This window comes from Copadichromis virginalis, linkage group LG4, assembly GCF_057382275.1.
Source record: "Copadichromis virginalis isolate Kocher_CV1m ecotype Utaka linkage group LG4, C_Virginalis_male_GT1.1, whole genome shotgun sequence".
In the NCBI taxonomy this organism is placed as follows: domain Eukaryota; kingdom Metazoa; phylum Chordata; class Actinopteri; order Cichliformes; family Cichlidae; genus Copadichromis; species Copadichromis virginalis.
Window position 1 is genome coordinate 11,403,733 of NC_140621.1, and position 243,793 is coordinate 11,647,525.

At 42.4% G+C, this 243,793-nt stretch overlaps 9 protein-coding genes across 14 annotated transcripts; 5 read left to right on the forward strand and 4 right to left on the reverse strand.

Moving 5' to 3' along the window:
• The first annotated feature begins 4,361 nt into the window (after positions 1–4,361).
• Positions 4,362–5,980, forward strand: LOC146710875 (pleckstrin homology domain-containing family F member 2-like). The gene is made up of 2 exons (XM_085453535.1): positions 4,362–4,664; positions 4,933–5,980. Exons 1-2 carry the CDS (start codon positions 4,418–4,420, stop codon positions 5,526–5,528), a joined length of 843 nt encoding a protein of 280 aa, XP_085309661.1. The 5' UTR covers positions 4,362–4,417; the 3' UTR covers positions 5,529–5,980.
• A 10,353-nt stretch (positions 5,981–16,333) lies between these two features.
• cd9r (CD9 molecule related) lies at positions 16,334–23,787 on the forward strand. Of its 2 annotated transcripts, none has more exons than XM_085453538.1 (9): positions 16,334–16,455; positions 16,712–16,823; positions 18,702–18,807; positions 18,911–19,008; positions 21,204–21,278; positions 21,372–21,473; positions 21,735–21,830; positions 21,943–22,026; positions 22,285–22,655. In XM_085453538.1, the coding sequence occupies exons 2-9, from the start codon at positions 16,758–16,760 to the stop codon at positions 22,489–22,491; spliced, it is 834 nt and encodes a 277-aa protein (XP_085309664.1). In that variant the 5' UTR covers positions 16,334–16,455; positions 16,712–16,757; the 3' UTR covers positions 22,492–22,655. The 2 variants fall into 2 exon arrangements, with proteins under 2 accessions (XP_085309664.1, XP_085309665.1); XM_085453539.1 differs by lacking the exon at positions 22,285–22,655 and adding an exon at positions 23,115–23,787 and having other exon boundaries at positions 16,338–16,455.
• A 615-nt stretch (positions 23,788–24,402) lies between these two features.
• Positions 24,403–35,189, reverse strand: LOC146710877 (uncharacterized). 2 transcript variants are annotated; one of them, XM_085453536.1, is made up of 14 exons: positions 34,579–35,189; positions 34,078–34,233; positions 33,780–33,898; positions 32,069–32,240; positions 31,839–31,957; positions 30,026–31,685; positions 29,651–29,761; positions 29,229–29,404; positions 28,980–29,071; positions 27,624–27,757; positions 27,332–27,512; positions 26,463–26,592; positions 26,267–26,327; positions 24,403–24,525 (listed from the first exon to the last, which is right to left on the reverse strand). In XM_085453536.1, exons 1-14 carry the CDS (start codon positions 35,084–35,086, stop codon positions 24,506–24,508), a joined length of 3,639 nt encoding a protein of 1,212 aa, XP_085309662.1. In that variant the 5' UTR covers positions 35,087–35,189; the 3' UTR covers positions 24,403–24,505. The 2 variants fall into 2 exon arrangements, with proteins under 2 accessions (XP_085309662.1, XP_085309663.1); XM_085453537.1 differs by lacking the exons at positions 24,403–24,525; positions 26,267–26,327; positions 26,463–26,592; positions 27,332–27,512 and having other exon boundaries at positions 27,644–27,774.
• Positions 35,190–37,629: 2,440 nt separating this feature from the next.
• Positions 37,630–48,040, forward strand: emp1b (epithelial membrane protein 1b). 2 transcript variants are annotated; one of them, XM_085453541.1, is made up of 5 exons: positions 37,630–38,303; positions 45,083–45,170; positions 45,716–45,824; positions 46,525–46,665; positions 46,778–48,040. In XM_085453541.1, exons 2-5 carry the CDS (start codon positions 45,093–45,095, stop codon positions 46,942–46,944), a joined length of 495 nt encoding a protein of 164 aa, XP_085309667.1. In that variant the 5' UTR covers positions 37,630–38,303; positions 45,083–45,092; the 3' UTR covers positions 46,945–48,040. The 2 variants fall into 2 exon arrangements, with proteins under 2 accessions (XP_085309667.1, XP_085309666.1); XM_085453540.1 differs by lacking the exon at positions 37,630–38,303 and adding an exon at positions 43,430–43,602.
• A 328-nt stretch (positions 48,041–48,368) lies between these two features.
• gsg1 (germ cell associated 1) lies at positions 48,369–53,859 on the reverse strand. Its single transcript, XM_085453544.1, has 5 exons — positions 53,433–53,859; positions 50,706–50,753; positions 50,453–50,617; positions 50,236–50,347; positions 48,369–49,387 (listed from the first exon to the last, which is right to left on the reverse strand). Exons 1-5 carry the CDS (start codon positions 53,725–53,727, stop codon positions 48,907–48,909), a joined length of 1,101 nt encoding a protein of 366 aa, XP_085309670.1. The 5' UTR covers positions 53,728–53,859; the 3' UTR covers positions 48,369–48,906.
• A 3,912-nt stretch (positions 53,860–57,771) lies between these two features.
• On the reverse strand, positions 57,772–72,670 carry tcf20 (transcription factor 20). Of its 2 annotated transcripts, none has more exons than XM_085453543.1 (6): positions 72,375–72,670; positions 61,990–70,418; positions 61,636–61,729; positions 61,450–61,499; positions 61,178–61,278; positions 57,772–59,248 (listed from the first exon to the last, which is right to left on the reverse strand). In XM_085453543.1, exons 2-5 carry the CDS (start codon positions 69,193–69,195, stop codon positions 61,219–61,221), a joined length of 7,410 nt encoding a protein of 2,469 aa, XP_085309669.1. In that variant the 5' UTR covers positions 69,196–70,418; positions 72,375–72,670; the 3' UTR covers positions 57,772–59,248; positions 61,178–61,218. The 2 variants fall into 2 exon arrangements, with proteins under 2 accessions (XP_085309669.1, XP_085309668.1); XM_085453542.1 differs by having other exon boundaries at positions 61,436–61,499.
• A 15,788-nt stretch (positions 72,671–88,458) lies between these two features.
• Positions 88,459–232,158, reverse strand: grin2ba (glutamate receptor, ionotropic, N-methyl D-aspartate 2B, genome duplicate a). Of its 2 annotated transcripts, XM_085453546.1 has the most exons (18): positions 232,095–232,158; positions 228,846–228,980; positions 221,847–221,985; positions 220,439–220,546; positions 190,804–191,442; positions 153,024–153,167; positions 150,287–150,557; positions 142,323–142,515; positions 130,995–131,109; positions 125,334–125,542; positions 124,742–124,913; positions 118,853–119,006; positions 117,488–117,613; positions 114,176–114,405; positions 113,901–114,061; positions 112,838–113,025; positions 104,896–105,134; positions 88,459–96,379 (listed from the first exon to the last, which is right to left on the reverse strand). In XM_085453546.1, exons 4-18 carry the CDS (start codon positions 220,463–220,465, stop codon positions 94,097–94,099), a joined length of 5,151 nt encoding a protein of 1,716 aa, XP_085309672.1. In that variant the 5' UTR covers positions 220,466–220,546; positions 221,847–221,985; positions 228,846–228,980; positions 232,095–232,158; the 3' UTR covers positions 88,459–94,096. The 2 variants fall into 2 exon arrangements, with proteins under 2 accessions (XP_085309672.1, XP_085309673.1); XM_085453547.1 differs by lacking the exons at positions 228,846–228,980; positions 232,095–232,158 and adding an exon at positions 227,325–228,245.
• Positions 232,133–233,908, forward strand: fmc1 (formation of mitochondrial complex V assembly factor 1). The gene is made up of 2 exons (XM_085453548.1): positions 232,133–232,401; positions 233,379–233,908. The coding sequence occupies exons 1-2, from the start codon at positions 232,231–232,233 to the stop codon at positions 233,580–233,582; spliced, it is 375 nt and encodes a 124-aa protein (XP_085309674.1). The 5' UTR covers positions 232,133–232,230; the 3' UTR covers positions 233,583–233,908.
• A 1,911-nt stretch (positions 233,909–235,819) lies between these two features.
• LOC146710883 (heme-binding protein 1-like) lies at positions 235,820–242,890 on the forward strand. Its single transcript, XM_085455392.1, has 4 exons — positions 235,820–236,188; positions 239,012–239,150; positions 240,838–241,018; positions 241,112–242,890. The coding sequence occupies exons 1-4, from the start codon at positions 236,111–236,113 to the stop codon at positions 241,284–241,286; spliced, it is 573 nt and encodes a 190-aa protein (XP_085311518.1). The 5' UTR covers positions 235,820–236,110; the 3' UTR covers positions 241,287–242,890.
• The last annotated feature ends 903 nt before the right edge of the window (positions 242,891–243,793 follow it).

Sequence of the window (243,793 nt, forward strand, 5' to 3'; positions counted from 1 at the left end):
CAGAAACATCCAGGAATTATGCCTTGTGCACACCCCATAGAAGCCTTTAGGCATGAAATAAATACCTCCTGTCTGCTTAATTTGCATAGTTAGTTTCTATATTTAGAACTGAATTAAAGAGGCCAAGGGCTTGGCAGCATAAAGCAGTGCACTGTGTTTGTTTTACATGTGGCTGGCTGAGTTTCATAACCTGTTTTACTATGAATTTTAACTCTTTGATTGCTTTGTTATTCCATTTTAATCTGTTGTTTCATCAAGAAGCATTTTACAGGTTACCCTGACATAAAACGTCACATTGCATGAGTTAGAGCTAAAAACAAAAACAAAACACAAAATAAAAAGTTAAAAATGCTTCTTTTTTCTAAGGTCCGTGAGAATATGGAAAAGCAAAAAACTTCCATCCATCCATCCATCCATCTTCATCCGCTTTATCCGAGGCCGGGTCGCGGGGGCAGCAGCCTAAGCAAAGAGGCCCAGACCTCTCTCTCCCCAGCCACCTCCTCCAGCTTATCCGGGGGAATACCAAGGCGTTCCCAGGCCAGCCGAGAGATATAATCTCTCCAGCGTGTCCTGGGTCTGCCCCGGGGCCTCCTCCCGGTGGGACATGCCTGGAACACCTCACCCAGGAGGCGCCCAGGGGGCATCCTTGTCAGATGCCCGAACCACCTCAGCTGGCTCTTTTCGATGTGGAGCAGCAGCTGCTCTACTCCGAGCCCCTCCCGGATGGCCGAACTTCTCACCCTATCTCTAAGGGAGAGGCCAGCCACCCTTCGGAGGAAGCTCATTTCTGCCGCTTGTATCCGCGATCTCGTTCTTTCGGTCACTACCCACAGCTCGTGGCCATAGGTGAGGGTAGGGACGTAGATCGACCGGTAAATTGAGAGCTTCGCTTTTACACTCAGCTCCCTCTTCACCACGCCAGACCGGTGCAGCGTCCGCATTACTGCAGCTGCAGCCCCAATCCGTCTGTCGATCTCCGGCTCCCTTCTCCCATCACTCGCGAACAAGACCCCGAGATACTTGAACTCCTCCACTTGGGGCAGGAACTCATCCCCGACCCGGAGTGGGCACTCCACCCTTTTCCGGCTGAGAACCATGGCCTCAGATTTGGAGGTGCTGATCCTCATTCCCGCTGCTTCACACTCGGCTGCGAACCGTTCCAGTGCGAGCTGGAGGCCCTCACCCGATGAAGCCAACAGAACCACATCATCTGCAAAAAGCAGAGATGAGATTCTGAGGCCACCAAAGCGAAAGCCCTCCGCCACTTGGCTGCGCCTAGAAATCCTGTCCATAAAAATTATGAACAGAACCGGAGACAAAGGGCAGCCCTGGCGGAGCCCATCACCCACCGGGAACGAGTCCGACTTATTGCCGGCAATGCGAACCAAGCTCTTGCAACGGTCGTATAGGGATCGAATGGCCCGTAGCAATGGGCCAGACACCCCATACTCCCGCAACACCTCCCACAGGACACCCCGAGGGACACGGTCGAATGCCTTCTCCAAGTCCACAAAACACATGTAGACTGGTTGGGCAAACTCCCATGCACCCTCAAGTATCCTCGAGAGGATAAAGAGCTGGTCCAGTGTTCCGCGACCAGGACGAAAACCGCATTGTTCCTCCTGTGTCCGAGGTTCGACTAGCGGACGGACTCTCCTTTCCAGCACCCTGGCATAGACTTTCCCAGGGAGGCTGAGGAGTGTGATCCCCCTGTAGTTGGAACACACCCTCCGGTCCCCCTTCTTAAAGATGGGGACCACCACCCCGGTCTGCCAGTCCACAGGTACTGCCCCTGATCTCCACGCAACATTGCAGAGGCGTGTCAACCAAGACAGCCCTACAACGTCCAGAGCCTTCAGGAACTCGGGGCGGACCTCATCAACACCAGGGGCTCTGCCACCAAGGAGTTGTTTAACTGCCTCAGTGACCTCGCCCCCGGAAATTGGCGGGTCATTCCCCTCATCCCCAGACTCTGCTTCCTCCTTGGAAGACGTGTCAGTGGGATTAAGGAGGTCCTCGAAGTATTCCTTCCACCGCCTGACAATTTTCTCAGTCGACGTCAGCAGCGCTCCGCCAGTACTATACACAGTGCAGGTAGAGCACCGCTTTCCCCTCCTGAGACGTCTGACGGTTTGCCAGAATCTCTTCGAGGCAGTCCGAAAGTCTTTTTCCATGGCCTCCCCGAACTCCTCCCACACCCGAGTTTTTGCTTCAGCCACTGACCGAGCCGCATTCTGCTTGGCCTGTCGATACCTGTCAGCTGCCTCCGGAGTCCCACAGGTTAACCAAGCCCGATAGGACTCCTTCTTCAGCCTGGTGGATCCCTTCACCTCTGGTGTCCACCATTTGGTTCGGGGATTACCACCACGGCAGGCACCAACCACCTTGTGGCCGCAGCTCAATGCAGCAGCTTCGGCAATGGAGACGCTGAACATGGTCCATTCGGCCTCAATGTCCCCAGTCTCCCTCGGAATGCTGTTGAAGCTCTGCCGGAGGTGTGCGTTGAAGATCTCGCGGACCGGGGCCTCTGCTAGACGTTCCCAGCACACCCTCACTACGCGTTTAGGTGCACCAGGTCTGTCCAGCGTCCTCCCCCGCCACCTGATCCAACTCACCACCAGGTGGTGATCAGTTGACAGCTCAGCCCCTCTCTTTACCCGAGTGTCCAGAACATATGGTCGCAGGTCTGGTGATACGATTACAAAATCGATCATCGACCTACGGCCTAGAGCGTCCTGGTGCCACGTGCACTTATGGACACTCTTATGTTCGAACAGGGTGTTCGTTATGGCCAAACTGTGATTAGCACAGAAGTCCAATAACAAAACACCGCTCGGGTTCAGATCAGGGAGGCCGTTCCTCCCAATCACGCCCCTCCAGGTCTCGCTGTCGTTACCCACGTGAGCATTGAAGTCTCCCAGCAGGACAACAGAGTCTCCAGGTCAGGTGGAGCACCTTCCAGCACCCCCCCCAGGGACTCTAAGAAGGCTGGGTACTCTGAACTGCCACTCGGCGCATAAGCACAGATGACAGTCAGGACCCGTTCCCCGACCCTAAGGCGCAGGGAACAAACCCTCTCGTCCACCGGGAAAAACCCCAACGTACCGGCAGCAAGCCGAGGGGATATTAGAATACCCACCCCAGCCCGCCGCCTCTCACCAGGGGCAACTCCAGACTGAGACAGAGTCCAGCCCCTCTCCAGGAGACTGGTTCCAGAGCCCAAGCCATGCGTAGAGGTGAGCCCGACTATATCTAGCCGGTACCTCTCAACCTCACGCACTAACTCAGGCTCCTTCCCCACCAGAGAGGTGACATTCCATGTCCCTATTGCCAGTTTTGGCAGCCGGGGGTCAGTCCGCCAGGGCCTCCGCTCCTGGCCGCCACCCGGCACACAATGCACCCAACCCCTATGGCGCCTCCTGCGGGTGGTGGGCCTGCGGGAGGATGGGCCCATGTCTCCCCTTCGGGCTGTGCCCGGCCGGGCCTCATGGACTAAGGCCCGGCCACCAGACGTTTGCCCTCGGGCACCCTCCCCGGGCCTGGCTCCAGGGCGGGGCCCCGGTAACCCTATCCTGGGCAGGGTAAACTGTTCCCTCGATATCCTTTTCATAAGGGTCTTCTGAATCGCTCTTTGTCTGGTCCCTCACCCAGGACCAATTTGCCATGGGAGACCCTACCAGGGGGCAAAAGCCCCCAGACAACATAGCCCCTGGGATCCCTGGGACACACAAACCCCTCCACCACGATAAGGTAGCGATTCAAGGAGGAGAAAACAAAACAAACTTTTTAAAACAAAAAACTTTAAAAATGAAAACATCTCACTCTAGAAGTCTTTTAGCAAGGCGATAAGAATCATAAAGTCAGCCTGCCGGGCATCCCACCTCTAACCCAAAGGGTCAAAACTTATGTTCGCATTCTCCATAAAAATGCTCATACTGATTGAGCAATGTTGTGCAAGCATAATTTATTTTGTTTTTTTCATTAAGGACGGGAAAAGAATTCTGACATTCCTGCACCTCTCTGTGAAGTGACTCTGCAGAGGGAGACAATCATACTGTTGATTTTACCGTGCACTCTTCTGCCAAATAAGAATTAAGATATTGTTTTGGAAATAGCAAGTGAAAGTTGTTGTTGCACAAAAGGGAGCTTTCCTTGTTTAAAGCAACTTATAAATATGTAATACTGTATAATCTTTCCATAACGACTCCACTTTTTTTAAATGTTCTTTCTTTCTTGATTGTTTTGTTTGACCAGTTTCTATTTTTCCAGTAAGTACTGCCTCACTACTCCCTTTTCTTGCCTTCCAGTATAACATGTTTGTCACTTGGCCCGCCCCGTTACATCACCACCAATAGTTTAAAAAGGCACTCTGGAGTTCAGACACTATCAAGCTGCACAACTTGTTCACACCAAAGAAATGATGGATCACCCAACCTTTGAACGAGAGAACCAAGAGCGTGTGCAGGCGGTGGAGAGTTCATTCCATCAAGCAGGGAAGCCCTTGTCCAAGCCGGGCCGGATTCTAATCGGAGAGGGAACTGTGTTTAAGCAGGGTCGCAAGAAGATACAGCAGAAAATCCTCTTCCTCTTCACTGATATTCTGGTGTACGGCAGCATTGTTGTGCCTGGTCGCTGGTACAAAAAGCAGAAGATCATCCCTTTAGGTGAGACATTCATCTGCGTTTCCTGCAGCTAACCTACTGTGAGAAGATTAATGTGAAACTGCCAAAAAACAATTTTATGACTGAAGAGAAAGAAATATAGACAAAAGCTTCAAGAAGAGCCAACACTATTGAATACTGTCCATAATATGACTGGCAAGTAGAAAATAGCAAGTGTGCTGTGCTAATTTAACTTCATATGTTCAGCTTTCTGCTCATACCACTTTATCCATGTAATTTTTATGTTGTTATCAAATCACTATGATTTTAGAGGACATTGAGCTGGAAGACCTGGAGGACAGTGATATATTCAAGCATCAGTGGCTGATCCGAACACCGAGCAAGTCTTTTTTTGTGTCCGCCCCTTCATACGAGGAGAAGAAGGCCTGGATAGAGCACATCAATGAATGCCGGTCCAGCCTAATGCAGGGCACCAGCTGCAAACCTTCCAAGAAGTTTGCTGTTTCCTGGATTCCTGATCCGGCTGCTTGCAAATGCATGCGGTGCCTCTCTACAAAGTTTGGTGGGGTCAATCGTCGACACCACTGCAGGAATTGCGGCTTCTTGGTCTGCAATTCATGCTCCAAGCAACGTGCCGTTATCGATCACATCCACCCCACTAAAAAGCTGAGGATCTGCAGTTTCTGCTACAAGAATATTAATGAAGAGAAGTTTCGCGACAGGGGAGACAGCGCCGGGAAAAGCAGCTCAGAGGAGGAAGAGTTTTGTCCTTCTGGTGAGGAAAATGAGAAAGTGGAGGAAGGAGAGATAGGGATCTATTCTCCCAGCAACTGGCTGGACACCAAAAACGGGACTTGGGAACGACTGAGCATTTATGATTACCCAAAGTCAATACCATCACAGTAGCCAATAAACTGCAACAAAGACGCTTTTGAATGATTTGATTTTCTTACATGAAGTTACATAAATGTAAAGATAAATGTGACGACGTATTATTTGTTTGTGTCTATTTGTGTTTTAATCTTAGGCTGTACACGCAACAATTTGCACTGTAAATAACAAATCAGGAGTGAGTCGAAAAAATCATTTTAAAAAGACAAGAATATATCATCTTTGTACATATTCAGTGCCATTAACCATGCTAGTTAAATGAATAATGCTCCATCTGCCTGTCACTTTGCTGCTGGAACAGCTGAATTTCACAATAAAGGATATTTCTATTCCAAAAAGCACTGTCTTCTCCCTGTGCATGTGACTCTGAATGCATGTTTCTTTGTTTGAATGCATGTAAAGTATTTGCATCCAGTATCTGCTCTTTTGCTGCTCCTTAACCTCAACAATAAAGTGCAGATAATCAATTTGTGAGAGATGTTATTACAACACTGAAATCTCATCATTTAGTAATAAGTCCTCTGTTTAGCCCTCAGAGTCTTATTGGAGCATATTACAGTGTTTTCTTGTACTTCTGTGACTTTTTGGGGTTTTTATTGTGCAAGTCAAGGTCAGTGAAGTAACCGTATATAGTTCCTCACCCACAGTATACATTTTTCCAATAAGCATGTATATAAAAACCATTCGGGAAAACTCATAGAACCTTTACAGCACCATTGATTTATCATCATTTTTCTTCTCACTGGCATTTTTCATAAATATAACATACAAACATACATATCAAACTGTAGCACGTCCTAGTGTTACAGTACTTGATGACGCTGCTATAATAATGCGGTAATAACAGAATGTGGCTAAACATTTACACTTCTTTTCAAAGATTTAAGTTCATTCTAGTTAACTCTCTGAATCGAGCACATCCTAATACAGTAGACAGCTCCAAAACAAAAGCGAGTACATTTTTGAGTCAGTCAGCCAGTTTTGAAAGAACAGTAAATCGACTGAAAGCAAAATACTGATGTAGAAACTGTAACTATGTAACAAGAAGTAGACAAATTGCCTTCTAACTAGTGGTGGTTTCTGCACATTTTTTGTATGCAACTCAATTAAAACTAAATAAATTATAAATATTGAATTATTCCGTTAATTTTAGCAGTAATAAGACTTACAGTAAAAGTAAACACCAATATATGTGATTTAAGTATAATAAAACTATTATAAGGTCACAAAAAAATAAATGAATAAATAAAATGATGTATAAATGGGTCAAATCTGTCACTGGATCACTGTACAGTGATATGCAAAGTTCTGGCAACATCAAATATCCTGTTTACCTATGTTCTATGTTTATTTATTGATTTATTGATTTATTAGGAGTGTTTTTTGTTTTTCTGGAGGTTTTTTTGTTTGTTTATTGTTTTGTTTTGTTTTGTTTTGTTTTGTTTTGTTTTGTTTTGTTTTGTTTTGTTTTGTTTTGTTTTGTTTTGTTTTGTTTTGGAGATATCATGGCTCCTTAGATCCGTCTGGTCAATGTCTAATACCTGCTGCTAATTTTAAGTAAACAGGTCACCGTCTTTATACTACACATTTCACTAATTTCTAAAAATTAAACAATCTTTTAAGTTTTTCTAATGCAAGGGTTTCATTAAGTTACCCCTGTTTGATGTTATGATGACCAGTGTTGGTCAAGTTACTTGAAAAAAAAAATTAGTAACTAATTACTGATTACTTCTCCAAAAAAACGTAATCCCGTTACTTTACTGACTGCTTATTTTCAAAAGTAATTAGTTACTCAGTTACTTAGTTACTTTTTAAAAACATGATACACAACCTGAATAGGCAATAAAGCAATAGACCTTTCAGCCCAATTCTACTTTTTCTGCATAATACATCATACAAAATGTAATCAAATAAAAAAGTCTCTTTTCAAAACTTGTTTTATTAGTTTTAATCTTTTAACTTTGTGCACATTGCATCAAGCAAAAATTAAATTATATGCAACAGTCTTTGACAATTAAACCTATTTTCTGCATATTCCAGAATATAAAATAAGATATATTTTTTTCTGTTTACACTCACTCTTTCAAATAGATGCAAGTAAAACACTCCCTTACTTTACTCATTACTTGAAAAAAGTAATCGGATTACAATGATACATTACTTGTAACGTGTTACTGCCCATCTCTGATGATGACAAGTGTGTGAGTAGCTAAGGCCAAAAACACCCAGTTTCCTGAATTCTTGAAAAACGCTGAAGTTTGAAATACTTCAGGCTGATCGAGCTGATGCAGTGATCTCACTGCATTATCTGCCACATAACCTGATCTTTGCTGATTGACTGGAAGAAATTCACCTGGTTCTACGAAATCACAGTGAGTCATAACGAGGTCAATGTTGATGTCCATTTAAGTTACCAAAAATGGCTCCTTGTGCAGTGAAGGGTTTATTAGACTGAGAGGCAAACTGCTTCTCGCTCAGTCACGTGGAATGGTTTCCACAGAACCCATTTAATATCAGCACTAGTACTGATATACTGGTCAACACAGAGCATGAAGTACAAATAAATACTTGTTGGTTTAAGAAAAAATACATGAATCCCTTTTGAGAAGTTTAATAGAAGTACAGCCACAAAGACTAGAACACCTAGTGTTCAAAAGTAAAATTACCACATTGTCGGGATGCTTGGGGCTTCCCATGCTTTAATTACAATATGATCAGACACATAGAGCTATTTGTCTGTTTGTATATCTGTCAGCAAATTTCCTGAAAGTGGGTGAAGAGGTGGAGCATGAGGAAATGAAGATCTTGGTACAGATTCAGACTGCTTACTTGAAATATGAAAAATAGGCCACTGGCTTTGGCAGATGATGTGCTGCTTTAACTGTTGAAAGTTTATCCCCTCACCTGTCAGTATCTTGGATATATTTGGCATTCTTTTAATTATTATTATTATTATTATTATTATTATTATTATTATGTATAGCAGATATGATAATGTTGGGGAGTAATATTAATTGCTCTTTGAGGTTGACTGATTTATGTGACCATCCTCTGAGAGAAGAGGAGCCTTCTTCGAGCTCCTATTCCAGGGTATGTTGAGAGTGGAGGAGAGCTGGGCATACAAGATGCCCAGCTCTCTGTGAGGTTTGGAACTCTGCAGCTTTGAGTTGACAGAGCGTTGGTGATTTTTACACACTATAGACTCAGCACTCAGCGAGAACACGTTCTAAAAGTTCATGGCTAAGTTGCTGTGGTTCCACTTTGCAACAATAGCACTAACAGCTGATTGTTGTACATGTAGGACCAAAGAAATTTCACAAACTAACTTGTTGCAACTGTTGCATCCTATCACACTATCACACTCAAATTCAGTGAGCTCTTAAGAACAACCTGTTCATTCACAAACAATATGTTATAAAGGCAGACTGCATGGCTTGGTACTACATTTTACACACCTATGGCCACAGGACTGAAAACATCTAAATTCAAAGATTCAAAGAGTTTGGCCCAATACTTTTGTCAACGTAGTGGATAGTCTTGACTTTCCCCTTTGTTAAGGTGTTCACCTGTCTTCCTTTTTCTTGTGCTCAGGTGTTGGATTCCTGTTCTGTTTTATTTCCTTGTGCACAGCTTAGCTCTTTGGGACTTTTTCCTGTTTTTGCATTACGCCAGTAAAGGTGCATATTTGTTATTTACCTTCCTTATGTGCCCTGCACTTCTTACTTCTTACCGTCTTCTTACCAGGTTTGAAGGTGTGCCAATGAATAGATAGAGTATCTTCTGTTCTTTCACTGATGGATGAACAATTTCTTTGACAGACATTTGTGTGGGTAATCTTTCAAATATGTAACAGCACAACTTTTTATTGGAACTGCTCCATAGCTTTAATGTTTCTTGACACAGGCCTGAGGCAAAAGCTTCATAATCTCAAAAATCAATAAAACTTTAACCTCCTTTCATCATTTTTTGTGCTTTAAATGATTACTTTATTTTTTTTAATGGTTTAAACACTTGCAGAACTTTTTTTTGACAGTGTAGCTTTGTTTTGTTTTTCTAACTAAATGGTGACACCGTCACATCTTCTGTAAACATCCAGCTCTTTCTTAGAATGAAGAGCAACCTGTTTATGACCACATGGAACAAGGAAATGTTGCCTCTTTTATACACTTACCGAAATCCACATTGCACAGTCCAGTCATTGTTTCTCTCTTGTTATGTACAGGGAGTGCAGAATTATTAGGCAAATGAGTATTTTGTCCACATCATCCTCTTCATGCATGTTGTCTTACTCCAAGCTGTATAGGCTCGAAAGCCTACTACCAATTAAGCATATTAGGTGATGTGCACCTCTGTAATGAGAAGGGGTGTGGTCTAATGACATCAACACCCTATATCAGGTGTGCATAATTATTAGGCAACGTCCTTTCCTTTGGCAAAATGGGTCAAAAGAAGGACTTGACAGGCTCAGAAAAGTCAAAAATAGTGAGATATCTTGCAGAGGGATGCAGCAGTCTCAAAATTGCAAAGCTTCTGAAGCGTGATCATCGAACAATCAAGCGTTTCATTCAAAATAGTCAACAGGGTCGCAAGAAGCGTGTGGAAAAACCAAGGCGCAAAATAACTGCCCATGAACTGAGAAAAGTCAAGCGTGCAGCTGCCAAGATGCCACTTGCCACCAGTTTGGCCATATTTCAGAGCTGCAACATCACTGGAGTGCCCAAAAGCACAAGGTGTGCAATACTCAGAGACATGGCCAAGGTAAGAAAGGCTGAAAGACGACCACCACTGAACAAGACACACAAGCTGAAACGTCAAGACTGGGCCAAGAAATATCTCAAGACTGATTTTTCTAAGGTTTTATGGACTGATGAAATGAGAGTGAGTCTTGATGGGCCAGATGGATGGGCCCGTGGCTGGATTGGTAAAGGCCAGAGAGCTCCAGTCCAACTCAGACGCCAGCAAGGTGGAGGTGGAGTACTGGTTTGGGCTGGTATCATCAAAGATGAGCTTGTGGGGCCTTTTCGGGTTGAGGATGGAGTCAAGCTCAACTCCCAGTCCTACTGCCAGTTTCTGGAAGACACCTTCTTCAAGCAGTGGTACAGGAAGAAGTCTGCATCCTTCAAGAAAAACATGATTTTCATGCAGGACAATGCTCCATCACACGCATCCAAGTACTCCACAGCGTGGCTGGCAAGAAAGGGTATAAAAGAAGAAAAACTAATGACATGGCCTCCTTGTTCACCTGATCTGAACCCCATTGAGAACCTGTGGTCCATCATCAAATGTGAGATTTACAAGGAGGGAAAACAGTACACCTCTCTGAACAGTGTCTGGGAGGCTGTGGTTGCTGCTGCACGCAATGTTGATGGTGAACAGATCAAAACACTGACAGAATCCATGGATGGCAGGCTTTTGAGTGTCCTTGCAAAGAAAGGTGGCTATATTGGTCGCTGATTTGTTTTTGTTTTGTTTTTGAATGTCAGAAATGTATATTTGTGAATGTGGAGATGTTATATTGGTGTCACTGGTAAAAATAAATAATTGAAATGGGTATATATTTGTTTTTTGTTAAGTTGCCTAATAATTATGCACAGTAATAGTCACCTGCACACACAGATATCCCCCTAAAATAGCTAAAACTAAAAACAAACTAAAAACTACTTCCAAAAAGATTCAGCTTTGATATTAATGAGTTTTTTGGGTTCATTGAGAACATGGTTGTTGTTCAATAATAAAATTATTCCTCAAAAATACAACTTGCCTAATAATTCTGCACTCCCTGTAGTCATTCGTTTTTTTGTTTTTGTTTTTTAAACCATCTGGGTTCATGTTGCTTAAGCAAAAGTTCTTTTAGTGATACAACAACAAAGCAGATACTGTATGCCATAAACAGTATAGAGTGAGAATGCATGTCAATGTTATTTAAAAAACACTATAAAAGGGTATGAATGTGTGTGTGAATGGGTGAATGAGGCATGTTTCATAAAGTGCTCTGAGTGTGCAAGTGGAGCAGAAAAGTGCTGTATAAAAAACAGACAATTTACATTTATGTATTATTATGTATTATATAATTGTCCCTTTTTGTTTTATTTAAAATCTTCTTTCAGATGTAACTGTTTTCTGTTTTGAAGACCGCAACAAAACGAATGTCAAAAACTGACCACAGGGCGATATATCAAACTAAAACATCTTAAATCCATTTCTGAGGCTGGGACAGAGGGTGCGTTGCATGTGGATTCATGAGCATGAGCCAGTAAAAATGTCACCACAGACTAAGGCACTGCAAACTGACAGAGCATAACAGAGATTTTTATACAGACACCTTTTGGAAAGAAGTTATTACTGCAACAGATCTCTCTAGCGATTGACTTTGGAGCTGTACATAGCTGGTTCCACGGTAAAAGGGTGACACCTATTGGTGAAAGTGGGTAGTGCAGCGGGTTCAGTACAGTGAGTAGAAAGAGAGAATTTGCTACTCTCCGGGCCATTTATAAAATAAGCACAACTTATGAAATCCAGTAGTTTTCAAATACAATGAGCTGCTGTGATATGCTGTGGCAAATAAAACCACTTTTGCTCTGTTTTGACGTATTTTCGTATGATCATTACGCACCACTTTGATGGAGTAATTATGTGGATGCCTAAATATTAAAAAAGCCGCCATAACTGAGGTTGAACTGAGGGAAAAACTCACTAAAAACAATTATTACAGTGATTTTTAACAGTAGGTACAAAAATGCGTGATTTAACATGACAGGTTGCGTGGTTGCTATGCGTCTCCAGGTTCTATTTGCATTGCATCTTTTGGTATAGTTCAGACAGATTTCAGACAGATTTTTTATTTATCTGAAAAAGTCTCATGTTCCTTAAGTACATCTACCCTGTTGAACTTATTATGGGAAATAAATATTTAAATAAAAACAAGCTTCTGATTATTTCACATTTTACTTGTGAGCAACGGCACATTTAAATCTTACAAATATAGTTATTTGGCTCATATCGTGATAGATATCGTTATCGCCTGAAATGAAAAAAACATATTGTGATATGAAAAAATCTCATATCGCCCAGCTCTAGTGAAAAGACTAAAGCGCGAGGTGTCAGGTAAAGGTGATGAGTGTCTCAGCACATACAACAGGATAGAATTAAATTATGTTAAAGGATCCACCAGCTCATTCACGTTTGATTTGTGTGACGTCATTAAGTGTGCAGGAGCTAGTAGCAGCTGGAGAGCATATGATGTGTGGGTCTGAAATCACCCTATGATATGCTCCAGTCATGTTTATTGGAGCCCCTCCTGGGGCAAACACATCCATACATACACAGCAGGTCAGTGGTGCTCCTGGGAAAATGTGGTAGGTTGGACAGGAGTAGGATGGCAGTCACATGTCCCGGAAGGCCTGCAAGGAATAGTAATTCAAAGGGTTTATTCTGTTTTTCATAACCCTGTCACCATCTTCTTAGGTCCATGGAATATACTGCCTAAAGCCGAGAGCCCGGGAGGCGTATTCTATCTGGTAATCGGGGTGGACGTGTCAGGAACAGATTCGTTTGGGGTAATTAGGGTACACTTAGTTTACCCCAAAGCCTGAGTCGCACTTAAAAACTCAATGACAAATCTAACTGATAAACTAATAATCTCGGCACCAAACACGATAGGGCAAGCAGAGAATGCCAATTCATTTATGCCAAAACAAGATAACTATACATGTTTCAAGTTTTCTAAAGATAATGTAAAGTACCAGGTGGGAGAAATCGACCCTACTTGGTGTGCCGTCACACCCACCGGAAGAACCACGAATAATGTGAGTGACCCGAGCACATTAATTAGAACATGGACAAGAAGTGGGTTGTATTATTATTGTGGGCAAAGCACCCTTTTGGTTCGTGTCCCAATGGGAAGCGTAGGGACCCCAGAGCGGTCGTTCCGGTGTTCCAGTGTCCATTGAGGAACTTAGATGCCATAGAGTGGGCTGAGGAGTGATACAACACGAGGTGTGGTGACATTTCTTTTGGAATGTCAAAAGAGGGAATGTGGAGATACAGAAATTCTTTCATTGCTGCCATATAATCTGTATCATTATAATTGCATTAATAACATTCTTTACAGCATTATTTCATTTAATAATATTTCTTACAGTATTGATATTGCATTTGAGGATCCTTTTATTATGTTTACTTTTATTACAGGTACAGCCAGAAGTATTTTATACACATTGCATAAATATTTGTGCTCATTCAGAGTTGTTGCATTAGTCTACAGAGGGTCTCAAGCTCTGTCTGGCTTAGTGCATAAAAGGATAACTGCAATGCATGCTTACAGTACATATAATACATATAATCTAGGAATGTATCCGGCCTGAGGCCTTAACTCATTTGGTGTCTTACTATATTTTATTCTACTTGGTAACAGACGATCAGAGTCAATAATTAGCCTCAGAGACCCTGAGGGCTTGAAGTTTATTACCTTGTATGGAAGGTGTTATCGAAAAGAGAAGTTCTATGTCTGCTTATAGCTATTAAAAATGTACGATTAACGGTGACTAATGTCACGGGGGGGCGTGTACCCCACTGCTTTATAAGTATCCACAACATGTATTTTGTAGTGATGTGCGATACCACTGATTTCCTTTCCGATCCGATACCAAGTAATATTCAGGGTGGTATCGACGATACTGATCCGATACCGATACTTTGTACAAAACGGATTTTATTTATTGTATCTCAAATTATAGCGTCATAATGATTACAGGACATCAGAATACCTTCTTCTTATCACTTAATAATGCAGAGTTCATCATATAGAAATAAAAAAACTAAAGTTGTGTGCTATTTGAACACCTTGCCTGCCTGGAGGACTAAAGGACTCCGTGAGAGACTCTCACCCTAGCAGCACCTGTCCCTCTCCTCCTCTTCAGTTCGCCTCAACATACGCTCGTCATATTTTGTGATATGATTTACTCTGAGGTGTTTGACAAGGTTAGTGATGTTGCCACAACCATACATGCCAACCCTCCCGATTTTTCCGGGAGAATCCCACCTTTCTCCAGATTTTCCACCCGGACAACAAAGTTGAAAAACCATATCGCAGAATTCATAGCGCGGCCCAGCCAATTCCAGTTTCCAACAATGACGGCAGCGACTTAGTTTTAATATCACTCTTATTTCTCTTTCTGGGTCGCAAAAAAACTTTTAACATATTTTCAGGTGAGAATGTAGCTGTGTAAACTTCAAATATCTGAGCCGACCGACACATCGTCTTCAAACCCCCGCGGTCTTTCACCACTCGGGTTAAACATGATGTACAAGTCACTTTGATAACTTAAAAATGTTCTTGTTTGGCTTTTTCAGTGTTTTATTTGTTCGTGAGTAAATCGGTTTGGCTGAGATTAAAGTTATTAGATTAGATTAAATTAAATTAAACTTTATTATTCCCTCGGGAGGGTTCCTCCGGGGTTTTCACACAGCTGAATAAACGTCAAACAGAAAACTGATTAAACAGAAGAGTTTACGTCAGTGTCCGGTTATATTTTAGACAGCAAGGAGCAGACGGCAGAGTTTCACTCCACCGAGGGAGCTCGTGACGTACTACCCGGCTTTCTTTAGACCGCGAAGGCCGGTCCTCAGGTGGAAGCAGCCTCTGAATTTGGACACCCCCGCTGTTTCCGGGCCGGCCAATAATAACGGTGACATTTAACGTATTTTATCCGATAAATAAACCCTGTAAAATATATTTATCCGCCCAAACAGCCCTTTTGAATGTCTCCCTAATTCTGAGGTCTCAAGGTTGGCAAGTATGGCCACAACACCTCCCTTTTTTTGCCACATTTATTGCAAACCACGGCTCAGCTGTTTGTGGAGGTAAAATACATCCGCACAATTACGCTCAGCCATTGTTGTGAGTGCGCACGCCAAGGGGCTGCGAGACATTTATACAGCCGTATTTCGCACATGACTATGAAAGGCGGAAGAGGAAGTAGTTCCTTTGAATGTAGGCAATCCGAATGTTATAGTTTCTTTCCACTGTGTTCCTGTTAATGATAAACCACAAATTTACTCTAAATTACTAAAATATCGATATTTTAATGTGAGAATCGATTCTAGAACATAAATGATTGGTATCGGAGGAATCGATATTTCAGGATCGATCCGCACATCACTAGTATTTTGGTCAGAGGACATATGCTGATGTTTTCTCGCGTGTGTTAATAAACTCATCGTTTGATTGCACTTTTCTGGGGCTTCCGTGGTTTGTGACACTGCTCTACATTGATCGATTTCGCGTCTTTCATGTCCTCTTTAATGAAGCAGGTTGAGATTTCTTTAGACTGGCATATGTTACATTTGTCCTAATCTTTAATCTTTATTACTGGATAACTGAGAACTGACACGGGTGGCATAAAGCAATAAAATCTGGAGAACACAATTGTCAGATATTTGGTATTATTTTTGTATTTTGCTGTGTGCACAGAACGGAAGCCACACGTGTGCTGTGTGGGACTCCTCCCCACCCAAAAAAACAAGAAAAAAAAAGAAATAAGAAAGATTATAACTGTAATAGACAAAAAAAAGCTTAGATCCCTATTCTTCGTGTTTTTTTTTATGTTTATGCAAAATTAGAACATTTTAAATGACGCAAACAGTCACGGTCTGTTTGCTGGTATGCGTAAATCACACTATCGCTGTCGTTTTAACTCTCGTTTCTCCCTAAGTTTCCTTTTCTTTCTTCTTCTTCTAAAACAGATCCGTTGCTGCGCCTTCTCATGGGTCAAAGCATGTGTCACTCACGTGGTTTGCCCAATGAGAAGACCGAGCGAGGACGAAGAGGCGGAGCGTGACGCAGATCGAGTCTTGGAAAACCACACGCAGCAGCGTTCAAGATTTAGTTGTTTCGTTTCCCACCTGCTGAGCTGACCGATCAGGCAGACAAACATCGATAAAGGTATTGATCGATTGGTTTGGGAGATGATTTCGCAGCGAGCGTTTCTGCCACGCTGTGATCTATTTGAAATCAAAAAGACTACTAAACCTTTTAAACGCAATACTGGCTGCTTAATGCGCATTAACGGATTAAATAGAGTGAAATAGTAGAAACTAACACAGCAGCACAGAAAACGTTTGTATTGTATTTTTAAATGCGCATAATCTGCCAGGCCTGCTCGGAGTGGTGAGGGAATTCTGCTTTTTGCACTTTACAGACTTTCACCGTGTGTCCAGCTCAACGATCCGCTGATCATCATCATCATGGCTCTGGATGGATGTGGCTTGTTCTGCAAATATATCCTCATCATTTTCAACATCATCTTCGCGGTAAGTCCGGCTCGATTTTAATACTGCGTGGTTAATTACGGGAGGGTAGAGGGAAAGGCCAAGCATGGCTTTCGTTTTCTTTCGCCTGTTTTGTGATCAATTCTTGAGATAAACGGGCAGAAAAAAGGCGTTTGTTTTTTTACATGAAGGATTAAAAGTTGTAATTTTGCGATGAAACAGGGGTGTTGTGCCAAAAAGTGGTTTCTGGTATTTGCCAAACAATTTGAACTTCTATTAATGAACTGTTGGACTCTAATCTGTAAAACACATTTCAAGTTGCAATAAATATAACAATAGTTCTCCAAAGATATTACAGGTGGTCTGGACTGGAATGGTTACAATGTGGGTACAATAAAAGAGTCTTACAGATACTTACAAAACAGGTCATTTATTTTATTTATAATCCCATAAATCACATTGGCTACAGTTAGTTTACTGATATAAGCAAAGACATTACACAAAATTAAAAAAAACAACCCACGTAGAAACGTAGACTGTTTTGCACACGATCACTTTTTGGAACAACACCAGGTTTCCTTGTGGTTTCGTTTCTTAGGATACCAAGAGAGGTTACTTTCATTTTCAGGAATCACCTTTACCATCAGTGTAAACTGTGTGCTTGGCACATCTATAAGCTGATAGGAACCCAACAGTATTTAATTTTTGAAATATATATATATATGTATGTGTGTGTGTGTGTGTGTGTGTGTGTGTGTGTGTGTGTGTGTGTGTGTATTAATAGTCACAAAAATAACAAAATAGGAGTTGTATGGGATGGGATCAAATTAAGACCCACCAATTCATTTTTGTTCTTAGCTATTTAGTGGGATTTCAGAAATGTGAGGTTAAATTGTACAGACTCTTTAAAATAAGGCAGTATCTCTGATGAGTGGAAGAAGAATAAAGCCGTCTGAAAAGAAGAAGTGAAAACTTTCCTAAACAGCATGAACAATGCTGCCGCGGATAGATGATTACCCTTCACACCTCGGTGTTTTGTGCAGCAACTGAGAAACCAAATGCCACCACGTCAGAGTCTTAGCTTACACTATACTTCAAAGTCCATAATAGACTTTGAATCATGTAGTCCCCACTAAGGCTCCTCAAAAGCTGGTATGTCCTCAATCTCAGCTTTCACCTGTTTCTTTCTGACCCTCCTCCACCTCGTCTCCTGACACCACTTCCAGAGTTGTGAGTAAAATCCTGTCGGCCTCATTTAGCCATCACATCGTTCTGTGACCAAACAAGACCTGAAACATGTTTCTATGAAACACGATATGTAAATTATATGTAATAAATGTAAATATTTAAAAATAAAATCTTTTGAGTGCCGGACAAAAAGACTGATACAACATGGTATCACTGCGACATTTTCAACTTCTTTAATTCTATAAACTCTGTCTTATTGCAACATTTGTAGCAGGTTTCAGTGCCAGTGTTGGTATGCTTGACAATCAAAAAAACAAAGCGAGAGAACATTATGGTATTGGATAAAATACTAAATAATACTTTATACTATAATACTAAATGGTTTAACTTTTCTATTTTAACTGTTCTTCTTGGTTCTGTATGACATCAACGAGAGCAAAATCCTTAATGTGGTCATCACAGCATCAGTCCCGCCCACATCCCGTGTAAATGTTATGCTTGCGAGGGACAGCCAATCAGAAGAAAGCTGTCTTAAATGCCTGAAATGCCAATTTCTTGGTTGTTTGTCCCCTCTGCCAGCTGTTCTGCACAGTGTGAAAAACACTCATCTGTCACACAGCATGGTTTATAAATATAGACCCTAAAAACCTATATTTCAGTAACCAGATGTGAAAGTAACCAAGAATGTTGTTCATTACACTTTTGTCCTGGTTTTATTTCCTCATGTGACAGGTGGTGGGGTTTGCCTTCCTTGGACTTGGTTTGTGGTTGAGGTTCAGCGACAACACAAGAGCGATCTTCCATGTGGAGGAATTAAGCTCCAGCGCATTTGTTATGGGTCGGTGCATTTATTAGGTCGAAGAATCACGATGGTACATTTTGCTCCGATGCATATTTAACAGACAGAAACGGCCCTCTTTCCCGCTCCGTTTTGTTAACAGGTGTGACTGTGCTGATCGCTCTCGGGGCAGTGATGCTGTTTGTGGTGATGTTTGGAGACTACGGTGCCTGCAACGAGAAGAGATGCGCTCTGCAAGTGGTGAGTTGTTTTGATGGGTAATGCATGTTGGCTTACAGTCTCACTTTTCCGTAAAGATGGGTGTCAGACCAGCTGTTTCCTGTGCTGTGAACACAAAACCCTGTGTCGCACAGTGGTTACACCTTTTAACTGTTATGGGAAAGTTTTAGGTTGCTTTTTAGGTTTAGTCAGAGAAACCAAAACAAAAATGTGTTAGTAATGTTTAGTATACCCCTAGTAATCCCATTTGGTCTCGTTTCTTAGGAGTCATTAAATAAAATAAAATTAAAAAAAACCGCCCTGAACAAGAAGTGCCCTGCAAAGACATGTTCAGAACAAGCTTAAATACCCCGCTGCTTCCTGGAGGACTCCTTTATTCATTAACTTTATGGCAAATTTTAACGTTACTGTTCAGGCTTTTATCTGTGTTTAACAGGAAGACGGTGAAACGTTTTAAAACCACCCCAGTGCCAGCATCAGAGGTTAAGGTGAATGCTGGAAATGGTGCTTAAATGTTAGAGCACATGCATCACCTACATGCTGGTGCAAATGGTAAAATCTGTGTAAAGTCGTTATTCAGATCAGATCCTTGATTCTAACGTGTACATCAAGTTCAACAAGTTGTTACAACATAATTTCTGTGGAACCACAGAGACAAGTCAGAGTGCCAGAGGAAAGTAATTAATAAGCTGCTCTCCGAGTACTCAGTCTTCTCCATTCATCGATGACACAATGAAACAGGAAGGAAGGAAGGACGGCTATTTACAGAGCTTCTGCTCCCTCCATCAGTCAAATAGTCTAAGATGATATGAGATACAAGGCAGGTTAACATCATGTGGCATACTAAGTGTTAAAAGCCGACTTTGTTTAAAGTCAAACAAAAGCCGAGCGTAGCATTGTGGTAAAAACCAAAAGCTTTGTTTTTATTGATGCTACTGTCATTATTGGTTCTGTTTATATAGTTGGTTCCCCATTGATTCCCCTTATTGCTGCCAGATCAGTAAGCCTACTAAGGTTTTTAGCATGAGTGCAAATATTTTATCCTATCTGAGTCTAAACACAGTGTAGAAATAGAGTGCAGAAAGGTTGGCGTGTGTCTCTGGTCTGCAGGAGCTGCACGGCTAAAGGTTTAGAGATTTGCAATGCAAAACTGTCCCAACCCCACCAATCAGACAAGGTCTTCGCGCAACTGCATTGAATTGTGCAATTCCATTCTTGGATCATGCACTAGAATATCATGACTTTAAATATTAAAAGAGGTTTATAATTGTTAGCCTCAATGACCGAAGTTAGGAACTTCAAGAAAGCTAGCTAATTGCTTTCTTTTAAAGACAGAAGGCCAACATATGGATAAGAAAGTTTGGCCAGCTGGATAAAAGAAAAGAATCTGGTCGTTTATTTCTTTTAACCACCCAAAAGACCACACTGACTCACTGCTCCATCTTTTGGTTTAGATTGGTATTACATCAAAAGTACAGCACAGCTCGAGCTCAACTTAAGTTGATGTCTCTTCAACACAACATGCAGATGTTTTGCACATAAAGTTGCAGAATTTGTTTCTTCACATCTTGCTGAAAGCTGTAGTTACTTTTGGGAGGTCTGAAACACAGGAGTGTGCAAGCACCTTTTGAGCATCTTATATGATGCAGAGGTTTTTGAACCACTTAAACATTTGGCCTTTTGATTCAGACCTTTATCCAGGTTCAGATACACAGAACATTTGATTGCATCGTGTGAAGTGTATTGCCCAGTTGGCCTTGACAGAGGATATTTTGTAACTTTGTGTGTAATCACGCTGACGAAACAGGCAACTGGCAATAATCACACAGTGACCTCTGTTTTCTTGGCTGTTTTTTTCCCCTTTGCTGTGCAAATGTACGGTGTCCTAACTGTAAATTACATCCTCGGGTCAAGCCCTCTTGGTTTTTAAGGATGTTAAAGTTAAAGGAAATTAATGGATGTCCAGTACCAGTTAAATGTTTTGCTCTGAAATCTTCAGGCTGTATCAAACCTGCAGGAAGAATCCCAGATGCAAGGAAGGGATAGGGAATTTGAACATTTAGTCAAGCTTGAAACAGGTCCTTGTTAGAATTTACTGCAATGTTAAGCCTCGTCTTCTCTTGATGCACCCACATAAAACTGGAAAAGCTGTTTCACTTCCTGTTCCTATGTGTTTAAAAGTGTTTAAGTTAACAGAGTTCTTCCTGTCCCTTCAGTTCTCCGCCCTTCTGGCCATACTGGCTACACTGGTAGTTGTTGTTGGAGTGCTTGTCAACATTAAAAGCAATGAGGTGAGAGAAAATACTGATAAAAGGGATGAAAATCAATTAATGTGTCCAGTATGTCCTGACCATAAGATTGTGTTTTGATCTCTCATGTTAAAGGTTGGACTCAGGTTTGCCGAGTTCTATGCTAGCTTGTATACTATCTATGTGGCCAATCAAGACCCAGGAATTGCTGTCACACTCACCTTCATCCACAACACTGTACGTATATAAGCTGCTGTTTTTCATTTTTACCTAATACTAAATTTTAACTCTTACTTCCTGTATACTCAAGTCTTTTCTGCTTTATGCATACAAGTTATATGGCTGATACACACCGAGAAGACATCACTGTCAGCTGTTTCCATCAATTCCTGTGGAAGCAGTAAAGGTGTTTAGTTTCTCCACAGGGCTGCGCAGGGTAGTGTTTAAGACTTGTTTTTTGCCTCCCTTCACCTCTTCCTTCATCTGCCTGCTTTGCAGCTTCACTGCTGTGGATTAACTGGCGTCTCCATAATAGAGCTCGTTAAGCAGACCTGCCCCGAACCAGATGGGTTTTTTGAACGCATCAAGATGGATGTAAGTTGGTGCCAATAAATGAAGCCGTTTACAGTGGTCCTGCCACCACTGCTTTACCTCTTTCACTCAGCTGTACTGTACTAGATGCTCAGTTTGTTCGGTCTTCCTGCAGAGCTGTCCTGGCGTCATTGCAGATGTCTTTATCGGTAAAGCACCAATGATGATGGGCATCTTCGTTGGAACTGGAGTGCTCCTGGTAGGCAAATAATGCATGTTTACTTTGCAACAAGTAAAGCTTCAAATGAGTTGGCAAATGCTACAAATAGTAGGGAAGAAGATAGCACAGTCTGTTGTTCCTGTTACTATTAGTCTATACACAGTACTAAAGGTTCTATATTGTTGTTCATGTCAATGGCCATACATTAATCACTTTGCACTCTTCTCTCTTAAATACTTCTTTCCCCTCCCTTTTCGAACTTTTTCTTCTCATTTTATTTCCCCAATCATTCCAAAGTTCATTGCTCTGATTTGCAGCATTACCCTCAGCAGAAAGATCGTTTCTGCCTCAACACCTCAGTACATTATCCTGACTCAGACCACTTCTACTCAGGCTAACTTTCTGCCAGCTCAGCATGAAGTAGTCACCAGCACACGTGCTGACCAGGAGCCGGTCTTTTTCACTCCTCTCAGCGCAGCCAACATCCCTGTGGCTTATGCTTAGTGCACTCTTCATTCTCACTGCGCTTTTCTCGCCATTTTGATTTTACTCCACATTGCTTTAGTGTGAATTACACATACTCTATCTGCTGCTCTCAGCATTGTCTCAAATTTTTATCATTAGCAGTTATAGGAGAAATCCAACCTAACACACACACACACACACACACACACACACACAACTCAGCTTACAGTTGACAGGTTTGACAGCAGATCACAGCATTTAGCAAATGAGTTTTCACATTTTTAAAATCACCAAAGTTGCTTCATCTGCAGAAGGATTGACATTTGCTGGCAAAACAGTATAAGAAACCCTCTGGCGCTCTGAATATTCCCTCCACCACTAGTCAACTCTTCAATCTTTACTTTAGTGCCTTTAAACACACACGGCCAGTATATCAACAGGGTTGGATTTGTCCTGTTTGTTTCGACTTCTCTCTCACACTTTCTCAAACACTTCTGTAGCTGCGTGCTATCTGATTGCTGTGGCTGGAAGGTCTAGCCTCCTTCACACTCTTTCACCTGTTGCTGGTTCAGTTCTCGGGATGATGTAGTGGGTTGGTCATTGCATAGCTCTTTATCCCATCCCTGCTCTTTACTTGCCCTCCTCCTTTGTCTGCACAACAGATGATGGCCATGGTCTGCGCCATAGTTCTCCTGAACCAGCTCAAGAATGCCCATCAGGAGAGGACAGTGTACTACTCAAATGTGTACTAAGAGGCGGATTAGGGTTTTACACCCTTAACCACTTCCTGTCAAAGGCCACTGCTTTACATACAAGCAGCACATCAGTGTTTACATATTTTCCTTTAGCTATGATTACATTACTTCAGAACCATATTTTGATTAAAAGGTGTTTTTTTTGGGGGTTTTTTTTTTTTTTTTTTTTTAGACATTTAGCTTAATAAATCCTGTAACATGTGCACTAACCTGACAGGCCTCTAGATTATTGTGGCCAAACCCAGCCATGAGAACACATTAACAAATTCAGCTGGTAAAACATGAATTTTATTTTTTTTTAAACATTTTTTCTCCTGAAAAGTTACGCTGTTTATTTATGAATGAGTATTAGGGCCACGTTAAAGGGGGAAGAGAAACAACGTGGCCATGAGCATACGGACGCTGAAGGTGCAGAAAGATGCATCTGGTTAAAATGAAATAGCTTGAGATGGACCGATGCAAGGACATTTATGGTCACACTTGTGCAGTACAGATGTTGTACCAAAAAAACACAAGTTTCATCAGCTTAACTCAATGAGGCAGTCTATAGAATAAAAAAAAAAAAAAAAAAAAGACAAAATCTCCACATTTTCATTATTATTATTAATTTTGAGAATCGTTCCCCCTTCATGTGACCCTAAAACTAATAGTTTGTGTCTGTTGCACACAGTAAAAGTCACTGGATATGGTGAGTCATGACTGTTAAAAGGGAGTCAGTGTATCATCTTTGTTATAGTAGAGGTCCAATTACAGCAAGGTGTAGCATGGTGGGTGTCATCGCTCTAATGTGAGCTTCAATTTCACATTACTTTTTAGTGGCTGTATACTAGAGTATTGTTAAGAAGTGCATTCCTTTTAGATTTCTGGTAGAGGTTGCAGAGGGCCAAAGAGCAGGTCAAAAAACAAGAACAGCAAAAAAGACAGCCAGGTACCCGAGAGGTTCAGTTTTAGGTCAAACTGTTTAAACATTCCAGACTCAATGCTTCAGAAGACTTGTTTCTGTAAAAGCTTTCATCCTGAGAAAAGGGAAAAAAAAATAAGCTCACATTTCATTCCTTTGTATTTTGCTTGTTAACATTTTTTTTTTTTTTTAAATGACACAATGTTAACCGTTTTGCTGATAAAAAAAATAAATAAATTTCAAAGGCTAAATGCCTCCAGTTGTCTGTCACTTGTTTTCTTGCCCTGTACTACTTATTTGTACTATTTAGTTATAGAAGCAAAACCTCCAGAGACACTCGTTTCCATTAAGTGACAAAAATCAAGTTGCACTTGTGTAATACTCTTTATTTCGTTGCTTACACACCAGTGTTTGGACCTGTGGAGGAAAAAAAAAATGTTAATGTAGTCATTTCACGTAATAAATGAGAAACACTGAGCACTTTATTAGGAACACTGGGTAGCTGTGTGAAACCTGACCAGGTGGTTTCTGTGAATGGAAACTCCAGTAATATGAGCTCCAAGGATAATTTATGTAGCTACATTACTGATCACACCATGCTTTACAACTTTAAGTTTATCGCAGAATGACAGCGGAGCAGGAAATCATGCCACCCTCCACTTTTTGTATTTAACCTCTTTTATATTTAAAAAAAAAACAAAAAAAAAAAACTGGTAAGGCTTCTGGCTTTGGTGTAATGTCTCAGAATTGTACTTTTGGCTCGTTTAACCACCAAATAACCAGCGCAACGACCCATCTGGGTATTGTTACTGCATGTGGTTTGCAACAACAATGGCAGCAAGGTCACAAACCCCTCACGGATCAAACAGAAAACTTTGCAATGTGTTAGAACAGGAAGTACATAATGTGCAAGTCTGCATCATTGTGATTTCAGCAGACTAGAATCTGAAAGCATTTCCCATCCTTTTAGTTTTTTTGGATATTAACTAAGGGTTTGAGAAAAATATTACATTTAAAATGGGGCGATCGTGGCTCAAGAGTTTGGAGTTCGCCTTGTAATCGGAAGTTGCCTACTGGTGGTGGTCAGAGGGCCCGGTGGCGCCAGTGTCCGGCAGCCTCGCCTCTGTCAGTGCGCCCCAGGGTGGCTGTGGCTACAATGTAGCTTGCCATCACCAGTGCGTGAATGGGTGTGTGAATGGGTGGATGACTGGATGTGTAAAGTGCTTTGGGGTCCTTAGGGACTAGTAAAGCGCTATATAAATACAGGCCATTTACCATTAAAATGACAGATTTCTGCCATTTCCCCCCCACTTTGTTATGTTTTCACAGAGTGAAAAATGATTTGATACACAAACTTAGGCAACATCAGTAATCGGCTGTAAACCCTCTGGCGTCAACGACTGCTGAAGCTCAAGGAAACTGACAAAAAAAAAAAAAAACCAAAAAAACTTAAGAATTTTTACATTTGGCTTCAGATGCTTTCAGGTCCTGTTTGTTTTTGAAACTTTCTGCCTCAGGTAGTGAAAAGTGTTGAGACCAACTTCCCCGTTTAGGCACATTCTTTTATTTACCGGGTTCACGTGTTTAGTTATCGCCCATCAGTACCCAGCGGTGCCTTGGCCTTTGTAGTTTAAGAATTGCCGTTCAGGTTGAGCATTAGACTGAATCTCAATGGAACGTCGAGTTCCTTTAGCGCTACATATACACAGTCATGCTACAACACGGCCTCCACCACACTGAACAAGTGATTCTTTAGAGCTCGTTCTTTGCTTCAAGTTCATCATTCTTTCCAAAGAAGGCATTTATTTAGATGCGATGAGCTAAGTCTCACCTGGCCCCTCTGTTTTTGACTATTACCACATTACACAACGTAAATGTCAACTTGCGTCATCATGTTCTGAGGTTTTCCTGCACATTTGTTAGCAAATTTTCAACCACTGAATCCTTATCGCTTCATCGTCTACTTGGGTGACGTATAGAATGAAAAGTTAGAAAACCTTGTTTATCTAGAAGTCTGCAGATATCAGATTTTATTAACGAGTGTTTAAATTAAAACAATTTTCAGTCAGGAATCAAAACTTTTCAAAATTGGAACAAGTATTTTTATACTTTTAAATGAACAAGCTGCCCAGTGTTTCATTTCTCTTTATGGTCTTACCTTCGAGGCATCTTAGGGTGCAGTCATCAGAGCACAATTCTGTCAGGCACAAGAAGTGGATCTGAGTGAGGAGGGAAAGAAAAACCAAAAACAATAGCATTACTACCCGAGTTCACTTATCTGCACTGGGCCTGAACATGAATGTAACTTATACACAAACAGCTGTTTACTTGTGTGCATCTTAGGTGTGAAATACCTCTGGGTCTTCTCGGAGGGAGCCCCCTTTAGTCATGTGTGGTGGAAGAGAGAGGAAGCTGTAAATTGCGATCTTCCGGACCTGCAAGTCCGAGGTCGGAAGCATCTGCAAAACCCCCAGGCTGCTGCAGCTGAACGACATAACAGTGACATGCCTTTACAACCAAAGACTGACCAACAACTGGCATTAAAGAAGCCCCCTTCTTTAATGTTGGAGATTTGTGGCTGCAAGGTTGCCTTCACACAGAGTCAGCAGTAATTTTGGCAAGACAACGCAAATCTTCATTAAAAAGATCATGGCAGCTTTAAAATCAAAGCAGTACAAACATCCACACACTGTGTTACTAAGTAATGCCCACCTGACTGAGTTTGAATTGTGGAAAGTGGAATTTGTGACACGAGGCTTTAGTAAAAATCCACCAATCATTTCCTCCAAGATGGTTAAGATTTTTGTTTTGTTTTTTCTTTGCATATTTTGCGGGTTTCACGCAGCTTTCAGGAACAGGTTTTAACCTCATACTCATCTACTTGCAGAGGCATGACTGGCATCTATTAGTGCACTAATTGATTAGCAAGCTTTGCAAAGTCAATGGCATTTCTTAAATTGCTGGCACAGCTATCAAATTTACAATTAAAATGGCCGTTTATACTGTTAAACACGTGTCCTTTAACATGAACAACCACAGAGAAACTGTTTTGCAATTAACTAGAAAATTAGTACTTACTAATACAACTACAGTTTCATGCAGTGTGTCCATATCCCCGAGCACACTAAACCACTGATCATGTTAAATGGTTACTGGGGCAGCCAGCAATATGAACAACAAGACCATCTGTGAGGACGTCATTTTCCTCCTTGTATAAACATACCCATCATAAACAAGAATCCCACTGGGATATGGAGCGTCAGTGTAAGCCAGGCAGGAGTGAACCAGCAGCACAAGTGTGGACTCTGAGGGGTCCTTCAGGCTAACCTCCACATAAACTGTTCTGCCCTGCAAGAGGCTGAGAGGGAGGTGAGCTTCAGGGTGGTAGCTGGTGAAAGACTCATCTGCAGGGAAAAAGAAAAACGCTTTAATAAAGTGTTTAAGAATACTCTGCCTACTGGCTCCACGCTATGATCTGGTGCTTGAACAGAACACAGATGTTAAAGAAAAATTACCTTCGGCAATTCTCAGTTGCACAGTGACAGCGGCTGGTGTTGGCTGTGAGAGAGGAAGAGGAGGCTGTTCATCCATCACATGAAACTTCACTTCACCTGGAGAATCTGCTGAGGAACTACATCCCACCATAAACCTGTGGAGGGAAGGAGACTGACGCATACGAATTTTTTTGAAACAATATACATTTGAAAAGCAGCTGATCAAAGCACTGCTTAAAGAACAAAAACAAAATGAAAGAGAACAATGGAAACAAGAACAAGCTGAGGATGAAGCCTTGATGGCGCACTTGTGAGATTAGAAAGCCTTTTACAAGATCCTGGTATCTTATTTACCTAAAGGCAGCTGGTTTGGTGTCAAACTGTGCGCCACACAAGAAGCAAGTGACTATGTAAATACAGAAGCCGTGGAAAAACATTTACCACCACAGAGAAAATACAGAATGGCCACTGTGCAGTGGGCCAGGTACATAATTCAGTTGTGAAGATCTAATATTTATGAGATTTTGATGAGTGTCATAACAGCTGGGGGAGGCATCTTTTCTGAGCAGCTGAGACTAAGTCATTTTCATCTTTCACTTCCTATTGAACCCATCGACAGCTGAGAGTTTTAAATAGGGATGAGAAATGATATAAAACGAGGTACTTCTCTTTCATGTTGCAATTTGTCATTAAAGGAAATATAGTTAAAAATATCAATGTGTTGGAATCAGCACCCTCCATCTGTCAGCTGAAAGTGAACAGTTTAAAGATTGGACGATTGTCATGGCATCAAAAATGGTGGACATGGATTAAAGCTGAAAACACTTTGCCTCCATGTTGGACACCTGTGGACAAATAGCAAGTACTTTTTTTTTTTTTTAATTTCCCCACAAAACACTGGTTGAGAAAGATTGAGCACATTTGCTCAAACTGTTGACAAACCACAGAACAATGACTTTGCTTTTCCTCACTTCCTGTTATAAATCACCAAAAAGTAAAAAATATTTCCCAAACAAAAAAGGTAAACTTTCGTACAAGTAGGAAAAACTTGATTCATTTCGATAATTGTAGCTCATGAAAGTCAAAGTCCAGATATAATCCAGTATAGCATTATCAAGGTATTTCAAGTTACTATTCAAACAGTTTAAATATTGTATCCTTGTCCAAGCACACAAGCAGGGTCATGTTGAGGTCAAATCAGAAGTCTGACAACCTTCAGACAAACGGGAGTATAAACCACAGAAGGATTTTGCAGAAACGGCGAATATTTAAGAGAAAACAATCTTTCCTGCTACAGCTGAATGCTTAAAGCTAAGTACTACAAGGCTGCTGGCAATTGTTACAAAAGCAAGTTTCCTGTAAACAGCAGTGACATACCTTAAAGGAGAACTTTCATGTGCAGAATTGCCGTTTTGGTAAGGATGTAAACCTCGAACTTCCAAAAGATGAACCACCGTCTCGCCAAGCATCTATCAAATAAATAAATAAATAAATAAATAAATAAATAAATATATTTTAAAAAGTTTTAATTTATTCTGCAACAGTGGCGTGTGTTTGTCCATTTTTCCTTCTTTTTGGGGGGTGGGGGGGGTCTACATGATGTGATAACATAGGAATGTGCCTTACATGTTTGTTTACTCCGCAGCCATCCAGAGGTACAATGTAGATGTCAAGATCAGGGGTCAACCTCTGCAGCGTGCAGGAAGCATTAATGTCCTCAGGGGAATGAGCCGGAGGAGCAACTGTGGGCTGTACTACAGAGTCAGGCACCGCAAAGACGCAGTACTGTCCCACTGTACAGCCTGCCGACACACATACAGAGTGGGAAATAATTATTGGATCCCCTGCTAACTACAAGAAACATTGTGCCGCTGTGCTTGCAAACAAGGATCTCACCACCAAGCACCAAGTCATGTTTTGCTTGGGGATCAAATACTTATTTAAGGCTTCAAGCCTGAGAGTCGTTGCATTAGTCATTTGCTTTCCCCCTTTACAGTCGTCATCCTTTTAGACAAGTGTTTACAAGCTTTGTATTGTGTGAGACTTACCCTTCACAGTGTTTGAACAGCAGCCTAAAGAGTTACTGCAATCAGTATCTGACACAGATCCAAGGCCGCAGGGTGAGGCGGAGGGCGTGTACGTGTGGGCCTCGAGGTAATCTGAGAGGAAAGCAAACAAAACAAGGAGAACTTCTTATGGATGACTCAGCAGCATGAGATGGAAAATATGCAATACAGGTGTGTAATTACAGCCACAACATTAGGCCGAGGGTTTCCTGCCCCCTTGTGGTGGTGATCTGAAGTCAAAACACTGGTTTTCTGTTTAAGCACAACATTTCAGTGCAGTCAAACTAAAACTGTAAGACCAAACATTTAAACTGCAAGGCATTCAAGATTGATAAACCCTTAAATGTGATCATTTACCTCTCACTTTGTCTAGATTCTCTTTCGCATCTTCATCAGGTTTCTCAGATTGCTCATTATGGTGCTGCTGAGTAATATAATGTGAATATAAACTATGGAAAGGATTGTGCAGTGGCAGAGGGATGTTAAAATATCCTGCCATCATGCCATAGTCAAAGTCTGAGGGAAGCTGAGATTTAGCAGATTTGTTTTCAGAGTTTATGCTGCCTGTAGGATGGAGCTCGTTGCCTTCAGGCACTTTAGATGGGTAGTATAGATAATAGAAAGGACTATGCATCCAGTTATGAAAACCATACACTGATTGTGCAGGTGGAGTCAGATGTTGAGCCGGAGCAGAAGGTGCTTGAAGAAGATGGGGTGAAGCTGGAGAAACTTGGTTTCCAGGTCTGTAATACATCTGAGAGTAATGATAATAAGGGTGGTAGTAGTACTGGTAAGGATTTAGTTGATTGATGAATGATTGAGTGTGAGGAGGGCGTTGTTGAGGCTCAAGTCTATGATGGGGACCTTGTGAGACTGGAGGCAGCACTGCAGGAGACACCGATGCAGAGCGGCTTGCATCATTGTGCTCCAAATGTACTTTAGCAGACAAATTAGGATGTTTGATCTGCTCTGTGCTATATTTTTCAAAGTTCTTGTGTGCTTTTATGTAGGCATTCATGTTGTGCTCATTTACTGGAAGAATTTGTGAAGGAGGAAGTGGTGAGGAATTCGACAAGTTTGTTTCTCCAGGCATGTCGGGATGTGATGGAACCAGTCTTTCAGCCTCAACCCTTGAAATATGTGGAAAGTAATAGTAGTAAAGATATGGGTTTAGAAGGTGAGGAGCATGAGTTTCAAGGGTTTTGTCAACCAATTTAGCATTTTCCGGTTGGGCGTAGGGATAAAAGGTAGTCTCTGACACAGGTGGAGGGAACTGGTCCGAGGTGACTTTCCTGATGCTCTTAGACTGTTCAACATTGGGGGCCAAAGCTGAAAATTCATGTTTACGCAAGTGAGCTGAAGAGATTTCGTGAGAAACATCCAGACCTGAATCAGGGTTTTGAGGTTTGCCAGAAAGGGGGATTTTGGGGTGATGGTAGTAGTGGTAGTATGGATTGAAATCGTGTCTCAGAGGCTGGAAATGCAGCACTTCGAGCTGAGCTGGAAAGCCTGTAGGTGTGACACTGTGCTTCTCAGAGAACGCCAAAAAAGGAGTTTCTTGATTTTTTCTTCTTTCTGGGTTCTCCCGACGTAAATCTTCCATTTCTTCAACGAGTGACGGAGGACTGTCATACAGCTCCCAGAAAGGCATCTGGTAGACGTAGTAGGGTTGATAATCTGGCTGGAAATCAACAGGAGGGTGAAGCTGAGAGCTAGAAGTCGGCTCAGGAGTCAAAGATGCTGGAGTAGGAGAATCATATGAAGCATGTACTTTAGGACTGGCATAATTATGGTGATATGTAGGGTGAGGATAGTACGGTGGAGCCAGGTAGAAAGGAGGGGCCCATGGAAAAGGCTCCTGAGCCCCTAACATAGGTTCTTCTGCCCCCCTGGTTAGATGAGCTGGGCTGTTGACCAGAGGCTGAGTGTTAACGGAGAGCTCTTCAGGAGAAGACATAGGGCAGGCAAGTGTGAAGATTTCCTTGCCTATCTGGAGAGGAAGTATATATTCTCCATCCTGGAGGAGGAAAAAACAAAAACATTAAAAGACCACAGGAAATGACAATATGCACATGTAGTAATCATCAGATACGATGATTATGCTGGAGAACCAGATGGGCTAAAGAGTCTTGTCTAGTCTGTCTTGTGTATAGTATGCTCTGAAGTTCACCTTTTCTGTGATGCCACATGTAATAAACGGAGCAGCAATTACAGTCTCTGCATCTTGCTTAGCCAAAGTGTAGCCACACTGCTCAGCCAACAGAGCTAGAGGGGTCCAATCTCCTCTCACTGCAGACAGAAGAGAAATAAAAGTTCATATTTGATTCAACATATGAGGGCAAAAGGCTAAACTATTATCTAAATTAAGTTTGATGCCAATAGAAAGAAAGGGGAGCCTACCATTTACTCTCTGCTTCTCCAAAGGAGTCGATTCATGTACTTTGACAGTCATCCCATGTGAAGAGCAGCAGAGGGAGGATAGCCCCACAGTGTGAGGGCTGATCTGAGAGACTGGACAGGACATCTTGACCGGGGTTCCCCTCCATAGCAGGGGCAGCACATAACTGCCATCCTGAATAAAAGCAGAGAGCATTTATACCACCCTTGGCTAAAAACACCCCACCTTAGACCATACATGCTCAGGATTTTAAAAGAAACATTTGCCAGATTCAAAGATTATTTAACGTGAATGTACAACTCATCTGATCAGTCAAAAGGAGGAAGGTTTTACAAAAAACTCAGTTTTTTTTCTAAATAACAACAATTAGCCCAGTTTTGGACATTTTTCATATAATTTGACACTTAAAACTGTATCAATGCAGCCATAAACAAACACACTACATTATTTTTTGTAGTTTTGGCTGTTTTGCCTCTCTGGCTTTAAAAGGGGAAAAAAAAACAAAACCATGTGATTGAAGTGTAAACTTTACTAAAAAATTGCATTAACTCCTTAGGAATAACAGTCATTTTTATACACAGTCCAACATTTTTCAGAGGTTCCACATAAACTGCTTAGACTTGGGGACAGCAGAAACTTTACAAGTGGAAAAAATCAATAATCTGGTGCAGTGTTAAAAAGAATGACTGCATTGACTGGCTCAGCTGCAACAACGGGCCTGGAAGACCACAGAAGACAACTAAAGTGCATGATGACAGAATTATTTCCATGGTTAAGAAAACCAACTGCACAACATCTAAGCAACTCAAGAACACTCTGGAGGAAGCAGACGGGTCATTGTCAAAGTCTAAAACAAAGAGAAAAGAGTTTATGACAAGACAAAACCTAGTAATACAAACACAACAACATGGCCACATTAGGCTTTGTCATAAGACATCTAAAGAGCCTGCACAGTTATGCAAAAAACAACCTTTAGACCCATCAAACCAAGAACTCGTACCAGAATGATGGGAAGAGGAAAAATGGCTTGTGATCTGAAGCACGCCACATCATCTGTCAAACACGGTGGAGATAATGTGGCACAAATTTTGTTCAGACAGAAAAAAAATAAAAAATAAATAAAAAAATCCAACTACCAGGAAATATTTACAGCTTCTTTTGAGAAGAGCAAATATTAATTTAAATGTTTTGGTTTTTTTTTCAAATCTGGATGCGTGTACCACTGTGCATGCAGCAAAACTGTGGAAGTTTGAATGCAGAGTTGAAGCAATGCCAGAACAAAGAAGTTCAAAAAGGAGTTATAAAGATATGATTTTCATGAGAAACAGATGTTGTATTTAAGTGAATGTCTGTTTAGTACGTTTGTTAGTCGTACTTATTCTGATTTTCCTATCAACATTCCAAAACTGGAGGTATTTTGCTTAGATGCGTGAAAGTTATAGAGTTTCATAAAGAAAATGTAAACGATCATTTAAATTTCACATATTTTAATAACAGAATATGTACTCTGTTTAAATCACTTTGTGTAATTTTTGAGTTATACTGCTAAACTGATTGGACAGCTCACAGTGCACAACACAGACATCACATCTAGATCGTGTAACTTAATTTACTGTGGTGGCGTCTGAAGGCAAAGTTACAAAAACTGTTTCAATTTTTTTTTTAAGAAACGTAAAAAATTAAAATCTAAGTGTAGCACACAGACACACGCACCTTTTGAATGACATGACAAGCGTAATATGGAACCATCAAACGGAGGTCTCTCCATGTGGTCTGAAGAGTATAACCACACTGTGGTGGTAGCTGGGACAGAGGCACCGATGATTCATTCGCTGGGACACAAATAGACGACACAAAATCTTAATTTTACTAATATTAAGAAACTGTTTGGGTTTCCCAAGAGAAACCTTAAAAAAAAGAAAAGAAGAAAAAAAAAGAAACACTGCAATATAGTGCAAGTATAAAATCCAGGCTACTGGAGCGCATAGACATGCAGAAGGTGTAGCATCACCTCGGTCCAGCAAGAGCTGTGCAGCTCGTCTCCTCCTGACAGTGAGGGTCATGCAGTCCTCCTCACACTCCACCACAGGGAGCAGCCTCTGCCAGCTCTCCACTGTGCTGCTGACCCGGTGACCCCTGAGCCTTGTCTGGCTTCCCAGAGACCGGACTGGTAAACAAAAACAAACCACCTCTGAGAATATGGTGTTAGTGTGAGGATTATACAGAATGTAAAGTGTGTGTGCGTGAGTGAAAGAGGGGGAAATTGGGAGTTTCATGTAGCAAACTAATGGATAAGAAAACTGGACACAAAATGCCTCTTATAGTGAAAAGATTCGTTTTAGTGGTAGAATAGTTTCTAATCATCATGAGGGATTAAAATGTACCAACTACTTTATAAAAATGACTAAAATTATCAAACTGGTTTCGTTAGGGGAGTATTAAAGTAGCAAAGTAAAACGCAAGCACAGTGAGGAGGAGCCTGGGGTCAGGTGAGTTCAGGACAGTGGCTTACCTGAAGCAGAGGACTCTGATTGGTAGTCGAGAGTTGGGACGTTTGGCTCCAGCTGGCCAGCGATGACAAACTTGCCGTAAACTACGTGCTTAATTTTCCCCTCTCTGCAGTCTCCATATGAATAAACCGGCTCGTCCTCGGCTTGCCTGGGGTTGTGACGGTCACTGACACCTGTAGGACCCGAAGAAGACGCCATTTTGGGTCTTAGTCTCTTCTCGGGCTTTTCTTCGGGGCTGCTGCTGGGTTTCTCTTTCCTGCTGTGGAGGTCGTCAGAGTTTAGGAGGTCTTCTGCGCGCCTTGAGCCGAGGTCCAACCGCTCTCCGACGTCAGGGCCGGAGGAATGACTGCTGCTGCTTTCCGTAGTTAAATGACCTTTGCTGTCATCAGGAGGAGAATTCGATTGGAAGGAGGACGCAGTAGGCTCACACCGGCTTACTAGAGGCAAAGCGATTGTTGTGATGGTGTAAATAAGCACAACACCGAAGTATCCTTTATGTTTGAAATGCATTGCCAATACGCGTTTTTGTCTTTGCACCAAAACACTGGGACGGAATGAAGGGCGGCAGTGTTTTTGTAGACTTCCTGTCAACGCACCTGGTCACTTAATTAGCCTTAATTGGCAAAGAGGCACGCGCTCTTACCCGTTACTGTCCCAAGTGTTTATGTTGGCGCTGTTAGCATCCAGCTGCTAATCTAATACCTTTTCCGTCTAGTTATATAGCGTGTGGGATATTATCAATTTAGCATACTACCAGTTAGTCTTATTTATATACTTTCCTTAACACACACAAGATATTTCGTGTTTGTCTTGAGGGTTGTTTTTTTTACTGATTTGGTCACACACTGTGTATAGACATGATTGTGAGTGATGTCTCGGAATAATCTGGGCCTTATTGCCAAAATTAAAATAGCATTGTGTCGCTTCAGCGATCCTGGTTTTGACTGTCACGAATCTTAAATGTGTATTTACGTCTCTGTCCACTAGAGGGCAGCACTGCATTGCACAAAGTCACCGAAGATTTGAAAAGCATTATTTTATGAACCCTACTGAAATCATGTAGACTTACTAATCTGTAAGTCTGGCTAACTGTGTATGTTTCATCTTCTAATACAGTTGAGTAGCTGGTTTTTTTCTGGACATGCATTTGCTCAGCTACACATGTGGCTCTGTCTTTCTGATAGATGCCATTTCATCCCTGAAATTCAGATCATTTGACCCCTGCCCTCTTTTTTTGTAAGTCATTTATTTTTATCTGCTGACAGAAAAATTAGTCAGAGGCTAAAAGTAACTCACACTGGAAGAATATTTCCCCACATAACTCCTGCTTTTACTTGCAATGATTCCACTTCCTTTCATTCATTTGCATTTTGCATTTTTTTTTCCAAACTGCGTTCATTTTTAATAACTTGCTGATAAACTCCCTTTGGAGAGACCTGCTCTTGGAAAAGACTGTTTAATGGCTTTGTCAGCAGAGAAAAACTGAACCGATCAACTGAGAAAGACGGTCAGCGATAGTTTGCCACCAACTCCATTCGACAGGCAGTGAGTGTGGAGCTGATATCAGTCATGCCATCAGATTGTGGTTCAGATCAACTGACGCCAGAGAGGGGCTGCGTCCTTACAGCATTATCATCAGTGCTGTGTTTCCGCAGCTACCATGAAGTTTAGAAGAGACTGCAGAGATAATGTTAACAGCTACGCTTCTTAAAGAGGACCCAGAGCTCTGTGTGTGTGTGTGTGTGTGTGTGTGTGTGTGTGTGTGTGTGTGTGTGTGTGTGTGGCGGCGGCGGCGGCGGTGGGGGGGTGTTGATCAGTTGATGGGCGCGGCAGTGGGATGACTCATATTTGGAGTTGCCTAGCTACAGGCACGAGTTGTTTTCTTTAGAGTCAGAGCATGAGTACAGTGTGCATGTCTGGCTTTCATTGAGATCGCAGGGCTTTGTGTGGGAGGCATAAACGCAGGGGTGACACCGAGCAGGAAGCGGGAGGAGCAGCGGGGACAAACTGGAGTTAAATGTAGTAATAAGAGCAAAGGGAAAGAAGGGGGAGGGCTACGAAAGAGCGCCCTGGGTGAGGAAGTGAATCAAGAATGAAAACGCCTAGCCAGTAACCATGGAGACAGTTTGGCTCAGCTAAATATGAGGCATTATCTTTTTTCCCCTCCTTTTTTATTAAATGTAAACGGTAGCTAGGGCACCACAGTCGACACACAAAACGTTCACCGCACACAAAGTTGTTCTGCAGCCTTCAAAAGTGAAGTGGCTCACATCCACTGTAGAAAACCTCGGCTGTGTCGAGTTCATAATAGACTCCCGAAGCTGCTCCTGTCTCACTTTTCTATTCAAACCACTGGCAGGCAGCCAGCGGGGCACAAGCAAATGCTCAGAGATAAATTCTCTTAGCTGTGCGTTTAGCCGATTCTTTGATGTCTTAATTTGATTTTGATGGCCCTTCACACAGTGTTTACCTCTGTTCTCAGCTTCTCTTCTCCTGCTTCAATAGGTATTGCAGTGTTTGCTCAAATATACAGTGTATGTTGTAAATAAAACAGTAAATGAATAAATAAATCTCTTGTTACTAAGCAGGCGAATAAAAAACAGAACAATATGTTGTAAAGCACCTACAAGTATATGTTTAAAAGGAAATTGTACAAATAAGCATTAGACGTCAGTTTAAAGTATTTAAAATTGTTCATATCAGCCACTAACAGTGCGTACAGCTGTATGTTCAAAACCACACTATTAAAAGTGAGATGAAATCGTTGAAATTAGATTTTTTTTTTTGTAATGTGGAAATTTTGAAATAGATTCAACTGTTTGAATCAGAAACTAAAAACATGTGTGCTTCATAACGTAGTATTTAAAATGTAGTTAAAAATATGCATGAATGAATATGCAATTTAAATAATTTGCATCATCGGGCACCAACAATCTGAAATTATGTTTTCAGAATAAAGATTAGGTTGAACTCAGGATTGTTTTTAAAGAAATGAGGTTATTTTTCAGGTGTATCTTTTCAGCTGCTCGTTAATAGAAATAGCTAATCAGCTGATCTCATGGCAGCAGGTCACTGCATGTAGACATGGAGAAGTTCAAACTAAGCATCAGAATGAAGAATGAAGGTGATTTAAGTGAATGTGGCATGGTTGCTGGTGCCAAATGGGCTGGTCTGAGTGAATCAGGAGCTGTTGATCTACTGGGAAAATGTCCAGAAAGCAGCAGTCCTCCGGGTAGAAATGTCAGTGTTGGGTCAGACGACTGGGCACACTCCTTTGACCTGTGGCATTCAGATAGTAGGGTCTGAATTTGGCGTGAACAACATGAAAGCATGGATCCATTCTGTCTTGTACCAGCGGTTTAGGCTGGTTGCGGTATGTAACGATGTGAAGGATATTTTCATGCCACATTTCTGGCCCCTTTGGACCAACTGTGCATCATTTAAACACCACAGGCTGCCTGATTATTGCCGCCCACCATGTCCATCTCTTTATAACCACACCGTGCTTATCTTCTCCTGGCTGCTTCCAAACAGGACAACACACCACACCGTAACGGTGGGTTCACTGTAGTCAAATGGCCCCCACAGTCACCAGGTGTGGTTTAACAGGAGATTCACATCATGGATGTCCAGCAGCTGTGTGACGCTGTCATGTCAACATGGATCAAAATCTCTGAGGAATGTTTCCAGCACTTCATCGAATCTATGCCACGAAGAATTAAAGCAGGTATGAAGGCAAAAATGGGGTCCAACCTGGTACTAGTAAGGTAGCAAGCTAAGGTTTGGTATGATTTGTATATAAAAAAGAAATAGTTCGTATTAAAAATCCTGAAACCTTTTGAGCTGTTTATGTCAGTAGATGCTAACACTGTGTACAGCTGTGTGTCGGGTATGAAGACTAACACCTTATTATAGTGTAACTTTGCTTAAATGGTAACATGTATTTTAAAATTGAAAAACTGGGGCCAGTTTTGTAAAACAATGGTTATTTTTGTCCATATTTATCAGGTCTTAGAGAAAAAGAACACCTGATTAAAAAGTAGTGTCGTAAATAATATGAATTAACCCACTTTTTTACATCACAGGTGTTACCCTGCTGCTCATTTTGGTTCCTAAATGAACGGTATCTTAAATGTCTTTGTCTAAAGAAAGACTTTTTAAAAAAAAGTTTTACTGGAAACTGAAACTGATGACCATCTCGCCCCAGAGCAGCAGAGAAAAGGAGGGTGGGAATGGAAACTCTGTGTGTTGGTGTGTTTCTCTGTCTGTGAGTAACTCCCTTAGAAGTTGATTAATTTGGAGTACAGTTTGTTCATATTTGCTTTTCTCAAGATGCTCTGCTCACATATCCCTGTGCTTATAAACGCTTTTATGTACATGTGACTGAGCGAGCGGCTCACGCCTTGGCTGACATGCCTGTTCCGGGGCTTTTCATCAGAACCAGTCTGGTGACACCGGGAGCAGAGATAAGGGTGATGGTGTACTTTTGAAATTACACAATTGCCCCTTGGCAAATCAAGAGTTTCAACATCAATTTTTTTTCTGGCCCCTTCGATCACTCTGGCTTCTTCCAAGGAGTCCCAGTCACTGTTTTTATAGGAGAGGTTTAGAAATCTCAGAGCAGGGTGTGACATATTGTGAGATGGAACAGGAATGAGGCGAGTGAGACGCTAACCACAGACAGAGAGCTTTACTATTGTGTAAATACGCCAGCGACTTGGCTGTGGTCAGGCTCACTGTGTTGGCATGTAGGCACCGCTGGGATGGCTTTGTTTCACACGGTCGTGTCGAAATCCTCCCTCACTCCTCGCTCCTAACAGCCACCTTCATTAAAGGATTTTGACGTTGCCCAACCAAAACGTAGCGACCTGCTCTTTTGTACGCCTTGTTCAGGCATCCGCATCACGTGGCTGGGCTGTATCTGAGGCTCGTCTCCAAACATTTTAACATGTGTCAAAGTGATAAATGATTAGCAATACCAGTGCCGCAAACAGCTGCTAAATCAAAAATGCAGGGCTTAGCTCAAGGCTTCAAGGTGAGACAGGTAATCCATGATTGAGAAGCCCTTGTCTTGGTCGGTCTCGTGGCTCATTTGCAGTAATGTGTGTTCCTGCGATTGTTGCAGAGCAGATTGAGTTCTGCTTTTCAGCTCTTTAATGAACCCAACAGTGTGCAATAAACTGAAATTGGACCGCCATGAATGAGCATACGCTGGGGAGGAATCAGTATTAGTACAACACTGTCGATCACACAGTATGACGGCTGTTTTGAGTGATCCAGCACGACAAAGGGCTGTGTGTTGAGCAAGCCACCTGATTGGTTCTCCTTTAACAGTTATGGAGGCACATGATTTGTCGACTTGTGTTTGGATCTGAGAAATCTGCCGTGGCTACGCTCCGACCCCCCCCCTCCCCACCCCTCCTGCTGCATGCACAACTGCGGTGTGCAAAACACCCGCTAAGTTTTTCACTCTGAAAAAAAAATGATAGCTGACTGATGCATGACTCATGGCAATTTCCTCTCCTAAAATTACACCGAGAACTTAAAAAAAAAGGGGGCTGGCATGATTCTTGCATAACTGATGTGGCAAAAAAACAAAGAAAGCATTCATTTTGTTTTGTTTTGGGGCTTTTTTCCTCAAACTCCCAACACTTTTCTAATATTATGGCGAGATGAACAGGCTGAAGGGAGTGGCCTGTCGCGCTGAATAGAACATTGCAAACCTGAGCTTAACTTCGCTGCAAGGTGGGGTCGACACGCCCAGAACAGGAGCAGGCCCAACCGCATTCTCCTCTCACAGCTTTGTCTTCTCCTTTCTCCTCCTGTTTTCTTCAGCCAATATCACTTTTTTTCTGATTGTATATTTTAAGCAGTTGCAGTTTTTTATCTGAAGTCACATTGCACAAATTACAGGACTTGATATGATCACATGCACCGATCTCCCAGCTTTCCCACAGAGGATGTTTGGCGTACATTGCTGGATGATGTATGCAACTGCATTCTAAAACCTGAAGTGCGCAATTTCAACGGACTCGGATGCTTTCCCATAGGGCGGGACGTGGAACGTTAGGTCAGGTGACCGAGGCGCGGCATCAGAAATAGAGAGTGTTGAAAGAGTGAGTGAATGAATGAAAGACCACTCATTCATCTGAAGGCTTCTGTAGTCTTGATTCTGCTCTTGTCATACTAAAGAACAATGTGAGACAACAGTGTTTTGTATGGAAGCATGCTTGTGTGCGTGCTTTCATGTTATGAGCCACACAGTGAGCCCTGCTGTGACCTCGAGCAGCCTCTGCTCTGGTCTGCAAGTGTGCTATTATCCTGCTGGCTCATACCTGAGGCCGAGGTAGCCTAATACGATGCTAACTCACCGCCAAGCTTTTGACTCAGAAATGTTGTTAGCCATACTTTAATTCTCAGCAGAAGCAAACAAGTGATCTCAGCCTCCCAGTCCACACACAGATTATTTTTGGATGCTTCATCTACATTGTGTTTGACTTTCCTACCTACTTGCATCTGTTGTTATTTTTGTCATCAAATTAGTTTTTTTCAGGAAGTGCCACCTTCCACTTCCTTCTGCTGCAAACCTCGTTTAAAGATCAAAACGTCCAAATGGTCAGAGATATAATCAGTAGACTAAATGATCACACGCAGAATACTCTATCAATTTTGCTGCTCATCAGCTCGTCTTTATCCTCGCCATATGCCCTTACACTTGCTGCAGTTGCCTAGTGACCGAATTCAAACTTTGAACTAGTCTCCGCCTCTCGTGCTTCCGCGCGGTTGACATCATCGTGCTTTACTGTAAGTTCACCTGTCATAGGGATTTACAATGCAAGTGGCATTTCAAGTTCTAACTGTGTGGGAACAATTTACACAAATTTAAAATGAGCTAAAATTAAAATATGATGACATTTCATACTCAAAAAGTCGAAGGCACTCGTTGCTGTGATGTCAGCGACTCTTTTAAAAAGAGGAACTTGTGGCTACAATTCATATTTCTTTTTCTGAGTTAGTCACACTAGACTTGGTGGCTCACATGGAAACAGCATGACTGTTGTATAGCGTAGTCGTCCGGTGCTCCATGAAGCTTCTGCTCTTAATGTGCAGCTTCTTGCAGCAGCATCTATATTTGTAGCTTTGTCTACTGTTGTGTGTAAGCCTTTGTTATTCACACATTAGCTCTATTGCCCATTGAACTTGCACACTCATACACTACACACAGAGCAAAACAGTTACAACAGAGCTTAACAAATCCAGGTCAAATTAGTTTTTGTTTTTTTTGTAGATGTCAGAAATCACAGAGTATTATCCTCATACTCTGTGAAGCAGACAGCATCTATTTTCACACCACCAACTTGGACAACTAACTAACATGTTTCAACTTGATTGGTTAATAGAGGCATACAACCACGATGTGGAAATTCTAGTTTTTCTAATTCGGTCTTCGCCTCTTACTGTGTCCATTACTGTGAGGGAAAACAGGATGTAGAGTGTAACTGCTGTTAGATGTAGTTATGAGGCTCTGACACCAGCACGCTGCATTGTTAATGTTTGATTTGCTGTGGGTTGTGTAACACATTTTAGGCCGTAATGAAATAGTTTATGATGATATGGACTGATCGCCTTTGAAAGGAAACCTGTCATGCTCAACTTCAGCTTGAAATTCTTATTCTTTGACTCAAACTAGGGTGGCTTCAGCATGAGTCACAGGTAGAACGGTTTCCCCTCGTAAACAGAAGGTGGGTCGGGATACGGCTGTCACAACTGAGATGATGTGTACCTGAGATAAGAAATCTACTTATTATGATTATCTATGAAATCCTGTGATTTCATAGTGTTAAACTTTAATTTAACTACAGTGAAACTTGAGAACTGCTTCGCCCTATCATGATTTCAAGCATGGGGAGAACATGCAAACTCGACACATGACCAAAACTGGGGTTGAACCCAGGGCCAGCGCTAACCACTGAACTGCCATGCTGCTAGGCTCATTCGAAGGCTCACAAGGATGCTTACACATACCCCGATCCCATACGTCCACTATTCCTACAGTACACACAGCCTGCATGGCACTGAAAATGAGGACAAGCCTAATAGATTCCCTCTGTAAGGTTCTTCCTGTGAGTAATCTGTGCGATCTGCTAAAGAAGCAGATGACTTTGACTCACTGGAGTCATTGGGAGAACCTCAATCATCAGCAGGAACAGACGAGTAATAATAAGTAATAACTAATGAACTTCGAGCGGCGTGAAATACCTCACTGCCACCCTACTTTCTGCAAAGAACCTCCTCCCCCTTTTCTGCTCCATCTTTTTCACTTAAGCAACGAGCTGCACTCGTTTGGGCCTCCAGCTATTTTTCCCTCGATGGCAAGCACCAACATTCCTTTATCCTGAAACCTCTTCCTCTGTAACAAAAGCTGGAAAAGGCGAATGGCAGTGATTAGGGAGAAACAATAAATTCAGTTATGTGTGTTTGTGTGCGTCTGCGCAGCTAAGTTATGATTGTTGGTACATAACATACACACACTAGTAACAATGTGATTGTGTTTTGGGTGGTTACAGTCTGCTGCCATGGCAACATGCGTAAAATCACTTTCCAAGGCTTTAACACCCCCCCCCCCCCCCCCCCCCGCTTTTCCCACATAATGTCAGTGAATCATCACGTGTGTCCTCACAGAGAAAATCACCACCATCAGCTGAGTGACAAAGGCAAAACACACCAAACACAGAGAAACTAAGTGTCCGTTTGAGCGTTGGTATGTGTACACATAGAGAGAGAGGGAGGGTGGGACGATGAGTGAAGAGTCGAGGAGGAAGAGACGGGACAGAAAGAAAAAGGGGCAGAGATTATGTGATCAAGTCAGCAAGAGGCTTGTCCTGGGTGTGGACTTAAAAAGAGGGCAGGGTAAAATAGTGGGCAGATTGAGTAGAACTTGTGTTTGTACATTTGGACACAGTCTGAAATCGGTGTCTTTGAGAGCAGGAGGAATTAGACTTGAAGAGACAAACAGCCACCTAACAGTAAGTCAAAGATTCTTCTTCTTCTTTTGCTTCTTTTCTACAGGTGTTTCATCAAGCTTGAGTGATGTTTGAATAGAAGCTTGTTTTGTAGTTTTGCATTAATGTTTTGGGGGGGGGGGTTTCCATTGGAAGATAAGAAAATCTAATGATAAAAAAGGCTAAAGTGTGGAGACGTGTGTGTCTGTGCATCTGTGAAGTAGAGCCTGTTTACCTTTCTTTGCTCTACCGTTAAAGCAACTTGTTCCTCACCAGGTTTTGCTCCAGTCTCAGTTCCTGCATCAGGACTTGTGGTTTTGCTACATTCTCAGATCTTGCCCCAAACAAATGTGGTCTATTTTGTGTATGGAAAATATGCTAGATTCAGATTTAGTCGGGGGGAAAGCCCACAGGAGCAGTCAACATGTCTTCTTTGATCAAAGTGCTCAGTATGCGTGTTTTAAATGAAAGCATCAGCTTTAACTTTGTTGTTATTGTTGTTGTTTATCTGCTCACAGCTTTTTTTCATTAAAGTTTGGTCCTTCTTTCTGTATTTGCGTTCTCTGCCTTCAGGCTGAGCCACAGAGCCAATATTTGCCTTCGCTGTCACTAGATTGGAAGTGGGCAAAACGTGGGAAATTACTTTGCGGGGATGTGCCCCTCCCCTTTTCTTTTTGTATACGTGCGTGGTTGCGTATGAAAGTAAGGGAACTGGCGGGCGTGTGAAGCGTGTATGAGGACCCATCCCATGAACACTCCTTTACCAGCCCAGAGAACCAGCGCATTCCAGATGTTCACACCCAGAGCAGCCTTATTGTTAGCTACAGCCAAACATAGCTCTTGTATACATTAGATTAGCAAATTCTAAACTAACTGATATCTCATGGGCGGGGTCATCTTTTTTGACTAATCAGTCAGGGGGAACAGTTTTTAAAGCTAGGCTTAAGTTTATTTTTTAAGTCGGGAGATATCGAGCGGTCCGATTCAGACTAAAGGGATCAGGTGTGGAGCATCAAGGTGCAGAGAACAGAGTGTAGTCTCTACAGTTATTTTAGGGAGTGGCAGGTTCCTCCACTGTAATCACCATGCCCTGAGACAAGCCTAAACTCATCTGCCTGTCATGAACTTTCCTCCACAGTTGTCTCTATACCAGAGGTATCTGCTTTCCCAGGGATACACTGATTTTGTTTGAAACACAATTGCCCATCAGCACCTCTGATTCTTTTACTGGGAGCCGTAAACCAGGGTAATTAGACGTTAAGAAGCCACGCCCTGAGCGGGTGCCAGGTTTGGGCCTAGCTTTGGTGCACTGAATGCGTGCGTTCATGAGGATGTGTGTGCGCGCGCACACACTTGGGACTCGCACGAAAGGCTTCCTTTACTAAAGAAAAACCAAACAACACAATGAGTTAGCTGTAGGCCACGCTTGACTGTTCCCTCCTAGTCTGCTTGGTTTATTTTACTCGCCCTGTTACATGTTAAAGTTGTGCCTTCCTCTCTGCAGCACAGTCATCATGCTGATTCTCCTCGCCGCCATCTTTGTTCTCCACATCGCCTGCATCATCATCCTCCTGACAGCCACTATTGACAATGTAAGTGCAATTCTTGTTATCCGTGTATAGACTTCTTCCATGCTCAAGGCATAATTGCCCCAGCATTGCTGCTGGCCTCCTCCCTTAGCTTCAGGCCTTGTGCATCTCTGACATGATGGATGGGCAAAGAGTTGAGACTGATTCATCTGTTGAGGAATTCATTCCTTCTCGGCGTGCGGCCAGCTGTTCTTCTGGATGGCCACATGTTTGACATTTCTGTGCGATATATGGTGACGAGCTCTGTGTCATTACCCCATACCGCTGAGCGTCTTACCCAGATACGTCACACAAGTACGGATACCTATATGCGAGTCTCACCTGCGTTGCAGCCACTGTTGCATACCTGAGTGAGATTTGTCTCAGTTAAAGGAACGAGTGAATTCCTTCTTCATATTGTCATAATTTCCCCCTGCAAATGCACACCATAACTGCTGCTGCAGTATCTACCTGTTTAATTTCCACTCATACTGATTCACCGCTTTTACTTTAACACACAAGAATTCTGTTAATATTTTTGCAAATATTGTCTTTGTCTTCCCCGTCAGGCCTGGTGGGTCATCTCAGCCGGAAACATGCCCACTGATATATGGGCCCGCTGGGTTTTCGTGAATAACTCATGGCATTCTGTTGATCTTCCATCAACCTACCCAGAGAGTAAGAGAACATGTTTCCATGCTTGCACCTCTCAGTGTTACGTTTTCGTATGTGTAGAATCAAAGTAAGAGATTAGTAATAGTTTGATGCTATGACATGTAGCTGGTCAGTTGTGTTAAGCAGAGCTGCACAGGCACAGTTAGATGCACAAACACACTGTGACTGCATTGTGATTTTAAACAGTGATGCTCCATTTATAAGGGAAGACAACTAAGATTTAAATATATATACAGTGCATTCTGTTAAGAGTACTATCTGATACAATACTTTGGGGCCTGGAGCTCACACATTAAATATAACACCTATTTTAAGCATTGAGAGTTGAATCCAGGAACATGCTTTTTATCTGCATCATTTGGTGGGACACACAATGAGTTTACACTCACCCAAATTCTGTATTATTTGCATTGCAAATGAAGACTTTTTCCTAATCCTTTGGTATGCAGTTATTGCCTTGAGTCAAACATACAAGACTGTTTTAGCTGTTTGTGATCAGCGTCTTTTTACCATAAAGCATTTGGCGTGTTTGAACATAATGTTCCTGCCTGTCAGCATTGCAACTGTGTCTGAGATTTTCAAAGGTTCAATGTGACTGCAGTGCTGCCGTTTCCAGGGAGTGTCCTTAAGCTATTACACCCCCCACACCCTTTCACACACTCTGTATCTTCATTGCGTTTGCTCTCTCTGGCTCCGCCTGCAGGTTACCTCCAAGCAGTGCAGGCCAGCTCAGTGCTAGCTTGTATATTCTCCATCATTGGAATCTTCGTATTTGTGGCTCAACTCTTCACCCTCCCCAAAGGACAGAGGTTCCTCGTCTCTGGTGTCTTTCAGTTCCTTGCCTGTGAGTATTTCTTTTTTCTCTTATGTTTTATTCCTTTCACTGAGGGTGTTTCTCTCTGTATGACATCCGCTGATGTGCATCTTCACTCGTCTCCATGTTTCCTTCACTTCAGGCCTGTGCATCATGATCGCAGCCTCCATCTACACAGACCTCTTCCATACTAATGAACAAAGTCTGGGTAGTTACGGCCATTGCTTCATTTTGGCGTGGATCGCCTTCGCTCTCACATTCCTGTCCTCCATCATTTACTTCGTGCTACGCAAGAAGACTGCGGAGTAGCTCCAGAATTCAAACCTGGAACCCTTAACTGAATCTGCTCTTCCAGCTAAAATCTGGCTTTAATTACAGTGTGTGGTCTGTGTTTACATGTATCTGTTTTGGACATCAGATTTGAGCTGCTAGTGTATTTTCAGCTATAGATATAGTAGATCTGCTGATCCTCCTCAAATACATACTGGTGTTTAACTGAGCCTGCTTTCAGATAATCGGAGTTTCGGGCTTATTTCTGCAGGCTCAGTCGATCACAGCTGTATTTGAGTGTATTTCCAGCCCAGAGTGGGGCTGGATTTATTGAGGGCATCTAATGATAAACAATCCTTTATTTTTTTTAATTACATAAAAAAAGGCCTTAATGTTTATAAGATGCTATCATAGACTAAGACCTATTAATATCCCTCTATTATAAAAAAAAAACAGTTTGTAATGTACATTTATAATATGGAAATGGGTGAGTTTTATTGTTTAGATTTTTTTTTTGTTGTTAGTTTATTGATTTTTAATTTTTAATTTGCCCTTGTATTACTTCATACAGTGTGCCACTGAATAAACAGAGTGAAAACATAATGCAATCAACCCGTAGCTAATCTGTTTGAAGTCTTACATAATATATAAAAATATAATAAGACTATACAAAGATATATGGTGGAAAGCCGATATTATGATGCTGCTGAGGTTGTGCTGTAATTGTTTGTAATTGGGAAGACACCAAATCAAACCCTGGAGATACAGTTTAATACTAAATGTAAAGGCAAAATGAATTTACTTTGTTTCAGCGTGAAACACATAAAAGCCTTTTGGTTACGTTCTCATGGAGTGTTTGAAAGTTGCCATTTTACATAACTCAAAGACTCAGCTGTCTTTTCTGGTTGTAAATGTAATCACATTAGTTTCTAAAAGCATAGATTCGATCACCCAGATTAAACCTGCTTCCACACTGAAAGGCAACTGGCTTTACTCTTGGTGTATGAGATGTAGTGTGTAAATATAATTTGTTTCCCATGACGCTCTGTATGCTCTTGTTTATTTTTGCTACCTTTGTACGTCATGATGAATGACACTGACGGTGATTTTTACTATATTAAAACGTGAATTTCAATCAGTTATTGGAGGTGTTTTTATTTTTCTTCTCCAGTTGTCATGACATGGATTTCTTAATTAACTACACTGGCTCACAAAGTGAAGGTTGATATACATTTTATACATAATGAGGAGTTTCTGTGTTATGCTCAGTCTTTATCCACATGTTCTTCATTTAAATAACAGACATTGCAGATTGTAAATAACAAATGAATACACTGGTTTATGAATCACTAAAATGTTATTTTCTAACAAAAGCAGTCCAAAGGAAACACATCAAATGTTAAAATTTTATTATGTTCTAAAAAAAAATGTTTATTTTACAAATATTCAAATATTCTGATTAAATAAATTAATAAATACAAAAAAGTTGTGTAATCTTATAATAATAATAATGGATTGCATTTATATAGCGGTTTTCTAGGCACCCAAAGCGCTTTACAATTCCACTATTCATTCACTCTCACATTCACACACTTATGAAGAAACACGGCAACATCTCACAACAGATGACGTCCATTAGTAACATGAATGGGTTTAGAAGGAAGTAAAGAGAGAGGAAAAACGAAGTATATCTTTAACTGCCTCTGTGTATTAACACAAAATTATCCCCATGTGCTCACAGACGTTATAAAGAAGTGGGCCAAAATTGCTCCACAACAAACAGGAGAATGCAAAACTGTGTTTGCATTTATTTACAACAAGCAGAAAAAGTTAATATTACATATTTTTTCAGTACAGAACTTGTGTTTTCTAACATTGTGTAAATGTGATTGTTACCTATGGGTGCAGGACCTCAAACTGAGAAATGGAGGGAATTTGGGACCATGTTCTATAAAGTTTAATATTCCCAGCACACAGCATTTCTAAGAGAGGTGTAGGTCCTCAGAGGGGGCTGTAGTCCTCTTCCTGCTCGTAATGACTCTCCTGGTGTCTTGGGAGGGTCGTGTGGTAAGAGACGGGTGGTGTAGGTGAGGGAGATGGTGAGGGCAGGGACAGACGGTGAAAAGGTGATCCAGGTGCAGGGTGAGAGGGGGGAGGAGGGAAGGACTTAGAAATCGAGATAGGAAGTGAATGGGAGTGCGTGAGCCTTGGGGTGGGGGCGGAGGGCGGCAATGTTTCCGAAGGGGGGGCATAGTAGGGAGACAAGTGGGAGATCCGAGGAGGAGACAGGGGACAGGTGAGGTTGGAGGCAGGATTTGGTGGTGTGTAGTAAGGAGCAGGTGGCAGAAGTCCCATAAAGTTAAAGCTGCAGGGGTTGAGGTCAGAGGCACGCCTGGGACCCACCATCAGGACCTTTTTGGTATAGTTGTTCAGGGTGGAGACACCTGCAGCCATGCAGATGGTGAAGCCAAGCCAGGCCACACTGTTGGAGGCAGAGGAGGAGAAACAGAAACGGCATCACAAACGTTTCACAACGTTTTGTTTTTTCACAAGTAGTAATATTATTCCGAGTAGCTTTTTGGTGCCCTACTACCATCTTGGATTGTTAACTTCAACTTGGAAGTTGGACTTAAAGGGAAAACTCAGAAACTCTGACTTTTATACTATTTATACTGGACAAGTGGAAAAGAAGAATTGGCAGGCCTAAAGCAGATAAACAGTATCTGAAAGTCATGTCCTTAAAAAATGACACAGGACTTTGCTATATTGTATTTCTACATAGAATATACACATATTGTATCCTATGTATGTTGGAATCCGTTGCAATAAATTGATGCACCTATTTCCTAAATAAAATATATAAAGAAATGAGGGATGACTCAAGACTTTTGCACAGTACTGTGTCTCTAAAACGCATCAAGCAACTGTGTGTTTGCAGAAGAACTTATTTCCAGAAGCTGAGAGTTGTAAAACTGTCGTTTTAAGTGGGCAAATGATTTGAGGGCATTTCAGTAGCGTGACAAGCTGGAGGGACTTGATCCCCAGCTGATTGAGAGGTCCCACAAAGAATCCCAAACAAACAGCTCAAGGAATTTGGTGTGGAAAAAAATTGGTCTGATTCACATAAGAGCCAGGAAAAGAATGTTTATTCTCCTGTTTTCATCCCCAAAACAAGAATTTTAGTCAGTCAGACAAGCACTTAGCAATAGACATGAGGAATAGATTATCATCATACCAGTATGGTCTGAGTCAGAGAGGGAACAACTAATTGGGCTGAACCACTGTGATCTTCTACATCTTCTACGTAATATAAATGGTTAAAGAACTCACTAGAATGCCCAGGAGTACCCGTAACTATGTGGCTTGAAGTCTTCTGGTCCCATCGAGGCAGTGGTCTGAAACACCTGCATGAACATCATGTGACCGACCATCCCGAGCAGACCTGAGAGGACAAAACGAGGAAATGTAACAACCTGGTCACTCTGTCGGTGTTTCTGCGGTGTTAACAGAAGTCACTCTGATTTGACTATGCATCTAAATATTGTACCTCCCAGGACTGTGAAGACAGCTGCAAAAGCATTGAGCAGCTGGCCCCAGTGCTGCGTAGAGGGAAACCAGGCCCTGATACACAGCTGCACGGACAGCAGTATGCAGCTGATTAACAGCAGACCGATATTCACGAGCTCCATTGACAGCGACAGCCAAAGCATTGCTGTAGAAGGAGGAGGAGAGGCTGAGAGAGGGGACAGATGAGGGAACGGATTTCAAACGACACTGCGGGAGAAACCGCAAAACTTTACCTTTTTCAGATCCTGGGGGGAGTGTGTAAAAGCCTCGACACTTTTCCTCTAGAAATCAGAAGAAAACATGAGAAGAGTTTGCTCTGGAAATGTTTTATGTAAGACCCATTGCAGCATTGTCTCTCCCCAAAATCCGCCAGCCCCTGCGTAATTACTCTCAGTGTAAATAAACGCTGCAATCGAATTACTGTGTGAGAAACCAGATTTGAGATGACCGTTTGCATGAGTGCTGTAATGGCCTGAGTTAACCTGGTGATAGGAGATTAAAAGATTAGCTCAGATCTCGAAAGATTGTGGCTACAGGGTCACACATTGAGACTGTTGTGTTTTCCATTTTTATAACATTAGATTAGATTAGATTCATTTCAATATTGCCGCATTTTGTTTCCACCAGTCAAACGGGCCGTGCGTTAAAAACAGTAGCAACGTGTGCCAGTAGTGGGTTAAGCCTCTTTGTAGCCTGTTTATCTAATTGTTTACATGGCAGCTGAAATAATTAGAGTACCATATGGCTCTACACCGAGGTGGCCCTGAAAGTACAGCATACGGAGACTTAAGAAAAACAGATGCAAATAAAGGGGGAGAAATGAGGAACAGATTTTCACTAACTTGAACACGCATGTGCAAAGTGCATTAAGAAAAACACAGTAATGAACACACACAGCCGCGTGCTCGTGGCCTTCATCACTCTGCGCTCCCCTCTGTGTTGTTATAGGTTTTCTTCATTTGCTTTGTTTGATTTTTATCTTTGGATTGGTGCTCAGAGCTCCCAAGGACACCGCGCCGCACTTGCTTTGAATTATTTTTGAATTTCAGTCGTGTAAAAAAGAAAGTGCAAACTCTTTCTATTCTACGGTGTTATGTGTCAGGACATAATTATAAGTAAACAGCATCCTCACATCCGTAGGAGGTTGTAAAAAACACGTGACTTATTACACTGATATTATTTATTAAACCAACACTAAGGCTAAATGCCTTCCTTACTGATTTCATTGGAATTAAGAGAGTAGAGAATGATAATCAAACGCACTTAATTAACCGATCATCAGTGAGTGTGAGCACCTCTGTAAAAGCAGTTTTGGAGGACTGCTGATCTGGAGCAGTCAGGTGTGTTAATACAGTGATAAGGAGGAAAGACATCAATGATCCTAGAGAAGTTACTGCCCATCAATCTAGGTTATAAGGTCATTTCTAAACAATCTGAAAACAGAAGGGACCCAAGAGTCTATCCCAGCTGCCACAGGGTCACAGGGCTAACACAGACAGTAAACCATTCAACGTCACATTTGTTATGAACAATTTAGAACCAACCAGTTAACCTAACCCCACTAACTGCATGTCTTTGGTCTGTGGGAAGAAGCCAAAGTTCCTGTAGAGAACCCACACAGACACTGGGAGAACATGCTCCACACAGAAAAGGCCTGGGCGAGATTGTGGATTTGAGTCCTGCTGTGAGGTGACAGCCCTGACTGCAACCCCTTTTTAAACTAAGCGCTCTCTGTCTAATATTCACACACACGTTAATACTAATAGGAGCAACTCAGAGTTCATTATCTTGCCCACACGTATGCAGACTGAAGGAGTCAGGAATCGAACCACAAATTAGTAAATGACTAATATGAAGGTTGCAGATGACCTGATCTACTTCCTGAGCCACACGCCTCTCCAAGGAGTGGGCTCAGATCATCCAACGCTCAAAGAAATTGAAAACCCCCCCAAAGTGCTCTATCTCAGACTCTACAGGCCCCAGTTAGCATGTTAAATATTAAAGTTCATGACAGCATGATTAGAAAATAACTGAACAAGTACAGCTTGTTTGGATGGGCTGCTAGGAGAAAGCCTTTTCTCTCTCAACACTTGATTTACTCTGTTGCAGACATGGTAACAGATAGCTGGAGACCACGAGATTAGGGTGCATGCACAGCTCGCGTATTGTAATGTGGAGTTTTACTTAATTAACCATATATGTCAGTTGAATTTTTGAAGGGGCTTATCGTAAATATTGATAATCATCCTTCAAATCTGCTGCAGATAAGCTGCAAATGAGACGGTGAATACCCGGTCGATGTTTGTGAATCCTATCAATCTTTCTCTCTCCGGGTTTTAATCCATAATTGAGTCATGCTGTTGAAGTCTAAATCTCGGCTAGCAGAACATAAACACAGATGATAATCCTCTTTGTGCCGAGCGCCCACCCAAATACAGTCACAATCGCACACGTACAAACACACCTGAGTCCTCACTTCACATTACCACCTTGCACTTCCTCTCTTCCTGTCACCCATTTCGGTGTCTAATGCTGGACTAAGGATTCCTTTCGCTTCCTGTTTCTGGGCAGATGTTTGGCTAACCTTGTTTGGCTACTCACCACGCAGTTTAATCATCAAGTATGATCAGGGCGTGCTTATAAAAAACCTTCCGGTGATACTGATTGAATGTTACAAGCATCACTAGATAAATTAGAGAGGAGCATCGGTGCTTATTTTTAGCTTCTTTGTCCAAATCCAGTGCTCTCTCATTCATTAGTGCCTATTCCTGTTAATCCCCTTCAGGGTCAGCGGTGCCACGTCTGGGCTTTTGTAAGAAACTGAGCAACTTTGTCCTTTGACTCTCCATTGTGGTCAGTAAGGACTTCTGTTTGACTTTTGTTTTTACTTTACACAACAGAAATCAATCACAATATTCTGGGCTTGTCACATTTCTACCCACTCCCCTCTTTTCTCTCACCCCACTCATCTATGTAGATGTTCTCCTCACAGATGATGAACAGTCCGGTGTGAAAGTTGGGGAAGACAAAGCGGTCGTCGCCGGTCTCCCAGAAGAACTGAATCCTGGAGGAGTTGGAGACGCCGGGAACGGGGATGCAATTGGTCTGCTTGGTGGGCGAACACAGCGGTTTGGGCACCTTCTGCTTACCCACGCACCAGTAGGAGGACATGAGGGCCGTGGTGCTCAGGAGGAGAGACAAAAATGTCTGGACAAAGGAGAGGCAAGGGGAGCGCATCCGCTGCACGAATGCCATCGCGCGAGGGTTTAAATGAGGGCTTGGGCTGATGGAGGAGAAACAGGGAATGAGACACGATACTGAGACGTGTTTGACTCGATTTAAACAGCAAGTTAAAAAAAAATAATCTTGCAATGTAAATGAAATGCTTCATAAGGGAATCTGTTAAATTTGCTTGACGTCAGGTATAACTCCTGTATGCCACTAAAAATACCAGCAGCCTGTTATTAGTTTCCAAGGAGAAGCGGCTCTACCCAACTGCCTCAGATTAGTGAGGCATTTAAAAGAGAGAGTGAAGGGGGCCTGATTGGTTTTACACTACTAATCACATTTAAAGAATAAAAAGACTGTGACAGAAAATCACACACTGCTGGTAATTGGTGGGAAGACAGACAGCCAAATCAGAGGAGGAAAACGGGTGAAAATAGCTGTCGCTATGGAAGCTCTCCGGGAGACAGATGCTCAAACTAATACGTCTGAGCACTTTGTGTCAAGCGGTGAATTAAAGCGCACTCACCTGCTTCAGCCTCCCTCACCTTGTCCTCAGTTGCATCATCGAGTGAGTGTGGAAGGTGAAAGAGAAACCTGGCTCCCCTCACAGCTCTGCTCTCCCTATCACTCCTCATGAGATACTGAGAGTGATGGAGGATTTTGGCCGTCACACTGACCTCTGCGAGCAGTGTGTCTGTCAGTCTTTATGATCCGACCCCGGCAGTCAGACACAACTGTGAGCATCACACACACAAGCACACACTCCTCCTCTTTAATCCATCCTTATAAATCCAAAACAGACAACTCTGTTCCATCTGTTTTTATTTTGGTTCCTAGACTCATTTTGATCTATTTCATTCATCTCTCTTGCCTCTCATCTCCACCCTCCTTCAACACTTTCCAGCCTGTAAGTGCAAGCAGCGCTCTGTTCATGTAGAAATCAAAAATGACCTCGAAAACAGTGACAGGGGCTATAGTGCTACCCAGTACTATATGTGTGCACCATAACTCTCTGATTGTAAGACGTGGCTACTCCACTGTGATTGGCTATAGGGGGTCCACTAGACCCCTGAAGGTGTGCAAAGGTTTAATAGCAGAACACTGCTCAAAACATCACACTGCCTCTTCAGGCTTGCATTCTTCCCATATTGCATCCTGGTGCCAGGTTGCAATATGGGAGGAAACACTCACGTGCCCAGACATCCACATGATGGAAAAGAAAAACACATTTTACAGCTGTAACACTAGCGAAGCCATTACGAATATCATCACTGACACTTGACTTCTAGATTAATAACACCACAGTTACATCTTAAATCTTTTATTTATTCCTCATACAGAAATCTAAACAGCAGAGGAAACTAAAATATACTAAATTGATTTATTCAGAACCCAGAACGGCCTGAGGGAGATGGAGGTCAAGGCCCAGCACTTGGCAGGAAGCAGCTCCTGGACATGTGAATGAGAAAAGCCTTTTTTATTTATTTTTTAATATACAGTAGGTCTGGCGTACATTCACATGGACTACTCTATTATGGGTGTGTGGCTACCTCAGCTGGTTTAGAGCGCTCAGCAGAGTCAAACAAGATACGCAGGAGAATCAATAGGTTGGAGACCGAAAGGATTTATGAGCTTTGCCATAAGATCACTTTGCAATCATCATGCTGCTGAAGTCAGTGGATGTAAATTAGAAGAATTGTCACCTCATGTTTGTTATATCAGACTAAGGCAGAGGATTGGTGAGCAGATCCAGAAGCAGCTGGAGGAGAAGCTGTTGCAGGATGAGGTGAAAGATCGAGATAAACTACAGATAAGAGAGATGCATGAAAGAATGCATCCAGAATACCTTAAAGTGCAGACACAAGAGGGAGGTGCAGCCCACCCACAGACACCCACCTTTATTGCATGCTCAGACATGCAGCATGTGCAGTACACGTATATGGGATGGGAGTCAGTTTGTTTCTCTGACCGTCTCCTTCCAGGCCAAGGAGGAGGAGGGGGGAGAAGTTGGGTGATACTGGCAGCATCATGGATGAGGCCTTACGACAACAGATGAAGGAGCAAGAGCGCAAAGATCTGCGAGGAGGCCGACCGGTTGATGAGGAAACTATCTAGAACATATTTCTAAGTAAATAAATAAATAGTTACACATCTAGTTTCCTGCTCTGCTGTTAATGTGGTGTTTTCCTGTCCATGTGCCGAGCAAAAGCCATCCCTGAAAAATACTGCAATGACATGAAAGCTGTCAATTAACACCTCCATAGCTCAAATTACTAATGTCACTCTTTATATTAAAGAATGTGACAACGCTGCCAAAGACGGCTCTTTTGTGCCCTTGCAGCTAGACTGGGAAAACTCTGGCTTCACTTTCTCAGTCGATAACCACGTTCATGTTGAGGTGAGTGAAACCAGATAACAGAAAGATGGGCTTGATGACAGTACAAGGCCCACACTTATCCTCAAGTATCACCATTTTTTTAAGCTAACTGCTGCATTTCTTTTAGCCTTTAGTCAGTTAATTCTATTTATTTGCTAAATTGTCACTTTTAGTATTAAAGCGTTTCAGTTATCAATTATTTTTAATGCTTAATATTTCAATTGTTAGCCTTTAGCTAATGTGAGATATCTTACCCATTGTTTTTAGGTAATATTAACTATTTCAGGGTTTTTTTTAACCATTATTTTATACCAAATCTGAACCACTTATCCTTTAGCTATTGTACGCTATTTTATTCATTATGTTGTAATGTATGCTTAACTACTTTGACCATTTATCCTTTAGCTGCTGTTAGGTATGTTAGCCATTATTGTTAGATCATGCTCTTTCACCATGTTGTACTTGATATACTTTAGCTTATGTAATCATAACCAAAGCATAGCTAAAGCTAGCTCCATTCCACTGTGTTGCATGTCTGTGCTTTTTCAGCTTAATTCACAGAGGTATTTGGGCTTTGATGTTTTTTGTGTAAAATAACCATTGTTATTATCACCACTTTTAGCAAATGTGTACCATTTATCTAGCAACCCAGTATTACCCACTTCACTCAATATTTCCATCTCATATAAACCATTTTAACCTTCAACCCTTTCCCCAGTGTTAGGTATTTTAACTATTTTAGTCACGTAAGAAAAACCTAAATGATGAATGCATACGATTCAACACAGGTGCACTTCATCATACAAAGCAGGTAACTGACATGCCACGCAGTGTGGTTGGACAGTCAGTTTGCTTAAGAAGGTTCTACATGAGCTGAGTGACCTGCAAGTATCTGTGGCAGCCATAAAACAGCCGGTGGAGTTCTCTACATACTAAAGTAAGGTGCTTTCCTTTAATACCTCCTTTAACAGAGGTTACACTAGACTAACCTTTATGAAAGAAGGAAAATAATACCAGCCAAAAATTCATAGCAATACTTTAAATACTCTTGAAAACCACACCCTTTGATTAGCATACTTAGAACTGTTATGAATACTCCACTCCTACACTGAGGGCACCTGGCAATTTTGTAACGTTATAGCAAGGTTTTTTTTCTTGCTTTATTTGAACATTTCCATCTTGATGGGAGTGGTGTCCCTGAGTGAAAGCGCTCTTATCTACAGGGTATGAGGTGGGGAATAGCTTAATTACTATGAAAAAAACATGCATTAGAAGAATGGACTTCCATCCAGAGTTCAGGAGAGTCGTATTAAAGCACACAATGGTTCACATGTTTTCCCCCCTTTTGACCAGTCTCCATGTCCAGCAACTGCTGGTGTTAGAAATTACAGTCCCAAACCATTTGAGACATCTTCTAAAACCTGTCTGATTACATCAGTATGCCGCTAAGCTTCACAGTCAACCAAAGTCAAGAAGAAACAAGAAAGGAAGTGTGCATGTGTACAGAAATGACTACTACTAATGTGGTTATTTTCCAAGAACTCACTGAGAACATAAAAGAGATAGAACGGCTGATTTGTAATAAAAGTAGAGAGAAAAATCGGGGGATAACCATGTTAGACGAACTTGAAACAGGCGGGTTTCCCAGAGGAACAGATGTGAAAACAAATATTTCAGGCATAAGAAGAGGAACATACGTGAAGCATTTTTAAGTGTATTCATAATTCATATACATATTGACAGGTTTCTAATACAGCATGGTTTTGATAGTGTAACTGTCTTTCAGCTTGACCTTTTTTTTCTTACAAGAATAACAATAAAAAATGATAAAGACAACACCATGTACGACTCACTTTTAAATTTTTATGGCAATGCTTCTTTTGAATGGATTTTGCATCTCCCGATTAGAATGCTGCCGTGTCACAGAAGTTTGAAACCATTCAAAAGTACTTGGTTAGGCTCGCCCTCGTTCATATGACACCCTCTCCAAAGTTCGCTTCCAAAAATGTCTGACGTCTGTCAGTCGAACGTAACTTTGCACGAACGTCTTACAAACGCGTGCATCCAGTTCCACACCAATAAAACCTCTTCAGTGTCCTGTCCTTCACCTTTTCCCAGCCGGCGTGGTTAAAGATGGCAGACACACTTTAGTCCATAGTGTTATCTGCTCCTCTTACGAGCGTCTGTCCTTCTCTTTGCACATTATGAACTTTTTGTACTTGAAAAATAAGACTGTGTCCATCATTTTTCGTGAATACTATCTGTACCGTAAAAACCCCGGTGATGAAAAATAAGAACACTTTTCAAAAGGACCAAAAAATGGAATCAAAGACCCAGAAGTCAGCATTTTTTCTTTTTTTCAGTTTTTCCACACGCACTCAATTGCTCACTCATACACGACTTTAGAAAGGCAACAGATGTCCGTTCTCCAAGGCAATAATGTCTTTGTGGCAAACATGACCCTGACATTACAGACAACATCACTCTGGTTCCCCCCTCTCCAGGAATGAGGAAAAAAAATCCAATTAATGCGTAGACTGAATATAAAATGAGATACATCCATTTCATTTCCATGAGTAAATACTGATGAGGTTACAAAATAATGAGGACTAAAATAATAACTGTGATCATCCTAATATTATAAAAGGTAAAATACTAATTGTGAGAGGATACAAAGTTCTCTCCTTTCTTGGGTTTATCACCCAACTTGCTCCCAATATGTCAAAGCAAACAAAAGAAAAACAATAGAAAATACAGATGATGATGATAAGCATGAGTTAAACACTTTAAGGGTGTCACTGGAAAATTAAAGTAAGCCTAGAGAGGAAGGTTGTTTCTTTTGTTCTTTATAGCAGAGTTCCTTTAGTTCCTCTGTCAGTCTTGATGTTTTATCTCATCCCACTTCCATCTTTGTAGTCCTTTTCTTGTAGCTCCATGCCCCTGTGTTGCATGTCCATGGGGGGTTTTTTTGTTTTGTTTTTTTTTCTTTTTTCCGGCTTTTAAGTAAAGAGCAACAATTCTCCTAAAAAAAATGATTTTTCTCCCTCCATTGTCTTAAATGTAAATAATGCTGAATCTTGGTGAGAAATTGTACATTCCCTTTTGTTGTCCTCAGCCGCTGATGACAGGCCAGTCTTTTTCACATTTCTCGGTCTTCTATCCCAAACTAACCTAGGAGAGAAAGAAAAAGGCATAATGAAGCAAAAAGGATACGTTGCAGTTTCGAAAAACCTTAGCATGCCAGCAGCGTTGTACAAAACAGAGACGAGAGGCATCAGTTTCCATGAGGACAGGCTGGATTGGAAGTGAGGGGGAGGCAGCGACAGGCACAAGTACAGCCACTAAGGTGAGGTGAGGAGGAGGAGTGCGAGAGCTACATGATTTTTTTTCCCTCAATGCTACTCGAAGAAACCTGCCAACAAAGAGTGGCTGCTGTGTTGCTTTTTGGAATTTAAATGAACAGAGAAGGTATAAACGAGCCAGAGGCAACAAATCCATCCATTAATGAGACAAAAGTGTCTCCACATCTTTTAATAATTAAACAAAAATAAAATGCAGCATGTGTTTGAACGTTTCTGTGGTAACTGAAGCCCTGTGTTGAGGCAGGCTTTCACACTGGAGCTGGTTGCGAGACAACGTAACATTATACACCAACATCCACTTCTACATGATTACATATAGATGACTGCTCCTAGCACACAAGCTCACAATGTGACAACTACGAGGTTTGACCCTTTAAGATCTAGCATAGAATCAAGAGCCAGAGCTTATCTCTATATTCTTACATGCTGTAGTGCCATTTCTGGCAGCATTTCAAGTTGCTATACACCAATACAACCATTATAGCCCAAACTTTAATAATATGTATGCATTAAGCGCATAGTAACTACACAAATTGCAAAAAAGTGCCAAAAAAAAAATATTGAAAATCGTTTTTGTTTTTACATATATTTCTAGTTAGAGAAATTTAAGAGGCTTATCCCTCAAATATGTAAATACAAAAAGGTTGCACAAAATAGTTTCCAACAACAGGAAATTCATTTTGAGTGTCTTAATAGTTTTATTTTTGAGATACACCAATTTTTATATACTGCAGGAAAAACGAAAATAAATATTATAATGCAAATTTGCAAAAAAAAAACCAAAACAGCATGTGCATCAAAATAAACTATTTAAAGCAGTGCAATTTGATTTCTAAGCATCCCAGAAACTATACAGAAAAGCAAAAAGTCAAACATGACTTTTAAAAACACCAGCATAGGCTTATAAGGCCCTGGAGGTTAAAAAAAAGAAACCTACTTCCAGTTTCGGGCAGGTAATGGCGGACATGCAATAGTTCGCGCTGACGTCCTTTTCCAACGCAGGAAGTGTTACGAACAGCTGATCAGATCGGCAAAGCGTGTTTCTGGAATATTATGTTTTTGCTGCTGCAAGTGCTTTTTATGCAATTTTTGCAAACACCGGTCTTAAAGGGTTAAGAGGCTTTTTTTTAAAGAAACAAGTAAACATGTAAATGGTTTTGGATGAGATCTGACAACGTTTGAAAGGATGAAAATCATTTTAAGAAAAGTAAACAGTATCGCTGTATTTTCTTTGAATTTTGCGTTTAAGGAGACAGACTAATTTTTTAAAGTGTTCTTGAGCATTGGCTGGTTTTATTTACTCATATTCAGTGCAGTTCTTGTGCCTGATTATTCAGACAAATGCTTTTTTTGTGTTTAAGGCACTTAACACTGACCTATGAACCATTCAGACATTAAAAAAGGCAATTTTTAAAATGTATTTTTGGGCACTCTGTTACTAGCAGCCTGTTGCTAAAAAGTGGAATCTGTGCAAAAGTATTTCGAAACATCAACAAGGTGATGAGGTATTAGTCATAAACTCAGGGTGGTGTGCAGTTTGTGCTTTAGGAAATGGAACAAAGAAAGAAGGAAATAAATCAAAAGAACAGAGAAAAGGCGACCATCGTCCAAAGAAAAGCTTTGAATAGAAGAAGAATAAAAGTGGTCGGACTGTATTGCATTGCATCCATTTATCATTTTACCATAGCTCAAGACTTTTGCACACTACTGTATCTTACATATACAGCTGTAAACTTACAGCTCCCAGACTCCTGTGTCTCTTCCTCCTCCCTGTTTCTCTCAGCCTCTCTCTGACTGCTCCAGGTACACTGACTTGGCAGGCCGGATGCTCTGGGTAAACTGAAAGAAGGGAAGGTTGGGGAAAAAAAACAAAAACAGGACGAGATAAAAGTGTGAATTAAAGAAGACTGAAGATCCTGAAAGAAATGAGGGGTTCAGGCACTGATTTGGACGTGAAAAGTAAGATATCGCACTGAATTACAAAAAGAAAACGAACCTTTCCTTCTTTACCTTGTGCTTCGGACACCGCAGCGAGAAGTTATCTTCATTCAGAGAGCAATCTGGCAAACAGACAGATTTTCAAGACTCTAAGGACACTGCCATAGACTTTTTTCTTCTTTTTTTTTTAATCCAACAACAGACTTTCACATCATTTTACTATTTCCAGTGCACTTGTGCAGTAATGCAGACACTCACCTGCTTCAATAGCACATAAGTAGTGGTAGCGAAGTGTACAGCCTTTACTATAGCAGCCCAGGGTTGAGCCAACCATCTCACAGTATGAGCAGGACTGAGAAAAGATGATATAAATACATAAAAACCGTCAGATACAGAAAGACACATACAATCTGAAAAAACTGATGAGCAAGCACACTTGATATACTGTATAGTACATGATCCACTGCAGTACTGGGTGTCTTATCAACATGCATGTATACGTGTGATTTTATTAAGCAGTGAAACCTACATAAATTTAAATAAAAAGCATAAATTTGTAATTCCCCCCTCCACCTCACCCCACCCCAAAAATGCCAAATATGTACAACTCACTGTTTCTCTGCCGCCATCTAGTGCTTCCTGCAGGCCATACAGTCTCCCATTGACAAGGTACACTCCACTGGTCCACACTATACATCCTTCATGGACCCACAGCTCCTCTGGATCCATGGGCATCTGAGGCAGTTGTGCCAGCTGTGCCAAGGGTCCCAGTGAATCCAAGGCCGGTGGAGGGGGCTGGAACGGCAGGGAGGCCTTACTGTTGGCTGGCACCATTCTGGGGGAATCCTCACTCGACTTGTGTCTCCTTTTAAAACGGGGATGCGAGGTCAGCTTTCTGTGCTGAGGTCGCTGCTGAGCTTCATCTGCAGGCTGCTGTTTCGGCGGCTGCTGCTGGTCGGTTTCAAGGTCTGGCTCTCTCTTAAGCTCAGGGATAGGTCTGATATCCAGATTCATATCCCAGGTTAGAGAGGTTTTAATGGCAGCGGACGAGGAGGAGGAGGAGGAAGAGGAAGAAGAAGAGGCAGCGTTACTGTGCTTGTCAGCCACATGCGTCATCATTTCCTCCCTCCCAGCTGGAGAAGCAGTTCTGACTGTAGTGTTAAGAGAAGCAGGGTTTGAATCCAGATTGAAGGCATAGTCGCTCTCAGATGAGGGCTTGGTAAACTGAGCATCTTGTGTTTGTGTGTCTTGGATTGTAGTCAAAGGGTTTGAGCTCACGTCTGAATTTGGTCCTGTTTTGTTTGTGCCTGTGGTTGCCTGACATTGCCTGACCTGGGGCTGATTCTTGGGGAGCTTTGCAGCATATTCAGCTGGGTAGAAAGGCCCGTAGAGATCTCCGAGGTGTTTGTAATTTGCCCATTTCTGACACAGGCAACACAGCAGGCGGCCGGAGTGATTGGTCTCCGTAATCACAGGGCCTGAAACAACATAGCCAGATGAAGGAAGTGCTTTTCCTGACTGAAGTGTAGTTTCCACCTCGTCCGTCTCCCGTTTCTCTGATTCTCTGTCTCTCCTAGATAACTGGGAGGAAAGAGCCGAGGTCAGGAGGCATTCAATTCCACTCCCACCAGCTTTCCCTCCAACTGCGCTGCGCTCTCCTTTCATCTTGTCCTCCTCAGCGTTCACAATGGTGCACACCGCCCCTATCTCTGGTACTTTTTTCTCCACGTGTATGTGGGGAACAAACAAGCCCTTTCTGTTAGGATCTGCAAAAGCTCTATTTGCGCCTAAAGGTGTATCTGGATCGTCTTTGGCCACTGAGGGCGTTGCCGCTGCCGCTCCTCGCCGCCTCCTCCTCTGCCGCCCTCTTGCTTCCAGGGGCTCGTCTTCATCTTTGACGCCTCTGCGTCTTCGCCGCACAGGTTTGACCTCGATCTCCGGCTGGGTGTCCTCGCTCTCGACGTCCACCTTCACTACCTGGGTTAACACAGGTGGGGTCAGCGGAGGAGTGGTTTTACTGTCTGGCAGAGGGGGTGCTGGCGGGGCTGTTGTGGTTGTTGTTGTTGTTGTTGTTGTGCTGCTGCTGCTGCTGTTGGTAGTCTGCATTGTTGGTGGAGTTGTGGGAGCAGCTGTAGCTGGAATGGCCGGTGCTGGAGGAGTGCTCAAAGTTGCATTCTGTGTTTGGACTTGAGACTGAGCGCTAGCTTGTGTTTGGACTTGGTTTTGGGCCCGTTTTTGTTTATTCACACTCCCAACAGGCCTGCCTTTTTTCTTGCCAGATGGGAAATAGCCTTTAGGCACAACACTCTCTAGCGGCTTTGAATCTTGTGGTGACAGACTGGACCTACCGGAGGACATCTGATGCTGCCTGTTGAGCATGTGCCCTTGAGCCTGGCCGTGGTGGGGCGGAGTGGTGCCATAGTAGTCGCTGCCAGGATAATCATCAAATCCCATGCCAGATTCTTGAAGTTTCTGTCGAAGAAGGTTAGCGGCAGACTGCTCTCCTCTCCTCGTCTCAAGCTGCTGGTACGTGTTGGTGAAATGCTGAATGTCTGACAGGGCAGACGAAGATGGAGGTGGGGAACCCTGAACCGGGCGAGGAAGAGGTGGAGGAGGAGGCAGTGGTCCGAGCAAAGCAAAATCCTCCTTGTCGCCAGATGCCGATGCCACAGCAGCACCTAATCCAAAGTCAAAGTCCTGTTGTTTGAGGGGCTGAGACGTCTGGTGGGGATCGCATGGGTAAGCTGATGGAGGTAGAGGCCCAGTTTCGTCAACGCCTCTAAAGGGAATCATGTCGTTTAATGAGTGACTTTCATCCATGTAACTATCGTCCCCTCCTGGAACCCTGGGGAAATGTGGCAAGTCTTGGTCCTGCGAGTCATTAAATGTTGGTATTTCGGAGTGAGAGAAGCCTGGGTAATGATTTGACTCATCATCAGTATGGCCTGCTGGCTTTTTAATATTTGGTGTGATTTTCTGCACTATTGCCTCTAGTTTCAAACCACGTCCTTTTCTGGGAGGCAAAGCCTTAGTGTTGCCACTGGATGGAGACAGAGGTTGGGAATAGGTGCTGTCTCTTGGCAGAGGGGATGAGAGCCTGGGACATGGAATATCTGAACTGGATGAGTCATCTTCGTTGTGATGGCCAAGCTCAGACTGGGCCCCAGGAGAGTGATGTGAATTTGTGGCGGCCCTCTGTTGAGACACATCCTGGAGTTGCCTTTTGGCGGGAATGGGAGAGATAAAAGAGCGAACTCTCCTCCGTAATATTAGCGGATTTGTGTCTCCGGAGCCCCCGGCTTTGGTCTGATGCTGCACCTGTGGCTGGGTGGAATTCACGTCAGCAGGAGACTTGGTGGAGCTGGGTGGAGGAGGTGGGCAGGGATGTTTGGCTTCTTCTGTGGCTACTCTGGAGACCTCAGGTTCGGCGGCATTCTGGCCGTGAGGCATCTGCGGCAGAACGGGGCCGTGTGAAACAGGAGTTGGAGGAAGGAGAGGGGGAGGTGGTGGGGGAGGAGGAGGAGGAGGAGGCTGCGCTCTGAAGTAGTCCCCCTCCATCATTCGAACACCTTCTCTTCCGGAGTGTGTCGACTCCCACATTTTCATGTCATAGTAGGCGCTTTGATGATGGAGGGAAGGTTTGCCAGCGTGCGTTTCACTTGGCATGTCAGTTTGAGAGATCATCCTCTGTCTCTGCTCTGACTGGCTGACTTTATGTCTTCCAGGGGACAAGCTGGGCTGCATCATCATCTCCTTGGTGGGCCTGCTCATCGCTTTTACCCAGTCACTCATTTCATGGTGATGAGGTGGGCCGTGAGGGTGAGGATACATTTGAAGCTTAGATGCAGCTTGAGCTGAAGGGGACAGACTGTGGTATGGATGATGGGAGGGAAAATGAGGATTGCTGCGTGACATCATATTGCCCTCTCTTGAATCTCCATATCGATATCCAGGAAATGTGCTGCTGCTGCCAGCTGACAGATCAACGCCGTGAAGGTACGGCTGATGCCTTGACGGCGAAGTTAAAGGATTAGTGTTCATAGGATGAGAAGGCAAGGGGGGAATATCAACATTACTTCGCCTATAGGGGTCAGCATTCATTACAACTGATGAATGGATCGACTTGGAATGATACTCCGTGTCTGCCTCATTAGCCCCACCACTTCCTTGCTGCTCAGTTTGCAAATTTGGAGCTTCCACCCCAGTCTCTTTTGATGCAGTTTCCATTTTCATTACTTGTTTCTCTCCCGTATCCTTTTTAGTTAGATCACTGGCTGCTGCTGCTGGAGAGGAAAATGGCTGTTGAATCACAGAAGCTCCACTCTGACTTTTCTCCCGCTCTCTCTCTCTGTCGCTCTCTCTGTCCCTCTCTGGTGTGCTGCGTCGGTTTGGCGACACATCACAGATGACAGAGCGTCGCTCTGATGGGGCTAATATGCAGCCTGATGATTTCTGAGGCTCAGTTTGACCACCGCTGCCGGTTAGTGGCTCTGGCTCTTGCAAAAGGAGCTCCTGCACAGCAGAGGATGGAGTGGAGACATTAGATAAGGCTTTTCTTGGTGGTAGAGAGTAGTCAGCTAAGTTTATGTGTTTTGTTGCTGCTTGCTGAGACTCGGCCTGTGGTAAATGGCCCTGGGACACACCCACCTCTGTTTTCTCAGCATTTTGCATAATCTTAGCGTTTGACATTTCTGACTTCACTGAGGACTGAGGCTCTGTGGTAAAATCAGGCTCGCTTCCATGCCGCTGGCTTTGGGGTTTTCCAGCGCTACCCATTTGAGCTGAACCCTCAGTTGCTCCACTCTGCATTCTCATACCTTCAGCCATGCCATATGATGGGTGTCTGGACTGAAACTGCTGATGAACTTGAAGATGTGAAGAAAATGCCTGTTCTGGTCTCCCATAGCGACGATCTAAATTGTAACCTTGAAGGACCTCTTGCAAAAGGCTTGGGAATTGCTGAAGCTGTGCATTCTCCTCGAGACCTTTAGCCCCTGATCCCTGGCCTCGCTTCACCAAAGCCTCTGCTACAGAACCACTGTCTTTCTGATGCACAGGTCCGAAACTAGGTTGTGACTGTTGGTATCCTAAATATCTTGGATTTGAATCCATCACACCCACTGGGCCAGGCCTCCCTTTGTTCTTCAAGGATAAATCTGAGCCATATGTTGATTCAGGGTAGCCATACTTATGCGGGCCAGACTGGGAAGGATTATGAGGCCGTCCGAAGTTTGATTTCTGGTAATGGGATGAATACAGACTGAGGTCTACGCCTTCATCGCCATTATGACTGCTCGACTCTCTTAAATAAGAGTGTGAGTGTTTCTCTTCTATACAGTTGTCCTGGGGATTCTTGCTTTTTTCTGTGAGACTTCCCTCAGACCGAGCGGAAACAATCACTCCAACACTACTGGCGTTGTGCTGCTCCTCAGACGTGTGCTTTTCTTCCCTCTCGTTACTGTGTAATCTGGATGTGGAGTGAACCCTATTCTCTTTGTCCTGTCCATTTTGTGTATCGACTTCCCCATCCCGCTGCATTTGGCTGCTGCCTTTCACGGTTTTATCAGCTACACCGTCGCTTTCGTTTTTAATGACTTCATTTTTAATTTCTAGTGTCTTCTTATTGCCACCTCTGCGGTCATTGTATGCTGCCCCAGACTCTGGGACACAGTTTGGCTGAGGGGGAATACTGGAGGAAGTGGATGAGGAAACTGGAGGCATCGGATGTGAGCTTGGGCCAGTCTCTGACGACTGATACACAAAGGATGGAGATGACGATGAAGCAGGAATATGAGCTTCATTTGCCTTCGCTTCAGAGGCAACTGGATCCTTTGATGAATCAGAGGTGATTACTTTGACATTTGATGTTTGTCCAGTCTGTGGTTGGCTTTGGCTCTGTGACTGAGGGTGAGAGCCAGCTGCTTCAGATCCACTGCTTGCACCGCTCATCTGCCTCACTCTCCCATGTTCCCCCTCAGAAAACTGCTCCTCTCGCTCCACCTTGGTTCCTGAGGAGCCTTCGACTGACAACAATGAGGAGTCTTCATCCACCCCGACATCTATGCTGGCTCCATCTCCGGCCCCTACTGCACTTCCATCTTTGACCGTGCTGGTGCTCGAGGCTGCGCTTGCATTGCGACTCCTCGGCTGTGATGGGAGCACGCTATACGTCGCCTGTTGCATCTGTCCGCTTTCTTTCTTCTTAGGTGAAAGCACTGTGTCAGTAAGGACCATGTGCTGAACTGTGTTTGGTAAATTGGCTACTTGTGAGCTCAAGGCATTAAGACTATTCAAGCCGGCATCCTGCATTTTGTCAACTGAAGAGGATGAATAAACAGAAGAACCTTCGTCTCGGGATCCAATTCCCGTGCCTAGCCCCATTTTACTGCGGCCTGTTGGAGGGAGATTGCTCCCTCCGGCTGCACTCATGCTGTGAGGTTTATGACTGCCACTGCTACCACAACTACTGATGCTGCTATTAGAGTTGGGTGTGGGACTTAACTGAGGCATAGTCTGCAGTAATCTACCATGACCATGGCTGCTACGAGGGTTTGATGTAGGAGGATGTGAAGGACCATGACCTGAGGGGGTTCCATGTGCCTCTGAGACACCCATCAAAGGGGAAGGAGAGGAGCTACAGCTGGGGGAGTGCACTGCCGATGCAGCTGGAGAGGGATTGGAAATTGGGCTAAAGTTTTGGTTAATTTGAGTTTGTTGCGCATTGGGATGCATTGGAGATTTGGTTATTTCTTGGGATGCTGGCTGAGGTATACTGGGATTGGAGGCCTGATGATGTTTAGCATATACAGAGCCTGGAGACTGGCCCTGCATCTTGAGAGGTGTGTCATAACCTATCCCTAAATTGTGCTGCGAGTTGCGGTGCTGTAGTGTGGCTTGCTTGTGAAGTGAATGTGTCTGTGGGGAATATCCAGGATAATTTGAAGCATGGTAACTTTGTTGAACATTCTCCATTGGCCCCACATTGTTAGCAGCAACTGAACTGGAGACTGAATTTGAACTGGAGTTGACACTGGGAGAACTGTTGACTTTGGGATCGAACCCAGCGCTGGCAGCCCCGTCGAGATATCTCTGTGGAGGGGGGCTGTACATTCCTGATGACCCCGTGGATGCGCCACCCTGGGGAGAGTAGTGCGGGTACTGATGGGTCATTCTATGTCCAGAGTGTGGATAGCTCCTATGCTGCTGTCCATGATGGATAGCTGGGAAGGTTTGCCCATGCTGGCGGTGCTGCATCTGAGAACCTGGCACTGGCTGCATTGCAGGGTTCTGACTCATATTATACTGATGAGAGGGAGAGAACGCTCCAGTACCTCCTCCTGAACCAGCACTAGAGGCATAGTCTACTGGATATGGCGACATCAGGCCAGATGACGGTGCAGAGCTAGATCCGGGATGCCGGTACTGGTGAGGTATATGTCCATCAATATTGGGGTACCCAAAACTGTAGCCCATACCTCCCCTTCTGTGCCTGTCCTTTCCACCCACTTGAAAATAGTAATCCATGGTCTCTTTCCTGTAAGGGTTATTACTGCTGCCACTGTGAATGTTACCCTGTGTTGGTGTTGGCTCCACAGCTCCTCTGTTTCTAGCACTGTAAACAAGCATGTGGCTGGCTTGACTTGGGTGGTGATGGCCTCTGTGCAGGCTCTGCTGGTGCATCCCTGCATAATCATCTGTCATCCTCGGGGATATCTGGGGCTCTGCTGGCTGTGGGGGATAGGGAGGTACGCCTCCACCCCTCCCACTGAACCCAGGGGGGAGAGAGGGGGGAACTGGACTGTTAGGAAAATTCTGCATTGTTCAGAAAACTAAAATATCTGTTAGTGTTTATATCAGGGAATGATTCCGATCAGAAACTGGAAGGCTTATGACAGTATGAATAAATGACAAAGAGAGAGTCTACGGCCTGTCAGGAAAAGAAAGAAATGCTTTTGAAATCCACCAAAGAGCAAAGCAATACATATACACATACATATATGTATATATTGCAGCTGTAATAATCACTTTTGTAGTGCCAGCAGTGGATCGGGAGGTTAAACTTAGGATGACATCTCCAGTTTTGGAAAAAGGTCAAACTGCAAAAACTGTACTTTTTAAATGTGAACGTGTACTTTCCAACGGGGGAAAAATGTTCACTTAACAGCTGGGTCTTAGAAAACAGATTCTTCTTTAAGATTTATGTCGTGAAGCAGCTTTCTACTTCAAAAAAAAAAATTAGAAGATTGAGCAGTCATTCCCATGAAGCTGAAGCAGTTTGGCACCGAACAGGCAAAAGATATGGATGATTGCCACATCACCATGTGAGTTTTTCAACCTTAAATGTCTTTACGCATATGAACTCCACACTAATAACAGCTCAAGCAGGCAGAGTTATTTCTGGGTTTAAACGGTGTTACGATCCAACACGGTCTTGCAAAATGGAAAAAAACAAAAAAACAAAAAAATATCTCATTAAAACCATCGAGATTGTGCTCCGTCGCGGCGATCCTTCAGTTCGTCAAAGCGTGTAAGACTGCTGGGACTTGACTCACACCTGTGTGAGACAAAAACTCCAGTAATGGAATCAAGTGGTCTGAATCAAGACCCTCACTCAACATCATCCCAGAGGCGAACGCTCCATGGATATATTCACATCGGCTCTTGGATACAGAGTCCAACGCTTTTTCAGGCGTTCGTTTTCTCGGTCTCTCCTTTTTGGATTTCCTTTTTTAGTTTTTTGCAACTGCATGCAATCATCTGGACTGTAGAAGTATTTGATCCCTATATAGTGACCGTTCTCTCCTTGCCTCCACACATCTTGATGCTTTCCTGTGTCTTCAGCACTTAGCCATCTTACCTTTGTTTTTTTCTGTCAACCATCATTTAATTCTACCTAGTTCCATGGCAACAGTTTTCCAAAAGGAGGGTAATCCATTTATTCCACTTCAGGTTGAGTCAATTCATGCTCCTGTTTTCTGTTTCTCTTCAGTATTTCCATGCAGATGTGTTCATTTCCCATGAACTGCTGACCAGAAAAAAACCTGTTGTCAAAAAAAAAAAGAAAAGATAAATCAAATGCGTGCAGATGTAATGCGCCAACATTTATTAAATATACCTCCTGCTAAAGCTCTGTTGTCGTAGGTAAATATTTATAACTAGCAGTGCACTGATTGCTCACAGGGCAATAGCAAAGTGCATTTTGGGCTAATTGACAGTTTTATACTTATATATTGCATATATTACTTTATTAATTAATTAACTGCAACGACTCAGTGGCAAATACAACATATACGTAACACTAACAAAAAAAACCCCCCTCATACTTTATTTTCAAATGATTGATCTGGGGTCACATATTATCTCAGCATTTCTCATAAGTGCACTTTATTTTCCAGTCAGCCGCATAAATATTACGCTGCACTATTGCAAATGCATTTGCAAAAAAGGGCAATAATCTAAACATGACTTAATGTTGCACAAGCAATCTCATTCAACTTCTGTCTTCTCTACTTAAAAGGCTTTCTGGTCTCGTATCATCGCTTCTCTTTTATCATTCTCTGCGAGTACAGCTTTTACTTTGGTCCACACTTTAACAATGCATGCTTAAGGCGTCTCTTGTGACTGATAAACAGACTTGGTGGCTGAAAGGAGGGTAATCAACAGTCTCTGAGTGAGGCAACAAAATACTCATCCTCACAGGTAAACAACCAACCCTGTGGAGTCAAGACAGAAGCAGTCCATCTGTCCTCTTTTTAAAATGAGAAAAGGAGACCATTAACCTTAATGTGCTTAACTTGTTTTTAAAGGATTTAATTGTTATGGGTGATAATTAAAGGGATGATGCCACCTTTATGGGGTTAGTGCCTTTAATTGTCATGTGTGACATAAGCCTCAATTGTATGTCTCTAATACACTGTAAAATTGTTAATGGCCCTAAAACAACTTTGGATGGCTTCTCCCACTGTGGGGACTTTAACTGAGCAACATTATTGGGCATCACTAGAAGCTGCAAGAAAAACATGACAATGAGCAGGGACCATGTGAGGTTGCAAAACAAACCGATCACACCGTGTCAATCGGACTGAGTCAAACCACACAGCACCATCAAACAGGTCTGATCAAATGCTCCGACGGTCACAGTTAAGGTACACCGGCGATGCAGAGCAACAGCTAAAGTTAGGTGGAGACACTTGGTTTCCATCCTTCTGTGAGCTCACGCTTAGGTTATGGACAGATTATTAATTAATCAAAGCAGCTCGCCGAGCACGACCAGGCGGCAGCATTCATAACACAGAGAGCAGTGCAGCAGCAGCAATAATAAAAACTGGCTCAGTGCAGTCTGTCAGCAAGTCAATCAGCTGCATGGCTGCCTAATTGATACGCAGACGCAATGTTTTTGCAGATAATTATCAAACGCTAGCTCCGTTTTATCTGGACAATTTGTCGTCTCAGACTGCCATCAACAAAACACAGGCTTTTGCACCACAACCTTAGTGGCTATATTAGCCAGTAGCAAGGTATACGCATTACAATTAGCCTTTTAGTGCTGCCTCTTTTTTTCTTTTTAGCTCCTTTAGGTTAGCGTTAGCAACAATACCTCAAATGCTGCATATTAAAATTGTAAGCTAGCCGCATATGTTGAGAGCTAGCTAAGCTAGAACCTCCAGTTAGCATTGTAGCAAGGCAGCTAATTTGCGTTTCTTGCATTTAAGACCCTGCACAAAAGAGTAGTTACAGCAGGCTAAAGGAACAGGGGCAGCCAAGCAGCGTTTAGCCACAAATAGAGAAGTGATTAGGTGCAGATGTTCCCCCCTCACATTATTCAGTGGGGCTGTGAGTAAATGGGTTAGCTAGCATAAATAAGAGACCTGGTGTGGGCACTGCAACAGAAAAATTGCCGTCACGCAGCCAGATATTTTTCTTGAATAAACAGAGCTAACGTTTGCCAGGGAGAGGCAAGTCACTCAGAGACAGGCTAGCTAACACACTGTAGATACCTGAAAACGTAGCAATACAGGCCCCTCGAAGAGTGAAAGGCTGTTTTGTGACAATCCCGCTGCTGTGGCAGGAAACCCCAGTCTAGAGTCGACTCCTCCGCCGCTTTTCCCTCAGCGCTTTTGAGTCCAGACAACCCCGACCAGCGGCGGCGAAGTCGGGGGCCCCGTCACGACACTTAGATCCCGGGCCTTTCTTCCGATCCCCCCTTTTTTCTTTTGTCCTCACCTCCAAAAAATGATGAGAGCGGAGCACAATCGGGGTGCCTGTGGGTCCCGTAACCAGCGAGGTCCATACACCCCCGCCCCCTCCCCTCTTGTTCCCTCGCCTCTCGCTCTCTCTCTCCCCCCCTCTTTCACACACCGCTTAGGTGATTCCACCTATCTCGAAGTAAAATTAAACACATTGCCCTCGCACGAGCCTCCATCAGCACGCGAAGCTTTCAGACGTCAGTTTCCGTCACTAAATTGCATTTGCATGCCTTCATCAGTAGCTCGACTCATTCGTTTTCCTGTTGGACTACTGTTTTTTTCCCCTTCTTCTTGCAACAGAAAGACCGCCTTAAAAATGCATACACACTCATATTCCTGCACCCCCTCCCTCATCTCTCTCCATCACATCCCTCCCTCCCTGCCTCCCTCTCTCAAGCTTTTGCTATTTCATTGATTTTTACCTATGTCTACAATCAAATCCAAGACTATCCTAATATAGCAAAAGGCAAATTTTGCATGTGTGTCTGAGTATGTTGCCTCTGCCCCTTTGTTCTTATTTCATCTCAAGTGAAAGTGAATTAGCCTGATGAAGGCACCGTGGCTACAAAGGCAACATGGAGAGGAGACGGGGCTGGATGGAATGGTAGGTTAATGAAGGCAACAAATGAAAGGTAATTTGTGAGCAAAGAGGTGCGCCTGTATTAGAGGAAGATTGCAGTGCAGTGGACGAAGTTCACAGTGGTCTCTTAATGCTCAAACAGATCTATTACACACACAGTCCAGCTGTATTTCCCCTGTTTTGGCACAAAGAAAAGCCACTTAAGTCATTATGATAATAATATGTAACCATTGGTTAATGTTTGACAGGACAGACTCAGAATATCATCATGGCCGGGACAACAATATAGGTGCTACAAACAATCCTTTTCCCATTAAATTTATTGTGTTGTCTGTGCCTCAGCTTTTCTGCTCTCACACAGGGCCACTGAGTGCAGTACAGACCCACTCACACTCTCCTGCCATCATAATTACGTGCCCTATGCCCTCCATCCATGGTGCTGCACTTTTAATATACTGCAGTGTGTGTTACATGCAAACACGCATTCTGCCTGTGCGTCCGTGTGTGTGTGTGCAGCTCTCTTCATACTCTCTCTTCCTTTCACCACATGTATTGAAAAACACACACGCACATACTGGCAAAACACAATCCCAAAACTCCAGTCTGAAACTCACAAGCGCACCGTTTGCGCACAAGCGTGCACATCCGCATGCAGCCACTCATTTAACCTGCCAATCACCACAGTAAAACCTCTCTTTTTCTAACCAGCAGTTCAATACATTTCATTCCCTTGCAGATACACGTCTATTTCTATCATAGTTGCCATAGCAACTGCATCACAGAGCCTTAACTGTGGATAATTTTTAAGGCTACGTATCTACATTTCTGTGTGTGTGTGTGTGTGTGTGTGTGTGTGTGTTTTCCCTTCTATGAACGATTTCATGCAGACACTGTTGTTTGCTGGTAAAAGAAAAACGTTCAAGCACGAATCGCTCGCGAGCAGTTGTGTACTTGTATCGCCACCAAGTCAAAATGAAAGAGCTGAGAGGCGACATAAAGGGCTCATACTCTGGGCTGGCAAGTCAGCCTAGCCAGGCCTATCCAATCAACACGAGCGCCTGCTGGGATGCACACAGACTCTTTCCATCATGTACAAGGTCACTAAATCTTGTACAGACGAGTGTCAAAGGCACAGCTGTAAAGAAAGCAACCGGTACTGAATACACTTATATGAATAAGCCAAACCCCCTAGCATTAAAATGTTATACCCACATAACCTGTATTAACTTATGAAACTTTCTTTAGATATCCAATTTAAATCATCGTATATTTAATAATGATAATTATACTTAAACATATGATATGTATGGGGCTGGGGGGGGGGGGGGGGGTATTCTGATTACATGTAATTGGGATAATCAACCTGTATAACCTGTGAGGAGACATGTTATCCAATCATAGCTACATTGTCACAGATTGCTTCATTATATGATGATTAATTCTTAGAACTGTGACATTTATTACATCTTTCTTTATGACAACCAGCGCTTTTAACTCATGAACAGTGCATCTAGACTACAGTAGTGTGCAAAAGTCTTGAACCACCCATTCCCTCGCTGAGCCGCTCGTTTATTTAATTTTTGCTTGGACAATGGGAAACAGGTGCAGTGACTTATTGGATCTTGCACACATAAATGAAAACCCTGTATATAAGGAAAAATCTCTACAATTCTAGCAGACTTTGAAAGTTAATATTTGGTATGACCACAAGCTTTTCTGTAACACAGTCTGATCTCTCTTCCTTAAGAAGTCTTCAGGAATAGTTCTCCAGGCTTCTTCAAGGACATTCAAAGCACTTCTTTGGATGTTGGCTGCCTTTTGTTCTGTCCTCTGTCAAGATGACCCCACACTGCTTCAGTAATGTTGAGGCCAGTCCATCAGTGACGATGCTCCATTGTGTGTTTTTATTTTGCTATCCAGGTATGCTTTCACTGCACTGGCTGTGTGTTTGGGATCATTGTCATGCTGGAAAATGAAGCAGTGGCCAGTCAGACAATTTCCAGATGGTACTCTATGGTGGATCAAAATCTGATGGTACTTTTCCATGTTTGTAATTCTTTCAGTTCTGACAAGATCCCCATCGTTGCTGGCTGAAATGCAGAGCCAAAGCATAACAGAGCCTCCACCATGGCTGTAGACACTCAGTGTTGTCCCTCTCTACTGAACTCCTCAGTATAGATCGATGACAATTTGAACCAAAAATATCAAATTTGGATTAATCACTCCATCAGAATTGTTAATGCTGATTTTCAATCCAGTTCTTGAGCGATTTTGCATACCTCAGCCTTTTCCTCCTGTTTCTAAACACTGTCTTTTTAACTGAGACCATTTATGATAAGGGTTCAGTGAACAGTAGACGGATTAGTTGAAGGCCCAGATGCACCTCTCACATCTTGTTTCAAGTCTGCAGGATTTTTCCTGTATTTCTTATAGATATGAATTTCACATACTGTTCAGCTACTTTTCTTTGGCCTGCCACTTCTTTTTCTTCCAGATTGAGATTTTACAGATCCCGGAATGAATCTGAGAACTGAGCCATAAGCCGACTACATCACTGCAGCCTGACAGAAGCAAAACAGGCACGTTTTGACACTATCTACAGAAATTTGAGTCAGTATTTCCACTAAAGGCATTTCCGTCAAAACTAAGTACATCAAAGCATACAGAAGGTCTACAGCTCAGATATGTGGACAAGATAATGCCATTACGGCAAGCAAATGGATAATTAAAGCTCAGCTGGAACTTAGCTTTATAACAATGGCACATGCAGAGAATAGATGGTTGCACTGTGCTCTCACCGCTCGCTCTGAATACAATCCATTCTCAAGTGTCACCTTTATCTAGAAGCACGAGACTCATTAGAAAGTTCCTATTGCCTACTGACTATTTTATAACATTTCTTAGAGTCAGTGGTTCCCAGAACAGAGCAGCCAATTCTGAGAGGACAAATGTACTGTGTACATTTGGTTACTATTGCTTGAAATATGTAAGCTAATATTTATTTGTTTGCATTGAGGATTGTACATTAAAAATAAATCACTCTTAATTTGAAGGTTCTGTTAGTAAAAGTAATTGGCTTTAATCTTGCAAAACCGTGAATAACAATTGGTTTTGAAAATCGAAAATATTTGGCACCTCATACGTGAAGGTTTACTAAAAACATGGCACAGTCCCAGGCTACATTAGCATCCATGTGGTTCACACATCAGCATCTAGTGATCTGCCCCAAGGTAGCAATAATTTGCAGTTTCCTTGATGACCACATGGAGTCAGAGTCATACAACAAACATTCAGCTGTTCTCTAATGCTCAAGAGCTGGCCTTGCATTTCAGCAGGCTACATATATATATATATATATATATATATATATATATATATATATATATATATATATATATATATATATATATATATATATGTATAAATCAGTGTCCATCTATCCCTTTGAAGTGCATGCTTCTAAAGTTATGCTCTAGTACAATTTCACAGTCTTTGATCCTTCTCCGTCCCAAGTGTCTTACAATATCACAATTAGTGTCCCACGGACATTAAGTGTTATATCAGTACAGTGGGGCTGCTTTGATAATGTATGGCTGAGAACATATTTCTGAGGACAGAGAGAAATGAGATCTTGATTGCTCCTAGGTGTGGTGACCCTCTCACAATCTCAGTGAAACTCCTTCAGATCAAAGAGTATGATGCAGCCCAGTTGAAATGCAGCAGCAATTCTCTGAATCTGTGACCTTAACAGTCTGGTCTGATGATGCAAAGAAGAATTCCCCTGAAAGGGACATGCTCAGTACTCCCTTTGTCCACCAACATTAAGGTGATTTCCCCCCATCGAACCAGTGATTTTCAGCACAAGCAGTGTAAAAGCACACACTCTAAATTTGCTCGTTCTCGCGCAAACAAAGAGATATGTCTGCACTCACCTGTTTCTGATCCTTTTGCTTGTTCACCAAAATGAGAGGTAGTTTAAGGCACTGAACGGATCCACAGCACTGTCAGTGGTGAGCAGTGGTAAGCAGTGGACAGCAGGGAGCGCTCTCTCCTAACATCCCTCGGCGCTCTAGCACGACTCGCTCTCACACTGAGGCCTGCTGCCACACTCTCCCCGTCTCCTAGCAACCTCCGAACCCTGCCTCCAATCACTACGGATACCGAGAGGGAAGGAGGGAGGGTGGGATAGTGAGGAAGAGGGAGGAGAGGAAGAAGAGGTGGTGAGTCTGGCCTGGCATCAACATCCAAGCTAGCAAAACTGAAAGTGTGCAGAGCTTGAGGTAGCAAGTTGAAGCAATGGTTTTCTAGAGTGGGTGGGGTAGGGTGTGTGTGTGTGTCAGTAGGGGGGAGATGAGCAAGGAAAGGTAAATCATGAAGCCGAGGTTCTCAGGGACAGATTGAGATCATAATTCAAATCAGCCATATTACAGATTGTGAAGTGGAGGAGAGTGATTGCCTCAATTAAGCCAGTTTGTCTTGAGGGTCCTCTTTGCTTAGTCTGCACACCTCACAGTCCCTCCTCTTTCAGCATCTCCTCCCGACTCCTCCCGACCTTCTCCTGTAGCCCATTAAATTTGATGGTGCCATCATCATCTGTGTTCTGTCCTTGTGAGTCACGGCTGGCCCCTGTGCTTTATGACTCTATGGCTCTTCTTCCTTGGGGGGTCCGTGCCCTATCTGTCTGCGTAATCTATGTTTCTCGGTGACCGCGCGCGTGTGCACCGAGATAAAAAAATGTGCACATATATGGATAACATGCAGTCCCGCACGACATCACGCACATGTCGCGTGTACACGTGCAGCTGTCCGCACCGCCACGTCACGTAGCATCATTCTGCGGATATGTCATCCACGCCGAACACCTCGCACGCAGGCCCACACACAGTACTCGTCACTCACAGTAACAAAACACAAGCTTTCACACGCTCCTTGTGCGAGGCTACAGTGACCTTAGACACTGCCCTCCCCCTTCCCAACCCCTGTGGCAGCTGTCATGTGGGGATGTGGCACACTGATACACGCATGACAGAGTTTAGTCAGGAAGACGGAGCCATGATCCGTGTCAGGTTGATGCACAACAGGAGTCACCCGGGTGAAGGCTGACAGGTTGTGTGCGGCTTGCAGCAAATGCAAACAAATACGATGCTTGAAGAGAAGGTGCAACATTTTGCCTGCAGGAAATGGAGAATACACAGAGAAAATTATGAATGTTATATTAAAGAAATACAGATGAGTGGGGGTGTTGAGAGGGGGTGTTGTGGCACTGCAGATAAACGTTGCTAATACAGTTCAACCTATACGATTATTATGGTTGCTGTATTATTTACTGTACCTACCCTGTAATTCATTCTCAACAGGACAGCATCGGGTCAGCAATAATATATATGGAGAAATAATTCCCATGAAGATATGAGAATAATGATCATAATCTTTGAACTATTAGTAATATTATTAACGTTGTCTGACTACAGCAACTGTTTTTTCTATTTATGATAGCTTAGTTGAGTTATGTGGATCAAATATGTGGACACATGGCTTCACAAAGCATTCAGAGAGTACAGAGAACAGGTTTACTTTATGGATATGCAGAGCTAAAGAACAATATCAAGAAAACTTAACTTACATATAGCTTTTTCAAACCATACCTGTACATATACCAGTCAGCCTCTGTTGTAGTGTGATGCATTATGAGATATGATAATATACAATATAGCTCATCTTTGATATGCAAACTAATGTGATGTGATATAATAGGAGATTTTAAAATATACAATATACTGGCCCTTAATAAACATGAAGCAGTACCTTTGACTAAAATGCAACTGAAATATACCAAATTAAAGGTTTATTTATTCAAATAATTATCTATTAGGGGAAATATGCTTGCTATTGAATTTATACCAATCAAGTAAAGTTCATTGTTTTTTACATTGTACTTAAGCAACAAAATTACATTGAAAATTACATGTAATCAAATTACTTAAAGTCAACATTTCAGTCATAGACAGTTTTTTGAGTGTACATGATATCTTTGTATACAGTACACACAGTGGGATATGATGTGATACAAAATATGATGCAACATACAATATGGTGCAATACGACACAATATAGTATGATACAGTGTGTTAAAATACAATACAATACAATACCATGCAATATGGCATGAGATGAAACAATGTAATGCGAATTGATACAATGTAAGCCAAAACAATGCAACGCCATGAAGCATGAGATGAGCCAAACAAACTGAAACAATGTGATGCAAGGATACAAAACTACAACTGTTACCCTCATTAGTAATTATTAAACTCCTCCTCATTCTCTTGCTTATTACTCCCAGCCAGTCATGGTAGATGGTTGCCTCTCCATGCTATAGGTTTCTTCCTGTTTAAAGGGAGTTTTTCCTTCCCACTGTTGCCAACTGCTTGCTCACAGGGGGTCATGTAGTTTTCAGGAATCTTTCTAATATTGTAATATAAAGTGCCCCGAGGCAACTTCAGGTTGTTGTCGATTGGTGCTATATAGATAAAATGTAACCAAATCAAATCAAAAAATTCAACAGAACCACTGAATTAAAAGTGTATCCTGTACTTCCCAGCATTGCCACAACATCAGAAAAACAGCCCACCCTCTGGAGAAATCCAGGAAGATATACTGTGTGCCTGAAAAACTCCACGCTACAGAGGAGATAAAGGCGAAAAAGAGAGAACATGTGTATGTATCTGTACGCGTGTATCGTGTCTGCATATGCGTGTGAGACATTGATGAAAAGCGAAAACGCTGGCTGCTGTTGCCGAGGCAACCATCTCTCTCCCCTCTCTTCTTTAACCCTTTCTCCACAGCACTTCCTTTTCACCTTCTGTCTTTGTATCATAGTGATCTCTCACTTGTTGATGTTCTATCACCCCATCTGTCCCTCTCTGTGTCTCTAGGCATCTCTCTACTCTCCAGCTCTCTCTCTACTCGCAGGTCTACTTCTCCCTGTAATGCAAAATCCTGAACCGTGAGCTACTCTGTATCCTCTTCATCTTGATTATTCATCCTCGTCATGTTGGCCCACCTGTCATGTCTGCACACATGTGCTTTGATGACTGTGAGTCATTTCGTGCCGTATCAGGAACTAAATATTTCAAGTCAGGTTTCAGTGATCACTTGAAAACTTCAACACGCAGTGCAAGAAAGCCACTGCTGGCACGTGAGAAGGTGACTGTCTAGCCTGAAACAGTAAAAAGTGCAGATCTTGAAGTATGTGAATTAGTGTACACATTAAATGTCAGTGATATGGCAAAATATTAGAAGTGCGCCACCTTGTTGTGAGTACCACGTTACTTAGACTGTGATATTACATGTAAGTCTTACAGTGAAGGGACTACTAAGAAAACACCCGACATTCAAATATGTTATGACAGGAATGGTTTGGGATTACATTTATTTGACCCTTCTTTTTGCCTCATTTATGTCCTCAGTAAACACTTGTGTTAAGGTCTTCTTTAACACTTTGTATATGTAATCAATTTAAGACTCTATCAAAGTCAAAAGGGAGGCTAAAGCACTGCAGGCTTAAGGCCTCTGCTATCTGGACTGACATGTCACAATGTCACAAATATGTCACAATTGGATCTTCCCTTTTTCGTCTTCATTAATTTAAATGGCGAAACGAAAAAACAATTAAAAAAAATAAGACGATCGCTAAATTTCTGATCTCAAGGTTTCAGAATGAGTCCCTTCAAACCAATGGGCAACATCACACTGGCTAGGATCGTACCATTTTCCACCTTTAGGACCTTTTAGTTATCTGCCAACCAATCCAAGCCAGTGAACAGACCTGATCTACAGATCTGACATGTTCAAACTTTTTGAACATGTTAAATAATCTGAGCCTGGCTAGATTTCCTTCTTCTGTTTTTTAAAATTTTCTATCATTCCTTTATCTTGACTGTATTTTGATCTAATTTTGAATTGCAAGAACTTCAGGCCAAATCAAATCAAACTGACATTTGCAAGTAAAATAAAAACTCGCTCCTCTATTTGCTGTGATGAACGTCTGCCAAATGGAAAGCTGGACATTTAGAAGTCATAAAAACACCATGCCAGCGACCACACTGACTGCTGCTGACTTGGAGTATTTATTATTCAGGTCTGCAAATCACAGGATCATGAAATAAGTCTTTGCCACATCGTCTTGCTCCGCTGCCCGCACCGTGAATGCTGGTGTGTGCGCTGTCCACCTGCGGCGTGAAATTAGCACCTGATGTTCTTCCAAAAGGATCTCGATGCACGGTAACACAGGCGATCGCAGCGGTTCACAGTGTGCAGTGTGTGTCTGTGTAACAGGCACGTGTCAAACACAATGCATCTGCCTTCCATTAGATCGAAAGCAGGAATTAGGTTGAGTTAAACAATTCAGCTGTCTGTCTTACATTTACTGCCCAGTGAGGCCAAAAATGCATTATTGGCATGTCATTATTGGCTGTGAATAGCCTCCTGCACTCACTTTTTGACATAATACAGTATATCCTGTTGCTAGGTAACTGTTAATTGTTAATATGCAGGCACTTCATGAGAAGTAGAAATCGAAGGGACAGGCAGCGATAGAGGAAAGTAAGAGAGAAAGCCGAGCAACATTATGCAAGCAAATTACTCCTCTAAGGACGCGCGGTTAAAGGATGAAGTGACTTGCATCACTCAGATGGAGGCTTGCTTTATTGGACTACAGTGCTGCAGCACCTATACTATTTTAATCTGCCCCCTTTTACCTCTATTTTCCCACCATCCAGCTCGCCCATTCATTCTCCATAATCCAGTGAACTCTCATCCATAACTCACTGGCCCCTCTTTCTTTTATTACCACGATGGCCCCTCCACCTCTCTCACCATCCTAATAATTCAGGCTGACGCACAATATAAGGGGGTCTCGGAGAGAGAGTGAGTAAGAGTGGGATAAAGAGAGTATAGGGTGATGGATTAGGTGATAGGCAGATAAATAGGAAGGAGCGACAGAGCGCAGCAATGTTGAGAGGCAGGCAGAGAGCAAGGTTTTGGCTCTGAGTGGCTCTTGAGTTGTGAAAGCTTCAACGAGGCAAAAATACAAAACTGTGACATATTTCATATTTAAGGTGCGCTACCTCACATGACTTTTACTCGTGAATCTTACTAATATATTTCTCTTTTTTTCCCTTCCCGTTCACACCTTACTCCCATCATCAATAATTAAATAAGTCTTGCTTGCCAGTGTGACTGAAAAATTAATGGGAGCTAGAATTGGTGGTTGGGTGGGTGGAGGTTCGAGGGATGATGGATGGGGAGGTGGGTGTCATCATAGCCAGGGCGGGTGACAGGAGGCCTGCTGTGTGGAGGAATATGCAAAAGGCTCACGGACAGAGAAGAGAGGAGGCATTTCAGGTTGATGCCAGAGTAGTTAGTCCCAGACTCGCAGCCACATGCATTGCAGTTGAAGCACCATCACCACTAGCGTGTTTGAAGCACCTGGCTGTGTTTGCCAAGGTTGCTCTTGTCAGCAGGTTTGCTTTTGTCTTTGGCAGATTCCTGTTTTCATCCTTACTATTTTGGAAGGTAGTAGAATTGATGGTCTCGAGTCTTACATGCATCTCACTTTTCCTTCATGACTTACACTCTCTGCCCCCACCCACAACTTTTCTTCTGTAAACCGTTCATTCCACCACCTTCTTTCTAAGTGTACTTTTTTGGTTATGGTTGCTATGGCGCTTTGGTCAAAGCTAAAATTTCTTAAAAACTATGACAAACCTTTTCTTTAAACCAACATCCATCCCCACAGAACCAATCACAGTGACTTTTCCTTGAAGTCGACTTTTGTCGTGTCCAAATTCATGGGCTGCATCTTCCTGAGGACCCGGCCTTTGCGGCCTACGTGGGCCGGGTCCTCAGAAGGTCGGGTAGGCCGTAAAATTGGACAGTCTAGCCTTCAGATATGCGTCACCACAATCTCGGTGGAGTTTAATAAACTCGGCCGTCTGCTCCTTCCTATCTAAAATATAACAGGACACTGGTGTAAATTCTCGACCATCTCACACTTCTGTCTATTCAGCTGTGTGAAAACCAAGGAGGAACCCACCCAGGGGCTTAATAAAGTTTTATTTTATCTAATCTAATAACTTTAATCTCAGCCAAACAAATTTACTAACGAAATAAATAAAACACTGAAAAAAGCCAAACAATAACATTTTTAGGTTGTGTAAGTGACTTATATATTACGTTTAACCTGAGTAGCGAAAGTACCTGAAAATGATGTGCCGGGAGTTGTGCCGTTCTTGGCGGCTCTAGTGACCCTCGAGCTCCCGGCTAGCTGTCGAGCTGGTGGGTAACAGGCGTCTCTGAAAACTTCGGAGCACTTTTGCAAATATGTGATATCTTGATAAACCGAGCAGATATTTGAAGCTTAGACACCCACATACTCGCCTGAAAATATGTTAAAAGTTTATTTTGTGACCCAGAAAGAGTAATAAGAGTAATATTAAAAACTCTGTGAATTCTGGGATATGGTGGGCCACGAAGGATACACCTGACCCATCCTTCAAATTCGGGGAAAAGGAGGACGCATTTGTCGGCTGCATTCAGAGGAGTCTATGAATTTGGACAGCCTTCGTCGCGTTGCTGTGATGTAATCAGCCTACAAATGCGTCCTCAGGAGGATGCAGCCCATGAATTTGGACATCCCCTTTGATTAAACTGAGCCACTGTTTCTAAGTTCCCATATTATGTAATGTAATGGTTTAGTTTATTTTAAAATAGTGCAAATCATGTTTAAATCCCATTCAATTGCTTTTTTAATTCATCTAATTTTTTTACTACCCCCCCACCAAAAAATAAAATAAAATAAAATTAGATGAATAAAAAAGAAAACAAACAAAAAACTAAGCAAAGCAAAACAAATGTATACTTCTGATGTTAGGGACAAATTAAATAAGCTAAGATAGTGACGGAAAGTGCTTTCTATATAGTAGCATTATCATTATGGCCTATGCGGAAATCACGCTTAGCCTGTAAATTGATATGTATGCAGAAGTTGCAGTACCACCAAGAGGAGGCAGAGAGTCACTACTAACTAAAGAAGATATGACGTACAGGCTCCTTCTATCCCAGGTAAGATTAAGCCAGATGACTGATAAGTATTTATGTGTAAATGTGTTAGTAATGCGTCTTTAAACGTTTTTTACCTTGTAAATGAAGCAGCAGCTCACTCAAAATTCTGCATGTGTGTCTTTTACATTCTTTGCTGTGATACTGGGTTGCATTATGTCAGAATTCCCACACTGTGTCTTTTGTCCTATCTCCCTCCTTTCACGCACCAAATGGTCGCAGCAGATGGCCCCGCCCCTCTCTGAGCCTGGTTCTGCTGGAGGTTTCTTCCTGTTAAAAGGGAGTTTTTCCTTCCCACTGTCACCAAGTGGTTGCTCATAGGGGGACATCGGCTTTTGGGGGGTTTTCTGTTTTTGAAAAGTGAAACCAGATGTACTTAAAACTGACATTTTTTTTATAATTGCCAAGGGTCAAGCGCTATCGCTGGGAAAAGTCTTTGGTTGCTATAGGAATCCATGGGAAAACAGCCTTCACCCCAAAAACAGTAACAACCATTTTCTGATGTTTGGAGTCACACTGAGTAGTAAGTCTGTTTTATAAGGTCATTCTACGAGTCATAAACGAAGACTAACCAAGAAATGCTTATTGGGCCCTGCTCCGATTGGTGCATGGATACACTGCCCTGACGTGACTGGTCCCAGCTGGAGGACCCGCCCATTAAAAGGATGATGGAGTGCCATGGCAGGAGAGGTTCTCCCGTTTCTCCTCACGACCCACCAGTGTGGCTTGAAAGTTGTGGAAGTGGAGTGGGTAGGCGTGAGCTGCCGTTTCTTTTGATCACCCATTTTTTCCTATTTTGAATTAGTTAAGGAGGTCAGACTCTGTCTTTATTTTTGACTTTGTTTTGGTAAGGTCAGGAATGCGGGATTTGTGTTGACACTCCCGTTTGTGTTGTTCCTCTTTTTCACTTTATAAATAAATGGCATTTAAAGAACGAAAAAAGAAAAAAAGAAAAAAAGAAGAAATGCTTATTGACTAACTACTTCTCATGTGTAATGCTACCGTTGCCATGTCCATCTTTTATATACAGTCTATGGACAGAACATAGAGTAGATATCGACAGAAGTTCATTTTGAAAAGAATCGTTAAAAACGAGAAAGAAGTCTGACCAGAAAGGCCACACACAGGTTAACTCGACATGATATAGACCTGATGTTGAAAATGTGAGCAGTCGGGAGTTAGTGTGCACTGGAGAGGGAAAGCGTGTGCTGTAAGTCTCAGTACTGTACCTTGTGAAGCAATCTTTGAGTCACTGCTACTGACAAACAACCCTATCAAACCTCTGCAGATATATTGCACTCATTCTGTACTATGGAGCAGTAAAAATCCTAATGCATCTTTAAGTCACTCTGGATAAGACGCGCTTGATAAAATGCCAGAATGGGAAGTTTACAGCCCAGCTCGTAACAAGAGTGAAAAACAAAAACTTTTTTCTTTTGGATTGACGTCGATTTTGAAACAAAAAGGTAAAAAAAAAAAAGTGTAGTGACGAGAACAGTTAATGGCTAAATGAATTCAAATTTGACTAACCTTGTAGTTGCATGCAAATCCTCTACAAGACATGAATCCTGCATCAAATGGAGTTTATATATCTCCAGACATCAGTAGCCTAGCTAAATGCAACTTTTTTTCTGCTTTGATTTCCTCCGGGAGGTTTTGTCTGTATCCGGCTGTACAGAATGTCCTGTTTATTATTCATACATTTAAATAAATTTGCACAAGGGACCTGCTCAGTACAAGCACAATATAACACTTCTGGAGACTGCTGAAAGATAAATGCCCTTCTCAATGTCAGTTTGATGGCAATTGTTGAAACAGGGGAGCGTTTTGTTCATTTACTTTCATCATCCAGATTTTGCAACCTGTCCTGCTATTTTGACCCGAAGGAACACTCTAATTTTCCTACTATCCTATATATACTATTACAGTGGTGGATACTCATATTAAACACAGTATTAGATAAATAAGGATATTTTGAACAAGTAATTATGTAAAACTGGGTGCACATATTAAAATATGGAGCCATAAATGAGCATAACAGGCACCTTTTATGTCTTCTAAAAGACACTGTGGGTACATTGTGTTAAAACACTTCATTAGAGGTGAATTAATGAGCGCCAGTGTAGTTTGGACCTCTTATATTTGAGAGCAACAGCTGTGCTTAAGGAAGGGGTCTCTCACTTTGACAAAGTCCTGTGAGGGTCCATCAGAGCAGAGTTAGTGATGGGGTAGAGGAGAGAGCAGCCTGAGAGAGCAGCCTGAGAGAACCCCGAGGGGGCTGGACGGGATTAGACGAGGCTGTGCGGCCTGCCAGCAGCAGTGTGGGTTGTAGAGAGGGCAGACCCAGACCCAGGCACTCCACCATACCGTCACCATATGGCCCTGGTTTCTCATGCAGCCCTCTCCATCGCTCTTCCCCTCTCCCAGGAATTCCTGTCATTTCTGCCAGATATGAGAGATAGAGAGCCAACTTGTGTGTGACAGAGAGATGATGCATTTGCAAGCACCATGACGAATGTGTCTATGAACGAGAGCGGGAAGAGAAGAAATACCCACATGAAGGGTTTTAAATTAGGCTGGTATGCTCAAACAAGGGGGGGATAAAGGAAACGTATAGAACTAAACCGACTGCTTCCAGCCCAGTGGAAAGACCAACTGTGTGAAAGCCTGGGGACATGAAAGCCATACGCAAGAGATGCTTCTCTTGCATAAAACTAAATAATGAGTGTAAAGTAAAAACTCAAATTACTTCTTTGTAGCAGCATAAAAAAGGGTTCGTCTCAAATAAACAATCTGTTACTGGGTGAAACTAAGCACCTGTCAGCTGTTAAGGGGCTCTAATTCATATTTAGTAAAGCACCTACAGTATATGCTGAGTGCCATCTCACATCCCTGGTGGTGAGGCACATTGAAGAGGAGATGCCAGCCCTTCAGCTCTGAAACCATGGTGGCTGGCATTCAGCCAAAGCTGGTAATCTTGTGGTTAGTGATGTAGTGGAGGGCACGCTGCAAATATCAACTTGCTATGCAAAGGTAAAGTTATCACACTCAAAGGTACAATAGGCTAAACACCCTGTGGACTATAACCAACATGAGCAAGCTAATTATGGTAATGTACTCTAATGAGTTAGGTAACCCTGTAACAGATTCATCTTCAGTGACGGTATTCTTAGTAAGTCGGTTTTGAATGCAGCCTTATCCAAGCTTGCATAGATACATATTGAGTTGAACTTGAAGGGGGTCCAGAAGTGTGTTCATGTATGGTTCAGTGCCACAGACTGTATATAAAAGATGGACATAGCTTGGAAAGTGAAATCAACATTCAAGTGCTGTAACTCTTTACCGTTTGGAAGCCTAATAGGAGTAACTCTTGAAGCTCTTTTCTAAACTGCACAGTTTCTATGACATTTCAGGCCAGCTTATAGAACAAAATGATTGGCTGTGACATCAGAAGTGAGCAAGGGTGATTCCTGTCTATGCAGCTACTATTGAAAATGATCTCATGGTCGTCAAACCACATTTTTATTGATATATACCAGGGGTGGGCAACTCCAGGCCTCGAGGGCCAGTGTCCTGCAGGTTTTTGATCTCACCCTCGGTCAAGACACCTGAATCAAATGATTAGTTCATTACCAGGCCTCTGGAGAACTTCAAGACATGTTGAGGAGGTATTTTAGCCATTTGAATCAGCTGTGTTGGATCAAGGACGCATCTAAAACCTGCAGCACACCGGCCCTCGAGTTGCCCAACCCTGATATATACTGAGGTGTTGTTAAGGGTACAAAGAAGAGACTGTGGGAAAAGAGCCCTGTGGTTCACTGTTCTGACCTCAGTAAACACCTTCTTGGTGACTTTATGATTATGGTCCCTATTAGTGTCCATAAAGACCATAAAACAGGGTTTGCTGCACCTAATGATTGCCAAGTCACTAGCATGTAGGCACACTCTATCCCTCCTTAGTCAAGCCCTCTCTTTATCACATGCTTAAATACCAAGATGGTACTGGGCAAAAGCTCAGAATGAGACTTCCCAATGATGTCATAGTGGCCATGTCCATCATTTATCTACAGGCTATCACCAATTCTTTGAAATTCAGATAAACACCAAAAAGCTTAAGAAGAGACCACATACGCGTGAAACTTATAGTTTTTTATTATTAATACTCAACACTTCATTTTGTTCATCATGTACAAAGAGAAAGAATAGTCTTATGTCAGCACTTATAATTGTAGATATCAGTATGATCCTTATTAGAAGTACCTTAATGATGTTTTTTTGCAACTTTGTCATGATGTGGTTAATTTTGTTATTGAGATTACTTTGTTTCCATAAAAAAAAAAGAAAATGAAGGTAAATATTTTCCCCAGTATTCAGTATATACACAACCTGTACAATTATTTGTTTTTGTGTGGTTTTTCTGTTTGTACGGTGTAAAAATTTTGGCATTGTTTCAAAGTAAAGGGCCACAAAAAGAGAAAAGAATGGCCAAGAATAATATTATGTATACAATTGATATTATTTCTATGTTACATTTTTTTTTGTCACCCACAGTTAATTCAATCAGGCTATGTTTGTGATTTCATAAACCTGTTAACCTTGTGAAATACATTTGGTAGCAACCCCTTATGTCATCGGCAATTTTCACCCAGTTAGCGCGACCGATTCTCAATCTGTGAATGATGACGGTGGAAAATCGCAATATTAAAAACAAAACAAACTGTACACAGTTTCGTAGAAAGTTTTGTGTGCGTCAGTAAAAAGCGAGATTTGTAACACACATTAAGAGAGGCTTAAAATATTTTCTGTCATGAATAAGAATGAACAAATCACACGGACCTTCAGAATAAATCAGCTATATAACATCACAGTATAGTTCCTTCTGTCTGCACCGGGTGAAATCACACTTATTTATTACAAAATTAGCAGTTCAGAGTCAATTATGAAAGCTGGAAATATGAGAAACTTCTCAAATACCCTTTATCCAAAACATCCACATAGAAAAAAAGAAGGGGAAAAAAAAGCATTTTCAACAAGTCAGATTAACCATTACATCGCTCCCTGCAGACGACTGTCAGGCTGGTATTTGGTCCCATGTGTCATTAATACTGACAAAAAAAAAAACCCCGCACACACGTCATCTGGGGTGATATTTACATCCTCCACTCTCAGGATGTTCCAGCCTGCTAATTTGCCCCCCCCAAAAAAGGACAAGACAAGAAAAGGAAAAAAAAGGGGGAAAGTGCCAGTGTTTTCCCCTATGTGAACTATCTGAACAAATGTGTGCAGAGAGAAGGGAAGCTGGGAACAATTTGGCCTTAAGGGAAATAAAGGCTTCCAAATGAGCCCTGCTTACTCTGCAGCACAGACCGATCTGAAGCTGGAGGTGCTAAAGGTCTGATGATAGCATGCTCACCGCAGCGCCAGGTACACCTCCCAACCAGTGGTAGCAAACTAGTTACCCTCCAAATCCTGACAAAATGAAATGAAATAAAATAAAATGTGGCGTACAGTAAGAAGATTTTCTGTTTGGTCATGCTGTTTATTGCAAATGAGGAGAATAAGAAAAAAATCTGCAAACCTAACAGAGTCTATGTGCACACTGATACTTTTTTCACTTTTCAATCAAGCCCTCTAGAGATACAAAAAAAAAGGGGGGGGGCAAAACAGAAGAGAGATGAATTTCTCCTTTCGGGGCTGATGAGAAGATTATAGAGACTTATTGGCATCAGTACCATACAGAATAAGAGCGAGGAAATCGCTTCTGACTGTGTGAAAACAAGAAAAAAGAAGAAAAAACCTGCATATGTACACAACAGATTACAAACGATACTTCCTTTCTCAAACAGACAAATACAAGGTGGCACACAAAACAAATCAGGATCCGAAGCATATGAGTTGTTTCCAGCTGTCAAGTAGCACAGTTGAGTAACAAGCGAGCGAAAACGGTGCAACGGCAGTTTATTCACCCATAGCAAAGAGAAAAGAACAAAGAAACCGCTGCACAGAGACATGACGGAAGAGATGTTTCACCTTTTAATAAGGGGTTGTACAAATGCATTTCAGCTTCACATAACTGAGATGAAACTGCACTCGTTCACGGTTTTCTCCACAAGATTGTGCCTAAATCCTCAGCAATATCACAATATCAACACTGGGGCAAGTCCAGTGTGCATTTGTGTGTGTGTGTGTGCATGTGTGTATCTTCCTTATTTACCACAGTGATGTCTATCCCAAACAGAGATATAACAGGATAGGCCGGACTGACAATGGCTCTAAATTCTGTGTGCAATCACCGTTAGAGCCCACATCGAAAAAGAAACGGGCAACAAAAACAAAACAAACAAAAAAAATCCACAAATGTTTTTTAGGAGGTTTTTTTTAAGTTTTTTTTTTTTTTAACAAGGATCGCTGCTTAAAAATGAAGGATCACAATATACTGCCTCTATATGCAAATATCATCTCTGTATACATGTAATATTGTATTACATAAATGTGTAGATAATTGAATTGCGCTCGAAAAGCATGAAGAATAGCTTACCTTAAAAAGAGAGAATCTAACACAATCCAAGGGAAACTTAGCGAAGACTCCTAAAACTAAACTTTTCCCCCTTGTTTTTTTTTTCTGTTTTTTCTTCTTTTTTTTTTTCAAATCACCAAACGTCTACACCTACAGTAAAATTATCCTCTGACACTTTGAGTGAAAATAAGAGAAAAAAAAGGGGAAAAAAAGCATAATTCTTAACATAATCAGTATACTGATTGGTAAACTATTATAATTAAGTAAACATGAGATCGAAAGAAAAAAAGAGCTTCAATTATATCACTTATGATTAGTAATATCTGTGTCTTAACTATATTTTGCATATTTTTGTTTGTGTGATTTTTTTTCAGTTTTTACGAGTTTTTATGTTTGTTTTCTTTATTTCTTAAATTGCTGTAAAACATATTGAAAGTTACATCCTGTCTGTCTGTTTACTGTACAAAGTGAAAAGATTTTTAAATATATTATTATTTACAAGGTAAAGATTTAACATACTAATGCTGACGCTGATTGATACCCACTGCAAAGTCTCCTTCTTCTTATTTCCTTGTCGAATCCCCCCCAACTCCCCGTTGGCCGTTCTCCTTCCTATACCAGCTTGCTTTTAATGGTTGACCTGAACTTTCAAAATGTGTGCATATAAAAATTCCAGAGATCCCAATCTGTTTATTAGGAGGGTGTGTGTGGGGGGCAGATGAGTCGGATTTAAGGCTAGCTCGATAAGTCTCGCTTTGACAGTGTGATCTGTGGAGCGAGGGATGAGGAAGAGGAGGAGGACAAGTTTTTGAATTTATGAATAGTTGTCAACAGAGTTAGTGTTTAAAAAAAGAACAGCTGTTATCACTCGATCCTGATTCGCTTCCCTCCACGCGTGTGCGCGTGCATATCCTCCCCAGTCCGTTCCACTGGTGCCTTAAGATATAGTGGTCGACAATGATAAAGATCACACTCCTCGGACCGGCGCTCCCCGCGCAATCTCCAGCAGCCCTTGAACTTTTTGACACCAACTAATCAAAGATCAGACCTTTAAAGAACTACCAGGGCTCCCTCTGTTCTGTACAGTAATGCGATGAGTCATCATCAGACAGCTCAGGGTGGGGGCGAGGGCAATGGGATGATAAGGCATGTCTACTGAGTGCCTGAACCTACACTGAGTAAAAAGTCCTGTCCAAGAAATTAGGCCTCTTCAGCTAAAAAGACTATGTACATCAGTCAAAGTAAAAAGCAATCAGCCAGTCTCTCAAATAGACATCTTCCTCTCTGCTCAAACTTCCATCAGCATTGTTGTCGCGGGACGGCAACACTCCTCCTACACATTTCTCTTTTCTTTTTGCAGCGTTTCGCCTACGTAAACGACAGCGCAAATATTAATCACACGTGATGTCCAAACAAAAGCTTACTGTGCGAGCCCCTCGGCCCGCTCAGCGAAAAGTAACGCCTTCGACAGGATACCGGTGAAGAGGCCGAGAAAAAGTTAAGTGCCTGATGACTGTCATTGTGTAACCTGAATAAAAACAAGTGTTCTAAAGGCTGCCAATGTTGTGAACTGAGACTCATCGGTCTATCCGTGACAATGGGACATCCTGAATACAGGTGGCTCATAAAACGCTGCCCACACTTGACATATGAAATACAGTTTTACAAAGTTATAAAAGATCTTAAACGGTATCTTGTATCTAAACCACCACCAGCAGCAGCAGCACTGCCTCAAAGCCCGCTGTAAATCTTTGATTTTGTTTTACTGCAGTTTTGGCTCATAAATGTGACCCCAAGAACGCCGAGTGGCCTTTATGAAGCCTGCCGGTCCGTCCTGGTGGTGGCTGCTGCTGCGCGAGGGCCGCTTGTGAACTTGGAGGACACTTCCACCGGAGACCGTTAAGGCACGTCCTTCCTCCCAAGCATCCTCAGCTCCCGTCGGCACGTCATCGTTCAAAAGAACACAAGTTCAGACGGACAGAAACCGAACGTGTGTGCGCGCGTCTGTGCACTTGTGATGCCTTTAAATGTTAAGTGTCGTGTTTCTGCCGACTCCAAATACATCTTCAAGATCTTGTTTTTCTACAAGGAGCAAATAAATGCATGAACATGTAGTAAGAGCATTCTACAGAAAACCAAAAACAAATATTTCTTTTTTCAAATTTAAAAAAAATCTGTTTTTCTGGCTTGTTGGTTGAGCTGAGAACAACTTTCCTCCTGCCACTAGGGGCAGACAGACTGCAACCACAGATGCTAAAAACAGCAGTGAAAGATTTTACGGCGAGAACACAAAACAAGTAAAAACTTAGTGATATTATAAGCAGTGTTATTATAATCAGCACTAAACATCTCTGTTATTCACAACTGTATCAGTATTACTGTTGTTCTTATACCCTGTTATTTTTTTCTATAAGAATATCTTATTATCATTCATTGATTGTATTTCTCACAGCAAACAAGATCAGCTCTTTTGGCGTCGAGGATAAGGAGGAGGAGGAAAAGCATGGGGGGGTGTGGGGCGGAGAGAAAGAGGAGATATTGAGAACTGAAGTGCATTGCGAAAAGAGATGGACAGACAGGGCTGTCTCCGTCCTGACTGAGCGTGAGAAAGACGGGGAAGCAGCAGTCATCGTCCCGTGTCGCCGCTCCAGCAAACGTGACCCTATCTACTTTTTCTGCTGTGACACTGGGGCAGATGGGCAGTTCAATCCCGTCTCTGCTCTCGCTGTCCTTCCTCATGAGCGCTCAGCAGGGAGCCTTTCAGACAGCCATGGAATCGCAGCAGGCTCGACACGTCCCATAGCAGACTATGAAGAGGTGTCGGCCTCGTCGCGACGCCGACCGAGTACACTGACTTCTGCCACACTGGTGGATGGAAAATGGTAGACTTGAGTTAAGGGGAGGATGTTTATTGACCGTGTTTGGACATAAAAGTAGAGTAGCTTTGGCCATTTCTGAGAGAAGGGGGCGATATCCCACACTTCCTCAGGGTGTCCTGATTTGTTTCCCATTATTTCTTGCAAAAATCAAAACTTCTACGCATTATTTTATATTTCAGTCTCCACCTTTCAGTCTTTTCCTCCTTTAATCCCTTACCGCCCCTCCTCCCAATCCTAACATCTCAATATGGGCTAGGGTTAAAGTGTGTCTACAGCATCTTTAAAGTCATCCCTGATCTCCTAGAACTAGATGCGCCTCTATTGCTCTCCTCACTCCCCCCTCCTTCGCCTCCGCTCCTCCTCCCATATTTGTCTTTCACACGTCAGACTCAATGCTGGAGAGTTTCTCATACACATGGCCATTGCTTCCGTTGAAGGGACGCGGGGGTCCGACCCCCAGCATGGAACCGTGGTGGTTCATTCCACCGAGGCTGAGCTCTTTCGGGAACCGGGGCGTCGCGCTGGACATCACCCCGGCCGCCGTGGCAGATGTTGGCAGATACGAAGTTGCACTCATCTGGCTCCTGAAGTCACTTCGGCTGTTTTTGGCAACTTGTTGCTGCTGCTGTTGCTTTTTCATGTAATATTGTTTGGCGCCGTGCATCAGACACTGGTCATCGCCAAAAGTGGGTATAAAGGGGTTTTGGTTTACCCGGTCGGGGTAAAGTGATTTGGATAAAGAGAACCCTGCCCCGCCCCCTCCTTCCATCAAAGACCTGTCCCTGTCTCTCATGTCTCTTTCCCCTATTGAGCGGCGGTGGACACCTTCTCCGCCTCTGAAGAGGCCCGACCGGCTCTCACCTCCGTAAAACAATGGGTCCCTGTCTCTTTCCCTTTCCCTCTCGGAGCCCCCGTGGCGTTCAAACATGTGCGCAAAGGGGCTGCTGCCCTCCATGTAGCGTTCTTTTTCCTTCAAGCTAACACTTCTGGGTGGGGGCAGCATTCCACCCATGCCTGCACCGCTCATGCCCCCACCTCCTCCTAAGCCTCCCATCAAACTGCCCATCCCACCCAATTCGTCTTTCTGCAGGTCGACAAATGCGTCATACGAGTGCTGCCGCCGAAGTGGCTTACCGAAACCGCCGCTCTTCCGCCTCTGCTGTGCCTGAGATTGAGACTGAGGGCCTGCGCCCATGCCACCCCCTCCTCCCCCACCCGCCCCGCCCCCCATCTGTTCCAAAAGGTGGTTGTTGTCCTCGCTGATATCGTAGAGGTTTCCTGTCTTTTTACAGCCTTCACAACGCATGCAGGTTGCGGAGCTGGGACGACTGCCTCCCCCTCCCGAGGACCCACAACTCATGCCGCCACCATAGCCACCTCCATGCAATGACATCTGCTTGCTCCCCAGTCCCCCACTAGCCCGACAGTTCCTGCACTCCCACTCTCCCCCAGCCAATCCAGAACCTCCCACGCTCTTTGAATCAGACTTCTTGGGTTTGCTCTGAAGAAAGTCATCCACTGGTACCAGGGAGGTGCAGGTACTTACTCCTCCATCTCTGTTCCCAGGACCCTCAGTCAAGTCCACGTGTTCCCACTGAGGGACACCATCTTTGGGCCGAAACTGGTCCAAATAAAAATCTCTAACGCTCTCCTTTTCTCTGAAAAGATAAGAGTTCCCATCATTGTTCCCTCCTCCACCTCCCCCGCTTCCTCCGCCACCCCTCTTGCGTTCAGAGGGCAGCAGCGGTGGGGAACCAGAGCGGTGCCCGTGATAGTGGTGGTGACTGATGTGGTAAGGTTTCCTCCTGTAGCCCAGCTCAATCTCGTCTAGCTCCCGTCTGGACTTGGCAGAAGCCGGCCTCTTCTTCAGGCTGTCCCGGTACTGTTTGCGCTTTTTGGCGTTACCCTCCAGGTTTCCGTACGTTACCGTGTGCGTGGAAATGTCTGACACATCTGAGCGTATATTCCCATCATCATCTCCTCTCCCTGGACAATAGCTATGTCCAGGGATGTAAGTGGAACTCGAGGCACCTCCTTTGAAGGAGAATTTCCCATATAGGTCGGGCAGGCCTCCCTTGAAGCTCTGGCCCGAGGGAGGAGTCTGTCCGGACAGCAGGTCAAACTTGCTCATGTTCCTGTGGGTCAGTGCTGAACAGGGCTGAGTGGTAAAAATAGGGGTCACCCCTCCACCCAGGCTGTCACAGTCAAACATGCCGCCCTCCAAAGAACTAGCGCTACCCAAACTATGGGGTCTGTTGGGAGGAGGTCCGCTAAGCCCTAAAGTTGAACCATGGTGGTGTAGATAATGGTCCTGATACAAATTGCTGTCCTTAAGATGCAGGTTGCTAAACGTCCTCTCCACCTCACTGATGTAGTCGCTAAACATGTTGTCTTCTGGCATGTAGGGTGGCTTGCAGTCAGAGTGGCCCGCCAAGCTGCGCCGATGTTCGGAGATGTCGTAAACAGAAGATTCACGACGGATGAAGTCCAAAGCGCTGTGTGGTGAGCCGTTCACCCCTGACAGGGACGCCATGTTCTTGGCTGTCCGTAGGAGCCGCATGATGTTCGAATGGGTGTTGTTCATGGTGGCTGATGGCGAGTTCAATGCAGAGCTGCTTTTCTCCTCAATCTGCACCCCATGAATACAGCTGTAAATGCCCTGTGTGGGAGAAAAACAGGTGAGAGGAGGCATTAAAGGGTGCACATTTCAAACATTTGTTATTTGACACTGCAAAATCCTTCTCCTCACATATAAGGTCTTAAATAATCAGGCCTTATCTTATCTTACAGACCTAATAGTATCACCCCAATGGAGCACTTCGCTCTTGTACTGCAGGCTTACTTGTGGTTCCCAGAGTATTTAAAAGTTGAATGGGAGCTTTCAGCTTTAAGGCCTGTCTTCTGTGCAACCAGCTTCCAGTCTGGATTCAGGAGACAGACACTATCTCTACTTTTAAGATTAGACTTAAAACTTTTCTTTTTGATAAAGCATATATTTAGGGCTGGATCAGGTGACCCTACATCTTCCCTTAGTTAGGCTGCAATAGGCCTAGGCTGCGGGGGAGGGGGCTTCCCATAATGCACTTCCTCACTCATTTCTTTTCACTCACACTGTTTATATGCCAGTCTGCAGTTAATCATTCGTTATTATTAATCTTTGGCTCTTTTCAACAGTGCGTTTTTTATCCTGTCTCCCTCCCCTTCCTGTCAAAAGGGAGTTTTTCTTTCCCATTGTCGCCAAGTGCTTGCTTGTCTGATTGTTGGTTTTTCTCTGTATTATAGTACGATCTTTACCTTACAGCATAAAGGTGATATGTAAATAAAATTGAACTGGACTGAACTGAATTGAATTGTAACACAAGCCAACAGAGGTGTTTTGGCCACAGTGTCCACCCATCCATCCCACATATCTGACAGAAGCGATAAAGTTTTACATCAGTCAATCCAGGTTGTCTACATAGACCAGGTAACCAAGGGCACTAGATTTATGATTTATTTTAAAGATGGGGGGTGAAGCTACCTGGAGAGAACAGGACAGGCCTCACGACTGAAAAACACACAAACCCACCAGCAATCAGTCAATCTTATTTAATGTCGTATTTTATGTCATCTCTTCACAGTGGGTACAAAACTGGAAATGCACTGATATGATTCAAAATTTATGTTTCGTGGTAGTTAATGGCACAGAAACACAACCAATGACATCAGATGTGTCGTCTCATAAAAAAGATGAAGGGGAAAAAAAGAGCCGGTGTGTTTAATGAAAAACTTTGAGACGGCAAAGCAAGCAAACATAAAAAAAACCGCTACGGCTTTCGGTATCGATTCTGTCAACACCTCGCTGTATGCGGTAAGGGAAATAGATGTCCTTTATATACAGAAATGTGGCATATTCACTGATGTGAAATAAAGTGGGGCAGTGCGAGTGCGCAAACAGTGTGAAGATTCAGAGAGGATAGTGTACCTTGATGGGTGATGATTGATAAAGGCCAAGTGGCTGGAAGAACTCCTCGGACCCCGCCAATCAATACTTTTACTCAATGTGATTAGAATTCAGCTGAACAATATCCTTCGGCAGTTATTAGGGATGAAGAGAAAGGCCAAGCCAAGGAGACACTAGCTGAGCATCATAGTGACAGAAAGACAAACTGCTCCATTTGCATTCAGTGATCTACGATACAATATTCAGATAAAAATGGATGTACAGCAGAGCGCAAACCAGGCTTGACAGATGGGGACTGTAAAGTATCGGATCAATTCCCGACAATGATTTTACTCATTTTTTTCCCTGCAGATGACGACGGGAACCACTGTTAGAGATCAAAGATCATCCCATTGCAGAGGTCAAGGTCCCGTCATAAGGCGAAGTCTGTCTTGGATGTCAGATCTTCTTCTTCTCCTCCTTTTACCCAACAATATCATCACCTGAGCCTGACTTTTCCTTTCCCAAGCCACTTGTTTCTAGTAATTAATTAGTTACATGGACAGTGGCTGCATTGCAGCAGAAAGGCTTCATCCCTCATTCTTCTTTTTAAATAATGTTATTACTTCTTTTAATTTCACAGTCGGTTAACAGCCAAGTACGCAAAGCTTGACAGTGGCTAAAACTAAGAGGTTAATATAAATACAAAATGACTCAACAGTATTCAGGAAAGCGCACACGCCCACCTTTGTGAAATTCCTCTTTTCTTTTCCCCCAACTCAGAACCATTTTTTAATGTTTATCCGGTCCTTCTCCATGTCATCTGTGTTTCCTTTTTTCCATCTGGCTGTTTGTATAATTAGTCGTCCCTTCATCGCTTTTGTTTTTCTTATTTTATTGTTCTGATTACACCCCACCTGCTGCCGAATCTGTCACATCCTCCCTCCCGTGACATCTATGATATAATCAACTTTTGGGAAGATTTTTTTTCTGCGACATTCAGCTTAATTTGCCGGCAAGCTTCCCTCATTAGCACTTAACCTGATAGCGGAGGGTAAAATTAACATTGTAACGATTTACAGGGCGAGATCGAGATAAATATTTGCACTTTTTTTTTTACATTTCTTTTATGCATGAATAAGCAGTAGCAACCAGTCAGAGAAAGAATGAGAAGCATTGAGTCTAGGACGAGACTGCATGCTTAATCTTCACCAGCAGATTTTGTCTACTCTGCAGGCCCACATAAAGTAACAGTTGGCAGGGCTGGTTCCACAGTAGCTGATTGTTTGGTCAGGATGTGTAAAAGAAATAACGGCGGCCAGAGAACTCCTCAGAATCCAAGGTATCACATCAAAATCTATAAGAGCTCCTGATTGCAAATAGAACAGCGTCTGAACAGGTAGCGGCGTATAATTTAATACAGCCTGAGCGTGCTGTAAGCATGTGTTCCTTAATGCAAACGAACTTAGCCATGACGCGATCTGAGGCCTGTGAAAAGTGGAGCGATTAAACCTCTAATACATTTACAGTTCTTAAGTCATTAGAGGCTTTTAAATCAATATAATTAATTTGTTTCAGTGATCCAGGTGGGACCTGGAGGAGCAGGTAGCCGGGGGGAGAACTGCTCACAGATCTGCCGAGGGGGGAGCGCTAACCGACCGTGAAGCCATGACCGGAGCCACGTGACTCACACCAGCCGTGGCAGATGTCTCATTTTTTACACCGCCGAGCTTAAATGTTAATTGCTGCAATAACAATAAGGTTTATTGGATTATGCTGTGAAATTAAAAAAGCGGAATCAATCGGAGTGGCAGCGTAAGAGAGGAAAAAGAGGGAAGAGAAAGCACACGGCTGGAGAGAAAACACTCAAGTAAATGAGAAGGAGACAATGCGACGTCTTGGCCAAAACATAATAAACAGCAGCTTCCACTGTTCCACAATTCCCGTGATCTGTGCTACACATGCAAATCGACGCTCCCAATGAATATTTCCCCTGAATATTTTAACATGCTGAATCATCTGGCTGTATTTGCGGACACACAGCGTTCATTTATTTTGTCACATCGCAGCAAAGACGCCGGTAATTTCTGTAAATGAGAGCAATCGCTGAATGTTACACAAAGCATAATTGGTCTCTGATCCGGTTCCCATACAAATTGTAATGATGCAATAATGAACAACAACAACCAGCCTGTCTATGGAAAGGAGAAATCGGCTGACATTTTAGCAACAAGTATGCCATGCTCGTTCTACAAAAAAACAGACACGGACAGGCGTAAACGACGCTACAGCACAGGCGCAAAATTAACACCACACAAAATAATCAAAGTTGAGCACTGGAGCGGAATATGAGAGCAAGGAGGGGTACTTTTTTCTACTTTTTTTTAAAATACAAAGCCTTGTTTTCTTGGCACAAGCCGACCCAGCACCACAACAGCATATCAAATGGAGGCAGAAAGCAGCAGTGTGTGGCTTCTCTGCTGTAAATTAGCCACGTGGTTTAGCATGCAGTGTTTCACCTTCACAGGCGCACAGTGAATTACACCGGAGCCATGTCAAAACAATTGGAATGCAAATCAAATACCTTGGGGGTGACTTTGGTCTCCTGGGACCCGGTAATCTACCCTCTCCGGTTCCGTGGCTGATTTTTTGTTGAGTGAAGTATTGATTTCAGCTCAGCATTTTGTAAATATTTACCTCATGGGCATCAGAAAGGCCAAGGCATCAAAAGTAAAGGAGAAAGCTCTCTCTATATGTGTGTGTGTACTTTGGCAGCGGTAGTTTGATTTGGGTAAGTGGAATGCATCTTTGAATTTTTAGAATCTCTTAGGCCTTAAAGAGTAAAGCACCTTCATTTGTGAGCCATTAGAGACAGTAATGAAGTAATCAGTAATGATGGTGACTTCACAGACGAGGACGATTCAGTTACGCAGAGGTTAATTTGAATTATAGCCAGCTGGATGTCTTGTACCACCTACTTTAGAGCAGCCTTTCCACGACCAAATAACTGTACTGTTTTGGCTGCTGTCATTCATACCTGTGAGCTGACAATAATAATTATTACAATGAAGAAAATTGTGGAAACTGTTATCACTAGTCGCTAAACCTTCAAGAGGTACTAGTCATTTAATCTAATTGTTTACATTTTAATTGATGCACAATACCAGTAAATTGTTGTGTCCAATATATTATGCAGCCATCTGCCACTAGATGGAGCTGCACCCCCGACATCGTTGTAAAAAACTTAAAACTCTGTTAATTGAGGCCTTATATTGTAAGTTAAGCATATTGTTGTATTATTGCCTTGTTGCCAATACAAGCTAAGGGCTCAGTTACATGGGCCTAGAGACTGGTTGGCAACCATCTAGCAACCACAGGGAAAAAATGTATATTTCCCAACTTTTAGGCAATTGCTTGCTGGCTGTTGTTGGGTGAAATAAGTGGCAAAAAGGGCGCTACACCAAACTGTGAGGAATTTTTGAGTTATTTTTGACCAGAATATGTCCCTCTGTGTTCTTATATAGCGAACGAATATCCATTTGTGCAGTTTCTCTAAAATTAGAAATATCCTGTCTCATATTGATGCTCAGAAGCTAGTTCATATATTTATTACTTCTAGGGTGAATGTTGCGATTTATTATTATAGGGAAATCCTAAAAACTCCCTGAAAAGCTGTCAGTTGATCCAAACGCTGCACCTTGAGTACTGACAGGAACTAGAAAGACAGCATGTTTCTCCCACACTGGCTTCTCTTCACTGGCTTCCTTTTAAATCTAGAATTAGTTTAAAATCCTTCTCCTCACTTAAAAAGTTTTTATCAGACTCTATCTTATCTTAAGGGCGTCAAAGTATCTTGTCACCCCAATAAAGCACTTCCCTCTTCCCAGGCTTACTTGTGGTTTCTAAAGTATTTAAAAGTAGAATGGGAGGCAGAGGGTTCAGTTTTTATTTATTTATTTATTTATTTATTTATTTATTTATTTCACACTTTGTACAACAGTTTCCACAGCTAGTTCTTTCAGACAAACCAACCACATTTTCTATCAGTAAAGCACTGCAACCATGTGTGAAAAGGAGCAGTAGGAAGAAAATATTCTTATTAAACCCTGCCCCCTATCTACAATCCAACTTATATTGTAAGTCGGCACCAAAAATCAAGGAACAAACTAACATTAACACTTATTTCAAGTCCTAACTCAAACCAAACAACAAATTTACAATCAGAATATACCACTCCACATAGTAACAAGGAGAAAAGATAAGTAAATAAAATAAATGAGGCAAAAAAATAATGGATCTTTTTTCTATTAACACCAATTTTATTCACATTCTTCATATTGAGTTATCGTTTTAGACATGTAACACTTTTTAAAACAATGTAAATTTATACAATTCTTTAAATTATAATGAAGAGAGTTCCACAGTCGTATACCCCTAACCGTTGGACTCATTAATCTTTGTGTAGTCCTAGCTAGCTGATGCTTAAAATAAAATTTCCTTCTGCTGTCTTCTCCCCCCGAACACGTTAAAAAGACTCTTTGTAACTTAAAAGGCAAAATATTATTTTTAGCCTTAAACATAATTAATAGTGTCCGTAGTTTCACTAAATCTCCTAATTTTAATAATTTGGATTTTATAAATAATTTATTTGTATGTTCTCTATATTTAACGTTATGAATCATTCGTATCACTTTCTTCTGTAATAAGTTTAGAGGTTTTATAGTATTCTCATATGTATTCCCCCAAACTTCGACACAGTAACTAAAGTATGAGAAAAACAATGAAAAATATAAAATGTGCATTGTTTTGTAATCTAATAAATCTCTTACATTTCCCAAACTATAAATGTCTTTAACCATCTTCTTTCTAATATACTCAATATGTGATTTCCACGTCAAATTTTCATCTACTATTACACCCAAAAAGCGAAATTCAGTAACTCTTTCAATCAATTCTCCATTAATGGACATAATGACTTCTTCCTCCTTTACACGATTGCCAAATATCATGAATTTCGTTTTTGTCAGATTCAAATATAATTTATTTACATCAAACCATTTTTTTAATCTTAACATCTAAGAAATCATAATTTCAACCAAATCTTTCAAATTCACTCCTGAGCAATAAAAATTTGTGTCATCTGCAAATAAAATAAAACTTAACCTTTTTGATACGTCACAGATATCATTAATATATAAATTAAAAAGTTTAGGTCCCAAAGTAGAACCTTGAGGAACGCCACATACAATCTTCAATCTTTCAGAAGTATTGCCGAGATAATGTGCATATTGCGACCTATTTTCTAAATAACTCCTTAACCAATTCAATGCCACTCCTCTCATACCATAATTATACAATTTAGAAATCAAAATAGAATGTTGTAACGTGTCAAAAGCTTTTTTTAAATCAACGAATACCCCAACTGTGTATTTATTATTATGGGTTGCAGATGAAATATCGTCAATGAAAGTCAACAATGTTAATGCCGTTGATCTATTTTTACAAAATCCAAATTGATTTTCATTTATTAGTTGATTTTTTTCAATAAAACTATCAAGTCTTTGCGCAAAAGGTTTTTCAAGCACTTTTGAAAACTGTGACAAAGAGACACTGGCCTATAGTTGTTAAAACTATGCTTATCTCCTGATTTATATAAGGGTATCACTTTTGCCACTTTCATTCGATCAGGAAATATTCCTGATTGTAACGAGAGATTAAAAATATAGCAAAGAGGAATACTTATACAGCCTAAAGTCTTTTTAATTATAACCATGTCTATACCATCACAGTCAGTAGGTTTTTTATTTTTAAAGTTTTCTACAATTGCTACTATTTCTTTTATGGTAATATCAGCTAAGAATATAGAATTAAGCACTCTACTTTCTCCTTTCTAGACTTTCTCATATTCTGGGTCGTCATTTTTTCTAATTAAATTTGCTAAAGTGGGTCCAACATTTACAAAAAAGGAATTTAATTCGTTTGCTACTTCAGTCTTGTCATCAACAACTTGATTATTCTTAATGAAATAAATAGGCCGATCTGAGGGTGTGTTCTTGTTACCCAATACTTCTTTAAAAATATTCCAAATGCCCTTAATATTATTCTTGTTTTCCTGAAAAAGTTTATTATAATAGTCTTTCTTGGCTTTTCTCAATATCTTCTGTGGAACCAGCTCCGAGTTTGGATTTGGGAAAGAGACACCCTCTCTGCTTTTAAAATTAGGCTTAAAACTTTCCACTATGGGTGACCAAAGCAATTGTAAATGGGTTTTTGATGCAACACTGTATACTGTAACTAATTCTACCAAGCGACAGAAAGCAACATCCCACAACTGCTGGCCAGTCGGTTAGGGAATACACATTTTTTCCTAGTGACCAGTGGTTACCAGGGGCTTTAGGTCAGCATTCCCCAAACCCCGGGCAACGGACCCGTACCGGTCTGTGAGCCGTTTGGTACTGGGCCGCGAGATTTGAGGCTCAGGAGTGAAATTTATGGTTTTCAGGGTTTTTATCGTTAACTTGGTTTACCTGAGAGAGGAGGACGTTACTCTCAATGTTGCTGGTGCATTTCAGGAGGACGCTGCTAATAAAGTTACACAATTACACAGTGAATTCACGTTTATTATTATATTTACAACATATCACAGTTTTTGTCTTGGTTATATCATTTTACTTTGTTGTATTTATCCTCCGACACCTTAAAGGCCGTTCTGTGAAAATATTGCCTGACATTAAACCGGTCCGTGGCGCAAAAGAGGTCAGGGACCACTGCTTTAGATGACTTAGCTTTAGCAATAGATTTTACAGCAACTACCATCTACCACTTGCAACCAGTCAAGGTTGCCAACAGGTCTCTAGGCCTGTGTAACTAGCCCTAACTCAGAATATTTGATTTATTTTTAATATTTTTTGGGGCCCTTTTATGGCTTTCTTTTTGATATAAACAGTGAAGACTGATAAGAAAGCGGAAGACATGCGGCCGCAGCCCTTTGCTATGCGGCATATGGTTGCCTGCTCATTACAGTGAGCTAAATCAGCACCCCAACTCACAATGTTTACTACATAAGTAAATATGTAGCAATGATACGAAGGGTACAACATGAAATACACATACTGAAGTATCTGAATTGAAAAATTGTGTATTTGATGGTACTCCAACATGCAGCTATTATCTTATTTGGATAGCTAGGGTCAAAGTATTAACAAAGAGCCTTTTCTTGCTATAATAGCCCACTTTTCCCCACCCTTTCTCACCCTGCTGATTGAGAAGACAAAGCCGGGCTGGCCGGAGCAGACGCCCATGAAGCAGAAGCGCAGCTGCCAGTAGAACCAGTGTTCACAGATGAAGGTAATGAGTGAAAGAGCCATGGCAGCACCTAGCATGTAGAAAACGCCAGCCATGTTGTCCACATCCAGCTGGCTGGACATCACCTCATTCTTCTCATGGTGGCAGATCCCTGTCAGCCAGAGGGACTCCAGCTCCTCCATCTCACCTGGACAGAGGTATTGGCATGAGGTTTTGGGAAGAAGACGAAGGGAGGGAGAAAGTGACAGGACGAAGGAAGAAACAGATGGTGAGAAGAGATGGACGAGGAGCAGGCCAACAAGGAGGGGATTGGATGGAGGTGAGACAGGAGGGGCGTACGTGGACGGACAAGAGAAGAAGAAGGAGGGCACAGTGAGGATATGTGGGGGAAGTGTTTTTATGTTTGAGATGTGGAATTGAAGTAAAGAAAGGAGTGTGAAAAAGAGGGAATGGAAGTATTATATAAAGTAGAGAAGAGGGACATGATGTAATAACAAGATGGGTATTGGAGGACATGAGGGATGGAGAAAATGATGCAACAGAAGAAGAGAAGACGGAAGATGGCGGGCAGAAGAGAAAAGGGGGGTCAGGGTGGTTAGAAGTGAAATACAGATCTTAAATTCTGCAGCAGCTTCACAGCAGACAGAGGAAGAGTAAAACACACATGCCACCAGTCACATGTTAATCACATTAGTCTTATTTGCATCGTTTTCTCCAAATAATTGCATATATAGGTATCTGGTATGCATCTGACGCTAGTCCCCGAGCTTGTGCTTGTTTTTGTGGGTCACCTTCTGTTTCATCACGAGCTGTTCTCTATCAAAGCTGACTGTGGCAGGACAGGCGTCGGTTAATTAATCATACATTCAGCCGCTGTCGCTCCACGTCAGCGCAACTCCACCAACACACAGCCCAGCCTGGCCTCTGAGCATCAACAAGCGTCTCCGCAGCATGTAAACGTAAAAAAAAGAGGCACTGCACACAAAGGCATAAATACAGATACATCACCCAGCTGCCTCTACTTAGATCTACTGATAAACAGTAACTGGAACCCTTGTGCAGCTATTCTGACAGTGGCATCTCTAGTTAGGGCTGTCTCCTGGGAGTCAGTATGCCACTTTGTCATTAGTTTTCATTTAGCGCTGATTTTAGTGGGAAAACCTGCTCATCTTTTTGTTGTTCAATGGACATCAGAGAATACAGAGTGAGAGGAGACAACAACTGTAGTTGACTGGCTTAAAATCCAGGACACGGTTACAGTGTTTCACACTCTCATACAGAAACTGTCCTCCTTTCACACGGACAAGACTGAGACTAAGACACTATTTAATAGATCTTTTACTGAGTCTGTTTTATCTTTTCCTTGGTATCATGGTACGGTAACCTATCTCTGAAGGACAGAAACAAACTGATGCAAATTGTGAACTGGTTAGGGAAGCTGTGAGGTACATCACAGCTCAACTTAGAGTCTCTGTATACCAGACAGCTGCAGAGAAGGACCAGCTCCATCTTAAATAATGACTCCCACCCCTTTTGTTGGGATATTCAGCTTCTTCCCTTTGGACAGAGGTTTGTAGTCCTTAAATGCAGGAGAAAGCATTAGAGAAACGACTTTGTCTTAGTTGATATTCTTTATTAAACGATAGCAAATTTGCTTATATGCCTTTTTTTTTTTACTTTTTTTACTGGAACACTCTCACTTTTTTCCCTTTTATTTTTCTTATTGTGTCTATGTTACAATTGTCCAGTATTGGCGTTTGATGTCTGGTAGAAGGGTTGCCTGCACTTTGAACTGCAAAACAAATTTACCTATGGGTATCAATAAAGGAACCTGAGCCTAAGTGTTTGTTCAGGACTTGTAAGGAGTGTTAATAAAGGTTAATGTAACTGACAGCTTTTTGACTTCAACTTTCCTCCAGTCCTCCAAACCCCTCCCTACAAATCCCTCTAAACATTCAACTCAAGATTCATTAACATCTCTAGGAGCCTTTAGCACTGCTGAGCGATACTGCAAATTTTGGTATCGATCCAATATCAAGTGAATTAAGGGCAGTATTGCCGATGTCAATACCGATACTTTTAACCTATAAAAGAGTGTCATGATTTATGAGCTGAATCGTCGTTGATTTGCCAAATTCTGAAGAGATTTTAATGAACATCAAATGACAGTGTTGTGATTTTGTTCTTATATATTGGTACTGGTTTTTTTTAAGAGAGCTGGAATGTAAATGTGCCTGTCTTTAAAGGCCTTTGTGTCAGCTTCAGTTGTTTAAATGTGCTATAGGCTAAAAAGAATTGACGTAACAGTGAACAGAAAAAAGTTCAGACATTTTTCATAGTGCATGTTTGGGGTATATTTTTTTATTATAAAAAATGCTAATAAAAATCTATTCAACACAATTTATACTGAACTATGAGGATAGAAACAAAGTATCGATCCAATTGCATTAGTATCGATCTAATACCGATACCAGTGTTGGTATTGATACTATCAAAATTTGGATCGATCAGCCCACCTCTAGCCTGTACATGAATCTCATGACTCATGTCACCTGCTCCTGACTCAGATGAAAATGATAGCTATCTCTGCTTAATGATCAAGTCCATGACATGAGACTGCAAAATCAAGTGAGTGGAATTTCAGTTGTCTAGGTCTATTCAAGTGGATTTTCACTGTTTGGTTTAGTTATTTAATGACTCAGTCACACTAAAATAAAAATTGGCCAACAAACGCCTTACAACTAGGAAAAAAAATTGGTGGTTGCCTGGTGACGGAAATGCTTTATTTATTTATTTGCATTTTGCATTTGGCAATTGAAGATGTTGCAGCAGCAAACTATTTCCTACTGGTTGATGATGTTGCACACTCAACCTCTGGGGAACCAGAGGTCTCTTTCCAATGGGGGACTCAACTCCTTAACTCAGCTGGTTGCTATATTTTGGTTATAGTATTATAAATAAATAAAAAAAGCAAGGTTGCCGCTACATAATCGAATTAAATCATCAACCTCCAGCAACTATCTCAAAATTTGAGGTTACGAGGTTCTTGCTAGACTTAGGTAGTTAATCTGAACTTTTATTTCAGAATTTATATCTATGTATATGGCAACGATTTGTGATTTTTACTGATTTATTACAGTTTATTGCCATATTGCCATAAACAGATTGCATGCAACTAAGAGACCAACTAGGTCTTATTTATGTCTCGAAGCAGCAAAGTTACATAGAAGTTGGCAACTGACTGCGAGTGGTTGCAAACCAGGTCCCCATCTTCGAAAGCAAAAAGAAAATTTCAAAAAGCAATGAGATCACAGTTAATTGCACATGTTCTAATAACTTCGGTCATGCCGCGGTCTCCCAACAACTGCTTTCCCTAGTGTGACCGTAGCATAACCAATCTGCTGTAACTCTGAGGGAATGCTAGACTTCTACACTTTAAAGCAGCATTACAACATTTTTTGAAACATGGTTTTTTTTTGTGGGAGCAGAGAGTTACACGTCAAAGTCAGTCGTTTCTTTGATTTTTGTATGATATAAGATAAGCTAATAGTTTCGCTAGTAGCTTAGTTAGTAGCTTAGCATAATCTGTTTGTTTAATCTCCAGAAAACATTAAATTGCAATTTTATGCCACGTAATGAGCCAATACTGTAAATGATTAAAATGCAGACTAAATATCTGAGTTGGCTCTATCGTCTCATCTAAGCCAGAAACTACATCTTTAACTTCTATGGAGCTTTGCTATGTGATAAACAAAATACAGACATCTTTCCTATTCTTAATTTTAGTCACTGTCTAAAATCTAATAACCTTGTTACAAAATGTCATATAAAATCTTAAAGAAGTATATTTTATGACGGAATAAGAAGTAACTATTACATCACCGATGCCCGGTATCTCTGTAATGATGCAACAGGTCTTTCACTGATTTCAAGGGCAAAAAGTTCATCAGAAGCAAACGAATGATTCCGTTTAAAAGTGAAACAGGAAATTTTGCAGTTTAACTTTCAGGACAGCTGTGATATATTTTTTGCTCAGGCCTGCGTCAAACTACCCCGACTCTCTTCCAGCCTGCATATCAGGCCACTGCGCTCGCCGCTTGAGTCTGATCACTTTCTAGGCCACCAGGAGGGGAGTGGATGGCGAGGCGTGGTAAAGTGACATTGAAATCCTGAGAGGGGCCAGACAGGGCCGCTCAGTTTCTGTATTAATGCTTTTGCAGTGGCACACGGGGATGTTACAGCGAGCCGACCCACATTCACATTTGCAAGCACACACATAAATTACTCTCAACTAAGTTCGACGGGTTATTAAGTTAATTCTACGACTAACCTAACTGATCATCAATAAGCAACAAGCACACAAAAGACTCTTCCTGAATCGCATGTAGGTTGATAAAAATAAACCGGTGTCATAAATAATCAGAATCTCTACACTGCTTTTACTTTGTAGCCCATTGCACGCACACACACACACACACACACACACACACACACACACACACACACACACACACACACACACACAGGCAGGCACTCATTTTTGGAGGGCTGACCCATATTTACATGTGCACGCAAACACACACACACACAAACCCGCACACTAATGCACACACGGTTTAGAAATACACCAGGAGCTATGTTGGCACCTCTAACTGGGACACACTATAGCAGGCCCCTGAGGGCCCTTGGCTCAGGATGCTCACAACACTCTGGACCGTGCCCAAATAAACTAGCTACACCACACGCACTTGAACCTACACACACACAGACACACACAAAACTTCCATTACACTTCCCATACTGAATTAACTGTATATCAAAACCAGGCTGTTAAAGTGGTTAAACTTCACAACTAGCCATTGTTGGTGACGTTTTAATTTGTGCGTGACGAAGAGCTCAAAAATGAACATTTGGAACGCATTTTATTTCCTGCTCATTCACAGACTCATTAATGCTGCAGCTACAGCTGGGACAAAGTGTGTCTCTAAAGAACAAACCCCGGAGAGCTTTGCACAGTCTCCCATAAACGGCAAACATGATCATAAACCACCAGCTTCCCACAGTGGGAGCTAAATTTCAACTTGTATTCCTAACGTTTTACTTTTTCACTCTGCATTTGAGATACAATATGTGGGAGTGGACTTACAGTACATTTGACTCGCAGAGCAAAGCAGACGCACAAGAAAAAGTATGATTTTTATCCTAGCTCTCTCCAAAATCCTTTCCTGAACAGATGGGAGTGGGTGAGATCAACAATTTTACAGTCTGAGAGAGATTTTTTTTTCTTGCATGAGTGAAGGGAAGGGATTTCAAACATTCATGAAAATACTGTATTTCACGCTAATACAGTCCAGACTGTAAGTATATAGACAGTTACACATTTCTTAGTCTTCAGGCTCTGTGCCTCACTAGTGATACAGAAAGAACTGTGTGTGAGATATAGCTCTTCTATCACACAGTGCCAGAATTGTAGCAGTTTTAAAACGAAATTGGCTTTTCTTTTTTTGGGGGTGTGGAAGAGTTCACATGAGGCTCGTAGCTAATTCAGTTACCATTTAGTTTGAGTGGGAGCACCCTGGCAATATGCAGAGCAAAGAGTCAGCCGAGCAAGTGAAGAAGATAAGAAATTATTAGAGCCGTATCAAAGCTAGTTGGTTTGCCAAAATCAACAGTTGGGTTCATAGTCAAAAGCAAAAGCAAACAAAAAAGAACGCCTGGTAGACGGAAAGGAGCACATGGCAAGAAAAATCTCAGTATAACAGCACAGCAAGTCAAGAATGCTGTTGAGGATTGAAAGTCTATTAGTTTAACCTCAGTGGATTCACCGCCGCCAAACTCATGAGAGAAAAATCAAGAGAGGAAAAAAGGCAGTTTGTAAAAAATTGTGAAATGACCCTTAAAACTAGCCAGTGACAAACGTACGGTGTTAAAAAGGTATAGCCAGTGACCCTGACCCTCCTCCTCTGTCAAATGTTGGTGGAGATTCTGTTTAAGGGTGCACGGCTGCCAAGGAAACAGTCAATCAAACAGCAGTTTGCACGATCGGATTCAGCAAAATTCACCAGAAGAAACTTTGTAGTTTTTTGGACAAGACAGCCTTAAACATACGTCTAAGTCAGGGGTCGGACACCTTTCTGATGATGAGTACCATCTAACATTTCCTCAGAAGTTAATGTGCCATATCAACCATCGCATTAGCAATACATTTAATAACGCTCTATATGAACAGTTACACACTGTATAGAACAACTTTATAGAACTATATTTGTTTGCAGATGTTGGCATAGTGCAGTATTGTATTTGTGTGTATTTCCGTGGTGCTGATGCTGCGCTGAGCAGACAGCTCCTGAAGCATTTGAAGTAGCAGAATGTGGAAATTTCAACATCGCTTGAAAAAACTGCCAGCTAGCAACGTCCCTCTCACCGGTAGGCTAAGTGATTTTTAACTAATTATAAGTTGAATCTGGTAGTTGGGGTTCTTAGCTAAGATACCGTTATTAAGAAGCGGCACAACTAATGTCTCTATGTGAGCTAATTTGCGATGTGCACCGGTGGCACGGCCATTTATTTTTTTTAATGCACCTTCTCAGATTTACTCACTGCGTGTCGTGCCATCAGTTAACCCTTCGCGTGCCAGCTGTGCCCAGGGTTGCCGACCCCTGTCCTAAGTAATCTAAAGGCTTTTCAGGCAGAGGAGCATCCTAAACTTCCTGCTTCAGTCACATGATCTCACTTAAAGCGAGCTCTGTTTCACATGCCAACAAAAAAGCGGGGGAGGAATTAAGTCTGAGAGGACTTTAGAAAGCTGCTGAATTTACCTGCTTTTGTCTGAGATCTCCAATTGGTGGTCAGTAAGTATAAACAGAGAATCATTGCTCGTCCAGCTTCTTTTTTTTTTTTTAAATCAAAAATGCAGAACCTGAAGAATAAGAAAGTCTACACTGGACAATATTCATAAGAACGAGCCTACAGCAAAGCCTCAAGCTGTTCATATTGATGGAGCTTTAGTTTTCTTCCCCCCATTATAGCTCTTACTTAAATCGCATTTTCATACGTTAGTTCTTTTTCCTGCTGGCAATAATGTATGAAAACTGTAGACATGAAGTCATTAGCTAAGATTAGAAAAGTAAAATGGTGCAAAAACACATGAGGCACTCAGTCATTCAAATAAACTCACAGGTCAGCCACGTTTGTCAGATCCGAACTCTCAGCTGCTTGTCTGGGATTTTATCTGCTCGTTCATATGTGACAGGGGTGGGGAACTCCAGGCCTCGAGAGCCGATGTCCTGTAGGTTTTAGATCTCACCCTGGGTCAACACACCTGAATCAAATGATCAGTTCATTACCAGGCTTCTGGAGAACTTCAAGACATGTTGAAGAGGTAATTTAGCCATTTAAATCAGCTGTGCTGGAACAAGGACACATCTAAAACCTGCAGGACGCCGGCTCTCGAGGCCTGGAGTTCCCTACCCCTTACATGTGAGATGCCCTCAGTACTGCACAGCCGTACACACAAATGGTTTTCGTGTCTAACAAGGGATTGTAAGGTTTTTCAGGTGCATTGAATTTCAAATTTGCCTGATAGTAACCTGGGTTAGTTCATCTGATAATTGTTTTTCAGCTTGTCCTGCTGTCATAACACAGTTTAAACAGTTTGGTGAACACAATGTTATCCCAAAAGAATAAGTCAACAGAATAAGTTGGGCACACCTATCCTTTAATATTTGCCTCAAGGTCACGGAGAAGTTTTTGATCTGTTAACGTCTGTGTTAAGCTGGTCTTATCTCTGCGTCTATCCGATCCGTTTATGTGTAATTATACAACTCATCGCATCAGCACAGCTGCGCGCGTGACATCATTAAACGGTGGAGTGTCAGCTCGCTCGCTCACCGTCTCCAAAGAGCTGCAGGATGGCCAGGTCCACATGTCTCTTCCAGAGCGACTCCTTCTGGATGGCGATGCCGTACCCCGTGGTGGCAAAGATGTAGCCGCTGCCAATGGTCACCAGCTTGCAGCCCTCGTCCCTGCCAGCCATGTAGTTCAGCACGGCCGCATCGTAAATGAAAGCGTCTAGTTTGCTGGAGAAGAAGAGAGCGAGGGACAAAGAGGAGGAGCGATAGGTTACAATTAATTAGCACTTGGGAGTCAGACATCACAGCTACAACATTCCAATTAACCTGCTAAATAGCTCTAAGCTGCTGATAAGTCTAATAGACTTCCACTTGGTTTGCCAAAGGCTGGGGCTGGCACACAAACTGGCGAAAAGGCGCACTTGATGAAACTGAAGAGGGGGAGTGATAGTATTATTGGACGTATTCAGCTGAGATATATTTAAATGAAGCAAGACAAACAAGAGAATTTCGCAGTGATTACTTTTTAAGTCATCGTAGCCTGAATTTTACACTTCTATTGAAACAGACATTCTGATCATCGTAGTGAGTCCAATAGTGCTTCTGGGTACTTTAAAACATGATTAGCACCATTCCAAAAAGCATTCAATCAATTGAAATGAACAAAAAGCAGATTGCACCATAATAAATAATACTGTGCCCAAAACAAAGAAATGCACACTCAGTTTAATTCAGTTTTTTCATATAATGCCAAATCACAAAAACAGTTGCCTCAAAGTGCTTTATATTGTAAGGTAGACCATACAATAAGACAGAGAAAACCCCAACAATCGGACAGCCCACTAAGCCCTAGAACTTTGCAACAGTGGGAAGAAAAACTCCCTTTTAATAGGAAGAACTTCCAGCAGAACCAAGCTCAGGGAAGGGCAGTCATCTGTACGACCAGTTAGGGGTGACACTGACCGAAATACTCTTTTCAGTATCTCAAGTAATATATTCTAACACAATTTGCCAGTAATAGATTTGTGAAGTTTAAACATAAATGTGGTCATTTTCATTTTGACATTTTTCTTTTTTAACCACTTTGTTGCGAACATGCTTACCCAGACTTGAGACTCTGCAGAGCTTCATTGACATTTCTCTGATGAAACTTTGTCATGTAGGAGTGCATTTCTGGGTAGTTGTTTCTAATGTTTCTCTCTGTACTTCCATTGGGGACAGTGCCAAAACGAAACGGAGGCGAGAAGTCGTTGGGACTCTGGAACTGAACATAAAAAACAGAGAACGGAGAGGCGTGTAAAACTCTGATAAGTCTTCACACAACATTGGGTAAGGACGAGCGAGTGGCACAGCATCAAACAGAAACCTTTCACCTTACCTTTTTGTCTGACAGACCGGATACCTGGTCCACGTACTCCTCCTGGATCATGAAAGCAGCCAGGTTGGCAGTGTAGGAGGCCAGAAAGATGACAGCAAAGAAGGCCCACACTGATACCATGATCTTACTGGTGGTGCCTTTGGGATTCTGCACTGGCACAGAGTTGTTGAAGACCAGACCCCACAGCAGCCAGATGGCCTTGCCGATGGTAAAGGATGGACCATGGGGCTCTAAATTAAATAGAGTTATTGGTTAAAGACAATAGATCACTTCTGGAGCAGTTGAACAATTCTCCAGGACATCAGTGATCTATTTAGAAGAACAAAACCAAAAATTAGAATTAATTTGCTACATATATTCATTTTAGGATTTCAGTATGATCAAGGAGTTTCATTTTTTCCCCTTCTATGTTTCTGATAAAGAAATTTATCCAGGACTTTGCTTCATGACAAACAACTAGCTTTGGTTTAGTGCTAATTAGCAAGCGCTTGCTCGCTAACATGCTAGACCTGAGTAGCCACTTGGATCTGGCTTCAAAATAGAGTTTGTAACACACTCAGCTTTAAACTGTAACTTTACAATATGTTATTTGTATCTTACTGAGCACTGTGTCAGTGCTTCGCAGCCATACAGAATACGAACTCACTGTATTAACCAAGAAGCTGGATTTAGCTGATAGCATGACACTCCACCTTCTTGTCCAAATACCTGAAACGTGTCCTTCACAAACCAGCCACCGTATTATACAATCATGTGAAAAATAAGGTTTTCACAGGACTCTATGAAAACTTAGCATGCTCTATAATTTACTAGTTTGTAGAATCTCCTTTAGCATCAGTAACATGAAGTAATGGTTTTCTTTATGATGTTATCTTACAACGCTATGGAGGAATTTTGGCCTGCTCTTCTTTGCATAGTTTATTCTGTCCATTTAAGTTTGCAGCCATTTGTGTATGCACAGCTCTGTTAAGGTCCTATCACAGCATTTGATACAGGTTGAGGTCTAAACTTAGGCTGTTGGACCAACTTGATTCTTTTCTTTGTCATACATTCTGTTTAGATTTGTTTCACTTGCTCGTTTGATTAGATTTGTTGCTGTTGGATAGTATTTTGTATACAACAGAGTTCATGGTAGACTCAACAACTGCAAGGTGGCCAAGTCCTGTGGCGGCAAACCAAGCCCAAATAATCACCCTCCACCGCCATGCTTGACAGTTGGTATGAGGTGTTTGTCCTGTTATGCTATGTTTGACTGTCACTGTGGATTATGGACAAACCTGTCCAAACGGAACTGTTCCAGATGTTTTGTGGTTTATTCAGAGGCAACTTTACAAACCTTTTTGGAGAGAAGAGATTCTCTCATGCAAACCCCTCAAAAACAAGTGACACTTGTTCAGTCTTTTTCTAATTTTACAGTCATCAACTTTCGCATTAATATTTGCTAAATGAGGTCTGCAGAGTCTGAGATGTAGCTCTTGGTTTGTTTTTTAATATTTTTCTAATATAATACAGATTTACATGATGACAAGGAAGACCTGCTGTTTCATGTCACCTATATAATCTTATATGTGACTGCAGTAAGTAGATGTTCTTTGTTTTATGTAATTTGTTAGAGCGCTGTTGGTTCCATTCGTCTATGAGTTGACAGACTGGTGCATTACAGCCATTATGCTGTGATTAGCAGTTGGTTCATAATTTGTGTGGGTATGTGTGATTGTGTGAGAGAGAATGAGAGGGTGTTTGTGTGCAACCATGTGGGTGTGTATTGTTGTGTGGACCGTTTGTTCATGGACAAACTGTCCTTATCGTGCCAAAAATCTCCTTTGTGAAGTTTGCAAGAAAGTTACTTCAATGAATTGGGGCAGAGATTTTACAAATCTGCAGCCGAGTCATTGATATGTTATTACATCAGATCTTCTGACTCCAAACTTCGATCTGCACTCTTCATGATACCAAACTCCCACGGCGCTACAAGCAGATAAAACAAGGAGGCACATAGAAAGAAAACAGCGCTTCAGGGAGGAGTACATCTTCTCCAGAAGCTGATGAAGGATGAGAGGAATGAAAAAAAGATAACTATTGTCTATATATAGCCACATTAGAGATAGAGAGTTGAGGGAGACATTGATTTTTTTCCCTTGTTTCTCATCCTTTCAGCTGAGGAGATCTAAGACGAATGCTGTCAGAGTTGACGCGTGAAATATGAAAATGAATGCAAATGACTTGTCCGGTGTGAGCAGCGCTGGAGGATTTGCTGAAACCTGTGCACTGCAGACACAACTGTAAATGATAAAAAGAGAGGCCGGTGAAGGAGGACGAGGAGAATGAAGTCAATGGGTCAGTGAGGACAGCTGGTCTACGCTATATGTGGAGGTGGCCTGCAATGTGTTTCTGTGTCTCATTCATTTTTTGTGAACAACGAAAAACATTTTGTACAACACGGGCCAACTCTTGTATTGTTACAGAAAGGAAGCATCTGTACCTGCACTTGTTTCTTTGGAGAAAATAGCTACTCAGACTGCAAATCTCACTGAACACTCCTTCTCTGAAGAACCAAATTACTGGCCACCATTCTCATTCATAAACCTCACCAGCTAAGACAAGTAACCTGTGAACTGATACTGATCCACAACATTTATTTATTTCTGTGGATCTTATTAGGTGTTTAGTGTCATATCCACAATTTCCAACTTGGCTGTCAGTTCAGATGCTTTCAAAAAAAATCTGAAACAAAAAGTGTCTGAAAATAAAGCCGACAACAGACAAGTAAATGCTGGGTAAGTGCTGGTAAACATGCAAGTGTGTATTGCGTATATCAAAGTGTTTATCAGCTATTCCTGTACCTAGTTATGTGTGTTCAATACGTGTGATATTTGGACCCAAGGTCACTAAAATATCATCTCACCTATCAAAGAAATCTGAATAGACCTGCTGCCTGGGCTACGTGCACAGGCAACATGTGTACATGTGTTTTCTGAAAATCTTCTAGGTCACAGAGAGCAGCTGCAGCACACAAAACAAAGTTTTTAACCAGGATGTCATTTTGTTGTGGTAATTTTAAGACTGAAAACGTGACATTTTCACCTGCGAACTAAGTGCTTTGACACACTTATAATCAATATAAATGCTGAAATGCAGAAATATAAATACTGCTGGTCTATTTATTGGTGGATATTAAACATAGATAAACAGATGAAGAAGGCAACCCAGCTATAAGACTGTTTACATCTATATCACTGAATGGTTTAGTGTGTGTGTGTGTGTGTGTGTGTGTGTGTGTGTGTGTGTGCATGTTGCGCTGAAGCCTCTCACCTCTGCCGTCAGCCAGACACCGGTTGTAGCCCACAGGGCTGAAGTACTCGAATATAAACACAGCCACTGCTGACACCAGCAACAGCATCACGAACATCATCACCCACACATCCGCACTGAAGGGCTCTGGAGGGCGAGAGAGGGAAGAGGAGAGAAAGATGAAGGGAGAAGGGGGGGAGCATGGACAGAGAGAGATAAGTAAATGGGTGGGGCGGCGGTGGGGTGTGTAAGGAGGCAGAAGACGGGGAATAGACAAGGGACATTAGCAGAGAGCGAGGCAGAGGGAAAAAGAGCGAGGGCGGCGGAGAGAAAGAGAAAATGAAGCAAGAGAGAGGAGAGGGCAAGAGAAATATGCAAATGTGGTGCGCCAGATTGAGAAGAGGAAGGAAGCATCAGAGAAATGGAGTGGGAGTGGGAAATATAAGAGGGCAAAGAGACAGGGAGCAAAACAGTTAGCCGTATTATCATGCACTCCAGTGTTCGCTGTGCAAATGTGCTGAAACTTGGCTCCTATCATTTGGCGTGGCCACTAAATCTCTTTCTGTTCAACTTTTAAAGGGGAAAAAAATCAAACAGCGTAATAAAAAGTCATCACTGTCCGTTTGTCAGGAAGGCTAACGAAAAGACATTTGTGCAAAAATTGCTTTTAAACTTAAAGATTTCAAGAATTCTTAGGAGTTAAGTCGAACCATTTAAGTGAAACTGAAAAAGTCTGTACAGTTCAAAAGGATCCAGCTTTACTGTACGTGTAAATATAAAGATATTAAAATGCAATTTGTCCTCTAGGGTGGACTCTATGGATCATTTTGGACTCCACCACCAGTACAAACTGCATACACTATATGGGTCTGTACTACAGAGGGGATTTTGTTCTCTTTAAAGGGGCTTTGGTGGAGCTGACTAGGGACAAAAGCACCATTGGTCCACATACAGTTAAATGAAGGAGCCTGTCTATGCTAGCTTAACAAACATGCATGCTTTTTCCTCTTATTTTTTGCCATTTGATAAAGAACAATGCATTTTAAGCATGACTAAATTAAACTCCACTTCCTGTGCACTGGCCATTAGGCCATCCTACATTCAAAATGCTGATTTAAAAAAAAAAAAAACTTTCCAAAACCCGCCAGATCAGAGCACAAATGAAGATCAATCCTTTAAGAATAGTGCTTAAATGCCTGGTGGCTTATCCATTATTGTGTTTTTGTTTAGTTTTTTTCAATAAACTGCACAAAAGAAGACATTCCTACAAGTTTGACCGGTCTCTCCTGGATCAGTGCTCACACAGGTCAAAACACAGCCTTTGGTCTCTTCCCCTGATCCATCTCTGCCGCCCTCCCCCAACCTTTTACAGCTCGCCTTCCTCACCTAAGAAAGCCGAGGGCGAAACGGTGCCATTGCTGCGAGAGACCATGACGCTGATGCCTGTCTCAATAAAGGGGACGGAAAAGTCAATGACCTCTGACCTCTCCTCGTTGATGGTCAAGGAGCCGACGGCCATGTGAGCGTTTTTTAACACCACCTAGGCAAGATGCAAAAAAAAAAAAAAGCAGAAAGAGAGAAAGTGTGTCTGTTATCTGTTTCTCAACACATCCGTCAGGCAGCTATCAATAACAGAGGCAGAGTAAGTCAGTGAATGCAGTCTTGTGTGCTGTGGCAACAAACACATTCCAAAAAACTATTTCAATGGAGATAGTTAAGAATAGCTTTTGGTCATAAAACAGCATAAAAATAGCATATCACAGCCATCGGTTCATTTGAAGGTGACTGTGCAGTCTTTCTAAATGTGAATCAATCCTGTTTGGCGATGTAACAGAGACAAAGGTGGACATCCTTATAGTTTAAGATCATTAATGTGGAAAACAAATACTGTTTATACCATCTATTCAGGTTCCCCTCTGCTTCAGGATGAATGAAAAACGAGCCTCTTAGCAGAGAAGTTCTGGATTAGCTAACATGTCAACGAGCAGGTTTCACGATAGGACATGTTTTTGTACTGACTTTAAGATGATCACATGGTCACAATTCATAAGCATATGGCGGCATCCTATGTCACAGGTCGTTATGTAGATCATAAACAAGGCCGGTGTAATCACAGAGTTAATTAGTTAACAAGAGCACTCAGACAGCGCAAAAAAGTGTGTTGTACAGCTGTCTCTATGCCCTTTTATGTGATGCATTACTCAATATGTGACTTTTTTAAGGTCAACTTTGACCTCTGGCACTAATAATAAAGGTCGAGGTCAGATGCTTAGCCAACTTGTAGGTATTCGTGTCCCTTAAGGCCTAGTATTTTGTAAATTTTGAAGATGACCCATAAAATAAATTGTGAGTAAAGGTTTTACTGATTTTCACTTTTGGTGTGCAATTGACCTGATTTTCACCAATCAGCTCGAGCTGTTATTGGTATCTAGCATCACACATAATTTGAAAATGATATCTCTGAAACTGTGGATGCTAGACTGCTAAAAAACAGACAAACAAACAAACAGACCTGATTATGTACTGCCTCCCTAGCTCCAGATATCTAAAGGTCATAGAAAGCATGAGTTAGACCTATGCTTTGTTTATGGAAGACATATTAAAGGGATTATTGGGACCAAAATTAAATTTAGGGTTTTTTTTTCTCTGTCCTGTATTTATCCCCTAGTGTTTTTTGTCAGTTTCACAGTTTTAAAGATATCAGCTGAAGGGATGTCGGCCTTCTCTTAAATATAAAGGATATAAATGGGACTTGATTTGGCACATTCACCTAACAAACAAAAGATCCCCAGTTTGATCCCAGGAATGGACACAAACTCCTTCACGGTTGTGTCAGGAAGGGCAAATCTGGCAAATCAAATATGTGGCACCACCTTCTGTGGCGACTCTTTTTTTAATAAGGGAGCAGCTGAAAGCAGTTTTCTTTCATGAGGGAAAAAGTTCCAAAAAACACATTTGAAAAATTTAGCAGTAATGTCTCGCTGTTGTACCCACGAGCCTCTCCTGAAGGGAGGATGGATGCTTTCTTCGGCTGACTGATACAATTGCTGGGTGTAGTTTGATAGAAGGAAATTGGTTCCTATATTAAACTGCTCACAACAGGGATTGTGGATTTTTTAAAGTGATTTTTTATTCAAGAGAATATTCAAGAGAAAGCAGACATTTCCACAGCAGATATATTTTAAAATGCACATTAAAAGAATCTCAATGACAGACGGCACTGCAGGCTGGAGGAAAAAGCATGTAGATTTGATTTCTGGTTGGTGAACACTTTAAACTTTAGAGTGGACCTTATTTTCGGTCTTCTTGTCAAGCTGCTCACTTCCTTCCAATAACATCTGTCCCAGAATACATACAACACTTTACCCTCGTCTTCAGTAACCACGCGGAGCAAAATAGGCTGAAACACCAACCTCTCCAAAGAACAAAACCACAGCTCAGTTCCTCAAGTTAAACTTTGTTCTGAGAAAGGGAGAAAAGTTGTAGTTCCTTTGTAGTTCCCTTCTCCTTGTCCATTAACATGTATAAAATATGATGCAGACAGGGTACTCTCTATCTGCTAGCTGTCCAAAAGAGTTTTCCGGCATACGAGGGAGATTAAATTTGATATGAGGTTAGGAAAGAAAGGAAACAAAAGTGTGCAAAGAAACATGAGGCTAAGAAAATGGAGGCAATGGAGACAAAGATGGAGCGCGGTAGATCGAGACAGCACACTTTCCACACATATAGCACTCGGACTGGACACTCGTGACGCTCGCCAGGGGACGGAGAGGGGGAGAAAGACACAAAGAGGGAGGGAGTAAGTGGGTTACCACAGTGGGTCAGGGCTGCTTGAAATAGCCGCCCCAATGCCTTCCTCTACCTGCCTTCCTCCCCTTCCATACCTCTGCACAGGTAGTATATTTAGCCCCAAATTTCTACAGCCCTACAGCACAAGTGGGACAGGACTGTCTCTCTGAGTTAATAAGGCGTGTGTGACTAGTGTGAGTCAAAACTCCGCTGTGTGCTTCAGTGTTAGAGTGAGTGCGCGCACACAACAGTGAGTCATAAAAGGGAAAAAGACAAAGAGAAGCGAGTGAACCTTTGTTCGCTACCTGTGAAGTGGACCTTTACAGGCAGGGAGAATATTCCACATCTGCTCTGCACATTATCTGCAATGCTTTTTTTTTTTTGTCAAGTGTTTATGTGTGTGCAGCATGTGTGCAGCATGTGTGCATTTGTAACTTTCCGATCTTGCTTATTCTGCCAGCATATGAGTATGGATGTGCGTGATTGCCTTTGTGTGTGCGTGTCTTAATGTGCGAATATCTCCCTGGGGAAGACAGCGAGTCCAACCAGCAGCGTACTCACTTCCTCTCTCCCCGTTCGCTCTCTCCATCTCCCTCCTACGACTTGTTCTCTCCGTGTTATGAAAGTGACCCATGTGGGTGTTATTGAGAATGAGTGAGCGAGGTTCTGCGTTTGCGATTGTTTATGTGTCTTGGCTGGTGCGTGCGTGCGTGTGTGTGCGCGCGTGCCAGTCTTTATGCGTCTCTGCTAGCGAGGCTAAAATTCATGTAATCAAGCGTATTGCCTCTAATATTTTAGATTAGGTGCACTGGGGGCAGCGCAAGTCAGTGCAGCCCATGAAATGTGACACTAACTGCTAGAATTGAGTTAGGACAAAATGTAGGACTTCTCATCACATTCATTGATTTTCTTTTTTCTTTTTTTAAATTTGATCTTTTGTCTTTGTGAGCTGTGGCAAATTGTGAAAACGCCCTCGATGATCTCTGCGAGATATCCGGGAGCGCGCTCAGACATGTTTCGTGTGCAAGCGTGCGTCGCCGTTGGTCCAGATCTCGGTCCGCCGTCAATGTGAGATATGCTGCAGTTTTGGCTGTTCTCCAAGCGGAGAAGGACGCAGGTCGGATTTAGTTAGATCCAGCAGTTATGGCGGAGCTTTGCTGAAGTGTGAGAGTGTAAATCTGACCTTACAAGTGCAACATAAAGAAACGGTCTCACCAAATAGGGTTTCTTTGTGTCTACGTGTCTGCTTTGGTTCATGTTTTTCTGTGCTTACTCAGACATTAGAGTCTGTTGTCTGCATGTGCAAGAGAGGTGGATAAATGCCCCCCTCCCCCCGTCTATTCTCCTAATGACCATTCATCTGTGGAGGTGAGAAGGAGATGGTACATTACGACGCTTTTAGTCATGGCGATAGAGTTTATTACAGGTGGCCACACTTACAGCTCGGTTCCCACTAAAGAGAGGTTGACTGTAATGGCTTTATGTAAGAGATTAAATGTGTCAGTAAATTGAATAGCAAAAGTGTCCACGCAGGAAAAAGCAGACACGTAAACTCATCTCGTCTCTGTCTTCTGTGACTTCCGAAGGCTGCTCGAACTTTATTATCCACGCAAAGTTGGGCAAAGCCAAAGTCCTTCAGTAGCAACTCTGACAAAACATGTTCTCAACCCGTGACCTTTGGGGTCCTATTGATCTGTTTGCCTTCATTAACAAATGGCCAACGTCAGACAGCACAAGTGCAGTTCGCTCTTATAGGTTGAAGTATGAGAACTGACAACGACCTTAGCTTGGGAGCAATGTCGATTAGGAAATGTTTCAAGCCCGCAGTGAATTGTTGCAGCTGACTGAGCTGAACCTGGGGTGAGGTGCTTAACCCATCTGACATAAGAATTAGGCCCGTGTGGCAGAAGCTTGACCCGGAAAGGGAAGCTTATAATTCAAGGTATGAAAACGAGCTTCAAAGAGGAAATGAACCCTTCAGGCACCCCCTGTGTGAGTTAAAAATAGCTCAGGACATTGAAAGCAGACAGTAACTTTGTTTCCCCTTTAATCTTTTATTCACCTTCACCTCCAACTTGGCAGTAACTCCAAGCATCCTAATGCGGTCCGCTCATCTCAGCAGAACAAGAGAAAAAAGAATCACACTGGCTGCATGGTAAAAACAACAAGCAGCTGATATAACGATGCAGTAAGAGGCAAAGGGTACACAGCTTTGACTTTATATTTCTGCTGTCCAATTTATTCATTTTGTAGCGCCAATAGTTTTGAAATGGCACCTTTTATTGTTACTTCAAACCAAGCTCAGGCTGTTCTCTGAGCAGATCAGTGGATATGAGGAAGCCTCAGTGCCAGTCCACACCAGCTGATGGCTAAGCTTATATACTTCATACTCATTCAGCTGGGTTTAGAGAGTTGCTTTAGCCTGCCTAAAGTTGATCTTGCATCTCCAAGCCACTTTGCAACCCACCTCCACCCCCAGCTACTTTTTTCACACTGTTTTTCTTATTTTGTGTTTTTTTTTGGTTATGTTTGTGCCCTCCAGAGAGGGCTTTTTAACCTAAGGAAACATACTTGCGTCCAATCCTCCAAAAACACAATGCTGACTGACTGGAAAAGTGGGTCAGAACAGGGAAGGGAGCAACAGCGGCCATTACCACAAATGGGTGAAGCACGAGAAATACAGCAGAGAAGCCTGGCTGGTGGCTGTAGTGGACATTTTTCATTGTTTTTAACATTCGGGTTCAATTCAGCTCTATGTATCATATACCTTTGTTCTTGTCCATAGCTGGTTAATGGACCAATAACAACACAAGCAAGAGTCCACAGACTGTTTGTCACACTGCCCCCTGGTGACAGTGAAAAACTACAACATGTCGACAATGGTCTGCTAGGCCATGATGTATGTATGATGTGTCTAAACTGATTGTGATTGAGTTCTGGTAGTTCGTGACCTCCCTGGCAGAATATGCCAGTGCATGTAATTGGTTGAAGGGTAGTTTCTGATTTGCATTGTGCTTTTTACTCAGAGAGTAAATCACAAGGAATTTTTGGTGCTAGCATCAGACAGCAAACTCCACCAATCACTCGCAACTGGTCAGGAACATCCATTTTTATCTTTCCGTCACAACTGGTGGTTGACAGTTGGTTGGCCTCCGGGTCTGTATGACTAAGCCCTTATTTAATCAATGTTGTCTCTGCTGTCATTGATGTCTGCTCTGTTTTGTATGGGGGGTCTTGCAAGAAATGACTGCAGATGGGCATAATTTTATTTTGACAGTAGCAGTCCTGATGGAAATAAGTGCAACTGTCATATAATTTGCACATGCATGACAATGAGAAGTTTCCGTTTCCCCAGAACATTATTAGTGGATATCCTTTTTGATGATATCGTCTCCATTACATGCAGAACTGTCACTTCTGCAAGTAATGGAGTCAAGGTGTGCAAAATTAAAAAATAAGACACAAACAGACGTATTACATCCTTACCTCTCCCACCATGCCGTTCCAAGTTCCATTGACTTTCTTGCCATGTTTTCCATTGGTGACCAGGTAAAGGTCATAGGTAAATTTGACTGACTTGGCAATCTTCTTCAGGATGTCGATGCAGAAACCCTTACAGCAACGCTTGATGTAGATCCCTGACTCTTTTGTCTGATTGCTGCATAAGAGGACAGATGGACAATTATTTAATTAAAAATGTACATCTGTGTGAATGGCCATGAATCATTAATTGTAAAAGTGATTTGGTGTTTCTGGCACTGTCACTGTCACACCGATGAAGTGTGAAATGATTCCATCTCGGGCTCCGCAAAGCTGCCGTGGGAAATTAACATCATTCACAAGTAAATTTTAGGCAGTTGCCAGGCTTTTCATTTCTGCTTTGGTCAGTTCTGCAGTAGGTGGATCTGTGAGCTACTGTGGCAGATGGCAGGAAAAATATGTGTAAAAACTCACACTAATCTAACCTTTTACTCGGTGGAAATTAGTTTTTGTCTTGTAACGCATTCTTACGTTTGATTTTCAGGCATTTCAGCATTAATCTGACACAGATTTTCTACACGTGAAATTTGAGCCTCACACTGATTTGATCTGTTTCCGGCAGGGTACAGTGTTCCTCATGCACGTCCCACTAAGCGGATCCACGTCTTCCACAATGACGAACGGAGCCTCCTCCAATGTCACGATGGACAGGTGGTCATCCTCTCTGTTTGCTGGTCCCCCGTATAGTTCATAGCGAGGCCACACATGGTACTTCATGGACAGGGAACCGTTCTCCCATTTACCCACCTGGAGAAACATCGAGAAAACAAAAGAGAGTAAGTCTGCCTTTAAAATCACACACCAAGTAAGACTTTATTCATTTATATAGTTGCTTAATAGTAATCATGGAGAGACTTGCAGTCTTTTTATTTTCGTCTTTTGTGATTGAGCCTTGAAGTGCCGAAAATAACAGTGAAACACATCAAATGGCAGAAATCAAAATAAAAACAAGAATTTGGATTAAATTTCACACTGCAGTAACTCAAGACCATAAAAAAATAACTGCAGCTCTGCAACTGCAAACAGCTCTGAAATATATCACCAGCGATCCTGCATGGTGTTCAAGCAAAAATATCTCAATATAATTTTAGAGCTTCTTTTTCTACTTTCTGTATTTTTGTGATTTTGAGATGAGAGGTGACTTTTACCTTTGACAGATTCTTTATCGGTTAAACTTTTCATTTAAAACAAGAAAATTCAAATGAAAGTTTAATATATGTACAATTGCTCCACCCACCCCAGGAGAAACCCGCTAAAATAGATGGCATATCCTTTGATTTTCATACTAAAAAATTCATAAATTTAACATTTAGAGATCCTGTCCCATTCATTAGGTTACTCTTCATGAGCCCATGCTTACATTAGTCTATTAGATGTTCATTAAACAAACCTTCCTACACTGCAGAAAGCTTGTGGGACAGACAAGCCACAGGTGTTTCAAAGTTTTCTAAGCCTAACAGAAAGAAAACAGTGGCTTCCTGCTCTTGGATCACATGTCTGTTTCTAGCCACACCATTCTCTGGTGAACACACCACTGGAGATCCACACGGCATTTCTCTAAAACAGAAAAGTCTGGGGAATAGTCTGACTCCCACAGACGGTCTTCCAAGGGTTTTATCAAAAAAGTAACAGGAGTACGACTGTTGGCGCTCGTCTCGTGATACAATATCTGAGGATTGCTACAAAGACTCACCCTCAAGCATTTATAACTCTTTATTTTCAAGATTTATGGCGTTCAAACAACCTGTAGTTATACTCTGATTTTCAGCTTCAGCTGCCTTTATTCTCGTCTGTCCACGACCTTCACTGTCCTCCGCTTCTCTGTCATCCTGACCAGAGCTTCTACCTTTCGCTTCGTCAGTCTCGTGCACGACTCCTTCCACTCTAGCCTCGTGTCTAACAGGAGAACAGAACACTCACAGAGAGAGATGCCATAACTTTTTTGTTTTGTTTGTTCACCTCTCAACTCAGTAAGTGAAATTAATATTTCAAGAGAGTGTGTAAAAAAGAGAGGAGAGGAGAGGAGAGGAGAGGAGAGGACTGGGACACAGAGTAGAGAATGAGAACAAGGTTATTCTGAAGGGCGAGACTGAAACAGAGGGAAAGTGCAGAATTCAGATAGAGCGTAGAGGACGGGTAGAGAAATACAGAAGTGGATGGAGAGATTAATTGAAGAAAAAAAGAGAGAGAAAGGGAGAGTTTAAAGTAAGAGAAAGAGCCAAGTGAGTGTCGGGATGACAGAGAAAGAAAGCCAGAGATGGAGCTCATTCAAATGCAAAATACAGGCTCTTCTGTAGAGGAGTGTCCAGCTGTAGGTCTGGAGGACCCTCTAGCCCTTGTGGCTCTACTCCACTGAATAAGCGTCATCAATTAGTCAATTTCCCCCGGATGGCTCTCACATAAAACCATACCTGGAGACTATGCCTGTGCCCTTTCCTCCGGTTGTGCCAAGTAGGCCATTTTTATGAGCGGAAAGACGTGGGTGGAAATGGGAATGGATCATCAGCTAATTGGACTCGGTATAATGCGAGGCAGGGGAGGACAGGGAGCTGTGGTGTGAGTATGTAAAGTTAGGTTTGCACTCTCATTAAATATGTAAATGTGCTCAAACACATTGGACTCTGGGGAGCACAAACTTGGCAAGGCTGCCTGGAGTGGACAAACTAAGGCTGTGTATCTCTGGGACACAATGCAGCCTTTTTCCTGTTGGGACAAAAAAAAAGGGGGGGGGGGGGGGTAGTGAGCTGGAGCAAGTGATGGAGAGAGACAGAGATGGAGGTGGGGGACTAAGAAATGAGTGGGGTGTATTGGAGGATAAGGGTTAAAATCAACCAGCCAGGGCAAAAAGCATGACTGGGTACTACAGTATACCTGCTACTTCAAAGATGCAGTGGAAGGATGGTTGTAGCTGGAACTCATTAGGATCCAAGAAAAGTGGTTCAGCTGGAAGTCAAGCTAAGAATTAAACATGAGCGAGGGAATAGGAGGAGGAAAAGGGATGGGGTGGTTCAGGCTGCAAGGGGAGAACGGGATAGAAAGGAGAGAGAGGAGGGGAGAGTTTCACCTTGTTCTCCGATCAGAGGACAGAATATAGATTAGAGAGGCAGAAGAAAGAGAGAAATACAGAGAATAAAGAATAGGGAGAGTCAAAGGAGTCAGACTGCAGGACACAGAAACAATAGAGGGTAAGCATCAGGAAACACAGATGCATGCCGGTGACTTGGCAGGTGGTGATGCGTCAGGTTCATTTAAGGTTGTGGACACGGGATTATTGTTGCCATATGTTCACTACCATCTTCTTTTCCACCTGTGCTTGGAGACTTTTTTCCCAGTCTGTACAATGAAAAATCTGCACCTTCATTCACTGAACGGAAGTTTTACATTTAAAGTTTGACTGACATTTAGTTGTTATTCATTAAGTCGTACGTTTCGATACGCGAGTCAGCAACTCTCTCGCAGCTGAACTTTCAACCTCTCAGCTTTAAAGGCCTGTGGCACAGTGCAGTGCCTGAACCATTTCTGTGCATCAGACTCAATCTCATCTCTCCATTCTTTAGCTATAACTGCTTATGTGTGACGGTTATAAGGAGGCGGAAACCAATCCCAGTTTGCATTATGCAAGAGGAAGGATACAAACTGGGCAGGCTGGCAGTCAATCACAGAGCTGACACATAAACGGACAGCCATTCACCTCTGTGTTCACGGGCAATTTTACCACACAGTTACTCAAACCTGCATGCCTTTGTTCTGTGGGAGCGTGGAAGCGTTAGCAGAACATGCTAATAAAAAAAGCCACTGGAAGTTGGGAGTCTACTTTTGTCCACAGCAAGTAACAGTTAGAATATTATCAGTGTCTGAGCAACTTGTTCTACACACATTGTCTTAAATAATGTCATCATAATCACGGCTCAACTCAACGTTGTGTCAGTTAATGCTGCTAATGGCAGCAAGTCCAGATCACATCCTTAAGGCGTTCTTTGTTTCAACAGGACCAAAATTACATTATTTTATGAATCCATATTTCAGTCATGTGATCGTCATGTGACCGTCTCAACACCCTGGCAGGCAAAACAGTACTCCAACATGACCTCAAATAGTGGACGCATCTATCTATCCATGGAGGAAAAACGAAGGCCTTTTTAGTGACTTGTGTTCCATATTCTGCCACTGCAGAGCTCAGTGAGAATCTTAAAAAAATCCCTCACCTCACACTGCTGCCAGGATGAAAGCTTTCAAAGTAAGGACAGCTCTCTAGTTTTTGTTTCTTTTTTTAAGGTGAAGAACGAGAAATTGTTCATTGTTCAAAACGCTACAGAGCTAGCTTAAACAAATGTAAATCTTGCGTTTTGTTGGGCATTTACAAAGTAGGGCCAGTAAAGTTTCAACAGCATTAATTTGTCAAATTATTCTTGCCCATCCTCTGTCAGTTCTAAGTTTTAAATATCTAGTCTGCACGAGGTTTAGGTAAACAGAATGAACCAGAATAGATGATTCATTACACCGTTTCGTTATTTATTTAACAAAAATCAAGCCAAAATGCACGGTGAGAAACTACGTAGACCACATGATTCACTAGCTTGTAGAACCACATTTAGCAGCATAACTTGTAGTAATTTTTCTCTGTATGACTTTCTCTCATGTCAATTTTGTCCCAGTCTTTTTTGCAATGTTGCTTCAGTTCATTGAGATTTGCAGGTGTTCATTCATGCACAGCTAACTTAAGCTAAGCTAAATGCAGCTAACTGCATTTTTATCAGGTTGTATGTGACTGGGCAATACTTTTCTTTTCTTTTTCGTATATTTGCTGTGCTTGGGATCGTTGTCCTGTTCCACGGCCCAATTTTAAGCCAAGCATTAGCTGTCAGACACATGGACTCGTATTTGACTCGAGAATACTTTGGTATGCAGAGGACTCATGGCCGACTCAATGGCTGTAAGGTCACTGAATTGACTTTACAGCCACCTCCACCACTGTGCTTCACAGTTGGTATGAGGTGTTTATGCTGATATGCTGCATTTGAATTTCTTCAAATGTGGGTTGGGCATTATGGCCAGACATCTCCACTCATGTCCCATCTGTCGAAAGGACATTGTTCCAGATGTCTTGTGGTTTGTTCGGATGCACCTTTGCAAACCTGAGCAGTGCTGCTGCTGTTTTTAGTGAAGAGGCTTTCTCCTGAAAACCCTTTGAAAAACCATATTTTTTCATTCTTTTTCTAATTGTACTGTCATGAACTTTAACATTTAACATGCTAACTGAGGTCTGAAGAGTCTGAGATATAGCACTTCTGTTGTTTGTAGCAATTTCTCTGAGCATTAAACGATCTGACCCTGGGGTGAATTTACTGGGACCTCCACTAAGTTTGGTGTAGGTCTTGGGAGTTTTCCACTTGTAAATAACAGAATGATCAATCTCCGATTGTTTGGAAATGACCTTATAACCCTTGCCAGATTGATGCGGAGCAACAATTGCTTCTCTAAGATCATTGATGTCTTTCTAGCCTTATACTTTTTTATTATCAGGATGTCTGTAAATGTATGAATGGATATCTGTATGTATGGGATGGTATAAAAAAATGACATATTCTACTCAGAGAATACAGTTTCACTCCATATATTTACCTTGATCTCCTTGTCCCACCCAGTCTTTACAATAACTTGCTGCCTGTTAGTTCTTAAGGGTGTCTTGACATCTTTTTAGTGAAACAAACAGATTTTTTTGGAGACAGCGCATAACCAGGATTTTGTAACAAACAAAAAAAAAGCAGAATAACAAATAGGCAACTGCTAACCAAGTTTTGAAATTAAAACAGCTGTGGAGCAGCATTCAAATAACACATCACCACTCTGGAGCCTCTGCTGCAGTGCATTGCTCAAAGGCACCTTCACTGAGCTGATAATATCTAATCAGAGTTGCGTCTATAAGGCTTAAGGCTTAAAATGCTTGAAAAGTGAAAATCAGACGATAAGAGATCCAGATAAAAACACACAGATACTCGCGGACTTCATAGGGAACAGCTAACTCATTGCTTCTATTCATTTTAACAGTTTACAAAATGTTTTACTGTTAACAACAGAGGACAATTAGGTTAGTCAGGACTTATAATTTTGTGCACATCGGCTGTTTTTTTTTTCATATGAGTGTCTTACCCTCCCCCCCGACACACACAAAGACCGTCAGTGTCTCCCTCTGTCTCACCCTGTCCCACTGTCTCTCCTTGTTGAGCAGAATGATGACCAGCTTGGGATGCATCTGGTATCCGTCCTCACTGAACGACAGATTTCGTCCCTCAAACGTCACATTCATCAGGTACCTGCAGAAGAAAACATTGAGGAAAGAAACAGACTGACGCATATATCACTTGCTGGAATATATCCTTGTCACTGGCATTTCACAAATGTCTTATTTGTTCTATATATCTACATCCATTCAGGTTCCATTACTCAGTTCTCCAATCATTAAAGTTTTATTGCACATAGACTTATTTTTTTAAGCATCTTTTCTGACAAACCCAGTGATATTGCATAAATTCGTCATCTGCCAAGAAACAGCTATCAACTAATGTCGAACCAGCTCTTCCATAAATAGATATACATTAGTCATCAACAGAACGGCAGATGATGTCTTTAAGACGGGACTAAAGAAAATGAATTTCAGCAAATTATGTCATCCCTAAATGTCAAATATTACATTTCAATTGCTGCCAATGAGTTCACCTTTTCTGTTGTGACATTCAGTGTGAAATTTTGTGTATTTGCCCTCTGATATTTCCCCATCACGAGCTGGATGAAAAAGTTCATATCAAACCTCTATCTGTTAAATAAAAGCTACAGTCAGCAGGTAGGTAGCTTAGCACAAAGACTGGATACACAGGGAAACATTGGTCACTCAGTACTTCATCCTTCAAACGTAACAAACACAGAAATTCACACGTTGTACAAGGTGTGAGAAAAAAATTCGACATCTCCAGCATTAAAAACAATTAACAACCATATCAATCAGACTTTGAAGGCTGACCCTTATCATTCAGTCTTATACATGTACCCATCTACAGATTGTTTTGATAGTAGCTGCTATTTTCTTTTCAGACCAGTCTCTCCATTTGAGTCTTATACATCATTTAAGAACATCTGTGTCCAACTGAGTCAGCTACCATGCCTCTGATCATCGCTGGTAATGACAGCTGGTTCTGCAACTACAATATTAGAAGCAAACATGAGTTTTTACATGGATGAATCTGCAGTGCCTGAAGGTGACGGTTAAGGTCAGCGTGGACAAGGAATATGCTTGTTTTGTGACATTTACCAGTGCACACACTGTGAATTCATCTCACAGGATCAGACTGTCAAAGCAGAGTGAGTGCAACGAAAATGATCAGAGTGGCTTAAGTTTGCAGAGAGATTCCCAACACATTGCGATCAATCTGAGTAATTCTGCAACCAGTCTCGTTTCAATTGGAGACTCAGCTAGTTGTGTCCTGGTTTCATTCTTAAATTAAAAAGAAAGGCTGCCAAGCTCCTTAATCATTTTACAGTTAAATCACAATCCTGCCACAACGATGTCTCTATTTGTGAAGGAATGTCTCAAATCTCATATTTTGTCTGGACTCTGAATGTAATTAGTTTCTGTGAATTTCTAATTAATGCGAAATTCTGTAAGCTAATTTATCACACTGCATAAGACTGCATGTAACTGCCAATTCGACCACGATCAATCAAACTGATAGCAGACTGACTTCGTCTTATTGCCATTTTATCATCATCTTAATGTGCCAAAGTCGCTTTGGAGACGACAACTGCGAGTGATTACAAGTTCTTTGTTTACGGCCTTAACTGCGGTTCTGCTACAGTCTCTATCTACTGTTCTTCCTATGGTGACTGTAGCACAAGAGACAACCTTGAGAAGAAAAGAAACTGTTGTGACTGTCGCCGAGGGGCAGCACACACCATTGGCAGGATTTTTCTTCTGTGGTTAATGTTGCTTCTCTGTCCTTTTTGTCACAGACCCAAATCGTAATCAAGTCGAAGGGTTGCTGTCTAACACAGTCGAGGACCAAATCCAGTGCACATTACATATGAACAACAAGCGCATGAACAAGTGATTTGAAAATAGCAGTCATTCTGGGCTGAAATCTTTTGCCATGCAACCAGCAGAGATTCCATGAAGTTACTGTTTCTGACCAAGAAACAGCAGTCAGACCACACTCTGAAAACGTATGCTTCAAAAAAGGAGCTCATTAGCGAGCTTTAGAGGTTCTGGCAGGTGGATTTTTTTTACCTTTATTCACACAGTCGGGGTAGTTGCTTCACTCTGTTTTAAGACTTTAAGCTAAATTATGTTCTCTGTCGTCCTGTCTGGGGGTTGATTTCTGCATGAACGGCTGCCAAACACAGCCATGAGAACTGTGATTAAAAAACATTATTAAAATCCAGCTTATCCATTGTCCTCATCATAAGATAATTACAAAGAGATGAAAAAAAATCTACAACCAAACAGCTTAAATATTCACTAAATATACAATTTGAAATAACTGCTCGGACATAATTTAAAATCTATGAGCGATTTGAAGTTAATTTTTCCTGGAGCTGAAGGGACACGCACATGAGCAATGCAGTTTCTATCGGGTGTCAGAAGTGTGTGTCAGGTGGAATAATTTCACTTCCCTGCAACTAAAACAACACACACACACACAGCACTCAGCAGTGCCATACCCTCATGCAGAGGGTATGGTTATTGTGCGTGGGAGTGTGTAAGTGCATGTACATGAGGACAGCAATGTTTATGTCAGATGAACTTGAATTCACTTCACTGTCATCCCACACACACACAGACACACACTCTCTCTCTTAACTATTTCACTCCCTCACCCCTAGCCTTCCCGCTCTGTGACTGTTTCCATGGAAACTCTCTACCTCAAAAGCATGCACGCTATATATATATATGGAGAGAGATGAATAAATACATGGCAAAAGATACTGCATCTGGAAGTGTGTGCATGTAGAGGATTGTATGTTGATGGGATCTATCTATCTATCTATCTATCTATCTATCTATCTGTGATGAAATGACTTATGTAATCCAGCAATTACTCTAATGCCAGCTTTCTTATTCTTTCCTCTCTATCAAAAATTGATATTTTCAATGGGCTGTGATGATCACACTCATCCACCATCACACCGTCTCATGCAGCCCCATGTGTCCGGCTTACAGCCGCTCCTGTAGAGCCTTGGCAGTGATACAAAGTGCATAGAATCTGCTGCATAAATCATAAGCCATTTACAAAATGACTCGACGCTGCGGTCCCTTTAATCTTTACTGAGCAAGCTATTGTTACATGCTGCAATTCAGAGCCTTGTGTGTGTGTGTGTGTGTGTGTGTCTATGAGTGTGCACGTGAGCATCCTACACACTGACAGCAAGGAAACACAAGCATATGTGTGTTGCCATAGCAGCCACAACCACTGTTACTATGGTAACGGTAATCTCGCAGAGGGTGGGAAAGAGACACAGAGAGAGTGAGAGGGGTGGGATTCAAAGAAGAAGAGGGAGGGGATGGGTCATAGTACAGGCAGATTTCAACACGTCTCTCTTCCCCTCATCATCCTGCAACTTCTGTGTTTACAGGAAAGCAATCTGTGTTCACTCTTCATTCAAGCGCATTCTCTGAACTTCCTGTAAATATAATAAAACTGGACCTACACGCATCTCCAGACACAGTGATAACAGCTTAGTAAGCAGCAGTCTCTGGGAGTGACAAATGAAACCAAAGCAGAACAGCAGCTCCTTCAAAGACCACTTGAGACTTAAGAAAGAGAGTCAATCCCCATAGGGTCCCTTGTTAAAAGTTCAAAAAAAGTATGTTTCTTGCTTGGTCCATTTATAACAACTGTACCAGACAATTTTTTTCCTATTACTCAGCCTTTTCAGGTTTTGAAGGCTCAAAATTAGGGGCGTGGCTGCTTTGACTGTATACCTACAAAGGTGACTAGCCACAAGTGGTGTAGTAGACGTCACCTCAGCACATTCTGGTCACTGAACTGAGCTTTGGGTCATGTTTTTGGTGCCCTCTGGAGCCTTTTAATGCAACTATGACATTTAAAATGGCTTTCTTTTCAGGTGTTTGTATGGTGTAGCTTTGCCAAATAAATGTGTAGTATTTTAATTGTATGTAACTTAGCACTAAATTAACAGTTGTCTGCGTCTGTGTGTTGTACCTATATATTAATCAGGTATAACATTATGAACACCTTGCTAATGTTGTGTTGGAATTGGAATGAAATCTGGAGAATTTGGGGGTCAACTCAACATCTCAAACTCATTGTTGTGCTGCCAAACCATTCCTGAACTATTTTTGTTTCGTGGCAGGGTTCATTATCCTGCTGACAGAGGTTACAGCCATCAGGGAATACAATTTCCATGAAAGAGCGTATGTGGTCTGCAACAATGTTTAGGTAGTTGTTACTTGTCAAAGTAACATCCACATGGATGGTAGGACCCAAGGTTTCCCAGCAGAACATTGTCCAAAGCAACAGACTGCCTCTGTCAGTTGTATTTCTTCCCTTAGTGCATCCTGGTGCCAGGTGTTCTCCAGGTAAGCAACGCACACACGCATCTACATGATGGGAAAAAAGGCCCAATTTTCCTGCGCCTAACACATCAACTTTGAGGACAAAATGCTCACATGCTCCCTAATATATCCCATCCAATGGTGAAGAGATAATCAGTGTTATTCGCTTCACCTGTCAGAGGCCTGATTGGTGTAAAGTCCACAGATGCAGCTTGTTAGCATTAGCTAACTACCAACACATTCTCACTCCCAAACCGTAATATTTTATGCTAGGTGACAAATCGTCAACATATTACGCTTCCGGGCACCAAACACGTCCCTAAATGAGGAGATTGGAAACATGAGAACCGTTTGGACTCAATCTACACATGTTCGTCATTTTACTTAAATTGCTTTGGAAAACACTATTTGATGTCATTAAAGTGCTGTTAAGGTTTGGGATAAGGTTATGGTTAGGGTTAGGGCTGGAATACATGGCTGGAACGTGTATTACCGCGGGACCGTCATTCTACTGGATTTCACCCATAACCCGGCGCTTAGCATAAGATTGTGGAAGGTCACCTTTCGCGTTCCTCAGGAACGCTGCGGGACGTGACAAATCGTCAGGATGTTAGGCCTCGGGAGTGAGAACCGGCTGTGACTACTAAGGTATTTGCCCTCTCCTCCAAAAATGGTCACTTCTGTCTCTAAAGAACCAAGATGAAAAAGCCCAAAATGGCTCAAATGTAGGCTTGAAAAACAGATCTCTAAAAGACAGTGAATAACTCACGGTGGCTATCTCCATCTTTTATTTACAGTCCATGCAGTTTACCATGTAGCAAACCTCACAGAGGCATATAAAGACTAGAGCTGCAAGAATGCGGTGACTGTTATTCCAAAGCTGAGTGACAGGATGATTGCATGTCACCATCGCTGCCTTCCTGTAATGTGAACACAAACCGATCCCTGCTTTTCCATAAGTTACTGTAGGTGTCATGAGATGGTATAAAGTTATGTGGATGGTAGGAATCTGAATACGCAGGTGTGACTAGCATAATAAGACAGAATCGCATCCACCTTCCCCGCTAAAATGCATGTTTTGATATCCTGTTGAACCTGTCAGTTTCCTGCATGAGCTGGAGGAGAGTATCTCAGCTGTGCTGTACACGAGGTGAATTAAAATTCAAACAGCAGCAGCTGTCGTCACCTGGCGAACAAAAGCTAGTAACACTGACCGGAGTCCGACATGTACTACTCCAATCAAATCTACAGAAAACGATTTCTACATTCAGGAAACGCCTCATATTTTTTGCAGCATGAACCACAATGCAGCGAATCCATTTGCATGCACAGGTTTATCTAAAGACAAACCAGAACAACGCTGTGCCACAACAACACGGCACGCAGCAGCACACTTCCCATGCTAACTCCATGGCCTGACAAAGATAGGTTTGAGCGCATGTTCTGGTGTGAATAATGGAGGAGTTGTGTAAAATATTGATAAGTCAGTTTTAATAAATTAACCCTGACATGAATTAATTATGAATTACACTCCTTAGCAATTACTGTGGTACAGTGTAATCACTGGATCTGAAGAGGAGGGATCTATACTGAGAGTGATAACAAGCCATGTAGGGCTCCGTGCGGCTGAGGTAGAAAAACATACTGAGGCTTTGTTGCGTGCACACTTGGGGTATAATGTGTGAATGCGAGGGGAGGTGTGACTATATACATTCAGCGGCATCCATATACAACGAGTGAATGTGTAAACAAAGCTGCGCTAATAGGAGGGAAGAAGCGTGGACATCAATATGTGGCTTTGACACATGATCGACAGCACTTAATTAAAACTAATTACAGTGACATTTCTTTAAAGCACTAGCCCTCGAACAGACTGCATTGTCTACATTGCAGATATAATGGATACCTGAGGCAATATTCTCCTCTTGATTTTCTAATTTCAGAGCATTTTGGAATAAAACTTCAAAAACCTTAAAAGACAAACCTATGTACTGTACTGCTATACAAATTGAAAATTATAATAGCCTGCAGCAAAAAGGAGGTAGGTGAAGATGGGATGCAGCAGAGGGGAGGGGAAAAGAGCGAGAAGGATGTAATAAAAAATACTGGGGAAAGGAAAAGATTATGTGAGATAAAATAAGAAACACAGAAAAGCAGAGGACTGGATAAACCTGGCAGACAAAAAGAGATTTAGTGACAGGACAGATGAAAAGATTTAGGAGGAGCAAGGCAATAAAGATGGAGAGACGGGAGATGGAAGAAAGAGGAGAGAGGATTCCTGACCTACTTCCAATCAAGCCCCATCAAAAACAGGTACCTATCTGCCACCTCCCACTGCCTGCCCCATAAACACACACATCCAGCTGGGCTCCACAGACTCACACGCACATGCACACAAAGACACGCGCAAACACCGAGTCGGACACGGTCCCATTGAGTTGGCATTTCTCAGCGCAACAGGGTCAAAATGCAACTGCAGATTGTTCTGTATCCAGAGCATGCGTGCAAGCACACACCAACACACTGACGCACACACGTGTATGTGCTTAAATATATATAGATATATACCCCATATTGAAAGCCTTACTGAGGCCACAGAAGTTCAAAAATGCCCACGGAGCTTAAAAGCACTTGACACCTTTCCAAGACCAACCTCATCTGGAACCTGTCCACGCCTGGCAAGGTCAGGGCCAGTGTTGTCAAACTCATGATTCTCACACTGTTGTGTATTGCTCGCTGCTGGCCTCTACTGCCACCTCTCCCTCGCTCTGTCCCTCCCTCTCCTCTGTGCTTTGCACTCCTCTTCTTCCCCTTCCTGCTATCTTCATTTGTCAGGCTCATGCTGTAGAATTAGCTGGAATGTCACAGCGCTGGCTACAATGGACTTAATTTACTTAGTGGAGTGACGCGTCCTTCTCTTGTGGTATTCTATGAGGCACTGAGGGCCGAACAAGAAAATGCTAATGTATGGCTTATAAATTCGAGTAGATGACCGTGACCTTAGAGCCAGTCTTCCTCGTTCACCAGCAGATTGAAATGTAAACTAGATTCAATTTACATATTCCCATGCATCTCTTACTGACCTAGCTCGTGTATAATCCACAAGCTGGACCAACTTGTGTTGGAGCTACAATACAAATTTTTCACTCGTACTTTGGGACATATGTATTTCCATATAATCATCGGCTTTTAAGAAGGTTTAAAAATGGATAACTGCCACCGTCCTTCCTTGATTTCTTCACCATCTGCTTCAGATTCTTAATCACGCACTTCAAAGACATCCTAAAAAAATGTTGTGGAATATATCTAAAGCAAGAAGAAGGTACAGGTACTTCTCGCTACTTGCTACCACTCTTTAAACCTGAGATCCCCAACTGGAGAACTTCTACCCTGTAGGCTATCTGCAGCGGCCGTGGTTTATAATGTACCAGACACTAAGAAATGCAAAGGATCACATGGAGAAAAGAAGCTGAGGATTCATCTATGTTGTCATATAATACTGTAGATCAGGGGTGAGCAATCTCAGTCCACGAGGGCTGGTGTCCCTGCAGGTCTTAGATGTGTCCTCGAACCAACACAGCTGATTTAAATGGCTAAATTAGCTCTTCAACATGTCCTGAAGTTCTCCAGAGGCCTGGTAACGAACTAATCATGTGATTCAGATGTGTTGACCCAAGGTGAGATCTAAAACCTGCAGGGACACCGGCCCTCATGGACTGAGATTGCCCACCCCTGCTGTAGATACATGTTTGCTGTTAGCATGTTTGCTTACTGTTAGCTTCACTTCTGCAGCTGGTCCGACACATTCTTGTGTCCCTAAAAACACTTCTGTTGTGTTTTGTGAGATTGTTTTTGGTTTTTGTCAGCGTTTGCTGTGTATTTTTCTATTTCCGTTGTGGTTCGTGTGTTTTGCTGCACTTTTCTATTTGCTGCTGTTTTCTTAAGTATGTTTGACCTCTCAGGGCCACCGTAGATCGCAGTAAAAATATGGGTTTACAAGTAAAATCTGTAGCGTGTGTGTGTAAACATTAAAGCACCCAATTTTATAGCACTAATAGTTAGTTTATTTACCTAAATGTTTCAGATTGGCACATGTGGATTGTGACTTAGCAGTGGGGCAAGCTCGGGACCTATATTGATCAGTGAATCAGTTTCTGATTGGTCCATTTTCCATGGATGTTTTTCCAGCTTAATATGTTGAGATGAAAGCTTCATTTTCAGGTTTAGCTGCTAAATGCCATTTTCGACAGCTTAGAATTAATTGTGCCCCTGCTTGGTTTATTAATGATTTACTTTAAAGGTCTGCTTGAAATTTTTACAAATGGAGTTTGTATTCACTGGAGAGAACACAAAATGTAAGGCTTCCCAGGCGCAGGAAAGAGCTTTTTGATTGAGCTGCCGTCCATCCATCTTTCATTCGTTGACTCACTTAGTAGTGAACGAATCGAGCGGGTGGGCATCGGTCCATGCAGCCAAGCAGCCACGCAAGCCGGGCAACTAGGCGTTCGTTCACTTTCTAATATATAGACTCTAGACCAAATGCTAATCTCTTGATTGAACACTTGAAGACAAAGGTTATCACCAAACAAATTTAGTTAAAGCAGAAAAGGGGCAAAGGATCTTAGCAGTGTTTGCAACTGATCTAATCAACAACACAGCTAAGTTGATTATAAAACTGCAGGTCTGCAGCGCAGGCACCAACTAGGGAGGAGCAGAACGGTAGAGATGAGAGGAAAAATCACTAGAGAAGAGAGGAGAGGAGACAAGAGGAGAGGTGAGGAGGTGTGAGAAGATAAAACGGTAGAGCAGCCCTCCACAGAACAGAATAAAAGTAGAACAAAGCAGAGCAGATGTAGGGGGGAAAAAGCAGAGCAGGGCAGAACAAAAACAGAAGACTACGGGGCGCGAGAGGACAGCCGAGCAGAGCAGAGAGAACGCGGCAGAGAGACCACAGCAGAGTTGAGAAGAACAAAGCAGTGCGCAGCAGACCACAGCAAGGCAAACACATGAACAGAAGAGAGAGGAGGGGGTTGTATTCTGGGGCAAGAGCAGCTGCCATAAACACCACTGTTATCTCAAAGCAGTAAGCAGTGGTGAAACAAATGCAAAAGGTTCAGAAAGGAGAGAACAACAGGCAGGGGCTGAAATGACATCCAAAGAGTTGACTGGACAACAAAGTTTTGTTGCCTTTGAGCAGGATGCAGTTAAGCTTGACCATGAGCAAAAAAATTACACACATCCCAAAAGAAGAGCCCGAGTTTCCACAGTAGGCTCCACGTTTCTCTGGCGTCTTATGAGCGTGAGAAGAGTATTTCGGGATGTATGCATGCTTGCATTCAGCAGAAAAATTGCAGGAGAAGGCAGAAAAAGACTATTTGTGCATCTATACATCTGTCTGAATCAGCCAAAAGGGGTCAGCGCATTTCGTTTTCTGTGCAAGTGTCTGTGATCTGCCACCGGTGTCCTGAAGCGATACTGACAGTCTCTTTAGCAAGCATACACACATATGCTGCCCTGTACGACACCTGTGCACACATGCACACGTGGCTTTCCTTGACAGTTGGTCTCTCTTTAGGGCAATAAAAACACACATACCCACGCACATCTATCTCCAGCAGACGCGCAGAGTCGCGGAGGGGTGAAACCGCCACTGAATATAATGCTGCGCTGAGCTCTGGAGCGCAGCACGACAGGGGATAGTGTTCGCCGACTGAAACGCCATTGGGACCAATTAGGCGGCGCGCAGAGCAAAGCGCAGCCCAACGCTAGGCTTCACATCCAGTTCAAAAGGCCTGCTGCTGGGACGGACAGCTGAAGGGGTGGGGTCGGTTTTCCTGAAGATGGCAGCATGTGAAGGGGTGTTTGTGCATAGGGTATTATTACGTGGGGGGAGGATGATCACAGCGTGCAGGGGATGGAGATGCTAACACGCACGTGCTGCAACATCTGCTGCACCAATGATGACGATGCCATGGTGATCGTGGGGATGTTAGACCACCAGAACGTTGCAATTTTAAAGCAACATCCACAAATGACTCCCACATCAACTCAGACACATTAGCGTGAATAAACAGCTTTAAACAAACACGACCAGTGCTTTGTGGCATTTCTTCTATATTGTACAGAAGTGTATGGTTTGCACCACAGAGCTGGTTTTCGTGAGATATGTGCCGGCTTGCTGCAGGGCAGAAAGCAAAGGAAAAGGATCGTGGTTCCTAGAGAACACCGAGACTACTGCAGAATGACATATTCAAGCAGCGCGCAAGTGGCAACATCCAGCAGAGAGCTGAACGTTTTATGGGAAAGCAGGCTTACTGATAAAGAACGCAAACCACACCACCAGAAGCTCTGTGATTAATAAAAGTAAGATCCAAGATGTCACTTAATGCTACTTAATCTTTTTGTTTTCCCTGCTTAAAAGTTTTTTTGCGGTTTCAGAACTGGATGAAGATGTGCCAGATCATAGTTCAATCTCAGACTTCTGTTAACTAACAGGTATTTGTCCAGGTAACAGTAAAGGGGCATGAAATTCTGTTTCTGGCTGGACTCTGAGTATAAGTGGCTAATGTGAATTTGTGATTAATGCAAATTTCTGTATATGCAGACAGCAACAGACTTGTGATTTTCACTGATTTAATTCACTGTGTTAATCACCGCAACAGACTGCATGCCATTGCCAACTCGACTCATTCATTGTAAACTGATAGCAGACGGACTCTAATTATTTCCAGCGTCACTGGAAGTTGTGTCACAAATGTAGAAAAATGAAAATAAAACTATAATTTCGTTATCCTTGCATAATGACAACAAAGACCCTCGAATCGTACATCTAAATGTCACAGTGTTGCTTTGCGTGCAATACTATAAGTGCCGACGAAACCAGATAAACTAACTGAGACTGGGTCCATTAAGTGTGATCATGCTGCTCTGACATGCTACGCCCTCTCCACCTTCACTCACCTGAGCACTTCGTTGGGGTTGCCTGAGATGGGGGTCTTTCTGTCAGGAGCTCCGTGGCACTGAGACTTCAAGAGGGTGTGAGGCCCGCGGTCCATCATCATGGTAGAAGTCGCCATAGTGATGATCGCCACACCATCGCGAACCCGCGCCTCTAAGCCGTAGTCCCATTCATCATAGGAGACAGAGAGCAGGCCTGGAAGCAAGAAGAGGAGAGAGATCGTTTAGAGGAAATGGAGAAAGAAGGTAGATGAGGGGTTTTTTGTTTTAAAGGGAGGTGAGAAGGGAAGGAGTGATTCTACGGAGGAAAGTGAAGACACAGCGAGATGGACAGATGGAGGAAACTAAACCGGGGAGACAGGGGGATCAGTGTGCTAGGATATATAGAGTGTACATGCTTTGAACACACTCCAAGAGACAGAGCATACACTACGTAGTGACTCAGGGAGCAGATGAATAGCACTCCCATTCTGACTGACTAAGAGTCTATCATCTTGCTGTGTTTGTCCATCTGTCTGTCTAAAGTACGTTCTGTACGGTCTGTTTGTCGGCCTTTGCACTCTCCGCACGCCTGCTTATCTGTCCTTCTGTCTGCCCGACTCCTGTTCGCATTTGACAATCTGTCAAATGTTTAGGAATATTTATTTGCAGGTCTCTCTCTGTCTGTGTGCCTCCATGCCCATCTCTCCCGATGCCCTTCCAAGTGCCCATCAGCCCATTCAGCTGTTTGCCAGGATACCTGTCGTTCCTCCACCACGTCCTTCTCTGTAGGTATTCGAAGCATTCTCGAGGCTGAGGACAGCCTGGTGGCAGGCAGCGAATCGCAAACACAAAATTTCCTGTAGGTATCCTAAAAACCCGACAATAACTTGCATGAATGTGAAAATATTTTCTTAATGTTACATTTTTTGTTTAAAAAAAGGCATTAACTTACTGTTAGGCTCTTTGGGATGTATTAAACACAGATGCTATGAAAATGAGTTTCACTGATATTAAACAGCTGTTATTGGCAATAAAATCCATTACAATATTCAATTTTAATTACAATAAACCCATGACTAATAGTCATCATTAATTGATTACTCATGGTGCATGTTTCCCAGCAATAAATCTTTATCTCTTTTTAATGACCAGTCATTAAGTTCCCGTGTTCAGCGGTTCAGGACTTCATCATGCTGGATTTAACGATAATAATAACAATGGATTGGATTTATATAGCGCTTTTCAAGGCACCCAAAGCGCTTTACAATGCCACTATTCATTCACTCTCGCATTCATACACTGGTGGAGGCAAGCTACGGTTGTAGCCACAGCTGCCCTGGGGCAGACTGACAGAAGCGAGGCTGCCATTTCGCGCCATCGGCCCCTCTGGCCAACACCAGTAGGCAAATAGGGTAAAGTGTCTTGCCCAAGGACACAACGACCAGGACAGAGAGCCAGGGGATTGAACCGGCGACCTTCCGGTTACAGATACGATTCCCAACCCCCTGAGCCACGGTCGCCCCAACAAGGGGATTGTCCTTAAGCACGGTACACAAGGATTCATTTTGGAGCATCATTTGGTAACAATTTCATGCCTTCTTGGCTTAGGTTACAGTTCAAAGTTGGAGCAGGTGTAAGTTTAATATTAATTGGGTGGTGTAAAGTTAAAATGTTCACCACCCAATTATTACTAAAAGGATCCAATCAGCAAACATGGAAATCTTTTTTTTTTTCTTTTAAGAAAAAAGCAAGCGTTTCTGTGTTCGGTGGTCATGTTAGAGAAGGTGTGACAGCAGTGGCTGAAGCAGTGGTAGGCATTGCCGAACAAACAATGTAACGCTCAAACCTTTCAAGTCAAAAGTCTTAACTACCTCCGCATTTAAAATTGGCTACAAAAATGCCTTTATGACTTCTGAAAACAGCCAACAGCTGATTGTTTAGGAGCCATTAGAGGCCCCCTGGGTTCAAGCTCTCAGGGTTTGTAAGCTTTTAATTTATCTGACTCTCTTCTATTTAATCTGTCCATCTTTCTGTCCATCAGCAGGTCTGCATCTATCTGACAATGTATGACCACATGTCAGCCAGCCCGCTACCATGTCAGCGTGCAGAAATAGACAGGCAGCCTGGCAACCTGCCTTCCTCACGGGGCCTCTGCACTGACAGCTCGGGCCCTTCAGGACCACATCTCATGTCACACATTGTCGACACTTTCTCACCACTCGCTCCGTTCCCCGTTCCTTTTTACATGCTTGACTTTTTATTGCTTTAAGGGCGCGACTTTCTTCCCAGGAAGACATAGGCGAGACGTGTGTGTCGGGAGCACGCGGGCGGACGGTTTGATGTCTTATTGTCGCAGCTCTCTTTTGGGCGTGTAACAAGGTATTACAATGTGGCAGGACATCTCCCTCTCACACATACAACCTAAATCACACTGCAGACATAACGCATCCACAATAAGCAAACTGATCGGAAAGCATAACAGCAGATATTTCTGGAAACAGTTTATTAATGCCAGTGATGTCAGACTGGGTGGTTACATTAACACAGTGTGTGTGGCAGTAGTGTGCAACTTTGATCAAGGGAAAAAAGAGACAGAAAGGCTGTTAGTAGGAGAGAAAGAGCTGAGAGGGAAGAGGAGGGGAAAGAGTGACAGAATGAGCAGAAGAGAGAGAAAGTCAGGCAGCAGCAGAGACACAAAGATACAGACTCAAGAAACACAGGAAGATGAAGGGAGCTGAGACTTGGGAGCAAGTCAGAGGAGGCTGAAATAGTAACACAGAAGAAAAAAACAGAAAAGTGAGGGAACAGCAGCAAAATATAGAGAAGCAAGAAGGAAGAAGGAGTGGGTGAAGAGATGGTTTCCCAAAGCGCTACTTAAGGAAGGGATCAGCGGAATTACCCGTGAGATTTGGAGGCTCTTCATCACACACGGTGCAAATTATTAAGTGTGCCTTGTAAGTAAATTAGGCCCACAGCTAGCATGCACCTCCTGGTGAACCCTGAACCGCCAGAGTCCACAGAGGACACAACCACCGAAACCAACAGTCACATGCGGTGTCGCGGTGTCATTTCACTCTGTGCTGATTCAGAAGTTGGTGCGCTTGACTGCCACTTGCTGCAGGCTTAATTTGGCTTTTCTGATCTCGATGCTTACACAAGGCATGTTGGTTTTTCCAGAACTATCCCAACTGATGCCACAAACAAACATGCAAGCATGTCCTACATACACACACTAGCTGCATTATTAGGTACACCTTGCTAGTCCCACGTTGGATCATCTTTTGTGTTCAGAGCTGCTTAATTCCTCATAGATTCAAGGCACTGAGTAAACTCAGAAACCAGACTGATATGGTTTCAGCTTTGTCACATGGTGTATTATCCTGCTGAAAGCATCCATGGACATGGTCAGCAACAATAATTAGGCAGGCTGTGACATTGAAGTAATGCTTAATTGGAACTAAGACGTCCCCAACACCATTTCCACCAACACCACGAGCCTGAACCACTGATACAACGTGGGTGGATCCATGTTTTCATACCTAAACGGTATGAAAGCTGACTCTCACATGGAATACCTTAAGAAAGATCAAGACTCATCAGACCAGACGGTGTTTTTCCAAACTCCTATTGTGCAATTTTGGTGAGTCTGTGAAAACAATAACCTCAGTTTCCTGCTCTTAGCTGCTGTTGAAGCCCATCTGCTTCAAGATTTAATGTGTTTTGTGTTTATATGAATACCTCGGCTGTAATGAGGGGTTATTTTCATTTTCACCTTCAGAAAACCTGTTTACTCGATCACTTTTTAGGCCATTCTCTGTAAACCCTAGAGATGGTTGTGTGGGAAAATCCCAGTGGATCAGCAATTTCTGACAACAACAACTACACCACGTTCGGTCACTGAAATGACCTTTTTAATCCCCATTCAGATATTCAGAACTTCAGCGGGTCTTCTTACTCGTGTCTACATGCCTGGAAGTATTGACCAGAGAGCAGTAGGCCCAGGTTCGAGTCTGACCTGCAGTCCTCTGCTGCATGTCTTCCCTTCTCTCCCCTCTTCCCTGACTAGCTCCACTGTTTCTACCCAATAAAGGCTGAAAGGCAAAAAAAGAAATAAGAATAATCTTTTTTTTTTTAAAAAGGAACCAGCAACAAAGACGCTGCTTCACTCCAGAAAAAAAATAACGTTTTTAAATTGGCGTCTTTCTGGACAACTCATATGTTGTCATATGTAGACTCGTGTTTGTTATAGGCCAATATGTCATCAAGCTGATAAATATCTGTCAGGGCAATATAGAGTTAACAGTTGCTAACTTTCTTAGGCTGCTAGGATTTTGATGCTATTCTTCTACGTTTTTGCACTTCAAGACAAAACCACAAAGCAGAGGCATTTGGAAAGCTTTAGCATTTTAGTGATTAGAAAGGTGAGGCTGTTCTCAGTACAGGTTTTACAGACTGTCACTGCTGAAGCTGTTTAAAGGAAACTCGTCAGCCAACCATCACTTTCATATTTCTGGCAGGAGCAGCACGAACAAGCACAGATCCTACAGGAGAAGAGCTGTGAATCAAAGCTTGGCCATCTGGATACTCATGGTTTCTTTGCACGCTGTCTTAAAACACTGTATTAATGACATTTTAAGTAAAGGTATGATCTAAATAATCATGTTTTTGACACAAGCGACGTCATAAAAAGTCGTCTTACTTTGAGAATTCTGTGCGGTTATTTTGGCACATTCTGTATCCTGTTCATCACGCACGAAACAGGAGGACGACATTTAGCCTGAAATGTGTCATTTTGTCCCATGTGAGTCATGTCATGATAATTGAGTGTTAACTGAAAGAGTTTTGTGTGTGTCCATCGACGCAGCTCTACTTTGCAATCATCCAGGCGGTACATGAGCGAGACGCGATTATCTCAGCGGCAACATAAATCAAGAGGGACGTTGTTGTGTGATTTACATAACTGATACGGTGATATATCAAACTTTATAGAGTGGAACCCTAATTTGTAACAGACAGAGTGACACAAACGCGCACAGAATTCGGTTCACCCTGTCCAACGAGTAAACACCGGTCGTCCTTCACCATATGAAGTACACGGCAGTGCGCAAACACACAACCCATTTGATTACATTCGCTCATTATTTTCTCATGCAAATTAAACCCTGAACCAATCGTAACTTTCACAGACAAATGCACATAGACATCACACACTGAAACAAAAACAAAAGCACACACACACACACACATACAGACCGGCCTGCAAACACACTCCTAGCTCCCACTCAAGAGTAAATCATCTGTGGGTGCCAATAGGGGAACAGAGGTAAAAGGTTTGAGTTACGGTGCCTGAACGGGACAACGGTCTCAGGTTCCGCCTGGAAAACCATTTCCCAGAAACTGCTGAGAACAGGCGGCAGTGTAATTTCGCCCCTCCGTTGTAAATCAACCAGCCAAACACCAACAAATTACAGCGCTCATACGTCTAGCTTAGATATACTACCTCCTCTACAGTTTTCTCTCCCACAGAGAGCCAAAAGTTGAGGAAAGTTCCATTAGTTAGCACGGTGGGGACATCACTAACAGTTAAAGGTTTGATTCCCACTGAGAGATGGCCTTTCTAAAAAGTGTCTGTCCACCCCCAAGCGCTGAGTGTCGTTTTCGATGAGTCAGCCTGACAGGTTTGCCTGACAAATTGCGTGAGCAGGTTGAGTGTTTTAATGTGCCCCAACTTAGACATCACTTTGGTTTCACATTTGACCTGAAAAGGTTACCTCCGGTGGTGCTGTGGAGAAAAGAGGCTTCCTCATTTCTTGTTAGAAAAGGTCAGTTTGTCTTACAAAACAATCCAACAGTGAACTGGAAAGAAAATTTAAGGAATAGCTTTTCAGTGGTTCTGCCGTCCGTCTTTGTCCGTCTTTGGTTTTGTTTCTACTCGGATCATTATGATTTTCAAATACAGAGAGTCGCTTTTAGGACCGATCTAAAAGAAGTTTACTATATCATTATCACTGTTTTGGAAATGAAACAAAACGCTTTTCTGTAATGTGGTGCAGTATATACTGTCATGGTCCTGGGTCGGTGACCCAGCGCTTTTAGTTTGTTATCATTTTCTAGATGATGATTGTTTAAGTTCTGTGTAACTCCGTGTCAGTCTGTTACCCTGTCTTCCACGGTGTCCTGTTCCCTGTCTGCGTCTCTCTGCTTCTCATCCCGTTGTCGTATGCTCCCAGGTCTGTTATTTTTAGTCCTCCCAGTTTAGGTGTCTTTAGTTATTTGTTATGCCCCACTGTTTGTTTGCCACTACACCTCTGTAAATAAAACCACCGGTATCTCATCCACTGCCTGCATCTTGGGTCCTTCTTCCAACTCCACACGGCTCGCCTCGGCAGCCGTGACATATACCACAGCTCGGCTGCAGCTTCTTCTTCTTATGAAAAATGAAGCAAATGAAGAAATTAAAACTTGTGTTCTTTCTAAGTGCCAGCAGGGGGCGAGTCCTCAGGCTGTCAACTTGTAAGGACGTCAATGGGCGGGGAAACTCTTTGCCTCATTTGAGTGGCCATCTTTAACTTTCATATATAGTCTGCACAATATACATTGCCAGTCCCGATTCAAGTCTCAACATTAGCACAGTGTGCCAAAAGACATGAGACAAGGAAAAAAATGTGATTGAAGTATCTTTCTGGAAAGGTTTATGAGACTATTTCTAAGGCACGTCCACAAAGGATTTATCTATAAAAGAAGATTTTGAAACAAGATTGAACTTTCAAAGAGGTGCTTGACCTTCCAGAATTCCTCTAATACAGTGACAACTTCTGGAAAGTCTCAAACAACCCAACAAAAACATCCAAAGAAAGTCACGTCTAAACTCAACAAAGGTCAGTTTATTACTCTGCTAACCTGAAGGCTCTGGGCTAAAATGGCAACAAGAATTGGTAAAGTGAAAATCAGTGCTATCCCAACAGTACATTAAGGCTTTTATTAATTTTGCATCAACAAAACCTTTTGGAAGAATACTCTATGGATTTGTTCGAGGCCAAGAGTCTCATCACAGTTTGCATAAACCAAACAAAGACAAACAAATCATTCTACCAACGGTCAAAGCTGAGGGAAGCTGTATAAAGTGGAGATGCTATGTTGCTACAGGCCGACTTGTGATTATTGCAGAAAACATGAATTCTGCTCCCTTAAAGAAAGTCTCTGACAGTGACAGTGGGGACAATGGCAGGTCATCAGTCTGTCACTCTGGGGTATGCAGTGGTGCAGTGATCCTGAACACAAGAATTACCCCCCCTGTGAACGGCTTAAAAGCAATAAACTAAACTTATGGTGAAGTCAAAGTCAAGACTTGAACCCTACTGACATGCTGCAGCGTGAACTGAGAAAACAACAGATCCAGTGTGCATCCACTACGCAGTTCTGCAAAAATTTCCACAGCAGCCATGCAGAGGCCGATCTTTGATTATCGGAGGTGTCTGTTGCAGCTTTGATGCTAAAGCTGACACAACTAGCAATAAAAGCTGGGCCATTTACATGTTTTGGTAACTTTGGTACGTGCAATTATGATTTAAAACAAGCATTTTAGGGCAACATCTTTGTGGCGGGCGTGGTTTGCAGGGCCGCTGCAGGGGAGGCGGACACACCTGAGCAGCATCCGCAATCACGCCTTGTTGTTGTTGTTGGTAGGTGTATGACTGCAAGCTGCAAAGCTGCAGCCGTGTGATTGTGAACAGCAATAGTAATAACAAAGTATGCTGAAAAGCATAAAAATCTTATCGGGTCTGCCGTGGTTCATTTACAATCTTCTGTACTGAAAATGGATGTATTTGTAACACTCCAAATTCTCACCTAATCACTGAATGTTATGTAAATGTTAAACTCCACATGTGTAGGATTTAAGTTGAAAGCAATAAAAGATCATTTATTATGATTTCATTGTGATCCAATTTTAAGTCCGAACTCTGGTTCAGTTTCAGATTTCCTACCTGTGGGGAACTCGGCCGGCACTACATCAGTATCTCCAGCAACCAGCGAGGGCACGATCCACGTGTAGCCATAGCCCGTGATTCCAACAGAGTGGGCCACCTCAAAGATAGTGTTGGCCTCTTCTTTTGTGCAATAGAGAAGAATAACAGGGCTCTGGAGTTTCTTCAGCTGGTTCTGAATCTTCGAATCGCCGTCGTCCACAGACATGTCAAGTAGTAGAACTTCCTCTAATTCCCAGCCCACAAAGCTGTTCTCGATGGTACTACGAATCTGCAGTAGGTAGAAGGGGCTGATTACCACAATGTACTTTGCTTTAGTCTTTAACAAGACAAAAAAAATTCAAACCCTATTATTTTTGTCAACAGTGTGTTTCAATGTGTGTTTGACTTGCATTTTAGTTTATTGTTCCAAGATGAAGCAGTTTATTAAAAACAAAGTGGATACATCACTAGATTGAATTGGAATTTCTTTTACTTAGCACTTCACTTCACAGATCAGGCATTTAGGTTTATACAAATTACTAAATGTTTATAAAACACATCTCTAATCAGCATCATACAGTTTGTGTTACAAAGCACCTGAAAACCCCTGGGACTGAAAAATACAGTCATGCAGTTATTCAAGCGCTTTCAAAAGAAAGTCAGTCTCCAAAGACTCCCATGTTAAAACTAGAGATGGACCGATCCGATATTACGTATCGGTATCGGTCCGATACTGACCTAAATTACTGGATCGGATATCGGAGAAAAATAAAAAATGTAATCCGATCCATTAAATATCACGAAAGCACCTCACAAAACTTGCAACACGCCGTAACTCACCTCAGAACGTTAGCACGTCTGAGCAGTATGCCTCACGTGATAGAGCGGCTGTGGCATGCAGGACCTGTCGGTGCTCTGGATAGCATTTGGAGCTTCGCTAGCAACCCGGCATTTCATCTCCGACAAAGTTATCCCCGAGAGAAGTAAAGCAAGTGTGTAAGTCCATCTCTGAATGTTTGTAAAGCATTCCTGCGTTAAGCTTAACAAGCGATATATGGAGCGACTGCCTCTTCTTGCTGCTACTTCAATCATGAAACTGCTTAACGATCAGCTGATCGGCTTTTCTGTCGGGAGTCCGTGTCTTTAGTTTGTTTTTGGCCCACTTTGCACCAGAAAGAGGAAACCAGCGGCTGAACAACAGCAGCACGTTTAAGCTTGATCAGCTGTTGTTAGAATGTATTTAATATTACTTTCTACACCAGGATCTTTTTCTACGTAGCTGACGCTGGTAACTGTGCAGGGGCGGATCTAGCAAAGTTTAGCCAGGGGGGCCGATAGGGCATTAACAGGGAAAAGGGGGCACAAAGACATACTTTTCTTTCTTATTCTCATTTAAAATGTCTAGCTTTTAATAAATAATTATCTGACACCCAAAGTTTTAATTTGATGCAAAATGAATAGAAGTCCATTACTGTATATAGTAACTATTAAGTCTAATATATATACCCTAGTAAGCTATAGTACTTTTTCCTTTGGGAAGGTACCATCTGTGCAGTCTGCAATTTTGTTGAAGAAAGATGTTGAATCTATTTAATATTTCTTGAAAAATAATTGATTTCTGTGCATTTTTTTCACACTGCATCAAATTAAGGTTGATTACGTCGATTAAGCATCATGAGGTGGCGCGTGAGGGGTGGTTCCCTATTTTTTATTTATTTATTTTTGTTGTTGCTGGGAGTTGGAACCCTATTAGTTAGGTTGCTTAATATTTATGCTAAGTACTCTTTAAAATACCAGAATAGGGAGGATGGTGTAGGTTTAAGTTTATTAGATTGATCAGTATTGCTGAACTATGAAACATTTTTTTTGCATACAGGTATAACAGAATAGCTTTAGTGTAGTTGTTGTTTTAAACTTGAGTATGAACTTATACAAAATGCAGCAAGATATTTAAAAAACAGTTTTGTTGATTAAAAAACACTATATCGGATTCATATCGGTATCGGCAGATATCCAAATTTATGATATCGGTATCGGTATCGGACATAAAAAAGTGGTATCGTGCCATCTCTAGTTAAAACTTTGCAGCTGAAATACACGTGTTTACAGTCTGGTACACAAAATGCTTTTAATTTATCTTTCTACTCATGACAACTATACAGAGGGTGATTTTTTTTAAAACAACTTTTAAGGCTTAAAGTCAGGCCTCTGTAGCTGATAGCTGACTGCTAGGCTAATTGGAGTCACTGAACACTGAAGTGCGTTTGTCGTATCCGTGCCTTTTGGAGCTTCCACTTATCCTTTTCAGGGTCGCGGGGGTGCTGGAGCCTATCCCAGCTGTTATAGGGCGAGAGGCGGGGTACACCCTGAACAGGTCGCCAGTCTGTCGCAGGGCTAACACACTTGTGGTTTTAGTGAGTAAAACTGTAGTGCTTTATGTGTTAAAATCAAGCGTCTAAATCAAATTCAAAATTATATTATATATATTTTGTCTGTTTGTTAGTACATTTATGTTTTAATCTTACTTGTAACTACATTTATTTTTGGACTTTTTTTGAATTATTATTTTTATTATTTAATTGTTATTATCCCTGATTGCAAAGATTTGGGAGTATAAGTGAATATTCTGACTAATATCTAACTTAGATATTAGATTTTTAAAAATGCCTAGGCTTTTGGGAACACATCCACATCATAAGTTCTGCATCTCTTTCATCCTGATTGATTGTATGCATTGTATCAGCTGCACGGTTACCTTGGTGACAAAGTCCTGATAACCCGGGTAGTACGTTGTGACAATGGAGAAGATGTACCAGTCGTATTCCTCCATGATGTTCAAAATGACTGACGCCTGCTGCTCGATGGAGGGGCCGAACTGAAAGAACATGGAGTTGTCATCCTGAAAGTGACAGAAAAACACACAGAAGGACAAAGATGTGGAGTGTAAACGGTTATGCAACAACACTGGTCTGAACTTTAATTTAGGTGGCTGCGCACACGCAGAGGAGAATAGCTGCTACTTAAAGGACGGCGGTGTTTTTGTAACATTATTGGTGTGAACATTAATTTAGTTGCCTTTATTCTCTCACTCGCAGAGGGAAAAGGCGAGAGGACACCAGTGGTCTTGTAATGATACCGGTCATGATTTTCATTAGTTGCCTTTATGACTCTGTTAATGAGTTTGTACACGGGGGTGGCTGGAGCAAATTCTGAGGGCTTCAAGCTGCTGTCCTTAATCTCACACGTCGTGTTCATCATTTTTGTTTTATTAAAGCCAACAAGGCCATTTTTTAGCCCGCACAGTACTAGATTTAAATAACAAACAAGAAATGGCACACAGTAACCCCTGACTGAGTCTGTCTGCTGGGAGAAACTCAGTCTACAGACGTTAAATGTACACCAAACCAAACAGCATTACAGACACTCCAATAAACACTGCTTACATACTGATATCCGAGCCTGCGTCTTGCCGTGAGTGTTGAAACAGAATACCGAGGTGGACAGAAGAAGAGGAGGAGGTGAGAAATACTCGTCTAGACAGGACTCTGCAGTTCTGCAACATGAGCAGGTTATTTTGCATGTGTGTTTGTGTCTGTGAGTCATTCTGCGAGTGTCCAACTTGCGTGTACACAATGTACAGTAGTGTGTTTATGGTCACAGCATTCATGCTTCTAATGTGGCAAATGATATGAATGAGAATGAGGCTGTTTTTTTTTTTTTTTTAATTGCATGTGAGCAATTTGAAGCTGACAGTAAGACCAGGCAAACAGGCAGAACTGGTGCCGGTGTCTTAGGACTCTTTATGCACTTCATTCATCATCAAACGCTAACCTGGCCCTCCCAGGGGATTCACGTGGGTTGATCTGTTACCTTGTTGCTGCATTACCGAGATCAGGGCTGCGCGATTGAGGCAGCATGTCGAGGTGTACGGCGAGCATGTAAGATGAGAACTCTCGCAAGTAATGAGGGTAACGCGTTGCATCCATGAGAGTGAAAACATGTCACTATCCCCGTGCTGCTTGAAATATGCAGGAGCTGTGTCTCGAGATCATGAAAAAATGATGCGAGCTCTGACGTCGTGCCGTGTTTCGCTGCTAACTCGAATCCATTTGTTGCTCAACTTTCTGTCTCTTCTCCGCCCCTTCTTCTCTCATTCTTCATCTCTCATCTCTATCCATCTCGTCTCTCGCTCTGCCGTCCCATTAATACCACTGGAATTACTGCCAGGGCACGGTTATAATTGAATTTCCAGACTTGTGCACTCCCCCCCCCCCCCCCCCCCCCCCACTTTATCCTCTATAGAGCACCCCTGCCGCCCTGCCTCCCCACCACCATTTCCTCTGGCCTTCTCCTTCTATCTCTCTTTTCTTAAAGAGCAGTATTAATGTGCTGTCCAGCACACTCATTCAGAGTGCCAGAGGTCTGCAGAATTTTCATTAGCCTTTGAGAAAAGTACACGCTCAAAGAAGAGCAAGGCGAATGCAAAATCGGGAGGTGGGGTTTGGAGATACTGGAGAAAGAAAAAAAAAAAGAAAAGACGCTGGTAGCTTGACTAAAATGAAGTGCTGCAAACACCACTCTTCATTTACAGCAACAATAATTAGGGACTGGCCACATTATCACCTCTGCTGGCATGAGGTGATCGATTAGCGAGCATTAAAATTCCCACAGGGGCATTCGAGGGCCAGCAAGTCAGTCAGCCAGGCACAAGAAGCCGGCCAGCAAGGCTTTGAAAACACCTCACAGCCGCTCACTGTCCTCTCTGTGGATCCACAGCTGACGTCAGTGCTGGCTACTGTACTAAGGCAACAATACACTATACAACACAATACGCTGGGATGAATGGCCGGTGGAGACAGGGGAGAGAGAGAGATGGAGAGATACAAGGAGAGGCAGAGAAAGAGCAGATAAAACCACAGAAGAGAGAGCTGACAAGAGAAAAGAGCAGAGAGAAACCAAAGGGAGGGAAAAGGAATTAAGCAAGCTAGGGAAAAAAAGATAGAGATGTACAAAAAATGTTTTTAAAAAAAGCAGTGGGGATGTAGCTGAGATTTGAAGCCTCCAGAGGGACAGAGGCAGAGGACAATGTGGTGACAATGGGATGAATGGAGAAGAACAGGGCAGGCTGGCAGACGGCTGTGATCCTGCATGGAGCGAGTGAGGGGCAGGAAGCCAGCAGTCAGTGAAGGAGCAGGCAAACGGAGGTGTGTGAGCGCGTATGTGAATGTGTGTGTATGTGTGTGTGTCAGGCAGTCAGCCACCCATTTACAGAGGAGGCTAAGCCTGAGTTGTTCAACCACAGAGACAGGACTTCTGCTGTCAGAAAGAGGAAGAGAGAGGAGAGACACGTGTGCCTTCCTCTGTGTGAAACGTGTGTGTTTGTGCAAAATAGAGATGTATGTACGCGAGCATATGTTTGTGTGTGTGTCGATGGGAGAGAAGTCAGGTATTACTCAGGTTGTAGGGATGCTGTCACATTATGGGAGGCATCCCTCTAATGAGGACAAAAAGCAAGTCCCATGAAAAAACTCTAATTTGTATCCAAAGGCTGGCATAAGCTTAGGTTTAGACTCCCCCCTACCTCATCCATCAACTGGGCAGACTAATAAGGAAACTAAAGGCAATGCACTGGCTGCCGCATGTCATCTGCAAATCTCCATTCCTATATGATCCACTGAAGTTAATCTAATGTATTCTGGGCATACGACTGTGCGTGTGAGCACCTCTATTAATACATATGTGTGTGATTTTCTGCCTCTAACGTTGCCTCAGTGTGCCTGCGTGTCTGCAGTTGAGTAGATTTAGCCTCATAAAGGCTCTGTACTAGGTATGCACGTGTGTGTGTATTCTGTGGTTGATAGGTCTTGGTCTGCCAGAGTTGCCTGCTCTGCCCCAGAGCCTCCAAATGAGTGCACTCACACACTCCTGGAGCAGTTATTTGACTTGGAGAGGAGGGAGAGTCAATAACTCAGGTATTTCAATTACACACACAGGGGCACATCAGTGACTGCAAAAGAAATAGACCCACTTCCAATCTTGCTCTGGAATATGCACACACACATACAAAAATACACACACATAATTCGCTTTAAACACACATATAAACACATTTAGGCAGGCACAAAATCTCTTGTTAGCATACACACATACACAGCAGCAGCAGCGGCAATCGAAACCCATCCTCCAAGTGAGGATTCCAACACAAAAAGACAAATCAACACCGCAATCACAGAATAATACCAGGGTGCTGCTTTAGACACACACAGGCACACTCCACACAAATAATGACATAGTAAAACAACATGAGGCGCACCGTTAAACAGGAAAGTGCATCACAGCGTGATCACATAAAGCACATACTAAATGGGAACACAGGGGTCAAGAGCAGGCATTTTTGGCTTACATTAGCTGCATTTTGCTTTCTGTAGCTACATGTTTACGTGCAGCTACAGATGTAATGCTCACGCTCCTTTATGTTTTACTGCAACTGAAAACCAACATAGCGCCATTTGCGTAAAAATAAATCATGGCTGTCGGAGGATACGTGTCAGCTGAGGTTTTAGTGGGAAGCAATTTGAACTAATGGAGTGAACTAATATAGTTCCAAGGTAAGGTGTGCCAGTCCATTCGTCACCTGATCTACTGTGAACATTTTATTTATTTTTGGTTTAGTTTGTGCTGATGTAATGTGGCTCTGAAGATGTTTTTGTGTAATTCAATTGTAATTAACGAACTATTTGTTTATCATTTCAAGCAGGCTTGGAATATATTGGAAATAAATCTTCTTGCTTTGCTATGTTATCCCGGCACGGCCCTGTAAATGCATGATTCACCATTTAAAAAGAAAAGCTTAACTTGTTTTGTAACTGCAAGCTTTCTGGGTAACTGTATCCTCATAATTATCACATCACAGCATACCATCCTGGAAGCAGTTAGTATTTCCTGGCAAAGAAAACAAACCTTCCTTCCTTTTGGCTAAGATAAGCTAAGCTAGCCATAGTAGCTAGCTTAGCTTAGCTTAGCCAAGCAGATATTTCAATACTAGCCAAGTTAGTATTGAAATATCAGCAATAAAAAAGACATAGTTTAACTTTGTTTAACTTTAACAAGATCGAGAGTTAATATTTTGTATGATGAACTTTATTCTTCAGTAGTCTGATCTCTCTTAGGCAGCTTCTTGTTATGTCTTTAAGTAGTCTTCAGGAATAGTTCTCCAGGCTTTCTTTTTTTTTTTTTTATAACTTTTTATTTATCATTTTACAGTATGGGAATACAAAACTTAAGGTCAGCATGGGAGACATTCACAGTTCCAGTAATAGCATCTACTTACATCATGGTAATATTCATTTATTCAGTGCAAAGGGGAGTACACAACCCATTTTTCCCAGAGCTTCTTAAATTTCTCGAGCCCGAGTCTAAGGACAAAGGTAAGCCTTTCCATTCCAAAAATTTCTTCTCCAGGCTTTCTGAAGGACATTTAAAGCTCTTCTTTGGATGTTACTGCCTTTTATTCTGTTCTCTGTCAGGATGGTCCCCCACTGCTTCAATAATGTTGATGTCTGGGCCAATCCATGTGTGTTTTTCTATCCAGGTATATTTTTCCGACAAGGCAGTGTGCTAAAAATGAAGGGGAGTCACTTTTTTAGCTCAGTCTTGACCTCTTCTGAACAAATTGATGATGATTTGAACCAAAAATATCAAATCTGGATTCATCACTCCATAAAGTTGTTCCCACTGATTTTCAGCCCAGTTCTTGTGTAATCTAGCATGACACAGGCTTTTCCCTGTTTCCCTTCCTTAATAATGGCTTCTTGACAGCCTCCCTTCCATTGAGACTTCTTTCTAATGAGGCTTCAGTCAACAGTAGGTGGATCGACTGAAGGGTCAGATGCATCTCGCAGGTCCTGTGTCAAGTCTTTGCTGGTCTGTTTTTCCTGTTTCTTAAGGACATGACAGATGCAGATACTGTTTATCTGCTGGAGATACTTTTTAGTCCCACCACTTCTTCTTTTGTCCTTTTGTCCAGGTTAAAAATGTTTAAGGACACACTGTACACCATGTCGAGATATGCCAGGTTTTCAGCTAATAGCTCTTTGAGAATCAGCTTGTTGGTGCAAAAATACTAGTTTATGCCTGTCTGTGTTATCTTTGGCATTTTTCACAGATTCAAGTAAAGAATGTGTCGTAGTGACAGGCTGCAAGTAACAATTCACCTAAAGATAACATTTAAAATAGGTTATTTGCTAAGCTTGCTGTTATGTGTAGACACAACACTCCTTTATCACTCGGGTAAGGTCTTTTTTTATGCTTGAATGATTCATTGGTAGCTTAACAAATAAACAAACATTTCCCTAAAAATGGTCAGGTGTAAATGCTGGACTGAATTAGTAAAAAAGCAGACCTTCAGAAATAAAGGGTGGCTTAAGACTACTGTGCAGCACTGTAATTTGTGCCTGTAGGTTCGTATTTACTTTACATATCTTTAACTATGCCGTGTCTATTCCACGGCTCACAATGAAACAGACTTCATATTAAGAATGAATATTTATCCTAAATTCACAAGCATAAAAAAGCAAGAAAACCCCTTAACAGCATGTGAGAATGTGGGGCAAGGCTTAGATCCCAATTAACTCATAAGAACTGCTATTTTTATATAACTTTATGAGCATTATGTGTCATTGAGGCATCTGTTTTTAGTGAGGAAGTAGCATTCGGGAAAAAAAGAGGAGTGTGTGTGAAAGAGAGAGAGACAAAGACTGAGGTAGAGAAAGCCAGGGAGAGTGAGATGATGGTGTCTGTTGCTGGGAGGTTTTTGGCAATGCATATTTCTATCCTGCCTATAAAGGATCTTTTGAACTTGAGCGAGGGGGGTGGGGGGTTGTGCTATTGACTGCTGCTGCACTGCCTGATGGAACGAGAAGCCAGCCAGAGAGAGAGTGAGCGAGCGACTGAGACAGAGAAAAAGAGGATGGAGGGATGAAAAACAGAGAGCTGGAGTGGGAGGTGAGGCGGGAGGAAAGAGGGAACAGCTGGCCTTCGCTTGAATATAGTGAATTTAAAAGACAGTGGGCAGGAGATATAAACTCGCCACAGCCACAGGCCTCCACACACACACAGGCACGCAGTGGAGCTAGAAGCAGGGCGAGGCAACGCACACACAAACACACAAGTGTTCGTTTCCGATAAGGCCTGTGAGCATAAGCCACCATCACCACATGCACTACGTATTGATGACGAATCCTCCCCTCTCCCCCCCCTCCTCCACCTCCCCGTCCCTCGTGCACTCTCTCTCGCCCTCTCTCGCTTCACCCACAATTATTATCTCTACCTCAATTAAACCTCGCCTCACTCGCGGTGTCTCGTTTCCCCTCCCGTACTTCACTCTTCTCATGCTTCATCATCCCTTTTCTTATCATGGAAGTCTACTTATCTTTAATCAAACACATACAAGCTTAATTAGCTCACACATTTGTCAGACCATCATCTAATTAACACTGACCTTATTCTAAGTACTTTTCAAGTTAATTAAAAAAAGGAAAAAAAAGAGCCCAGGTCGCACTTATAATTTTTGACAGATTTTTCTTTAACATAATTGCGTTGCGACATGACAGCTACGTCCCCTTCCAGGTATTTAAAGGATGAAAAGAACAAATTTAACAAACGGGTGTTTCGGTCCACGTCTTAACACAATCAGACAGCGTCTGAGTGAAAGGTAATAGCACTTAACACTCAGACTCGCCACAAACTAAGGCACAGACACACAAATGCACAGATTGTTTCTCTCTGGCCCATTTCTGCTCTAAGTTTAGCAGACGACCCACAGAGGGGCCTCTGCAGTCTGATGCCCTTCCTGCTGCTGCTCTTGTTTGTCCCCTGGTCCTTGTAGAACGGTAATAGGTCTTTCTTTGTGCGTGTCTGTCTGTGTGTCTCATAGAGTTAGGCTAAGAAGACTGAACAGGGTGGCTAGAGGGAAAGGTGAGCCTACAAATTAAATTGGTGTACTCTGGTTTTTATATCTGTGTCTCTGTGAATGAGCCGCTGGGAGAGGCTGAGTGGATAAATGAGAAGATGGAGGTATAATTTTGGCAAGACTGATTTTTGCACGAGATCACAGACATATCATATTAGTCATTAGTCATTGACATTAGTCAAACGGCCCATCGGATCAGATCTGCAGTTGCTGATTCATCTTTACACCTGTGTGACTGAGGCCTTACTTTAAATGAGAAGCTCTCTTGCGTTGAGGTTTCATGTGTAGAACCTTAACAAGTTGTAGATATTTAACTCAGATTAAAGACTCCTTTAAAATAGCAACACACAGCTTTGGGACATGCTAGCAATTTAGCTAGCAATCGATAGCTAGCTTACTTGTTAAAGAAGTTAGCAAGTGTAAGAACAGAGCAGAGTTTCATTAGCTGATAATTTTTTGTGGGAAAGGCTAAGTTAACAAAAAACACAACAGATAACAAGGACAGAATAAAATGTACCAAACACTTGGCTACTCCTCGCCCTAAAAGCTGTTTATGTTGTTTTGATTTGGAAAATATGTCCTGTGTGAATGAAAGAACAGGCTGCTCTGGCAATTTTTTCTTGCTCGTACTGTCTGATACTGTTAATTACTTGAGGTTTGTAGTATGTTGCACAGCCAAAATAGAGACCTCACACAGGCAATACAAGTTACATGTAAAAGACTATTAACTATTTAATTTGAATTTAAGGTCCAAAGCAATGCGACTTGCTCAAAATGGATACAAGTACCATTAAAAGTACAAACAAAACAAAAATGAAGCGACAGTAAATGAAACAAGTAGGAAACATCCAGTGCAAATACAAAATTAAATCACCTCAAGCTAATCTGTCCATCATATCAGATCACGATGACTGAAGCATTGTGCCTATAGATACTCAAACGATTTACCCAAAGCCACCATGGTGAAAGTTAAAGAAGCGGTATGGGGAAAAGATCAATGATTCTTTGTTTTCGTTTCTCTCATTTGCAACTACACAACCATCATAAAAAAGTGTGAGTAAGTCACAGATTCATGAGTGGAAGCGGGGACAGAGGAGACTCTGAGGTTCACCACAGAGTGTCCCAAAGTGGCTGTAAAGTGGTTTAGAGAGTCAGAGGGGTGAGCATGCTTCTTTAGTCAGACATATTTGTTTTGTCCCTTGTTCAAGCAAAAGGGAAGAGGGGAAAGGTGATGCTAGCTTTAGCAAAGGGAAGAGACGCAGAGAGGAGGAGTAGGTAGAGGAAGGCACAGGTCAGTGAGATCCATATGAGGGATGTTATTAATCCATTCATTGCATTCTTCTGCTGCTATCTCCACCATTCCAGGCATATCTACCGATTTCGATCTCCAGCTTTGGCTTGCCCTCAGCTTTCCCCACTCTCCCTCTTTTGGTCTCCTCTTTTATCCTTCTAACCTTTCCTCTTCCCCCTGTATTGTACAACCGCTAACTTCCTTCCTTCTCGTCTTCGGCCTCCCCTGCTAAAGTCCCTGTCTGCTTTCTTTCTGTTCCTCTCTGGCTCAATCCCTTTCTTCCTCCCTCTCTCCATCTATCATGCATCCCAGGGTGCACCTGGTCCGCGCTGTCAGCCGAAGGCCCCGAGCCATCGTCATGCTGGGGTTGTTTCTCACCACTTCACACTACAAAAACCGAATGCTCAAACACACACACATACATGCGCACGCTCAAACAGATTCCCATCTCCCCACTATCGGGCTTTCTTCACCTCACCCACAGATTCACAGTTTATCTACAATACGTCAGTATGTGGTGCAGTGAGAAAACAAAGGCCCGGGTCACCGTTTATCCTTAAGAATCGTAGAAACCGGCGAAATGCGCAAAACGCCGAATCTTCACAAGGAAGAGAACGATGGAGGGGTGTGGAGGATGGGGATGAAGAGCAACGAGAAAAATAACAGCACTATTGATATGTGCTTCTGTGTTCTTTTCCTGGCAACACGATAAAGGCTCGCTCTCAGTCACTGTCTGTAGCGAGACCACCCTCTCTATCTCCGCTCGCCCTCTTCCTCCTCCTCCTTCTCCACCTCCTCGCCCCATCCTTTCCAAAGCAAAAGACTACCCTCTCTATCTCCCTCGTCTTTTATCTCCACTGCTCTTTTCCCATCCCCTGTGTTTTTGCCTTTACATTTGGGGCATTTAGCTGCTGCTCTCATCCACAGTGACTTAACGGGCACAACTACAGAATGAGTCTCATTCTCTGACACCGAACCTAACAAATATTCTCGAACGCTGAAATTATGAGTGGAAGAAATTACTGAGAACACGTGTTAAAAATAAAAAAAAATAAAAAATAAAGAGGTTGATGTTTTCATCTCTGACTCACACAGACCACCCTCTCTGTCTCTGCTACACAAGTGAGGCTCCCCCCAGTGAAGACTCCTTTCATTCACTGTGATGACAATTAAAATTCAAATCTGCTTTGCTGGCGTGACAGTGGCAGGGAGTTGTCTCCACAACACAAACATGTAACAAGACTACGGCTAAGACAATAAGCCAATCTGCACGCTCCTCTTCCCCTACCTCACTCATACTAAAGTCGAAATCTTTCAAACGTAGCCTATTTTTGAAAGCATGTTTGCCAAGTGTGGTCATTAAATGTATTTACACTCAGAGTAGTCGTTACTTGTAAGAAGCAGACATAAAAACATAAAATTCAAACTGCCTTCTCCTGCTTGAGCAGTGTTGGGGTTGTTAGTCATCCCTTTGCAGTTTTTCACAGATTACTCATTGTTTTTATTCAGTTAATCCATTACCTTACTTGTTTACTCTGTTCTCGTACTACTTTTGCGTCACTCGGCGATACTGCCTGAGATGCCTTGTCACGTAACTTCCATTAACAACATATTGCTAAATCTTACATGCACCCACATATCGGCGCAAATCCCTATTCTAATAACGACACATACAAGATCTTTCTCTTATGCGCTTTAATAATGTATTAAAGCTGACAGCAAAGTTGGTAAAAACCAGCTCAAAGGGCACTTGACAGAAAAATGTAGCGGTGGGAACGAGGCTCAGCTGCATGCCTGATGTCGGGTTCAGGCTACGCAACATTTTCATAGTTGAAGAATAATAAAATATGGCCCTTTTGAGACCAACAGACAAGACAGACAATACGCCATACGACTATACCCGGTCATCTTTTGTTGTTGAAGCCCAGTCTAGCAATAGCTGAGAAAAGAATATACACAAACAACGGCAACCAAAGTAGTTTTTAGGTAATCTTGCCAAAGACTGATGAGTTGCCATGATGAGGCATCCGCAATCCACAAGGACCGCGCTCCTGCTAGAGTGTTGGTCAGATATTAGTGAAACTTGTGCACAATAATCCCCCACTGGGTCAAAGCCAAGGTCATGCTTGCAAACTCATTGAAATGTTTAATTCGCATTAGTTAATGCAATGATACCGACCAGTGAGAAGCAAACGTATCGCTTTCTTTCCACACTTCACACTAGGGTTGTGTTTATGGACGATGATGTCAGAGAGCTGGTCAAAGTTAATGACGATGGCTCGCCAATCAAGGCAATTTCTATCTAATTTCCCCACAGATGCATTAAATTAAAGCTGTCATTACGCAGAGATTCATAATAAATTAAATCTGCCAGGCCACAGTTTCGAGACGCACCTCCACATGTGACCAACACTTGAATCACAGACGTGTCTGCGAGTGCACGGGCGCATACATGAGTTCGTGACCAGACTTCTGCGTGCTTTAAAGTTAATGCGCGTGAAGCAGCTACACTGATCTATCATCATCATCATCATCAAATGAAGAAAACGAGGATTTCTGATGGATTGAAAGTAAAATCAGAGCGCAATGGGATCGCGTTTGCAGAGACCTTGTTCATCTTAGTATTTTAGTATTATTTTTAGTATTTATTTATTTATTGTCATTGTCAAGAACAATGAAATTGCGTTTGGGGCTTCCATACAACCCAAAAAAAAAGAAGAAAATAATAAATACCCCTTAAAACCCAAGTGTACATATTTAACCCAGTGTGACTCCAATGCAATAAGACAATCCTTAGCAATAATGTTCGTAGAAATTCAGACAAAGACCTGAGAAACATGACAAAATACAACAATGCAACCCATTCAATATTATTGTACTGTGAGATATGATATCAGATATGATAGTTATCTATTTAAGAAAGTCTTGTCTGTATATACACATATATACATGTGCGTGTGTGAGAAGATGAGATGAGATATAGTTTTACAGCTAAATGACAACAGTGAGAGCAATAAAAGAGGATAAATAAATCATTTTAAAAGAAGAATCAGCGCAGTTTCATATGTTGTTCTGCTGGTTGGTTTTTCCCCTCCGGCTGTAAGAGGCTCTGACACGTTTTGCTTCTTCTTCGGCGATGTCAGGTTTTCTCTTTTTTTGGTTGTCATATTCTTGCAATATTAGTTTGTTTCCCTTGTCTTTATTCGTGCTGCAGGGTTTATTCATATGGAAGAGCTGAACTTCTCTCTGGGCTGGAAGATTCAGCTTTCTCCACCAGTTAGAAAAGCCAGTTTGCGGTCACTCACAGTGTCCACACTGGTAATGTTTTTGCTTTGACTTCCTGTTTGAGAGCGGTTGACTTTGATGTAGTTCTTTTTGTCTGGCTATAATGTAACTTGGTTGCTCCACACTGTGCTAAGGTCACGTATTGTTAGAGAGTTTCAGCCTCATAGAAGAGCCGGCTAAAATTGCTTTGCTTCATTTTCCCCTTTTGGAGGTCATGTTACATAACATTACCCCTGTGCTGCTATCAGTCTAAAGCTAACATGCTAACTGAGGCCTGTAGAGTCTGAGATGTTGCTCTTGGGTTTTTAGCAGTTCCTCTAATCACTCTAATCCTCTGACCTCCGAGGGATTCCACTGGTCCATTCTGGGAAGACTGGTTGCTGACTGGAATGTTTTCCACTTGCTCACACGTTCTGATCATCAGTTAATCAACTACATTTGATTCATGTGTTGTTGTACATCTGATGTTGTATTTACCACATTTAAAGACCTGTTAAGGAACAGATTATTTTTATTATGTCCTGACATGGAAAACTTTAGAATTTAAAGGCGTTGTACTTTCTTTTTACCACATCTGTACATTGTTTCGGTCAAACTGTTATGGTCACAGCTCTACAAACCAAGAAAACCTCCAGTGCTTTATATATAGATTGAGAGAGCGAGACACCTGTCTGTGTCTCTGCTTTTGCCCCACTCCACTTACATTTTGCTGTGCTGTTTGTTAAAAAAAAAAGAGGGAATAACTGCATTTTCTACTTCTCGCATTCACAACTCTGCACTCCGTGCTCCATCTCTGCCTCTCTCTCTGCACACATACACCCCCATCACCTGCATGCAAACACGTAGCCCGTCTTTCCTCTCCCTCTGCGTGCCGCCGTGACAGGCGTCCTCTGTAGCTGCCAAAGCTTTTTAACCACAACAATATCGAAATGGCACACAAAGCCCCATTAGAGCCATCAAGCCGTTAAACCAGCAACCGGCAACCTTGGGCTTGGCAATTAGGAATATTTCACTCAACCTCGCTCCCCTGCTCGCACACACACACACACACACACACACACACACACACACACACACACACACACACACACACACACACCTTCCACCCATCCATTATTTCCTTCCTGTCTCTCTTGCACATGCTCCCTCTCTCTTTCATCTTTTCCTCTCCTCTGTCTCACCCATCCTCTCACCCTGCCAGCTGCACGTGCACACTCAATCATATTCACTATACCTCACACCAATCAACTCTCTTTCTCTATCCCCCCAGTGTTTTAGCCTCTCTCTCTCTCTCTGTCGCCAAAGTCCCCGTACTAGAGAGCCCCGCAATCAGCGTCACGATCGATTAACAGATTTCATACTGCTGGACACGGTATTTACAGAGAATCAGATGAGATGAAAAGAAGGAGCGGGCCAAAATAATGAGGAGAACAGGGAGAAAAGGTTCAGCGTGCCGCTGTCGTGAGCTTTGTCAGTCGGATGCAACGGCCACGTAAGCACGTCAAGCTATAGAACGTGAATTTGAGGCGACCGATACATGTTTAGGAATAAAAGAGAGATTTTCCTTTGGTCGTGCACTTTTGATCCAACAGCTTCGGCCACAGCACCCGTCGGTCACGCTAATAAAGCTCATCCTTGAGCATTTGAACTAAGCGTGAAAAAAGAGGAGGGAGTAAAGGCCAGATGAGATTCAGCTGGGTTTTTCTTTTTAAATAAATATGCATTTTGCTTTTTTTTTTCTTGTAAAACAACCATAAAAGATATCAAAAACGAAAAAAACCTTACATTTTAATGCCAACTCACAGAGAGTAAAGAATATTTTGATAATGAAAGGCAGACTTTTGCTCCATCTCGCTCATTTCCTGTTCTCTCACTACTGCCTGTAATAAACACAGCTAAAATTCCCCGAAGCACTTGTAAAACCTCTTTAGGTTATGCTAGAAAATAATTGGAATGACTTACTTTAAGTGGAACAATTAATCACTTTGTTGTTATTCCATATAATTAGATTTCTAAAAAATTATTTACAGAGTTACTGACAAAGAAGCATCCAGCTGGTCTGGTCATATATAGTGGATTATTACATTTTAACAGATTTAAAACCTCAACATAAAAAAAATCACATCTTGTTTATTTGAGCCAAGCTGAGCTCCATAAAGAAAGTAAAAATAGTCAGCTTGACCTGATTTGGGTCTTCCTGATCCATGTGAACCTACCTATTTTAAATCTATTTACTCAGAATGTCAGTGTTTACTAAAGATCTTGAAACATCCGGCAGACTTAAAACTCAGTGGCACATAAAGCAGCGGGGATGGGAGCATTAACCAAAGGTTTTGGGCATCGCATCAAACATTTTAAGAAGAAGGGCTCAATCTTCCTGAATGATGCTGGTTAGAAATACTCAATGAGAGCACCTCCTCCCAGCCTCTGATTTACAGCTCGGTTTATAGCGAACAGTGAATGCCCACAAACCCTTTACTGACCGATTAAGCCCTTGGCTGTGATTTCGCACGCATAAACACCTCTGATGTATGGTTTTCTACATCCATAAGGACTGGTTATGATTTCACACAAAGTCATTCCGCTCACATTCCTCCCTCCCTCTCCCCATCCTCTTCCTCCACTCTTGACAGTTGGTTGCAACAGCAGCCAGCGAATGCTCACAGCGGAGGTGCAAACTATTCTTCCTCTCCCTCGCTGAGGCTCCGCGCGCACACGCGGATGAACGCCGACACACGACTTGTGTGCTGCAGGACGCGCGAGCAGGCACATTTGAAATTAAGCGTGCATATGCATAAGGTGCACCTATGTATAATTTCACAGGCACACCAGCTGGGACACTAGAGCCAGCTTTTGGCTTTCGAATTCGCTGTCTTCTTGCCTGCCTAAATGCTGTGTCACACAACTGAAGCTGCCTCTGGAGCCCGCGCTGGTGACTCTCTCGCTCATTCACGTGCACGCTTAAAGAGCCGATTAAATGCCAGTGGCAAATGCCTCACTGCTGTGCATGTCTATAGAAACAAGTATTTGACATACTGGCAGTGCAATATCTTCCAGTTTTCATGTCAGAATGTGAAAAAAAAATTACAGCTTCTTTGTCTGAATGGATTTCAACACCGGCTTTTTTCCCAGCTACTACACTACAGTTTAGTGCCGTGCGTGCGTTGCCTGGCTTTAATCACCTTGCTAATATTACTCTCCTGCTGTTTTTCATTCATCTGTTTGCTTCATCACATCTCTGCTTTATCTTTGCCTTCTTCATCCAGACAATCTGAATTCTTCATTAAAATGTATCAATTAAAAAAAAGATCCTAAAAATATCAGGAGCATGATATCACTGTGGAGTTTGAGCACAGTTTTATATCCATGCACCATAAGAGTAAAGCTTTCAAACACAAACACACACACACACATATATATATATATGAAAATTATACAGGAATACAACTATACTGTAAGTATATTAAACTTTGCTTATCATCTAAAGAGTAAAAGCAATGCATGACATGAATCAACCTGAAAAAGGCCGGCTGGCATTCACCAGACAAATCCCACAGCAGGTAATGGAGGTACAGTCCTGCACCGTAAGGCGGTGTGCTTTGCATTATTGTGAGTTTGGGTGATGAGTTACCTCACCTCAGAGTACTTTCAGGGTATGAACTCTAAAAGCAGACATAATGTATTGCACAATTACCAGCTGAGGGTAAGTAAGGGTAACAGTATTTACCGAGCAGGCAAGCTGGGCTTCAGTCCAGTAAAAAAGCTAGCAGAGTGACAATAATGCATTCATGTACATGCTCATATACACATTCAGCATATATTCAATTAAAGACTTAATTAGATCTCACAAACACAAACACTTGAGCGGCATACAGTCACAGCATATACAATGCTTTATTAAACACAACCTTCTAATATGCTATAGGCATTTTTTGATGAATTCTATTATAACTCTATGTCATACACGCTTTTCCTCAGATAATAAATGCAGGCTAATTACGCAAACTCACACGGCAAAGTGGCAGAGAAATGAGGAAATTATGAACAGAATTAAAAATCAAGTTAAAAACAATCTCCAAAAAGTAAACGATGATCTCGGCAACGCTCACGGCTACAAAGTCAGGTCACACAGGGATCAGCTCAAATGAGCAGCGTTTGCTGGCTGCAAAACGATCTGTTTGAATGCATCATGAGACGAGCGAGCTTCAAAGAGGCCAAAACGCGTGCATAAACTGCAGGTGCACAGGACACGAAAAAACTGCATGTCTAAAAATAGATTCTTACAAGGCTGACGCTAACCAGCTGGGACATGATGGACGTATACAGTTTGTCAACACAGGACGAGTGACAAATGCTAAACGACGTACTTGGCATGCAAACTTCGATTTGCCTTCAACAGCTGTGGAAAGTGCCTTAATAGATACACTTTTAAAATTAGCTGCAATTTAAAGGAAAATGTTCACCTGAAAACTTTACCCGGTAATAGCATCCTGTTTTTTGGTGTATTCTAACATTTTGGCACCATCTTGTTATTTTATGCCCGTATGAAGCTCTTAGGAGGAGCCTGAATCTAAAAAGTCAAACTACAAACAAAACAGTTAAAAGAGCTAAACACTGCTTGCATCAATCAAATGACATTATATAATATAAAATGTCATTTCACAGCATAACAAGTGCTTCTACATGAAATTGAGTACATTTAGCTGACCTGTAGCTTTACATAAGTAAGATTTGAGGGTAAACTGTGATCATCTAAAAATCTGTTGAATTCTTCTTCCTGGAAGAGAACTATAATCCGAAATAACCTGAAAACCCTTGGCCGGATGTAGAGCATCCTGGCTCCTCTCCTGTCCCTTCCTTCTCTGTGATATTAAATAACCACCTGACAATGTTTCTCATTAGACTAAAGAGGCAGGTGCTCCATCATTTGGCATTTTCATTTCCATCAGGCCACCACCTCATCCTCCTCAGAGTAATGCGCTGCTCGTGCAGCTAAAGCGTGACTTATGGATGATTTAGACTTCTGAGGTACAGTAGGCTGTCTTAGACATAACCTACTGTACATAAGTAGTGTTTCATATGCCGTGCCAGCCACAATACAAACACATAAAATACTGTGAGCTTCTCCCTTCTGGGTCCCCACTTTCTGCTGTGGTCTTTTTTTTCCTGAGGCAAATATATTTGTCCCTAAAGTTTTTCCATTTTGTACATTTTTTCACGTCCACTTGGATAGTTTTGGCAAATTCACCATGGAATTTGCTGTGATCTTTAAGTCTATATATTATAATATATCCCTTGTATTATATTTTCTGACAGACAAATTAAAAAACTGTGCAGCCAAAAACGCAGAGGATGAATTGAGAGCAGTGAACAGGCCAATCACAAAAGCTGGGTTCAAGCAAGGTGCAGTAACATTGCGTAGAGGTGCATGTCGACATGCACAGCATAAAGTACCGCATAGCTTACACTATAATGTGGTGTGAGGTATGGAGTAGGATATGGCTAGAGGTATTGCATAGTGTACACTGCACAGTACCTCACAGGATACGGCATAGGTTACATCATAGCACAGTGCAGGGTACAGTGTAGGGTTTCAGAGGGGTTTACCATTACTACATAACTACATCATAGATTTAACACGGAGCAAAAATCCCCTGTTAATGTGTGGCGTGTTTTCCTGGGCTCGGGGTCGCTCCTCTTCAATCAGAAAGCAGGTACAAAAGCAGGAGGTGGAGAGGGGTGAAGAAGGGTGAGGAAGCAAGAGGAACGAAGCAACCCAGGAAAGAAAAGGTCAGATGCCAGAGGGAGCGGGGAGTGAAGGCAGCAGAGAAAACAGACAAATGCTCTAAATCTTGTTTAACTTTACATGACGTTTTTTTTCCCCCAACACTCGTCACTCTCTTTGTTCCTCCAGCTTTGTCGCTTCACATCCCTCTCCCTTCCTCCCATCTGTGCTTGTCCCGCACATGCGTCACTCCCATTCCTCCATTTCTATCAGTCTTGTTTGCATGTTTTATCTCCAGCACACACACACACTCTTCATCATTTCCCACGTTGAAACATCTCTACTTGTATGCCCTCATTTGTCCTTACCCTCCATTTCTCCTGGAAGCACACTGAACACCATTCCGCTTTATATCCGAACCCGATCCAAACCCATCCGTCCATTCTTAAGTTACACCTCTCCTACTTTTCTCTCCCTCCCTCCTGTTCTGATTGGATTATTATTATCCTCTAAATGGGCTTTTTTGTTCGGACGATTCAGCGTTTTGAATGAATATTTAAACTGGAGTTTCTAACGTTATTATCCTCCAAATGGATTATTATGCACAGCACCCAGCTGGAATGTATAAATTACAGTTTAGCGTGTTGATTTTTTCAATTTGGCTTGTCTTGCGATTCTTCGGAGCCCTGGATGCTCTTTCCTCTCTCACGCTTTTTCCCTTTGTCCCTTGCCATCTCTCTCTTTTGTCCTACTTTTGAACCCAGTTATTCTATCTATCTCTCTGTCCTCCCTCCAGACCCTCACTCTTCCTCTCTGTCTCCCTGCCAACCCGCCCTTCATCCCCTCGCCCTCCTTACTTCTCTTTTTCTCACTCATTCCCACTGTCTCTCCCTTGTCCTGCTTCTCTGTTGTTGTTGTTTTGTTTTTTTACACCCTCAATCACTCTCCCTTCAATGTTAATTCAAATTGCCTGGTTAGGGAGGACATTACAGTTCCAATAATGCCGAAAGCACTTAGGGGAACATAATCAATCTCACTCTCTCACGCTCAGTTCCTGCCCTCCTTCTCTTTGTTTTCACACCCTATTTTGTATTCCCTCCATATGTGGAACAGGACTCAAACTGCCTGTCTCCTCTAATTCTCAGCACTATCTCAACACTCCCTTCTAATATACCCCTTTTCCTTACTTTACCCCTGCTGTCTCAGTGTATTTCTCCAGTTAATGGCAGCATGATATCACATACAACACGGCCTGGCTTGACCCTTGTTGCAATTAAGAAAATTTGGGAATTAAAGGGAGCGCTTAGATGTCTGTTTATATCATCATAAGCAGGGATGATACTGGGCGCATGTGCAGGTGGGTGACGCATGATTTACAGCCTCAGTAGACACTTCCCGGATGAGTTTATGGTCTTCAGCAGTAGTGTAGGCTGATCCTTGCTTTGGAAATTACTGTTAAATAAAGTTAAAGCAGCGAATGCTTAAGGATGTAGGCAGTGTCTCACTTGTCACGGCCAAAATACCAAACATTAGGGCTTCATTACAGGAGTTTAGAAATCAGTGGGGGACATCGTGGCGGAACATCTTTTATATACAGTCTATGTGAAGGACATGCGATGCGTGCTGGTGGGAAACTCAAAAAAGTATAGGACACGTTTTTTTCACAGCGGTTCCTCCATCTACAAAGCATGTATGAAGCACAACGAAATCACCGTCACTCACTGTTTCCTGTCCTGAACCACTTTGTCATTTCTCCTTTGGAATGACCGAGAACATGAGCTGAAGTTCACTAATAATTCTGTGGATTAAGTTAACCAAATCCTGCAGAGTCCAAAACATTTCACAGGGTAGACTCGGAAAGTTGGGCTATAAAAACAAAATCTGGGATCCTGAATCTGGAAAAGTCATGAATCAACAGTTAAAATCAACAGGTGAAACTTAAAGAACGTACATAAATCTTTAACTCAAGCGTATATGTAGCTTACGTCGTAAAATATCAGATAGAGATACTAGATTCCCTGTAACATTAAAAGCAATATTTTTTTTACTTTTAATATGGAATTGATTGCGAAGGTTCAACTAATTAATTTAGACAAGCGATGGAAAAATAGTTACATTTTTTAGTTGAATGCACTGGTTATGTTGGCTTCAGATGAAACTGTACCAGTACTTCAGGTAGTTTAAAATCAATTCAAACAGTCTGAACAGGAATGGAGAAGAAGTAGTGGAGTAGACAGGCATCTGTGGCTGTGTCTTAAAAAAAAACAATGCCCTCACTACCCACACATTAAATGATTTGACGTGACATACTCACATTCAGCCATCGTTGTACTTGTGGCCTTTTAGTCTTTTTATTTTTTACTTATTGCAGCATCCTTGTTTCTATATTTCAATCCCCCCCCCCCCCACACACACACACACACACACACACACACACTGACACACACACCTTCCTTCACGCTCTGAGAGTTTTTACCTCACCAAAAAAATTCCACTCTCACCACTCTTCTCACTCTCACACTCTATCTCTCCCTATCTCTCACGTCCTGCATTTCCCTTGTCAGTCTGTCCCCTCGCTCTTTCGTGTACATGCAAACCTCTCTTCAGGCGTCAGCTGCTGTCCTGTCAGATTCAGGGGGAGACAGGTGGAGAGGAGAAGCGGAGAGAGGACGGAGCGGGCGAGGGAGGCTCATAAAGACTGAGAGAGAGAGCGAGAGAGAGGGTGACAAAGTGAGAGAAGGTTGAGAGAGGGAGCGAAACGCTTCTAATTCACAGAGACGGGCTGCGTTTCCGTGGCAACGTGGTTTCCATCGTAACAGCCCTGCTAAGGATGCCATTAGTCGGGAACAAAAAGAATGCCGCTCACCACTTGTATGTCAAGCGTGTGTGTGTCTCACACACGTGTCGCACACACACACATACACTCAGGGAGCACAACAATACACAGAAAACACAATTGTCTCCTGCATGCATTTTTTTCTTTAAGCTACACAAATAAAACATTCAGAAGCACTCAAAAGTCTCACACACACACGCACCCACCCACACAGCGTTGCATCCCCCCCCCCCTCCATTCAACTCACAACACACATCCTGCTGCCACTTCCCCACTGCCCACACAGGAGTGAATACAGACATATATTAATCTATCTCACACCTGCAACGTGTCCTGCTGTGCCTCCTATATAAAAGTCTTTCCACACTTTGAGCCGCTGTGCTGCGGGGGCCTCTATATTCTGTGTTTTTTAGAAAGAAAGATGCTAAAGGAATGTCTGATACACATGTTGTGCACATTGCTGACCTTAAGCACACATTTAAGCCTTCAGCTGGCTCGCTTATCAAAAGAAACACACAAGAAAGCTTTTACATTTGTAAATCACTGGCGTACCGAGCAGACAGACACCAGTAAGGAGTGTGAAGGTCAAAGCAGCGGCGCTAAGACTGCAGGAGAAACGTGTTCCTACCTAGAATATTCATGCCTAATAGAGAAGCTGAATAAACAGGACTCTGACAGAAAATGGTTTTCTTTAGTATTCAGAAGAGAAGTGGATAGTTTGTTATACAGAAGGCATGCTGCTGACCCTTTGCATCGCCACTCAGTGATGCTCAACAGCATCTCGAAATGACTGACAGCACAAAGAGGCCGAGAGGAGGATGCAATACAAGCAAAGCTTTTCACCTTTTGTAATGTTGATTTATAAAATCAGCCAAGTCGCTGAGTCTCTTGTTGGGTGTCGGCTCTGATTTAGAAAAAAAAAACTAATAAAAGTGATGCTAAAGTAAAAAAAACAAAACAGTATGTTGTGTGATGATGCTAAAATGTGCACTGTGCAAAATTACCCTCTCTAAGCCTGGATACAAGACAGCATGTTGATATTACTGTAGGCAGCAGGCATGTTGCTCACTCTCTGCTCTGCTCCAGGGCATCAGAGACAATAACCCAGTTTCCACTGCAAGGGCCGAATAGCCAAACAGAACTTGTTCGTAATCTGCTGCATGTCAGTGAAATTCCATCTCAAAATACACTGTGATTTGTTTTGTTCCTTATTGCCAAAGGAGATCAAACAGACAAATGTTGAAAACGGTCTCATTCCAAAATGAAACTGGAAAAAAAAAAAAACTGGCAAGCGCTTTTAAAGTAATGGCATGAAAATAAAACATGACAGGGGTTACTATCAGTTACTAGAGCACTCTGAAATGAAATCCCTGCACTGTAAATCTGGCTATGCTATTACATTTACATTTAATCATGCACCCTGCAATCTTGTGATGGAAAAGTGATTGAAGACTCGCTGGCTACGGGTCAGATTACTCGTGAAAATGTTGCTTGAAGTGGTCAGAACAAATAGTAGGCCGATACTGCATGGGTATCTGCACTGTAATCGGACGACTGTTACTGAGAGTCAAGATGCTGATATCGGTATAGGAAGCAGCTCGTTCTCAAACCTCAGCACTGCTTTGGGCCAAGGGAGATGTTGTTTGTCTCCATACAAGCATGCACTGCTCCCATATATAGCCGCAGAGCTACAACACTGTTTAGATCCATGTAGGTCAGGTGCAAATCTATGTACAGTGATGAGGAGAGAAATAAAAGGACACTTTGGAAGTTTCAGCTGTGAAATCACAGTATTGTCGTGGTCAACAATGAATCCATTATACTGCATAAAAACGGTGTAGCTTGGCAACCAACACCAACAGAAGATAAATGCAGTAAAGAGTTAGCAAACATGCAGTTCAGACATACAAAACCAGCGAAATTTGAGCTGTTGGCTAAAGCTGCGTTCGCTTATAATGAAAGCAGACGTTTGGAGCTCGCAATTTAAAAGAAGAATCTGCCGTGCAATGCAAAAAAGAGACATCAAGAGACGTATCATTAACAATTGTTGAACTGCATAAAGCTGGAGGAAGTCAGAAAAACGCATCTCAGAGATTTTAGATACTGATCAGCCCACAGGTGCACAAACTGTCTGTAAAAGAGATGATTAAGTTTTATGGGCTCCAAAATGAAAAGAATCCAAAAGCACAGCACAAAACTGCTCAGTCAGTTAATTTTGTTTTTAAAAAAGCACAGATAAACAGACCGGGGCTGGGTAAAAATCTGCCTTTATTACTGTTCCGGTCACAGATGGGTGTTGTCCTTGAAGGTCCACAAGATTTACTGATGAAACTGAGGTTGAGGAGTGTGTACGGCATAAAAAGGGCTTCATACAGTGCCAACACGAAATCTTCCTCCATACAGTGAAGAGAGTGTCATGATTTGGAGGCGGTTTGATGCCTCTACACAGCTCGCCATCAGTTTTTATCAAAGCATATTAACCCTGTGAAGTCTGAGCGATGAAAAAAAGGCCAGAAAATTCACATTTTTAGAATATCAGTTTGCATATATGAGTGCAAATTATTGCTCACAATAAACAAACGCACATATGGGGGGGTTATGGTTTACTCATAAATCAAATATAATACACTCAAGGTTACAGGGTTAGGCTTTTTTCACACATGCACTGCAGAACTTCCACAAGGATCTGAGCACAGAGCGCTTAATAGCCCAGTGATTTCACAGCTAGTGGCCACCCAGGCGGCTCTCTCACCCAAACCAAACAGCAGACCGCCTCCTGCTGTGTGCTGCCTGTAAGAAAGGACAACTTTGGACAGTGACCCCGGCTGATTCTCCTGACCGTGCACAGGGTTCAGCTTTGCAGGATTATGTCAGGGTGGCTGTCTGCCACCGAAAGCTCTGTAGGAGTTGGCCGATACACCAGGACAATAACCCAAAGAAGTAAATCTTCTGTGGGATCACTTTGACCAAAGAAAATCCATCATTTGGAGTGGCTCCACCAGAGAGTCCAGAGATGCTGTGGAATTATCTCAAGAAGTCGTTCACAGCAGATATCCTGTCTGAGCTGAAGCAGTTTCTTTAAAGGAGAAATTCTTGCTAAAATGCTTTTAGTTGTTGCTGCCAAGGAGGCTCGCCTTTTTATTAAACCCAAGAGTCCACTTACTTTTTCCACAACCACTATGTGTGTGCATTGTGCTTTCGTCGCTTAAGCGCACAGCGCCTTTGTCAGTACTTGGGACTCCAACACAGATCTGATCATAGATTTCAACCACCGCAGTTCATGCCAGCGTACCACATGTACTGTGTACACAAAGGCCGGCATAAGAAGAGATGCTGCCGTTGCTAAAGCCAGGGTTGGTGCATGAGCTGCGCGTGCAAAGTGAAGGTTTGTGGCGCGGTTGTGTGAGCCGCCTGTTTCATGGTTACATCCATCGGCGGCACAAACACTTCTGTCGACGCAGTCGATGCTACTGGCTAAGTCAGCAAGAAGAGGCGCGGGACAAATTTTGTTGGAAAAAACAAAAAAAGAACAGCACTTAAACAGAAGCACGAAGAGGCTTCTTGATAACAGAAACTCCTGCAGGGTGCAAAAAAAGCTGCGCTTGTGCCCAGAGATAGCTGAGTGGTTAAAGTCGGCCACCCCTGGAGCTTTGTGCGTCGCCCCCCCCCCCCCCCCCCCCCCCCCCCCCCCCCCGCTGACCTTGGATCAAACGCTGACAAAATACTCTCTTTTCTGTTTAACTCCTTGCTTTTTAGAGTCAAAGGAAAAATCACACCACTAATGAGATATCCATGTAACGATTATGATTTTTAACACGCTAGTGAGCCAGAAAAGCTCATTACCACTTTAGGTACAAACAAAAAAGGGATAGGCAAGAGGCGAGCGCAGAAATATCACTGTAAAAAAAGAACTCGATCACCAACAGCAAAAACACCTGAACAAAAGAAAGGGCCATTTTAATTAGCTCAGTCAGTTTTAAAAGGCATCTGACAGTCCACACATATTAATATGGATGCCTGAAAGACACAAGATTGAACTAACTATAGATAAAGGGGGAAAAAAGAAAGAAAATCACACTCAAAAATAGCCTCAAAGTCCACCTGACACCAGGAACACAGGCAAAGCTCGACAAATTAAGAAATTAATACCACAAGTCACTTTCTCAAATTGAGGTTAATTAACAGACTATAAGAGGATGTGGCTGTTGGCTCCACTGACCGCAGACATTTGGGATCTTCCAGAATTTGCACTAAGAAGAGATGGTTGGCTATAGAAAGAGAGACACATCATGTTTACTTCAAGTTGCTGTAACAGCAAAAAATAACTTTGTAAACTCTACACGCACAACCCCAACAAACCCTCTGTCCACTGTTAGCACATACAGGTGTTGAATATTGATGTTATTCTCCAAGAACAGTAGGATACTAAGCTCTGTGTTTATACCCGGAGGCCTAAAAATAGTGTTAAAGATCTATAATACACAAGCAACCATCTTGAGGGAATCATCCGCTGTTACATAACAGCCAAGACATATGTCTGTACGACCGCTGTTTTGTGCCTCGAGGTGGAAGCATGTTTCAAGACGATAATGGCCTTGATACTAAGTGCTCTATGAACACAGGAGAAACCGGAACATCGCTGGAACTTCAGCAAGCACAGAGAAATAGATTTCCAAGTAAAAAAAATACTCAGAAGTTGGACGGCAGAAATCCAAGGACATGTTAAACTCTGGGGGGAAAACATGACCCTTACATTTTCAAGTAAAACGTGTGGTCGCATAAATCATGTTGTACAAGGAGCAAGATCTAATCGCGCAAACCTGGCCTCTTGTCTTTCTCGCTGGCTTCGCTTCCCGAGATAAAAATTCGGCTCAGCGTGCTGGAGAATCAACGGCGATGCCCACATGCTGTAGGTAGGTGCTACTATCGACTGGCTCTCATCCAGGCCGAGGAGATAATACGGCACAGACGTGATGTTATTGCTTCCACGTTCCTATCGAACGAGGTAACCTTGGCATGAGTAAGAGCACAATGCTAGTACAGTATCAGCTGTGATTCTGTCTGTGTAAGAGATGCACACCACAACGTTAGAGGCATAAATTTTAAACACGAATTACGGCCCATTGTTTGCTGAGAAAACACAGTTACAACGCGTTTAATCTGAAAGCGTCTCTTTAAAAAAGCCATTGGGTTCGTTTATGAGACGCATGCATGTGTATGGGATTGTTTTTTTTGTGTTGTTGTTGTTGATGTGCTAGTTGATGTCCTAGTACAGAGCGTTCTTTCTATTAGCATATTGCATTGTACAAAAGCCCCCCCTCCGTGCCCGGCCGCCTCATGCCAATAAAAGTCTATTAAGCCTGTTTGACTTTGGTAATGCAAATCAGCCTTCAGAGGAGAAGAGAGGAGCTCTGGTCCACCCAACAAGTGCTTGACACAACACTGATGTGCCAGAGAACTAATGCAAATAACTTTAATGCCCAGTGGGGGTTGTTTTAGTGATAATGATAACGATCATAACTTCTGATACTGAACATTGAAATGGTGTTAGAGATGATCAAAAAAAAGCTCACAAATGCTTGTAGCTGTGTGCAGCTACACTGTACTGCTTTCTACTTCTTTAATGCCTCCTTCAGTTCTTCATCAACCATTTTTAGCTAAAACGGCAATGCATGCGCTAGTCTGTTGGTTACTCCACCACTTCAATAAGGCTTCGTGGATTTTTATGGCACTGGGTATAAACACTCTTGCTGGCTAATATTGACTTTCCAATCAGATGTTATTTAATGCCACTTACAGGCAAAAGAGTCAAATATATCCTGCAAAACATATCATCAGCTACCAGACAGGTTGGCAAAGCGAGCGAGGGTGAGTGTCTTCTTCTCTAGTGCTTGCCATTTGCACGACTTGACTTTAATGCGGTGACAGCTGTTTTTCAGGCAGCACGTCAGCCATATTGGCAGCAGATTTGGAGTTTTTTGAACATCACAAGGGCATAACTGATTGCAACAAAAAATAGTCACCATGGGTAGCAGCATGCACCAGCGGCTACATAACTTCCTACAGAGCTGAATTTAATTTGTAAACTCCAGAAAGTTATCCTGCTTTCTGCCACAAGTTGTTTAATGGTTAAAGGCTATGGTAAAAATAAAAGGGAGCATCCAAATTCAGCGATTTCCCCGTGATTGCGTTTCGTTTTTGCTGTTCGATACCATTTGAAAGCACTTGCAGCTTCTATCATTAGGGTGAAGGAAACACAAGAGATTGAACTCTATTAATTGTGTGACTCTGTTATATTTAAGTATCCTGTTTGCAGTTTTAACAGTGTGATTATTTATTTATTTTTACTAAATCCATTGTCATTGTCACATCAGAGTCTGAACATTCGCAGAAAATTGCAATCCCCCAAATTGCTGGAGCATAGTGAATCATTCCAGTAATTACAATACAAAAATATGGCTACCATCTATTGATTATCAATGCAAGGATGAAGCGTATTCGTGATGTGCTGGCAGCCCAGTCCTTCGCGCTGTACCGATAGTGTCCACAAAGTGAGCAATATACATGCCGGAGGTGTATTTTTCCTCTCGGAGTATTGTCTATTTATCACGTCTGACTCATATGTCTGTGTACTGTATCTGTAAATGTGTTTGTATGGAAGCTGAAGGCCAGGCAGATTGCCTGCCGGTCGACGCGCTAGGACGAACTGCGGGGTTGTGGGTAAATGCGGAGAGACAGAGGGAGTGAAGACTGAAGAGGAGGTAGTGTTTGCTGTAATTTAGGAGAACAAGGGAGGGGATGGGCAATATTTACATTCATCACAGGAGCTCGCCTCGCTTCAATTCACATGACGTGAGAAAGTGAGAAAGGGGAAGGAGAGCGCCGAGCGGTTTGAGATAAAAAAAAAATAGAGAGGGAGAGACGAGACAGAATGGGGTTGAGCAAAAAGATCTTTTTTGTGTTTGTTTTCTTTTTTTTTAAATTCTACCCCAGAAATACTTTAGTGAAGAAGCATCTATAAATACAAGGCACCGGGCTTTCAAACCTGAGCAAATATGATATTCTTGCCAGTCAAACAGTGCATTTTTCTATTTGTAATTATCGGGTAAACCACAGTGCCCTTTGAGCAGCTTTTAAAACAAACTGCACAAAAAAAGAGGAAAAATGAGCTCGCTCCTGTGATTTCACCATCTGCAAACTCACATCCGAGCACGGATTTCGATTTATTTACCGTAATGATTACATTCACTGCAGAGCTGCGTTTCTCTTCCCTCCTGATCCGCCCGTACGTTGCGGGGAACAAACGGGGTCTGGCCTGCTTCTTTCCCACCTGGAATCCATCTTGGGGAGAAAACCTTACACACCCAAAGAGATTGGACTGTCACCCGGGAGGCGCACGGCTTGTTCGGACGTGTGAAAACGTTTGCCATCACGTTTAAGGTATATGTGAGCTTGGACGGCTGCGAACATGGAGGAAGGGGGAAGTTAAGTCAGCATAAACGTGGAAGACAAGGGTGTCCAGGGTTGAATAATTTTTACTCTGCAGGTCAGCAGGAACACATCTGAACATATTGGTCTGATGTATAGGCTGCTGCGTGCAGCTGCAGCTGTGTGTGTGTCACAGCATGTGGCTCTGATGACGGCCAGCTTGGCTCAGCATTGGTGAGTAATTGAGTGAGCACATTGTGGTCTTACGCCTTTCTTGTTCCACATCCCTGCCTCTTGACTACATATCCCTCTCCTTTATCCCTCCATCTGCATTTCTCCTTCCCCTCTAGCATCCTAATTTTGTCTATTTCCTGTCTTCCTCCTCTGCTATTTTTTCTCCCACCAACCGATGCAGGGCTTGTAAGAGAAGAGGCCAAAGGTGAAGCAGAGCGTGGACGCCGTAAGGGCAGGTGAAAGGAGGCAGAACCTGTTGACTAAATAAAGCATCAGGAGGAAAACTTGGATTAAAACTGTTCACAATGACACATGGGCGATAACATTTCCATGTATTGACTGCGCTCAAAGCTGTTACTGTTCTATAAAATGCTATTGTACATATAAATGAATCCAAGCAAACTGCAATTAAAAATAAAATCGACTTACTGATGTCGCGCAGCAGATTTGTTTAATTTATGACCAGCGCAGCGTGACCAAAAGCCTTGATAGAACTTAATCGAATGTGAATATATTTGCTATTATGTGGCATCTATTATTATTAGAAATGGTCTTGTTGGATGCTCTTGCGCCTCGTCACGACGCCAGAAAAAAGCACTCAGAGACTGACACGCAGTTTAAAAGTGGTGAATATTCATGACTATCCTCATGAATATGTATGTTTTCTTAGAGTAATTACTATTATTTCTGTTGTTTTGTTTTTTATTTCTTTAAATGCACGTGATGATTTCCATCTTGTACCTTTCTAACAGACTGGGAAACATGAGCTGAATGTTTTTGTTTTTGTGACACAAAACTTGGCTAAATTTGACCAAGTAGTACAAACTAAAGTCTAATTCAGATGCTGCCAAGTTTTTCAGTGCTCCTGCGCCTTCCCAGTAAATATACTCATAAGGCAACTTGAGTGAAGAGCCGATCTATGTTCAAATCATACTCACTACACCTTTGACCAGGACTCTGATCAGTGAGATGAACAATCATGGATCAGCTGGGAAATGTCAACAGGGCAATGTCATAACCTTGCACCGGGAAGAGCAGCAGAGATTGTGACTGGACAGATATAAAGACTTGTAGGGAAAAGGATCATCCTAGATCCTGCAGATGTAGCAGGAAGGTGTAGCTCTTCATCAGTATCCCAAGTGTCGTTAGACAGTAATTAACTAGAGTTCAGAATTTGCACCGCTTCTGTCCCCTCTCCATATATACTGTATAGAAAAGGACTGACTCATCCCAGCCTATGAACAGATAGCGGTACATTCCCTTTCCACCCCTGAATCAGGGCGGAGGCAGGCAGAGATAAGACTAATAAGAGTCCCAGCAAAGGGCTGGTGTAAAGGTCCACAAGAGGCTAGGAGGGAAGGATGGAGGTTGGAGAAGGGGCGGATAAGAAGGGAGGAGTTGCTTAGATCATGGTGGCAGTGGTTGGGTGAAGTGGGAAAAGGATGGGAGTGTTCGATTATTTGTGTCTAGAGGAAGGAGACGTTTGGGTGTAGAGGCAGTAGTCATGAAAGGAAAGTACAGAGGGACAGAAGATGAGGCTGATGCAGGTAGTAATAAAGTAAGAGGGAGAAGAGGAAGAGGACGGGGAGAGGCTGAGGCAGGGTGTAAAGGCATGTCTAAAGGGATGGCTGGTGTGGAAGGAAAAGGTGTGGTCCCATACCGGAGGGACAGAGAGTGAAAATTAAGAAAAAGGAGGCCAAGTGAGGAGGAAAAGAGAGGGGAGGGGCGAGACTGAGACAATGCCTGAACCTGAGGGGAGGTAAAGAAAAGGAGGCAAGGGATGGATGAACTGTCCCGGTTTAATGCACCATTCCTGACAAATTTCGCTCAGTTCTGCCGGCACCTGAGAACAGGGAGAGGCAGGTGAGTGACAAGGTGTGGAAAACAGGGGGCAAGGAAGGGGGATTAACCCATACATCTAGTGTAAATCTGTCCGTCTGGCTCATGAGCTGCCACGGGACGAAGGAGACCATCTACAACAATCCAATTTCACAAATCAAGACGGAGAGGAAGAGTAAAACAGCAGAACGTTACAACCTGATGAATGAAAAGACCGACAAATCAGCATTCAGCGTTTTTTTTTTCTTTAATCAATCTTCAGGTATTAAAATAAATTAAAAATCACAGAGTGAAAAGTGAGTCAGGTTCAGAGAGGGAGAGGTGCAGAATGAAAAGTTGTGGAGCAGGTTTAAAAATGGCCACATTCTAAATGGTCGGAGTAAATTGAGACCAACAGGGTTAGAAAATAGGACACATAAATTTAGGGCTCTCGATACTTTTCACTACCTCTTCCTAGCTCCCTCTCTCGCTCGAGGAAAGGAAAGGGGAACACACACACAGTGGGCTGTCACATTTTCTAAACCAGGACAATGAGAAGGTAACAGACTACTGAGGGGACATTTCCATGCAGAAATTAAGAAAACTTTCTATAGTTTTGGATTTATCCTCTTCCTGTAAAGCTGGGGTGTCAAATATAAGGCCCGGGGGCCAGAATAGGCCCGGCAAAGACTCCAACCCGGCCCATTGGAGTGTGTTGGAAAATGTAAAGGAGGGCACAAAGTTGGGAAATTTAACCTTATTTTAAGACGTTTTGCAGCTCCCCCATATTTCATACTAATTAAGGTAATTAAGTAACAGTTAAACAACCAAATGGCTGTTTTTTCACTGTCAAACTGAGAAGTTTCTATTTTCTTACAAAGAGTTACAAAACAAAAAATGTTTTCTGTGAATTGACCAAAACTATCTGTTTTATTTTTATTTTAAGTCTGGGCAATGACATGCGTTTTTATGCATCATTACACATTTATTTCTTATAGTTTAAGCCCAAAAAGTCATGCTGGCAGATTTCTTTCATTTATTACAGCAGTATTTCTTTATCATGAGGCATACAGTTGAAATTGCACTTCTTTTTTCTACGTTATGATATCTCAGGGATTAAAAGTGTAATTAAACTTCTTTACACTGGCAGAAAGGGTGAGCTACAATGGTCTGGCCCATTTAAGATCAAAGTAGGCTGTATGTGGACCACGATGTAAATTTCGGGATTCAGCTGAGCGTTTATATTAGCATTTTTTTGTGTAACAGTAAAAAGTATATATACAATCTCAAAACACGTGCAAAGTTCCAGAAAAGGAACTCTCCCAGTAATCTTTTTGCATTTGAAAGCAGCCGTTTGGGACACTGCTACAGGCACACAGACAGTAAATGAGCTGACCGAGATGCACCTGGGGATGAAACCAAAAAAAATAAGGAAAAGAAAGTAAAGAGAACATAGCTGGGATGAAAGGATAGATCAGAAAGCTGTTAGATGGGGTTCAATATGCTTTGCTGGACACAAAAAAATAATAAAATCCACAAATGAATTGAACAATTAGAGGCGAGGGACACAGATGAGAGACTGGAACAGACAGAAACAGAATGGGGGGGAGGCAAGAAATAAAAACAGACAAAGAGAAACTCGGAGAGAGAGAGAGCGACGTCAGGCAGAGGAACACTCGCTTTTTAATTCTCTTATCGTTTACAAATTGCTCCTAATTGCATCTATGTTTTAGCGAGGACGCGGTCCTGCCAAGCCGAACGGCACATTACATTAATAGAGTACAGGACCTCGGTGATTGCTACAACAATAGGTGCTATTGTAGGACATTAATTGGGAATATAAATGCAGAAACGTTTATGTTCAACCGCCCCGGATAAAAACCCCAAGGGGGCACGGTGAGCGTACAGAAACGACGCCTAAACAAGTCTGTTTCTTTTGGGGCCCAAAATTTGAAAGAACAGCTCCTCCTAACTATAGGGTAAAACGTAAACACAGAGAATGACCGGAACATGCTTCTTCAGAGGTACGGGCGTTAATTGCACCACTGAACTCCCTCTTGGCGCTGTGATTAAATGGTTCAACTGGCTTACTTGCGCACTCCACGGCAATTACGTCTGGCTCCGGTTCAACATCAGCCCGGTCTCCTCTGAACACAAAGGCACGCAGACGGGGACGACTCGCGCTCGTACACAAAATTGCTCTCTCTCTCTCCCCTCACAAAAGGCTCGGGACACCCGCAGTGCAAATGACCACGTTTGGAGCGGTGAAAACAGCTGAATTATTTGGGCAAAAGTTAATTGATCGCATCCTGCTGTTTGGCTTCTGAAGAAAGCTGCCAGTCGCACAATGGATGCGAGGGAACAGATTTGTTTGTGTGCCCGAGCGCCCGAGCATCCCCCCGTGGATGCTTTGTGTGTGGATGCGATGGTGTCGTGGAAACAGTTTAGACTTTCTTAGAATATCTGTTTAATATGCATCCATTAATCCCCCTTGTGACACATGTTACTGTACATTTATGGAGGGAAAAAAGCATGTGTGCCATCATTTTGCATCCTCCTGCATGTGTGCAAATGTTATTCATATTATATTACAGTTTCCAGTAATCAGGGTTGGCTGCGTTCCCCTTTTTCTCGTTAATTGCTGACGATCTTATAGCTAAATCCTATGCACAAGCAGATGCTATCTCCCTCCTAATCTACAACGACTGCCTCCTCCCTCAGATTGGTTCACTATTCTTGTCGCGTAGTGGCCCTGGGGGTGATCGGCAACAACTACAGCTATTTGTGCCACTACAAAGCCGTACCTTCTAGACAAGCTGAGGAAAATAGCGCCGCATGTCTTGATAATATGAGCATTAGCCAGAGCTTTAGATCATGCTGATTACTGCAGTCCAACAGACACTGTAGTGCTACAACAAACAGGGTGGTGCTGGAAATCACTAGTGACAAAAGGACTGGCAGCTACAGTCATGTTGGCTACATAAACACAAACACACAGATGCCTATAGACCCGCACGCACTTAAACAGTTAGATGAGTGCCTGTGTTTTCTCTTTGGTTATCTTATCCAGTCTTTCACAGATGTGCGGACAGCTGTGCTCGATCCGTCTTCTTCTTCTTCCTCTTCCATCCTCCTCCATCCAGGCATAGGCAGATTCTCTTTTTGTTTGGATAGATGGCAACACCACTGCTGCAAATAGGTCTGTGTCGCTCCCCGACTCCCCTCTCTCCCTCTGTTTTCTCAGTCATGTGGCCATCCACACAAAGCACTCATCCTCTTATTTATCGTCATGCCCTCCCTCTTTCCCTCCCTCCCTCATTGATCTTAGTCACTGATATAGATGTGAGAGTCTTAATGGAGGCTTAATAGTAAAGGTAAGGAAATCCCAGAAAGTTGATTCTGTTGTGGACACAGTCGGGATGTACCACAATTCATTGTTCATGTTAACTTCCTAGACAAACACATAAAGTTAACCAGGGAGGGACCAACACATACAGAGCAGTATTTAAGGTTTGACTCGTATCATCATCCACTGGAGGATAAACTGGGCGTCATCAGGAGGCTACAACACAGAGCGAACACCGTTCCTGCCAGACACAACAGCCAGGGAAGGAGGAGAACAACATATCAAAGAGGCCCTGAGTAAATGTGCTTATCCCAGCTGAGCGTTTAACAAAGCTGCGAAGAGGCCAAAAGAAAGCTCTGGGTGATTCAGAAGAGAAGAAGAACGAACGCTGCCCAAGCAAAAACCATTGGTGATCCTTTATGTGTCAGGAGTATCGGAACAGCTGAGATGCATTTGTTCAAACCCCAAAATGCTACAAAAACGGGTTCACCCGAAGGATCAGGTCCAACAGCATAAACTGGGCAATAAAGTGTTTGTGGTTCCTGGGAATTATATATCAGGGAAACCAAGGAACCTCTGACAAAGTGGATGGCACAAAATAGAAGAGCAACCTCATCAGGATAAGACGCTGCTCTGTATTTACACCTAATGGGCCTGTAAGTGTAAAAAGAAGGCTTGGTTCTTGGTTTGAATGAGGAGTCAAAGAGTCCATTTACGTGAAAAGGGAATGACCATCGTTGAACCAAGGAGGGGATCTACAATGTGGTTACGGTTGGTGGTTGGTTTGTTGGTGGTTCGATCCCTGGCTGCTCCAGTCTGCATGCTGAACCTTGAGTGTCAATTTTAGAAAACGCTTAGACATGGAAGAAAACGCTTCTGTAAATGAGACATGGATAAAATGCCTTAATTTTTGAGTAGAAGACTCATTTCCCGCAGGCCTCCTTGTATATTGAGAATCAAGAACCTAAGCTTGTGACTTATTGTTAGGCAAAGGTTTTACTTTTAGTTTTAATGTCCTAATGGAACTGTGTACCGTTTATATGAGCTGGGACTGAAGGAGTCACTTGGTTGAGTGATGAAACTTTCTGGGAGATGTGAGTACCCTTTGCCTTGATCCATCTCTCACCTTTCCCCTCTTCATCCGCCTTCTTCCTCATTTGGTGCTAATATGGACCCACCTGGATTCCTCCGCCCATGCCTTTCATCTATTTAACTCTTCCACTTTCATGCTCATACACAACAAATGTGGAAGCTAGAGTCCCACTTATTCCTGGGTAATTCCTTCACTTGGAGCTTTTTGCTTGTTACGGATGTCAAACGAGTCTTAGTGTTTTGGGTAATGATCTCTGACTGTAGGCTATATCAAAGATGGATGTAACTGCTGTGATGTCACCTACTGCTTTGTGAAACCTTGAGTTGAGCTGGAGTTTAGGATAAGCTATTACTAAAGTTAACTGCACATTAAAACAGATATTTGGTGTTGTCCACGTGTGCACGTGTATTTTGGTAAACTCAGCTTTTCATTTGCATCTTGGCAAATGAGATGAGCTACTCACCATTGGTGTCTCAGCTGCAAATAGCCAGATATGATGGCGAGTCTGACTGAAACAACTGTGTGCAGTTTCACACCACAGATAATCCTCCATTTTGAAACATAGTATCACCGAGATTTCTAAAAAAAATTTCTGCAATGATTCCAAACGAGTGCGCTCATGAACTCTGCAGGAAAATATTGTGGAGGTCAGAACAGAAAGCCATTATCGCATAGACTTTTATAGGACGTCTTTGCGCACCCACAGGTATCGCCATCTGGTGGTTTTCAGACAGAATGCAGGTTTTTAGCATTGGCGTTTTTCCGACCCCAAAGCTACGTCCGTGTTTTCCGCTGTCTACTGTCTACTGAACATGTGATTCCACGAGGATCCGCTCACTTCTGGAGTCAGCCTTTAATTTAGGGAACTGCAGTTTCAGCCCCAAAGCATGTTCCTTGGTAATGATACTGCTTTGTAAGTAACACTCATGCATGCATGAAAAAGAGCATTTTTCTGATAAAGATCCAGTTTGACTCTTCACACTTACTCTCCTGCAGAGTGCCCGTTTTATGGAATTATCTTGTACCAGTCCTGAAAACTCTCCTCTCCAGCACACACTAAAACCCCAAACACAACATTCCCCACCTTCTCCGTCGTTTCCTGTTATCATCTTTCCTCGGATGTGTAATGAAAAAGGAGGGGTTATGCTGTCAACTGTAATAGCAGCATTTGGCCTTCAGTCTTGGCGGATGCACTCATTTGTGTGTGTGTGTGTGTGTGTGTGTGTGTGTGTGTGTGTGTGTGTGTGTGTGTGTGTGTGTGTGTGTGTGCGCGCGAGCATGTGATGATTAGGAGCCCTAAGATAAACGCCCCGTACTCCATCCCTATTTCCCAATCTTTGTCAGTCCATTTCCTGGAGATGCTCTCTCAGAAAAAAACACACAAATACCAAAAGCCAATTTTTCTTAAGCTCTATAACTCTGCCTTTCATTTTATCTTCCATACTTTATCGCTTTTTCTCCATCGCAGCTGTCCGCGAGAGAGGAAACTTTCCCCCTCTCTCTTTATCTCTCTCAGCACCTACCACTCACTTTTAGACACAGTATCCCCCCCTTCCCCTCAAGTCTGAATGGTCTTAAACTGACTACTTTTGTGCCCTCTGGCCACATCTGCCCGTCTCGTCTACAGGCAGCCCCCATCTGAACCCCACCTGATCCACGTCCCGCCTCTCCCTTCCTACCCACTTTCCCTCAAAGTAGAATTTAGTCCCCTCAGTCTCATTTCCTCCCCCCGCTATCTCAATTTCTCTATTTTCACTCATGTATTTTGCGTTCCCTCCCTCTCCTGCCTTCTGATCCTTCCCTGCTATACTTTCGGCACTCCGTTGTCTCAGCCCATTAGGCAGACACAAATCCGTTCGGGGACACTGAGCCTTGGTGCGACCTCGTCCCTCCTGACTCCCCCAGACCTCAGCGCAGCCAGGAGGAAGCTCTCAGGGGAGGCAGTCTCTGGCTTGCAGTTGGGGGAAATCCATTTAATCCTTCTCCACAAAACGCTGCTCTTTTTCCACCGCGTGGTGCACTTAGGGCCACGTGCACTTAATTAACAACACCGCTGCTGCACACACACACAAACATGTTCACACGGGCCCATTCCTTCTTTCTCGTGGATTTTCTTCAGCCTGTGTTTTTGCATTCGGTGAAGCACAAATAGAAATTTTAATATTTAACACAGTTGGATGACGATTGGAGTTCTTGAAATGATTTATACAGTTTTGTTTTCTTTAAAAAAAAATTTGATTAGCAGGTCTGGGTGTGGGGGTGCGTGTCTGTACGAGGACTGAACTGTGAGCATAGATGTGTCCGCCAAGCAGCAGTGTCTGCAATTGGAGTGGAGCAGTTTTAAATGGGAGCAGACGGTTCTCTGCCACTTCGCTCCTTAGAGCTCTAATGAGAAGGAACAGAGAGAAGAGTTTCAGTGGTGGCCGCTGGCCTCGGCGTGTCACTGCAGCTCACATCTCTGCTGGCGCAACGACCTGTTGCCACCAAGAGGGTACGCGGACAAACTAGAGGATGACTACATGAAGACGTGGATGGCAGAGATAAGACTGAGACACCAGGTTTCACTCTCCGTCATAGATCTATACTTTTTTCCTTAACTGTGTGTGTGTGTTTTTCCCAGCCAGCACCAAATGAATGAGCTGATTTTGAGAAGCGGAGTCCAAATCCAGATCCCAGGCGGACACAGATAAAGCAGCAGCAGATTGTTTTATCCCATTAGGCAGGGCATAGTAAATAGGCAGAGATCTAGCTCTCTATTCTGGTGCAATCTCCAGCTGATCCTGTCACTGGCATCAGCTCTGTTGGCACTTTGTCTTTCAAGTGAGACACCCCAGCTTAGCATTGCTGTCTGTCTGTCTGTCTGTCTGTCTGTCTGTCTGCATGTCTGCAAACAGGAACAGGAAGGTGGTGGAGGAAGAGTCAAGAAGCCCTCTGTTACAGTCAAGCTATGCTTTCTCTGTTTTATTGAGGCTTCATTATAACATAAAATTACACGAAAGTGCTTTGTGTCATTTTTAAGTCATACTTGCACACATGAATAGTGCAGAACCACAGTTTTTTTACTCTTACTGCCAAATACAAACTCACCTATTTGATAGCAGACGTTTAAGGCCAGGGTTGCTTTCCATCACCTAGGCTACGTCTGGAGACTTTAAATCCATATTTTGTTGATTGGAAAACGTAATCAATCCGTGACAAGATTTCACGGGGGGAAAGCAGTGGGAACAGCGTGATTGACAGCAGCCAATCGGAAATGAAACGCAGCTGAGATTTAAGGTTAGAGTGAGGACTGGCCTTGTGAGAAGCAAAAACAGCGTTACCTTCTCCTCCAGCGTGCCAGTTTGATAAGTTGTCTGTGCCAGTCACCCAATAACAAGACAAGAATTGGAGGTGTACATGTGGTTTGGCATAATTGGATATTTTGTATTTTAATATTAAGACACAGCCTACACATAAATGGTGCTAATTCCTTTTTACAAAAGCTGTCCTCTTGTGTGGAAGTGACCTACCTTGGCAGCCATGATCATGGAGGAGCCTCCGCGTACTCCGAGAATGGGGATATGCGTCTGGGCTGAAATGAAGTCCAGGATCTGGGCGATGGCCTCCTGGTCAGTGTCATCCCCAAACACCACGCCCTGTAGCCAGTGCTCCGTCATGAGGTCGCAGATGCTCTTGATAATGCTCTTAGGGTCAGTCTCATTCATGGTCAGAACTTCAACATTCGGCGCCATGTGAATGAAGTCTTCCTTCTCTCGGGCCCCGGCCAGCGCCACTTCACTGGAGTTGCCCACCAGAACGACAGCGATGCTGAAGACGTGCAAGATGTTGGGCAGGGCCATGTGGTGGGGAGGAGGCTGAGGGATGGGAATATAGTGGCTGCCACCGCCTCCTCCGCCGGGCTTGTCTCTCCGTGAGTGGCAGGCCGGGGGCAGGTGGAGAAGGCAGAGGAGCAGGAGAAGGAGGGACAGGCAGAGAGATGAACCGGTGCGGTGGTGGTGGAACGGCGGCGGGGGTGGATGTAGGGTTCGGACCCGTTCTTGCTCCTGAGCAACCGAGGGGGTGCCAGAGCAAGCCCTGGCATGGCCGCAAGGTGGGGAGCAGCCGCGGCATCCGCAGACAGGCATGGTGTAGGAGTGGGAGAGCAATACCTGCCGAGACAAGGAGGAGAAGAAGATGGAGATAGGAAAGAGAAGAAAAGGAGGTAGGCAGAGATTTGACAAAACAAGATGACAGAGAAGAAGGAAAGAGAAAAAAAGAAGCGGGAGATGAAGAGAAACAGAGGTTAACAAATGAACTGCCAATCAGGGCTGGATGCATCATATGAATCAAAGCATAATTTAATGTCAGTTCAAAGAAATGGGACAAAGAAGGAAGAGAAATATCAAGACAAAGCAAACTTTAAAAGGAAAATAGAGATAAGAGATGAGGTCAAATTTCTGGTATGGATACACAGATCTGATATTTGGATCAGAAATTGGACTGACAGCGATTCGAAAAGCTACATTTCTGCCTTCAGTTCATGCAGTGTTTACTCCACCCATCATCACTTCACCGACTAGTAGGGACGCTAACACTGCTTCAGTAACACTGATAGTGTTCCCCTGTGTGCTTTTCTATCCGGGTATGATTTTAGTACATTGGCAGCGTGTTTGTGGTCATTGCCATGCTGAAAACGAAGCTGCTGTCAATAAGATGCTTTCTCATGATTGTTCTCATGACTCATAGGTCAGTTTTCAAAATGCTTCTGAAAATGGTTAAGTACAAGGACTGAAAGAAACACTTTCAGAAAGTCTGGAGAACTACTGTGCATGACCACTTTAGAAATTATAACAAAGCCTGGCTACTTGGAACCAACATGCAAAGAAATAAGGGATGGCTCAAGACAAGGAACTAAATCATTGCTTCCTTCACTTCACCTGTGAGTAGTCGGATCTATTTTGTGTATGCGGAAGTAAACAAACGCTGATTGCAGAGAAAAGAGGAACCGCTGCAGCAGTAAATGGGAGCAAAGCAAAAACCTGAGTTGGAGCGAAAGGAGTGCAAATGAAAAAAGGCGAATAAGCCAAATACAGTTTTTGATTCGAGGTGTTTTTCATGTATTGTTTTACTAATAAAATCAGTAAATATATTCTTGGATGTAATAATTTTGTTTCACAACGCTGCGTAATATCAGCGAAGATCCAAACTGTTGGTCATTTTATATTTCATCTTAAACATAAAGCATTGCTTTAGCTGCGCCTCCTCTCACACACCCACAGCGCTGGTTGCTGTCGTCATGATATAGCTTTGTTATATTTGTCTTTTAATGAATATCTAGCTAAAAAAAATAGATGATATTGATTAATATTCCAGTATCAACACTAACAGAGACACACGCGACATAATGGAGCGCAGTTCAGAGTTTTCAAGTATAATCTTACAAGCATCAATTATTCATGTGGACTCCTGAAGCAGCACTATAGTATAAGGATGATATAAACTCTCCCTCCAGATGAGACGGCTGAGAGTGCAGCAGAGGAAGGAGGGACGAACAGAGCGAGCGAACTCAAAAACCATAAAGGGCAGATGGAGGGAGAGACGGCTCCTCGCCAACTTCAGCTGACTGACTAACTGTCTGGAGCGAGATGACTGACACGCCGACCTGAGATGAGGACAAACCGACTAACGCCGGAATTGATTAAGGGATTGACGGCAAAGGTGCTCGGAGCAGCTCGCGAGGCTTTGATATGATACCCGCCCACCTCACTCAACCCCTATTGGCCTAGTTTAAGCACTTTCACTCGTCTGCTGTCCGTCCCTCCATCCTTTCACCTCCCTCCCACGTTCTACTTGACCGTATCTCTCTCTCTCTTGCCTGCTGTCTGATTCCCTCTTCCCTGCGCATTATTTATAGAGCTTTTCATTAACGAAGATGCAGAGGGGCCAGGTGAGCGACCGAAGGAAAGGAAAAGAGAGAGATCAGCGAGATCCAGAAATGATTCGAGGAGAGGTGAAAAAGACAGCTGGAGAGATGACCCCGGACATGAAAAAGAAGATGTCTGTGTTCTCTACGTGTTTACATCTGAGTGAGTGGGAGGGCATGCGTCCTCTTGAGCTTATCAGCATATAGCTGGTGTAGGTGTAACAGTCGGAGGGAATAGATGTTCACTTTGGTTTCGTGGGCAGACATACCCAGGGCGATGGGGGTGTAGCTTCTCATAAACTTGCTTCTGAGCGGTGTATTGTGCGCGTCTCTTGTACATGACTGCCGCTAACGAGGCAGATGGAAGGTACAAAGAAGAACAAAAAACGCTAAAACAAAGCGACGCTGACAGCTAGTAAGACAGGAAATGACAGAGAGGAAGGACGAGATTGAAAGAGGGATAAAGGGACGGGCGCAGAGATGACAGAACAACTTCTTTAGCCGAGACTAATTGCTGGAGGTTCGTCAGCGCTAATTACAGGTCCCTGTGTTAATAGTCAACTGCACACCACTCTCCAGGAAGGACCCGAGAAGCGGGAGGGATGGATCGAGGGAGGGCTGATAAGAGGCATGAGGAAAGAAAAAAGGAGAGGAGGAGGGCGGGCAAAGGAAACGAAAAGAGAGGCAAACTGAGGAGGACCTCAGTGAGAGGCATAAAAGATTTTTTTTAAAAAGGAGAAAAAAAGAGGAGCAGGAGAGAGGGGGAGAGATTAGAGAGCGGGATGGAGGAGAAGAGGAGAAACAAGAGGAAAAAGACAAGCAGAGAGGGAGCAAGAGAGAGAGAGAGATGCCCTCTTTGAATCTGGACTTCTCTGGCAGCACTGTTTCCATGGCAACAATTAAAATAAGCCTTCATGCGCACAGACACAGTTGATGGACACAGAGATACGCACACTCACACATTTTGTAATAAGCATTGATCATATAAGTGCAGCAGAAGTCCAGAGCACTGCTGCGCGTCCTTAAAGTGGGTGTAGTTCACACACCAACTTATTACCATTAACATGGAGACCTTTGATACAGCCGGCATGTGAACAAACACACACACACACACACGCATACAATTACTTTTTTTTATAATGTTCCTCTCCCTTTCTCTCCGCATCACATATATATTACCCTGCAGCCACACACACACACACACACACACACACACACACCCCTGGGGTACAGATTATATTAGCCAACGCGCCGTGTAACTCCAACGATCACTCAGAAAGATGAGGCCATTAAAAAGTGCCACAGCGAGCCCAAGCTCACAAAGAAACACAAAATGAAACTGTAGATTACACGGACGAGGCTCCGCCACCAAATAACCCCAATTCGCCGTCGCCCGGCCCTCACATCTCACCCATCATTTGCTCCATTAGCCACACGAGTGCACATCGCTGCCATATCAGTTACACACGGATGGATCGTGGATAGCCTCCACCAGCTCAAGGCCATATAGGTTCCACCCCACTCCGACCCCAACCACACACACACACACAAAGGGAAGAACAGTTTTAGAGGGGAACCACCTATAAACACTCATCTTTCTTTGCAAATGAATACCTATCTGTCCTATCTCCTATATGTGAGTGTTGGACCAAAACTTCAGGGACACCACACGTTTATACAGGAGTAACTTTAAGTGTTTAAGTGTGCCCTCCTTCTTTGGCTCTAATGAGAACTTAATTTACAAAATGGACATCATGTTTTATTCAATAAGATGTGAAACTAGCATTAGAGACCATAAACCCATTTCAAATAGTGAGATGAGGTTGTAGATCAAGGAAGCTAAAGGATCATTTTCTCACAGACTTTTATGTAATTGGTCTTTTTGCAATCATTACCGGCTGATCATTACAAAGAATGCAGACTTAAGGAGCTCCTGTTTGGGCTTTACACCATGTTCATCATCTTATATATACATTTATGGTGGGCACTTATGCCGTTCATCATACAGCAGCATAAACACACATATACTTTATTTTGTGTGTGTGCAGGTCAAGATGCTGAGGAGCCAAATATCTTCTGAGTATGCTGGAGCCCATTAACCGATTAATGGGTTAATTAACAGGAAATATATCAGCCTCTTTTATGATACTAAATTAAACTGTTATGGAAATTTTAAAATAGCCAAAGCTTAAAATAAGGTCCAGCAAATTTGCCTCTTAGGGACTATATAAAAGCAAACCATCCACTATCCTAATGACTGGAGTTGCAATGCTGGTGTAATTTGCACAACATATTCTTATAGAGTATGAATCTATGTTTACGGTAAAATGCACAGGATCAAGGACAGGACATTTCTTATAGTCACTATTGCCTCAATCTCCATTGCTGTAATGCCACAAGACATTAGGGGCCTAGAGAACAGTTATAACAGTTCTTACGGTAAATGTTCAATCACTGATCGGTTCCTGGAGTTTGCTGGCTGCCCTCACAAAGAGGCTGCTGTTTTTCAGATCTGGTTTGGAACTATGGATGAATGTTAGCCTGTTGCTAACTCAGGCACATGCACAGCAATATTTATTAACTCTTTTTTACCACTGGTATGTCAGGAGGCCCATTTTACAAGCACTCTTTAGATGACTGTAACTCTGTTACAGTTTGTGCTAGAGACAAAATCCAAATGGTTTCGGAAAGAAGGGAAGACAAGCTTTACAGGGATGTATCACAGCAGCATAAGACACTCCCACTGTCTGAAAGAATTAGCCTGAACACAAACAGAAAAATAGATTTCACCATGTGTGCTTCACATTACCATCATTCCTCAAACATTTTGGGATAGAGAGAAAATTCAAAAGGCTCCTGAAATTATAATATAGGTCCAGGCAGCCTGTTTGATCCTTGGATGATGATGGGTTAATGTGCACTGTCCCTGTTAAAAATAAAAAATAAAAAAACAATCAAATAAAATCAACCAGTTAGGGAATACACATTTTTCCCCAAGTGATTTGGTGTTGCCAGGGCGCCACTGACCGGTCTCTAGGAATGTGTGACTGGGGCCTCACTCAATTAGGCAGGAGGACACTGTTTCCAGTAGTTATGCATCCCAACCAAAAAAGCCTGCTGTTACTAAGTGTGCCCAAATGGCCAATAAACCAGGAAGAGTAGGCCAACACTCTGTGCAGTCTGCAGGTTATGCAGACTGCACAGAGTGTGATGATGAGGACCCAAAACGCAGACACAGAAAGCAGGCAGGACATAACAGAAAGTACACAAGGCAAAAACACAAAGCCCCAGAGGAGAAGCACAGTCTGTAACATAAAGTTCAAAAAGGAACCACAAAGTATAAGCACAGGAACACTGATCAAGAAACCACACAGGACATGAAAACAGACACTGAGAAAGACTAAGGAGAAGACCACTATATATACAAAAAAGGGCAACGAGGGGAGCTGGACATAGCTGGGGAAAACAAGACAGCTAAACTGAATCACAAAATGAGTCGGGGGGGGGGGGGAGTAAAACTAAAAACAAGGCACAAGGGACAAAATGACTATCAACATAAAGTATGAAAACACCTAAAAAAGAGACAGTGACTTAACAAGAAGACACGGGGAGCACAGGGGAGGAAGGATAAACTGAATACAGGAACAACAAGACTGCAAAACTAAGAAAACCTGAGAATGTAAAACTAGATCAAATCACCCAGGAAATAAAAATCAAGCAGAAAATAAAGCCCATAACTCAAAACGCTGCGCCAAAGACATACGGCTCGTACTGCTGCAGGAATTTGAAAGAGGAAGGGACGCAGATATTGTAGTGCCGTAATTGGCTTCCCTGTTCATCTTTTTGCTGTTATTTTGGGGGCTTTGCTACCTATAAATCACATGCTTCTAACTAACAAAGAGTCCACAGGGTAAATGTTACAGGGAAGGTCATGAAGCTGTCCACTATGAAAAAAAAACCCCAAACACACACAAAATATGCAATCAGGAAAATTGTCTTTCATGTCAATCAGAAAAGACAGTTTCTATTTAATATATCTGACTGAACAGCAATCTGTTCCAATCACAAGATATTCTCCTTTTGCAGCAATAAATCCACACAGGACGAGAAACACTGCTGCCAAGAAACGGTTTGTGTGCTTGCGGGTAGTATAATTGTGTGTATAGCTGATGAATTTAGTTTGAAAGGTTGCGAACAGCACTCGCAGTGGCCTGCTCTCTCCCTAATGCGTTTTTAGAACTGACATTTATGTCTTTTGTCCAAATGAAAGCCAGCAGGAAGAATGTCTCCTCGCCGCTAAGCTTTACTGAAGAGACACCTTTTGATTTGAACTTGATCCGCCGGCACCTGACAATATTAGGAACATCTTCCGATTGTTGGCAGCGTTTTGAGGAGGCGAGCCCCTGCCGCCCCGGTGGATGTGACCGGGCCACATAGCGGGTCACCGCGCAGCATACTGATGAGAGGAGAAATCAGCTGGACGCCAGCATCGCTGCCAAACCTACAATACGTGAGCATGTGATAGAAATGCTTGTCTAATGTGTGAACTCATTATAAACCTGCTCTGATAAATATTCATGCAGACTGTCTGTGCAGCCCACTGTGGAGGTGGAAGGTGCTGTGTGTGTGTGTGTGTGTGTGTGTGTGTGTGTGTGTGTGTGTGTGTGTGTGTGTGTGTGTGTGTGTGTGTGTGTGTCTGAACATGATGTTCTGATGCAGCCACTCACCAGCCCCCTCAGCAAAGCAGACCGGCCAGGCTTTGCAGTCACATGTTCACTAGGATTCAGGACCAATCTACTGACATAATGGTCTCTATTTCCAGAAAAAGGGGACACTGAAGCACCCATCGTGCCCTTCCTCCCCAATTCCCTCCTTATCTTTCTTCCATTTTAACTCGGTGTAACCCTTTCGTTCTCTCGCTTTATAGTTTTGTCTCTGAACAATGCTTCCTCTCAGTTCTCCCACTTATCTCTCTCTTGTGCTCGCACTCTCTCATCACGCTCTTCTCATTATGTGGTAAGTGTCAGGTTTGTCGATGGCGTTATTTGCATGAAAACTGGAGGACAAAGGCGCTCGGTCATTTTTCACAATTATTGCCCAGTTTTGATATTTGGAAAGACATGCAGACGATGGCATTCAAATGTCTATGGCGCATGTACATTATCTTAACTGCCAAGTCAGGCGCGCTGCGACGGCCTCATTTCTCCTTTTAATTGAAATAAGAATGTCATGAGGAGAGGCTCGTACGTCAGGAGCTGCAGCGCTGAGGATAAGCACCGGGAGTTTGAGAAATAGCCCGCTTTTGCACACTGGAGGCTACTAACGAGTGTAATTCGTTTGTCAGTCCGAGCTTGTGATTTCATTACAGCAAGCAAATGTTCTGCAAGGGGAAAAGACTATTTTTAACAGCTGTAATCAAAGGCTGTTGAGTTGTTTGGCATCACATTGCGCGTTCTTTGTGATCCAAGGCTAAACCCTCAGGCAGCACCTTGCTGACAGGTGATGAAAGAAAACGTTACCTGGACAACCTCTTTGACCACACAGCAGCGAGACACGGGGGCGGTTGATCACACACACACAACTGGTGACACTGTGGTGGGTGGGAGGAACGGAGCAGACTACTCAGGCCTTAAGCTGAAATCCTTGTTACCTTCAAGTCTTTATTTAAAAATAGTTTATAAGTTTATTTCTATTTTTACAGGTTTGAGATTAGGTGTTGTTGAGGAAAGTAGTCTATGATTACGCCTCTGCATGCATTTTATACTGTATTTATAATTGGAGTGTATGTGTATGTAAGTTTAGTTCTGTACGGCTTCTGCTGTTGTCGATGCTTTTGCTGTGAAGGTAGGTAGGCAGGTAGAGTACTGGGCAACCTAACTGACATCCCCTCGGCAGAAATCCCACTTAGAGAGCCGCACTGTGTTATTTTACTCCATTTTTGTCTGGACAAGATGTGGTTTGACATTAAAAGTGAATCTCTCTGTCTGACTTTCTTTGCAGCTGCTGCAGAACTGGTGAGAAGGTCCTGCTCAAGGTTAATACTCCATTTTCAGAGTAATGAGGTTCAGGTAGCCTCTGGTGCAAACTACTAATAATAAATTGTTGTTATTCCTTCATTTATTTATACAGATATGTTGGCAGTGTGTTTGTGTTCAGTTAGAACAGTTGTTATAATTAGAGCAGGAGTGATATGATGAGTTTTAACATATCAGTCATTGTTAAGTACAGAAGAGAAGAGAGAAACACCCTTCAAACCGCTTTTCGGTGTTGCGCTTGCATAGTTTGTCCACCAGGGGGCTCTCTGCAACTTTCCTGCTGACAACAGGTGTTTAGAGCACTACAAACATACAGCTGATCAGAGCAGAGTTAGGCAAAGCCTAAACGAGCAATCCACCACTTGTTGTGACAATAAAGCAATATTATTTTTAAGATTGATTGTCATATTAACTTAGTAAGGACAACTACACTTAACAAATGTTACAGAAATGTGTTTATTTTTCATGCGTCTGAAAGAAATGTTTTTTTTTTAAATTACCAAATATCTGTATTGCATCAGTTTTTAAAATCCTATATCAATCGTGCTTCAGCTATATCTATATGTACAGATAGATAGATAGATAGATAGATAGATAGATAGATAGATAGATAGATAGATAGATAGATAGATAGATAGATAGATAGATATTATTGAATAACAGGCTACAGTATAAGCTATAGGAAGATCCTAATAAAGCATTATTAAATGCATTATGAGTTTAAAAAATTGCAGTAAATTGCTTAAGAATGGATCCAATATGACGAGTTAAAATGGAACTATAGCTGTTCCGGTTAAGTGATCATAGGTACTGCACTGAATGCAATACAAAGTTAGCCCTTTAGCAAATCATGCAGTTTTTCCTCCAGTTACAAGACTGCTTGAATTAACTGTCCTTAATGAATTGATAATAGTTTGAGGATATAAATTCCAGCCACCCAAAGTTATGTGTGACTGGTCACAAAAAGCAGAAGAAAACCGTGTAAATACTGAACCAAAGAACTGTTTAAAAGCCCAAGTTAACACTGGATATATACAACTATCCATCATAATTCCAAACTTCAAAGCACAGAAGCGTGTCACCTAGTTAATTATCCTGTCTGTGGATTAAGTATTATGAATTTAGAATCCACTCCGAGCTTCTGTGCTTCTGTTCTCCACTGGATTATGCTTTGTATCCAAAATACAAGGAACTTTTTACTTTATTTATCTGGCTTGATAATATTAGACACATGCTCTTCATTTATGCATTGTTCATTCTAGCTTTATAAAGGTGTCCTGCTGAATCAGTCAATCAGGTGACTGTTGCACACTATCCATACATCTATCCACCGCTGCTTGTCCGGGTTTGAAGACAAAGACGGTTTGTGGAGACACAAGTCCAGGAAGCATCCTAAACATTTACCGTTTGGCGTAAAAAAGAATAGTGGCCCTACTCTGAGCCCCTCTCAAACAACTGAGGTCCTCACTCCATCTCTTTGGCTGAGCCCAGACAGCATTCAGAAGAAGCTCATTTTCGCTACGACCTCATTCTTTCGCTCATTACCCACAGCTCGTGGAAACAGGTGAGGGTGGGAAAGCAGATCATCCGGTAAATTGACAACTTCACTTTCGCATTCAGCTTTCTCTTCACCACAGCAGGCTGGTCTGTCAGTCTCCCGCTTTGTCCTTTCATCAATAGTGAACAAGACACTGAGATACTTGGGACAGCAGCTCATTCCTAACTTGGGGTGCGCATTATACCCTTTACTGATTGAGAACCATGGATAGCCAGAACCTCCTAGGTGGTAATTCTCATGTCAGCAGCTACAAACTGCCCCACTTCAGCCTGGTTGTTCCTCATTGAAGCCAACAGAACCATATCATCTGCAAAAAGCAGAGACAAGATCCTGACACCATCAGACCCAACAACCTGCACAGCTTGGTGGGGTGCTGGAAAACAATTATGAACAAAATCGTTGACAAACTCAAAGGCTAACCTTTGTCGACGAGACCACCACCACTGGGATTGCATCCAAACCAAGTTCTCATTAAAGTTGTACCGTCAGGATCGGTACCCTCTCAAATTAAATGTGGCTTTATTGACCCTTGAAAATACTTAAATATTGTGCACTATAGTCAGAATTCTAGTTCTGGACTAATATACAGTAGAGGGACTATGATATAGCCAAAACAGGCATATAGTTTACATGAGGTGTAGTCCAAAATTATTATTTTTTTAGTTATGAAGCTTGTTTGGCTGAATAGAAAAGTTAATGATACAATTACAGTTGTGATAACACAAGCGCCACCACTTGAAATTGCTGCCTTTAAATATCTCAACAGAACTGTTCTTCACTGATTTAAACCCCAAAAGTGCTTTATTCTAAAACGCATAGTCTGTACTAAACTTTAGATTTACCTTATTTTGCTAACGTGTGTTTTGTTCTCCTAATGCAAGTGAAATCTCTGACTGACTGTAACTTGAAAACGAACAACTGCAAGAGTTACCCACAGATCTTTTGGGGGATTCTTGGAGACTTCACTTTGCATTGATCAGCTGGGCTGCTAATTCGGAGAGATGAACATTCCTGTCATTTGTTTTCAAATTTGTGCAGCTTTAAGATGTGCACTTTGATTGAATATTTCACCATTACTAAGAACCCTGTTTCCACAGGATGTGCTTATTTTTTCATATGACTGTAAGTGCAGGAGCAAAACTTTGCCACTTCAGGATAGAAATGATGCAACTGATACCAAATATTGCCTATAACGAAGTAACCACAGTGCAGATGTGCTTTCTATTTTCTCAGCAGCTGCTTCTGGCAGTTTGCAGGCCACAGGGTTGCAGAGTGAGTCCACAAACCATTCAAGGAAGCTCCCACAGGAGGCAGTCCAGTGGGGGAAAGAGTATTGCAACACCAGGGCCCTGTACTCCCTTGGCTAATTTACTGGGCAGAGACAGTCACAATGTGAAGCATTTCCTCATTGTTTTGTGAAATGTGGCAGCTGTTGAACGGGTACAAGCGCCAGCAGCTGTTTGATGATGTGCTGGTACTTCAGCTGAGGGAGTCAGATGCAGGGATAATGCATGATCAGCTTGCTCATCCACACATCTCCCATCAAGCCAAGGGTCACACTGGAGTGAAAGCAGTTTTGCCTATAGTCTCGGGTGGTGTGTGTATGCATGCTTGTGCAGAGTGTGTCATTGTAGGCATGTTTCATGTTTGCAGCTAAACATCTTCCAACTACTATCAGCTGTTTATTTTTGCATATCAAGTCTCTTATAGACATTGAGACACTTAAATACGTCAGACTGACAAATGTGTTTTGACAACACTCAGGGAGATAAGCGCTTGGTCTCCGGGATCTCTCCCTGGGACATGTTTCTATTTACACCTCCTCTACCGCGCACAAGAGACGCTTAATCTTCCCCGTGATTTGTGGCTTCATCTCCAAAATCCCTTTTCTCCACTTGTTCTTTTTCGTCTTCCTTCCTTACTTGTCTCTTACTTCCCCTCTGCTTCCTTTCATCTATTCGCCTTCTCTCCCCTCTGACGCCGTACATCAGCATTAGCGCTTCAGCCCATGTGTCATTGTGAAAGACCTTTACAGCAGCATTCATATGGGTGCAGTTACGCAGCAGACTGCATTGTTGTGGAAACGCAATGCTAAGGATAGGAAGAGCGCGATGCATTGACCTCCCCGTGCCAATAACAGCACTGTAATCACTTTAAATGTGTTTTATTGTCAGCTTTTCACAGATTAGAACCACCAATAATCTGTCCTCCTCCGTCCATCTCATTCCAAGCTGTTATTTTTGGCACTGGGATTCTGCCTTTTTGGATTAGTAGGAGTGCAAGTTTTTTTTTTCTTCTTCTATGAGAGTCCTTATGTGTAGTGAGGAATAACAATATTGTACAGAATGATATCTACATGCTCCCCTATATTGTGGGGATAAATAACCTCAGGTGGATGTTTTGCTGGAACCATTTCTTTTCTTTTCTTTTTTTTTTTTAATGGGACATAATGTGTCTGCACGCTCTGAATCTGCCTTCTCAACTGGAAATAAAAATCTCATGGGAACAGTTGGATAGACAAAAAGCCAAGCCCTGAAATATGCTTATGCAAGAACATAGCCTAATCCACTACTGTACTATGTCTAACGAGTCTGCCGATACAAGACACAATACTAACACTGCAAAAAGTAGAGTGCAATAAATAGTGTGCATAGAGGTAAAATGTTGCGTTGAGGAACTTTAGCACACTTTTATTTTAGTTGTTTACAAAAGGAAACCTGATAATTGGTCAGCTGACCTCACAAAAAAACAAAGAATAGCAAAGAGGTTATGTAAAAAAAATCATCCACGTATAATCCTTTATAGACCTGTCTAATTCATACCACCTAGGCTAACACACTCTAGGAGAGCTATATTTCCCTGCTCTCCCCTCAGGCTGAATATTGACTGATGACTTTCATTTTCGGCTATCAATTCATGCTGCTAATTTTACACATTTCAATTAATTCCAGGTGTTCTTGCGCAGGAGTTGCTATGATTAGAAGCTCCACGAGGATTAGGTTTTCTCTATCTCGGGGCTTTTGTCACGGTCCTGGGTCTTATGACCCAGTGTTTTGAGTTTGAGTTCATTTTGATGTTTATAGTTTATGTTAAGCCCTTCAGGTTTTCTAAGTTCATTTGTTACCATGTCTAGGTGATTTTAGTTCTTATTAATTCCCCCTCATGTTTCCAACCCATGTTAAGTCTCCCCTGCTCTTCATGTGTTTCATGTCTGTGTCTTACGTTGTCAAGTTCTGGTTGTCATGTCTGCGTTTCATTATGCTTCCTGTTTTATTTTGGAAGGAGTCATGTGTTCTTGGTTCTTTGTATTTAGCTTCACTGCTCCTGTCATTAGGTTCATGTTAGTCAGCTGTTTCCTCATGTGTCTCCACTTCCCCTGATCACCTCATGTGTGTATTTAAGTCCTCTGTTTTTGCATGTCATTTGTCAGGTCGTCTGCTTATCTATACCCTCACTTCAGCATTCTATGTCAGTTCACCACGTTTAAGGTTTTTCGTGTTTAGCTTTAGTTCACCCAGTTTAGGTTATGGTTTAGTGTTCACCTGTGTCCTGCTGTTTGTACTCCTTTTTTGTTGGCCTCAATAACGGCTTATTTTCTGTTAAATCTACGCCACGTTCAGTTTATGGAGTTGCGTTTGGGTCCTTTTTGCCAACACCTACAGTCTGCCCTCGCCAGACTGTGACAGCTTTCTGCTGTTTTTCCAGCAAGAGCTCCAAATGCACAAATGCACATACATACAGATCTCATCTCCGGCATTTTTTTTTAGGTGGGGGTGATGTTTTTTCGCATGATCATCACAATTTACTTGCAGGCCTAAGGCTGTCATGGCTGTCTCTCTTGCAGCCTTCCCAGGCTGCTTGTGCCGAGCGCCTCTCTCTCTCTGCTGCAGGATGATGATGAGACTCCCCACAGGGATAATGACATCTAAGAGCGCCTCTCCAATGGATGTCCCCTGGATTTAATCGCACCCAAAGCTCAGCCCGGGAGAGACATGCACCCAAGAGACAGCAGCAAAAACATTACAGACACGCAGAGACAGGCAGCTTTGCCAGTTCGACAGGCAGCAGCCGCTGAGATGCACAAAGACGTAGAGTCGGTCAGACCGGCCAGCTCATCGGCAGACATCCAGCAGGAATGGAAGCAGACAGGAACAAACACACTGCCACAGGTGAACACCTAAGCATAGTGGGTGGCACCACAGTGAAACTGCTCTCTGCAAAGCTAAGACAGCTTTTCTAATCCAAAGAAGAGTATGACAAGATGTCTACTGATGCAGCGATCAGCCACAACATTACAACCACCTGCCTAATATTGCATTTATCTGCCCTGTGCCGCCGAAGCAGCTCTGATTCACCGAGACATGCATATACATGTAGCTCAACATCTTGAGCTCTCTGGAGATGTTCCTGAAAGGTTTAGCAGTGTGGTAGGGTGTACTATCCTGCTAGGAGGTTGCTGCCATTGGGGAGTGCCATTTAAGACAAATAGATTATTGATCTTATTCCTTCATCAGTTTTAATGTAGCTGATCGGTGTGAAACTGCCTTGGTGAAACTCCTTTCAGGTGATGCAAAGCTATCCAGTGTGTAAAATCAGCTTTTAAAAGAACCTGTTACTAGTAGAGAAATTCTTCTCCGCTCGCTCCCGTCCCATCTTCACTCACAAAAAAGCCTTCCAGCTAGCAGAGATTCGGCATCTTGCTCAAGGACACCTCTGCAGGTCAGACAGTCATCACAGTTCCTACTGTGCAAACCTTCTGCTCTCCTTAAATTGCTCATCAGCGGTGAAATCCAGTGCACATCATTAGAGATCTTTGATACAGGCATAAAAAACAGGCGGCAACAATCTGTTTCCTAATTACTGTAATTAGAAGGTGTTTTATCTTTTTTAATAGGGATACAACAAGTAAAGTGTAATTGTTCTGTTTGTTTAACACCTTAACTGCTTGCAATTACACAGAGGGTAAAAAACAAAAAAAATCGTCAGAACATTTGCATCTGAAATGCCGTCGTATGATACAAACCCAACACTTGAACCAACTTTTCAAAAAGCTCTCTGATGCACCAACAGCTTACTTATGAATATTCATTGATGCAAATATATCCACATGGTGGGTAGACTACGGGGAGCGGGTGTAAGAGATGATCTGACTCTAGCTCAGGTCAGGAGACCTCCTGAGCCTCTCTTCGCCTGTCGCCATGGCTACCAGGAGGACTCCATTTGCAGTGGCGTAGTCAATCGCTCCAGTACCTTCAATTAGCAACCCATTATCATTCATGAGTTTGTTTGTGCAAAGCTGTAAGATGGAATTCCAGTTAGTCCTTCCTCCCTGCACTCGCCTGCTGATACAGGGGTAGCAGAGGTGGCAGCGCCACAGCGGCACCCCCCTGCGCCGCGTTCCACTGAGCTAATTTCCACTCCGCCGAGGCCTGGCTCATGCCCATATCTCCCTAAGACGATGTCAGTTGTACTTGCAAGACACGCAAAGGTCATAAATTAGCAATAAAGTCCCTTTGAATGAGAGATACTGTTCAGCTTCAACCTGATGGTACTCCAAAGAGAAGCTTTTAAGACTCACTCTTCTGCATATAAATGTATTCATAGAGTTGGGTTTGCTCTGTTTCTGACAGTAAAGCACGGCCATTGTCCCCAGTCTTTGCCGCTATTCTTTGTACATCTTCCAGCTAAAAACCAGGAGCTACTTTCCCTGCAGAGCTGATTTGAATTGCGTGGCCTGGGCTGAATGCTCTCGCTTCTCTTTAATGGAAGCATCCAACTCAACAGCTACTAACCTCACTTGATGCGGCACAGCTAAAAGAGTGGCATCATACAATAAACAAGGCCCACTGGCCTAGTAGTCCTCCTGGCTGTTTCTGTGATATAATAGCGTTGACCCCAGCGGCGCCGGAGCCTCCATATTGAGTTTTTATGTTTATGCAACCAGTAAGCTCCTCAACTATTTCACAATGCTGTCACAGTCTTCAGTGGCTGCGCGTGGCCGTGGCTTTTGCTGTGTGGACACTCTCAATTTCTGGTGGAAAATTGAGTCGCATCCAACAAGAGGCAAAGTGAGAGCGAGAAGCAGACCGAATGAGACAAAGAGACGGAGAGGAGTCAGAGGGGGAGAGCAAATGAGCCCTGTATATTTTATTCAGTGGCAGCAGAGTACAATTCATAATCAGGGCCGACTGATTCACAGTTTTAATTAAAAAGTAGCCTTATAGTGCCGGTGGTAACATTTTGATTTATGGAGACCCGACCACAGGCTCCCATCCACCAGGGGAGAGCGAGTTCAAGAGGAAGAGGAGAGGAGAGGAGGGAGTGCTAACACTCATGAGGAGGTGAAGTGTCTCATTTCTCACAGCAAGGTGGATGGCACTGTGGGCACATAACTCAGTACAAGTGTGACAGAGTGCAGGTGCATGACAAGCTATACAGGTCTGTCTCTGCGCATGCGAGGCTCATCGATATATTGATACAGCTAATATTAGCGCCAGATTTGCAATTCCATGACAGCATCACATCCTTTTTGTTTTGACTGTCAAAGAAACAGTTACATGTAGTTTATGCTGACTCAGACTTTTCACAAGTGCACGGCCATGTCGGTCTTTAGGAGCTCAGAGTTTAGACGCATAGGGCGATGCTGCAACAACTTTTCTGACAGGAATTTTCCTAAAAACTCCTTAAACTTCCCCTTCCTTCTTGTTTAAACTTCTTGAATGGTGACGTCACATTTGGTGCATGATACAACCAACGCCCATGAAACAGGCTGCGGAAATAAACCGCTGTGGACGGCTGGATCTCTTGAGTGGGGTTTTGGGGCCTGTAGGTGTCTGTAATCCATAGCCAAGGGTTCTGCAAAATAATTTATAATTTAAGTATATAATTGAATTATTTACTATTATAAATTATAAAATTGTGCTGGAATATGTTGGTGCAGATAAACAAAACAAGAACTCCTGAGTCCCTCGCCACCGCCCCCATTATCTTTGGGACAACAGAAACTCTGATATGATTGTACCACATCCGAAGTATTTGGTTGTGGAAAAGGTTGTAATTTGCAACAAATGAAAAATATAATGGTTCTATAACCATGTTCAAGGGATTCACTCATTTCCCAACATTTTGGACCAGCGGACATCCCAGGAATCCACTGCATGGATAAATTCATCAATCCATCCATCTTCCACTTACCCAGTTCAGCGTTGCAGAGGATGTACAGCCTATCCCAGCAGTCTTAGGGCATAAGAGAGGTAGACTAAAGGTATCCACCGACTTCACATCACTAATGCCTATGTAGCAGTGATTGCTGTAAGTCAAAGAATTTCACTGGCAATCCCTCATCTCTTGTTGTCACTTCGCTGTTAATCTCTTCCTGTGTGTCTAACCCCCTTTAGAGTGCAAATGGTAAAAAGCCTATGCTTGATCAACTCTGTCAGGATTATGAGGGGGGAAACTTAGAAAACTTACTTTACTATAAGTGATCTCTAGCTACAAAAAGTTTGGAAACTAAACAGCTAATCAAATGGAGCTTATTTTTACTAACATTTAGGAGTGGGTTCAGGAGAAGAGAATACAAGAGATGGAAAAACCCTGATTAGCCAGAAAACCACTTCATATACCAATGAAAAAGCACTGTGCGCTTTTAGGCTTCTGAACTTTAAGTGAACATCAGAAACATAATGAACTACGTGCATTGTTTGGGGCAGAAAGGGGACTAAAAGGTTCTCATTTTATGTACAAAAAACAGCCAAAGCAGAAACACTCGCATGCTTCTATCACAGTTAAACCTTTCATTTCACCATAACGTTCCTGCTTTCAAATATTAGCATCAGCATCGGACTTAAAGACTGCAGCGTCAGTCCGAGTCCAGCTCGTACGTTAACAGTTACCCTTCATGATTCATGCCTTTGACCTGACACAGAAAACTTTAAGAAAAAAAAAGAATAGCATAAATGAGTATCAGAAGATAGATAGGAGATGGTATAGATATTGGCTGCAGAACAAAAAAGCCTTTTGGAAAACAGCCAGCACTGCAAATTTAAGCAGGGCTGATGGAATTTGCTTTGGTCTGACAGTAATGTTACGTTTATGTCAGGCCCTCCATTTAAATCACCACATAACAGAATCCCTCGATACAGACAGATTTTAATTAAAAAAAAAAAAAAGAGAGAGAGAAAGGAGAGATAAATGCAGAGACAGCATGACAGAAAAGAGAGAGAGAGAGAGAGATGGAGCATTAGATGAGAAAAATGATGCGGAGAGAGCAGAGGAGTTCTGAAGTGAGATAGAACAGTGAGTGACAGAAAAGGGGAAAGAAAGCGATTACATGAGTGAGATAAGTGGAAAGTAAGAACTCATTCTGCAGTGAAGTGAAAACAGAAAAGCACAGTTATTCCTGCATTTTATATTTTTTTCTGTCCCAGTGCCTAAATGTTCTAGGGCTTCACCGTATGCATGTGTTGTTGCTTCCTTCTGTGCCTCTCTGTTCTTTTGTCACTCTTGCTGATTGACTGTTTTAAAGTTCTGGCTCACATCCAAACACCACAGTGAAAGTGCACACACACACACACACGCACACACACACAAAAAAAAGCACTATCATGAGCATTGACCCAACTCACACAGGTAAACGCAAGCACACCCAAGATGGCTGCATCACTTTAAACGATGCATATGCATACTTTGAAATAATCCATTTATATGCAGGCTCTCTGTTAAGTAATGAACATAAAAATGCTGCCACTCAAATGAGACTGTTCGAGCGTGCACACAGGCCTACTCCCTCTTAAATTACACAACTGACCTTTTTCAGCAAAAAAAAAAATACAAGAAAGAAAGAAAAAGACAAGTAGATGCCAATTCTGTTAAAATACAGACCTGTTATTTGTTTGATTATAACTAGCAATTATAAAAGCATCTCACTCTTGTCATTATACGAGTTAATACATGACGCACGCTTTTAAGTGAAAGAAAAACATTGTGAATCGTGAGGGCTCGGCAAAAAGTCACTTCTTAAAGTTAGAGCGCTTAAAAATTTAGCCGCTAGATGTCAGTTAAGTTGTAGTTTGCAGCCAGCCGAGTTCTGCTTTCTCACCCCTGGCAATCCTAGCTATCGTGGCTGTTGTAGGAAACATGTTTTAGTCACCCAAGAGAGCTCAAAAACATTACATTTAGACTTAAACCCATAACAGCTGCAGCTGGGCAATGTGTTTCTACTGTTTGGACTGGATCCCCCCAAGAATTTTTCCCTATTTGTGGAAGGCTGTCAATCCACTGTTTACCTCAGCAGTCAATGGCGGGTGAGAAGCATTTACTTCTTTAAGAGGCTGTAAAACTTTCTGAAAGGAGTCCGACACACAAAGAGTCAAAAAAGTTCACTTCCAACCAATGATAGCAATACTGTAGTGAGTTGTTGAGGCCATCCTGAACTTTTATGTCACTAAGACTATTGTTTTTGCCGGTGTTAGCATCACTTAGCCACTGTTAACTTCTCTTAGCTGCTGCTAGCTAGCATTATTGACACTGTGTTTGAAGCTGATGTAAAAAAGTTGATTGCTGGACACTTAGCAAATAAACTCTCACGCGTGTTAATGTACTCAAGCTGTTTATCAGAGGGAAAGTATGATTTTTAGGAGACAAACCTAACATTAGCTGGTATAGGATTTGCTCGTAACTAGCTTGTTCTAATTTAGTCAGATAGCTGTCAGCTGTCCAGAGACAGGGCCACATCTCTATTGACAGTCATTGCAATAATATATGCAATAATAAATACGCATGTTTATGCACGATCTCTTGGAGATGAGGCTTGAAGTGAGGAGGAAAAGGATGATGTTTTATTAAAACACCAGTGGCGTTGTCCCTTTCCTCCACAAAATGGTGACCACTCGCATGTGTTTTTATCGGAAATATTTTAAGATTACGAGAACCCATTAATTTGTTGGAATACACAGCTACACACTAATCTATATAATGAAAACAATAATCTTTTTTTCTATATAAAATCCCATCAAAATGACTGACTGCCCTTTCAGACGTTTCACTTCTCTCTGCACACATGCGCAGAACTGTAAATCTCGATTGTTTCTGAACTATTTTAGGTCACCCCGAGGGTTTCCTTTCTTCATAATAGATGTCAGACACTTGAGCAGCAGTTACAGATAATGTCAGACAGCAATTCTGTCGTGACAGATATTAGAGCTCCAGCAGACTTCTGTCACACTCAAACTCACCACTTAGCAGCAAGAAAGTGCTACTTTCTTGTAGTATAGCAAACATATCATTAATATGTAGAATTACATAGAGTGCTTGCCCATGTGGGAGGGAACCTGTCAGTCATCAAGCCACCTCTATATCTGTAACCGATATCAGACCCAAACATGGTTACATTGTATGAGAGCCCTATAAGAAAAAAGAAGCCTGAATGTTGCATTGAGTTCGTCGTTTGAGTATTAATATGTATTCTATGGATCTCCTGGCCTGAGACACTTTAAAGAGTCTCTGCCCTCTACTGATTTTTATAGTACTATTAAATATATATGTGTATGTAATACATCTGGAACATAAGTTTCTGCTGGTCAGCTACTATTTTTTTTTATGGTTTTTAATAGATCTGTAATGAAAGAGAACATGTTTTAAAATCTTAGGTAGAAGAACTTAAACCTACTCACAGGTATTCTTTCACACGTACACATTTTAATGGAGGTACCATCAAGGTCTGGCTGTGCTAGCGTGTTCTAATTGTCTCATCTTTCGAAGTGGCACATTTTTGGGCCGAGGTTTAATTTCACACCCAATCCACCTCTAATGCTGCTGTTATTTACACCCTGTCCCATCAACACTGCGCACACATGCAAACGCACTTACACCCTCCACTTACACCTCTAAACATATTCCTGTCCCCTCCCCATCACCCATCTCTACCTGTCGCTGTCATTTCGATCTTTCTGTGCCCCCTCATCTTTCCCTTAATGTCCCATCACCCAACAACAGCCCATCTCTGCTAATGGTAAGTTAATTGGCAGTCTGTTGTCATGCATTACTAACAGCATTAGAAATAAAAGACACACACACACTTGTCATTCTGCCTGTGAACATGAATAGAACAAGATCAACCACAATATGATTTTATTTATTTCAAAACATCTGTCCTTAAAACAACATCTGGATTTGCCTTAAAATTAATTTTGACAGTCTACTGACTTCTAGCACTATGCTCAAGTGTCACTCTCTTGTGCATAACACTTAATGGTGCTAACTCACCACCTACAGATCTTCAGCATGGACGTCCATCCGTTCATACATCCATCCTTTAATGAGCCCGGAGCAGCTAGCCTGCTAACAAAAACTAGTCGGCTATCAGACATCATCTCTATTCTTGCTTCCCATCACTGGCTTCGGGTGAAATTCAGAATTCATTTTATTAATAACATCTAAAGCCCCACATGGCCCTATTCATGTCTTCATCACTTAGATTGGACTATTGCAATTCTCTTTACCTGGGCCTCCAACTCTCCCTCCTTCAGCGCTTGCAATTAGTCCAAAATGCTGCAGCACGCCTCCTAACCAGCACTAGAAGGCATGATCACATCACCCCTGTCCTTGCTAACTTACACTGGCTTCCCGTCAAATATCGCATTGATTTTAAAATCCTTTTGCTCACTTCTAAAATTTTAAATAACTTGGCCCTTAGCTACTTAACTGATCTCCTTGACCTATATAACCCAAAAAGAGCACTAAGATCCTCCAGGCAACTGCTCCTAATGCAACCGAGATCTCGTTTAAAAGCCAGAGGTGACCGTTCCTTTGCTATTGCCACTTATAGACTCTGGAATAATTTCTTGGAATCTATTCAATCATTCAAATCGTACTTAAACTTAGCTCAAAAACTTAGCTTTTGAAGCAAATTAGTTTGACTTTCACTCGGCCTGCACTACACCATGTAATTGTAATTTTTAATTGCAATTGTACTATTTGTTTCTTGTTCTGCCCGCTTTGCAATATTATTGTGAAGCACTTTGATGTACACTAGTCTTTTAAAATGTGCTACAGAAATAAACTTTGATTTGATTTGATGGCCATGCTCTTGTGTATATAGCACAGCTACAGAGAATTTATAACAGCAGTCAGCCTCTCTGATCATCTTTAATGGTTTCACACTCTTATTTTAAACCCAGAGGTAACCACGCTTTGAGGTTATGGCACGTAGTTTATTCACTCCAACAATATTAGATCCACTTTAAAGAACACTGGCTAAGAGCAGCTAACAGAGGCTAACAGCAGCAAAAACAGCAGCGCTTACCGACAGAAAACTTCAGGATTTTCTCAACAACTCACCTCAGCTTCTGTCATCTGACAGATGTGAGCGTCACTGATTTATCAACTTTTATCGGACTCCTTTCACAAAGTTCTCTATCCCTATCCAGAGTAAATAGACACAAACATATTACAGCTGAGGTAAACAGCAGACTGACAGGCTACACTTTACCATTTACTCACTACAGATGGAAGGCAGTCCGATTTGTTTGCCTTACCGTAGCTACAATTGCACATTTGAATTGAGAGAGATAAGGAAACAGAATTCATATGACTGCAGTTTGCAAAAAACTGATATCTAGTTTTGAGATTTTACACACGTTACCTTTAAAGGCCCCAACTTCAAATCACAAATACTAAAAAACAGTATTGTTCTCCATAGATAAAATAATTCAGGGGGTCAAAATGTCCAAAATTTGTTTGTACACCTTTGCATTTACTGGTGAGATAATGACTGAAATCTCTCCTGGTCCTTTCCCTGACATTCAACCCCAGCATTGGACCATAACTCCAGTGCCAGCTCAGACCTGTGATTTATTACTAAACATCACTTTTATCCAGTCATCCACAGCGCAGTAACGCGTCTCTTTATCCCACTGTGTTCTCTTGTGTAGGTGTGAGTGCTGGTTTTTGTTTGGCTTGTCTTTATGTAAATCCCTCTTCATTAAGTCCATTTCTTGCAGTTCTGTCACAAAAACTGGCTCCTGTGCTGCACATTTGTTTTTTGTGCATTTTCGACAGTTCATTTACACTGGTGCTCTGACATCTTCCAACTACCCTTTACAACTTTCCTTTTAACCCCCTTTGTTTCTACTTGTTTAAGACCCAGCTGAGAACAGCCAAACTTTATGTTGGATTTCCTTCTTGAAAGAAGTCTGTATCGTTTCAAGTAACAGCTCTCAATCAGCCAAATCCAACAGTTTGTTACGGTTTGCAAACACTTTAACTATAGACCTTTTGTCACAAACCTGGAAACAAAATAATTTTGTGCTGTATTTGTGTTTTATTTATTGCTACAAATTAAAAAAGCCTAACAACCTCCAAATGCAGTGATTAGATGACAAACAGTTCAATCCAATTAAACACCAAGCTGTGTGACAGTGCCTTTTAGCAATATTGAACATGCAACATGTTTAAATGGATATTTAGATCAAATGAGAGTGCAACTGAAAAATTTCTATAGATCAACTTGTATTTTTTTTTGCACTGCCTTCTCTGTGGCATGATCGGCAATTAATCAATCGGCTCTCTTGTGCAAAGAAATACTGGCCACGTTTTTTACAACTCAACAATCCTACATGGACACTTACATCGTTATCAGTAGCTCTGAAACTCTGGTCCCGGCTTTCACAAATCGATGTGAGATGCAAACAGGAACAATCGACTAAACACACAGAAGGAGTTAAATGGCTGCATGAGAGCTGCACCGTCTTCAGGTCCATTCAGTTTAATCAGCCAGACTTTGACAAAACTATTATCTTTGTATTCTGTAAAATAGCGCACATCGCAATCGCCTCTCTCACACGCTTCCTTTTGTCTGTGCGCCTGGTTGGAAGCACTACAGCATCTGGTTGTTCTATATGACACAGATTGCCCCTCTCCACACTTCCCCCTCCCTTGCTCTGCATCCTGGTTGCCACACATCATGGGTTTTGACAGTATGTGGATGATGTCCCTGAGGGAGGCATTAGCTCCCTATCGGGTCTTTTTCTGCTAAACTCCTACTGGGTATTTTTCTTTAAACACAACCCAATCAATAACTTTTAATATTACCTTCTGGCAAACACAGTCAGGGCGAAAAAAGCTGCAGGTGGCTTTGTGGCTGAGGCTGAGAGCCTCGGAGGCGAGAGGCAGAGTAGAAAATGCTGTGGAGTTTGCTTTGCTTTAGTGAGCCCACTGAAGCGCGGTGAGCATTACCGATGACATTTCAACAGCAGCGGGGCTGCGAGACAGCGCCGTGCATTCGGGTTCAACTTGCAGAAGCGAGTGCATTCAGGTATGGTTGAGGGTCACTGCCCGTGCTTGACCATTTCATCTTTGCAACATCACAAACAGGCTTTTAGAGGTTTTTGTGTGTATGTTTGTGTGTGTGTATGTGTTTGTGCACAGCTTAGACGATGATGATGATGCACCTCCATCCAGTCTCATGGCAGGGGGGCACTACTTTCTCTTGCATTGGGGGAAGTAATCTCTTTTCTGGTATACACTGATTTATTGTCTGGCACAGCTTTGATAATGGGAAATAAAAACAGTGCTTAGTGGAGCTGGGAGAAAGAAAAAGAAGTTTAAATAGCGTTACTTAGTTGCAGCTCCTGCACAACAGCACATTAATCAGATCTCTTAGTATCGGATTAATCACACACTAGGACATAGGTGTTATTATTCCAAATTAAAGCAGGATCCTAGTGGCTGCCTTTAAATCAGGGATGACACCAAGTTGGATAAAGTCATGTAAAACCCAGATTCAGTCATTACATGTTCTAAGAGCAAACAGGTTTTTTTCCCCTTTCATTTTAAACCCCGGAAATATATGAATTTCCCTGTCTCACTGGTCTGTCAATCTGCAGCATACAAATGATTGTGCGTTTCATCTTTCAGCTGCAACACCCACATGTCACTCCTCAAAGCACGAGCACAAGCGCTTCCTGTCTATCGTGGCTGCATAAAGATGCTGACCTGTGGCATTCACACGCCGAAACAAATAAGTCACACGCTCCTACAACACAACCTCTAGGTGAAACAACAAGTCAGCTGAAAACGGAGCGCACAGCTGCTCTTATAGAGCGCTGGTCACATACCTGTTCAAGCTTACAGTTAAAACTTGAGGAAACGTGGACACATTTGCACATGTGGGCAGCAGGAAAGACAGGATTACAGCATAATATTAATATTAATACAAATATTCACAGACAATTGTAAAATTTAGGGAAAAAGACAGTGAATTGTTTGATATCAAAATGATCTGCCTGCACCTGTGTTTACAAAACAACACACTTTTGTAAACCACTCATAACACTAACCACACCTATGAGCGCTATTTGGGGATTGTGCTGACACACTATTTTTCAGCATTTAGTAAATGTGGCCCTCACTGTCTTGTTCACTATTTATACTTAAAACACACTAAGGTGTCACTTTTGTTTTAAGCCTCTTTTTTTTTTTACTAGCCAAATTATGTAGGAATGACCTTGCTAACCATACTAGCTAGCTAGCATTAGCATTACTTGGACCTTTAAAACGGTAGTCAACAAACGAATGGACCAGAAATTTAGTAGCCTAGTCAGTATTAACACCAGGAGAATTACACAATTTGTATCCTATGTGCTTAGGCATAAACTTTTGTGCTAAAAAGTATTTTCTGCTTCTTTAGCATGTAGCTTTTGGCTTGTACTGTTGTGCTAAACAGGTTTGCTTTGCCAAAGAAACCAGAAAAGTCATTTTAAATCACTGACATGGTAATGGAAGACCATTCTTTGAAATGTCGAGATTTTATTCTGTTAACAGGACACAGACTGAAATGTTAGGATATTTCCAAGTAGCCTTAATTTAAATTAGCTTAAGCATGTATAAAGTGCTAACCATTGCAAACATTTTAGCCAAAGCAATTTTAGCTAGCTAAAAAAAAGCTAATTTACATTTCAGGTAAGCAAGATGCTACTTACAAAACTACAATTAAAAAAAAAAAAACAAAAAAAAAAAAACATTGTCACATTTTCAGAATTTTGGTATCAAAAGCTATCCGGTTGTTCAGTCTGACGTCACTAGCCGTGTCTGGGTCTAAACTCCGCTGCAGGTCCATATATCAAACGATCACTATGGCATTACTGAGAGTTGAAAAACTGTCTAAAGTCTTTCATCTTTAATAAAATGATCAGCGTTCTGCTCTACCAGGTGTAAAAATTGAGTTTAACATCCAGGCATCCATGAAAATGGAATTTATGACATTTAACGGAGTTAGAAGTTAGCAGGAAGTTAGCTCGCTAGCTTCTATCTAAATACAATAAATCATGTCCTGACTGCGGGGTTTTGGAAACAAATTAAAACGTACAGCTCTGTTATCACTTCCAAGACAGAAAACTAAACAGCAGTGACGTTTGTAGGGTTACTGAAGTTTGGCTAGCTGGTATATAATGATGTGCTACGTGACCGCTAGCGACACAGCTATGTTAGCATAATATAAACAAGCTAACTTTTTTTCCACTCGATAAAAGTTACCGTGAGTGTTGTCGGTGGTCAGGAACAAATGTAATCGCATGGCAGGATGCTGTAAAAGGACCAAACTTCAGCCAGGAGAACAACTGAGATAATCCATCCACAATACGAGGTTAGTCATTCATATACTGCTGCATGGGCTGGGCTGTAGTTACATCCTAAGGTTTTAAAAACTGAGCTTAAATAAATGATTAGTGGTAATAAAAGCCGAGGGAGGTCAACAGGGATCACCGACTGTTTTAGGAGCTTTTTGAGATCAAATAGAAGAAAATACATAACATTAAACATGTTAACAACACAAAAGCCATATTAAACGCAGACTACTTTAGACCCGCAAGTAGGATTCGTCGCGTCATCACTGAACAACCGGATTGTAAGGTTCTGGTCACATTTCCATTCATCTTCTATGTACAGTCTTTTATGTTCCCTGCTTTCTTTAAAGGAAACAAACTCTAACAAGTACAAAATAATGAATTAACACACTGGATGACATTAAAGAAAATAAATGAAGGAGCATGAAAACAATGTCAATCCTACTGATTTGGCCTGAATTAGCTGGGAGTCATAGCCAAATCACCTGAGCCATTTCAAGTAAGATAGACTTTTATTTTAGTCTATAAAAATCAGGAATCTGCCCATGCCCACACAAATCACAGGACGACATCATCAGATTGTTAGCTTTTCACACTTAGCAGCCTGAATTACTTAATTTGCAGGCATTTAAAACAGAAAAAGCAGCTGTGCTATATGTTGACACTGAAAACCATGTAAACAATTAATCATTTGTCACAGATTCAAATCTTGAACATCGACTAACAGTTTCAGCACTTGTTCAGTCCAAAAAATTGGAGCACAAACACTGACAGCACCTGAAGCCTCCCCACAGCAGCATCTGAGGACGTGCCAGAAAATAACAGATGCCACCAAAGCAAATGTTGGATGTGCAGCAGCTAATGACTGGATCCGCAGGCCGTTTTCCAGGTGACTTATGCTACCGCTCCACCGCTGGAGACAAGGATGAGTGAAGCCGCATTGATCTGCTGGTTCTCAAAGCAATCGATTCCACCGCATGGATCTTTGCCGTGTTTTAAGGTCAAGCATGTATGTGATCTTGCGGTCAAATTTTAATTAATGCTAATATATGTAGCATCGCATTACTCTGAGACAGCTAAACACCTGAGACATTTATCCTGCATGACTGAGTTTCTGTAGCTTCCAAGTTTACTCGACTGCAAGCGGACTGAGCATCAGTGACGCTTTAAACTAACAATGTGACCGGCATTCATTACAAAGGGAAACGTGCCAGTGCGAGCTGTTGATGCAATGAGATGCCCACACGCACTGCTGTGTAATTTCACACGAGGTGAAAAAACAAAATAGACAGCGGCACAGGCGCAAAAAAATTTTAAAAAGCTGCGCTCTTTTCTACCTTCTACTCCACATCCCCAGAAACAACTACCAAAACACTTCCCCTCTTCTCTTCCTCCTATTGTCTCTTATTATGAGAGCTTCTCTTTATCAGAAGCTTCCTGACTCTTGAATTTCTTCCAATTTAGAAAAGACACAGAGAGAGGTTGAAAAAAAATTATATCAGTAAAAATAAGGTGATCGCAATAATGGCCTGTTCAGCAAAAGACTGTAATACCAGGATTACAGGAGAAAGACAACGTTTATCTTACTGTTACACCTCAACGCCGAAATCTACCTTTAACTGCACTCCGTACATTAGCAGAGAGAGAAGAAGGCTGACCCTAAAAATGTTCAAATTGCATTTAACACGTCAAAGACTGCGGCTTTCATTTAAGACTGGTGACGTGGGCTCTTTGAGTCTAAATAAAAAGTCTCTTGTTAAATGGATTTGACTGAAAAAATGATTGAAAAGCTATGCAGCACTTAATTAGCGGCGCTGAACGGCGCCGATATAACGAGGGGCCAGAATCCCATTTAGGTTAGGTACACAAAGGTTGGAGATAAAGCTTTTAAAAAACTCATGAGACATTATTATTCTAATATGTCCTCATTTAGGCCATTATTCCACCCAGAGCCTTTTTTTCTAAACAGTTTATGTAAGAGCAGGAAGCACGCTCGAATAATAAGCCCAGCAGACTAATAATCTGCCAGTGTACGTGTGAATGCTATATTTTTTTTTAATCAGAAACAGCGGCGCGTTGTTGTTAATTAGATGCATCATCGCTGTTAATATATCTGTGTGGCATTAGCCGAAGCAGATAAGCGACTTGATGCTTGAAGGGCCGAGGCTAAAGCTAAAGCTCTTTGTTACAAAGCCACGCCGTTGCTCTGCTGCTGGCTAAAAGGCAGCAGGTTAAAGGTGTAGAGGAGTGCCTGTGTAATGGTGCTGTTTGTAGTGTGCTCACACAGTCCACACACTCCATCCCACCACAAAACGAGGAGACTAAATTTGCACCAAGGCTCAGTCTCCTAACGTCACCGCTGATTAACAGTGCATGAGATGAGAGAGACGAAAAAGAAATAGAGAAGAAAAAAGTTACTGAGGAGTAATGGATGAGAAAATGTTGAAATCTACTGATATGATGATGACCTCTCATTGCCCCTGGTGGTAAAAACATTTGCTCTGTGTAATCTGGTCCTGGGTGAGAGTGGGAACGACGTCTTCTTTCATCTTTCTCTCTGTCGTCCACAAACATGCAGCGCGTGAAAACATGAGAACAGCTGACACACACACAAACGACAAAAACCAAAAAAACGAATTTAACAAAACCTTTAATTGCCTGATCAATGCCTGTGGAGTGTAAACGTGGCCGATAGTCGATCGAGGTGGGCGGGGTCGGGTTGAACGACCACGTGCTGACGCGTGCCATTGATCAAAGTGCACACTGTGCTAAAAACCAAGGATTAAACCATTCATCTGCAAGCTCCACCTTGAACCATTATCCTGACCCGCAAGCAAACCTGGCATAAGATACGAAGCAATAAAAAAACACACACTACAGAAGTTTAAGAACATCCATCATTGAGCGTTAGGAGAGGCACACACAGCCGAGATAAGATGGTTTGTTTCAGCGGTTCTCTACGGGGACAACACGAGAAAACTAAGAAGAGCTCCACCTGTAAAGAGGCCCCATGCATCAATATTGTCTTACTTTGTGTTTTGCCAGCCAAAGTCTCATCCCAGCGTCTCAGAAGTAGCATGATGGTGCGGCCTGGGACTCCTCTCTCCCTCTCATAGCCTCAGACTGAGGGAGGCCGAACTAAAGTCAACATGAGAGAAAAGACAATATGATTATTGAATGTGAGTGGCTGCTGTTAAAAAACTAATTTTGAGCTCTTTTTCCTGACTGTACATAAACAGTGCTGCATTCTGGGTTATCACAACTTGTCCCTGAGGGTGATGACAGTCTCCCCCTCAAGGGTTTCCCGTGATTTTGCCTCTCATAACAGGCCGTGATGATGCAGAGCGGTCGAAAAATTGGAATAGAGCGGGAAGTGACAGGAAATGATTACAAATGTTATCCCTGTGGAAAAATTACACAATTACATTAAACTGAATCAGATCTGAGGAGCACCGAAAGCTTTTCTTGTGGACAAATAAACACAGCATTAAAAACAACTTTCACCCCAAAATCAAGTTTACATATTTTTACAGTAGTGCTACAATATCATTTATCCATCTAGATGGTTTTGGTGTGAGCTGCTCTGTTCTGTAGATACCATGTTTGCCTTCTCCTGAGCGTACTGTCCTCTGTCCAGAAAAACAGAAATCCCCAGATCTTGTTGTGAACAGTTTCACGTAGGAACTTTCTTTGCATTCTAGTGTCCGCATCTACATCTGCCAACCGACGGAGGAGTGCAGCTAGCTGACATCACGGCTCAGCTGAGGGGGGGGACGCTATTATTGTTTACATCCTGTCCTGCTGTCACAAGCAGGAGCTTCTACTCACAGGTAGAAGCGCACTTCCTCCTGCACAGTGATGTTTGGCAGGTGTGCTGGCTGGAAAGAATATAGTCCCCACATGAAACCGCTCACGTCCAGGTTTGTGGATTTTGTGATTTCTGAAAAAGCTGCATAAAGTTTTTATTTGCGTGGCAAACATGAGGTGAGTGCCATTTAATTCCAGAAAAGGACAACAATCTAGACGGATAAACAGCGCTCCACGTTAAAGGAAAAGAATTTCTCCCTGTGATTGGCATAACTAATCACCTGGATTGATACCACATGACAAAGTCATTAGCCGGTTAACAGAAAGACGAGTTTAATTAACTCACAACCGGACAATAAAGTAGCCCTTCATTATTTTCAGGTGTCATTCTACCAGCAGGTTTGTCTTTGGCTAAACCAATTGCACTTAATCAAACAAATGTGTTTTACTCTCTACCAGGACACCTCATTAGGTGTGTGGGGTTTGCCGAAGTAAATACAGATGTTCGTGAATGGAAGGGTAAGATTAAAAATCAAGGCGCCGATGCTGAGCATTTATCTCCGCCCCCCCTCCCCAATCCTAATCCCTTCAGCGGTGACTGTGTGACAAGGAGCTGGCACCGGGAACTCACAGCGGTTTTAGGTAAAATCCTCGTTGGGTCAAGGGGGTAAAGCAGCAATTTCGAGGTAATTGTACTCCACAGGAGCAGCTTCACTTCTGTTCCTCTGGAAAGACGTTTGGAGTCGCTCGTCTTCCCGACAACCGCCAGTCTGTTATTGCAGAGGGGAAAAGAGAGGACAGCGGGTTAGAAGCAGGTCACAGTCAGTTAGACTCTAATAAAGCCTTGCTACGCCTGGTCGACCTCTGACCCGCTCCCCTTAGAATCAATAAACCCGATTAAATGATGGGAACTTAAAATGCAAGAGCTGCCGTGCTCATGTGCACATCCGGACATAACTCTCAGCTTTGAATGAAAACCTGTTTGAATGCATCTCACAGCTCATCTTCAGCAAAGCGTGTGCGTGTTTGCTCTCTGATCCGAGAGGAAGCCAAGCCTAATATTTTAAATAACACATTTCCTCCAAATGCACTGCAGTACAAAAAAATGTCTTCTCCTACATCCCTAACAACACCCTCAAACTACAGTATGTGCAGCATCGCAGGAATAAGAAACAGCTTCTGTTAATCCTCTTATACATAACTCATACATCAGGAGTCCATATGAGTGTCCAAATTGCATATGTGTGTGTGTTGGGGGGGCGAACCATACTTTAGGTAAATAAATGATTAATTGAAATATGTTGATGAATAATGAACCAGTCTCTGCGGGGTAACAGATTGTACTTTTCATATTTAATAGATTGATGGGCCTCGCACAAACTCTGACACCATGTACGCTCGCCGTTAAAGCACACTCGTCGCATGCGCACCTGCGTGCCACAGAAGGCAAGAACGTATAGCAGATTAAGACATCAAAGAAGGTGTACACATGAACCTCTCTGGCTTTTTTTTATTCTACTATAGCTTGTTTCTGAGCTTATACTAATCCTACAAAGTCGCCTAAATGCTCTTCCGTGTACTTTGTGTGCACACTCTCCTTCTCGTTGGACGGCGTCTGTGTCGATACAAGTCCTCTTAATCAGAGGATGAATTATTGAGTAGCCTTTTTATATCAGATCATGACCCATATTCCGCTCCCTTGAAGTGAATATACTGCCAATAAAATTGAGATGTGCTTTTTAAGTCGTCCCACATAGTCTTCCCGCTCGCTCTCGGGATTCAGACGCACGCGCCGCAGAGTGTTACGAGCTTTAGATGGAGCTCCGCAGACTGATTCCCTCATTTATACCCAGAAGATGGATGAGGTGAGGTGCCGTATTGCAGAATCACACTCGTGTGAATCCAAGATTTTTATTATTATTTTTTAGCTTGTAACTCAAAAATCATCTCTGCATATTTTTAGGTTCTGACTTCTGAAGCACAGGGTAACATGCAAGCGGTGCCCCGTGATGCTGTAAATCCCTAGATGGCATGCATGCGGAAGTTAGCTGGATTGTAACGTATCTAAACACTGTTATTGCTGGCTTCGTTGAGGCAGATGCGGCGCTCGGAGCCAGACGCAGGAGTTGCATTGTTGTCTCATTAAGCAAGCACATGGGGGAGAGAGAGAGAGAGAGAGAGAATCAGTGGGAAGAGGGGATAGGATTATGAATCTCCTTAGCCCCTGCTGTCTCCTCTCCTGGCCTGTTTATAAATGATGACTGCAAACACGCTGCCTGTGAAATCTCTTAAGCTCTGATTCAAGATGTTCTGCAGACTTTTTTTCCCCACATAGATCCTGTGGCATCGCACAGTTTCAGACACCAAAAATTTGACAGGATGCATGAAAAATGTCCTAGAGCCACCAACCATTAAGACACACCTGTTCAGGTAACGAGCGAAATAGGTGACAATGAACGAGGAGAGAACCTTAAAAGGGACAAGTCACCTCGAAATCTAATGCATGCCTTTTTCATCTGCCCTTTAATGCTACTTATTCATCTCCATTGTTTTGGTGTAAGATTTTTTTCCATCTCTTGAACATAATGAGGCTAGTTTGCAAAAATTACATTAAAAAGACTAAACATTAATCATGACCTGGCTACTCGAAGGAAACAAAGCAGGTTTCAGTTACTTTCATGTAGGACCTATTTTCTTTCCGCTGTCAACATCCATCAAGCATTATCACTACACAGAAGAAAGCCTCCTCCTCCAATGCCCCCTAAAACAATCTAGATGGATAAAATACACTGCAGAGCAGAAGAGAAATAAGGTTTAAACCATAATCTAACAATCTGAAGGAACAGCATACGTCTATCGTAAAAGTAAGAAAATGATCCGGAGAAAAAAAGAGCAGTTCTCCATATTTAAATAGAAAGGATGCTCAGCTGTAAACGTGCTCCAAGCAATTGCTCAATCCACCATCCAGCTGTGCTCGTAGACGTCTGCATTCCCTCTCAAAATCACAGCTCAAATCAGCTGTTTTTGACCACCGTACACAACATTCACATCACTGCCTTCCTGAACCACACACTGCCGGGTCAACACCAGTGCGTCTGAAAGTGTGCTTCTACCTGTTTCTAAACACTGTTTCGGGGTACATTACAGCAAAAGCAACGACAGCAGCGAGCCACTTGTCAGAGGCAGAGCTCGCGCCAGAGACGTCCATTTTGCAGCGTGGTGGCTGTGACAGCTTTGACAGACTACCTGAGCTTAAGTGCCCATCTGTAGCTCGGCTACTGAGGTCACATGTGTTTCAGCACCAAGCAGAATAGGTAATCGTCCTGGGTTGTGAGAGCAGATCCCAGGTGTCTGCATGTGTGTGTGTGTGTGTGTGTGTGTGTGTGTGTGTGTGTGTGTGTGTGTGTGATTGTGTGAGGGAGAGAGTCGATGTGAAAGTGCATTTTGCTGCAGACATACAGTCAAATTTTATTCCGGCCACTGTCAACCGCAAGATAAGATTTAGTCATTCTCCCACCACAAAGCATTTTATTGGAGTAACAGAAGATAAAATTTTAAAAAATTCACCAAGAAAAGCACAGCGCAGTCCATCTCTTCAGGTAGATTACTTTATTGATCTACGTATATATTCCTCTCACACTAACGCACGCTGTTTTAAAGAAGAGCGTGGAGCAGCACTGAACAGATTTGGTAGAGCAGAAAGAAGAGTGGAGGTGCAAAACCCAAGGTGAAAGATGGGATGTTATTTCAGCATGTAAAGTTTTTCTTTTTGTTGTTTTTACATCATCCCACACTCTGCATCAAGGGGATTTATATTTTACATGAGAATTTTTTTTTTTTTAACCAGACTTTAACTGGAAAAGGGGAAAATACTACAAAGGATAAACGGTGGTGAAGTGTGAGGAAAATGACTGAGCTCTGGTAATCCGCCTGTATCCTTTTAAATTCTACCTCACCCTTATTACTGTACATACACATCCCGGACGAGTCTGCACACCCTCACACACACACACACACACACACACACGCAAAACAGTGGGTCACTCACAAAAAAAATAAATAAATATAATATATATATATATATATATATATATATATATATATATATATATATATATATATATATATATATATATATATATACATATATGAAAATCTACATCCATTCATAATCATCCAAGACATGCAAAGGCAAGAGCATGGGTGGATTCAAGGGTCCGTACTCACCTATTTAACCCTTAACACTGAGAAATGTTAAATGCGATTTGGAAGGATGGAGAAATTGTGAGAATCAAGGCTATTACATCAGCTAATTGACAAAGACGTCGCTTGAGTCTTTAATCCGCGATAGTGAAATCCCATTAGGATTCAATAGTTGAAAAAGAAATATTGAAATCAGCTTCAGTCCATTTAAAAAAAAGAGAGAAAAAGGTCAAAAAAAAGTCCAGAATTTAGACCAGTTTTTTTGTTTGTATTGGGGTTTGTTTTGTTTTTGGATAATTGTTAATTATTTTGTTTTAGTCGTTTGGAATCTAATCCAGGATTTAAAGGGTAATTCCACAGGAAAACATCTATATCCAGAACGCCTTTATCGTGGTTGCTCGAAAGTCCTACTTCCCATCATCTTCGTGTAATGAAGAGGAGCGCCATTAAATCTCCTTCAGCACAAAAAATGGAAATACCAAACAAAAAAAGGAAGAAGAAGATGGACAAAGAAATGAGTTATGTGATTTTCTTTACTTTGCTATGCATCTGTCTATTTCTGTGCCTCTCTCTCTGTAGCTTGCACAGCACACACAGGCACACACGCAAATTATTCGTAGCGTAGTGCAATAAAGCCTTGTATCTTCTGTTATTATTTTTTGGGGGGAAATCACTTCTGGAAAATCTGCCTTTTCTATTTCAGTAAATGTGAACAGTCAAAACAGTCCCAATGCAAAATATCTAGCAAGTCTGATGCAAGCAATGAGGTGTGAGTGGCAGGACATGAATACATATATATATGTATATACATCTTATTTTTCTTTACACGGCAAATGAAAAAACAGCAACAACAGAACAACGTACGAATAAATAAGTGGATGGAGTCAGAGAGGGTGGGGGTGATGGAGAGGGGGGGAAAAAGGATGTACGGAGAGGTGAATGAAGCCAGGTGAGTGGAAAAAAGTGAAAATTATGGCGAAGAAAAAAAAGGGAAAAAAGTCCTCTGGATGATAAAGCCAGGCTTTTTGATTTTTTAGTCCATTCTCTTTGAGTGCTTGTGTGTGTCTGTCTGCAGAAATGAGAGTCAGTTCAGAAAGATATGAGACAGAGAGAGAGAGAGGGAGGAGAGAGAGGAAAAGAGGGCAGCAAAAAAAAAGGAGGCAGAGCACCGGATAAGCACAGATGACACCCCGACAGAATGGACTTTGAATTGTACTTTGACACAAACAGTGCATCTGCCGCTCTTGAATCGGACCTTTTGCTCAGTTTGACCTTCACCTGATACACATGAAGCCAGCAAAAACTTGGTTTGCCAGCGGGCATTTCCTCTAATGAACAGATGTGGAGTTTGGGTGTCTGTCAATGTGCACGACTGCTAAAAAAATTAATAAATGAATAATCACGTGAGGGTGTGAGGAAGGACGTTGTGTACGTGTGTGTGGATTAAAAAGGGAAGGGGGGGGGGGGCACTTCAGATGTTTTAATGGAAGAACAGACTTTTTGTGCAACAACATGAAAATGACAAGACGATCAAGACGCGTGTCCGTGATGACGACCGGAGAAGGTGCTTGCTTGATGAGTCACTGTGGTCCTGATTGAGAAGAACACACTCGCACACACAAAAAAAAAACAGGTCTGAAAACACAGATGGAAGTGAGGTGGGGGTGGGTGGGTAGGGTGGAGGGGTGACGTAGAGAGGACATGGCATGAGGCAAGAATCAGCTGAGAGCTGGATGGGAGGGGAGCCGTGCCCAAGCTAGATCGGAGGCCAGCGAGCGTGTGTGTGTACGTGCGTGCATGTGTGTGCATGTCAGGTGTGCACCCATACACAAAACACCTCGCACACACGGAAGGAAAAAGGGAACAAAAGACTTTGAGACAGACACTAAACACTAAGTAGACCTACCTATGGTTAGAATTAAGAATCGGCCAAAAAAGATGCATAGGATGGTGGGAGGAAAAAAGAGAAGGGGGGAAAATAGGAAAAAGGTACAAAAGTGAAAAAGGCATAAATAGAAAATACAAGCAAGCCAATTAAAATGACTCTACTGGAGCTGTTTAAAGCGAAGAAATAAAAAAATTTTAAAAAAAGAACAGGTGGAGTCAAAAAGTAGCCAAAGTTACGGGTGGACAGTGACTGGAGTGGTGGGGTTGGGGGGAGGAGGAAAAAGGGGGGAGGTTGAGGAAGGAGAGAGCGTGGGCTGCACAGGGATAGAAAGGCTGGAAGTGATACGAATGGAGAGGAAAGCAGGAAAGAATGAATGAAGGGGAGGAGGGGGAAAAAAAAGAGGATAAAAGGGGCCAAAAAAAAAAAATCCCCGTCCTCTTTTTCTCTGTCCCTCTGCCTCTCTCTCCCTCCTTGTCTCGCTCATAAACAGAAGAAATTGTTGACCAGGTAAATGGCGAAATAGATAAGAAGACAGAGGACCGAGAGAGCGAGCAAATGGAAAGGCAAAGCACCTCCCAGCAGCGCGATGAGGAAAAAAAAGAACAAAAAACGAAAGATAAAAGCAAATACTCCAGTGGCCTCCGTTGTCTCCAGTCTGTGTGTGGAAGGGGGGATTGGCTGTTGCCAGTTGTTCCCCTTCCCCGGCTGCCTTCTGCTTTCTTCTTTCTCTCCTCCCAAAAAAGACTTCCCATCCAGATGACAAAAAAAAAGGAGGGGGTAATAGAAAAAGAAAAAAAGCAGCAGGCACAGACGTCCTTCTTTCTCTCAACTCTGGTCAGAAATCACACGCCACTCACACAGGTTAGACATTGTTGCAGTGGCAACGCACAGTATCACCAATATTGCTCAGCGGGAAGAAAAAAAGGCATTGGGGTTGCTGCTAGTCAAGCACTGCCTACCTCATGAGGAAGAATACTGAGCTGGAATTGCTCTGTCTCCCCTCTCCCGCCCATTCCTGCGAAAAAGATGGGAGGATGGGAGGTGGGCCCACTCACTGCATTAGTATTCATTGAAAGAGTGTGAGAGTGAGAGAGAGAGAGGGGGGAGAGAGACATGAGGAGGTGGAGGAGGAGGAGAGGGGGTGCCTTCCAACAAATGTCGAGGAACCAAACCGGTGTGTGAAACTGATAAGAGACTGGCTCCCCCTAGAGTCAATCATCAATACACGAGCAAGTAAACTGGAAGCACTGGGAGCGCCATGGGAACGTGCAGCACCCGTGACCTGACTTCAGGTCATCCAAACCTTTGATGTCAGAACCTGTGAGGACACGTTCTCTGCCTCAGTTTTGCAGCGTGCCTCCCAACGGCACGGCATTACTGTAATCCACTTACAGAACAGTTCAGTGCTCAGTCTTACAGATCAAATTTGCTTTTCTCTGAAAGGATTCCTGCGTGATGAAGCACCGTTATAGACCGATGGTGGACAAAAACATCAAAAGCCTTCTGGTCCATATTACCAAATTATAGGTGAATAATTACCTTGCAATGAAGCTGGAGGTGGAATGCATGTGAAACAGGTTCAAAATGTGGCAGAGGTTTTTCTGTCAATAGGCCAGACTTAGATGGACATGTCAAGATCAGATCTGTGATGACCATTTACAGAGTTTCAGGTATCTGTGGAAATACAATAAAACACAGTGAACTCTATGTTTTCACTATATACAACAGAGCAATAGCCCTAACCAATGCAGATACCTGACCTGGTCTCTTTTTTTATCTGTGCATATGCTGTATATCTCATTTCTGTTATTTATTAAGTGTGCCTATGCGAAGGCACACTTATTACTATTGCTCGGATTTATTATTATTATTATTATTATTATTATTATTATTCTTTTTCCGCCTGAAATTTTGGACCTTAACTCGCCCCACAGTTTTGAGACAAGGTTCACATATGATATATCATTGTGTGCGGCTGGAGGTGGAATGAGTTGCTATGACTTTTGGTGTTTATTACTTCTATAGTTTTTTAAATATGAATATTTTAATGCAAGTTTTTTCCCATTGAAATGAATGGAGAACAAGAAAACTTCATTTGTGGTGTGCTGGCTCACTCTAGTGGTATGTCGGGAGTAATGCGAGGCGGCCGCTGTGTCCCTGTGGACGCTTTTATTTTGTATAACTACCGGAAGTAGTTCCTGTGTACTGACGCTAGCTGGGTAGCTAGCGCCGCGTCGCTTAAAAAGCAGCCGGGCTTGTCTTAAACTTAAGAGGCTGACACTCGCTAAACCACCCGATCGCTCGCCAAGCGACTGTTTCACACTGGACTTATTTTTCGTTTATATGGGCCGATGATGCTGGTCGATGAGGAAAAACTAACTGAGTTGTTTGGTGGTGGCTAACGCGGAGCTCGCTAGCCACCGGTATGTGTCTCTTTCCCCTCATATGTGGGGAAAGAAACATGTGAGGCGGCCGCCGATCGACCGGTTTTCAGGTGAGAATGTAGGTGTGTAAACGTCAAATATCTGCTCGTTTTGTCAAAACATCCCATATTAGCAACAGATTTCTCACGATGTTGCTGCTAGCCGGCTAGCTAGTTTGGCCGGCCGGCTAGCTAGCTCGGCTAGCTAGCGCCGCTTCGCTCAAAAGCACCCAGGCTTGGCTTTCAGTGAGGCGTCTCTAACTCCTTTCACCCCCGATCGCTCCGCAAACAGTCTTTGTCTTAGCTGGACTTATTTTTCGTTTATATGGGCCGATGATGCTGGTCGATGTGGAAAAAATAACTGAGTTGTTCATATACCGGTGGCTAGCTAGCTCCGCGTTAGCCACCGGTATATGTCTCTTCCCCTCGTATGCGGGGAAAGAAACACCGATGACCGGTGGTGGCTAACGCGGAGCTCAATCGTGGATAAGGGAAACCCAATGCAGGAGAAGCAGGCGGCTGGTGAACTGAATTTCAGGTAAGACGTTATTAACTGCACTCTATTTGGGTCAGATATAAACCGAGTTTAGGTGTAGTTTATTTTCGTTGTGCTGACAGTTACAATAACTGTACTACGTGCTAGCTAGCACGACGGAGTTTCTATACAGCTGTGCGCGCTAAGTTACTGATTTTGAACTTTATGACAGCCTCCCCTATTTTCAGGCGAGAATGTAGGGGTGTAAACTTCAAATATCTGCTCGTTTTATCAAGAAGTCCCATATTTTATCAAGAAGTCCCAAATCTCTCACGATGTTACTGCTAGCGCCGCATGGCGGCTAGCTGGCTAGGGCGGCTTGGCTGACACCTAGGCCGGGCTGACTGATACCCAGGCCGGCTCACGCTCTCGTTTCACCGCCGCATGGCGGCTAGCTGGCTAGCGCGGCTTGGCTGCCACCCAGGTCGGGCTGGCTGACACCCAGGCTGGGCTTGCTGACACCCAGGCCCGCTCACGCTGTCGTGTCACCCCTAGTCTTTCGTGATGACTCTTGGTTGGCTGCTGGACTTATTTTTCATTTATATGGGCTGGTGATTCAGTATGAGTGTCCGGTGAACTGAATGTCAGGTAAGACGTTATGTATATGTAAGGTAGTGACTGGAATAAGTCACAAGGTGTCGCTGTTGAGCTGCATATATGTTGTAAATTTTAGCAATTTTGACCATTTGTCCTCTGCAGGACACCGTAGTTCAGATTTCTCGTTCGCGTGGGCGCCATCTTGGTTCAGTGTTTACTGTGATGTGCAAAGGTAAGCACTGTCAGTGGCGAACTGCATTGGTTTTGTTTAAAAATAAGTGTTCCACTGTGTAAAATAGCGGTTTGTCATTTAAGCCGAGCAAATATTTTGTTTATTGAGAGGTTCATGTATTGTCTGATGAGAGTATGAGACAAAGATATACTTTTCTTTCTTACTCTCATATAAAATATTTAGCTTTTATTAAATAGTTATCTGAATCTTACAACCAAAGTTTGTATAATAATACACAAGATTGGCTGTAGACCATTGTTAATCATTCAGAACACTGTGTAAAAATAACAAAAAACAAAAAGTGAATGAAAAGTGCATAAATATTTATTTTACGTGTTTGATGTGTGTGGCAGGGCGTGGTCTGCAGTGCCGCTGCAGGGGAGGTGGACCCACCTCAGCGGCATCTGCAATCACACCTCTCAGGTGTAAAGTCTGTGCTCTCTCTGCTTTTTTTTTTTTTTTTTTTTTTTTGTGTATGTGTCGGGCTATGAGATGAAAAGCTACAGCCGGCTGTGTGGGTACAGCAACTATGTGTGAAAAGTGGTCCATAACGTAATGCTTCAAAGTGTGTTCATGCAAACATTGTCGGGTCTGCTTATGAACCTCTGCGCACAGCGTCTACAAATTGGGGCTGTACGAAGTCACCTCATCTTTACACAAAACTGTAAGCTGTCATCTGTGAGGCGCGAGCGGTGTTTGGTTTTACCATAGTTCATGGTGGAGAATGGCTGCTCCGGTGAGTTTTGCTCTCTGTAGCTGTTTGAATGGCAAACTATACTGATTAGCGGTGGCATAGGCACACTTAAAATTTCTTCAGAAATTTTCGCTTTCTAGTTATGATTAATGCTTGCTTTTTCTTTAAGCACCGATGTGGGACAATTTCGTTATACTATTGTACACAGTGTGACAATAAAGAGCTAAAGTTGTGTTTATCCTCCAAGGTTCATAAAGAAAACACCGAGCAGTGCCGGACATAAGCTCGTCTCTCCATACCTACATATGTATTTTCTCATAGCAAGGCGACATTACCAACGTGCGTGTTTTAAATTCAGTCCAAGTTACCTTAAGCTGTTGCAGGGTAACAACCAGTGGCAAGGAGGAAACGACCACGCAGTCAACTTAGGAGGACTTAGGTGTAACTATATCGCCGCCTTGTGGTCGATATGTAACAGATCGACTGTGCGGTGTGTGATTTAGCATGCCTGGCTCCACTCCGCTACAATCACAACACAGGTCAAAGATGGCAGCGCTGTCATCGCCCCTGCGAGTGTGTCGTGGAATCCTGAAAGAATTGCGTGCAATTCAGGGACCGCGTTACAAAAAGTCACTAGCTTACAACTATGTTATGGACCAGTTTCGCAAGAATAAGGTAAGCATACCAGTAAATGCGCAAAGCCTGATGTTAGCTCAGTTGCTAACTACTGCTGCACTGGGCTCGCATGGCAGTCGTTGGCTAGCCTGATAACTATTGAATGAAAACGTTCCGTTTCGTTTTATTGGCGTTAAGAGGACATATTTAAGCAGTTTACAGCAGTGCTAACAGACCTGTTGCCTAACATGATGCTGAAAAGTGGTTGTTGTCTACTTGACACGTGCTTAAAAGCTGTAAGCAAGGTGACTGAAGCAGAAGGGCACGCAAACGTTAGCTAGCAGCTAATTAGCCTAAGGTGTCGCGTTTAAAATCATCAAAATCGTCGTTGATTCAAATTGTTAGTGTTTTTCACTCCATGGAAAACTCCAAGTTAAATATATTTGTGGGGATTTTTTTAAACCAAATGTATATCTACTGATATTCATATACTTTTGCATTTAAGTTAATTGGAACCAAAGCTGCTGAAACTACTCGCTTCATTAAAGCAGTCAGTCCAGACGACGTTATCTCCATCTAAGCGATTCTCTATCTATATTTAGCCGTACAGACATACACTGTGTATTATTAATGGTTGGGAGAGTGTGGCTTAACATGGGGCTTGAATCTGCAGTCACTGAAGCAAAACAGCTGGGAGGAACGCTTGTATGTCGTTTCGCATTTATCGTCCTTTAAAGGCATCCCAAGGCTTTATAATGTATAGCTGCTGGTCTGTGGGGACTAAACTAAACGCATATTGTCCATGCAGCTGTTAGAAATCCTGAAAGGGGGTGGGACACACACACAGACTGATGAAAGCATACCTGTTTATCATAAAGCGGCAATTTTCTATGCTGATTCCAGGGTACCTTCTACTTTATTCATCTGTATTTTCTTTATGGTAACTTTTTTTTTGTAAACAACACTAGACGAACAGTTTCTCTTATTATGTTATTGTTTATCATCCATTTGTTTCTTTTATATTCAACCTTTCACAGGTGACTGGAGAAAGGTACTGCCGTGCCAAGCAGGAAGCGCACCATGCCTCACACACATACCTGTGTTTACTAGCTTCCACTAGAAACCACCTGGTCCTGCACAATCTTTACCATGGCAAGGGAGAGCGCAGCCCAGAAGAGGTGGCTGGTCTCGTGGGGCTCAGGTTGCCCACCCAGCCAGGAGGCAAAGGCTGGGAGAAGTGAGGACACTGGACAAACAGTCTTTAAAATCTTAAGAGTCGTGTGTGTTTGACTCATCTGGACAGTCGAGCTCATGTAAATCAAACTCTTTGACAGGTTGGGAGTTATGTTATGTTATGTGAGCTTTCTGAGAGATTATTTTACCTGTGTTCAAAAGGTAGAAAAAATCAGTGTACTGTGAAAATGTAAGCTGCGGTTAAAATCTGATTTAATATATCGCCCCCACTACTAATCCACAGCTCTGTGTGTGTTTAAATGCAATGATTAAAAATAAATGTAAGTACATTTTTATTTTTGAGTTATTTCTATTAAAACAGGAATCATTTTGACACTTTTTCTGGAAGGATGTTTATACAATATAAATACATCATCAAACACGTTGTGTTATTTAAACTGTTAATTAAATAAGTCCTTTATTTTGATTTCATGTACTTAAGGAGCCGGTAAATACACTTCATCAGAAGCTGATCAGCTAGGATATTTAGCACACAATGTAAAATATGGCACGCTGATGAAGCTTACAGTGGACAGACTTTGCTAAGACTTATTTTACTCACTGTGTGTTATTTTACAAGTAACATAAATGTGTAGTTTTTTTAGTTTTAATCTGAGTGCATATTGTGTACTTTTTTTTTAAACCAGTAACTAACCTCCCCCCTCTTTTTGAAACAATGGCTCAGCCTTATGTGGTTTCGAGGTATGCAGTGAATCCTGAATGTTGCAGATTTAAAAAAAAATCTTTAAGAGACTCAAAACTCCTAATCACTGCCTTATAGCCAATGAAAGTGCCCCTATAACACTTTTCCTTATTTTTTCTCATATGGGCACTAATGGACACTTCATTAGGTACACTTGTTGAACTGGATGTTAATGCAAATATCTAATCAGGCTGTCACATGGCAGCATATCAGTGCATGTAGGCATGGTGAAGATGGCTGAGCCCTCATTTCAATAAAAGGTGGTGGGAGTGCATGCAACAGTGCAAAAGTCTTTAGTCACCCTTTATTTTTCTAGGGAAATGGGAGTAGTAATTTATTGAAGCAAGTGCAAACACATAGAAATACAGTATATACAACAGAAATATCTTGTATGACCTTTATTCTTCAAGACAGCATGAACACTCTTGCAGTTTTCTTGTCATTTTTTAAGTAGTTCTCAGAAATAGTTCTCCAGGCTTACTGAATGACAAAGCTGACTTATGCCAAATTACGCAAAAACTAAACTGAAATTTGGCCCTGCAAGGTACTCGATGTTCAAATATTAAAGTCAGTAATATCTATGAGCCAAATGTTTTTTACTGAGGGCATTGACCGAGGCCTAGTATAAGATAATGATATGAACTGTGCATCATACTAAGCTACTGTTTGGAGTCCCAGAATAAAAACGTGGAGCTGAAAATAAGCAGGTTGACCTTCAAGTTAAATTAGGAGCTCTTTGAAACTGTCAGCAAGAGAATAATGAGTTAAATAGGCCTACACAAGACATCCCATGGACTCTCCCATTAATTTAGGTCCACAAACCGGGCGACATCGGATCTTTGCCCCTCTGTCAACAGTTCCCTCATACAGTACATCGTTTTTCTGGCTAGTTTTATCCATTCCACTTTTTCATAAATCCTATCCTTCCTGTTTCCCTTACTCTGCAGTCGTGACTAACATTGCCTTCAGTCTGAATTTAAATAGACAAACCCTAAAGCAAAGCTCAAACTCACAGTTGACACACGGAGTAAGACGTGCACTCGTGTGCTGCCCCGAACTAACCCACGCGCACAGCCCAGCAATCAAGGTCCAATGCGTACTGACAAACCAAAGGCTTGTGTCAAAAAATTATACTGCACAGAAAGCCCCCCACAGTTTCAGGCTTCCTGGAACAGACAGAATGAGGGAGACCCTGGCACTGCAGGTCATTCTGCTTTTCCGTGGTGAGAGTTTGAGGAGATGGCGTTAATAATAATGCAGCATCTCACGGTTATGCAATTAAATGCATAATTGTATGTATGCGGGGGCAACCTGGTAGTTCGTGGAGTAATAAGTGGTAGAAAATTGGTGACATGTTGATAAATTGATTCTCCAATTAAATGAAGTTAACGATGGTAAATGAAAACTGGCGGTGATACAAGTGAGCGTCAAGCTTGTACGAGGAAAACCTGTGAGAGAGAGAGAGAAGAGGGCGGGGACAGTCAACTACTCAGAGCGGAGGATGATTTTTTTTTTTTTTAATCATTCCTTGGTTTGGAAAAGGAGGAAGCATCTCCAACTTCTGCCTCCGAAAAAAGAAAGAAAGAAAGAGTCATTTGTGAGTCTGTGCTCGCTGGAGCGTAGTGCGCGCTCTTCGCTGGAGGAGAGGAGCATCTGGATATTGCTGTGAGTTACCTCTTGCAGTTCAAGATTTTTCCAGGAGTTGGGGGACGACATTTAAAAAAAAAACTGCCATACTAGAGAGCAAGCTGTTTGCAACAAACAGAAAGGCGAGAGGGAGGAGAAACAGAACTAAAGGAGCGGAGAGAGGAGAGGTGACTTGGCCGAAGCGACATGTTTGGCATGTTTAAGAATTCACTCTTCGGAAACACCGAGGAGACGGAATATAAGCTGCTCAGCAGCGAGACGAAGGTAAGCAGCGTGTGTGCTCAGACAAAGCTTTCTCGTTCTCACATGCTTTGCTCCTGCGATTTCCTTCTTCTGAGTCTTTATCCTTGGCTTTACGCGCGTGTACAGTTACGATTACGCACAGCGATTCTGTCAGATTATAAATGTGCGAGTTTCCCTCCTCTGGTTCCATGAATATTTCACCTTTTACTTAATTCTGTGCAGGTCGTGTTATTAGACTTTCGTTTAAAATTAACACGGTGATTAGCCTGCTGCTGCAGGCCAAACAGCCTGACAGTGACCTATGAGGATGCATGCTGATCCACAGCGTGGGGGGTAAAGTGTAAACCAGCCCCAGGTTCTCCTCCAACCAACAAGGCAGAAATAATTGAAGATGGTGACGCATAATCTTAAAACAAGAACATTCACAGGGGACTAAAATCGGAAAGACTGAGGGTTCATGTTCGGTGTGGCTCACTGTTTCTTTCCAATATGGCACTCTGGATGCGCGCGCGCGCGTGTGTGTGTGTGTGTGTGTGTGTGTGTGTGTATAAAGACACAGTAACTGTCGCTGGGGTGGAAGAGGATGCTGATCAGACCTGTATGAACTCTGATACGGATTGTAGGTGCTCTGATACACCAGCCATCCCTGCTGAGGAGAGTAACAAAGACTCAGCTCCACCATGCATAATGTGTTTGTTTTTATGTTTACTGTAACCACACCGTGGAAAAATAACCGCAAACTCACTGATGTGTTAATAACTAAGGCCTCGCGGCTGTTTCAAGGTTATTCTCTCAGGCTCTGTGTGCCCACCGCTATAAATGTGCATGCAGTCATCTACTATTGGTCTTGACGCGCATGTTTTAAAAGTATCTTTGTGTGTTCATCTCCTAAATAGCAGCTAACTTTTGGGAGAAAGACAAAGGCAGGCGGACAAACAGGATTTCCAGCCCAACTGACCAGACAGGCAGGGAATTAAATGACCCAAACGGACACAAGCAGAGTCAGATCTGTTCTGACAGCATACTTTACATCTGTTGTCAGAATCAGAAACTCAAAAACAGACAGTTGAAGCCAGCAGTATGTGCACACATAACAGTTTGTTTGTTTTTTTAGATTGGAAGCACTTCCACTAACATTTAATCTTGAATTACAACCTTATTTTAATGGAGACCTGTCAGAAATACAGGATTCTTGCTAGTGAGTGATCATTTGTATTAACTGTCCAATGTTCAGTGTATCACTACACTTAGAAAACAATCTGGAGGCTCATTAAATCTCTGTACTTGATTGATGTTTAAAAAGCAGGTGCTGAAATCAGAGCTTGTCACATGATCTGTGGAGCACCTGTGTGACTCTGACACCATACACGCTTAATTAATTCTGACACAGAATACAGACAAGCGCACACACACACAGCAGAACATAGAGTATTGTTTCAAAATAAGATGAACTGACGGGCACTTTAGCAGTCAGTGCTGATAATAACTTCAGTGTGCTCGGTTCAGGCGCTGAATAATTATCACTGTATAAGCTGGCATCAGACAGCCGGTAAACACACACATGCACACAAAAAGAGATGCATGACAGACAAATTAATTGCACTACTTAACTGAAGTCAGGCTCTGCTTTCTTTGTGTGTCACCCATATGCAACATTAATGGCGGTCCCACTGACAAGCTATACAGGGCAAAAACCCTGTAATTACTATGCAGGAGCCCGGGTACTCGTCACAAGTTAAAGTTTCACAGTAACTCAGCGTTATCTTGCATGTGTAGAGGAATAAATACGGCTATAGGGTCCTCATAAGGCCACTCCAGAGGATTTCAGGTCCTCTGTGGGTTTTAAATAAGATTATGAGGATGAAAAGGTGTTGGTTACAAAGGTAAAGCAAAAGGAAATGTTTTTTAGCATCTGGGGATTTGATAGTAGACAAAGAATCACTAATTCAATTTGAAAGATGAAGATATTTGCATGATATTTTTAGATTTGAATGTCCCTCCAGGGTAGTGAAAACATGCTCAAGAAGCCCACATAGGACTGAGACTGTGCAGTGGAAACTGTGCCCCGAGCCTGTTTCCATTGTTGCTTTTCTTTGTCGCTGTTATCACGTTGAGATAAACACCTTATCTGCAAAATAAACGACATATTTCACAGAGGCCAGCAGGTTGAAGTCACTGCATATTATTCAAAAGAAGTGGATGACAACGATATAATGCAGTTAAATTTCAGTGCACGAACCTAATCTTACAAACGCAGAAGCATGTGCACAGTGTGACCGTGTCAGTGAGTGAAAAGCTGCTTTTGAAACCTGCATCACAAATTCCTGCTCCGCAGCATGGCTGAGTGACCGTGCTCCACATTAACCCCACTTAATCATATTTAATGTAAAACTGTTGCATCATATTAACGCTGTGAAAGAGAGCGCGCAGTGTGTGTGTGTTTTCTTTTTGCATGTGCTCTGTTATGTAAGACTGTGTGTCTCTTCCCCATTATTCTATGTAAGCCGACGGAGCCCTGCAGAGCAGAAGAAGAAATTAAATCAAATCAGTATAAATATGTTTCATCTGTATGTGCCCACTTTGGTCTCACACACACAGACACTGAACTCTCTGTGTGTAAATCTCGCTAGTTCAGGGCTTCTGTCCTTAGAAGCAGATTGTCAGCATCAGTGTGTCAGAGGTGAATCATATCTGGGCTTGACCTCTGCTGCTCCCATCCCCAGGATGAGAACAGTGGTGTTTGCGTGTGTGTGTACAGAACAGGAGGTCTGCATTCGTGCAGCAGTGACTGGCTGCACGAATGGATGCCTTAAGACGTCCTCCAATTTCCTTTTTCTTCCCTAGGATGGAGTCAGCTTTGAGGTGCGACGGTATGATGCTGCTAAGTTTGCTGCTGTTTCCTCTGAGGGGCGAACCTTCGACCAAGTAACAGGAGAGCTAATGAGGAAGCTGCTCATGTATATTGGCGGAAGCAATGAACAAGGTAAACCAAGTGGAGAATAAATCCTTCAAGTGGATCATGTGCCACGTTCGCTGAGAATACCAAATTAAGTTTGAGCCAAGAAGACCTACAGATACTTTCTTTCAGCTTTGCTGTCACCTTCCAAAACATATTTAGTGCCAATAAATAACAGCCATGAAGCACAAATTCACTGGACTAATCACTGCTGCCAAGTTGTAGTTTTCATAAGCGACAGACCATGATGATTTTTTGTTGAGTTGGTGGTCAATCCTGGAATTTATGAAAGAATAAAAATATTTTAAAAAGCTGCTTTTTTTTCAGTTGTCTAAAAATATGATTAATCATACTTTTTTCTGTTTTAAGATCTCCAGAAGCAAGTTTGAGCCAACTAAATTTTATTTATATAGTATAATTCAGCTCCCCTCAATGGGCCTAACATTGCAAGGTAAAACCCTTACAATGTTAACCTCCTAGGACCTGGCGTCCACATATGTGGACATCACTTTTTGGGTTGTCTAGACCAAAATACTAAATTTTGCTCTACGAGAGCCTGATATCCACTTACGAGGGCATCATATTACGGACGTCCTCATATGTGGATCTCATTTTTCTCAGAAACAAAAATCAAGTAAAAAATAAATCAGGTAATTCTTTGTTTTTACATTGATTAGGTCCCAATCAGCCCAAATAGCAAAGAGAAATTAAAAATGCATGCCATGAAAGAGTTGAAAAAGAGTTGAGAAAACAACAGAAATCAGACACAAGCATTTGGCAACAGTGGGAAGGAAAAACCCTGATTTAACAGGAAGAGAACACCAACAGAACCAGAGTGAGGGAAGGGAAGCAGCTGGGGGTGAGAGGAAAGAGCAGAGATCAAAGGAGGGCTTGAAGAGACAAGAAGTTAATGACATGCAGTAGTGGTGGTAAAAGCATTAGAAGTGAAAAGAAGATCTCAGTGCATCATGGGAAGTTCTCCAGCAGCCTTAGCCTATAGTAGAATAACTCATGGTTCAGGACCACCCGATCCACCTCCAACTATAACCTTTATCAAAAAGGCAGTTGTTTTGGCAGTTACTTTCAAACATTATCAACAGTAACTTTAATTTTAATGATCACTGAGATATTTAAAGAAAAATCCATGAATAGAATTACAAGTAAAATCTAAAAAGTGTGCCAGCTTTGCCTCAAAATATGTTTGTTTTCATTGCTGTTGTTAAATTCTGCAGTTGATTTCAATTCGGGATTCTTTGGATGCATCCAGCAAAAGAAAGTTGGCACTTTGAAGCACCCTAAAGCAATACAAATGAGCATAATGGAATCAACACATGGCTCAAACTTCAGGGCCAAACTTATCTTAAATAAACAGAATATTTTTACATAGAATTTAACTGGGTTGACTTTAGGTGACTCACAGATACAGATGTTCTCTGGTTCCCTGCTGTAGTTAAGGTAAATAGAAGTGCAGTGTGAAATAGGCATTTATTTCACTGTTGGAGGTATGATTTACATGTGCTGCTTTGCAGCGTCTCTGTTATTGCTATCAGTGTTGCATTTGCATAATTTTGTTACATAGTCCACAAAAAAAGTGCACAGTTCCTGCCCTTTAGATTTGGGTAATGCCGCTGCAGGGAGAGAGTTTCTCTGCTGTCTCTTCCATGTTCCTCCTATTTTTGAAATTCCCTTTCCGTCTCACACTTTAAATCATAAGGTGAGGCCATGGGTACAGCAGCTCCCATCATAATGACAGTGTACCCGCGAAACGATGGGGTTTTCTCTCGCCGCTTGGTGGTGGCCATCCGCATTCCCACCAGCTACCAGCAAGAACCCCCGACTCCCACCGACAGTGCCATCAGGATTGAAGAGAGGCCCGGCATGACCGTCTACGCTCTGTATGTGTCATTTAAAGTGGTTCTATTACTATTATTACTATTACTATTTGATGTGTATACAGCAAGTGCTTTGAAATCTTTTTCAATTTGCAGGCAGTTTGGAGGCTTCGCAGGGGAGAGCGAGTACAGAGCAGAGGCCCTGCGTTTGACACGTACCCTGGGCGAGACGGCCCCCTTTCAGCGCAAGCAGTACTTCTGCTGTAGCTATGACCCGCTCAGGCCTTACGGACGCAGAAATGAGGTTTGGTTCCTACAGGAGGAGCCATAGACGGTCAGATCTCGTGCTAAATTCTTTATTCATTTTCCTCACTTACAGTCATGTAACCCTAAAATGGAGTTTGGGCGTTTACAAAAAGGGACAACTTGGGATTCAGTGGAGTAGTAATTTTTTCTCATTTCATGACATTTTCTCTAATTTAAAGTCATGAAACTGGCCTAAAGTGACCGAACGCTTCAGAACAACTATTTGGAGTTCTGCAAAGTATGTTCAGCAATTTAATATAAAATAAATTCCATGAGTTCAAACAGCATCCACACTGCTGCTCAGATGTTTGGGGTTGATTTGGATTCATCTAAGGCGCCATGCAAGCAAACAAAAATGTCCTATATGACAATTAATGATTAATGAAATCGTGCATTATTTATGACTTTCAGTGGAACATCTATCTAGACCTATGGTGGTCAGTGTTCTGCAACCATCCATTAGCACATTTTGTTCTTTAAGTGATAATCAGGAAAAACTCGTTTTGTTTCACAGTTCAATTGCAAGTGCTGATTCAAGAATCAACAGCATTTGAGTGCTCGTTTCTTTTAAAAAAAAGGTTCTTCAAGCAGGAAACCAACAAAACCAAAGATTGCATAAAAAGGTGTGTGCTACTTCCTTAACAGAACAGAGCAATGTGGTTTTAACTGGAGCAGTAAGAGAAGTGGAAGGCTCTGGTAAACAGCTGAGAAAGAGGCCTGCGGTGCCTGCAGTCTGACAAACAGATGCCTCCAAAGTCCTCAGCTGGACAGTTTCATTAAGTGATTTTTTTTTTTTTTAAACAGATGAATCCAAAACAACTTTATTGATCTTCATCGATTCTCTAATCAAAGAGGAGTTCTGATGATGATGATGGCTGCTGAAAATGGGCCTCTGTGTCTCTACACAGATATTGCATTAAAAATTATTAAGCACATTGAAAATAGACAGAAAACATAAAACCGAAGTGTTTTTCTTTACAAAAATTTCCTAATGATCACCAAACATTTTCTCCAAGATGGGGAGGGTACACTCACTGTCCACTTTATCAGATCTGTTCAACAGATTGCTGGTGCAAATATCTAATCAGCCAATCACATGGGAGCAACCTTAGTAGAATTGTGCATCCCCATTGGCCTCCACCATCATCAGATGTCAATCCAACAGTCTTTGGGATGAGGTAGAACAAAAGATTCACATCATGGATGTCAGGCCAGCAAATCTGCAGCAGCTGTGTGATGCTGTCGTGTCATTATGGACCAAAATCTCAGAGGAACGTTTCCAGCGCCTCGTTTAATCAATTGAGTGCAAAAGGAAATCTAAGCTGGTAGTCGGGCGTAGCAGTGAGTGTAGATCTAAAAGAAATTACTGTTAAATAAATTGGAAAGTTACTGGGATTTTTTTTTATAGGCATAAGACTGGATGATCAAATCTAAATCCAAACAAATCAGTCTCGTCGTTTCCTTTTGGATTTCTGTGTTTGTCCTTGAAGGTATATAAAGTCTCAGTAGCGCTCCCGTCTCCATGAGTACACATGCTCCACACGTTCATGCTAGTTTACAACTTAGCGATGACTACAAAGAAATGTATAGCATTATTTAACGTACATGGTAGTAAAAACCACACATCCTTTTCCTTTTCCTGAGTAAGGAACTGGAAAAAACAGGAGTTGAGCCATAAAGTAGAATTAATGTTCAGTCTCTGTGAGTGAAACCTAGATACATAGCCACTGGTGTCGATCTAAACTCTGTGATTATGCATTGGTCCTGAAAGCATTTGTGTGTAGTAAATATGTTGTTTTATTGCAGTGCATGATAATGCAATCATTACTTATTAAGATATTTAAACTGTGTTATGTGTACAGTGTGATTCTGTGATAAAACTGACCATATTGTTCAGATTTGACAGTGTTTAATAATCTAATAAATATATTATTTAATTAGAGTGTGGATTATTCTTATTGTCCATCATTCCATCATTTGTAAGAGTCAAAGGGTATGTGAACAACTTCCTAAGAAGACCAGCAACGCTGTGTGACTTCATCAGTCTCACATCACTATGTTGCTTGGTGGGCATTTCTTTATGCACAACTGAGGTCCCAACACAGCTTTTCAATAAAGGCTCGCCTTGACTTGGCCACTGCTTTTCTTTTTCAGCCTTTCTGTTGTAGATTTGCTGATGTGCTTGGGATCATCACTCTGTTGAATGACCTGGTTTGGGCCAAGCTTTAGCTGTTGGACAGACGGAGTCACAATTGACTTTAGGATACTTTACAGAGTTGGTGTGTCTGTGAAGGTTCTCAGTCATCCAGGTCATCGTAGTCTAAGGAGCTTGGAAAGCAAAGCATGTGGACTTCTTTGAGTTGCTTGAAGAAGTTTCACCTCTCATCCGAGAAGCTTCTTCAGTTCTAAGGGTCAATGGTGGAGAGTCCCAGATTTAAACCCAGTGGGAGTTTCCCCCCCAAAGAGGGACAAAGGACCTGAAGAAGCTTCTCGGATGAGAGGTGAAACGTCTTCAAGCAACTCAAAGAAGTC

Coding starts and splice junctions, on each gene's coding strand:
- LOC146710875 (XM_085453535.1), top strand. CDS start 4,418: ATGATGGATCACCCAACCTTTGAACGAGAGAACCAAGAGCGTGTGCAG. Junction 4,665..4,932: donor GCAGAAGATCATCCCTTTAG/GTGAGACATTCA, acceptor CTATGATTTTAG/AGGACATTGAGCTGGAAGAC.
- cd9r (XM_085453538.1), top strand. CDS start 16,758: ATGGCTCTGGATGGATGTGGCTTGTTCTGCAAATATATCCTCATCATT. Junction 16,824..18,701: donor TTTTCAACATCATCTTCGCG/GTAAGTCCGGCT, acceptor CTCATGTGACAG/GTGGTGGGGTTTGCCTTCCT. Junction 21,474..21,734: donor TCACCTTCATCCACAACACT/GTACGTATATAA, acceptor CCTGCTTTGCAG/CTTCACTGCTGTGGATTAAC.
- LOC146710877 (XM_085453536.1), bottom strand. CDS start 35,086: ATGCATTTCAAACATAAAGGATACTTCGGTGTTGTGCTTATTTACACC. Junction 33,899..34,077: donor ACAGCTCTTGCTGGACCGAG/GTGATGCTACAC, acceptor TTTGTGTCCCAG/CGAATGAATCATCGGTGCCT. Junction 29,405..29,650: donor CTGTTCAAACACTGTGAAGG/GTAAGTCTCACA, acceptor GTGTGTCGGCAG/GCTGTACAGTGGGACAGTAC.
- emp1b (XM_085453541.1), top strand. CDS start 45,093: ATGCTGATTCTCCTCGCCGCCATCTTTGTTCTCCACATCGCCTGCATC. Junction 45,171..45,715: donor TGACAGCCACTATTGACAAT/GTAAGTGCAATT, acceptor CTTCCCCGTCAG/GCCTGGTGGGTCATCTCAGC. Junction 46,666..46,777: donor TGTCTTTCAGTTCCTTGCCT/GTGAGTATTTCT, acceptor CCTTCACTTCAG/GCCTGTGCATCATGATCGCA.
- gsg1 (XM_085453544.1), bottom strand. CDS start 53,727: ATGGCATTCGTGCAGCGGATGCGCTCCCCTTGCCTCTCCTTTGTCCAG. Junction 50,618..50,705: donor CCCCCCAGGATCTGAAAAAG/GTAAAGTTTTGC, acceptor CTCCTTCTACAG/CAATGCTTTGGCTGTCGCTG. Junction 49,388..50,235: donor GGGTACTCCTGGGCATTCTA/GTGAGTTCTTTA, acceptor TGCCTCCAACAG/TGTGGCCTGGCTTGGCTTCA.
- tcf20 (XM_085453542.1), bottom strand. CDS start 69,195: ATGCAGAATTTTCCTAACAGTCCAGTTCCCCCCTCTCTCCCCCCTGGG. Junction 61,730..61,989: donor TAGATGGCGGCAGAGAAACA/GTGAGTTGTACA, acceptor ATCTTTTCTCAG/TCCTGCTCATACTGTGAGAT. Junction 61,279..61,435: donor CACAAGGTAAAGAAGGAAAG/GTTCGTTTTCTT, acceptor CCCTTCTTTCAG/TTTACCCAGAGCATCCGGCC.
- grin2ba (XM_085453546.1), bottom strand. CDS start 220,465: ATGAGACTTTGGCTGGCAAAACACAAA. Junction 124,914..125,333: donor CGGAAACAGATCAAATCAGT/GTGAGGCTCAAA, acceptor CCTCTTATGCAG/CAATCAGACAAAAGAGTCAG. Junction 114,406..117,487: donor GTGTCTGGCTGACGGCAGAG/GTGAGAGGCTTC, acceptor TATTTAATTTAG/AGCCCCATGGTCCATCCTTT.
- fmc1 (XM_085453548.1), top strand. CDS start 232,231: ATGCCTGGCTCCACTCCGCTACAATCACAACACAGGTCAAAGATGGCA. Junction 232,402..233,378: donor ACCAGTTTCGCAAGAATAAG/GTAAGCATACCA, acceptor AACCTTTCACAG/GTGACTGGAGAAAGGTACTG.
- LOC146710883 (XM_085455392.1), top strand. CDS start 236,111: ATGTTTGGCATGTTTAAGAATTCACTCTTCGGAAACACCGAGGAGACG. Junction 239,151..240,837: donor TGGCGGAAGCAATGAACAAG/GTAAACCAAGTG, acceptor TTAAATCATAAG/GTGAGGCCATGGGTACAGCA. Junction 241,019..241,111: donor GGCATGACCGTCTACGCTCT/GTATGTGTCATT, acceptor TTCAATTTGCAG/GCAGTTTGGAGGCTTCGCAG.